At 36.7% G+C, this 244,224-nt stretch overlaps 6 protein-coding genes across 11 annotated transcripts; 5 read left to right on the top strand and 1 right to left on the bottom strand.

Annotated features, from left to right (window-relative positions):
* Positions 1-3,487: 3,487 nt before the first annotated feature.
* On the top strand, positions 3,488-23,422 carry LOC117326008 (nuclear pore complex protein Nup153-like). Of its 2 annotated transcripts, none has more exons than XM_033882563.1 (26): positions 3,488-3,657; positions 6,246-6,389; positions 6,661-6,928; positions 7,082-7,300; positions 7,896-8,005; positions 8,355-8,471; positions 8,951-9,073; positions 9,475-9,531; positions 9,662-9,727; positions 10,086-10,190; positions 10,423-10,457; positions 10,636-10,759; positions 12,623-12,814; positions 13,050-13,254; positions 13,625-13,909; positions 14,096-14,239; positions 14,882-15,031; positions 15,571-15,723; positions 16,958-17,569; positions 18,407-18,526; positions 18,906-19,070; positions 19,270-19,467; positions 19,826-20,176; positions 20,544-20,641; positions 21,232-21,359; positions 22,606-23,422. In XM_033882563.1, the coding sequence occupies exons 1-26, from the start codon at positions 3,583-3,585 to the stop codon at positions 22,667-22,669; spliced, it is 4,308 nt and encodes a 1,435-aa protein (XP_033738454.1). In that variant the 5' UTR covers positions 3,488-3,582; the 3' UTR covers positions 22,670-23,422. The 2 variants fall into 2 exon arrangements, with proteins under 2 accessions (XP_033738454.1, XP_033738453.1); XM_033882562.1 differs by having other exon boundaries at positions 19,823-20,176.
* Positions 23,423-39,118: 15,696 nt separating this feature from the next.
* LOC117326006 (dystrobrevin beta-like) lies at positions 39,119-180,608 on the top strand. 3 transcript variants are annotated; one of them, XM_033882561.1, is made up of 19 exons: positions 39,119-39,212; positions 98,507-98,611; positions 100,924-101,004; positions 104,769-104,982; positions 106,065-106,150; positions 113,344-113,495; positions 124,960-125,068; positions 125,534-125,700; positions 126,021-126,148; positions 127,427-127,462; positions 138,425-138,526; positions 140,027-140,123; positions 166,205-166,290; positions 171,988-172,195; positions 172,862-173,132; positions 177,964-178,017; positions 178,687-178,861; positions 179,332-179,479; positions 179,918-180,608. In XM_033882561.1, exons 1-19 carry the CDS (start codon positions 39,188-39,190, stop codon positions 180,065-180,067), a joined length of 2,394 nt encoding a protein of 797 aa, XP_033738452.1. In that variant the 5' UTR covers positions 39,119-39,187; the 3' UTR covers positions 180,068-180,608. The 3 variants fall into 3 exon arrangements, with proteins under 3 accessions (XP_033738452.1, XP_033738450.1, XP_033738451.1); XM_033882559.1 differs by lacking the exon at positions 39,119-39,212 and adding an exon at positions 74,014-74,861; XM_033882560.1 differs by lacking the exons at positions 39,119-39,212; positions 127,427-127,462 and adding an exon at positions 74,014-74,861.
* Positions 180,609-189,682: 9,074 nt separating this feature from the next.
* On the top strand, positions 189,683-194,788 carry LOC117326005. Of its 2 annotated transcripts, XM_033882558.1 has the most exons (4): positions 189,683-189,902; positions 192,151-192,250; positions 192,437-192,495; positions 193,802-194,788. In XM_033882558.1, exons 1-4 carry the CDS (start codon positions 189,715-189,717, stop codon positions 193,941-193,943), a joined length of 489 nt encoding a protein of 162 aa, XP_033738449.1. In that variant the 5' UTR covers positions 189,683-189,714; the 3' UTR covers positions 193,944-194,788. The 2 variants fall into 2 exon arrangements, with proteins under 2 accessions (XP_033738449.1, XP_033738448.1); XM_033882557.1 differs by having other exon boundaries at positions 189,694-189,902; positions 192,151-192,495.
* A 3,554-nt stretch (positions 194,789-198,342) lies between these two features.
* Positions 198,343-203,175, top strand: LOC117326004. The gene is made up of 3 exons (XM_033882555.1): positions 198,343-198,998; positions 200,521-200,865; positions 202,188-203,175. The coding sequence occupies exons 1-3, from the start codon at positions 198,733-198,735 to the stop codon at positions 202,252-202,254; spliced, it is 678 nt and encodes a 225-aa protein (XP_033738446.1). The 5' UTR covers positions 198,343-198,732; the 3' UTR covers positions 202,255-203,175.
* Positions 203,176-206,749: 3,574 nt separating this feature from the next.
* Positions 206,750-221,003, bottom strand: LOC117326002 (ATP-dependent RNA helicase DDX24-like). The gene is made up of 17 exons (XM_033882552.1): positions 220,806-221,003; positions 219,545-219,818; positions 219,165-219,275; positions 218,329-218,477; positions 217,411-217,782; positions 214,899-215,090; positions 214,247-214,357; positions 213,631-213,749; positions 213,207-213,328; positions 211,383-211,501; positions 210,742-210,919; positions 210,233-210,336; positions 209,771-209,888; positions 208,955-209,051; positions 207,858-207,935; positions 207,121-207,284; positions 206,750-206,909 (listed from the first exon to the last, which is right to left on the bottom strand). The coding sequence occupies exons 1-17, from the start codon at positions 220,971-220,973 to the stop codon at positions 206,764-206,766; spliced, it is 2,622 nt and encodes an 873-aa protein (XP_033738443.1). The 5' UTR covers positions 220,974-221,003; the 3' UTR covers positions 206,750-206,763.
* A 47-nt stretch (positions 221,004-221,050) lies between these two features.
* Positions 221,051-229,502, top strand: LOC117326003 (non-structural maintenance of chromosomes element 1 homolog). 2 transcript variants are annotated; one of them, XM_033882553.1, is made up of 8 exons: positions 221,051-221,149; positions 223,857-224,085; positions 224,261-224,400; positions 224,796-224,873; positions 225,955-226,110; positions 226,415-226,537; positions 228,918-229,050; positions 229,395-229,502. In XM_033882553.1, exons 2-8 carry the CDS (start codon positions 223,974-223,976, stop codon positions 229,484-229,486), a joined length of 834 nt encoding a protein of 277 aa, XP_033738444.1. In that variant the 5' UTR covers positions 221,051-221,149; positions 223,857-223,973; the 3' UTR covers positions 229,487-229,502. The 2 variants fall into 2 exon arrangements, with proteins under 2 accessions (XP_033738444.1, XP_033738445.1); XM_033882554.1 differs by having other exon boundaries at positions 221,137-221,156.
* The last annotated feature ends 14,722 nt before the right edge of the window (positions 229,503-244,224 follow it).

The raw sequence follows: 244,224 nt of genomic DNA, 5'->3' as shown, positions 1-244,224 counted from the left end.
CATTGAACATTATACGAGGTAGAACTCTTCTTCTGTGTATTCTGTTTTTCCCTACTGCCTCCACATTGCGTTTATCTTTGCATCCATTTGATATTACCATGTTCGCTAAATATTGGGGTACACTTCTCACAATGACGACTTGACATCTGGGAATGACGTCATGACGACGCCCCGCAATATTAATCTCGCACATTTTCCCGCGTTTTTTTGGACGGCATTACATTTTGCGTCTAAGCCAGCGACTACATTTCCACCATAGATATCTTTGGCATTTAACTAACGGAGGTGCTTCTGGCCGTGGATTATCACACCGGAGATCCGTGCTCGATTCCTGTCCAAGCGCTCGGCAATATTGGCGCCTCAGACCCCTCCCAAGGGTTCTAGTGTTGTATTGAAAGAAAACAGAGGGTGGAGGTTGAGTGGATCGGTTTTGCTTGACTCAGCCGACTTGATCCACGTGTATCACACAGGGACTTGAGAATTAGTTGCAGTCTACATGTATTTGGAACTCCCCTAGTGTGTATAGCACATTTTCAGACGTTTTTGGGGGTTAGATTAAAATTCGGTAAAAATGAAAAACGTCTGAAAATGTGCTATACACACTAGGAGAGTTCCAAATACATGTAGACTGTAACTAATTCTCAAGTCCCTGTGGTGTATCATGGTGACCAGTATCGCAGTGGTTTACGTGAGAAATGTACCGACTATCCACATTAAATGATTTGTAAGATGCGACTTCATCTTTTCTCTTTTTTAAATCTGTATCCATTGTTACAGCTTCAATTTTGTCATTTGAGCAGAGCGTTCGTAATCATCATAAGGCAGTGACTTATAAAATGGATATACAAGTAAAGGCCCGATCCGGTGTCATTGTAATGGTCAGATGTGATGCCAATGTCCCTGCGACATGGCATGTAAGTAAAATGGCATTGTAGTTGACCGCATGCCCTCATCATGGTGGTAGCCAACCAGCCAACTGGAAACTTTGAATATTTCAATTTTGGGAGTGGCTTAACGAGGCGAACATTGCCTTGGAACAGTCACTGACAACAGTTTAACTTTTTTTTAAAGTAAGTCAGTTCATACACTTTCAAATATTGCAATTAACATCAACATAACTTTCATTACCATAACGTTATTTTCACCACCGAGGAACCGCGGGGCGAGACTATGAATTATTTTCTCATTTTTCTGTCCTTTGTGTGTTTATGGCTTAAGCATGTGGCCAAAGGTTATGTATATTTTTGTGTATGATGCATAATGAGTGGCCTAATTCTAGACTAAATCTAGACGTTTTATTTATTTAAATCAACCCTCGTTTAAAGAAACTGGCGCTCTCTGTTCTGTCACGTGAAGGCTGGACGTTAAATAATGGTACCGGTTAAACGCAGGTTAAAACTGCACGTGTGTGAAATTGATGCATATAATACAGCTATGTGCGCATTTCACGACACTCTAGAGATGTTTAATCAATTTGACCTAAGGATAATGTATTGCCCTTCAGGTAAAAGCATTGCTCTTAAATGGCAATAAAGACGCTAAATACATAATGTCAAAATAATTTACCGTAAGGTCAAATATTGAACCCTTATCACGGATTTAGATAAATATAATTGAAGTTCATGTTTTTAAGTATGAAAATGACATCGTTCACATTATAGCACAAAGGAGGTTTTGTATAAATATTTAACAGTTCAAATATTAGATATATACGTTTTATGAATGGTCCAGCTAAAATATTTCACCCGATCTAAGGTAAATTAACTCTCTTTTTTCAGTTGTTTCTTTGCAATGGTGACCATATTGTCAAAGGAATGTTAACCTCCTTGGAATAAATATGTACATTTTTTCTTTATCTTAAGACAAGTAAGCGTTTATTGTTGTTATGTATATTAACTACATACCATCAGTATTGAAAAGTAATTAAAAAATGAACTAAAAGGTAAAATTTTGGCCATTATGTACATTTTGGCAAACTTTTTTTTTCTGAATGTAAATATTTTAAAAAAAATAATAAGAATGTCGTAAGGTGACACGATCGTATCTATTTACACATATTGTCAAGTTAAAAGAATACTGGTAATTTGACAATTTGACTTAAGGTAAAAGTATCACATGATAACAAAAAAAGTGTTTGCCTTCCGGTCAAACCTTTGTTTATGTAAGTATTATATTATGTAATATTTTACACTTCGGCGTGCAATATTGGCACGTGACGTTTTGGGCGGTGCTTATCTGTGAACGCCCCCATAGCTTGATACTCATACTATTCCATAGGATTTCATTACAAAAAGCAATTTATTTATTTGTTCATTCATTCATTTAGTTATTTAGGAATTTTTTGTTGATGATAAGATTTGGGCCTTTTCCAGGAAAGGTACAATGGAAAAAACTTGTTTATAAAAGTATATAGGATACAGAAGAAAATGTATGGTTAGAACACTCGTATATCATAAGATAATTATTTCTGTTTCAGATTTATTCGTCATTATCACGAAACACATTACTTGTGGGAAATAACTGTGAAATACACTACATTCATTGTATTATAAGAAAATGCGTAATGTCTCGCTTGTTGAGCAAAATGGAGCTATATGTCATTACTGTGGTACTGTGACATATATGATTAAATTCGTCACTGTGATAAATATGTAGAAGTTCGTGATGTATTATGATAGTATTGAATCAATAAGTTAGGTATCATGTTAATTCATGATGTTTCAACATGATTCACCAGACTTTGATCTAACTTTTATTTTGTTGGGAAATACATTTAACTCTGAATCGACAAACGAAGATATTAAATATTTCAGGCGTACAAATTTCCGATTTTTGTATAAAATGTTAAATTTTTTTGAACCACTTTATCATTAATGTAACTATACATATATATACTCATTGTCTATTTGTTAATTGCACTGTTTACGTAGTCTTCATTTTTTGGAGGAAATAACGAGAATGATAATAAAGATAATAATATCCAATCTGACCGAAAAGTGGATTCATTCATTCATTCATTCATTCATTTATTTTTATTTTTTTTTATCTATGTATTTATTTATTTATTTATTGTTTTCGTTTGTCGATACCATGGCCAATGGCTGTCTTTTTTGTCGATATAGTGTAGTTTAGCATATTTTATTACTATGGCGTATGCTTCACTATATATCAGACAATTTTTGAGAAGTTCATATTCTTATCAATTTAATCCAAGTTCGTGGATATAATAACTATTTTGTTCCACTGAAATTAACTAATCGGTATGTTGACATCGTTAACAGTATTCCTTTTGTACATAAAATAGCGTACGTTCCGTATGAATAATTCTTTAATATGATTATAATCGTCAACCATACAGAGTACATGACATTCGTGACTGTTACACGCAGAGTAGCCTCCCATGGAACGAAATCTTTACTCAGTGACCTTAACATTTAAAGATCACGTGCGATAATCAACCAATCACCTTTCTTGTTAATACCGCCATCTTTTTCCATTCTGGAAAGTCGCATGGTCTTGGATGAAACGGCAGAAGGATCTTAATAAGCGATTATATCACTCTATCTCAGACATCAAATCAACATGTCTGAGGAGGGTGGTGGCAAGATCAGAAACAAGAAAGTATCGAATCCACCAAAACCTTACGAACGGCGGAAAGTAAGTGTTTAGTTTGCGACGGAGGTGAAATTTCAGATACCCGTTTCCTTCATATCAGAAACGAAAATCCCTTTCATTCTAGTCCAGTATCTTTATAAAAAGCTTGTTTTGATGTTTGTCAGTTCGTAATTGTTTATGTTAAATGTGCTTCTTTATTGAATGATAAATCAACTTATCTGCATTGAATTCATTACATGTTTAGTAACGTCAGCAGTAGTCTCTGCAGGAAATCAAAAAAAAAATGTACATATTGTACCGAAATCGGTAGACCTACTGTGCTTTTTCAAGTTTTCAAACTGAAACTTGTATACACAGTTAAACTAATTTCTAAACTAACAATCAAATCAATGCAATATACAAGAATCTAAACACTGAAATAAACTGAAGTGATTGAAAGATACTGGTCAGAACTAAGCCTAACGTCGAATTTGCCTATATTATCATAGTTCAATATTACTCCAATAATATTAGAGGTTTACACGACAGGAAACTTTTGACAGGCTGTCATGTAACCTCTAATCACCACCGCACATAAAACCTGTTGCTGTGACCCACCTAATTAAAGTCGTTTAAAAGTTATCTTTACTCACATTTCATATGATCTTACCTACCTTATTCTATTTATCTATCATAAATACACAAAGTCACACAACGTGTGTCCATATCTATATCAAAGATCAGTGATTATTAGCCTCTTTTGTCGTTTAAGCGTGGGTCCCATTTGTATATACCGCCATACTTGTTTTGATTGTGACCTCTCGAGGTTATTTCCGGTTTATCCAAATATGGAGTTGAAATATACGAAACAAACGAAACGCTGTGAAAATGTTACGCTACGTTTTCCGTTTTATTTGGATTCCGTATTTTATAATAACCGGAACAGCAAAGTTGTTTTAGTGACCCAATATTTAACACAGTAGGTTGCAAGTGAATTATTGTGGATATAGTTATATTTAAGAGGTGTCCATCAACAGTTTGTGCATAAATGGATTGATACTTCATCAACAAGTAAGCGTACACATATTTGTTAACATGAATTATCGTTTTAGATGATTTATGACACTTATTCATCGCGCCCTAGAATCAGGGCGCTGGCAGCTACAAGAAAAACACGTTGAGGGGATATGAGGTCGCAATATCCACCAATGTAATCAGGTGGAATAAGACCTCATATACGTATAGGAGTAAGTTCAATATGAGTCGCGCACCACAGGCCCAGTGTCACTGTATGTATGCCTGTATTGGGGCTGGACTCACTGGATTTAATTGTTTTGATATATTTTCGCTGACACAGGTGTTCAATCTTGTGTTGGACAGATTGCTAGACTGCAGGCTACGTATACATTACAAATTACAGACATGATTTCCCATATTTTGTACAACCTCGGATTACACTGTTGTGTTTTACAGAATAACATGTAGGTTTTCAAATTCAGTAGAAAATCACTATTATTTTTATATTATAACCATTTTGAAAAAAATTGGCTCAGATTAAAGGGCCGTGGGGTTGTACTGAAGGGGGAAAGTCAAAGCATAGTGACCCCAGAGATAACCACTGTGGTGATATACCTTTGTATGTCCAATAGGGGAATCAAACACTGGTCGCCTTGGTGAAGACAATTGTATTACCACGGCAGTTGTATTACTACTCGACCACCATGTAGATTGTGCTAAATCAAACAGAAAAAGTCAAGCGAAAGTAAAGTTGTGATTAATATGTGCTTAACTACATGGTATCAACATGTAGGTAGCAATTAATTTAGTGATATAAAAAAAAAAAACCGATGTGATGCTTCTTGTCAGCAATAATATAGCTTTAATCAGATGGAACAGGTTATATTACAGTACACCTAAACTGCATTTGATAGTGTCTCAATGTAACACGTTACAGTTCTAATGATGTGTTTATATAGGTTACCAGTAGCAGGCCATCCACTGACCCGAGACCTCTGGTCAATGACACAGTCAATGACACAGCAAAATTAAATTTGACGCTTGATTTTGCATGATTCAATCTTACACTTCAAATTTTTACTCACACTACTGATGTATAAGTCATATGTGTTGTCCAATATACAGACTCGACAAAGGGTATATTAGCTTTGGTCATTGACACTAATTGACCCCTAGGGAAACATTCAATTGAACTAATATTTCTGAGCATGCATATATTTTATTTAATTAATTTAAAAACTGGTGTAATTATATCGGTATACATTTAAAAACGATTCATCGTTGTCGATCAAGCTTTTGTGCATTTTAGAGCTGAGAGTCACATACTTTTGAGATTTTAATCCTACTGTATGCCCTGCCAGTAGGTTTGTTGTAAGTGTATCATGTTCAGGAAGAGATCTGTTGAAAGTGTAGAGAAAGAAATCAGCACAAATTATTATCGAACAAGAGAACTTGCGAGTTAGTTGGCAGTAAACTTCACCATCATCTTTCTTTCATTTGCTCGGATTTTGCCAGAACTATTCAAGTATCTAGATTACACTGCAGACAGAATACTCATTAATGAAGTGTGAAGTGATGCTTTTTAAATGAAATAGATATGTTAATTTCTTATATACCTGATATTTTATTTTCAGTCATTCCTAGGAAAAGTTACAGACACTGTCAAAGAATTGATATCTCCATCTTGGCTATCTGACTTGGTGAATAGTGTGAAAAAGCCAAGTCCACAAAAAGAAGATGAACAGCCAATTCCTCCTGCCCAGGAGCCACAATATATGGTGAGATTTCTGTACTTGTTGTAAATCACATTGTTTTCATATAACATAATGTTATCTGATATCATAATGTTTGACAATTGTGATGTCATTAAATATTTACTATAGATTTGGGATTTCCTCGCCAGTTTAGAAAAAAAGAGAGAAATTGAATTTGAAATGTTCATCAATACCTATAAATACTTAGTAAAGATATCTAAGTTTTTGATTGGTTGATTTCTTGTTTACATCTTATATTTGCTGTAATTTAATAGATTTTAATTTTCCTCCCCAGAGCTCTCTGCAGTCTCACCAACAGCGCAATAGACTTCAGTCCAGAGACAGTTCTCCGGGCTCTCCCCCAAAGTTTGTACCATTGACAAGAAATGGTCTCGCCAACCTTTCCCCCAGGTCTTCTTTACCTTTGGTACCTTCTTTGCCACCCCAGCAGCCCCAGCAACACCAACAGCGATCACAACCACCTTTGACTTTCTGTGCCCAAAGGAGTGATATTGGGGATGTCTCGAGGAAAAGCCAAGTACAACCCAACACTTTCTTACAAGGTAGAGAAAATTTCTAGTCAAGACCAGAAAATTATCTGAACATGGAATTATTTTAAAGTTTTGAACAGGAATATTGAAGTTAAAAATATTAGTGAATATAAATATGTGATTGTCAATGCTGATAATTTCCAGTTTGATATTTGTGTTTACCAGATTCCAAATCATTTGATGGGAACAGAAACTTCCTAAGTAACTGCACAGCTGGTAGGGGTCGGTTGGACAGTGATGGATCAGCAGGGCCAAGTGATGCTACAGCTAGACCAGGACCAAGCAACCCAGAGGCTAACCCAGCAGACACTTCATCTGCTTGTAATCATAACGAGAGTATTGATAGTGATGAGCAGGAAGATGCCCTACCACCATCAGTAAATCGTAAGTTGTTTGTTATTTTCCTTCAAAGTATTTCCTTACCTATGTCATAGATCCAGATTTTGTTAAATCTGCCTGTTCAGCTGAATTCTGTTAGACTATGTACAAACTTTTACTCATTGATGGACTAGGACAGACATTGACAATCATTTGCACTTAAAAATTATACTGTATACAGAGTTATTGGGGCTTTTTTCAATGATTTGGGATATAGCTTTTTTGTCTGATTTGGGGATGAAAACTAGTGAATTTGAAAGGATATCTTCAGGAGTAAACTGCCAATTTGGGGATTTTGTCTTAAATATAAAATAATTTTGATTGAGAATGGGGACCATTATCAACCCCTAAAAAAATCCTCAGACAAAGCCTTAAAGATTAAATATCAAACCCCCATTATGAAGGTATTTTTGTCTAAAATAGCAAAAGCATTTCAAGTTTTAAATTGAAAATTTGAATATATCACAGATACACTAACAGTGATCAATTGTGTTGGATAGAGCATTTGTGTAGACTGATAAATGTAACCTTTAATCAGGTCTAGGAAAATATGATTCTATGAAGGAGGAGTAATGACCAGAAAACAAATTGTTTGTTTTAGGTTTGAATAAATCGACAACTTGGACTGAAGGTTTCACTGCCAGGAAACCAAGATCAGCAAGTCAGAACAAGCCTGGATTTGACATATCTTTATTTGGAGCACCTCTTCATGTATGTTTTCTCATTTCTGAACTTTCTGAATTAATATTTTTATCAGAAAAAATGTAAAAAGAATGTTAATATTTAGAGAAGCATTCTTGAATGAAACAATAATGATGCTATGAAATTCAGGTTAAATCTGCCTCATAATTTTTTTCTTATGATTTTTCGGAGTGTTGAACAAAAGTGATAATATTTCAAGTATAATTATAAATTTAGTTCATTTCGGCAATATTCAGCAAGATTTCTGGACAAATAAAAAATAATCTCCAAATCTCATCCCTGAATTATTTCCCGATAAATGCCATTCTACAGTCCATTGGTCCTGCATTTTGATACCAGTTGTTTCTTTTACATACAGAGTAATTCACTCTTGGGAGATAGTTCTCACGAGTCTTCATTTTACCCTGGTAAGACAACATATGGAGGAGCGTCAGCACAAAGAAAGACCAGGCTCAATGTTACAGGACCATATCAGGTAACATTAGTTTCTGGCTTACCTCGTCAGAAAACAAACCAGGGATTTTTCACTACTGTTTATGGGTAGTTTCCCCTCAGGATTTTGTTGCAGTTTTCCCCTCAGATTTCTATTAAGATTCAATTAAATATTGCATTTCCCTCATTTTTAGGCAATAATATCCCAAAATTCTCCAGATTTACTTTCCTAATTAACAATTTGCTGTTTTAACTTGAATGATGTGTTTATAAGGTAAAAATAAACCTATAACTTGGTGATTTTTCAAATTTCCTCTTTTCAAAACTGATTTTCCCCTTTAATCCGAAAAGTGTACTTTCCTCTAAATTCAAGATTGATCCCTGCTTGTTTCAGTCTTTCCATGACTTTTCCATACAAGTTGAAATTATTCAACATGGTAAAAAATTCTGTATTTGCACATTTGCTTGTATGTTGTATATTACATGTATTATCCAGTATTGTAAGCTGTTTCTTTATTCCAGATGTCTTTCCCAGTGCGTCAGAAAATGAAGGTGAAGCCACTTAATACATCTAGAAGTGCTGCAACCAGTTCTACTGCTCAGAAGATCCTGGAAACACTTGAAAAGATGTCTACTCCATTGTCTGTGAGTATTTTGATAGCTTACACATTTGTTATCGAAGATTAGTCCAAAAGACATGCTACATTTGTATACATGTCTGACAGCATGAAAAGTATAGTTGTATATTTTGTATTGCCTGAAAATGTGAAATATAACACTCGGTGTTGGTTGTCTTCTGGTACAACATATGAACAAAGTTTCCACCTAACAATTTCTGTTTCTATGCACTAATCATACATAAACTTCATAGATCTACAGTGCTTTCCTACTGATGGTGATAGTTTAGGATGACTCTTTAGGTTGAAAGTCAATACATATTACAGGCATCACATTGACTTGTTAGTATTGTTGGGTTATCTACCTTGTATTGGAAAAATATTTGCAGAGCAGGTAACTTTTATAATTGTGTTGGAATTCGGTTTCAGGAAGCCAAGAAAATACCTACTGATGACACAGTATTGCGTTTGAATTCTTCATTCAATGTAAGTATTCTCTTGAAGCAATAAAGTTTGAGGAATCAATTTTGTTGTTTTAATTTTAATTTTCGAAGCAAATTTAAGAATGACAAAGTGATAATTTGTTAAGAGATAATTTATTATTTCTTGGTTTCAGCCTACAAGTTACAAACCAGCACGCCATAGTATAGGCTCCTACCTTAACACACGACGTGAACTGCAGGTGAGGAATTTGACTACGTGGCAATCATTCAAATGCACCTTTTTCTGATCGATGCATTTTCAAATATTATCTAGGTTAAGAAATAATGATATATCTATGCATTATATGTTAGGCATGGCTCCTGTTAACCTATACTGACTTCTTGCAGGTCTATATATTGATATTTCAAACTTGAAGGACATTTAATTTTGAATGTCCGACATTAAACTCCTTCCTGTTCATAATATAGTCCTATAAAAGGATAGCTCAGGTGTAGTAATTATTTGTGATGGTTAGTCTGCTTCATTTATAGTATTCATTGTAAGAACTGTCATTACAATTTTATTTGTCAAGTTATAATTTTGAGACTTTGTTTCAGAAGTCTCAAAGTGGCCCGCCAACAGGTAAGGTGAGCACACCTGCACCAGTCTCCATCAGTCGTAACTATCAGCGAGTCACAGTTCCTCAGGCACAGCCAGGCAAGGTAAGATATGTATCAACTACACATACAGATATTTGATATTTTGTGTAATTCTTGAAAGGATATATAATTCTTGATAACTTTTACCTTGATAATTATATTTTCTTCATAAGGAATGTAAGAGAAACTTTTATCTTGATAATTATATTTTCTTTATAAGGAATTTAAGAGGAGAAAAAATAGATAAATGGATCGTTCATGTGTAGTTAATGTCACAAACTTTGTTTCTTTTCAGAGTTTTCTAAATGAAAAAGCTCCCCCATCAACAAGGTAAGTGATTTCTTTGTTATGACAGAATATTACCATAATTTACCAGTATCCAATGCAAAAATCTGAGAGGGTGGGGGGATACAGAAACTGACACGAAAGTTGCATCTATACATTTTCAGTCTTTTTCTGTTATGAAAACATAAACAGGGTGAATTAACGAACTTGTGAATTATTGCAGTCAAAAGACCCCACAGGAACCAGAGAAGACAACAAGCACAACATCAGGGGGAGGGAAACTAAAGAGTAAAAAGTTCCAACAGCACTTTCCAGGCCGTAAATTAGTTGCGGAAGATGACGAGGAGGTAAAGTCTCAAACATTCATTAGTACTGTTGGGTTCGATGCCGGCTTTCTTCAAGATATGTGATTACTTATAGTGTTCCGGTGTGTTACCAGTGATTTTTCAGCCTATATAAATAGGGTCGGGTACCGATCCCATTCCCAATGAGATTTCATTTAAAAAAATCCCAATTGTCCCGCCGAAATTCCCAAATAATTACCGATTTCAATTCCGGATATTTTGACCTGGTCACTGTTTTTGCCATTAGTATGCAAGTAATGTGCAAACGCTTGGGTGATCACGAATCGCCATAAAATGGCGGCCTCACATAATGGCAAGTACTACGCAAAGAAAATACGATTATCCGACAGCAAGGGCTCCAAAACCCTGACTGAACTATTTAAACCCAAAACACCAACACAGACGGCATTATCAGAACCCATAGTACATGCCAGTCCACTTCCGATTGTCGGGACAAAGCCTGCTACGTCGGTATCTCCGCCACCTTCAGTCGCAGAGCCGGACACCGACTGTCCAGTTAACATAGGTCTACTTAAAGGAAAACCAAAATCAGATCGACGCCTTTTGATTAGAATAAATTTTGAGGGACCAGAACACTTGTCTGCAGAGGACCTCGGGTCTCTGATCCTCTTGTTCAAAAACAAAAAAGACAGACAAATACCCTTGTGAACACTGTCACAACAAAATAGAAAAAATAAAACCAAAGTGATCTACATTTAATTGTTTGTTTATTGTTTTAATGTATATAATAATTTATTTGTAATTCAAATTTACAATTTTTCCCAAAAATATCATTTTCCGCGTTAGATTTTCCCAATTTCCAGGAAAGTTATTTTTTTTTCCAAAATAGGCTGAAAAATCACTGGTTACTGTGCTTGTGCCGTGTCTTGTAATATATTTTGGCCGTAAGGCTGTTGATAAAATTGGTTGCTTTTAACCTGAAAATAACCTACCGTAAATATTCGGGTATAGTGCGCACTCGTGTATAGTGCGCAGGTACGTTTTTGAGGTTCATTTTTTTTTTTTAAATTAAAAAATGGACAATATTTTTTTCAATATTCAACTGCGCGGTAGATGAATTCTAAAGCATAAGATAATAGAAATTTGTAACTTCTGAAAGCTTATTTACCACATTTAATTGGAATCACCAGTCAGATTTGACACATTGGATTGACAGGTTGTTTACATTATACCGCGACAGGCCTAGTCAGCTTGCAAATTGGAGCGGTCCCATCTACGCTGTTGTACATGCTCAAGTGAGATCTTATGTGTACGGAATGTGTGGCTTACGATCGACTTAGATAAATCCACGTAATTGCTGATAAATACACAATTTCAAGGAATTAAACATCAAAATAACTATTCATTTCTTTGATTATTTGTTAACTATTACTTTCTTAATGCTGTATATATGCTATATATATAAAAGTATTAAATCATAATCCTGCTGTGGAAGGAAACGATCACAAATCTCAAACAGCTTGTACTTGCGTATAGTGCGCAGTGGTCTTTTTCACTTGTCAATTTTTGAAAAAAAAGTGTGCACTATACGCGAATATTTACGGTAGTTATGGTATTAATCAGTTTATTAAAGATAAATCATATTACAAAGTTTAGCTTTACCATAAATTTCTAATTTACATTCATATAGCTCTGAGCTTATTTTCCCATCCCATATGAAACATTTACAAATGTTTCAAGTATTTAGAGTATTGAATAAAACATAAAGCTAATTAACACTTAATTATAAGATTAGAATTATTTTATTCTCCCTTGTTATTAGAGAGCAGAAATGTTATTTCCACATGTTAATGTACTACTTATATGTTCTTTATGAATAATTTGTGACAAAATTTATATTACCAGGTGGAAATACCAAATTTACGTACAGATTTCACACTGCCTGTGATTGGTACCCCTCAATTTGCTTTTGGGATATCACAACCTACCAAGCCTGTAGAGAAGACGGCAGAAAAGCCAAATGCAGAGTTTAAATTTTCAACACCCATACAGAAGACTCCTACAAAGCAATCGGACCAGGTCCCACCCACAAAAACAGTAAGATATTAGCCTTATTAGAATTATAACCCAGGAAAATTGTATTGCATAGATTTTGACATTTTGAAAAACAACAAATACAAACAGATCTTTTGACAAAATGTACCCATAGAGTAAAGTTATATTCTGGATGTGCACATACCATATACACAATGTACTTTGAAAACTAGCTGTGAAAATACCATAAAAAAACAACTTGGTGATTAAACAGGTCACTTGTGTGTTTCTTATGCAGGACTTCACCTTTAGTTCTCCCCTGAGTATGGAAAGTGAGAATGGTGTGAAACCTAAATCTGTCACATTTGACATTGAGTCTGTGAAGGACAAAGAGCCTCCAGCTGCCTTCTCCTCGCCTGCCTTCAAATTTGGAAGTCCTTCAGGCCTACAGGCCAAGTCTCCTTCAAACCTCGGAGCATCACCAGTCCTCCCCAGATCTTCAGGTACAATCCAATATAAAGTATTTATTGGTTTGGTATTGTTTAACATCCTATCAACAGCTTATGTCATTTTAGAGCCACATTAATCGTCACTAAAGATGGGATAGTGACACTTAGGATTTTATAATAATCATTCAATAGGTAAAAGTGCTAATTTTCTAATGAGTGTTTATGAATGAATAATATTTACAAGATTATTTTGCATTTAGAATATATAATTTTGTTTGGAGTAAATAATAGATCTTTACTAATCATTTCTTCTTCCATATTTGCAGAGAATTGTTTTGAACTTATGTGGTAAATGTAATGGGAGGGGGGATGTGAAAATCGGTATTCATTCTGATAGTTACTACAACTGAAGTTTTTCATACAGGAGGGCTGGCACCTGCCTCGGAACTGAAGACCGGTAGTGTGATGGATGTCCTCGGTAAGTCAGGTGAGAAGGGCTTCAGTTACAACACTGGATCTAGTTCCTCCTCCAAAAACATTAAGGAAACAACAAGCATGGGTGGCTTCAAACCTGCATCAGAGTTAAAACAAGGCAGTGTGATGGATGTCTTAGGTGGAGGGAGCTCCAAAACAAGTTCATCGTTTGGTAGCAGCTTTGAACCTGCGAAACAACTTAAAAAAGGCAGTGTTATGGATGTTCTTGGCAAGAGTAAGTGAGCACAGAAAAATACTATACACTCCACAGTAAACAATGTATCTTCGATTTCTGGTTTTACAGATTTTTTTCCCAAATCAAATAAAACTTTTGACATTTTCAGTGGAAATAGGATGATGTCAAATCACTTTTTGTCTGCAGTTAAGGAAAGTGAATTGATAATGGAGTGTTGTATTGTAGGTTCACAGGAAGAGAACAAGCCCAGCCTGTCGGAGATGTTCAAGGCCCCAGAGGGCAGCTGGGAGTGTGACATATGTTGTATCAACAATAAATCTGACGTGACAAAGTGTGCAGCTTGTGGAGCAAAGAAACCAGGCGGCTCAGGTGACTGGTCATACTAGTTATAAATATATGAGAAGTATGTCTAAACTGCTTAGGGAACAGAAAAGTTATTCAGTTGTATAAATGTTCTGACATGTGATTCTAATATGAGAATTATACATGCTGCGACATTGCATAAACGTAAAAGGTGACCAAATTTGGGATCTTGTCTTTTCTAGTTCTGAACAACTTTCTTCTTACTTATGTCTCCCTTAATGCTGCTGTAGTCACTCCTGTGAAGAAGGTTCTGAGTTCTCTCCCCTTGGCCACAACATACCAGAGTCTATAAAAATAGTTGTTGCTATTCCTGCTTAACGCTCAGAACTTTGGGACTGGCCAGTTATCGGTGTAATGTGACTTGGTGAGGTGTCTGCTGGATGTCTTCAGCAATATCACAAGGAGACAAACACGGCACATCTCAGCCTCCAAAACACATACACACGCATCTTTCACACAGGGGAAGCCATTCTTAAATGACTGTAGCTGTTGATTTTTGCCATGCATAGAATTTTTTTCATTTGAGTGACATTTTATTAAAATATTCTGGTCTTTCCCCCTTGCTGAGCAGGATCATGCCTTATTTCAGTAAAGTTTTCCTACAGAAACTACAGTATTCTAAGATTTAATGTGGTATTTTGTGTCTAGGTAATGCCCCGGCACCCTTGAGCCAGCCAAGTCTGTCCTCCATGTTTAAAGTGGCAGAAGGATCTTGGACTTGTGACACCTGTATGATACAGAATAAATCTGAGGACACAAAGTGTGCCGCTTGTCAAACAAAGAAACCCGGAGCTGCAGGTAAGATCTTAACTTTGATTTAATTTGATGTATCAATTCACAAGGAAATTTCTATATAAAGTAAATTTGAAGAGACTTAAAGATACTTATATCTACACATTGTAATATATACAAACATTACAACCAAAATTAAGTTGTTTAGTTGAGTGAATACCCTCCTGTGTGAGTTGTCTTTTCAGGCTTACCCCAGGCCTCCTTGGCAGTCCATACAACTTTGCTGGGGAAATAGAAGATTTTGAACTGATTTAGATAAAATTGCACTATAAGTATAGGTTTTAAACAAATTAACATTTTGCAGCATATATGCTTAGGGCTTTTCCAGTAAAACATCTACCCCACCCTTGGACTCCAGGTTTGGTTAAGGGATACCATTTATAGAATTTATTTGATAAATTACATAGAAGAAATATGACGGCAATCCAGCCATGGATAGAAGTGATTTATTGTGGAATCCTGGGGTCAGGTAGATATTTTGATGGAATAGCCCTTATATTCTCTAAAACTAAAGGGAGTACAATTAATAGTATCTTGTTTTTCAGGTGCTGCTAATTCTCAAGCAAAGGAAAGTTTAGCTGCCAAGTTTAAGAAACCCACAGGAGATTGGGATTGTGATACCTGTCTAGTTCCCAATGGTGCAGCGGCTACCAAATGTATAGCTTGTGAAACCCCTAGGCCTGGACTTCAACCTTCCAGTAAGTGTTGTATGACCCATAGGCATTAAGTTTAACCTTCCACTAAGTGTTGTATGACCCATAGGCATTAGGTTTAACCCTCCAGTAAGTGTTGTATGACTCATAGGCATTAGGTTTAACCTTCCAGTAAGTGTTGTATGACCCATAGGCGTTAAGTTTAACCTTCCACTAAGTGTTGTATGACCCATAGGCGTTAGGTTTAACCTTCCAGTAAGTGTTGTATGACCCATTAGGTTTAACCCTCCAGTAGTGTTGTATGACCCATAGGCGTTAAGTTTAACCTTCCACTAAGTGTTGTATGACCCATAGGCGTTAGGTTTAACCTTCCAGTAAGTGTTGTATGACCCATAGGCGTTAAGTTTAACCTTCCAGTAAGTGTTGTATGACCCATAGCCATTAGGTTTAACCTTCCAGTAAGTGTTGTATGACCCATAGCCATTAGGTTTAACCTTCCAGTAAGTGTTGTATGACCCATTAGGTTTAACCCTCCAGTAGTGTTGTATGACCCATAGGCATTAGGTTTAACCCTCCAGTAAGTGTTGTATGACTCATAGGCATTAGGTTTAACCTTCCAGTAAGTGTTGTATGACCCATAGGCGTTAAGTTTAACCTTCCATTAAGTGTTGTATGACCCATAGGCGTTAGGTTTAACCTTCCAGTAAGTGTTGTATGACCCATAGGCGTTAGGTTTAACCTTCCAGTAAGTGTTGTATGACCCATAGGCGTTAGGTTTAACCCTCCAGTAAGTGTTGTATGACCCATAGGCGTTAGGTTTAACCCTCCAGTAAGTTAAGACCACTAGACCTTCGGTTCAACCCCTCAAGTAGGTTGTGCAATACCCCTAGATCTTAGCTTCAACTCCCAGGTATTATAAGTCCCCTACTGGTGTTTCTTCTCTGTCCGTCTTGTATGTAATGGCCAAGTCTGTTGGTGCTCTAGCAGTTTCATTTCTTGAGAGAATTTTATCAAGCCTCACACAGTGATAAAGGACCATATCTCGGACAAGTTGAAGTTTCAGGGATTTTGGATCAAGGTCACCGTTCTATTTTTAGGTAGCAATACCCAGATGCTTTTTTTGTATGACCCCTATTCCTTAACTTCTACTTCAAGTTACTATTTGTGCAAGACCCCTGGGCTGTGCTTCGGCCTTTCATGAAGTGTACTTTTGACCCATTTTCGTATATTTGTTGAATAATTAGCATGATGATGGGGCTAATATCGCATTTTGTTTCAGGTTCGAGTGGATTAAAATTTGGTGGTGTACCTGTGAACAACCTAACAAGTAGTGTTAGTAAAGGTGGTTTTATATTTGGTACTGCAAGCAAAGACTCATCAACGGACAATAAATCTGTGAGCTCATCTGGAGCAGTGCAAATATCATTTGGAATACCAGTCATTTCTAGTAGTAATTCCACCTCGGAACCATCCAAAAGCTCAACCGATGTGACAGGGGGTTTTAAATTTGGAACTGGAGAAATTTCTGTAGGCAGTTCAAGTGGAGGGGGCTTTAAGTTTGGTACAGCATCTAGTGCACCAAGTGTTACTCCAACAACTGGCTTCAAAATTGGACCCTTAGCTACTCCTAAAAGTGATACAGTAACGGGTGGTTTTCAAATGCCCTCTGTGAAATCTTCACCTGTCGGTGACTTAAGTCAGAATAAAACGGAGAGTTCTAGTACATTTAAATCTCTATTTGGTGTGGACAAATCTGAAATAACATCGGGTCCAAAGACAGATTCTACCTCAGGAAAAGTGTCCAATGGAAGTTTATCGATGCCTGTCGCCAGTTCTACGGCTGGTGGTTTTCAGTTTGGAGCTCCTGCGAAGCCTGCTACCTTCAGTGCTGGTATGTCACATTTATATTAGAATCTAGTGTCCCAACTCAGTGAAATGAGAAAAACATAATTGATTGTCAATTACAGACAAATTTACAATGTAATTTCCTTCAAACATTTTGACTTGATGCTTATTATTACCAGATCTTACCTCTGGTGTGGAGGTTATCCTAGAATGTGGGACATAAATCATTATACTGCCTGTTAGTGTAATAATCAGGGATATCATAGGAGTGTCAGTGATAATATGGATTAAAACTTCATTATATCATGATTGAAATATTCGCTGTGTATAAACTTTTGTTTTCTTGGTTGCCATGGAACCATGAATATAAAATTATTGCATTGGCTAACTGTTAACCATGAAAGTTTGTACCCACAAATGATGAAAGCTCCAAATCAAGAAAGAAAGTAAACATGAACATTTCATACATTAGTTCAATCATATGTCGCCAGCCTTTTAGCCAAGGGATTTATCAGATTATTTAACAAGTTTGATAAACTCAATATTACAATGATATTGGTGTAGGATTCTGGTTATCACATAACTTGTATTCATGAGCATTAGAAATAAGTGAAAACTCTCTCCAATTAAAGATGTAATACAATTCGACATTATGTCATATTTTTTGGTCAATATTGATATTTGTTTACCTTTATGAAGTTTCAACTTAGCACCATATAGCAGATGGATAAGCTGCGACATCACACGACTTAAATACTACTGGCTAGAGTGTAAATTACCAAAATATGGGCTTTCTGGACAGAAATTTGTTGTAGATCATGGAAAATACTTCCATTATAAATTTTAAAAAAAACATTGCCACTATTTTCATTAATGTTTACAGGACCCGATTTCACAATGGCTAAATCATCTGAGGAGACGCCCAAACCTTCCCCCTTATTTAATGTACAATCATCTGCCAGCACTGCTCCAGCACAATCTTTAAAAAGGAGCCACAATGAAGGTAATAAACATTAAAGATTATACTTATATTAGTGGAACCTGTCTATATCAACCTATTAACATATTAGTTGCTTCGGAATGAAAATGGCACATGTCACTGACATTGTATATTGCATCGATAGTGCTAAATTTTATACTTATAGAAACATGGCCGGCATAATCATTTACTGTCGTTCAATGAATCTAGGGCTATTCCAGTAAAATATCACCCCAACAGGAACTAAATAATGATGTAACAAGATGTATTAACTCCATAAAATTTCTGGAGTCCTCTCGTATATATTCAACTAATCTAACCCACGGTTATGCTGTTTAAATTTCTTTTGAGGTGTTCAGATCATGATATATTGAATTATATTAAATTCTGACTACTGTTGTAGAGAATGGCCCAAGTGATGCCAAGAGGACACCATTTATGTTTAATTCTGGGACGACGTCGGAGCCAGCAAAGTCACTTGGAAACAACATTGTATTCGGCTCACCAGCCTCGACACCAGCTCTTACAACCAAACCTTCAATATTCCAGGCCCCCACTGCCCCTACCTGTAAGTATTGCTAAGAAATTCAGTTGACTATTTAGTATTATATCACCATTGCCAGTTAAATGTATTTATGTATCCGGCTTTTATTTCATGGAATTTTAAGATGAAATTATGTTTCATTTAAATTGCATGCTTGGGGTGACATTTATGATATTAAATTATAAATTTCAAGTATTTTCAGTTTGAGTTTCTATGATTTCAGCAAGCTTACCTACCGCAGTGTCCACAGCTCCAACAGGAGGATTCAGTTTTGGGATGGGAGGTAACTCTACACCTTCTGGAGGACTTGCCACTTCCAGTTTTGGAGCTACTGCTAAAAACCCATCAGGGTTTAACTTTGGCGTTAACGTTGAAACAAACAAATCAGCTGTGTTCAACTTTGGTGCCGGATCCGGTACAGGTAAGACTTTAGAATACTTCTAAAAGGAAGTGGGACAAAATAAGAAAATGATTGATTCTGGAAACCACACCTGTAAACCGGACAGCAACTTTTTATAAATAGGTACAAACATTCAATATTGATAAATGCTGAGACTACTGTGTGTTACTATATATTCTGCTTGTGAAATATGAGGTTCAACCAGATAATAGAACCAAAAAACATTGACTACCATAGAAATATTCGTTAGGGTTGATGACTACAGAAATTTTTAAAAATTAAGTATTTTTAAGTGTAAAGATGCAAACTGGATTACATTGAATTCATTGATAAAGTAATAAAGTCATCTATTAAATCCAAAACATTTCATTATTAGCAGCTGCAACCACAACTCCAGTATTTGGCTCAAGCACAAACACAGACGCTAAAACCACTGCTCCATCAATGCCATTTGCATTTACTGCTCAACCCTCGACTCAAGCCAGTCAGGGACTTCCAACTCCTTTTGGGTCTGCCCAAGAGACCACACCTGCATTTGCTGCCAACACGTCTGGATTTGGTTCTGGAGGTAATGTGTTTGGTAGTACCAACAGTACTCCGTCATTTGGAGCCAGTGGAGCTGTGCCTCCTTCTGGGTTCGGTGCAGCTGGTACTGGGTTCAACACTACATCAGCTGGAAACACTCCAGCCTTCGGAGCAGCCACCACCACTACCAACGCTGCGCCCACAGGTAAGGGAGCGGAAATATTATTAGGTAGAATTAATTTAGAAATGTTTTCCAAAGTCAGGATACTTAAAACATTCATAGTTAATATTGATGTATTTGATTTGCATGAGAAGAGCTTTGTATAAAAAATATCCAGATCTTTATCTGTCAACTCGGCTCGCCTCTACCAAGCGAACCCTCCATAAATTGATCAAATGTTCATGTTTCGTGCATGGGCCGTCCTTAAATGACCATAGCTGTTCCAAACCAGACAAATGGTTTTGAGAAGCTCACAAATATTCAATGTAAACTTGGATTATAAATTAAAAAAAAAAAAATTTGTTTGAAATATTTTCTCATACACTCACATTGATTATGTTCTTTTGAACAGGAAGCTTCAATTTTGGAAATCCACAACAATCATTCAACTTTGGTACACAATCAAGTGCACCTGTAAACAACGGCGTGTTCCAGTTTGGTGCAAAACCAGTAAGTCAGAAAACGTAGTAAAGTAGATAGAACATAGAGAACATAGCAAGATTAAGATGTTGGACAAACAGCACACTAACCGGATTCACTAGTCATAGACTGCATAGATACCATTATTGACAGGGTATTGTTAGCTTTGGTGAAAGTATTACACTTATTTAACTTTGTAAATAAGATATGGTGTTAAAGCTGTTTGATAGCTATGTAAAGCAAATTTATATTAAATGTCTATGAAACAAATTGTTGTGCATCATATATAGTACTTCAAAATTGTTTTTGTTTTACAAAACATCCCGAAATTCTGTGTATTTTTGGTTCAAAATCCAATATGTGAAGAAAATTCAAATTCGGCATTATTTCTGTACAACAGATTTCAAATCATTGAATCCAACAAAGAGTTTGACTGCAATTAGTGTAGCATCAATTTAAATTGTGGAATGTGTTGCTGATCATGAATCTCTGAATATATTCAGAACTTTTGATTATGCAGTTTTACTTCTGAAAAATGTAAAAACTATCAAGACTAAGTCATGCCAGTTTGAGTAGGAACTTGTAGCATAGATGTTTCATGATTTGTTTTTCTTCCACAGAGTGATGGAAATTCTGCCGCTGCTCCACAGGCCAATGCAGGATTTAACTTCAACGCTTCTTCTTCATTCAATTTTGGTCAGAATACCCAGCCAGCCATGCCAGGTGGTACTGCCTCATTTAACATCGGGTAGGTACAACCAATCGTCCTAAAACATCAAATAAGTATTACATTAGGTAGGGTAGGTACAACCAATCATCCTAAAACATCAAATAAGTATTATGGTGGGTAGGGTAGGTACAACCAATCATCCTAAAACATCAAATAAGTATTACGTTGGGTAGGATAGGTACAACCAATCATCCTAAAACATCAAATAAGTATTACGTTGGGTAGGGTAGGTACAACCAATGGTCCTAAAACATCAAATAAGTATTACGTTAGGTAGGGTAGGTACAACCAATCATCCTAAAACATCAAATAAGTATTACGTTGGGTAGGGTAGGTACCAATGGTCCTAAAACATCAAATAAGTATTACGTTAGGTAGGGTAGGTACAACCAATCATCCTAAAACATCAAATAAGTATTACGTTGGGTAGGGTAGGTACAACCAATGGTCCTAAAACATCAAATAAGTATTACGTTGGGTAGGGTAGGTACAAACAATCATCCTAAAACATCAAATAAGTATTACGTTGGGTAGGGTAGGTACAAACAATCATCCTAAAACATCAAATAAGTATTACGTTTGGGTAGGGTAGGTACAAACAATCATCCTAAAACATCAAATAAGTATTAGGTAAGGTAGGGAAGGTACAACCAATGGTCCTAAAACATCAAATAAGTATTACGTTGGGTAGGTTAGGTACAACCAATCATCCTAAAACATCAAATAAGTATTACGTTGGGTAGGTTAGGTACAACCAATGGTCCTAAAACATCAAATAAGTATTACGTTGGGTAGGGTAGGTACAAACAATCATCCTTAAACATCAAATAAGTATTAGGTAAGGTAGGGAAGGTACAACCAATGGTCCTAAAACATCAAATAAGTATTACGTTGGGTAGGTTAGGTACAACCAATCATCCTAAAACATCAAATAAGTATTACGTTGGGTAGGTTAGGTACAACCAATCATCCTAAAACATCAAATAAGTATTACGTTAGGTAGGGTAGGTACAACCAATCATCCTAAAACATCAAATAAGTATTACATTAGGTAGGGTAGTACATTGGGTTTCTTGACCGGTATGTGTTATGTACTACACACATAGAGACAACAGAGAGAAAAACTTGAATTTTGGAATAGATTTTTGCATCATTGCATAGACCAAGTGCATGAATATTGTTCAACTTAAACATTTATTAAAACCTTACTGTTTATGATGGCAGGTATGCTGTATGGTCACGCTTTCACTTGTTATATTTCCAGATCAAGTACTGATTCAGCATCAGGAAGAAAAATAAAGAAAGCTGTACGCAAGATACGACGATGATAAGGCAAACCTAGAGAATTTTAACAGATTATTGACTGGACATTACAGATTTTGTTGTATACAAGAACAGTTTCATGGACTGCTGTGCTTGTGCATATATATAGGTTAAAAAGGTGTGCTTTGAGTCGCTACTGAGGCTTGAGAAGATGAAATGTGTAAAGAATGAGAAGAAATTCTCAGAAACACACTGAACAGTGATGGTCAACTGAGATCAGCTATGTAACGATGCTGAGGTGGAGGACACGAAAACTCGTGAGTTGAGGCAATGAAATAGCTGCTGGGACGGTAACAGTAGATGTAACTTCACAATAATTGTCACGTTTGAGGTGATATTCGAGCGTTACACTGCAAGTACGACTGTCAGGACAGAAATCAATGACTTCAAAATCAGACTTTATAAAGATGCAATTCACTGTTTTCACACATTGGGCATTATAAAGTGCATAATTCTAGTGTAGTCTTTACTGAAGTAGAGCATGTAAATAAGGAAAAGTTGAATTTAGTAGAATATACCAAAGGATGATCAACTCATGAAAATGTTTAAAAATTCATTTTCATGTGTAGTTGAGTGGGGTAGCTGACAAAACTAACCCCTCCCCCTTTTACGGAAACTTCTCTCACCCACCCCCCTAGCTAGTACAGAAACTTTTCTCTCCCAATTAGACATTTCTCAAGCTCATCTTGTGTAGCAAAATTAAAGATTAAAAAAAAAAAAAAAATGGGTGTATGTGAAATGGGTAAAACCCTAAATACTGGACAGATATATCCTGACAAACAGAAATGAATTTATTTCCAGCCTATCCCAAGTTTGAGTGGGTATTGTAAAATCAGTCTTTGTGTTGTGGCATTATAGATAAGTAAAATTCAAAAAGTATATTTGCTCAAAGTACCTTTCTGTGAGCCCTAGTTGTTATCAAATCGTACGTATTGGTTGTCCAGTATGAAACAATTCTCTACATTCCATTTTATTGATAGGTTTTAATAAGGCTACAGAGAAATACTACATTTAAAATGCCTGGAGACAATACATTGCTTCAGATGTTTAAGAGTATCATATAAATTTAGAACACTCAAAAAGACAGCACCAAGCAAATTGACAAAATATTACAAAATACAGCTGATGTATTGATGTTTTCTTAAGTTAGAGGTTGTAAATCATAAAACGCAAACAATGCAAATTGATTGAGCTGCAGTTAGTCAATGCTGCTATATAAATCAAGCTTATATGGTACTTGGCTGCAGTAAGTCAATACTGCTATATAAATCAAGCTTATATGGTACTTGCTCTTGCCATAGACAGCCTGCAGTTTTTACCGGGTTTGGAAGTTACTGAATTTATTTAGGAATTTTTCCAAGGCTAAAGCATTGTGCAAGATAATTTTGATCGAAATGACGAGAGTAAATCTTGTACTTTACAGAGAGAATGACACTATTTATGTTTGCACTTATAATATGTAAATAATGGCTTATGAAATTAACTCTTTTATAATCCAGATTGTATGCTGTTTGGAAACTTTAGAAATGTTATTCATTTCTTTAGTGTCGTTACAGATATGTATTTAGTAAGACATCCATTGTAAAAAAATCTGTACATATTGACTATTGTTGACATTCTACATTTGTGTAGAAATGTATTTACACATGTACGTAGAGTGCTGGACAAATTTTGCAGGTCTTGCTATTTTTATTTGGTGCTAAAAAGGATAATTTCTGGTAATGTACCAGTCGAATTGGATCCAAAGTCTTATTTTGCCAAACCTGCAGATTTTGTTCTAGTGTTGTTGATCTCATATGGTATCACATAGGAGAAAGGTTGGAAAAAAAGATATTAATAGATATTATATAATTACGAAAAATAGAGATTTTGTTCTAGAAGACCTAACATGATTGGTCATTCATGTGGAAACACTATGTGGTACTAGAGGAAATTCATGCATGTACTAGCTTTGTATTGTATTAAAAGTATCGCTTGGATACGTGTGTTGTCACAGTCATACAGACTCTTTAAAACATTTTATACTGGACCCCAAAGTCTTTCGACAAATATGTCAATTATCCTTTTGCAAATAGGTATTTGTTATGTAACAATAACAGTGTAAAAATAATGTAAAAGTAATATTTCTAAGAGTTTAGCCTACCCTGCTGGTTTCATTGTTTTGAGTGCGTTGTAAATAAATCAGTTGAGAGTACAATGTGAAGTAGCGTGGCAGCACAATATTTATTTGTATCAAATCATGTCTGTTGTCATTATAATCACCTTTGTTTCTCTTTTTTGTTTCAATATCATTTCCTTTTTTAAAACTCATTGATATTATAGGATATGATCAGGAAGAAAAGATCAATGTCTGGCCCAGGAGTTAATCTAGGCATTTTTCACTATCGTTTATGGGTATTTTCCCCTCATGATTTTTGTTCCATTTCCTCCCATACACCCCCAAGTGCTTCCTCACAGTTTAATGTTTAAAATAGATTTGCTAAATTATGACTGACTAGCCATGTCCTTTGTCTGGTTTTGGCAGCATGCAGGACCTTCTCCTATTAGATAGGGTAATTTGGCTACATTTTGATATGAAAATGTCAAACTGGAAATGAAATCTACTAGAGTGAACTGCAAATTTCAGGTCGGTATTAACAAAGAGACCTAAAACTGGCCCCAAAAAACAGTGATAAGTAGACATAGGTTTGGAGAAATTACCAGTAAAGATCTGACATAAAGATGTGTTTTGGTCTTTGATGAATAAGTATTGATGTTGTGATGTATTATTCATACAATATGGGTAGGTGTATGGAGGCATGCTCGGCTATATGTAATGGATTTCCTACAGGGATATAAACATTCTCTACATGCTCGATACTCATCGTATGGCTTCAGGATTTTGTCTTTATAAATAATTCATGCCAGTTTGGTACAGTGAATGGTTTTGTTCAGGTGTAGGCATAAACATAATACATTCTTGTATTTACAACAACAAAAAATTCATAGAATGTTGATATATTAAGTGTTCAGAGTGCGTATATTAAATTTTCGATATGAATTTCTACATTGATGGTTTCATCAAACATAAATTGTATAAGCATGTCAATTTTGCTGACACAACACAAAAACAATTAAGATGAATTAAGATTGTTATCAGCAATCGGCATCCATTGTAGCGAGTTTATTATTGCCTTACCCTGAAGTATATAAAACTGGGGGGGGGGGGGGGGGGGGGGTTACCTTGACTTTGTTTTGTACATTTCTAATGATCAAAATTCCAGAGATCAGGGATACCTTAATAAATGGTTTTCAGTTTTCCTGCAAATCTATAGTATTAGATTTAAATAAGGGAAACGGATGAGAAAATAAAGGTAGCAGATAACCTTCCGCACAAGAAAAGTCGGGTTTGTGTACAAGTCAGATCTGATCGCAACTTATCAGTCATATTAGTTTGAAATGAAACACATTTCAACTTTTATAACTATTTTCAGGTCCTCTCCATATTGTTTTGTAAAATTTTATGAACCATTAATCCTACATGTTTTCAAATCTCGGTTAAGGCTACTGTTGGTATGTCCTATTACTTTAGTGTGCCACGTTAGTGTATCCCGTGTGTTGTAAGTGACAATGAGCTCAGCAGGTGTACAGTCATGTACACAAAGAGTCTTAAAACTGTGATGCATAAGTTGTTTTATTATTATTATGTGTATTATGATGAGGTGGTGTATCTTGTGTTGCATACAAATGCAGGATTTCACAGATGACAGACAGCAAAACGCTTTTTATGACCACTTTTCTTTCCACCAAAATTACTTAATGTATACATTTGTAGTAGTAAGACGGGAAATATTGTTGACAACATTTGAACTCTAGTGTTGTTTGATATGGGTACATCAGGTGGTAAAGAAAAATGGTTTTATTGTTTTGCTGAGAGAAGCAGTTTGGTGAATTTATTGATACATCGCATACATTGTATATAAACTTCTTTTTTTTTTTCAGTTCTGAAATCATGCTTTAAACTATTATTTTCACCATTTCTCTCTCTTCTTTCTACCATATTCCAAGATGTTGACATGTAAATTCACCATCCTGCTACTCAAACACAAAAATTTTGGGCAATGCCCTGTTGTTATCAAAATTTTGTTTTGAAGATTTATTTTTAGGTAAAAATTCTGGGTATGATAGTAAGTTTGTATGTGAAAGAGGAGTGCTGTATTTATTGATGGACGATCTGTGAAATTCTGTACCTGTGAGTTGACTGTTTGTGGTCTGGTATGGGTGTTGCGTGAATGGTCGCAAGTCTGGTGGTAAACTTAAGATTGTCAATAAAATATCTTTGACACATTTCAATATTTCCTGTTATTTTTACATTACCCGACACATTTCAATATTTCCTGTTATTTTTACATAACCCGACACATTTCAATATTTCCTGTTATTTTTACATTACTGGACACATTTCAATATTTCCTGTTATTTTTACATTACCCGACACATTTCAATATTTCCTGTTATTTTTACATTACCCGACACATTTCAATATTTCCTGTTATTTTTACATTACCCGACACATTTCAATATTTCCTGTTATTTTTACATTACCCGACACATTTCAATATTTCCTGTTATTTTTACATTACCCGACACATTTCAATATTTCCTGTTATTTTTACATTACCCGACACATTTCAATATTTCCTGTTATTTTTACATTACTCGACACATTTCAATATTTCCCGTTATTTTTACATTACCCGACACATTTCAATATTTCCTGTTATTTTTACATTACCCGACACATTTCAATGTTTCCTGTTATTTTTACATTACCCGACACATTTCAGTATTTCCTGTTATTTTTACATTACCCGACACATTTCAATATTTCCTGTTATTTTTAGCTCACCTGGTCCGAAGGACCAAGGTGAGCTTATGCCATACCGTTGCGTCCGTCGTCCGTCGTCCGTCCGTCCGTCCGTCTGTCGTCCGTCGTCCGTCGTCCGTCCGTCCGTCAACAATTGACTTCTTCTTCATAACCACACATCAGAATTTGACCAAATTTGGTCAGAAGCATCCCTATGGGTAGGGGACTCAGAATTGTACAAATGATGGGGCTGACCCCCTGGGGGCCTCTGGGGCGGGGCCAAAAGGGGTCATTTTTGCGCTATTGATATAAATGACTTCTTCTCTGAAACCAAGCAATGGCTATCACTCATATTTGCCTGGTAGCATCACTATTGGGTGGGGATTCAAAATTGTACAAATGATGGGGCTGACCCCCCAGGGGCCTGAGGGGCGGGGCCAAATGTGGTCAATCTGGCTATATTGATATAAACGACTTCTTCTCTGAAACCAAGCAATGGCTATCGCTCATATTTACCTGGTAGCATCATTATGGGGTGGGGATTCAAAATTGTACAAATGATGGGGCTGACCCCCCAGGGGCCTGAGGGGTGGGGCCGAATGTGGTCAATTTGGCTATTTTGATATAAACGACTTCTTCTCTGAAACCGAGCAATGCCTGTCACTCATATTTGCCTGGTAGCATCACTATGGGGTTGGGATTTAAAATTGTACAAATGATGGGACTGACCCCCCAGGGGCCTGAGGGGCGGGGCCAAATGTGGTCAATCGGGCTATATTCATATAATTGACTTCTTCTCTGGAACCAAACAATGGATATCTCTCATATTTTACTGGTAGCATCACCTTGGGGTAGGAATTTGAAATTGTACAAATGACGGGGCTGACCCCCTGGGGTCTGAGGGGCGGGGCCAAAATGGGTCAGTTTTACAGAATTAATATAAACGACTTCTGCTCTGAAAGTAAGCTATGGATATCACTCATATTTACCTGGTAGCATCCCTATGGAGTGGGGATTCAAAATTGTACAAATAGTGGGGCTGACCCCCAAGGGGTCTGAGCGGCGGGGCCAAAAGGGGTCAATTTGGCTCTCTTAATATAAACGACTTCTTCTCTGAAACCAAGCGATGGATATCACTCATATTTGCCTAGTAGCATCACTATGGGGTGGGGATTAAAAATTGTACAAATGATGGAGCTGACCCCCCGGGGGCCTGAAGGGTGGGGCCAAATGTGGTCAATTGGGCCATATTGATATTAGCGACTTCTTCTCTGAAACCAAGCAATGGATATTGCTCATATTTGCCTGGTAGCATCACTATTGGGTGGGCATTCAAAATTGTACAAATGGTGAGGCTGACCCCCCGGGGGCCTGAGGGGCGGGGCCAAGAGGGGTCAATTTGGCTGAATTGATATGAACAACTTCTTCTCTGAAACTGAGCAAGATATATCGCTCATATTTGCCTGGTAGCATCCTTTTGGGTAGGGATTCAAAATTTTATAAAGGAAGGAACTGACCCCCACTCCCCCCGGGGTGCAGAAGGCGGGGTCAAAAGGGGTCAATTGGTTTAAACAACTTCTTTTCTGAAACTAAGCAATGGATATCACTCACATTTGTGTGGTAGCATCCCTATGAGGTTGTGCCAAAAGTTAATTTTATTTCATGGATTAATGCATTTTTTGACATCAAATCCTCACGTACCCATATAAAATGCCTATGATATATTGACATAGCAATACCAGTGACAAATATACTTAATCATCATTCTTGTTTCATATCTCATGAAATCCAGGTGAGCGATACAGGCCCTCTGGGCCTCTTGTTACATTACCCGACACATTTCAATATTTCCCGTTATTTTTACATTACCCGACACATTTCAATATTTCCTGTTATTTTTACATTACCCGACACATTTCTATATTTCCTGTTATTTTTACATTACCCGACACATTTCAATGTTTCCTGTTATTTTTACATTACCCGACACATTTCAATATTTCCCGTTATTTTTACATTACCCGACACATTTCAATATTTCCCGTTATTTTTACATTACCCGACACATTTCAATATTTCCCGTTATTTTTACATTACCCGACACATTTCAATATTTCCTGTTATTTTTACATTACCCGACACATTTCAATATTTCCCGTTATTTTTACATTACCCGACACATTTCAATATTTCCTGTTATTTTTACATTACCCGACACATTTCAATATTTCCCGTTATTTTTACATAACCCGACACATTTCAATATTTCCTGTTATTTTTACATTACTCGACACATTTCAATATTTCCTGTTATTTTTACATTACCCGACACATTTCAATATTTCCCGTTATTTTTACATTACCCGACACATTTCGAGATTTCTCCTTATTTTCACCTTACCTGGCCCTGGTTTCATGACTTACATAGCGAAACATTATTGGATTTATGTTAAATTCCCTTTGTTAATTAAAGAACTTTGCTTAATTTTTGTAATAATTTGAAGGGAAAGTTAAGGAATTTGTGAAGCCAGGGTCATATCTTTAATGATCACAGACTAGCAAAAAAAATACAAGATACAAGATTTACAAGCAATTACAGTCTGACACATTGTGGTCCATTGGTTTACCAGGTCCGGACCACACAGACCTGGCACCCCAATCATGACGCTGAATTGCTTATCTTGTACCAGATTCATGTCTGTACCAGGAATTAAACATTGTCAAAGAAGGGACAGAACAAATTGACAAATGAGTGAACCATATGAGATTCCACATATCTCCATTGCTAGGTCATCTATCCAAAGCTAGACCACGCTCGCTTTAAAACCCCAACCCGATGAATGTCCTGACATTCGACAATCCCCTGCAAATTATATTCTCTATGTTAGTACCAAAACTTTAAAACAAGACAAATAAATGAATAAGCCCCACACTGAACATGAAATTATATGCCAAGAATGCATAGTTGATAAATTTGTAATAAACAAGCTTGTTCCACATGATACAGCCCCAACAATCTATTTCTTTGATATAGGTCAAAGGTCAAAATGTAGACCAGAGTGACCCAATTTTGACACGACACCACCTCACTCGAGTGAATCCATGTCGTTAACATGAAGTGTCGGTGTCAAAATAATGTGTGGAAGGATGGACAGACAACACAAAACTAAAAACTAGTGACCAAGAGGGACCTACAAGTGAAGTAACCAGAACTTCAACAAAGTGATAAACTTCAATTGTCAAAATCAAAGATGGCTTATTGTCAGCCATGTTTTCTGATTGGTCCCAAAATGCAATATACACAACTAGGAACTAAGGGGAACTTATTTTTATGACATTTGAGAAAGATCCCTTTGGAACTTTCCGAGAAATAGTGATAAACTTCAATTATCAAAATCCAAGATGGCCGCCTGTCAAACATGTTGTTTTCCGATCAGCCCCCTAATGAAATATGTTAAACTAATGACTAACGGGAACAGACATATTAGATTTCAGGAAATCTCTTCCATTATTTTTTTAGAACTTAGTAATAAACTATAATTGTCAAAATCAAATACGGTTGCCAGTCAGCCATGCTGTTTTCAGATTGGTCCTAAATGCAAAATGCACAACTAAGGATCAAAGGAAACCTACATATGAAATTTGAGAAAGATCCCTTCAGCACTTTCTGAGAAATAGCGATAACAAGAATTGTTTACAGAGGTACGGACAAATGGACCACGGACGCATGACGATTTGAATAGCCCACAAACTGATTGTCGTGGGCTAATAATAAACAAAATAATGAACAAGTGCAATCAATGACTGCAAAGCTCACTGGCGGCAGTAATCACAATATGCATTTCTTTTTTATGAATGTCATTTTGACATTGTACATCATGGCAATTTCTTAGTTATGTCCCCCAAACGAAGTGGGGGTACATATTGTTTTTGCTCCGTTTCTTATTATTAAAATTGTTTTAAGTCCAAAAGATTTTTAAAAAAAAAACAGACTTAAAAAGAAAAATCAAAAAACTTTAAGTTTAACTCCAGCAGGGGATAATTTAACTCTAGATGGACTCTATTGCAAATTATCAGCACACTAGTACAATTATAAAGTGATGTATAATCTTTCAACACTTGCACCAAAAACTTAACATTTGAAAAACCAACGCCGACGCCAGAGTGACAACATAGGGATCTTCTCTGAAGAGACGAGCTAAAAATTGCTATAACAAATGTCAACAACTGTCAAGATCGCCATGATGTATTGATCGGGTATAACTAGGAACCAAAGGAAACCTACACATTAAGTAACCACCAAGCAGAACAATATACAATGTATGCCCATTGGATGACATATACTGTTAATATGCATCACATTAAGAGTGGCTAGCTACAAAGTCATTAATGTTTCAAGTAATAAAAAGTCTCTAACTCATTAAACACATCTAGATATCACGATTATAAAACCTACCAAGTTTAACAGAAATCAGTCAAAAATTGTAGATGATCTCTGGACAAGAAATCAAATACTGTAGTAAAAGGGCAGTAGCTTTTGTAAAAAATGACCAATCTGAATTTGTTTCAAAGATTTCAAAGACATCAGTTGACAAATGTAGCCCTACCGAAAGGACACGACACACATGCTTCTGATGCAGCCAAATCATGGAACTCGCACACCGTACTGTTGAGGAAAATAAAAAATACATTAGCACAAAATAGCAAAGGAAGATTTTGGTTACTACTGGCCTACAGTTCTACAGAAAAGGGGAAATAACCCCTAAAACTAGATAATGTCTGCAGAAACAGGATACACAGTTGTCCACTTTCTCTTGATATAAATACGACTGGCTATTTATGGACTGCACTAGATTTTTTTTAGAATAGTAACAGAGTAACGTATCCCCTCCCTTAAATATACAACTGGGGTTGTTGCCAATATATTCCCATCTTTTAACAAGTATAGCACTGATGTACCTACAGCCCTATCAATATTGAATTTGATGGCTGTCAGAGACAAGATTCAAGTGATTTTATTGTGTGTTCAAAGTGCTTTATACATTGTAATTGGAATTTTTCTGTAATTTCTAGTTACACTAGCAGATAGCCACACACGCAATCTTATCGGCATAATGACTTGTAAACTTTCTTGGATTTTAATTATTAATGTTGTATGAAATTGAAACTGATGATTTTATTAGTTCACTTTAAAGTCCTGTATATTAATTTTGCTACTACAATTAATATTTTATTATAGCCTTACCTTGCCATATGGACTTGCCCTGCTCTACGGAGACATAGTCCTGCCCCTATGTCCCACCCGTAGGATCTTGGTGACCCGATCCTATTGACTGCCACACACCGAATCTGAAATAAAAAAACGTTATTGCGTTCATACTAATGATATCATAACAGTTCCACAATTGAACAATTCACAACTTGGTTCATTTTGACCATGACTTTCATTCCTGAATAATATAAATGAATCAATATGAAGATAAACAGCCATTTACCCCTTCACTCCTTTAAATATCATTACTGTAAATGTAAACAAACATTCATTATTTAACACTGAATTCAGAAATTTAGCGTAACAGGTCACTGTTTTTGCATAATTTAGTATAATATAGAAGCTTGTACACGGCATGAATGACTGTTCCACTAGCTCCTAAATCCTGTGTATTTTTTTTTTTTTGCAAAACAAATTTTGACAAAATTACAAAAATGTACTAAATGATAAAACAAGAGCTGTTGGAGAACAACATAGCTCGTCTCGCACATGTTTATCAATAAATATAATAATAAATTTATATATATATCAATTGGTCATTTTAATGTTAAAAGAGCATGAATGAGTATCTTGGATTGCCATTAATACACCTGTGAAACTGGAATTTTAGGTTGTTTGGGAGTATGTGGCTTTAAAGTCAAGTCTACACCTGTTAAGGATGTACGCCTCTGTTGTTTCAGTCACGTCCAAGTCTCGTTTTGATCTTATGTAAGCTGTTTTTATATATGGCCAATCTTATTAGCAAACACGAATCTGAAAAAATTGTCCCAAATGTAGACTTCCGTTCACAAGAGTTTCAATAAATTACCAATTCAGGGTCATCTTGATTACACAAATCTCATCATAGCATGTGGCCATTTTTAATTGTAGCAAGTTCACGTTTTTGCTGCACAACTTTTTATTGTTCAATATAATGAAAACAACATGCAATAATGCGGAAAATTATAACTTTTGATATTTTTTTTTCAATTTCTCGGTGTTACTTAAGCACGTTGAATTTCTGACCACGAAATGGTGAAAATTAACGCAAATAATAATTATAATGGGACAAAAAAGGGAAGAACACAGACCTCCTATTTTTATGGCTGTTTTAGAAAGATTAACTTGTTTTCTTTTGATCTGATAAATACTTTTAAAAAGTTTAATAGCAGAACTTTTATACAAAGCGTTAAGTCTACAAAGATTGTACAAACGACACACCAGATATGAGCACATTTAAAAAACAAATTCAGAATTGAATACATTAAAGTGCATTGTACTGCACATTTGTTTCGCAGCTGTTTCATCTTTTAGGACTCGTCAGTGATGCTAGGGTCATCATGCAGCTGTTTCGTCCTTCCAGAACTCGTCAGTGATGCTAGGGTCATCATGCAGCTGTTGCTATGGACATCATACAGCTGTTTAGTCCTTCTAGGACTCCACAGTGTTTAAATTGCTAAGATCAAAGCACTGTTCACCAACACAATTTTATAGTGGCGGACCAATGACAACGACAATTGTTTATTCTCGTAAACAGTACAGTGCATGCATGTTGTGTATATTAACAGTTAACACATTGTTGATAGTAGTCAGATGTGTCAAAAAAACCTGTTTAGTACTATCGGGTCTAGTATCATAATAATCAGCCTGTGTTTTACTGGAATGAACTGATATCATGTTTGTCAATATACATTACCTTGACCCTCACTCAAGGCCGTACAGTTCAAATGTGTTGACATGAGAAGAGGAGCCCACGTGTTTTATTATGTAGCGCAACAAATGACTTATATTAAAACCTTATTGCAATAAGGTAGGAATAACTACACTTCTATTTCCTTCTGATGTGATGTTTAATGATCGTTAAGTCTAGTGGTTTTGTTTTGTTTTTCCCTTTGGCTTCACGTTTTAAGAACGTAACATTTCTCGGAATACTAGATTTGCGTACAGGTGCGCTGGTTCTAATAATATGCAGAAACAGTATTGACAGTACACCCTAGTTGTATAGTAATACAATAGTGGGTGTGCTATACTGATTGTTTCTTTATATATTATTAGAACCCGGACACCTGTGGATTTGCGTGGCGGGTGTCGTCGATGAACCCGAAGACGCTTACCATTTCAGGACGCATGGTCTTGTCTTTTCTCATGTGTCCCTGTTAATCCCTTCGTTTAACCGATTCTTTATTAGAAGTACTGCTTTGTTCACACAGCATTATGATCCGGTAGATTTTGTCTAATCTGCTGTTTCCAGTATTTGACACTGTGTAACCAATGGGAAAAGTGCACGCATATATAGAGAAATCAATCCACGCCGGATTTTCATTTTTGACACTGATTATCAAAAGAATCATGTTCAAAAGATGCATGCACTTGTATAAGCTCGGCAATTATTTCCCCTGTGTGTTTAATTTCTACTCTGCAGGACTTCTTGACTTCATCAAAAAACAAGGCAACAATGAGAATTAGTCAAAATGAACTCACCCGGAAGTAAGTTTTATCAGACCTTGGATTAAATAATTGCCAGATATTTGGATTTTACTTTTACACAAGGAATCTAAACAAAAACATCGCGGTGCAATATGTGGCGAACAATGAATATTTATAATCATCAGTATTTTGTGCTACACGCATAAGAAACCAAACATAATAATGATATTTTCGTACACTCGCATTTTTATTGGTTTTTTTTAAGCAGGCAAAATGTGGAGTTAAGCAAGGTGCTCCATTTTTAGCTTCGAGATTTTATCGCTTTTTATGTCAATTATACCAAAACGACTGAAAATTCTGCTAGTCAGGCAATGAATAGGCATATGATTTCTATCTCTGAAGTAAAACATGCAATTTCGCTTATTGGAAAATGTGCGTTTGATTCACAATCAAGAGCGTTTTTAAACATTTTTGTTTTCAATATTTTACAAGGCAAACTTCTAAATTATGATGATTGCATTTAATGGGAAATGAATCGACCGAAAGCAGTCGTCATTGTCAGATATTATTTCAGTAAAAATTTAATAGATTGAACATAGAAGATTCAATATTTGGACGCCACATCTAATATCAGAAAACTTGTGGCTGGTTGCCAGTCTACTTTATCGAATACCATATCTGTCGTTGTCCTTGACTCCATGTCATTGCTCCTGTTCATCGTGACTTGAAGTCATTGTCCCTGTTAACATTGACTTGATGTCATTGTCCCTGTTCTCGTTGACTTTGTCATTGCTCCTGTTGACCCTGACTTGACTGCCCTGCAGGTAGGGCGTAAGAATTGTACCTGCTGCCCCCATTGCATGATCGTAAGAGGCGACTAAATTTGGGATCTTATCTTTTCTCTTCTTTCTTTACAACTTTTTTCTTCCTAACGTCTCCCTTGACACTGCCTCACTTTTGGCCTTTAATTGAGCGTTCGCCCCTGTGAGGAAGGCTTTGGGTTCTGTCCCCTGGTCGAGACATACCAGAGTCTTTAGAAATGGTAGTTGCTGCTCCTGCTTAGCGCTCAGCATACAAGGAGTGGGACGACTGGTTCGCCCGTTGTCAGTATAATGTGACCGGGTGGGGTGTCCTGCTGGGTGTCTTCGGCAGTATGCTTCAGTGAGGTAGCACTATAAATCGGCAAAAGTTCCGGCCTATCGCAAGGAGACTTAACACGAACATACCGCAGCCTCCCAAAACACACATACGCACTCAACACACGCATGCATGTCGCACGCACGGGAGGCCGTCCTTAAATGACCTTAGCTGTTAATAGGACGTTAAACAAAATAAACCAAACCAAACCCTGACTTGATGTCATCGCTCCTGTTGACCTTGACTTGATGTCATCGCTCCTGTTGACCTTGACTTGATGTCATTGCTCCTGTTGACCTTGACTTGCTGTCATTGCTCCTGTTGACCTTGACTTGATGTCATCGCTCCTGTTGACCTTGACTTGATGTCATCGTTCCTGTTGACCTTGACTTGATGTCATTGCTCCTGTTGACCTTGACCTGATGTCATTGCTCCTGTTGACCTTGACTTGATGTCATTGCTCCTGTTGACCTTGACTTGATGTCATTGCTCCTGTTGACCTTGACTTGATGTCATTGCTCCTGTTCAACTTTACATGATGTCATTGCTCCTGTTCATCTTGACTTTGTCATTGCTCCTGTTCATATCACTCTTATTGACCTTAATCACGTGTTAACATCTGTATTGACCTTGTCCTCGTAGTTTTACTTGTATTGGTCTTGACCTCATGTCATAACTTATAATGGCCTTGGTCCTGCGCTATTATTTGTATTGAGTCAAGGTCAATAAAGTAATAACACGTGGTCCTTGACCCGGCGTTATCACTTGTATTGGCCTTGACCCCGTGTTGTTACTTGTATTGACCTTGACCCCATGCTATAACAGTGTTCTTGTTTTGACCTTGACTCCATGTTTTTACTTGTACTTATCCTGACCTTGACCCTGACCCTGACCTTGACCTCGTGTTAATACTTGTACTGATCCTGACCCCGACCCTGACCCCATGCCATTAACTGTGTGGAACATTGGCCTCATGCCCCCAATCTATGACATTAGGCGCGTAGACTCCGACTCTATATATACATAGCTCTATATACAGCCCCCTTCTCGCTATATGAACTGACTTGACCTCTGAGGCACACAAACAGACAAATTATGTCCGCAATGGCTTTTTCTTCTCAAATTAATCATAAACAGATGAAACTTCACTCCTTTAGACAGTAATGCTTTTGTTCACACAAAAAATAAGAAAATTGAATTTTGTCTAGCGGTTTAGAACATAGTACTAGTGTTGAACTAAAACAATTCCATAACTTCTAATTATAGTTTTTCCCCTTATATTTGCAGACAAGAAGTATTTTTTTTTTGTATTTGAGATTAGAACAGAAAACAATCATTTTTTTCCACGTACAATATCTGAGTGGAACAAGATTCCACCAGATATCATATCCTCCTGTCCAACAGCTGAATCCTTTAAGACTACCCTCCTGTCAGTATATATATATCCCCGATAATTAAGTAATACCTATATACACATCTTTTTTGACTTTCTAGGAAACGACTGCATCTCTTCTCTCCCTCATGACACTATCTTCAACTTGTTGAAGTTTGTCATTACCATTTAGAAAAAAAACTTACATGACTTGAAACCTTGTACTCGTGTGTTAAAGTCGTGGTAAATGGTTACTTTCACTGGCTTTGGTGAAAATGGGACTCTACATGCAAGTACAAGTTAAAACATTACTTTGACTGCACATGAAGGCTACGTACACTGCCATCCACAAAGAAATTTAGATGTTACCTAACAACATCCTATTACCATTATCGTGCGAATGGTGAACACTACAGCATATAACTGTTTAACCGATTTATCCCATTCGTGACTGGTCGGGCGGACGAATGGTAGCAATACCTCAGACCATTACGTGACGTAAAAGTACATGGTTTAGTAGGAATCCTTATTGCGGTATATGATTCAATGGTTTATAAAGACAACATTCAATGTTTTTTTTTTTATCCGACATGATTCTTCCGGCTGCTCTTCGAACCCTAAACGTTAGTCTTGTAAAGACGGTGTGCATGCCCTGGCTAGTGGTCCAAAAAACTTGAAAAAAATACCGACCTTAATCTGAACACACACTTATCAATATCTTCGAACGTCTCACTTATGGAACGCCAAATTAACATATATTCCAATTAATTGAACCTATCTTCAAATAATTGAAGATAGGTTCAATTCAATTAAAGACAGGTTTAATTCAATTAGAGATAGACTCAATTCAATTAGAGATAGGTTCAATTCAATTAGAGATGGGTGATTCAATTGTACCTATCTTTAAATAATTAAAGATAGGTACAAATAATTGCACCTATATTCAATTGAATTGAACCTATCTTCAATTATTTGGAGATAGGTTCAATTAATTGAATATGTTAATTTGGCGTTCCATACTCATTGGGATATACAAACTTCGTGTTTCCACGTATCATGTCTGGGAAATGATGATATCCATGAAAGTTAATGATTAAAAGTCTAGTTTCTCTAAGAAATGTCATCGAGTAGTGTCCATGTTCAGAAGGTGAACTAGAAAATCTAGGATTTAATTTTATGTTAAAATGTCTTCGACATATCTGAGACTGCATGCTGACACGCAAAACATAAACTTACGTGCATGTGAACAAAGCAAAACTATAACAAATTTGAAAATAAGCTGTAGTCTAGATTATGTACTTAAGTGATAGCCTATCAAAAGTATTGTTTGTTCACGAAACGTGGTTGATAGTTTTCATATTTTCCCGCGAATTTCACAAAACAAAGCGTCTCACATTGAGAACTTCCGGAACGTTTTGACCTCTGACCTTTCTAATTCGGAAGTAGCACATTGGAAAGCAGCCCATGAAGTTTGATGTGTAGGAGAAGAGATGGCTAGTCCCCTGTTCAGGAGAGGTATGCATATTGTTTACAGGGTTTTAACATCGCATGGGTTAACGCCTGTTTAAGGTTGCAGAAAACTTTGAATTGCTACGAACAGCCGTCGTCTCTACCGGGTAGTATCGCCCCCATTCCTTCAGTATTTGTAAACAAAACAAACTTTGCAAACTTGTAAAAAGTTCTATAAGTTAGAGTTTTGGTCCGAGACAGTACTAGTCTAGGCAGTGTTAACAAACAACCAACATTATAGTACTTAATTAACAATAACATGTTATTCCTGTGAACAGTCCTGGGTCCGTTTTATTCCTGAAACTGACCACAATCTGACCAAACTTTACCTGGTGGCTTTGTCTGTCGATGCAGACGAGGCTTGTACCTCTGACTGTATAGTTGGTGAGACCAAACCTAGTAATGGGTGGAGTCATATAGACCTTAAACCATTATCTTACTAAAGTACCTGTAATCTGACCGATTTGTAGGCCATTTGATGAACTGTTCATGGTATATATGTCACCTAGTATGTCTCCGCCTAATTGCAGTATAGTTTGTACAAATAGATGACCGTCCTAAATTTGGAGTCTACATGGTATCGTAGACATTCATATTTATATTACCAATATCTAACATAGTCCGTAATGACATTAACATCAAAATGACTTCCAGTTATAAAATAAGGCTCAGTATCCATGACATTAGTTTACTTCCAGTTTTAGAATAAAGCCCTGTATCCATGATGTTTGCTAGTTAAACTACTGGCATATCTAAACAGGATGACTAGGATATACTTGTTGGATAAGAATTTAATATGAAGAAAAAATGTCTGTTATGGTTGATTGTTGTTGAGTTGATAGGAGGAGAATTGATTGATGAAGCCACTCAGAGCTTCACACCCCGTGTGGAGAGGAGGCGAAAGCTTAGTCCTGACTTGTGAAATCAATACATGTATGCAGTTCAACTTCAATTTATCTCAAGAACAATTGCAAGCTCATTTTTAGCTGCACATTGATTTCGATTTGTTTATATCCAAGAAGGAAATTTAATGATAGAATGTTATTTAGCCTTGAGCATATCCTCTAATTCAATAGGCAGATAAAGAAAACCTATACTTGAAAGGGATGTTGTTTACAATTGATTCAATTTAATTTAATAAAAAGAGAAAGTATTTCATTAGAAATGTAATGCTCATACACATATCATTTTTACGTCCTTGAACAGACACAAGTATGAGCATTGTATGTATGTGTTTAGAACTGCAATATGTCAATAAAAAAGACTGGGATATTAAAAAAATGAATCTTGAAATTGACGGATGCTCAACCAATCATGGCATCAGGTCTTAAGGATAAACTTGGTGCAGATCTGCACTTCGATATTCCTTCCTTTTTCTAAGTCTTTCATTGCAAAGAAAATGCCATTTACAGACTATACTGAGTAAACAACATGCTAGAAATGAAGTAACGCCTACTTCGCTATTAGCCTGTTTTGTAAGGAGGTTTATATGTTTTCGTGAGAGATTTTCTAACTTTTACTTGGATAGGGCTTCATAAACTATGACATTAAATGCATGCTATTGTGTATTACATTTCTATTTAATTTGCTTAATGATATAATTATAAAAAAAAGTTAAAAATCTACTCGGTGTTGGTGTCTGATATGAAAATCTCTAGATGAAACTACAGTGCATTCTACAGATGTTTTAATTGATTTCTGATGGTAGCCTCTGATTACAGTGTTTGCGTCAGTGCTATAAAGTTGATACGATTTCAAAGGGAAATTGTTTATTTAAAAATTAACATTTTTCATTATTTTATTCATATTGAATCTGAAATTGAAATTAAAAATTGACAGTTGATGTGTGTTTTATGATAAAGATGGTTATTATATGTACCATGTATTGGCAATCCCATTAGTTTTATGTCTAAATTTGTCATCTCGTGAGGGTCGTTACTTTGTTTATATTAGTACATGGCTAGATGCCATTGTGTTTGTACTGGAACTGTACAAGGACTCGAGGGAATACGTCCATGTTTGATAATACCCACAATAAAATTGCATGGACAGAAAAAAATTATTACTAGAAAATTGTAACGCAATTACAAGGCACTGATTGATAAAAACATTTTTGACTGGTCCTCTCTTGTCACGCCTAATCTATTATTGAAAGGAGACGACTAGCGTTTAATGTCACAAGCCAGCCTCAATGCTAGCTACATATAGCAGGTTCATAATTTTTCTGTATGCATAGCTTATTGGAAAACTGGCAATAGTTGTAATAATTACAGTGGATGTTTTCACACTTAATAAACTTTGTGATGGTATAGCTGTCGGTGGAGCTGTTAACAGGTTTTGGCGATTTGTAGCAAATGGATTATTATCTTGTTGCATAGTGTTGTAGCAATCCTGCCGAAATGATACTCTATAAAACTGGTGGGACCTAATTAATAATTGATCAATCATTGTGCTATAGTTATCCCTTTGTTTAACTTGTTAAGTGCCTTCCATTGCCATGGAAACTTATTATGTGGTACATAGGATTTTTTCCACGCTACTACTATACTACTACAACTACTACCTCCGTGTTAATATCGTCGATGGTTGTGAGCAATCTTCACATCAAACACGCTCTCTGTCGGGTACAGATGCATTAGCTGTCCGACGACACACACCAACAATTCACATGCAAGGCAAATGAATAGTTAACAGTGATGATGAAGTTGTAATTCCGCACCACAGGTTGCAAGGCCCAGAGGCAGGTTTTGGACATATATATACTTCCTATAGGTATTGCATATATGTATGCTCCCAGATAGATCATTGTTAGTGGAAAATGTAGTCAATACCTCCTGGAGCTAGTTCCCAGGAGAATCAGCGTTACACATGATTGAAATGTGATCAGTTCTGTACTGTTTGGACTAAGCGGATTCTTAGTAAAGGTAAAATGTTTTGGCATTTGTCTGTTCACATCGTGGATTGGCAGTATTCCTATGTGTACAGTGTATTTGTGGACAGTGGGTCTGTGTGTTGTGTGGCGTAGCAATGTGTCCTGATATTTCCACATTTTTGTGCTGTGATGGGGGATATAGCTGATCCTAATGAGTGTAAGGTATGGCTTCTGGACGACGCATCGGACCATTCCGACCACAAGGAGGATCACTTAGATGAACAGAAGGAGTGTGTAGAGAATTTGACCGCCAATGGTTTGGATGATGGTGGTCTTGGCCTATTGATCCCGGGACAGTTGCATTGTGATAAACCAGTTAAGAAACTTAAACAAAAGCAGTACAGGAAAGTTGGCACCAAGTCGAAGAAGCGGGTCAGGTGTGTGAGGAAGTGTTTGTGCTGCTGTGTGTGTGCACAGGAGGACAACAGGAGTAAGCAAGGTGAGTCGCTCACAAGTTTGGAGTCCCACAGGTCTCACGGCCATGCTACAAACCCAACAAATAATCTAATTTGTTGTATAGGCAGTTTGGAGAAGTTGATGTGACGAGAGTATATTGTGTATGTATGCTACTGTTTCAGGCAAGATCTAGATGTCTCGTTGAAATGGCCAAGGACACCTGTCACCTACCTAACTGTTGTATGGTACTGTAAAGTGAGTTCATCAGGTGATGTGGTAAAAATGAGTGGAATATACAGTCTATACATGTACAGCTGGTCACAATTAGCTTTTGTCTTCTCACGATGTACAACAATGCTTTCTATTTGTTAATGCTATAGTTGTCATATCTATATTACAGTTGTTACTGTCTCGAGATATCACAACTATATTACAGTGAGTGTCTGTCGAGTTGTCACGACTATATTACAGTGAGTGTCTGTCGAGTTGTCACGACTATATTGCAGTGAGTGTCTGTCGAGTTGTCACGACTATATTACAGTGAGTGTCTGTTGAGTTGTCACGACTATATTACAGTGAGTGTCTGTCGAGTTGTCACGACTATATTACAGTGAGTGTCTGTCGAGTTGTCACGACTATATTACAGTGAGTGTCTGTCGATTTGTCACGACTATATTACAGTGAGTGTCTGTCGAGTTGTCACGACTATATTACAGTGAGTGTCTGTCGAGTTGTCACGACTATATTACAGTGAGTGTCTGTCGAGTTGTCACAACTATATTACAGTGAGTGTCTGTCGAGTTGTCACGACTATATTATAGTGAGTGTCTGTCGAGTTGTCACGACTATATTACAGTGAGTGTCTGTCCAGTTGTCATAACTATATTACAGGGGTCTGACTGTCCGGTTGTCATAACTATATTACATTGGTCTGACTGTCCAGTTGTCATAACTATATTACATTTTTCTGACTGTCCAGTTGTCATAACTATATTACAGTGGTCTGACTGTCCAGTTGTCATAACTATATTACAGGGGTCTGACTGTCCAGTTGTCATAACTATATTACAGGGGTCTGACTGTCCGGTTGTCATAACTATATTACAGTGGTCTGACTGTCCGGTTGTCATAACTATATTACAGGGGTCTGACTGTCCAGTTGTCATAACTATATTACACTGTACTGACTGTCCAGTTGTCATAACTATATTACAGTGGTCTGACTGTCCAGTTGTCACAATTATAACATAACAGTGGTCTGACTATCCGGTTGTCATAACTATATTACACTGTTCTGACTGTCCAGTTGTCATAACTATATTACACTATTCTGACTGTCCAGTTGTCATAACTATATTACACTGAACTGACTGTCCAGTTGTCATAACTATATTACACTATACTGACTGTCCAGTTGTCGTTACTATATTACAATGTACTGACTGTCCAGTTGTCGTTACTATATTACAATGTACTGACTGTCCAGTTGTCATAACTATATTACACTGTACTGACTGTCCAGTTGTCATAACTATATTACAGGGGTCTGACTGTCCCGTTGTCATAACTATATTACAGTGGTCTGACTGTCCGGTTGTCATAACTATATTACAGTGGTCTGACTGTCCGGTTGTCATAACTATATTACACTGTACTGACTGTCCAGTTGTCATAATTATATTACACTGTTCTAACTGTTCAGTTGTCGTTACTATATTACACTGTTCTGACTGTCCAGTTGTCGTTACTATATTACACTGTTCTGACTGTCCAGTTGTCATAACTATATTACACTGTTCTGACTGTCCAGTTGTCATAACTATATTACACTGTACTGACTGTCCAGTTGTCATAACTATATTACACTGTACTGACTGTCCAGTTGTCATAACTATATTACACTCTTCTAACTGTCCAGTTGTCATAACTATATTACAATGTACTGACTGTCCAGTTGTCATAACTATATTACACTTTTCTGACTGTCCAGTTGTCATAACTATATTACACTGTACTGACTGTCCAGTTGTCATAACTATATTACAATGTACTGACTGTCCAGTTGTCATAACTATATTACAATGTACTGACTGTCCAGTTGTCATAACAATATTACACTGTACTGACTGTACAGTGTCATAACTTTATTACACTGTTCTGACTGTCCAGTTGTCATTACTATATTACATTGTACTGACTGTCCAGTTGTCATAATTATATTACACTGTTATGACTGTCCAGATGTCATAACTATATTACACTGTACTGACTGTCCAGTTGTCATAACTATATTACACTGTTATGACTGTCCAGTTGTCGTTACTATATTACACTGTTCTGACTGTCCAGTTGTCGTTACTATATTACACTGTTCTGACTGTCCAGTTGTCATAATTATATTACACTGTTCTGACTGTTCAGTTGTCGTTACTATATTACACTGTACTGACTGTCCAGTTGTCGTTACTATATTACACTGTTCTGACTGTCCAGTTGTCATAATTATATTACACTGTTCTGACTGTTCAGTTGTCGTTACTATATTACACTGTTCTGACTGTCCAGTTGTCGTTACTATATTACAATGTACTGACTGTCTAGTTGTCATAACTATATTACACTGTTCTGACTGTCCAGTTGTCATAACTATATTACACTGTACTGACTGTCCAGTTGTCATAATTATATTACACTGTTCTGACTGTTCAGTTGTCGTTACTATATTACACTGTTCTGACTGTCCAGTTGTCGTTACTATATTACACTGTTCTGACTGTCCAGTTGTCATAATTATATTACACTGTTCTGACTGTCCAGTTGTCATAACTATATTACAGTGTTCTGACTGTCCAGTTGTCATAATTATATTACACTGTTCTGACTGTTCAGTTGTCGTTACTATATTACACTGTTCTGACTGTCCAGTTGTCGTTACTATATTACAATGTACTGACTGTCTAGTTGTCATAATTATATTACACTGTTCTGACTGTCCAGTTGTCATAACTATATTACACTGTACTGACTGTCCAGTTGTCATAACTATATTACAATGTTCTGACTGTCCAGTTGTCATAACTATATTACACTGTTCTGACTGTCCAGTTGTCATAACTATATTACACTGTTCTGACTGTCCAGTTGTCATAACTATATTACACTGTTCTGACTGTCCAGTTGTCGTTTACTATATTACACTGTTCTAACTGTCCAGTTGTTGTTACTATATTACACTGTACTGACTGTCCAGTTGTTGTTACTATATTACACTGTACTGACTGTCCAGTTGTCATAACTATATTACACTTTTCTGACTGTCCAGTTGTCACAAATATATTACACTGTTCTGACTGTCAAGTTGTCACAACTATATTACAGTGGTCTGACTGTCCAGTTGTCATAACTATATTACAGTGGTCTGACTGTCCAGTTGTCATAACTATATTACACTGTACTGACTGTCCAGTTGTCATAACTATATTACACTGTACTGACTGTCCAGTTGTTGTTACTATATTACACTGTACTGACTGTCCAGTTATCATAACTATATTACACTGTACTGACTGTCCAGTTGGCGTTACTATATTACACTGTACTGACTGTCCAGTTGTCATAACTATATTACACTGTACTGACTGTCCAGTTATCATAACTATATTACACTGTTCTGACTGTCCAGTTGTCATAACTATATTACAATGTACTGACTGTCCAGTTGTCATAACTATATTACACTGTTCTGACTGTCCAGTTGTCATAACTATATTACACTGTACTGACTGTCCAGTTGTCGTTACTATATTACACTGTACTGACTGTCCAGTTGTCATAACTATATTACACTGTACTGACTGTCCAGTTGTCATAACTATATTACACTGTACTGACTGTCCAGTTGTCATGGCTATATTACACTGTACTGACTGTCCAGTTGTCGTTACTATATTACACTGTACTGACTGTCCAGTTGTCATTACTTTATTACACTATTCTGACTGTCCAGTTGTCATAACTATATTACACTGTACTGACTGTCCAGTTGTCATTACTATATAACACTGTACTGACTGTTCAGTTGTCGTTACTATATTACACTGTTCTGACTGTCCAGTTGTCATTACTATATTACAGTGGTCTGGCTGTCCAGTTGTCATAATTATATTACACTGTTATGACTGTCCAGTTGTCATTACTATATTACAGTGGTCTGGCTTTCCAGTTGCCACATGTATATGTATATAACAGTGTGTCAACTTTCCAGTTGTTGCAATTATGCTGTTTACTTGCTGTTTGTCAATGCTTATTTCAGTGTAATGTCAAGGTCAAATAAGAAGGTGTTTGGGTGACAAGTCAGATCAATGGTATTTGATATAAGGTCAAGGTCAGATGAATAAGATTTAGTATCATAACAATGTCAGATCAGGTAATCTTCAATTCAATTTCAAGGTTGGGTCATGTAATATAAGATACAAGGTTAATTTCAGATCAAGTGATATTAAATACAAGGTCAATGTCAGATCAAGTGATATTAAATACAAGGTTAATGTGATCAGATCAAGTGATATTAAATACAAGGTCAAGGTCAGATCAAGTGATATTAAATACAAGGTCAATGTCAGATCAAGTGATATTAAATACAAGGCCAAGGTCAGATCAAGTGATATAAAATAAAAGGTCAAAGTCAAGTAATGTTCAATATTAAAGGCCAAGAACAGATCAGATGGCCATCGGAGACCTCTGGGGTCGCTGTGAGACATGGTTGATTCTACTATCAAATGATATGTATTTGGTCTTGTATCCATTATCATATTACAGGGTGATGGCCTTATTTACAGATGAGATGAGAACAATTGTTACCCTGGGGATATAACTGTTGTCCAGAACCCAGTACAGGACACTCTGTCATGTGAACAGAACCCTCTCAGGGACTGCCTTGTCACGTGAACCTGGCGTGCTGTTGTTCAATCAGTTTTTATCTGCACAATTACCAAATGAAAAGTACACACATGATCAAGGCTCCAGCCCATCAATTTGCAATCTGTCGAGATACAGGTACAGAAGTGATGCTGAGGTGTGTAAGACTACTATCTATTGGCCGTGGTGTCCTCGGGTAAACAGTTTGGTACTTGACCCGTTAACATAGGTACGGCCATATCGATCAGCTTCATGGTTGGGCAGCCATGCGTCCTAAGTAATGATTTGTCAGGTTTATTCCCCCCTCAATGCACTGTCCTTCCTTTTGTTTAGTGTATACATGTATGATGATATTATCCAGTTGCTTTCAACACTGTTTCTAAAGAATGACATGGATGTAAATGATGATCAACGAGGAAATGTCAAGGTCACAGTACATTACCATATTTAACCACAAATAAGTCCCTGCTCATAAATAATCTCCAATCTTCATTTTTGCCAAGCTAAGTAGCAATGGTTCAAAAATTAGCTCCCCAAACTTTAAGACTAAACTTTTACACTGAAGGAGGGGGCTTATTTGAGATTAAATACAATACTAAACTTTAATACTAGGGGAGGGGGCTTATTTGAGGACAAATACAGTAATAAACTTTTACACTAGTGGAGGGGCTTATTTGAGGACAAATACAGTATATATGGACTAAGCCTTTACACTAGAGGGGGATGGCTTACTTGATGATAAATATAATATAATTATGTAATATACATAAAATGTTGATTATATATATCCTATATATATCAAATGTTTATCTGATATACATGAAAAATACGGCGATTTGTCATCACATTTTTGGTAATCTCCCACATCAATTGCGTTTGAAAATTGATATATGGTGGCAGATGTTTCTGATAAAAATCACATTAGGTAGAATACACACAATATAAGACTGGGATGCTGAATTGAGATGCTTTTGCAAAATATCTAGAATGATATTGTCTTTAAAAAATCTCACACTTTTCCACACTGACTGCAGACTAGATCCATTTTACCGTAGACCTAGTTTTAAACACTTCAGTGATTAATGCTCTCTGGAAATTGTCAGACGATCATCTTATGTGATATCCTATAAATGTATTTGTATTTGTGGTTTGTGAGTTATATAGGTATATCTGTTAAGTTAAACATGGTACATCATATCTCCTGATCTCCCATAGTAACACCAAGTGTATATCTGTGTCCATAGTAACAGGGTATGTATGTATTTAATACCGGTATGTCAATATAAGTACAGAGACTATATATTGTCATAACACCATCAGTAAAAGAGCATGTCACACCCTGTAGTTATGGCAGGGACTCGATTTTGATGTGGTTTGGTTTGGTTTATTTTGTTTAAAGTCCTATTAACAGTCAGGGACATTCAAGGACATGGAGATGGAGGAAAGCCGGAGTGCCCTAAGAAAAACCACGGGCCTATGGTCAGTACAAGGCAACTGCCCCTCATGGGTTTCAAACTCGAGACCAAGAGGTGCAGGGCTAGTGATTAAGTGTCTGGACACCTTAACCACTTGGCCACCGATGATTTGGTATTGTCATAGAAGTGGGTGTATTGGTGTTACATGGCCTGAGTATCGGAGATAGATGTCGTAAATCTGTGTCGTATCACTATAGCAACAGGAATTGTTTGGTACAACAATATATCAAACAATTGATGTATGACACATGATCATCATCATGATGTGACTTAACTTTCCAAAAGTAAAAAAAAGAATTGCAATGGTTTTACTGCTATATCAAAATAACAACAGACTGATGTAGACTGTATCAGTGTTATATCACCATAACAACAGACTGATGTAGACTGTATCAGTGTTATGTCACCATAACAACAGACTGATGTAGACTGTATCAGTGTTATATCACCATAACAACAGACTGATGTAGACTGTATCAGTGTTATATCACCATAACAACAGACTGATGTAGACTGTATCAGTGTTATATCACCATAACAACAGACTGATGTAGACTGTATCAGTGTTGTGTCACCATGTCACCATAACAACAGACTGATGTAGACTGTATCAGTGTTGTGTCACCATGTCACCATAACAACAGACTGATGTAGACTGTATCAATGTTATGTCACCATAACAACAGACTGATGTAGACTATCAGTGTTATATTACCATAACAACAGACTGATGTAGACTGTATCGGTGTTATATCACCATAACAACAGACTGATGTAGACTGTATCAGTGTTATGTCACCATAACAACAGACTGATGTAGACTGTATCAGTGTTATATCACCATAACAACAGACTGATGTAGACTGTATCAGTGTTATATCACCATAACAACAGACTGATGTCGACTGTATCAGTGTTATATCACCATAACAACAGACTGATGTAGACTGTATCAGTGTTATATCACCATAACAACAGACTGATGTAGACTGTATCATTGTTATATCACCATAACAACAGACTGATGTAGACTGTATCAGTGTTATGTCACCATAACAACAGACTGATGTAGACTGTATCAGTGTTATATCACCATAACAACAGACTGATGTAGACTGTATCAGTGTTATGTCACCATAACAACAGACTGATGTAGACTGTTACAGTGTTATATCACCATAACAACAGACTGATGTAGACTGTATCAGTGTTGTGTCACCATAACAACAGACTGATGTAGACTGTATCAGTGTTATATCACCATAACAACAGACTGATGTAGACTATCAGTGTTGTCACCATAACAACAGACTGATGTAGACTATCAGTGTTATGTCACCATAACAACAGACTGATGTAGACTGTATCAGTGTTATATCACCATAACAACAGACTGATGTAGACTGTATCAGTGTTATATCACCATAACAACATACTGATGTAGACTGTATCAGTGTTATATCACCATAACAACAGACTGATGTAGACTGTATCAGTGTTATATCACCATAACAACAAACTGATGTAGACTGTATCAGTGTTATATCACCATAACAACAGACTGATGTAGACTGTATCAGTGTTATGTCACCATAACAACAGACTGATGTAGACTGTTACAGTGTTATATCACCATAACAACAGACTGATGTAGACTGTATCAGTGTTATATCACCATAACAACAGACTGATGTAGACTGTATCGGTGTTATATCACCATAACAACAGACTGATGTAGACTGTATCAGTGTTATGTCACCATAACAACAGACTGATGTAGACTGTATCAGTGTTATATCACCATAACAACAGACTGATGTAGACTGTATCAGTGTTATATCACCATAACAACAGACTGATGTAGACTGTATCGGTGTTATATCACCATAACAACAGACTGATGTAGACTGTATCAGTGTTATGTCACCATAACAACAGACTGATGTAGACTGTATCAGTGTTATGTCACCATAACAACAGACTGATGTACAATGTATTACTGTTACATTAACATACCATATATAACACCAGACTGATGTAGGATTTAGTATTTGTTTCTTTTGTTGGTGTTATAATCTATAGTATCCAGACTCTACAGTAGATAGAAAGTGATGTAGAATATATTGGCTCTATGAATTCATTTATGCAGATGTGCTCAGGAGTAAACCACCTGCAAGTACAATAAAATGTTTATAATTGATCTTCATTTTCCATATCACGTATTGGTTTTTGATGTCCTTTTATACAATACAATAGTGGCATGGTGTGCTGCACTGCTAGAGTATTGATGATTTATTGACAATATCAGAATATCTACATGTACATATATTACAATCATTAAAGCACCTTTTTGACAGTTTCTACATGACAATGGTTCCAGAAATTTGCTGCTTGGCTGCATATAATGTATTTATATATGCATTATCGCAATGATGAATAACTGCACTTCCCTGGAGTTTTAACAGCACTAAATGTATGGGGTGGTCCTGGGGGGATCAAATGGCTCTCATGTACGGATTAACCTCTTGTTAACACTCTACCTGCTTCGTCTTTACTGTCAATGAATACCATGTGGATTAACGACCCAGCTCAATCTTGGTCCAGTACATCAAGTCTTGGATCGAGGTTCAGTCATATCAGCCTGAAATTATCCATTTTAACATCAGATGGTTGTTCTTAAATTCATTTATAACCAGTATTTCCTTCTTTTCATTGGAATGCTTTTTATGTGAATTATTCTTTGGAATATTATTGGTCCCCAGATTATAAGTTTAGTAATAAAAAGCATTGCAGGAGTAGGAGAAGAATTAATTGATTGGCTGTAATATGAGTGCGGGCGACTGTAATGATTTTTGTAAAAGTTCTTCCATAACAAAATTTACCAGAACTGTAGGAATTCTGAAGTTTCCCTAAGCCATTTGTAGTCATTTAGGATCTATGCTTGTTTCATGGTGAAGACCTTGTGTAAAATTTTGTTTTTATGATGGTGGGCTATTCAAATCGCCCTGCGTCCGTGGTCTGTGGTCCGTCCGTCCGTCCCTCCGTCCGTAAACAATTCTTGTTATCGCTATTTCTGAGAAAGTACTGAAGGGATCTTTCTCAAATTTCATATGTAGGTTCCCCTTGGTGCCTAGTTATGCAAATTGCGTTTTGAGACCAATCGGAAAACAACATGGCCGACAGGCAGCCATCTTGGATTTTGACAATTGAAGTTTGTTATCACTATTTCTGAAAATGTACTGAAGGGATCTTTCTCAAATTTCATATGTAGGTTCCCCTTGGTGCCTAGTTATGCATATTGCGTTTTGAGACTAATCGGAAAACAACATGGCCGACAGGCAGCCATCTTGGATTTTGACAATTGAAGTTTGTTATCGCTATTTCTGAGAAAGTACTGAAGGGATCATTATCAAATTTCATATGTAGGTTCCCCTTAGGTGCCTAGTTATGCATATTGCGTTTTTAGACCAATCAGAAAACAACATGGCCGACAGGCAGCCATCTTGGATTTTGACAATTGAAGTTTGTTATCGCTATTTCTGAGAAAGTCCTGAAGGGATCATTCTCAAATTTCATATGTAGGTTCCCCTTGGTGCCTAGTTATGCATATTGCGATTTGAGACCAATCGGAAAACAACATGGCCGACAGACCGCCATCTTGGATTTTGACAATTGAAGTTTGTTATCTCTATTTCTCAAAGTACTGAATGGATCTTTCTCAAATTTCATAAGTAGGTTCCCCTTGGTTCCTTGTATTGCATTTTTGGACCAGTCTGTCCTGAAAACAACCTGGCAAACAAACAGCCATTATCGTTAAATTTCAACTTTCTTATATAGCTAGGATTCCCTTGTTTGAAAAGTACTGGAGGGATGTCTCGATTTGCACAGATTAGTAAAATGAAGGGAAAAGTAGAGAAAAGATCAATCTGACATGGAACCTATGAAGATCATTCAATGGTGGGCGCCAAGATCCCTCTGGGATCTCTTGTTATTTATTTTTTATAATTCTTTATTTTTAAAGACATTTTTCATGCATGAATACATAAGAGCCACACACACAAACACACATCAATTCCAACAGGTAGCTTTCACTGCAATATATAGTTAAATATCAAACAAAGATGTATTTCTTTGAACAGTAAATACAGCAAATCTGAGCTGCAAAAATGTCACATTCTGTTTGAATTTGAGACAGTTATGGGAATGAAAATGAAACAGATACACTTGAAATTGCACCAAGCAACTGAAATTGGACCAAGAAACCCCCCCCCCCCCCCCCCCCCCTCTAAAAAAAAAAAAGGATAAAGGCAATTTATTCTAACCTCAATGTCACAAAACATAACAAGTTATTTCAGAAGAAAGGAATTTTCCATTTTTTCGAAAAAGAAAAATGTTGCTTGGATCGTTTCGATTGGCTCCATCAACAATTGCTTTTAATAGACATAAAGATGCTTAATGTGTCTAAATATACATTCTGTTATATAAGTTTGGTGTGTTTGGAATACACATACAAGGTGACGAAGCTGAGGATAATGTATTATGCGAGAGAAAAAAAACGCTTCCTTTATTCACTGAGATAGCAATTAAAGAAAATGATGGGCGCCGATTGAGGGGTAGACATGACATAATACTGATTCACAGCTTCCACCAAGTCAAAAGATTGGATCATTGAAATGAACACTGTTGTTTTCTTGTCCAAAATCTTTTGTTTATTGGACGAACAATTACATTCAATTACAATGAGTGTAATGGTGTGTCAAGTTAACTTAAACAAAAATATTTACTGGAGAAGCTGGAATTTATATACCTAATCTATACTACACACGATTGTAGGTGGATAAAGGTTATTTCGCCAAGAAATAGAAATCAGGTCATTAGGTGTCTTCATAACGACTGATTAACATATTACAGACTTACTGGTGTTACTTTTACGACTGGTTGTAAACACCCTATTGTCTCCGTGAGGCTTACTGACCATTGTTGGTCATCAAGTAAAGGCCGTTACAATGTGTAATGTAAACTATCTGGGATACAGTTGTACAAGCTTGGTTTGTGGAAGGATCCGATAGGAGGTAGTCAGTACAAATTAAGAGCTTGCGAGGTAATTGCAAACAGTTATGACTATATCATAAAAATTTTATGATAATTGCAAAATGGCTTCTCGGAATCTCTTGTAATGTAGGTTTTAGCTGAATGATCATTCTTATGGTTTACCCTGTGTAAAGGCTAATAGGAGAAATGCCAGTTAAAACATTTACACTGCGGGAACAGACGGCTGGTTAAAAGGCGATAGAGTTGACCTCAGAATAGAATAAAATTCTGTCCTCTCTCCATCTCGTCCACAGAGGGTGGACGAAAGCTCTGCCTGCCCTCCTGACCTACCTTTTCCTTCTAGACTTGAGCTTGTTTTAGAAATGTAACAGGTGGCTGATAATTAACAATGGTACATGTGTTTAACAGGACAACATGGACAATTTTGACTTTAAGAATACTTAATGTTCAGTCATTAAGATGTGAAATACTAACTAGATCTATATTTAAAAAAAAATATATGATTAGGTTCGGAAAAAATTCTTTCCTAAAAATTTAGATATATTACATATTGAATGGCATTTCCTACTGCATTACACTTGATCACTGATTCTATTCTGTGTGGTTTTAATGAGTATCTAAACCTCCATCTAACCTGCAACCTTTTCTAGTGCAAAATAATTAGGTCATAAAATAAAGCACCTGACTGTAAAATAATTACCCATGGTAGTACTTTCAAATTTAAGGATTGCAGTTTCTTTAAATTGAGAATGGAAAAAGATCCTAAGTGGGACCAAAAAACAGCAATAGGTGATGAAAATGCTATATAGTATTGTTTTTATCTCGAGTGCAGTATGGCTATGAAGACAAAATGGTGTGTATATGATGAAGAACATCATGTCCTGTAAAGTCACTATTGGCACATATACCTGGCTATATACTGGAACACTTTCACATTCACAGTTGTCATGGCGATGGGGAATCGGAAAGCCATTACACAACATGTAATTATGGCACAATTCTTTTTAAACTTGGCAGGCTGCCAAAGTTTGAGACTGATGTCAGCTATGATAAGTGTAGGTTTAATTATATATCATATGTGCTTGTAATGGTAAAAAAATGTGAAAATCCTAAATTAACTTTTTTATTCTTTTATCAGTTCTCGGATCAAATTCTGTAATAGTGTTTGATAGGAGGAGATGCATGTTAACTGGCTTCACTAGCTTTAAGGAGGATATACATCTTCAACATGTAAACTGCGTAACGGTTTTTCAGTTCCCTGCATATTGTACTGGTAAACAATATGTAGATTGAAAATATGACATTTTTGTAGTTAAAACCTTATTCTTTATCATGGAACTGAGTGTGAAAATTAATTAAAACATTTCATAGAGTAAATTGTCTAAATAAGAAAATAAAAATATTCTAAAAGCAAGTGTATAGAAGTTGGTTGTATTTGTAGTAATGAAAGTGGTTGATACACTTGTATAGACCTTTGGCGACTGCCAGAAGACCTGGTATGATGTTGGGAGTACTTCTTCTTGTGGAGTTAATCCTAAGATATCTAGACTCTTGTCACATATATGGTCAGGTAGCTATAGAGCACTGCTGTCCCTAACACCAATCTTGGACTCTTGGCTTGGCAAGTTATGGGTGAAAACACATCAAAATGGCCAGATCCAATTCATTTTTCATAAGGTAGGCCATCAGTCCTTGGGCTGGTGAGACAGTAACGACTCGGCTCTAAGTGGAAACGTTTTCCTGCTGCGTAGCTCTGTATGTATAGGTTTTATTGAGTGCTACATCGTTGGTGAGCATCAGTAAAAATCAAATGTAGTGAAAAATTAATGGAGCCAGGACACGGGATGTCCCGAGTCTACCTCATCCATTATGTACACAAGGGAAGGTTACTCGCGGTGCAGACAGAACATGCATTGGTTTGCATTCTCTAATCACTTCCTAACAGGCATTACACTAAATAATGTACATGTTCATCAGTGCCATATGCACCTGTTTCCCAGCCAAAGATTTGTTGGTCCTAGACCTGATTTGTTGGTCCCAGCCCAAGGTTTATTGGTCCAAGCCCTGAGCTTTGTTGGTCCCTGATCTGAGATTTGTTGGTCTGTGATATGAGATTTGTTGGTCCCAGCCCTGAGATTTGTTGGTCCCTGATATGAGATTTGTTGGTCCCAGTCCCAAGATTTGTTGGTCCCAGCCCCGAGCTTTGTTGGTCCCAGCCCTGAGGTTTGTTGGTCCCAGCCCCGAGCTTTGTTGGTCCCAGCCCTGAGATTTGTTGGTCCCTGATATGAGATTTGTTGGTCCCAGTCCCAAGATTTGTTGGTCCCAGCCCCGAGCTTTGTTGGTCCCAGCCCGAAGGTTTGTTGGTCCCAGCCCCGAGGTTTGTTGGTCCCAGCCCTGAGATTTGTTGGTCCCAGTCCCGAGGTTTGTTGGTCCCAGCCCCGAGGTTTGTTGGTCCCAGCCCCAAGGTTTGTTAGTCACAGCCCTGAGGTTTGATGGTCCCAGCCCCAAGGTTTGTTAGTCACAGCCCTGAGGTTTGATGGTCCCAGCCCTGAGGTTTGTTGGTCCCTGATATGAGATTTGTTGGTCCCAGCCCCGAGGTTTGTTGGTCCCAGCCCCAAGGTTGGTTAGTCACCACCCTGAGGTTTGATGATCCCAAATCTGAGATTTGTTGGTCCCAGCCCCGAGGTTTGATGATCCCAGCCCTGAGGTTTGTTGGTTCCAGCTCCAAGGTTTGATGGTCCCAGCCCCGAGGTTTTATGGTCCCAGCCCCGAGGTTTGATGATCCCAGCCCTGAGGTTTGTTTGTCCCAGCCCCAAGGTTTGTTAGTCCCAACCCTAAGGTTTGTTAGTCCCAACCCTAAGGTTTGTTGGTCTGAGCCCTGAGAATTAATGGTGCCAGCTCTGAGATTTGTTGGCTCCAGTTCCTTTGGTTTGAAATTTCAACCTTGTGTCATGTTGAGATATTGAAAGATAATGTTGTAACAGATATATTAAAGAATCCATATGCAGAGGTTAAATTTTAACTCAATGAATAAATATGGCTTTGTCCAGGAATCAGTGTTTAATGCGTACTGCTGTCAGGTGATTCAGAGAGGTCTATCTGTCTTATAAGACCGTTCAGCAAAGTGTAACATTCTGTCAAGTCATGGAAAAGCACCATTTATTTTGGGAATCGGTACTTGGTTAAAGTACATTACTGGGAGATGGATTGGATTCTTAAAGTGTACAGCAATCTAGATACGTTAGAAGCTTGTTAATCTGGGTATAGTAGAAGCTTGTTAATCTTGGTATAGTAGAAGCTTTTTAATCTGAGTATAGTCAAAGCTTGTTAATCTGGGTACAGAAGAAGCTTGTAAATCTGGGTATAGTCAAAGCTTGTTGATCTGAATAGAGTAGAAGCTCGTTAATCTAATTGATCTGAGTAAAGAAGAAACTATAGTTAATTAGCTGCAGATGAAGCTGCTTAAACCCAGTACAGTAGAAGCAGATTGATATGATTGGAAACCTGCATGATGCTGTAATTTCAACAAAGTTATTCCCATTGATGTTAAAAAAAATTACCTAGACATTCAGTTTAAGTTGGAGTGACTGAAGATTGTCACATCCCCGCTGTCCATCCGTTTATTGTCTGTCTATCTGTGCATCACTTTACTGAGAACTTTTGATGAGACTAAGCTAGTATATTTGCATTTGTAGTTTGAAAATCTATCTGATTGGTCAAAGGTCATGTCACTCTTATCAAAAATGCATGTGGAATTTTACCATCTGATGATCTCATTCTGTCATTGTTATTGCAGCATTAGTATTAGTAGCTGACATTTTGATGAAAACTCTCCGGTGCTTCTGCGCTTGACATGAAGATAGATTTGAATACATTGAATTGGCATATAACCATAACTAAAATGTCTACCGGCGCCCTGTCACTTTTTCATGACAATAATGGTCTTATTTGCTGAAAGATTTTATTAAACTTTAGAAGTATGTTTCCATTGGACATACTGGTCCCTTGTTAAAATTTGAATATTGGTGTGATTGGTCAAGGTCAAGGTCAGCTACTACCAGAAATAAAGTTCAACCCTAGGCCCTTTACATGTTTATGCCACTTACCATACATAAGCCCATCATCATCATCATGCACAAGATGGTAGGTAGGCTGTTCAAATTACCTTGAATCAGGTGTCCTTCGTCCCTGCATCTGTCGCCCATCCATCTGTAAATAATCCTTCTTAATGCTATTTTTCTTGGAATTTTAAAGTTCTTCATGGTTCCTAGTGGTTCATCTTCCATTTTGAATTTTTCTTGGATATTTTCTGAATTTTATTTAGATTCGTCTTGTATTAGTTAAAGTTTGTTTACCCTATTTCTCGGAGAGTTCTTGATGGCTCTCTCTTGATTTCAAATGATTAAGAGGAAGAAAATGAATGCAGAGAAAGATTAGTGTTACAGAGATACAGTAGAATCATTTGATGGTGATCTATCAAATGTCAGGTCAGTATGACCTTGGTGATGTAAACTTTATTTATTTTACAATAATCATTGCGAAACAAGCTATATCAACTTGTATTACTCACGCTTGTTGGCCGGGACGGCAGCGTGCGAGGGGTCTTACTGTGGGAGGAAACTGGAGTACCCAGGGAAAACCCATGTGGTTGGGCAGGTGACCCCATACCTTTTCATGTGGTGAAAGGCATGTGTGTTACCACTGTTCCAGTGCTGACCATCCTAATGATGGTGATTTCTCTAGTAATCAAGGTCAGATTTAAAATAGGGGGAACAACGAATGTAAGTGATGAATACTAGATATCGAAACCAAGGTAAGAAGTGTCAAATATGCATAATAAGGATCTTTAAAACATATTGAAATTTAATATAACTATGGTCATGTCTGATAATATCCCATAAATCTATAGGCATTTCAGATGAGCATGCAATGTATCTGGTCCATGTTTTGGATCCAATGTTTGCTTGCTTCTTCCCTGGATAACCTTTAAGATCTAGACTGAGTATCCCTTTTGACCATGTGACCTATGATGGTATTTTAAATCTATTGCCTTTGTACTGGTCAGGAGGACATGGGACTCCCACGTGTCCCAGGTGAGACAGCTAGGCCACTAAGTACCACTTGTATTTGCCAATAACGGCGTACCGAGACAGACAGACATAAAGGTTAGCAGTGGTGTGCTGTAACCTATACTAATCGATGTACATTTGACTGAAATATTATCACCAATAATTTCTAACTTTAACTTCTGGGTTGGACAATTAATTTGGAGCCAGTTAGTCTGGAGTTACAATAGAAAGACAGGTGATAGTCGTGAATTTCTTTTTCATTAATATCGGTCACAACCGATCTCTGAGTTACGTATATATATATATATATATATAAGTTAAAAAGTTTAAGGTGAACCTTACAGACGAAAAATATGCAAAAGAATAAAAAACACGACACAGCAGCTAGCGCTTTCGTCACGTCTAGGTGACTCTTCAGAATCTGATGTGAAGAGTCACCTAGACGTGACGAAAGCGCTAGCTGCTGTGTCGTGTTTTTTTATTCTTTTTAAATATATATATATATACTGTTTATGTGATTATTGATGATACCTCCTTTTGATCATCAGATAGTGGACTGTCCAAATTGCATTTTCGTCTGTCCAAATTAAATTTCCGTAAATAGTCTGTCCTTATACATTTCTTGTTATCACAAATTCATGTTGTGCATGTTCAATTTTGAGAATGAAAGAACAGATTTCAAGTCACCTTCTTGAAGTTTGCATGTTTTAGAACCTTTATTGATATTTCATGGGAGTTGCATTGTATTAAGTAAAGATTTTTTTTCTCAAGGTTCCATTTAAGGTCACTCACTAAAAGGAAATCAAACACAGCCATGTAACATTTTCATCTTGTTTTGATGTAAACTGTTGACATGGGATCAATATAGATCTAAATAAGAGAGAAAATGAAAGTGTTCTAAAACTAATAACGAAATTGTGGAGGCCAATTAAGGTCCTTCTGTGGTCTGAGGATCTTGCTATTGTCGGAGCCAGGATTCTTCTGTGGTCTAATTAGGACCTTACAATGGTGGGAGCAAAGATCCTTCTTTGGTCTAAGGATCTTACAATTGTGGTAGCCAGAATCATCCTGTGGTCTGTCAGGGTCTTACAATTTTGGGATACTGAGCCAGGATCTTTCTGTGGTCTGAAGATCTTACAATTGTGGGAGTGAAGATCATTCTGTGGTCTAAGGATCTTACAATTTTGGGATCCTGAGCCAGGATCCTTCTGTGGTCTGAAGATTTTACAATTGTGGGAGTGAAGATCATTCTGTGGTCTAAGGATCTTACAATTTTGGAAGCCATGACCTTTCCGTGGTCTGAGGATCTAACAATTGTGGGAGCCAAGATCCTTCTGTGGTCTGAAGATCTTACAATCGTCGGAGCCAAGATCCTTCTGTGGTCTGAAGATTTTACAATTGTGGGAGCCAAGATCCTTCTGTGGTCTGAGGATCTTGCTATTGTGGGAGTCAAGATCCTTCTGTGGTCTGAGGATCTTCCAATGGTGGGAGTTAGAAAAGATCTGCCTGTGATCTGTTATTTAATGCACTACTGACTACAGCAATGTTTTTCTGATTGGTTAGTCAGTCGTCCAGCAGTTGTCTGTCGTTCAGGAATCACAGACAGCCCGCTGACTGAGTAAGCTCGTGTCAGTTAATTGATCAATTCGGGCTTCAATTTGGGCTAATAATGGGACTCCTTTCCAAAGTGAAGATATTTCATATCACAGCCAAATTCTGGAAAAAAATTCAATTTACCCTTTAAAATTGACTTCCAAATTCACCAATACAACAAGGTCCAATCCCAAAGAACTGACAAAATCAGGCTGTGGTCAGGTTATAAACTAAGAATATGGCTGATGTGAAAACTATTTCAGAACTTGCTTTACTACCTATATAGTTACATACCTACATTCAGCAACAGCAGCAGGAAACTTGTAGTATGAAGGATGTGACAATATATTTTCAATTGAATAAATAAATAAAAAATATGACCTTGTGACCTTGAAAGGGAAGGTTGACTAGGGGGGGGGGGGGGGGGGGGGGGGGGGAGAGATCAATACAGCAATACAGACCACACACAAGCTTTCTATCTTTCTATCTTCTATCAAGCAAAGTTCTATGTTCTATGCTTGACAACATCTTTTAATTAACTATGCATATCTGATTTCCAAAAATCAATTTTTTTCTCATTTTTTTTTGCAATAATTACCTTTAACAATCTTTTTTAGGTTCACCGACTTCTTGTAGTTGATGAATTTTAAAGCAAGGCCTCCATGTGTGTCAAACATATTCGTTTTAATTAATTGGTCAATAATTACCAAGACTAATGTCATAAAACCATGTGGCAGGACCATCATTATTGTCATCATGACAATTCTTGTTACATGTTTTTTTATTTTTAATCTTCAGATAACAAGAAATTAAATTCTTTGAGAGGTTTTTACTTCACCGTGCTGTTGAAGTATAGAAGTTGATACACTAATTACTTAGATTTTCTATCTTCGTAAACTGCAATATACGCCGATAAATATAAGTAATTACTGTCGTAGACTTCAGTTTATTGTAAAAATGAGTTTGGTTTAACGCCCTTGGGTAAGCTTTTTGATGTTCTCAGAGGAAATGATAGGACTTCAATGCTAAGCAAGTGAAGGCTATTTTGCTTTTTATGACATGCTCTATCGTCGAAAAATTGATTAGAAATTGTGGAAGTAATTAAACTTTTAGCATAGTCTAATTGGGGCAGCATTGATGGACGGAACGAATGTAAATTACTACAGTTGTGTTAAATAGTGGTGTAGGCCTGGCGATCAATAATGTATATTTACAGGCGTTACTCTGATTATGCTGAGCAGGCACACCAGTTTAATGTAATAGTCTGCTAACAATTAACCTTGTGTAAGTCTGGTATTTGCATTCTCTGTCTGGCATCTTGTTTTTGTCTGTCTGTCTTTATTGTCTGTTGTATTTTTATGGCCCAGTCATAAAGTGATTGGAGGTAAATAACCATAAACCTTTAACTGTCCATCCTTCTCTCTCTCTGTCCACAAAGATTAAGAGGTCAATAGCTGTACACCTTCAACTGTCCATCTGTCCATCTCTCTGTCCACAAAGGTACAGGTCAATAGCTGTCCACCTTCAACTGTCCATCTGTCCATCTCTCTGTCCACAAAGGTACAGATCAATATCTGTACACCTTCAACTGTCCATCTGTCCATCTCTCTGTCCACAAATTAAAGGTACAGGTCAATAGCTGTCCACCTTCAACTGTCCATCTCCCTGTCCACAAAGGTACAGGTCAATCACTGTAAACCTTCAACTGTCCATCCTTCTGTCTCTTTGTCCTTCTGTCTCTAGAGCTCTGTCCACAAAGGGGAAGTTATATAGCTGTAACCCTTCATCTGTCCGTAAATCCGTCCCTATCCACAAAAGTTAAGAGATAAATATCTGTAACCCTTCATCTGTCCATCCATCCATCTCTGTCCACAAAAGTTAAGAGGTAAATATCTGTAACCCTTCATCTGTCCATCCATCGGTCTCTGTCCACAAAAGTTCCTTCCAGGTTTCCATCCACAAAGGTTAAGAAATTTTGTAGAATCCCCAATTTACTTATTAATGTTTCTAGGAAGCTGATATTTGATGTGGAAGTTCATTTATGGTCAAACATAATTTCTATGCTGTCATGTTGGAAAACTAAATTATATATTTTTATAACTTTTTCAAATGTTTTGAACTTGGCTTAATTTGCATTGATGTGTATTGATTTAGGTACATGTACATTGTTTTGTGGAAGTGTGAGTGGCCCCATATGTGTTTAAAACACTCCTTAGATTTAAGAAATGCTTCAGTATTACCCAGTAAAAACTTAAAGAATTGTTAAATATCCATAATCTACATTGTAATTTAGTATTCGAGCTCAAGTTTGCTTCTTGTATCTCTTTCTTTTGTATTCTTAAATATTTCAGAAACACATGATTGGTACGATACTACTTGTCATTACCCACCTTTGGGCTTCACATTTTACCGAAATCAATAATACCAAGTTGTCCATTACCGAATACCTATATTATTATTAAGATATTTCTGGCTTTCATCAGTAGATAATTCATCCAATCATAATTATCAGTTTTAACACATCACTTGTGACATGAAAGGTCTCATCTATATTTGATTTTAGGGTGACAAATATTTATCATTTATGTGATGGACTTGTTTTAGTTGAATTCAATAATAGATCGGAGATGCTGGGTGAGGAAGAGATAAATTTATGATAACATATTGATTGTTTTTTCAAGAGTAAAAGAGAGAGATGTAAGAAGCTAAGTCAGGACAAAATTCGGATTCCTCAGGGACAACCAACCAAATGTGCTGGTACTAACCTCAGGTTGAAGCTGAAATGTTGTATACCATATAAAAAGCATAATTTAAGAGTTAAAGTTGGAAGATATAGGTTAGTATACTATTGGGACTCAAGAATTGCTTGTAGTTTACCGTATCTATCTGGGAATAAACCCATGCCTTGTAATTTTTACCAGATAATGGGTCCCACACTTGGTAATTAGCCTATACCTGGTAATAAGCTCATACCTATTAATAAGTTAATACCTGGCAGTAATCTCATACTGTCATAATATAAGCCAATATACCTGGTTATAAGCCCAAACCTATTAATAAGCTCATACCTGGTAATTAACCTACACCTTGTAATAAGCTCATTCCTATTAATAAGCCCATACCTGGTTATAAGCTCATACTTATTAATAAGCCCTTACCTGGCAGTAATCTTACACCTAGTAATAAGCTCATTCCTGGCACTAAGCCCATACCTGGTAATACTAAGCTAATACCTGGTAATAATCTCATATCTGGTAATAAGCCCCATGTCTGGCAATAGGCCCATACCTGGTAATAAGCTTATACCTGTTAATAATCTCACACCTGGTAATAAGTTTGTATCTGGTAATAAGCCCCATACCTGGCAATAATCTCATATCCGGTAATAAGCCCCATGCCAGCTGGCAATAATCTCATATCTGGCAATAAGTTCCATGCATGGTAATATAAGCTCAAACCTGGCAATAAGCTCATATCTGGTAATATAAGCACCATACCTGACAATAAGCTCATACATAATGTACCTGGTAATAAGCCCATATCCATATGTACATATATAGCAGTGAAGTAAAAATGGTTACAAATGCTATATCGTAATTGTCCTGTAATAACCTACCCCCAACTTTGTTGATTATCTGGTGGTTTCTGGGCATATTACAGGAGAAATAGTTTGTATTTCCTAATTAACTTGTGAAAACCTGTCATCACACATTGAATGTAAATTGTGAGCTCTAGTATATTAGGCTGTAGAGTATATATGTTATCTGTAGGTGGATCTTGACATGTACTTTTAGATTCTGTCTTCTCATTAGTTAAAATCAATAAGTGTAGGTGTAAGTTTACATAGATAAACAAGTAGCCGATTACCAGTCACCAGTAGGAGGTGTTTATGCCTGGGAATGCGACTAAAAGCATGTCTATGAAACTGTTTACCATATTTATCTACATATTAGCTCCTGCTTACAGATGAGCCTCCTTCAATTTTGCAGAGTCATCAATTTTGAAATGGGAAGCTATTAAATTAGTTCACAAATAAACTCTCTTCATCATTTATGCTAGGGGAGGGGCTTTTTTGAGGATAATTACAGTACTAACCTATTACACTAAGGGATATGGCTTTTTTAGGATAAAAATGTAGATAGTACTTAACTTTTTACACTAGGAGAGGTTTATTTTAGGATAAATACAGTATATTTCACCAATTGGATGTTTCACAGTTTGGCATACATTAAATTACCATACGTTTTGTTAATTAGATTTTGATATCAAATTTAAGTAAAATAAAAAAAATCAATTTTCTTTTAATGCTGTTAATGATCTAAGAATTCATTATGTTCCATTATCAGGAAGCATCAGGCAAACATCATCCTAATTATATCTAGAAAGGTTTGTAGTTCAATTGTAAGTACATAAACTGTGTACAGTTTGAATATTTAAAAAAAATTTAAACAGCTGATTTTGTAGTGATCCAGAAAGTCATTCTATAACACGAAAAGTTTGAAGCATGTATGTTTACTAATTAATGCTTTGGTCAGACTTGCTCTATGACCTGGATACGGCTGCTGTAAATCCCTGAAATCGAGATATACCCTCGGAGGCTGCGGGGTCAATGAATGGCGTATCTCTTTATTTTACGGGTCATAGGGGTTGCTGTAGAATTAAAGCATGGAATCATTAATCTCCATGTTTGTTGTAGCATTAGACATGCTCAAGTCATGATCATGCACCATAGAGCAGCTTCACTGCGATTATACGATTATACAGAGGCCTTGCATTTGTCATGTGTGTAGATGTGTAGGGATATTTTGGTTTGGTTTATTTTGTTAAACATCCTATTAACAGCCAGGGTCATTTAAGGACGTGCCAGGTTTTTGGAGGTGGAGGAAAACTGGAGTACCCGGAGAAAAACCACCAGCCTACGGTCAGTACCTGGCAACTGCCCCACGTAGGTTTCGAACTCGCAACCCAGAGGTGGAGGGCTAGTGATAAAGTGTCTGGACACCTTCACCACTCAGCCACCATAGCCCATGTGTAGGGATAGCGGCAGTCTGGCTGTACAATCTCTATATAGTGCCCCTATGGCTGCCTTTCAGGTGGTGTGCACCTTCCTTACGGCTGACTGTGTATTTCTAAAAAAAACCTGCGGCTGCCACAGGGACGCCCTACAGTGTTGGTGCATCATTGCTATAGCGGCTGTACGGCAGCCACAGTTTTTCTGTCTTCAAAAATTCAAAGTATGCTGTGCAGTGACCATTCCATATGTGAACACTGAAGTATGTGGACATAGGAATGTTGCTGTGGAGGACTGCAGAGAGTTAACACACCCATAATTATGTTATTGATGACTCTAATGGTTTCCATGTTAATTTTTCTTTCCATGTTTTACTCTCATTTTGTCCATTTTAATCTAGAATTATGATTTTGTTTACAACATCAAAATTTCTTGTTTTAAACAAGCTAGTATTTCAGGATGTCAAAGTGTGCGTTTAGATTTAAAAAAAAATTATTATCACGTCTAAGGAAAAGATTTAGATACCTGATGTCTAATCCTATTGTCTTTTCTCTTATGTCAATAAATTTTTTTGAAATTGAAATTGAAATTATCCTATGATGATCATGAAGTTGCTATTGTGAGATATTGCAAGTTTTGGTTAAATATATTGCATATTATTTAACCTTCTCATGCATGTGAGAAGGATGTTTTTGCTCGCTGGGTAAAAGACAGCTTGGTTAAAGTTTTTATAAAACAGTGTTGTTTCAATACTAATGAGGATGCAGCTTAAGTATTCTACATATGTGTTCCTTGTGAAAAGACCTTCCATTGGTACTTCATTAGACCTGGTGACCTTGACCTTAACCTTTGACTTACTTTTAAAAACTAAAACCTTGGCCAAATTATGTTATTCCAAATGAAATATAGGGCTTTCATATTTGACACGTGTGCTCCTCATGATCAATTGTGACAAGACATTTTCAAGGGTACTATATTTGCAGGCCTGCTGACCTTGACCTTAACTTTTGACTTCTTTAACCTTGGTCACAGTATGTTAACCATATGAGATCGGCCTTTCATATGTATATATGACGTGTGCGTTCCTTATGACAAGACCTTTTCATGGTTTCTACTTCAGACTTGCTGACCTTGGCCGTGACCTTTGACCTACTTTTAGAATACTAATTCTGAATTTCAGCCCACTGGGCGAGCTATGTTTCTGACAATTCTTGTTATGGTTTTTGATGCTGTTTTTACAGTATCTGATGGATGTGTAGTTATATCTGGGTATGATGACCACACTCAGTTATTGTGTTTCATAAACTTTTGCGGAACTCTACCCTATCCACACTATAGGACTCCCGTTCCAAGGCCAAATGTAATAAGAGTTAGTGCAGTCTGTTTTATTGAAAGTCAATGTTTTATTCCCAGGGTGGCTTTTATCACCAAAATTCTATCATTTATTTACAGCAAATGCTATTCCACTTTAAACAAGATGGATTATATCATGTCGAGAAAGTGGAAGGATAATTTTTTTTCTGATTTTTTCATAACACATAACTCGGTTATACACTTCATGAGACTATCAATAAACATTTGTACTTAGTATTTTTATGTTGTTGTGGTATTTTAAAGACTAGGGTGACTTACAAGGATGTTTCTAGTGAGCCTCGTACAAGAGCATCATCAAAGGGAGTATAACATTATTTTATTTCTTCTCCTTAGTGACTATGATCATATATTTTATCTGAAATATATCTCAAGGGATGCTAGAAAATCTTTCTTGATGTTCGTAACGAGTAGTCTTGTCTTCTGCAATCTTTATTCACATATCAGAAGATGTTGGGTGTTTGGTCTGTGGTTCCTCTGTTTGTTTGTCCGTCTCTGGCCATCTGTAATTCTTACCGTTATTTCTATGAAAATACACTATGGATCCTTCTCAAATTTGACATGTAAATCCCTTTTGGTACCTAGTTGTGCTTGTTAACTTTTGAGGCAGATTTGGAAAAATAAATGGTGGCCATTTTGAATTTTGATGGTTGAAGTTTGTTATGTCTTCACTATATTTATCAGAATATACTTAATGAATCTTTCTCTAAATTCTTATGTAGGTACCCCTTGGTCCTTTTAAAAAAGTTTTGCGTGTTAGATTTTGAGACTGATCGGAAAACAAAATGGCTGACAGATGGTCATCTACTGGGGTGTTATTTTGACAGATTTAGATTATGACCACCATTTCTGAATTGTCTTTGTCCTAACCATTCATGGTCAATACTGGGACTGAAAAGTATGGTAAATTATTGTTAATATGTTAAATATGTCAGGAAGTAAATACGAGGAAAACAGGTTAGAAGAAAAAAGATCAATCTAACATAGAACCAATAAAGAATTTCATTAGTTGGTGCCAAGATCCCCCTGGGATATCTTATATATACATGTATGTGTGACAATGCAAGCATTCTGAAATTGGTCAAGGTCAAACTATCAGGGTGAGGTCGCATTGACTTTAAGTATGCAATACTTATATAGTTAAACATTTACATTCTTAGACTCCTCATTTTTTGTCATCGCTTGCACAGAGGTTTCCTTGCGATCAACCTCAAACTTCATGCAGATCTTCCTTACCAAGAGTGCTTGCTTGGGATAGCTTTCCAGCTCCGAAGGTCAAGGGTCAAGGTCACTGTTACTGAAAATAGAAGAAAAAAATTCCATGTGATAACTCAAGTTCTTACTTAGATTGGTATAGGATATCTTACATATACTTACCATAATAAAATTGATTATGGAATATAATACACAGTAGTTCTAATGACCAAAATAAAGTATTGCCAACACCTTGTTTGTTGCACCTTAAATTACTGCTAACTGAGCTACCCGGATCCTTATGGCCCAATTTAATCAACATTCGTTAATGTCCCTTAACTGCGCAACCAACTTTTCATAGGAAAACATTACTGAATTTAAGGAAATAATTTAGTTAAAGGACCCTGCCTATCAGTAATTCCTATTGGCAATTTTAAGTTAATGATTTTCCTTAAGTCAATGATTCATATTGAAACTCCAGTGGCCTGAGATAGCTCAGATTTTGTCTGCTGTACCTTGACTGAGCTATCTCAAGGCAGTACTGTGGGGAGGTGATGACAGACTGATACTGGCCATGGTGATAGACTGAGAGGGGCCAGGTGGAAACCAAACACTGGATGTAAATTGCTGTCCAGGGCCATGTGGAAACTAAAAATTTGATGTAAATTGCCGTTTGGACCTAATGGTTTGTTTTTATGTCTTGAAATTGACAATAAAAATTGATTGAAGTCAATCGATTGAAAATTTATCCTCCATGCTTAAAAACAATATGTGTGGTGTTTAACCTGAGTGGAAATAAGGTTATCTGAAGTGAAAGTTGACCAAAACAAAACAAAAAACAAAAAACCAACACAATTGAAAGTCATTGTTTGTTTTATGTAAAGAATGTAGTCTATACAAATTTGGTGTTTGGTAAAAAAAATTAAGTTTGATATAATATTGATTATCCATGAACTTTTCTTTTGATACTGAAAGACGTACATGCTCGAAAATTCATATACCGTAAGTCAATTTTTTTTTCTGAAATTATTTTTTTTTTTAAATACTTTCAATTTTAGAAGGTTTTAAATTGGTTGAATAGATCACAATTTGTGGTATGAACGGTAGATTCTGTGGGCACAGTACTTAGAGAGGCTATATACATAGGGTTCAGAATGATAGGCTCAGAGGTCACATGTACTCTTAGTGTATGACCAGTGTGGATTTCATTAGTACTTTAAAGTTTTACCAGTATGATTTAGTGTTGTTATTAGTGTGTGGAGTACTATAGGAGATAAATATTGTACCTTATCCGCGGGGCCAGACAGTACCTTAAGGATGTGTAAACCAAATGATTTGTCTGATTACTGTACAACAGTAACAGTCGGCCATGGGGCATCAGTGATGATTTACTTTCTACGATATCTAGCAGGTCAAAACAAATTAGATTTCTATCCAAGAAGTAATTATTTTCACTACATGGAAAGACTTTCATTTGGACCCTCAACTAAAATTATCTATTGTTTAAAAAAATGTGTTTTATGACTGGATTAAGCTATTTAGATATTTGTGGAAAAAAAGTAATAACAAAAATTCAAACATATGTTTTTTAGAGATATTGTTGGTTATGGTATTGCTGCAAATTGAAGTCACAGTAAACTAAGGGAGAGCGAGAGGGGAGGTGTTATTTCATTATTTTGAGGGATATCGATGCATTAGAACCTGAAGCAATCATCTCACTGTAGACAAGGCATTTGAAGGGAGATAACTCCTACAGGCTTTGTTACACAGTATGACATTTGCATGTAATACAAAATATCTGCTACGTGACTCCTCAGGAAATATCATGTTGTTCAATATAAAATTTTATATCAAAATGTTAGATATAACAATTTTTATATGAAAATGTTAGATATAAGAATTTTTATATAAAAATGTTATAAGAAATCCTCCATCAGAAATGGTTAATTATGAAATATCTGTCTATAGAAATACCCGGGTAGTTCAATTAAAGATATTCTCCTAGTTATACTTTCATATAAGTACTTTGCTGTAGATACAAATTATCTTACTTAAGTGTCAATGTACAATGCAATCTGGAATTTATTTAAACATCCAATAATTAGATACATGTATGTCACAAGCCTTTTTGACTTAAAAGTGAGTGATTTAATAAATTATTTGACGATATAGATGAATTCCTATTGCTTTAACATGAGTGTAAGATTCTGTTTATCACTTAACTCATATATATTAGTAAAGAGTGAAAACTATTTTCCTGAGTGATTTTGAATTGAATGTTAAGTTTTTCACTTAAAAACCAATCGTGACGTCATCATGACACCATTTATTTACGACGTCACAACAGTGTTGTTACACGTATCTTAGGATGTTAATGACATGGATGTATGACCTGACAAAACGGCTGAGCAATCTGACATCTTCCAGTGTTGTAATAGGTATGTTATCTCTGGAAACAATGATGTTGTAACAGACTACATTGTTGTACCCGTAGGTAGGAGACAAAGTGATGTGGTGTAATGCTGGTTTATCCCATGCTATTAAACTCATTTTCTGTGACTTTATTGCATGGCTAGCTTTGTGATGAAGCCTCAAGATTTGATTAAAGTGTCACGATGAAGAACAATGATGTGACATTATGGCCATCTTTGAAGCCCAGCTGGTTTTCATGAAAGGAACAATTACACTATTATACTACACTATTGCAATACATTGTTGTACTGCACTTATACCACACTATTGTACTATGCTGTTGTACTGCACTATTGTATAACACTATTGTACTACACTATTGTATTACACTGTTGTACTACACTATTGTACTACACTGTTGTATAACACTGTTGTATAACACTGTTGTATAACACTATTGTACTACACTGTTGTACTACAATGTTGTACTATTTGTACTATACTATTGTACTACACTGTTGGATAACACTGTTGTATTACACTATTGTACTACAATGTTGTACTATTTGTACTACACTTTTGTACTACACTGTTGTATTACACTGTTGTATTACACTGTTGTACTACACTATTGTACTACACTATTGTACTACACTGTTGTATAACAATGTTGTATTACACTATTGTACTACACTGTTGTATAACACTGTTGTATTACACTGTTGTACTACACTGTTGTACTACACTGTTGTATAACACTGTTGTATTACACTGTTGTACTACACTATTGTACTACACTATTGTACTACATTCTTGTACTACTGTTGTACTACACTGTTGTTTTACACTATTGTACTTTACTATTGTATTACACTGTTATACTAAACTATTGTACCACACTGTTGTAATAAAGTATTGTACTACACTGTTGTACTTCACTGTAGTACTACACTTTTGTACTATTTGTTATACACTATTGTACTACATTGTTGTACTACACTATTGTACTACATTCTTGTACTACACTATTATACTACATTTTTGTATTACACTGTTATTTTACGGAGTTGTACTACAATGTTGTACTACACTGTTGAACTACACTGTTGTACTACATTCTTGTACTATACTGTTGTACTACACTGTTGTACTACATTCTTGTACTATACTGTTGTACTACACTGTTGTACTACACTGTTGTACTACACTGTTGTACTACACTGTTGTATTACACTGTTGTACTACACTGTTGTACTACACTGTTGTATTACACTGTTGTACTACACTGTTGTACTACACTATTGTACTACACTGTTGTACTACACTGTTTTATTACACTGTTGTACTACACTGTTGTACTACACTATTGTATTACACTATTGTATTACACTGTTGTACTACACTATTGTATTACACTATTGTATTACACTGTTGTACACTATTTACACTATTTGTATTACACTATTGTATTACACTGTTGTACTACACTGTTGTACTACACTATTGTATTACACTATTGTATTACACTGTTGTACTACACTGTTGTACTACACTATTGTATTACACTGTTGTATTACACTGTTTGTACTACACTGTTGTACTACACTGTTGTACTACACTGTTGTATAACACTGTTGTATTACACTGTTGTACTACACTGTTGTACTACACTGTTGTATTACACTGTTGTACTACACTGTTGTATTACACTGTTGTACTACACTGTTGTATTAACTATTGTACTACACTGTTGTACTACACTGTTGTACTACACTGTTGTATTACACTGTTGTACTATACTGTTGTACTACACTGTTGTATTACACTGTTGTACTACACTGTTGTACTACACTGTTGTACTACACTGTTGTATTAACTATTGTACTACACAATTGTATTACACTGTTGTATTACACTATTGTACTATACTGTTGTACTACACTGTTGTACTATACTGTTGTATTCCACTGTTGTACTACACTGTTGTATAACATTGTTGTACTACACTGTTGCACTACACTGTTGTACTACACTGTTGTACTATACTGTTGTACTACACTGTTGTATTACACTGTTGTATTACACTGTTGTATTACACTGTTGTATTACACTGTTGTACTACACTGTTGTACTACACTATTGTACTACACTGTTGTACTACACTGTTGTACTACACTATTGTACTACACTGTTGTACTACACTGTTGTACTATTTGTATTACACTGTTGTACTACACTGTTGTACTACACTGTTGTACTATTTGTATTACACTGTTGTACTACACTGTTGTACTACACTATTTTATTACACTGTTGTACTACACTGTTGTACTACACTGTTGTACTACACTGTTGTATTACACTGTTGTATTACACTGTTGTACTACACTGTTGTACTACACTGATGTATTACACTGTTGTACTACACTGATGTATTACACTGTTGTACTACACTACTGTTATCATTTATCAGAAATGATGACCTTTGAATAAGTTAGTCAAGAATTGAAATAAATTGAGAAATTCAGACCAGAATAAACAGGGTTTTTAATGAAAATGTAAATATTAAAAATGGAAAAACACTGTTTTCAGATTGGAAATTGTCGGGATTAAACAGGATTTAACTGCTATAATTTAAGAAGAAATATGGAGGGACTAGAAATCAAAGGTGATATAGACAGGAATGTACCAGTACATTACCCATTACAACAGATGGGAAATCCGGTATCAGTGATGCAAAGTATTTTTCATGGCTCAATGCCAATTGTGCTTTTGCTATGTGTTTTTTTCTAGCTATTAAAGAAGAATAAAGAGTTTCACAAAGTGACATTCACTGTCCATGAACCAATCAATATTATAAAGAGGAGGTATTGGTTGTACTGTATCAGTAATCCCATTGTACTGTTGTGTTGTGTTTCATGAATTAATGGGTTCTTTTTCATTTTACACCTCAACATACCACATCAAAAAAGCCGAGAAAATAATGGCATATTTATAAGTAAACATTTGCTTTAATGAGGCAAAATTTCCAGAAAACTATCTTCCAAGATTGATCGGTTCTTTATCCTGTTTGTATCGATCTATTGTACAATATTGTACGTAGAATTATTAGGATTCTATTGATCTATGAATATATGCATAAAATGTTTATAAGCCATTATGTGTAATTTACTTAGAGAATAATTGTAACGAAGCTATTGTAACAATGGAGGTGATTTCTATAGTAGGCCTATTCATAAGCAGTTCGCTGCCAATCAATCACCTTTCACGACCAATTTGGTACAGTGCCGATCACCAGTGTGTTGTTGTCGGAATCATCAGGGGCTCGCACCTGACCAGAATAGCGATATTTCCAGTCTCTTCCAAATAGATCAATAGCATACGTATGCAACCCCCACCGTTCTTATTAGTTACCAAAATACAGTGGAAATATAATCCAAAGCTGTAGGTCTCGGATGCTCCGATTGCTCTGTCCCTAGGTGGATGTTCAAATCTTCATCCTGGCTCAGAGAGGGCTGACTTTGGCAGATCTGTTCAATGGAATAATACGTGTAGTTGTGTCTGTAACGTGGTAGCTATGATGGATGAAAGATTTGGGTGTCCTCTGTTGGCTTGCTTCAGTTCGCTGGCACACATTGTATTGACTTGACAGTGTTTACACGCTTGGTCCTACAATAACATTGGTCTGCAGCCATGACGGGTTCCACTGTGGCTCGGGGTATAACCAGCTGATCTGTTTGTTCTTTACACACGACCAGCCCTGGTACATACGTCTGATTGATACAGTCCGGATCAATGTATTGACGGACATGGACAGTCTCTGGTAGGTGTTAGGTACGGAGCCGACTTGTGTCATCTATGTCACATACAAACTTGGATGTTGTACCTGGGTGTCGCTGTGTCGCGGGGGACTGAGGGCTGTCAGTGAGCGGGACACACACAGTGACATGTGCTACACATATCTGGATGTGATTCCCAACACAACACCTGGCTTTCTGTGAGTGTCCTACTGTTGGGATTTCCCTGCATGACGTTGCTGCCCCAGGGATCTCCCCATCATATGCTGGGTTCTGCTATATATACACCACCAGTATAGGCTGTAATAACACAGGGATGTTTTAGCGTGGGTTTTACTACACACAAACGAAGCCACAGAAATGGAGTGTCTCGCTTACAACCAACAGAAATTTGCTTCTGTCATTCATAACATCAACAAGGAGCTCAATGAAAAGGGTAAGTTCATTAGGTCATATGGGAACGAGGATCCAGTATAGTATACACATGTGTTTCTACATTATATACCTAATGTACTGATTTCATATACTAATACTCCTGTCATTTACATCTGGGACAGAAAACTTCCAGAAATGTGTGTTTTACAATCAAATCAGCTTGTACATATTTCTTTTCTTGAGCAAGCATTTGATTTGGATGTTAAACAGCAGTTTAGCAGTAAGATGCCGTTATGATTTCTGATTCCGGCTGTGATAGAGAGTACTGTATGTTGGGTGTCGGTGCTATTTGTAGGTTAACACAGGGGTTCAGTATTGATTTACCTTGACTTGAGGGAATCATTATGTATCATCCTTAAACTGACTTCTCCCCACTACAATCTATACATACAATTATGTGGGCGTTCTAACCTAAATGTTGGAGAATATAAAACATTTACACTCCCTGTCTCCATCCAAAATCTCTCTTTTTTTTTTTTTTAGAAAGATACAATATTTCCCCTAAATCAAAACGGTGATATGTACTGAAATAGCAATAACACCAGTGTCTCCCTCTATAATCTCTACATTATTTTTATTAGACTACAATATCAGATTTTCCCTGTATTGTAATGGAAGAGTAACATGTGCAAAAATGACAACAGCACCAGTGTCTCCATCTACAATCTTGACTTTTATATATAAAACTACTACATTTATAATATTTTCCCTGCATCCTAACACCAGTGTCTCTATCTGCAAGGGGCAGCGGTGGCCGAGTGGTTAAGGTGTCCCGATACTTTAACACTAGCCCTCCACCTCTGGTTTGCGAGTTTGAAACCTACGTGGGGCAGTTGCCAGGTACTGACCATGTATAGGCTAGTGGTTTTTCTCCGGGTACTCCGGCTTTCCTCCACCTCCAAAACATGGCATGTCCTTAAATGACCTTGGCTGTTAATAGGACGATTAACAAACCAAACCAAACTCCATCTGCAATTTTGACTTTTATATAAAACTTCAATAATATTTTCCCTTGAGTTACCCTGGTAGCCTTAACCTTGTCATGTGTACAGATTACAGCAGTATCTACCCTAGTAACCTTGCCATGTGTACAGATTACAACAGTATCTACCCTAGTAACCTTGCCATATGTACAGATTACAGTCGTATCTACCCTAGTAACCTTGTCATGTGTACAGATTACAGCAGTGTCTACCCTAGTAACCTTGTCATGTGTACAGATTACAGCAGTATCTACCGTAGTAACCTTATCATGTGTACAGATTACAGCAGTATCTACCGTAGTAACCTTGTCATGTGTACAGATTACAGCAGTATCTACCCTGGTAACCTTGTCATGTGTACAGATTACAGCAGTATCTATACCCTAGTAACCTTGTCATGTGTACAGATTACAGCAGTATCTACCCCAGTAACCTTGTCATGTGTACAGATTACAGCAGATCTACCCTAGTAACCTTGTCATGTGTACAGATTACAGCAGATCTACCCTCGTAACCTTGTCATGTGTACAGATTACAGCAGTATCTACCCTGGTAACCTTGTCATGTGTACAGATTACAGCAGTATCTATACCCTAGTAACCTTGTCATGTGTACAGATTACAGCAGTATCTACCCTAGTAACCTTGTCATGTGTACAGATTACAGCAGTATATCTACCCTAGTAACCTTGTCATGTGTACAGATTACAGCAGTATCTACCCTAGTAACCTTGTCATGTGTACAGATTACAGCAGTATATCTACCCCAGTAACCTTGTCATGTGTACAGATTACAGCAGTATCTACCCTAGTAACCTTGTCATGTGTACAGATTACAGCAGTATATCTACCCTAGTAACCTTGTCATGTGTACATATTACAGCAGTATCTACCCTAGTAACCTTGTCATGTGTACAGATTACAGCAGTATCTACCCTAGTAACCTTGTCATGTGTACAGATTACAGCAGTATCTACCCTAGTAACCTTGTCACGTGTACAGATTACAGCAGTATCTACTCTAGTAACCTTGTCATGTGTACAGATTACAGCAGTATCTACCCTAGTAACCTTGTCATGTGTACATATTACAGCAGTATCTACCCTAGTAACCTTGTCATGTGTACAGATTACAGCAGTATCTACCCTAGTAACCTTGTCATGTGTACAGATTACAGCAGTATCTACCCTAGTATCCTTGTCATGTGTACAGATTACAGCAGTCTCTACCCTAGTAACCTTGTCATGTGTACAGATTACAGCAGTATCTACCCTAGTAACCTTGTCATGTGTACAGATTACAGCAGTATCTACGTATATCCTAGTAACCTTGTCATGTATACAGCTTACAGCAGATCTACCCTATATACTACTACCGTATTGTGGACATATTGATTACAGCAGATCTACCCTATATACTACTACTGTATTGAGGACATATTGACACCAATAACAGAAATGTGACAGAACATGTCACCACAATGTTGAATAGTTTATACATCAATTTGATGTCGTTCTCTGACAAATGGACAGGAATTTTAAGGTACCTTTTGATGGCTTGCTTTATTTGACATTTGATACATCATGGTTGATAATTGTTTGCTAGTCTACATTCGTATATAATATTAATGTACTTGTATAGTTCATGTACAGTAATACTGACTGATGAAATGTCAGCTATTGTATTCCCATAAACAAATACTTTTGTAGCCATTGTGATGATAGAGGTATTAACTTAAGCTGCTCAGCAAAGTATTTCTGACAGAGACAAATGACCCAAGCCATCACCTGTGTACAGGTGTTTATAGAGGCTTGATGTCATCACCTGTGTACAGGTGTATATAGAGGCTTGATGTCATCACCTGAGTACAGGTATATATAGAGACTTGATGTCATCACCTGAGTACAGGTGTATATAGAGGCTTGATGTCATCACCTGAGTACAGGTGTATATAGAGACTTGATGTCATCACCTGAGTACAGGTGTATATAGAGACTTGATGTCATCACCTGAGTACAGATGTTTATAGAGGCTTGATATCATCACCTGAGTACAGGTGTATAAAGAGGCTTGATATCATCACCTGAGTACAGGTGTATATAGAGGCTTGATATCATCACCTGAGTACAGGTGTATAAAGAGGCCTGATGTCATCACCTGAGTACAGGTGTATATAGAGACTTGATGTCATCACCTGAGTACAGGTGTATATAGAGACTTGATGTCATCACCTGAGTACAGGTGTTTATAGAGACTTGATGTCACCACCTGAGTACAGGTGTATATAGAGGCTTGATGTCATCACCTGAGTACAGGTGTATAAAGAGGCTTGATGTCATCACCTGAGTACAGGTGTATATAGAGACTTGATGTCATCACCTGAGTACAGGTGTATATAGAGACTTGATGTCATCACCTGAGTACAGGTGTTTATAGAGACTTGATGTCATCACCTGAGTACAGGTGTATATAGAGACTTGATGTCATCACCTGAGTACAGGTGTTTATAGAGACTTGATGTCATCACCTGAGTACAGGTGTATATAGAGACTTGATGTCATCACCTGAGTACAGGTGTATATAGAGGCTTGATGTCATCACCTGAGTACAGGTGTATATAGAGCATTGATGTCATCACCTGAGTACAGGTGTATAAAGAGGCTTGATGTCATCACCCGAGTACAGGTGTATATAGAGACTTGATGTCATCACCTGAGTACAGGTATATATATATAGAGGCTTGATGTCATCACCTGAGTACAGGTATATATATATAGAGGCTTGATGTCATCACCTGAGTACAGGTGTATATAGAGACTTGATGTCATCACCTGAGTACAGGTGTATATAGAGGCTTGATGTCATCACCTGAGTACAGGTGTTTATAGAGACTTGATGTCATCACCTGAGTACAGGTGTTTATAGAGACTTGATGTCATCACCTGAGTACAGGTGTTTATAGAGGCTTGATGTCATCACCTGAGTACAGGTGTATATAGAGGCTTGATGTCATCACCTGAGTACAGGTGTTTATAGAGACTTGATGTCATCACCTGAGTACAGGTGTATGTAGAGACTTGATGTCATCACCTTAGTACAGGTGTATGTAGAGACTTGATGTCATCACCTGAGTACAGGTGTATATAGAGAGTTGATGTCATCACCTGAGTACAGGTGTATATAGAGAGTTGATGTCATCACCTGAGTACAGGTGTATATAGAGACTTGATGTCATCACCTGAGTACAGGTGTATATAGAGAGTTGATGTCATCACCTGAGTACAGGTGTATATAGAGACTTGATGTCATCACCTGAGTACAGGTATATATAGAGACTTGATGTCATCACCTGAGTACAGGTGTTTATAGAGACTTGATGTCATCACCTGAGTACAGGTGTATATAGAGACTTGATGTCATCACCTGAGTACAGGTGTATATAGAGGCTTGATGTCATCACCTGAGTACAGGTGTTTATAGAGACTTGATGTCATCACTTGAGTACAGGTGTATGTAGAGACTTGATGTCATCACCTGAGTACAGGTGTATGTAGAGACTTGATGTCATCACCTGAGTACAGGTGTATATAGAGGCTTGATGTCATCACCTGAGTACAGGTGTATATAGAGAGTTGATGTCATCACCTGAGTACAGGTGTATATAGAGAGTTGATGTCATCACCTGAGTACAGGTGTATATAGAGGCTTGATGTCATCACCTGAGTACAGGTGTTTATAGAGCATTGATGTCATCACCTGAGTACAGGTGTATATAGAGACTTGATGTTATCACCTGAGTACAGGTATATATATATAGAGGCTTGATGTCATCACCTGAGTACAGGTATATATATATAGAGACTTGATGTCATCACCTGAGTACAGGTGTATATAGAGGCTTGATGTCATCACCTGAGTACAGGTGTATATAGAGGCTTGATGTCATCACCTGAGTACAGGTGTTTATAGAGACTTGATGTCATCACTTGAGTACAGGTGTATATAGAGACTTGATGTCATCACCTGAGTACAGGTATATATATATAGAGACTTGATGTCATCACCTGAGTACAGGTGTTTATAGAGACCTGATGTCATCACCTGAGTACAGGTGTATATAGAGGCTTGATGTCATCACCTGAGTACAGGTGTATATAGAGGCTTGATGTCATCACCTGAGTACAGGTGTTTATAGAGACTTGATGTCATCACTTGAGTACAGGTGTATGTAGAGACTTGATGTCATCACTTGAGTACAGGTGTATATAGAGGCTTGATGTCATCACCTGAGTACAGGTGTATATAGAGCATTGATGTCATCACCTGAGTACAGGTGTATAAAGAGGCTTGATGTCATCACCTGAGTACAGGTGTATATAGAGACTTGATGTCATCACCTGAGTACAGGTATATATATATAGAGGCTTGATGTCATCACCTGAGTACAGGTATATATATATAGAGGCTTGATGTCATCACCTGAGTACAGGTGTATATATATAGAGGCTTGATGTCATCACCTGAGTACAGGTGTATATAGAGACTTGATGTCATCACCTGAGTACAGGTGTATATAGAGACTTGATGTCATCACCTGAGTACAGGTATATATATATAGAGGCTTGATGTCATCACCTGAGTACAGGTATATATATATAGAGGCTTGATGTCATCACCTGAGTACAGGTATATATATATAGAGGCTTGATGTCATCACCTGAGTACAGGTGTATATAGAGACTTGATGTCATCACCTGAGTACAGGTGTTTATAGAGGTTTGATGTCATCACCTGAGTACAGGTGTATATAGAGGCTTGATGTCATCACCTGAGTACAGGTGTTTATAGAGACTTGATGTCATCACCTGAGTACAGGTGTTTATAGAGACTTGATGTCATCACCTGAGTACAGGTGTATGTAGAGACTTGATGTCATCACCTGAGTACAGGTGTATATAGAGACTTGATGTCATCACCTGAGTACAGGTGTATATAGAGAGTTGATGTCATCACCTGAGTACAGGTGTATATAGAGGCTTGATGTCATCACCTGAGTACAGGTGTATATAGAGAGTTGATGTCATCACCTGAGTACAGGTGTATGTAGAGACTTGATGTCATCACCTGAGTACAGGTGTATATAGAGAGTTGATGTCATCACCTGAGTACAGGTGTATATAGAGAGTTGATGTCATCACCTGAGTACAGGTGTATATAGAGGCTTGATGTCATCACTTGAGTACAGGTGTATGTAGAGACTTGATGTCATCACCTGAGTACAGGTGTATGTAGAGACTTGATGTCATCACCTGAGTACAGGTGTATATAGAGAGTTGATGTCATCACCTGAGTACAGGTGTATATAGAGAGTTGATGTCATCACCTGAGTACAGGTGTATATAGAGGCTTGATGTCATCACCTAAGTACAGGTGTATATAGAGCATTGATGTCATCACCTGAGTACAGGTGTATAAAGAGGCTTGATGTCATCACCTGAGTACAGGTGTATATAGAGACTTGATGTTATCACCTGAGTACAGGTATATATATATAGAGGCTTGATGTCATCACCTGAGTACAGGTATATATATATAGAGACTTGATGTCATCACCTGAGTACAGGTGTTTATAGAGACTTGATGTCATCACCTGAGTACAGGTGTATATAGAGACTTGATGTCATCACCTGAGTACAGGTGTTTATAGAGACTTGATGTCATCACCTGAGTACAGGTGTATAAAGAGGCTTTATGTCATCACCTGAGTACAGGTGTATATATATATAGAGACTTGATGTCATCACCTGAGTACAGGTGTTTATAGAGACTTGATGTCATCACCTGAGTACAGGTGTATATAGAGGCTTGATGTCATCACCTGAGTACAGGTGTATATATATATAGAGACTTGATGTCATCACCTGAGTACAGGTGTATATAGAGACTTGATGTCATCACCTGAGTACAGGTGTATGTAGAGACTTGATGTCATCACCTGAGTACAGGTGTATATAGAGAGTTGATGTCATCACCTGAGTACAGGTGTATATAGAGGCTTGATGTCATCACCTGAGTACAGGTGTATATAGAGGCTTGATGTCATCACCTGAGTACAGGTGTATATATATATAGAGACTTGATGTCATCACCTGAGTACAGGTGTATATAGAGACTTGATGTCATCACCTGAGTACAGGTGTATGTAGAGACTTGATGTCATCACCTGAGTACAGGTGTATATAGAGAGTTGATGTCATCACCTGAGTACAGGTGTATATAGAGACTTGATGTCATCACCTGAGTACAGGTGTATGTAGAGACTTGATGTCATCACCTGAGTACAGGTGTTTATAGAGACCTGATGTCATCACCTGAGTACAGGTATATATATATAGAGGCTTGATGTCATCACCTGAGTACAGGTGTATATAGAGGCTTGATGTCATCACCTGAGTACAGGTGTTTATAGAGGCTTGATGTCATCACCTGAGTACAGGTGTTTATAGAGACTTGATGTCATCACTTGAGTACAGGTGTATGTAGAGACTTGATGTCATCACCTGAGTACAGGTGTATATAGAGGCTTGATGTCATCACCTGAGTACAGGTGTTTATAGAGACTTGATGTCATCACCTGAGTACAGGTGTATATAGAGACTTGATGTCATCACCTGAGTACAGGTGTATATAGAGACTTGATGTCATCACCTGAGTACAGGTGTATGTAGAGACTTGATGTCATCACCTGAGTACAGGTGTATATAGAGACTTGATGTCATCACCTGAGTACAGGTGTATATAGAGGCTTGATGTCATCACCTGAGTACAGGTGTATATAGAGCATTGATGTCATCACCTGAGTACAGGTGTATATAGAGACTTGATGTCATCACCTGAGTACAGGTGTATAAAGAGGCTTGATGTCATCACCTGAGTACAGGTGTATATAGAGGCTTGATGTCATCACCTGAGTACAGGTGTATATAGAGCATTGATGTCATCACCTGAGTACAGGTGTATAAAGAGGCTTGATGTCATCACCTGAGTACAGGTGTATATAGAGACTTGATGTCATCACCTGAGTACAGGTATATATATATAGAGGCTTGATGTCATCACCTGAGTACAGGTGTATATAGAGACTTGATGTCATCACCTGAGTACAGGTGTATGTAGAGACTTGATGTCATCACCTGAGTACAGGTGTATGTAGAGATTTGATGTCATCACCTGAGTACAGGTGTATATAGAGGCTTGATGTCATCACCTGAGTACAGGTGTTTATAGAGACTTGATGTCATCACCTGAGTACAGGTGTATGTAGAGACTTGATGTCATCACCTGAGTACAGGTGTATGTAGAGACTTGATGTCATCACCTGAGTACAGGTGTATATAGAGAGTTGATGTCATCACCTGAGTACAGGTGTATATAGAGAGTTGATGTCATCACCTGAGTACAGGTGTATATAGAGGCTTGATGTCATCACCTGAGTACAGATGTATATAGAGCATTGATGTCATCACCTGAGTAAAGGTGTATAAAGAGGCTTGATGTCATCACCTGAGTACAGGTGTATATAGAGGCTTGATGTCATCACCTGAGTACATATGTATATAGAGCATTGATGTCATCACCTGAGTAAAGGTGTATATAGAGGCTTGATGTCATCACCTTAGTACAGGTGTATATAGAGGCTTGATGTCATCACCTGAGTACAGGTGTATATAGAGGCTTGATGTCATCACCTTAGTACAGGTGTATATAGAGACTTGATGTCATCACCTGAGTACAGGTGTATAAAGAGGCTTTATGTCATCACCTGAGTACAGGTGTATATAGAGACTTGATGTCATCACTTGAGTACAGGTATATATATATATAGAGAGACTTGATGTCATCACCTGAGTACAGGTGTATATAGAGACTTGATGTCATCACCTGAGTACAGGTGTTTATAGAGACTTGATGTCATCACCTGAGTACAGGTGTATAAAGAGGCTTTATGTCATCACCTGAGTACAGGTGTATATAGAGACTTGATGTCATCACCTGAGTACAGGTATATATATATAGAGGCTTGATGTCATCACCTGAGTACAGGTGTATAAAGAGGCTTTATGTCATCACCTGAGTACAGGTGTTTATAGAGACTTGATGTCATCACCTGAGTACAGGTGTATATAGAGACTTGATGTCATCACCTGAGTACAGGTGTATGTAGAGATTTGATGTCATCACTTGAGTACAGGTGTATATAGAGACTTGATGTCATCACCTGAGTACAGGTGTATATAGAGACTTGATGTCATCACCTGAGTACAGGTGTATGTAGAGATTTGATGTCATCACTTGAGTACAGGTGTTTATAGAGACTTGATGTCATCACCTGAGTACAGGTGTATATAGAGGCTTGATGTCATCACCTGAGTACAGGTGTATATAGAGACTTGATGTCATCACCTGAGTACAGGTGTATATAGAGGCTTGATGTCATCACCTGAGTACAGGTGTATATAGAGACTTGATGTCATCACCTGAGTACAGGTGTATATAGAGGCTTGATGTCATCACCTGAGTACAGGTGTTTATAGAGACTTGATGTCATCACCTGAGTACAGGTGTATATAGAGACTTGATGTCATCACCTTAGTACAGGTGTATATAGAGACTTGATGTCATCACCTGAGTACAGGTATATATAGAGGCTTGATGTCATCACCTGAGTACAGGTGTTTATAGAGACCTGATGTCATCACCTGAGTACAGGTGTTTATAGAGACCTGATGTCATCACCTTAGTACAGGTGTATATAGAGGCTTGATGTCATCACCTGAGTACAGGTGTATATAGAGGCTTGATGTCATCACCTGAGTACAGGTGTATAAAGAGAGTTGATGTCATCACCTGAGTACAGGTGTTTATAGAGACTTGATGTCATCACCTTAGTACAGGTGTTTATAGAGACTTGATGTCATCACCTGAGTACAGGTGTTTATAGAGACCTGATGTTATCACCTGAGTACAGGTGTATATAGAGGCTTGATGTCATCACCTGAGTACAGGTATATATAGAGACTTGATGTCATCACCTGAGTACAGGTGTATATAGAGACTTGATGTCATCACCTGAGTACAGGTGTATATAGAGGCTTGATGTCATCACCTGTGTACAGGTGTATATAGAGGCTTGATGTCATCACCTGTGTACAGGTGTATATAGAGACTTGATGTCATCACCTGTGTACAGGTATATATAGAGGCTTGATGTCATCACCTGAGTACAGGTGTATATAGAGACTTGATGTCATCACCTTAGTACAGGTGTTTATAGAGACCTGATGTCATCACCTGAGTACAGGTGTATATAGAGACTTGATGTCATCACCTGAGTACAGGTGTTTATAGAGACTTGATGTCATCACCTGTGTACAGGTATATATAGAGACTTGATGTCATCACCTGAGTACAGGTGTATATAGAGACTTGATGTCATCACCTAAGTACAGGTGTATATAGAGACTTGATGTCATCACCTGAGTACAGGTGTTTATAGAGACCTGATGTCATCACCTGAGTACAGGTGTATATAGAGACTTGATGTCATCACCTGAGTACAGGTGTATATAGAGGCTTGATGTCATCACCTGAGTACAGGTGTTTATAGAGACTTGATGTCATCACTTGAGTACAGGTGTATATAGAGGTTTGATGTCATCACCTGAGTACAGGTGTATATAGAGACTTGATGTCATCACCTGAGTACAGGTGTATATAGAGACTTGATGTCATCACCTGAGTACAGGTGTATATAGAGGCTTGATGTCATCACCTGAGTACAGGTGTATATAGAGGCTTGATGTCATTACCTGAGTACAGGTATATATATATAGAGACTTGATGTCATCACCTGAGACAGGTGTATATAGAGACTTGATGTCATCACCTGAGTACAGGTGTATATAGAGACTTGATGTCATCACCTGAGTACAGGTGTATATAGAGGCTTGATGTCATTACCTGAGTACAGGTGTATATATAGAGGCTTGATGTCATCACCTGAGTACAGGTGTATATATATAGAGGATGTAATTAAGTTGCCACCTGAGTACAACTTTGTTTTGGTTGTTGAAGAAAGAAGCTGGAATTTTCTAATGGATGTTGGAGGGGTTTAGCTAAGGATGAAGGACCTGTTATGCCTTGGTGAGCTGACAGGCATTCTTGCAATAGTTCACACTTCAACAGAATTATAATTCCTCCTTGAACTGTTATCTTATGAGCAGGGAAAATTACCAGGAACACATATTAAAATCTTCAAGACAAAATTTTGTGTATGTGAGGGAATGGTTGTGTTAAGTTATGACTAATTTCTGGGCCAACTCCAAGATGGTGATTAAAACTAGGGTAGGTGGTAATGTAATGTCACAGGGTGGGTTTATATGGGCTGGTGGTGGTTTTTCAAGAATTTTGAAAAATAATTATATAATCTTTGCTGGGTTTCAGTAAAAGTGTCAGCTTGAATTTATCAACAAAATCATAATGTTTGACAGTGGTAGTATTAAAATGTGAATTGTTACTAGTATTTAGATTTAAATTGATACTGCTTATTTCTATTTTATGTACTTAAACATTTATTTGTTAAATCTGTTCTACCATAAAAATCTGTGTGATTTATTCACCAATATTTGGCTGAAGCAGAACCAGTTTTGTATAAATGGTGGTCGTGGCGTTCTAGTAGCTGGGCCAAACAGGGGAAATATTTACCAAATTGGCTAAAATCCTTCTTCTGTATGAATGAAAGGATTCTGTCCACATTTGATCTGAAGCATCCTTGGGTGAAGGGGAACTAATTCTATATAAATGGTGGTCTTGGTCCCTAGGGGCCTGAGGATGGGGCCAAACAGAGGAAATATGCACCAAATTGGCTAAAATCCTTCTTTTCCTGTTTGAATGGAATGATTTGGGCCATCCTTAGTCTGAAAGGGAACCAATTTTGTATAAACAGTGGGTCCTGGCCCTCCAGGCCTGAGGGGTGTGGCCAAATATGGGAAATAAAGCAAATTCTTCAAAATCCTTCTTCAGAAATGTAGTGTTTTCCCCATATTTACTACCATATCCAGGTGAAGGATATACTTGTAGAATATTAGAAATGAATATTTAATCCAATAAAGGTGTAAATTGGCAATTTTTTTGCTAATTTTCCATTTCATTTTGTCAGTATGATCACACAAAAGAAATTGATACAAATGAATAAAACACATAAGTAAAACACATAAGTAGGCCAAATGTAACACACTGGGATCATCATTGATTTTCTGAAATGTTTGAGAGTCTTTATATCTTTGTCACTCTTTGTTTACACACGGGTCTTTGCAACCTTCAATGTTGTGTAAAAGGAACGAGTCGGTGTAGCTTGTCTCAGTCATTCTTCTTTGGCTCAGGAGATAGACGCTTTAGACCTGGGTTCAATTCATGTGGGAGCAATCAGAAGGAAAGTGTATTTTCCTGTTCTTTCATAAAACAGTAAAAATATACCTACACTGAAACAACATCTCAGGTTCCTGTGCTAGTACAGCTCCCATTACAAGATGTAGTGCAGGTTTCCCTGCAACTTAGTCACATGATAGTGTCAACAGACGCTTAATTGTAATTTCATGAGATTTCGCTTTGCTGCACTAAAACTAATTTGTATCAATTTGATATGTTTTCCTGGGAACTCGAGTAGGATCCCCTGGTGTATAATCATGTTTTTCATCTCATTTCAACATTGCTATTAATGAGGAATTTTTTCTGAGAATGTTACTGGATTATTGAAATAAACTTTACATAAAAGTTATTTGTATATCCTTTGTGTTTGAGTTTAGAGGGGGCTGCGGTGGCTGAGTGGTTAAGGTGTCCCGACACTTTATCACTAGCCCTCCACCTCTGGGTTGCGAGTTCGAAACCTACGTGGGGCAGTTGGCAGGTACTGACCGTAGACCAGTTGTTTTCCTCCAGTTACTCAGGCTTTCCTCCACCTCCAAAACCTGGCACAGCCTAAAATGACCCTGGCTGTTAATACGACGTTAAACAAAATAAACCAAACCATTAGTTAAGAATCCTTTATGAACCTTAAGACAAGGTTGATTTACGTTTACTTGCATCAAAGTCTAAACCACTTATACGGTTAACAGAATATCTAACTGTAAAATCAATACATTTATATATCTTACCGAAAAAAAAAATCAATTTTGTCTGTAGAAGAAAATTAAAGATTGATGACTGTATCACATAGTGTGTATAAGGTGACTTTGATATGAAAATATTGCCAGATCTTCCGCAGGCTGTATAGTGCCTATTGTTCTCGGCTGTTGTTCCAAACTAGGGGTGTATATCCAGCAATCTGTCTTTTCTTGGAAGCTATACAATTCATAGGTCTTAATCATGCCTAAGTCTAGCTCATACTGTTGTATAGAGGGAATAAAATCAATCCTATACAAAAACTTAGTCACATGGCGATACACATGGAAAATTGGTTATGATCCATGGTTTCATATTTAATGGACTTGTCATGATCATTAAGTAATTATGTGACTAGATAGATTTTAAGGATTGATGTTAAAAGGTTAACAATTTTTCAGAGTGATTGTTCAGCATTATTGTATTAAAATCTTGAGCTGCTAATGAAAAGACATTAACAGGTTGGGGAAAACCACCAACTTGCGTATATATGGTAATTGTAATATGCAACCTTGCATATTATATGCCAATTGAGGTATGGTTTTGTTACTAAAAATAGCCAAAATCACTCTAATGTTAACTTGTTGAAAATCTTCGTCCAAGTCACATTTATTAAGTCAAGAAACATCATACAAGTGCAAAAATAAAAATTATTTGCATGTTGGAAAGTACCAAAATTGATACAATTAATACTTCCAGTAGTGCAATATCAAGTTTCTAGGTAGACAATCTTTTCAGTAAACATATTTTAGTAAAACATTGTTCAACTTGTCTTAAATCAAATCGCGATTAAATAGAATATTTCCAAAATTTACTGTTTAATCCATTTTGTCTATTTTTAGTAAGAAATCCATACTGGACCTGGCGTATACCTGGTAATATGCAAATTTGCATATTATAGTTGGCAGTTTTCCCCAACCTGATCTAAAAAAAACAAAAACAAAAACAACATAAATAAAAAAGAAATATAATATATAGCATCACAGACAAACAGAAAGACCTGTGATCTTTGAGTAATCATAATGTAATTAGTTTATCTATGTTTGAGATTAAGTTAACATTGTATATCGCACAAAAAACAAAAAAAAAACCCAATTCATTCACAGAGTGGATTTAAGATATTGATCTACAGACTACGCTGTTTTATCTCTCAATGCGCGTAAAGTTTGAAATGGAAAAAAAAATAAAAAAATCTGTGAGTTTTCATTATACACCTAAATGTCATTTAGATTGGCTTCAGGGTACTACACTATTAGTTTTGTGGTAATTGAAATTAACTTTCCCAAGTAAATCTATGTTTGTGATATACTGGCTGACGGAGGAGCTGTTGTGAACAGATCATATAATCACTGGCTGTTATGTAACACCAATTCACATAAAACATACACCAACATCTTTTAATTCTCCAATCTTCATGTATATGATTTAAATGTAGCCTATTAGGGGATCCAATCTCACCGATTTGCCAGCGGGAGTTTCCTACTTACGCTGGTAGACATCCATCGCACTGATACACAAAATCCTGTGTGTCACTATAATTATTATTGCCTGGAACATGCAACGCGCCAATTATCCAGAGCTTTGCTTATTTTGTTATTGATCAAAATACCCCTACATTTTATCAGAGAAAATCTGAGTGAAATTCTGCAGGTCTAAGTAAAAGCATGTATGACCTAGTTACAATTCAATTCCATTCCATTTATAGTTTGTTTTAAGGGAAGCAGTTCAGGAATATAGGGATGAAATTTCTCTTAAATTGTGAGTCATCCTGTTGAAGATTTTCTCAGTGAAAGCATTGAAGGCATACTATGGAAACATTTCCCCACATGAACAGCCTGGGAAAGCAAAACCAGGAGCAAGATAGAAAAATGGTAGGGTCTTCTTCTGAGTCATAAGGCTCCGGAGGCATGGGGAGGGATTATTGGGTCCTCTATGTAAAATAGTAGGTCTGATGGCTGAGATACTTATCATAACACTGATAGAACACAGTAACAACATATGTCAGCTTCTGTATGAACAGCTGTGTGATTCATAATGATCTCAATGATTCACCTGTACTGGTGTTCCGGGGTCTGATGAGGAGACATGGGCATCGTTCTGACTTCACAACTTTACAACGGTTTTAACTGTACGTATACAACATACATCTGTCACACAGGAATATAACACACACCTGTCTGATGTCACACAGGTATACAACACACACCTGTCTGATGTCACACAGGTATACAACACACACCTGTCTGATGTCACACAGGTATATAACACACACCTGTCTGATGTCACACAGGAATATAACACACACCTGTCTGATGTCATACAGGTATATAACACACGTCTGATGTCACAAATTTTAAAGGTATATAACACACACCTGTCTGATGTCATACAGGTATATAACACACACCTGTCTGATGTCACACAGGTATACAACACACACCTGTCTGATGTCACACAGGTATACAACATACATCTGTCACACAGGTATACAACACACACCTGTCTGATGTCACACAGGTATACAACACACACCTGTCTGATGTCACACAGGTATACAACACACACCTGTCTGATGTCACACAGGTATACAACACACACCTGTCTGATGTCACACAGGTATACAACACACACCTGTCTGATGTCACACAGGTATACAACACACACCTGTCTCATGTCACACAGGTATACAACACACACCTGTCTGATTTCACACAGGTATACAACACACACCTGTCTGATGTCACACAGGTATACAACACACATCTGTCTGATGTCACACATGTATACAACACACACCTGTCTGATTTCACACAGGTATACAACACACATCCGATGTCACAAAGGTATATAACACACACCTGTGTGATGTCACACAGGTATAACACACACCTGTCTGATGTCACACATGTATACAACACACACCTGTCTGATGTCACAGAGGTACATAACACACACCTGTCTGATGTCACACATGTATACAACACACGTCTGATGTCACAGAGGTACATAACACACACCTGTCTGATGTCACACAGGTATATAACACACACCTGTCTGATGTCACACAGGTATACAACACACACCTGTATGATGTCACACAGGTACATAACACACACCTGTCTGATGTCACACAGGTATATAACACACATGTCTGATGTTACACAGGTATATAACACACACCTGTCTGATGTCAAACAGGTATACCACACACCTGTCTGATGTCACACAGGTATACAACACACCTGTCTGATGTCACACAGGTATACAACATACATCTGTCACACAGGTATACAACACACACCTGTCTGATGTCACACAGATATACAACACACACATGTCTGATGTCACACAGGTACACAACATACACCTGTGTGATGTTACACAGGTATACAACACACGTCTGATGTCACAGAGGTACATAACACACACCTGTCTGATGTCACACAGGTATATAACAAACACCTGTCTTATGTCACACAGGTATATAACACACACCTGTCTGATGTCACACAGGTTTACAACATACACCTGTCTGATGTCACACAGGTATGCAACACACACCTGTGCGATGTCACACAGATATATAACACACACCTGTCTGATGTCACACAGGTACATAACACACACCTGTCTGATGTCACACAGGTATACAACACACACCTGTCTGATGTCACACAGGTATACAACACACACCTGTCTGATGTCACACAGGTATACAACACACACCTGTCTCATGTCACACAGGTATACAACACACACCTGTCTGATTTCACACAGGTATACAACACACATCTGTCTGATGTCACACATGTATACAACACACACCTGTCTGATTTCACACAGGTATACAACACACATCTGATGTCACAAAGGTATACAACACACACCTGTGTGATGTCACACATGTATACAACACACACCTGTCTGATGTCACAGAGGTACATAACACACACCTGTCTGATGTCACACATGTATACAACACACGTCTGATGTCACAGAGGTACATAACACACACCTGTCTGATGTCACACAGGTATATAACACACACCTGTCTGATGTCACACAGGTATACAACACACACCTGTATGATGTCACACAGGTACATAACACACACCTGTCTGATGTCACACAGGTATATAACACACATGTCTGATGTTACACAGGTATATAACACACACTTGTCTGATGTCAAACAGGTATACCACACACCTGTCTGATGTCACACAGGTATACAACACACCTGTCTGATGTCACACAGGTATACAACACACACCTGTCTGATGTCACACAGATATATAACACACACATGTCTGATGTCACACAGGTACACAACATACACCTGTGTGATGTTACACAGGTATACAACACACCCCTGTCTGATGTCACACAGGTATACAACACACCTGTCTGATGTCACACAGGTATATAACACACACCTGTCTGATGTCACATAGGTATATAACACACACCTGTCTGATGTCACACAGGTATATAACAAACACCTGTCTAATGTCACACAGGTATATAACACACACCTGTCTGATGTCACACAGGTATACAACACACACCTGTCTGATGTCACACAGGTATACAACACACACCTGTGCGATGTCACACAGGTATACAACACACACCTGTCTGATGTCACACAGGTATACAACATACACCTGTCTGATGTCACACAGGTTTACAACATACACCTGTCTGATGTCACACAGGTATGCAACATACACCTGTCTGATGTCACACAGGTATGCAACACACACCTGTGCGATGTCACACAGGTATGCAACACACACCTGTCTGATGTCACACAGGTATGCAACACACACCTGTCTGATGTCACACAGGTATATAACACACACCTGTCTGATGTCACACAGGTATATAACAAACACCTGTCTAATGTCACACAGGTATATAACACACACATGTCTGATGTCACACAGGTATACAACATACACCTGTCTGATGTCACACAGGTATACAACATACACCTGTCTGATGTCACACAGGTATATAACAAACACCTGTCTAATGTCACACAAGTATATAACACACACCTGTCAGGTGTCAGACAGGTATACAACATACACCTATAGGTATTGGTATATTGGGGAGAGATCTGTTACAACATACACATAAGCATTCAAAGTGAGGCAGAGCTGGACTGAAGTTTTTTGAGACATGCTATTGGTCATATGATCATGAGGTGTTGGTGTCATTGATGTTTCTAAAAATAACTACTCAGGGCTTTATAATTGTGATGAGAATGTTTGATATACTGCCACAAAAGATCCTTAATCTGTGTTACAAATGAAAATAAAAACCTATTGGTTTTGTATAGATTTCTGGAAATGACACATGACTGTTGATGTTTTAACATTGATGCTGATGTCAGCTCCTATACTGGCCCATGCTCAACAGAAGGAAGGTAGTGATGAAATGTTTCCGAAGTGTGATGGTGATATATACATGCCTCTTGTGCCTGTTGTGTACTTTTGTGTATTTTGGAAAGCAGATAGAAAGCAGACATTGATTTGTGAGGAGAGGGGATGTGACACAATGGAACTCTCTTTACTTCATTGGAATGCTTTGTGGACTGGCATTGTTGAACATGCTGGTTAAAATGTAGCTACAGCCCAAATTATAGTATGTATTTTAAAACTAAATCTAATCTAACTCATTGTTTGTGTGATGAGTATCTCTGGTGCTGGGCCTTGTTTGAGTTTCTGTGTGTGATATATATTCTGAGAAACTGTATTTAGTTCTGGGCATCCATGAAGATATGGGTGAGTTTCAGTACAATTACACAAATTTTAAATGGTGCTTGATATCTGATTTTGTGTATGACTGTACAAATTGTACATGGTGCTGGGCCGGGAATGTTGAAGTAATATGTGACAATATGCATGGTGCAGGGCCTGAAGTGTTGTGATAGTGTAAATTATGTGTTGCCTTGTGTCATGTGTGACTGTATACATGGTACTGGGCCTGATGTCATGTTTGACTGTATATTCATGGTACTTGGCCATAGATGTCATGTGTGACTGCATACAGGGTACTGAACCTGATGTCATCTGTGACTGTATACATGGTACTGGGCCTGATGTCATCTGTGACTGTATACATGGTACTGGGCCTGATGTCATCTGTGACTGTATATTCATGGTGCTTGGCCTGAGATGTCATCTGTGACTGCATACAGGGTACTGAACCTGATGTCATCTGTGACTGTATACATGGTACTGGGCCTGATGTCATCTGTGACTGTATATTCATGGTGCTTGGCCTGAGATGTCATCTGTGACTGTATACAGGGTACTGGGCCTGCAGATACCATGTTTGCAAGACTATATACATGGTACTGGGCCAGATGCCATGTTTTACTATCTACATGTACATGTTTCTGGGCCTAATGTCATGTTTGACTATATACATGGTACTGGGCCTAATGTCATGTGTGACTGTATACATGGTACTGGGCCTAATGTCATGTGTGACTATATACATGGTACTGGGCTGAATGTCATGTGTGACTATATACATGGTACTGGGCCTAATGTGATGTTTGACTATATACATGGTTCTAGCTGGGCGAGATGCCAATTGTTTGATGGTATATACATGATGCAGGATGTTTGACTGTACATGGTCGCGGGTCAATTAGTGCTGAAACTATTTTGTTATGATGAGTGTAACAGTACATTGCTATGTTAAAATTATCTCGGATATTAAAATAACTCTGTTAAATTTGTTAAAGTATTCTATTTGATTATTTCTACAAGGTTTATTGTGATGTCTGTATGTATACAAACACACGTCTTTGTCATAGTAATAAAGTGGTACATGTTCTGTATGAATAAATGATTATCAGCTGCCACCATATAGCTATAGTAACAAGATAACATTAGTTTTACACATTTCAAGAGGCGTTCTTTCATCAGGACAGTCATATCAATAATGAAGAAAATGGGAGATGGTCGAGTATGATAAAATCATTTACCTGCTCTCAGCTGTCGAACAAGGACATGTTTGAAATTGAGTTGGTAGCTTCCCACTGGGGTATATTTGTACTTATGACCTCTATATTTACATGATTCATATTGCCTCAAGATCAATTTCATGACTATTATGTTTTATGGTAATTAAAAAAAATCAATTGACAAGGAGTACATTATGTAATGGAGAAAGCTGTGAAGACATACAGTGTTTTTAACTGCCATGAAAATCTAACAAGTTAAGTATCGTGGGACCTGATCACGATCTGGAACAGGTCTTACAGTACGCTGGAGTGAGGAAAAATCAATTAGTCCCAGGTATTGTTCCTGACACTTCATAGATTTTACAATTGATGACTTCAGCAAGAATTGCCATATATATAAATATTTCATACCTACAGCATATGTAACAGGTTCTGTACAAAGTCTGTAACTTGTAATACTAGTCATGTATGTTCTGTACAATAAGGTAATATTTTGTATACGTTTTGTACAATATTTTGGGATGAGAGGTTCAGTGGAGTCTCACGAGGAAGGTTTAGGGTGAGAAGTTTAGCTGTCTCATGAGGGAGGTTTGGGGAAAGACTTAGGTTCAGTAGTGTCTTATGAGGGAGGTTTTGGGGGAGAGGTTCAGCAGTGTCTCATGAGGAAGGTTTTGGGGAGAGGTTAAGCATTGTCTCATGAGGAAGGTTTTGGGAAGAGAGGTTCAGCAATGTCTCATACATGTAAGGAAGGTTTTGGGGTAGAGGTTCAGCAATGTCTCATAAGGAAGGTTTTGGGGTAGAGGTTCAGTGATGTCTCATGAGGATGGTTTTGGTTAGAGAGGTTCATTGATGTCTCATGAAGAAGGTTTTGGGGTAGAGGTTCAGTGGAGTCTCACGAGGAAGGTTTAGGGTGAGAAGTTTAGCTGTCTCATGAGGGAGGTTTGGGGAAAGACTTAGGTTCAGCAGTGTCTTATGAGGGAGGTTTTGGGGGAGAGGTTCAGTATTGTCTCATGAGGAAGGTTTTGGGGAGAGGTTCAGCATTGTCTCATGAGGAAGGTTTTGGGAAGAGAGGTTCAGTGATGTCTCATCAGGAAGGTTTTGGGAAGAGAGGTTCAGTGATGTCTCATGAAGAAGGTTTTGGGAAGAGAGGTTCAGCAATGTCTCATCAGGAAGGTTTTGGGAAGAGAGGTTCTGAGGTGTCTCCTGAAGAAGTTTTAATGGTTTCCCATTGTTGTTAGAAGATTTTTACGGGAAAAGTTCAATAGTGTCTTTCAAGCAAGGCTTAGATGACTGTTAAGTCAGTAATATGCTGCACCATTGGTATGGCCAAATCACAATGGCTCTTTGAATACCAGCATGATAATTCTGCCTAATGGCAGCAGACCTGTACTGAAGTGAGTTGTTACCCCCTCAGATCGCCGTCACATGAACCCACAGCCAAGTTGATAGATATTGCATATGTCAGGCTTTAAAAAAAATTGGTTAGTTTATTGGAAATATTGAATGTACAGCCTTTGACATCAAGGAGAATGTGGAAATTACAATTCCTCAGACACATTAATACCATTTACACAGGAAGTGAGGCATTATGGGAGCTGCTATATCGGGTATAGACTGAAATCTAGAGGATGACATCTGAGAAGATGACAAGATTTCTCTTCTGACAGCATTACTAGTATACAGATGTCTTTGAGTAGTCCCCTTTGGTCCATTCTGCTGTAACTAGGAGCCGCTACCGGGGTCACAAGGCTGGGATCACACAACTTGGGAGTCGTCCGATTGTCTTGTTTATGTGTCTGTACGAATCATGTAGTCCACTGGGGAATGAAGCCGAACACAACTTTCACAACCATTTCTTAAGTTACAACTTTTATGAGACATATTATGTATATAAATATGGAGGAGGTATAAAAGTTGATATTACATCCGACATTAAGATGAAAACTTGTGACCTAGTTCATATTTATCTACACCCTTTGACTTCTCGAATTTTTGTGTCTGTGAGTATATTGTGGTCATAACTGAGGTGTATATTGTAAAACGATGCAGTGGATGTGCAGGTATCCAATATTTGCAGGAATGATCATAAAAATGATTTCTTCTGGTTATATGTATAAAAATATATACAAAATGGTGTGCCCAACATAAATGATAAATTTGTATTAAATTAAGATAGTGTCTCACTTTTCTACTAAATTAAACAGGCCTTGGTAAGTTATTTCCCGTTAAGGTAAAGTGTCACATCGCTAGTCTACTATATAAACAGGCCTTGGTAAGTTATTTCTCGTTAAGGTAAAGTGTCACATCGCTAGTCTACTATATAAACAGGCCTTGGTAAGTTATTTCCTGTTAAGGTAAAGTGTCACATGGCTAGTCTACTATATACAGGCCTTGGTAAGTTATTTCCCGTTAAGGTAAAGTGTCACATCGCTAGTCTACTATATAAACAGGCCTTGGTAAGTTATTTCCCGTTAAGGTAAAGTGTCACATGGCTAGTCTACTATATACAGGCCTTGGTAAGTTATTTCCCGTTAAGGTAAAGTGTCACATCGCTAGTCTACTATATAAACAGGCCTTGGTAAGTTATTTCCCGTTAAGGTAAAGTGTCACATGGCTAGTATACTATATACAGGCCTTGGTAAGTTATTTCCTGTTAAGGTAAAGTGTCACATGGCTAGTCTACTATATACAGGCCTTGGTAAGTTATTTTCCTGTTTAAAAGAAAATTACTGATACGAGTCCGTCACAATTTCATGTCATAGTTTAGACTCCCCGTAATGAAGCAAAGTTGTTTCTGTAAAAAGGAAATCTATAGGGAATATATTAGGAAATAACTAAAAGTTTTAAGAATTAGACCTTTCCTTCATCGGAGATAGACCTTTGGACAATACCTTTAAGTGCTATATTTGTGTTCAATGAACTATGTGTTATCTTTGGACATGGACATAATTAGCTTTGTACTTTGAAAACAAAGTGGATTCATTCAAATTTGTGTCCTTTGAGAGGGGCTTTTGGCATGCATTTATGTCGTAAACTGAAATTGATTTGGTTTCACGACACGTTTGTGTGGTGCAATTGCATGTGCGGTCATTGACTTTGCGACAGGCCCCCTGGGTCGTTAGATTAGGATGGTGCCCGAGCTGAAGGTTACAAGAGGCTCAAATTAGAAGTCATATTGTCTTATTGGGAAACTGTGGATACATATCGTAAAATCTTGAATACCAGACCTGCTGGCCAACTTAAGATTTTGTATTTGTTGTACATGATAATAAATGCTTTTAATGATGAATGGTATTTGTAAATGTTGATCAGATAACTGTAAGAGTTGGTGAGTGACTTAAATATTTTTCATTGTTTTTGTTCGCTGTTCATTTTGCTGGATTACTGGAACTTTGCCAAAACTTATTGCTGTAATGACAACATGGTAAGACTGATTTGAGACTGATTTGTATACTTTCAGGCTATATCCAGGGTACTAATGCTGAAGATGAGAACAAGATTTTAGAGGACCTCAGTCCAGCATCCGACACATTCAGAGATAACCGTCAGCTCGTCACCGAGATGCGTAGGTTTTTTTCTGGAATGCTGTTTTGTGAGAGGCAATTCCCACTGGGCGATCAATATGTCATTGATATTGTGTTAATAGGAGGGATTGTGACAAATCACGAGTTATCTTTATGTGCCTTGCCATAATTAGGACACAATCGGGGGCCACTCATAGTTAATCAAGGGCTCTTCACATCCCATTGCATGGCCACACACTTACCCACCTGTGTCCTCAATTAGCCCAGTCTTCAAGGCAAACCCGTTCTGTTAATGCAACTAATTTTCATTATGGCAAATTCTTCCTTCATTACAAGTAATTATAATCTTCTTAGAAATCCTACATTGGTTTTAGCTGGAGGACCCAGTTCTAATTTGTTTTATGTTTGAACTTTATAAAGCCAATTCTTATCATCCTTCAAATTTTCTGTTGAAGCTTCACAACCAAGCATGGATTGATTTTCATTCTCTGTATTTTTGTCTTTTTTTATTTGTTTTGAAAGTTGACAATGATGTGAATTACGATACGCTGCTGTCATTGACATGTCTGCGAACAGCCATTGTTGTGGATTTGTAAGGCTTCCGCAGCCCTCCGGCACTCTCCTTATACAGTTGGAGAAATGGCGGTAGTCCTATACAGCTGGTTAACAAGACGTTTAGCCCCAGATATGTATAATGAATGACTTCATTTTCAATAGAAAGGATTGTCTAACAGTATTGCTAGTCTACAGTGAATTACCATTAAGAGGCTGAAGTGAAGAGTGGGGACACCCGTATGTCTGGTTAATTAATGGTAGTGAGTGTTAGTGAACTGAACACAGTACCCCTATATAAAACGTAATAGTTTACCACTACGTGACCTTTGAGAGAATAATGCATTTTCCATGTGTCTTCCTAATTTTATTTTTTTTTAAATGAACAAAAATTTTTTGAATTTTTTCCCCTCCAGCATCAAATGATCGATAGACAACGTGTCTCTCCATCCTGATTTGTTACTGTACATGTGTACATGTTTTTGATTGTCCCTATATATGCATGTTACCGGAGAACTTGGTCAGTGTCATTTGAGCTCTTCTTCCACATAAACTCACTTCTATTGTTAAAAGCTTCCAGGTGACTTTGCAGTGGAGATACCCCAATAACAAAAAATATAAATTTAGATAATGGATTATGATAATTTTGTATCCTTAGATGTAAATATATAGATATGTATGTTGATTTGAATGCAGGGTGTTTATAAATACATTATTCATTTGTGGTACTATAAATTCCTAGCTGCATGGAATTGATAGTATGTATAGTCAACCTGAAAAATTCTATATATATAGTCCTTATAGAAAAACCCTGTGCTAAATGCTTACACAGGCTCATTTGCTCAAAGTTCTTACCTGGGATTGCTTCTCATGGCAAAAGGCCAGGTGTCAAAAATCAGTTACTAGAAATACAAAATTAGCTTCTTTGCAATATTTTCTTTTCTTTAATTTTTTCCCCCAAAATGTAGCTTAATTCATCCAGGGTTCTCTTGCTAAAATAGCATGTTTTGGATTATTTTTTCTTTAAAATGGTCAGGGGTAAAAAAACACTGAGTTGCTATGGATAAAGGTTTGTAACTAAGTGATGGCTTGATCCAGAGTTAGATATAAATAGAAAATAAATTTTCAAGTTCACCTAGATAATTTAAAATTACGTTGGTTCAATCTACTAATCAATATACATCAGAACTTGATATCCTTATTCATAAAATGGCATACCTTTGCCATTTACCCTGTAGTGGCCGAGTGGTTAAGGTGTCCCGATACTTTATCACAGCCCTCCAACTCTGGGTCACGTGTTCGAAACCTATGTGGGCCATTTGCCTGGTACTGACCATATAGGCCTGTGGTTTTTCTCCGGGGAATCCGGCTTTTCTCCACCTCCAAAACCAGGCACATCCTTAAATGACCCTGGCTGTTAATAGGACCTTAAACAAAACAAACCATAAATAAGCATACCTTTGATTGTGTTACAAGTCTTGATATTGTTGTGTGTCTTCACATACCATAAGGTATTGTTTCAGCTGTGACCAATTGTAATTATATTTAGTTGTTTATGTAGTATAAATAACTGGTGTTACAGTTTGCGTCAGTGAGGAAGCACTATTATTTGACAATCATTTTCGCACTATCTCAAGGAGTCAAACAAAAACATACTGCAGTCTCCCGATACACACACATGCACTACACACATGCATCAGGCACACAGGGGAGGTCATCCTTAATGACCACTACTGTTGATTGGATGTTAAACAGTTTTTGATAGATGTTTGCGTGAATTTTTGTTTTGTTTGTTTTTCAGGAGGCCACAACTTTGATGTCATCCGATTCGCAACATACAGGACTGCATGCAAACTTCGATTTGTCCAGAAGAAAACTAATCGTAGGTTTTGCTTTGTCCTAACTACAGCATTGGTCACATGTTAGTGGGTGGAATAAGAGTCCCAGTCAATGAGGACATTTGGTCACATAGAACTTGTTCGCCTTTATTTTAGTCCAGGTGATCTTTCTTATGATTGAGGTAAATTTGATATAATCCCGATAATCTTTACTTATTATCTTAACCAAACATTTTTTCTTTAATATTTTTCAAAAATAGGGAAAATTAAAACTTAAAACCAAGTTTTATCAACCAAGTTAAAGAATATTTTTCAAGATTTGAGATTTTTGTGAAAAATTACTGTATAAAAATTCCTGTTTTAGACAGTATATCAACCTGATCAGGTTTTTTCAAACTCAGTCCAAAATTACATTATATAACGTAATTGAACGTGTTTCTGTACAATATGGTCCACATTTGTCTACTTCATTATAAAAGTGTCCGAGTACGCGTTTCTCCGGTGTAAATTACATGGGGGAGGTTCATAAAAGTTAAAGGAGTTCACAAGAAAATTAGAAAAGGACAAAACACAATGTTAATGTGAAAAAAAAAATCTGTGAATTTTAAAATTAAATGATAATAAATTGTGTGTAGTGATTTTATGATGTGTCTGGGACACTGCGTTTACATGTCCTTTAGGAGAGGAATGTTGGCATAAGTTTAAGTGCTCCCCAAAGGGTGGTTTAGAAATGTTGGAGATCGTTACATGGGAACTTTAGTTTGGTTTTCTCCGAGTCATATCATCATCACCTTATACCAACCTAGTGTTAGTTTAAAAATGTAAGAGGATATTTCATGGGAACTTAAGTTTGGTTTTCTCCGAGTCGTATCATTATCAATTTGTACCAATATAGTGTTAGATTTAAAATGTTGGCAGATGTTTCATAGGAACTTAGATGATTTGGTATTTTCCTGAGTCGTATCATTGTCAATCTCCGCTGACATTGTCTTAGCTGAGAAATGTTTCAAGGGATAGTATGGCCCTGCAGCATACAAAATCTACCTGTGTCAAAATGGTGGTGAAATAGGTAGACTGTGAACATTTAAATGGTCTTAATGTACAGGATTTCCTGGTATTAACAGTGATTGTTAAAAAGTGACATATTCACGTCCTTGTAATAGATGATGAAAAATTATCCATAAAACATTGAGAATTTTCTCATCCACAACGTCCTGGTTAACCTGGATTTAGTAAGTAACATTATGAACCGAAATAAGTTTAACTTTGAATTATTTGTTTAACTAATTTTCATTCAAGTTTGATTTCAAGATAGCAACTATATTCCATTTTTAAATTTGATTGAAAGTCAAAAGGTTTGAGCAATTAAATTTGATTGTTAGGCTCTTAGTTTGGAGACAAAAGATGGTTGATACCTAAATTTCATGGTGCAGTTTGGTTTAAAGACAAAATTTTAGGCACCGAAAGATTGATTTGTAACTATTAATGGATTATGCTATCAAAATACAAATTGTGTCCGGTGTTTATGAATACACTTAGCATTACCTTAGTAAGAATGCCAGGACAATTAATTCACAGATCAATACTTAGGTTTTAAAACAATGAAAGCAGAGCATCGCTACAGATCTCTGAGGAAATCGTCTGTCACTCACGATCCTCGTCAAACACCTAACTCCTCCTTACATCAGCTGTAGTATTGGAATCGCCACTGGGTGCCAGAAACTGTCAATTAAAACCGTCATGTGGTCAAATAAATGGACTTTGATGGTTGAAAATACGGTAGCACTAATATGGGTGTGTCATCCATTATTGAAAATGTTTTCAGATAATTGGGTAAAACGTGTCATAAAAAGGTATAGAACGGATATGGTGATTGATACATTAGCTCAGATTAGAGCTATGTGGTTACGCGATGAGTGAGATATTCCGATAACACCAGTCGGGAAAGTGTGTGACGGGGTGTCACATTTCAGTTATCATCGGTATGGCTGTGTCTATCCGGACCATCAGTCTGGTTCTGTCTCGGGGAAGGATGGTCGGATCACAATTATCAGACCTGCTGAGCCTGGAGGGTTGGATACATCATGGTTGTAAATTTTGTCCCTTAAGGGCCAAACTTATTGTCAAAATGGCATTGCGAATCTGCATATCAACTGTCAAATAATGAAATGAAAATCTGTGTGAGATGGGGGATTCTCAACCTTTTGGTCATGTCTTCTTCCATATTGTTGTCCCTTGTGTAGTAGAATTTCTTTGCAAGATTTCACCAGCATCTCTCGTTGTCATAGAATTTCAAAATCGAACTGAGATTGCTTACATGTGCCAAGGAGCCATGTGTCTGTGCCATGTAATTCTGTAAAACAGGAGAGGTGTTCTTCATTTCTTCAGTCCCCCCCCCCCCCCCCCCCCCCCCCCCCCCCCCCCCCGACTTTTCCCACGTGTTAATTGTCCTTTCTATGTGGTGTGTTGATTGGGAGAAGAATGACGGTGGGCGATGGCTTTTCCCATCAGTGGATGTTAATCACAATCAATAACCTTTCTACTTCATATGAGGTTTTATTGGGCTATGACCTGCTGCAATGGAGTTGTTAAGATCTGGTTCTCCTGATATCGGTGCTTTAAGTACCGGAACAGGGTGACGATGGGAGCTATTGACACGCGACAGTTGGAGGGGGAGGGGAGAAACGATAAAAAAAACCAAAAAACTTCCAATTTCACTCTCAAGGGATTAAGATTTCCTGCACCCTTTAAGCTCTGTTACCATGATATTTAACTTGTCTGTCAATAAAACGTTTAACACAGACCGTTAACATTGCCAGGCGATCATCACTAATGCCTGCCGCACATGTATGATACCTGCCATTGTGTATTGACACACTTGACCTGGGTTAGCTTGTCGTAATCTTACCATCTGTGCGTCAATCATCCCACGATTAGATGAAACACTGCACTGTAATCTTGGTGTCTTAAGGAACTTTTTACACAAGGAAAATTTATATTATATCATACTATTGAAATGAGCTGAAAAATATTATTACAGTGAAACCTGTCTTTACCGACACAGTGTGGGACTGAGTGTGTCGGATATGACAGTGTGTCAGTTTAGTCATGGTCGGAAATGGCAGTGGAGCATTCCTATAGATGTATGTTCAGATGATACAGGTTGTTTTTATTTTCACTATGGCGTTTTCCAGCAATATGCCCATGCCTGGTAAAAGGCCCACCCGTGTCTATTGCCGTTCAGTATTATTGGTAACGAACAGTATTTCATGGCCTGGTAATAAGGCCTCCCTCTACTTTGAGTCGAAGTTAATGCTGATCCCCTGGGCTCATTACAGAATAAAAGTGGTACATTCACAGGACCGGAATCCTAAATCCTGTATATTGGTTAATGTTCGCTAGGGCTATTGACTGTCGGCAGCGTTACATAAAATTTTAATTGATTTGTAAAATTTGTTAAAGAAACAAAACTGTGAAGTGTTCTCCTAAAACAGCTACACAGTAAATACTTCATGTGAGAAATCTCTTTCCCTGATGTGAAACATCAAGAAAAAAAAATTATAGCTTTAAAGATGCCTCTCTATAAAAATAAATCAAGCTTTTATTTTCTGGCAAATGGACATAAAACAGCTTCTTTTATTTCTGTAATAACGGTTACTTTATGTAGAAATGTGGTAATGTAAAATCAGGTAGTCCTTATGTCAGCAGTTTGATGTCTTTTTCAGATATACAAAAATTAATGTGTATGTGAATGTCTCTTTATTCTGAAAGTTGACACAAATAAAGTCTGTATTTGTTGGGTTGGCAGTTTACCTAGTGGACATATGGAATATAATCGAGGCCTTCCGTGAGAATGGCCTCAACACTCTGGAGCCGGAGTCCGAGCTCAACGGGTCACGGGTGGAGTCAGTATTGTCAAGTATATTCTGTCATCTGAACAAGCGCCTTCCCTCCCCACAACAAGTCGACAATGATCAGTGTATACAGATGCTTCTTAGCTGGCTCATCAACGCTTACGACAGGTAAAGACAGGTGTCTTAGGTAGCTCATCAACACTTACGACAGGTAAAGACAGGTAAAGACAGGTGTCTTAGGTAGCTCATCAACTCTTACAACAGGTAAACACAGGTGTCTTAGGTAGCTCATCAACACTTACGACAGGTAAAGACAGGTGTCTTAGGTAGCTCATCAACACTTACGACAGGTAAAGACAGGTGTCTTAGCTGGCTCATCAACACCTGGAACAGGTAAACTTAGGTGTCTCAGCTATACACAGGTGTCTAAGCTAGCTCATCAACACTTACGACAGGTAAAGACAGGTGTCTTAGCTAGCTCATCAACTCTTACAACAGGTAAAGACAGGTGTCTTAGCTAGCTCATCAGCTCTTACAACAGGTAAAGACAGGTGTCTTAGCTAGCTCATCAACTCTTAATACAGGTAAAGACAGGTGTCTTAGCTAGCTCATCAACTCATACAACAGGTAAAGACAGGTGTCTTAGCTAGCTCATCAGCTCTTACAACAGGTAAAGACCAGTGTCTTAGCTAGCTCATCAACTCTTAATACAGGTAAAGATAGGTGTTTTAGCTATAAGTGGCTCATCAACACCAAAGACAGGAAAACTCAGGTGTCTTGTCATACCTTGTCTACCTACACTATCTAGTAAGGGCAGCCAAGTAATTAAAATATCTTATTATCCCCAAACAACAAAGTTAAGGAGGGAACATAGCTTTCCATTCGTACCACCACTTGTACATCAAATCCCTTTTTATAATCACTTTTAAATTAGTGTTCTCATTATAAAATCATATTGGTTAAGTTTGAAAATACCATGAACAAGTTTGTACTTCAATTAACATATACTTCAAGATTAAAAACAGCTCATATTATCGTTAGGATACCTGAAGACATTAATTACAAATGCTTTGATATTTTCGAGAACATATGCAACTCATTATAATTACCTCTAACAAGGTGATGGAGTTCTGGAAGCTACCCAACTATACATGTACATGTATCCTACCTGTAAAATAATTTAGAATCTGTTTGGCTTTCAAAATAATTATAAGTAACATGTCTTTTAACTTGGTTTTATTCTTTGACAGTGCTGGTCGAGGGCGTATTCGAGTGTTTTGCCTCAAGGTAGCATTGTCCCATATGTGTGCTGGAAAATTGATGGACAAGCTACGCTGTGAGTTATTCCATGCCTGGTATTTACTGCCTTCCCTTCATACTGCCTACCTTATATTTACTGTGTATACCTCATATCTCCTGTATATACCCCATATCTCCTGTGTATTCCCCATATCTCCTGTATATACCACATATCTCCTGTGTATACCCATATCTCCTGTGTATTCCCCATATCTCCTGTGTATTCCCCATATCTCCTGTGTATACCTCATATCTCCTGTGTATTCCCCATATCTCCTGTGTATTCCCCATATCTCCTGTGTATACCCCATATCTCCTGTGTATTCCCCATATCTCCTGTGTATTCCCCATATCTCCTGTGTATACCCCATATCTCCTGTGTATTCCCCATATCTCCTGTGTATACCCCATATCTCCTGTGTATATCCCATATCTCCTGTGAATTCCCCATATCTCCTGTGTATACCCCATATCTCCTGTGTATTCCCCATATCTCCTGTGTATACCCCATATCTCCTGTGTATACCTCATATCTCCTGTGTATTCCCCATATCTCCTGTGTATACCCCATATCTCCTGTGTATACCCCATATCTCCTGTGTATACCCCATATCTCCTGTATATACCCCATATCTCCTGTGTATACCCCATATCTCCTGTGTATTCCCCATATCTCCTGTGTATTCCCCATATCTCCTGTGTATACCCATATATCCTGTGTATACCCATATATCCTGTGTATACCCCATATCTCCTGTGTATACCCATATATCCTGTGTATACCCATATCTCCTGTGTATACCCCATATATCCTGTGTATACCCATATATCCTGTGTATACCCATATATCCTGTGTATACCCCATATCTCCTGTGTATACCCCATATATCCTGTGTATACCCATATATCCTGTGTATACCCATATTTCCTGTGTATACCCCATATCTCCTGTGTATTCCCCATATCTCCTGTGTATACCACATATCTCCTGTGTATACCCTATATCTCCTGTGTATTCCCCATATCTCCTGTGTATACCCCATATCTCTTGTGTATACCCCATATCTCTTGTGTATACCCCATATCTCTTGTGTATACCCCATATCTCCTGTGTATTCCCCATATCTCCTGTGTATACCACATATATCCTGTGTATACCCATATCTCCTGTGTATACCACATATCTCTTGTGTATACCCCATATCTCTTGTGTATACCCCATATCTCTTGTGTATACCCCATATCTCCTGTGTATTCCCCATATCTCCTGTGTATTCCCCATATCTCCTGTGTATACCACATATCTCCTGTGTATACCCATATCTCCTGTGTATTCCCCATATCTCCTGTGTATACCACATATCTCTTGTGTATACCCCATATCTCCTGTGTATTCCCCATATCTCCTGTGTATACCCATATCTCCTGTATATACCCCATATCTCTTGTGTATACCCCATATCTCCTGTGTATTCCCCATATCTCCTGTATATACCCCATATCTCTTGTGTATACCCCATATCTCCTGTGTATTCCCCATATATCCTGTGTATACCCCATATCTCCTGTATATACCCCATATCTCCTGTGTATTCCCCATATCTCCTGTGTATTCCCCATATCTCCTGTGTATACCACATATCTCCTGTGTATACCCATATCTCCTGTGTATTCCCCATATCTCCTGTGTATACCACATATCTCTTGTGTATACCCATATCTCCTGTGTATTCCCCATATATCCTGTGTATACCCCATATATCCTGTATATACCCCATATCTCCTGTGTATACCCCATATCTCCTGTGTATTCCCCATATCTCCTGTGTATACCCCATATCTCCTGTGTATTCCCCATATCTCCTGTGTATTTCCCATATCTCCTGTGTATACCCCATATCTCCTGTGTATACCCATATCTCCTGTGTATACTTCATATCTCCTGTGTATACCCCATATCTCCTGTGTATACCCTATATCTCCTGTATATACCCCATATCTCCTGTGTATACCCCATATCTCCTGTGTATACCTCATATCTCCTGTGTATACCCCATATCTCCTGTGTATACCATATATCTCCTGTGTATACCCCATATCTCCTGTGTATACCCATATCTCCTGTGTATACCCCATATCTCCTGTGTATACCCCATATCTCCTGTGTATATCTCCTGTTTATATACCATATCTCCTGTGTATACCCATATCTCCTGTGTATACCTCATATCTCCTGTGTATTCCCCATATCTCCTGTGTATTCCCCATATCTCCTGTGTATATACCCCATATCTCCTGTATATACCCCATATCTCCTGTGTATACCCCATATCTCCTGTGTATACCCCATATATCCTGTGTATACCCATATATCTCCTGTGTATACCCCATATCTCCTGTGTATACCCCATATCTCCTGTGTATACCCCATATCTCCTGTGTATACCCCATATCTCCTGTGTATACCCCATATCTCCTGTGTATTCCCCATATCTCCTGTGTATATACCCCATATCTCTGTGTATACTCCATATCTCCTGTGTATCCTCCCATATCTTACCCCATATCTCCTGTGTATACCCATATATCCTGTGTATACCCATATCTCCTGTGTATACCCCATATCTCCTGTGTATACCCCATATCTCCTGTGTATACCCCATATCTCCTGTGTATACCCCATATCTCCTGTGTATACCCATATCTCCTGTGTATTCCCCATATCTCCTGTGTATACCCCATATCTCCTGTGTATACCCCATATCTCCTGTGTATACCCCATATCTCCTGTGTATACCCCATATCTCCTGTGTATACCCATATCTCCTGTGTATACCCATATCTCCTGTGTATACCCCATATCTCCTGTGTATACCCCATATCTCCTGTGTATACCCCATATCTCCTGTGTATACCCCATATCTCCTGTGTATACCCCATATCTCCTGTGTATACCCCATATCTCCTGTGTATTCCCCATATCTCCTGTGTATACCCCATATCTCCTGTGTATACCCCATATCTCCTGTGTATACCCCATATCTCCTGTGTATACCCCATATCTCCTGTGTATACCCCATATCTCCTGTGTATACCCCATATCTCCTGTGTATATCCCCATATCTCCTGTGTATACCCCATATCTCCTGTGTATACCCCATATCTCCTGTGTATACCCCATATCTCCTGTGTATACCCCATATCTCCTGTGTATACCCCATATCTCCTGTGTATACCCCATATCTCCTGTGTATACCCCATATCTCCTGTGTATACCCCATATCTCCTGTGTATTCCCCATATCTCCTGTGTATTCCCCATATCTCCTGTGTATACCCCATATCTCCTGTGTATACCCCATATCTCCTGTGTATACCCCATATCTCCTGTGTATACCCCATATCTCCTGTGTATACCCCATATCTCCTGTGTATACCCCATATCTCCTGTGTATACCCCATATCTCCTGTGTATACCCCATATCTCCTGTGTATACCCCATATCTCCTGTGTATACCCCATATCTCCTGTGTATACCCCATATCTCCTGTGTATACCCCATATCTCCTGTGTATACCCATATCTCCTGTGTATTCCCCATATCTCCTGTGTATACCCCATATCTCCTGTGTATACCCCATATCTCCTGTGTATACCCCATATCTCCTGTGTATACCCCATATCTCCTGTGTATACCCCATATCTCCTGTGTATCCCCATATCTCCTGTGTATACCCCATATCTCCTGTGTATTACCCCATATCTCCTGTGTATTCCCCATATCTCCTGTTATACCCCATATCTCCTGTGTATACCCCATATCTCCTGTGTATTCCCCATATCTCCTGTGTATACCCCATATCTCCTGTGTATACCCCCATATCTCCTGTGTATACCCCATATCTCCTGTGTATACCCCATATCTCCTGTGTATACCCATATCTCCTGTGTATACCCCATATCTCCTGTGTATTCCCCATATCTCCTGTGTATACCCATATCTCCTGTGTATACCCCATATCTCCTGTGTATACCCCATATCTCCTGTGTATACCCCATATCTCCTGTGTATTCCCCATATCTCCTGTGTATTCCCCATATCTCCTGTGTATACCCCATATCTCCTGTGTATTCCCCATATCTCCTGTGTATACCCCATATCTCCTGTGTATACCCCATATCTCCTGTGTATACCCCATATCTCCTGTGTATTCCCATATCTCCTGTGTATACCCCATATCTCCTGTGTATACCCCATATCTCCTGTGTATTCCCCATATCTCCTGTGTATACCCCATATCTCCTGTGTATTCCCCATATCTCCTGTGTATACCCCATATCTCCTGTGTATTCCCCATATCTCCTGTAGTATACCCCATATCTCCTGTGTATACCCCATATCTCCTGTGTATACCCCATATCTCCTGTGTATACCCCATATCTCCTGTGTATACCCCATATCTCCTGTGTATACCCCATATATCCTGTGTATACCCCATATCTCCTGTGTATACCCCATATCTCCTGTGTATTTCCCATATCTCCTGTATATACCCCATATCTCCTTGTATATACCCCATATCTCCTGTAGTATACCCCATATCTCCTGTATATACCCCATATCTCCTGTGTATTACCCCATATCTCCTGTGTATTACCCCATATCTCCTGTGTATACCCCATATCTCCTGTGTATTCCCCATATCTCCTGGGTATACCCCATATCTCCTGTGTATACCCCATATCTCCTGTGTATACCCCATATCTCCTGTGTATACCCATATATCTCCTGTGTATACCCCATATCTCCTGTGTATACCCCATATCTCCTGTGTATACCCCATATATCCTGTGTATACCATATATATCCTGTGTATACCCATATCTCCTGTGTATACCCATATATCCTGTGTATACCCATATCTCCTGTGTATACCCCATATCTCCTGTGTATACCCCATATCTCCTGTGTATATCCCCATATCTCCTGTGTATACCCCATATCTCCTGTGTATACCCCATATCTCCTGTGTATACCCCATATATCCTGTGTATACCCATATATCTCCTGTGTATACCCCATATCTCCTGTGTATACCCCATATCTCCTGTGTATACCCATATCTCCTGTGTATACCCCATATATCCTGTGTATACCATATATCTCCTGTGTACATGTATCTATGTACTCTTCCTAATGCATATCTCCCTTTTTCATGCTTTCCCTTTTTCATGCTTACACATATGATTTGATGACTTTCTGTTAAATATCTGAAACTAAGAAAAAAAATTAACAGTAATGAAAAAAATATTCTCAAACATTTAAGAGCATGTAATTAAGTACAATTTTTCCCTTAGACATAATGAACAATTAGGAAATAGCACCAATATATGTTTACTAGGTTTAAACTTGTTTTTCTCTGTTTAGGTTAGAATAAATAATTGCTACAGTGCAAAGAAAATTTACATAGCATTTTTAAAATCCTCTTTAATTACTGTTCAGCTTGACTATAGCAAAATGTTGACTCGCATTGCAATCACTTCTATCATTAAAAAACACATTAAGCTTTTGTTCCTGTAATTGTTTCTGAATTTAATTTGCGGTTATTGTACATGGAGGGGATTAGGCCTTACCTGATAGAAGTGTGAGTCACACCCACAAGTTGTCATGGAAACTAGGCCCCATTGGGGTGGATTTAATTAAACAACACATGAGAACTGGACCCGAGAACCTCCATAAATGGGTTTCAATATGACAAATATTTCTCACAATTGCCTTTTGTTTAGGATTACTAATACAAACATGCACTTTTGTTTTTCCTCATTTTAAGGATAATGTGCACTTACTTAGCCCTGTTCCCTTGGCAGTTCACAGCTTCAAACACTGATATGGATTTTCCAATTTCAAGTTTTAAAATATTTCACTCATAAATATCTGTTAATATAGCTCATATATGCATTTTTTAATTGCTTACATTTGTTTTAACAGGCATTGACAGTCCTTAATGTTGTAATTGTATGTTAGACTGTCTCCTACTAAAAGCACCAAACATTTTGAGGGGCTGTATATGTCATATATACTGTAGAGCCTGGCTTGAATTTGATACGGTGATGGTGACAACTCTCAGCCTGTCAAGAATCTCAAATCCATCTGCTGTAACTATAGTGTCATAAAATCATACATTATTGGAAGTCTTCTGTGTGTGGCAGAGTTATACTGCTATAAGGTGGCTTATAGGATTGAGCTTAGGTAATTCACACTGACAAAGTTGACATAAACAAAAGCTGCAAACCAATTCAAGACCTGGAAGAATGATTCATAAAGTAACGACTAGAACTTGAACATGTCACAACAAATTTCTTTAATTCACAAAGTAAACAAATTATGATGTTCTATTTCCTCTAGTGATATATGTTATACAGTATCACACTTTAAAGTAGACACAGTTGTCTAGTATTTGGTGCTACAATTACACCATGTCTCTTGACACGTGACTAAAACAAGGATGTATTGTGAAAATTATTATTCATCCATTATCAGAATATATTTCACATCCCAACTTTTATTTCTTGTTTGATTAACAGGTGCTCTAATATTTTATGTAATGTTGTTGAGTTGTATTTTCACACAGTAATGTTACTGTTCTATGACATATCTCGAAAATGTCAGTGTTATGCTAAATATTTTGCTGGTGTTAAGAATTTGCCTATTTTAGCAGAAAACCGAATATAGTGAAAATTAAACTCTTGCGAAATCTAACTGCTATATAGCATAGTTAAATGTTCAGAACCAGAGGAAATATTTTCACATTCTTCACAGGCTTATCCCGCGGTTGCTAGGGAAACAATAAATGGATCTCACACAGAGGGGTAAAGACAGCTGGCATGTGTTATATGACGCTGCTCACAATAACATACGTAATTTTTTTCTGCAAAAAAGGATATCTCAATTTAACCCTCAAGTAAGAGTTTGGCTAGCCAGCACTCAGCAACTCGTGCTGACTGGCCAAACTCTTACACGAGGCTTGAGATATCCCTGTCCACGAAACAGACCCGTGTTAGATTCTATTAGTCCATCATATACTTGATTTATTAAAGGATTTCAAAATAAATAAGGGTGAGCCAAATTCGAGGATTTTAACTGACTTTCTTATCAGCAGGTATTTGCGTCATCTTAGGAAAGTTTTACTTTATATTTTTTTGTAATACATGTGTTTATAAACTCTTTCAGATATTTTTACCCAGTTGTCTGACTCTAGCGGATATTTGAATAGACAACGTTTTGAGGATTACTTAAGGGACCTGTTAACCCTCCCCACAGCTGTTTTTGAGGGGCCGTCTTTTGGCTACAATGAGATGGCGTCCCGGGCCTGTTTCGATGGCGTGAGTATGCTAACCTCGATATAAGATATTGCACTACTTAAATAATTTTAGGTCTCAGTAAACAGCAAAGATTTTACCTATTTTTGTGGTATTTGTGAACCTCGGTTAAGCTTTAGACATACAGGATGAACATCTTCGTTCCAGATTTTGTTTTTCGCTGTTTTATCATTGTTATGTAAACAATCAATTTTGTTGACTTGGATGTAAGTGAGGAAGGGGTCTTATATGGAAGGTAACTAGAGTATTTGGAGAAAACCCACTTATTGGGCACCTGACCCTTTAACATTTAATTGATTCATTATCACTGTAGCAACTTTATACAGGTATGTGATGAATACCTGTATCTCTATAGTTAGGTCATACAGGTATGTAATAAATACCTGGATCTCTATAGTAAGGCCATACAGGTATGTAATAAATACCTGTATCTCTATAGTTAGGTCATAAAGGTATGTAATAAATACCTGTATCTCTATAGTCAGATCATACAGGTATGTAATAAATACCTGTATCTCTATAGTAAGGTCATACAGGTATGTAATAAATACCTGTATCTCTATAGTCAGATCATACAGGTATGTAATAAATACCTGTATCTCTATAGTTAGGTCATAAAGGTATGTAATAAATACCTGTATCTCTATAGTCAGATCATACAGGTATGTAATAGATACCTGTATCTCTATAGTTAGGTCAAACAGGTATGTAATGAATACCTGTATCTCTATAGTAATGTCATACAGGTATGTAATAAATACCTGTATCTCTATAGTTAGGTTATACAGGTATGTAATAAATACCTGTATCTCTATAGTAAGATCATACAAGTATGTAATAAATACCTGTATCTCTATAGTAAGGCCATACAGGTATGTAATAAATACCTGTATCTCTATAGTCAGATCATACAGGTATGTAATAGATACCTGTATCTCTATAGTTAGGTCAAACAGGTATGTAATGAATACCTGTATCTCTATAGTAATGTCATACAGGTATGTAATAAATACCTGTATCTCTATAGTTAGGTTATACAGGTATGTAATAAATACCTATATCTCTATAGTAAGATCATACAAGTATGTAATAAATACCTGTATCTCTATAGTAAGGCCATACAGGTATGTAATAAATACCTGTATCTCTATAGTTAGGTCATACAGGTATGTAATAAATACCTGTATCTCTCTAGTTCAGATCATACAGGTATGTAATAGATACCTGTATCTCTATAGTTAGGTCATACAGGTATGTAATAAATACCTGTATCTCTATAGTTAGGTCATAAAGGTATATAATAAATACCTGTATCTCTATAGTTAGGTCATAAAGGTATGTAATAAATACCTGTATCATCACATCAACAAATACACATTGGAACTCTTTGCTGCTTTAGCTGGAATGTAATTCAATCAAACTAAATACCACAAAAAACCAATGTTCGATAAACATGAATGGCTGATGTGTGCGCTACCCATTGACTACAGGTGAGACTTACACTACCTCTTGTTTATGGCCAGCTGTATGTTACGTTATTCATGAGATGACCTGATTTGCCCATCATTGAGTGTGATGTAATTATCCAGCACACCTAACTCTTACCTGTGTATGTGTCTCTGCCTGGTTAATGAGAGCTCTATGTACCTGTAACAGTGTTATACATACCCATGTAGCCTACATCTCAAACACTGTATTGATTGAGTTATCCAGTAGGTGGCTATGTTGAATCAGCTCTCTATGAATGTTTGATGTTTGTCTGTCCGAGGTATAACATCTTCCTTAACATTATCTGTAATTGTCTCAAGCTGTCAAGGCTGATGCTTATGTGACACTAAGAGCAGATAACTCTTCATCTTTAACTGTGTGATTCTCAACTGTGAGTATGACAGAAAATATCTTTGAGATCCTCAGTTGTGAGTATGACAGAAAATATTTTTGAGATCCTTAACTGTGAGTATGACAGAAAATATTTTTGAGATTCTCAACTGTGAGTATGACAGAAAATATCTTTGAGATCCTCAACTGTGAGTATGTCAGAAAATATCTTAGAGATCTTCAACTGTGAGTATGGCAGGAAATATCTTTGAGATCCTCAGTTGTGAGTATGACAGAAGATGATTTTGAGATCTTCAGCTGTGAGTATGACAGGAAATATCTTTGAGATCTTCAACTGTGAGTTTGACAGAAAATATCTGTGAGATCCTCAGCTGTGAGTATGACAGAAAATATCTTTGAGATCTTCAGCTGTGAGTATGACAGGAAATATCTTTGAGATCTTCAACTGTGAGTTTGACAGAAAATATCTGTGAGATCCTCAGCTGTGAGTATGACAGAAAATATCTTTGAGATCTTCAACTGTGAGTTTGACAGAAAATATCTTTGAGATCTTCAACTGTGAGTTTGACAGCAAATATCTGCTCACAGCTGAGGACCTCAAAGATATTTCCTGCGATATGACAGAAAAAATCCTGTTCCTGAAGTGTGAAAGCAGATATCCGATCCAAAACTGAAATTTATGACACTTTGATCTGGAGTTGAATGGCATATAAATGCTGAAAATAATTCTGTACCGTAATTTTGAGGTGAGGGCAGATATCAATTATATTCTGAGCTGAAAGGCTAAAAGGATGACATCCCTGTGATCCTGCATTGTGACAATCCTATGAGAAGTTAAGTCTGACATTCCTTTGAGAAGTCTGACCTTCCTGTGAGAAGTCTGTCATTCCTGTGAGAAGTCTGACATTCATGTGAGAAGTCTGACATTCATGTGAGAAGTCTGACATTCCTGTGATCCTCCATTGTGACATTCCTTTGAGAAGTCTGACAATCCTGTGAGAAGTCTGACATTCCTTTGAGAAGTCTGTCATTCCTGTGAGAAGTCTGACATTCCTTTGAGAAGTCTGATATTCCTGTGAGAAGTCTGACATTCCTTTGAGAAGTCTGATATTCCTGTGAGAAGTCTGATATTCCTGTGAGAAGTCTGTCATTCCTGTGAGAAGTCTGATATTCCTGTGAGAAGTCTGTCATTCCTGTGAGAAGTCTGACATTCCTTGGAGAAGTCTGATATTCCTGTGAGAAGTCTGATATTCCTGTGAGAAGTCTGACATTCCTGTGAGAAGTCTGACATTCCTGTGAGAAGTCTGTCATTCCTGTGAGAAGTCTGTCATTCCTATCCTATGAGAAGTCTGACATTCTTGTGAGAAGTCTGTCATTCATGTGAGAAGTGTCATTCCTGTGAGAAGTCTGACATTCCTGTGAGAAGTCTGACATTCCTGTGAGAAGTCTGTCATTCCTATGAGAAGTCTGTCATTCCTGTGAGAAGTCTGTCATTCCTGTGAGAAGTCTGTCATTCCTGTGAGAAGTCATTCCTGTGAGAAGTCTGACATCCCTGTGAGAAGTCTGTCATTCCTGTGAGAAGTCTGTCATTCCTGTGAGAAGTCTGTCTTTTCTGTGAGAAGTCTGATATTCCTGTGAGAAGTCTGTCATTCCTGTGAGAAGTCTGATATTCCTGTGAGAAGTCTGTCATTCCTGTAAGAAGTCTGACATTCCTGTGAGAAGTCTGTCTTTTCTGTGAGAAGTCTGATATTCCTGTGAGAAGTCTGTCATTCCTGTGAGAAGTCTGTCATTCCTGTGAGAAGTCTGTCATTCCTGTGAGAAGTCTGACATCCCTGTGAGAAGTCTGTCATTCCTGTGAGAAGTCTGTCATTCCTGTGAGAAGTCTGTCTTTTCTGTGAGAAGTCTGATATTCCTGTGAGAAGTCTGTCATTCCTGTGAGAAGTCTGATATTCCTGTGAGAAGTCTGTCATTCCTGTAAGAAGTCTGTCATTCCTGTGAGAAGTCTGTCATTCCTGTGAGAATTCTGTCATTCCTGTGAGAAGTCTGACATCCCTGTGAGAAGTCTGTCATTCCTGTGAGAAGTCTGTCATTCCTGTGAGAAGTCTGTCTTTTCTGTGAGAAGTCTGATATTCCTGTGAGAAGTCTGTCATTCCTGTGAGAAGTCTGATATTCCTGTGAAAAGTCTGACATTCCTGTGAGAAGTCTGTCATTCCTGTGAGAAGTCTGTCATTCCTGTGAGAAGTCTGACATTCCTGTGAGAAGTCTGTCAGTTCTGTGAGAAGTCTGTCATTCCTGTGAGAGGTATGACATTCCTGTGAGAAGTCTGTCATTCCTGTGAGAAGTCTGATATTCCTGTGAGAAGTATGTCATTCCTATGAGAAGTCTGTCAGTTATGTGAGAAGTCTGTCATTCCTGTGAGAAGTCTGTCATTCCTGTGAGCAGTCTGTCATTCCTGTGAGAAGTCTGTCATTCCTGTGAGAAGTCTGTCATTCCTGTGAAAAGTCTGTCTTTTCTGTGAGAAGTCTGATATTCCTGTGAGAAGTCTGTCATTCCTGTGAGAAGTCTGACATTCCTGTGAGAAGTCTGTCATTCCTGTGAGAAGTCTGTCATTCCTGTGAGAAGTCTGTCATCCCTGTGAGTAGTCTGTCATTCCTGTGAGAAGTCTGTCATTCCTGTGAGAAGTCTGACATCCCTGTGAGAAGTCTGTCATTCCTGTGAGAAGTCTGTCTTTTCTGTGAGAAGTCTGATATTCCTGTGAGAAGTCTGTCATTCCTGTGAGAAGTCTGATATTCCTGTGAGAAGTCTGTCATTCCTATAAGAAGTCTGACATTCCTGTGAGAAGTCTGTCATTCCTGTTATCTGGTGCTGTAATTTGTGAGAAGTACAATTTTCCTGAGTTCCTAGTGAAAAGACTGACAACCCTATGATCCTGAGCTATTATTTTCCTTTGAGAAGATTTGCATCACTTTGATCTGGTGCTGTAAATTGTGAGAAGTCTGACATTCCTTTGATCCCTGTGAGAAGACTGACATTCTTGTGAGAAATCTGACATTCCTGTAATTTGTGAGAAGTCTGACATTGATTTTATTATGAGATTTAGCTAGATTGTACGAATTTCTTAGCAAAACCTGCGAGCTGTTTGATGATATATTATTCTAATCCTGAGTTTAGAGAAAACACTATCATGAGAAATGATTCTAATCTGTCATGTCCAAAGCAATTCAAATTTGATGATAAGTGGGTATTTTAATCGCATGAAAAGGTTTTCAATTCTATTTGTGTAGTGGAATGTGATTGATATATGTACTGTTCTTGAATTTCTCATCAATTGTGAAGCCTAAACCTGTTAGAAAGTGGATCTAGTGGGCTGGAGATTACAAGGTTCTGGTAGTGCTATGACTAGAGTCTGTGTCTTATGTTCCTGAGAAGTCCATCAATCCACAGATGCTAATGTGTATTGAAGCTTGTGATTACTGCCACAGTGCTCCAGTGTCATTTGTAGTGGGGGTGAATGTTCCTAAGAATCTTTACATAGAGGAGAAGGTCAACTCAGCAAAATTTTGTGTCTGGACTGGGGTGAAGTCCACTTGTGTGACAATATAGTCAGTCATGAGAATTAACAGTTGTTGTCAGCCATGTGAATTCACAGTTTTTGTCAGCCATGATAATTAACAGTTTTTGTCAGCCATGCGAACTAACAGTTGTTGTCAGCCATGATAATTTACAGTTGTTCTCAGCCATGATAATAAACAGTTGTTGTCAGCCATGATAATTTACAGTTGTTCTCAGCCATGAGAATTAACAGTTGTTGTCAGCCATGATAATTTACAGTTGTTGTTAGTCATTAGAATTAACAGTTATAGTCAGTCATGAGAATTAACTGTTGTTTTCAGCCATGAGAATCAACAGTTGTTGTTAGTCATTAGAATTAACAGTTGTTGTCAGCCATGAGAATTAAATGTTATAGTCAGTCATGATAATAAAAAGTTGTTGTCAGCCATGAGAATTAACAGTTGTAGTCAGTCATGAGAATTAGCAGTTGTTGTCAGCCATGTGAATAAACAGTTGTTCTTAGTCATGAGAATTAACAGTTGTTGTCAGCCATGAGAATTAACTGTTGTTGTCAGCCATGATAATTTACAGTTGTTCTCAGCCATGAGAATTAACAGTTATAGTCAGTCATGAGAATTAACAGTTGTTATCAGTCATGAGAATTAACAGTTGTTATCAGTCATGAGAATTAACAGTTGTTGATAGTCATGAGAATTAACAGTTGTTGTCAGCCATGAGAATTAACAGTTATAGTCAGTCATGAGAATTAACAGTTGTTATCAGTCATGAGAATTAACAGTTGTTATCAGTCATGAGAATTAACAGTTGTTGATAGTCATGAGAATTAACAGTTGTTGATAGTCATGAGAATTAACAGTTGTTGATAGTCATGAGAATTAACAGTTGTTGTCAGCCATGAGAATTAACAGTTGTTGATAGTCATGAGAATTAACAGTTGTTGATAGTCATGAGAATTAACAGTTGTTGATAGTCATGAGAATTAACAGTTGTTGATAGTCATGAGAATTAACAGTTGTTGTCAGCCATGATAATTAACAGTTGTTGATAGTCATGAGAATTAACAGTTGTTGTCAGCCATGAGAATTAACAGTTGTTGTCAGCCATGATAATTAACAGTTGTTGATAGTCATGAGAATTAACAGTTGTTGTTAGTCATGAGAATTAACTGTTGTTGTCAGTCATGAGAATTAACAGTTGTTGTCAGCCATGAGAATTAACAGTTGTTGATAGTCATGAGAATTAACTGTTGTTGATAGTCATGAGAATTAACTGTTATAGTCAGTCATGAGAATTAACAGTTGTTGTCAGCCATGAGAATTAACAGTTGTTGTCAGCCATGAGAATTAACAGTTGTTGTCAGCCATGAGAATTAACAGTTGTTGATAGTCATGAGAATTAACAGTTGTTGTCAGTCATGAGAATTAACAGTTGTTGATAGTCATGAGAATTAACAGTTGTTGATAGTCATGAGAATTAACAGTTGTTGATAGTCATGAGAATTAACAGTTGTTGTCAGTCATGAGAATTAACAGTTGTTGATAGTCATGAGAATTAACAGTTGTTGTCAGTCATGAGAATTAACAGTTGTTGATAGTCATGAGAATTAACAGTTGTTGATAGTCATGAGAATTAACAGTTGTTGATAGTCATGAGAATTAACAGTTGTTGTCAGTCATGAGAATTAACAGTTGTTGTCAGTCATGAGAATTAACTGTTATAGTCAGTCATGAGAATTAACAGTTGTTGTCAGCCATGAGAATTAACAGTTGTTGATAGTCATGAGAATTAACAGTTGTTGATAGTCATGAGAATTAACAGTTATTGTCAGTCATGAGAATTAACAGTTGTTGTCAGCCATGAGAATTAACAGTTGTTGATAGTCATGAGAATTAACAGTTGTTGATAGTCATGAGAATTAACAGTTGTTGTCAGCCATGAGAATTAACAGTTGTTGATAGTCATGAGAATTAACAGTTGTTGTCAGCCATGAGAATAAACAGTTGTTGATAGTCATGAGAATTAACAGTTGTTGATAGTCATGAGAATTAACAGTTGTTGTCAGTCATGAGAATTAACAGTTGTTGATAGTCATGAGAATTAACAGTTGTTGTCAGTCATGAGAATTAACAGTTGTTGATAGTCATGAGAATTAACAGTTGTTGATAGTCATGAGAATTAACAGTTGTTGATAGTCATGAGAATTAACAGTTGTTGTCAGTCATGAGAATTAACAGTTGTTGATAGTCATGAGAATTAACAGTTGTTGTCAGTCATGAGAATTAACAGTTGTTGATAGTCATGAGAATTAACAGTTGTTGATAGTCATGAGAATTAACAGTTGTTGATAGTCATGAGAATTAACAGTTGTTGATAGTCATGAGAATTAACAGTTGATAGTCATGAGAATTAACAGTTGTTGATAGTCATGAGAATTAACAGTTGTTGTCAGTCATGAGAATTAACAGTTGTTGTCAGTCATGAGAATTAACTGTTATAGTCAGTCATGAGAATTAACAGTTGTTGTCAGCCATGAGAATTAACAGTTGTTGATAGTCATGAGAATTAACTGTTATAGTCAGTCATGAGAATTAACAGTTGTTGTCAGCCATGAGAATTAACAGTTGATAGTCATGAGAATTAACAGTTGTTGATAGTCATGAGAATTAACAGTTGTTGTCAGTCATGAGAATTAACTGTTATAGTCAGTCATGAGAATTAACAGTTGTTGTCAGCCATGAGAATTAACAGTTGTTGATAGTCATGAGAATTAACAGTTGTTGATAGTCATGAGAATTAACAGTTATTGTCAGTCATGAGAATTAACAGTTGTTGTCAGCCATGAGAATTAACAGTTGTTGATAGTCATGAGAATTAACAGTTGTTGTCAGTCATGAGAATTAACAGTTGTTGATAGTCATGAGAATTAACAGTTGTTGTCAGCCATGAGAATTAACAGTTGTTGTCATCCATGAGAATTAACAGTTGTTGATAGTCATGAGAATTAACTGTTATAGTCAGTCATGAGAATTAACGGTTGTTGTCAGTCATGAGAATTAACAGTTGTTGATAGTCATGAGAATTAACAGTTGTTGATAGTCATGAGAATTAACAGTTGTTGTCAGCCATGAGAATTAACAGTTGTTGATAGTCATGAGAATTAACAGTTGTTGATAGTCATGAGAATTAACAGTTGTTGATAGTCATGAGAATTAACAGTTGTTGATAGTCATGAGAATTAACAGTTGTTGATAGTCATGAGAATTAACAGTTGTTGATAGTCATGAGAATTAACAGTTGTTGTCAGTCATGAGAATTAACAGTTGTTGTCAGCCATGAGAATTAACAGTTGTTGATAGTCATGAGAATTAACAGTTGTTGTCAGTCATGAGAATTAACAGTTGTTGATAGTCATGAGAATTAACAGTTGTTGATAGTCATGAGAATTAACAGTTGTTGTTAGTCATGAGAATTAACTGTTGTTGTCAGTCATGAGAATTAACAGTTGTTGTCAGCCATGAGAATTAACAGTTGTTGATAGTCATGAGAATTAACAGTTGTTGTCAGTCATGAGAATTAACAGTTGTTGATAGTCATGAGAATTAACAGTTGTTGATAGTCATGAGAATTAACAGTTGTTGTTAGTCATGAGAATTAACTGTTGTTGTCAGTCATGAGAATTAACAGTTGTTGTCAGCCATGAGAATTAACAGTTGTTGATAGTCATGAGAATTAACTGTTGTTGATAGTCATGAGAATTAACTGTTATAGTCAGTCATGAGAATTAACAGTTGTTGTCAGCCATGAGAATTAACAGTTGTTGTCAGCCATGAGAATTAACAGTTGTTGTCAGCCATGAGAATTAACAGTTGTTGTCAGCCATGAGAATTAACAGTTGTTGATAGTCATGAGAATTAACTGTTATAGTCAGTCATGAGAATTAACAGTTGTTGTCAGCCATGAGAATTAACTGTTGTTGTCAGCCATGAGAATTAACTGTTGTTGTCAGCCATGAGAATTAACTGTTGTTGTCAGCCATGAGAATTAACAGTTGTTGTCAGTCATGAGAATTAACAGTTGTTGTCAGCCATGAGAATTAACAGTTGTTGATAGTCATGAGAATTAACTGTTATAGTCAGTCATGAGAATTAACAGTTGTTGTCAGCCATGAGAATTAACAGTTGTTGTCAGTCATGAGAATTAACAGTTGTAGTCAGTCATGAGAATTTACTGTTGTTGTCAGTCATGAGAATTAACGGTTGTTGTCAGCCATGAGAATTAACAGTTGTTGTCAGTCATGAGAATTAACAGTTTTTGTCAGCCATGGGAATTAGCAGTTGTTGTCAGCCATGAGAATTAACAGTTGTTGTCAGCCATGAGAATTAACAGTTGTTGTCAGCCATGAGAATTAACAGTTGTTGTCAGCCATGAGAATTAACAGTTGTTGATAGTCATGAGAATTAACTGTTATAGTCAGTCATGAGAATTAACGGTTGTTGTCAGTCATGAGAATTAACGGTTGTTGTTAGTCATGATAATTTACAGTTGTTGTCAGTCATGAGAATTAAAAGTTGTAGCTAGCCATGAGAATTAATAGTTATAGCCAGCCATCAGAATTAACAGTTTTACCCAGCCATGAGAATTAACAGTTGTAGTCAGCCATGGGAATTTGCAGTTATACAAGTGAATTGACAGTTATATTCAGCAGTTAATGTAGAACATTAAAGCTACAAGTCCCAATATTACAGTTTTTAGGTTTAGCCTAGGTCCAGCAGGAAACGATGTTGTCTGGACAATATTGAACATTTCCTTCACAGGATGATTATAACACAATCACACGCTTTGGTGCCTAGCACCTAGCACCAATTACTTTCTCTTTAATTGATTTCTTTTATAGAGTTATGGCCCCTTTTGTGGCAAACTATTCTTTGAATAATACCAATTCTATAGAGACACCTAGAGTAGAACTCTCATCAGTTTTATGTGGTTTCTTTGAAACTGCAGTTTAAATCTCCATCATGTTGTGCACTCACAACACTATTGATTTTTCAGGAGTTGCTTCCCTTTTTGTTCTCTATTTCATGTGAATGCTTAGATAATTTATCATTAAACTGTTGACTTGATTGCTTTGAGCATTTTAATGTTTGAACAGTTTTGTCAGATTGTCTTTTGATGATAATGTTACAAGGTGCAGAGAGCATACACATTGCTTGTCACAGTAAGGCATAAAATCACACCCATGGTATAGATATATATTTAATAACACCAATTAATAATACACAGGTACAGAAATATATCTAATTAACACCAATAAATGATAAAAATATTAAAAGCATCCTAAAGATGGACTCTTGATTGAACAGAAATTACATACAAAATATAGAGTCAGAATACAATAGTTTCTTTAGGAAGCAATTAATTGTCTATTCAGTTTAAATTTGAAAGATAAAAAACAGAAGCTCAGATCTTTTGAAGGTTAGTATTACGTATGTAACTTTTGGTGTTGTGTATAAAAAATATAGAGCAGCCTATTCTTGTTTTTAATCAATAATAATTACTCTCTGTCAGAGATGAAGCATCACTAAAACAGTTCGTGGACAGTAAATCTCCATTATCAGTACTTTTTAAAAGGAAATAGGTGTGAATAGTACTGGTTTGGACTTCAGAAGTAGGGTAATTGTTTCATTGTGTGTGTGTATGTGGGGGAGGGGAGGGGGGGGGGGGGGGGGGGGGTTAATGACATCTTTCGGTACAGGATATCTATCCCATCCAATCAAAGACTTAATACATTAATACATAATTATGTACAGGAAATTTGTCTTAAGATGTTGACACATAATTATGTACAGGAAATTTGTCTTAAGATGTTGACACATAATTATGTACAGAAACTTTTCTTCAAGATATTGACACATCATCATATACAGGAAATTTTCCTCAAGATGCTGACACATAATGATGTACAGGAATTTGTTCTCCACGAGATGGCGCCACATCATTATGTTTCAAATGATCCACCAGAGGTCGCCATTACATATGCACTATTTTTCCCCAACAGAGGTCACCGGTGAATGTGAATGACTTTCTGAATGTGATGATGTCGGACCCAGGACCTCAGTGCCTCATGTGGTTACCTATACTCAACAGGATGGCTCAGGTGGAAAATGGTAGGGAACAATGTTTAATGTCCTTCATAAGGTCATCTAGGTCTGGACTCAATTCTCTCAATATTTTTCATTTTGATGAAATTTTACTCAAATAGATATACAAGTAAAATAAAATAGGGAATATTCCTATTCACCACCAGGCTGCAGGGTCACACATGCTATGACTTGTAATACTCATCAATATTCCCTAACTTAACTTTCTTAGCTTAAAATTTTCCGCTGTAATTTTAGTATTATAGAATTTTAAAAAGGTTCTTTATTCCAATAATACTTTTCTAAGGAAAATTTTCAGTTAAAGAATTTCCTTAACTTAAGAAACTTTGATGAGGCCAGTTCCAGAATTTAGATCAAGTTTGATCACATAGAAAATTATGTGTAATATATTTGGATTGAATGGCACATGCTACATTGGAGTAAACAGTACAGCTATGCCAGGGGAGATAACTCTCACTGTCATTGTTCCAGTGTTCCATCCAGTGCAGTGTGAGGGCTGTCACCGAGAGTCCTTTATGGGGTTCCGTTACAAGTGTCAGCGTTGCTATAACTACCAGTTGTGCCAAGACTGCTTCTGGAGGGGCCGGACCTCTGGGAACCACAGCAACGACCATGATATGAAAGAGTACACGTCCTATGTATGTTAACATGTACATTTATCTATTAACGAGAGACAGAGAGAGAGAGCAAACAGAACGAACAATCTTTATAAACAGGCTTCTTATAACGTAATGTATAAAGGGGAATTACAGAACTGTATATCTTTGTATCTATATATCGGCACTTGTGCTGTATTTTACATTTCATACATATCTTAGAATTATTTTCAATATAATTATTAGTTTTCTTTTCTTCAGTCAATGTTTCATTTCTTTTGTTAAGTGATATTTTCACTTTGTAATTTCATAAATAAACTATTTATTCTCACAGACATGTTTGTATGTTTTTGTCATTCTAGAAATCCGCAGCAAAGCAGATAGGCCACAATCTGAAGAAGTCTATAAAATGTGTGCCCACAAAGGCAAATCAGAAGATCCCTCATTTCCCCGACACTCCGGAGAAAACGATGGATCTCTCCTACATTGTGTAAGTCTCTCACACTCTGCTTTTTATACCACGGCCATTTGAAGGAGGTAATATATAGCGTTACCACACGCCCTGTCCCTTCCAGTTCCGTCCCGTCCCGAATCATTCAAAATATCTTCGGAACTCTTAAACAGATCTGGTTCATATCTACACCATTATAGTATCATAATACCAAATTCTATACTGATCACATGTTGGTGGTCATTGGTCAAGGTTAAAAGGTCAATTGTCACCTTTGATTCCTTCTGCACAGGATAATTTTTTTTCATGGGACTGTGCGGCTACTTTTATATCTTAGAGACATATTTTATTTTTGTGTCATCAGAGTGATACTGAACCAGTTTGTATTTCATTTCTAAACCACCGTGTTAATCTGATATGTTCATCTGATAAATTGAATACTGAAAATATGTGACATTATCAGACTTATAGCTCAAGCTTGATGTATTATTTCTAGCTTCATGTACTGCATTTAAAATCTCCCCAAACTTATTCTTTAAACAGCTATAGACTATTCGATTTTTGTTTGATATATACACAATATCTTTTTGCTTCTCGAAAAATCATTACTTTTTGTGACTTATGATAATTTCATATAAATGTGTTTATGAAGCTATTTTTGCACCTCGATGCATATGATATAGAATAATTTATATATTTTGTTTTTAGCCTATTTTACTACACTATCTCATTTATATACTGCACATCCAACATATACCATGTCAATGTGTGACCTGATATGCTGGCTATGTTAGTGTAATGTTTGTTAATAAAATCACATATTGTTTTTTGTGGAAATATTATCGTTTTATATAGATATATCTATGAAACCTTATATACCTGTTATTTGTTTGAAATGTATTTCTTTGCAATTAAGTTTTAAGTTTTTATTTTCCTGGTTTAATAATTGAATTAATATCTCAAAAGAACCATTTATGGAAACAACAGAATACCATTAAAAATTCTGATAACCTTGCTAGTTACAACAGAGTTTAGAACACTAAATGATATGATTTGTATATTTTGCTTATAGCTAATTTTCACTATCTCAATTATATACTGCACATCCAACATACCAGGTCATTGTGTGACCCACATGTATTCTATATAGCTATCTATATATTTTGTGCTACGTACTTAAACTCACATCAAATCACATATAAATTATGCCTGCCAAATAGTATCACACACACCAAATATATCATGTTTCTGTATTTTTATTATCAATGATTTTTGTGTATGTTTTTCTTTATTTTGAGTTTTTCCCTATTTTTACAGAAAGCTTCCTTTTGAGGATGTAATGCGCCTCCTGAAGTATGTTAGGTTCTGCTTGCTCTGCTGCTTGTAAATGTTGTTTGTGTACTTGTATGTTGTAGCCTAGGTCTAGGGACGCGTCGTCATAGCCGTCAATAGTAACATTAACGTATGGCCAGGGGTGTGCTGTATAGCTCGTATACTGTAATATACTCTATCTTATAATTCTACTATATCATTTAATGTTGTCACTCCCAGGAACTAGATGACCATTGTTTATCTATCTTTTTTAAAAGACCAGTGTTTATCTGTGGTATGTAGGAGACCAGTGTTTATCTGTGGTATGTAGGAGGCCAGTGTTTATCTGTGGTATGTAGGAGACCTGTGTTTATCTGTGGTATGTAGAGACCAGTGTTTATCTGTGGTATGTAGGAGACCAGTGTTTATCTGTGGTATGTAGGAGACCAGTGTTTATCTGTGGTATGTAGAGACCAGTGTTTATCTGTGGTATGTAGAGACCAGTGTTTATCTGTGGTATGTAGGAGACCAGTGTTTATCTGTGGTATGTAAAGACCAGTGTTTATCTGTGGTATGTAGGAGACCAGTGTTTATCTGTGGTATGTAGGAGACCAGTGTTTGTCTGTGGTATGTAGGAGACCAGTGTTTATCTGTGGTATGTAGGAGACCAGTGTTTATCTGTGGTATGTAGGAGACCAGTGTTTATCTGTGGTATGTAGAGACCAGTGTTTATCTGTGGTATGTAGGAGACCAGTGTTTATCTGTGGTATGTAGGAGACCAGTGTTTATCTGTGGTATGTAGGAGACCAGTGTTTATCTGTGGTATGTAGAGACCAGTGTTTATCTGTGGTATGTAGAGACCAGTGTTTATCTGTGGTATGTAGGAGACCAGTGTTTATCTGTGGTATGTAGAGACCAGTGTTTATCTGTGGTATGTAGAGACCAGTGTTTATCTGTGGTATGTAGAGACCAGTGTTTATCTGTGGTATGTAGGAGACCAGTGTTTATCTGTGGTATGTAGGAGACCAGTGTTTATCTGTGGTATGTAGGAGACCAGTGTTTATCTGTGGTATGTAGAGACCAGTGTTTATCTGTGGTATGTAGAGACCAGTGTTTATCTGTGGTATGTAGAGACCAGTGTTTATCTGTGGTATGTAGGAGACCAGTGTTTATCTGTGGTATGTAGGAGACCAGTGTTTATCTGTGGTATGTAGAGACCAGTGTTTATCTGTGGTATGTAGGAGACCAGTGTTTATCTGTGGTATGTAGGAGACCAGTGTTTATCTGTGGTATGTAGGAGACCAGTGTTTATCTGTGGTATGTAGGAGACCAGTGTTTATCTGTGGTATGTAGGAGACCAGTGTTTATCTGTGGTATGTAGAGACCAGTGTTTATCTGTGGTATGTAGGAGACCAGTGTTTATCTGTGGTATGTAGGAGACCAGTGTTTATCTGTGGTATGTAGGAGACCAGTGTTTATCTGTGGTATGTAGGAGACCAGTGTTTATCTGTGGTATGTAGGAGACCAGTGTTTATCTGTGGTATGTAGGAGACCAGTGTTTATCTGTGGTATGTAGGAGACCAGTGTTTATCTGTGGTATGTAGGAGACCAGTGTTTATCTGTGGTATGTAGGAGACCAGTGTTTATCTGTGGGATGTAGGAGACCAGTGTTTATCTGTGGTATGTAGGAGACCAGTGTTTATCTGTGGTATGTAGGAGACCAGTGTTTATCTGTGGTATGTAGGAGACCAGTGTTTATCTGTGGTATGTAGGAGACCAGTGTTTATCTGTGGTATGTAGAGACCAGTGTTTATCTGTGGTATGTAGGAGACCAGTGTTTATCTATGGTAGGTAGGAGACCAGTGTTTATCTGTGGTATGTAGAGACCAGTGTTTATCTGTGGTATGTAGAGACCAGTGTTTATCTGTGGTATGTAGAGACCAGTGTTTATCTGTGGTAGGTAGAGACCAGTATTATCTGTGGTATGTAGGAGACCAGTATTTATCTGTGGTATGTAGAGACCAGTATTTATCTATGGTATGTAGGAGACCAGTGTTTATCTGTGGTATGTAGAGACCAGTGTTTATCTGTGGTATGTAGGAGACCAGTATTTATCTGTGGTATGTAGGAGACCAGTGTTTATCTGTGGTAGGTAGAGACCAGTATTTATCTGTGGTATGTAGGAGACCAGTGTTTATTTGTGGTATGTAGGAGACCAGTGTTTATTTGTGGTAGGTAGAGACCAGTATTTATCTGTGGTATGTAGGAGACCAGTGTTTATCTGTGGTATGTAGAGACCAGTATTTATCTGTGGTATGTTGGAGACCAGTGTTTATCTGTGGTATATAGGAGACCAGTGTTTATCTGTGGTATGTAGAGACCAGTGTTTATCTGTGGTATGTAGGAGACCAGTGTTTATCTGTGGTATATAGGAGACCAGTGTTTATCTGTGGTATGTAGGGAACCAGTGTTTATCTGTGGTATGTAGAGACCAGTGTTTATCTGTGGTATGTAGAGACCAGTGTTTATCTGTGGTATGTAGAGACCAGTGTTTATCTGTGGTATGTAGGAGACGAGTGTTTATCTGTGGAGGAGACGAGTGTTTATCTGTCCTTTGTAGGAGACTATTGTTTTTCTGTCATGTGTAGACAACGCTGTTTATCTGTGGTATGTAGAGACCAGTGTTTATCTGTGGTATGTAGAGACCAGTGTTTATCTGTGGAGGAGACGAGTGTTTATCTGTCCTTTGTAGGAGACTATTGTTTTTCTGTCATGTGTAGACAACGCTGTTTATCTGTGGTATGTAGAGACCAGTGTTTATCTGTGGTAGGTAGGAGACCAGTGTTTATCTGTGGTATGTAGGAGACCAGTGTTTATCTGTGGTATGTAGAGACCAGTGTTTATCTGTGGTATGTAGGAGACCAGTGTTTATCTGTGGTATGTAGAGACCAGTGTTTATCTGTGGTATGTAGAGACCAGTGTTTATCTGTGGTATGTAGGAGACCAGTGTTTATCTGTGGTATGTAGAGACCAGTGTTTATCTGTGGTATGTAGAGACCAGTGTTTATCTGTGGTATTTAGAGACCAGTGTTTATCTGTGGTATGTAGGAGACCAGTGTTTATCTGTGGTATGTAGAGACCAGTGTTTATCTGTGGTATGTAGGAGACCAGTGTTTATCAGTGGTATGTAGAGACCAGTGTTTATCTGTGGTATGTAGAGACCAGCGTTTATCTGTGGTATGTAGAGACGAGTGTTTATCTGTGGTATGTAGAGACGAGTGTTTATCTGTGGTATGTAGAGACGAGTGTTTATCTGTGGTATGTAGGAGACCAGTGTTTATCTGTGGTATATGTAGGAGACCAGTGTTTATCTGTGGTATGTAGAGACCAGTGTTTATCTGTGGTATGTAGAGACCAGTGTTTATCTGTGGTATGTAGGAGACCATTGTTTGTCTGTGGTATGTAGAGACCAGTGTTTATCTGTGGTATGTAGAGACCAGTGTTTATCTGTGGTATGTAGGAGACCAGTGGTTATCTGTGGTATGTAGAGACCAGCGTTTATCTGTGGTATGTAGAGACCAGTGTTTATCTGTGGTATGTAGGAGACCAGTGTTTATCTGTGGTATGTAGAGACCAGTGTTTATCTGTGGTATGTAGAGACCAGTGTTATCTGTGTATGTCAGTGTTTATCTGTGGTATGTAGAGACCAGTGTTTATCTGTGGTATGTAGGAGACCAGTGTTTATCTGTCCTGTGTTAGAGACCAGTGTTTATCTGTGGTATGTAGGAGACCATTGTTTGTCTGTGGTATGTAGAGACCAGTGTTTATCTGTGGTATGTAGAGACCAGTGTTTATCTGTGGTATGTAGGAGATCAATGTTTATCTGTGGTATGTAGAGACCAGTGTTTATCTGTGGTATGTAGAGACCAGTGTTTATCTGTGGTATGTAGGAGATCAGTGTTTATCTGTGGTATGTAGAGACCAGTGTTTATCTGTGGTATGTAGAGACCAGTATTTATCTGTGGTATGTAGAGACCAGTGTTTATCTGTGGTATGTAGAGACCAGTGTTTATCTGTGGTATGTAGGAGACCAGTGTTTATCTGTGGTATGTAGGAGACCAGTGTTTATCTGTGGTATGTAGGAGACCAGTGTTTATCTGTGGTATGTAGAGACCAGTGTTTATCTGTGGTATGTAGAGACCAGTGTTTATCTGTGATATGTAGGAGACTATTGTTTTTCTGTCGTATGTAGAAAACACTGTTTATCTGTGGTAGGTAGCTAGGAGACCATTGTTTGTCTGTCCTGTGTTTGAGACCTGACATTTTATATTACCTGAAGTAGAACTGGTAGTGATGCCTATAATGGCTCTGATAGATTGTGTGATGTATGTTTAAATTAGAAATGTTTAATCATTTTCCTGAATTGTTAAAATGTTCATAACAGATGTTATTTAATATCTATGCTTTAAAGTATATTAATACACAAAATTATTTATCATAACAAATTACATGCATATTGAAATTGTCTCTTTTACACCATTGTTGACCTAAAAACCTTGTTTATACCTCTGATGCTATGTATATATCCTTAACAATGTACCTGATCATAATCATGATGTAACACATATAGTTTCATTTCAATATTGAAATAACAGAGAGGATTTGATTCCCTGGATAATATTGTACATGTTGTGGATTGTATTTATTTTATTTTGGAGATAAGTGTTGGAAACCTCACTATTGATAGCTGTGATAGCACATCATCAGTGATAGCTGCTCTTCCCAATGATATCTAGCCTTGAGGGTTGGGGACTATATGTACCTGACTCTCAGCCTCCCTAACACAGACAAGTCCATAGATTAATTATACAGGACCTGTCCGCGTCTATTTTCGGTTGAGGTTTGACCATGAACTGGTAGTTATGGAATTGAATAGGTATCTATCTATATATATAGACTATAGGTAAAGATCAGGAAGTCCCTTGGGCAGGAGAAAATGATTTGTTCTGTGGTGCGTTTCCTCAGTGATCAATAACATTAAGTTACTGAAATCTCATGGCTTCATTTTGGGAATTCGTTATTACAAGTTTTGGTGAGGAATTGAATTTCTGGTATCAATTGTGATCTTGTACATATTCTATTGTGAAAGAGTTTTTTTCCCTCCTTTAATTCCTTTTCCGCACCAAATCATTTCAATATTCATATCCCTGGGTTACTGCTCGGAGGCTGGATATCTCATTTGCATACAGATTGAATATTAAGGTGCACTTAAATTTACAGAACAAGTTGTGTAAAACAAAATTCATCGGTTAATTAAAATGTGGAACAAATCATTAATCATTAAGAATGATAAAATCAGATATTGAGTATGCATGTGTATCATGATAAAAATAAGAAAATAGTTTTATATTTACATAAATGACATATACCATAGGGAACCAGAGCATGGCCTGTTATGTTGTTACATCAATGTACTAACACTACATGTATGAAATTAATCCTTCTTGATCCAAATTTGAAATCTAATGTTTTAACTTATTAATGAACATTCAAACACCTTGTTTGTCATGGCAAATGACATTTTCAGAAAAGGATAATGTAAATGTTTTCTTCTGTGGTGGTCTCCTGTTACATGTATTTGAGGAATTTAAGTGTCATACTAAATGAAATTGATCCCGTTGAGTTCATAGTCACATGAATGCCATTTCTTAGAAATAGTCCCCAGTCCCCTACCAGTTTTCCGTACTTTTCTCAGCATGCTTCAAGGTATGTTGGTGAAATTTGGTATGCAACTTCAGTACATATATAAGTAAGTACAGATGAAGTTCGAGTTTCCGGGTTTTTGGGTCAAGGTCAAGGTCACTTACTATTTTTAGTGGGGACTGGTAGGTGACATGTATTGCTTTAGCAATACCCAGCTTGCTCGTTTCTATTGTTTGTGTAAATACGTGTATACATATTTGAAGCTTATAATGTTAAAAATGTCCAAAATATTGATAGATTGAATGATTTATAATTAAAATGAGGCTTCTGAATGTTCTGATAAAACACCTGTAATGTTATGTACCCCGGTAATGAACAAATTTAGGATGGTATATGACAAGGTAAACCGACATTATTTATTATAAAAAACCTGTAAGGTGACCCTAAGTAGATTATACTATTGGCTTTCTATGATAAAAATCAATGACATGTAAGTGTTTGTTAGGATAAGTATCTACAGTTAGTGTTAAAGTGTATATATATATATTGGTCATGTAGTAATAACGACAGTACAGACAAGTAAATTGTCGAATTTCCAAGGCAATCTGCCCTTTTATCAAGACACAAGTAAATTACAAACAGTCACATATAGACATAGAACATGGAACAGTTACACAGGTTTAGAAGATATATATATATAGCGATTCATTGTTATGTGACACACAGGCCACATAATAATAGCTGGCAGGTCTCCATGGTAACTAGAGTTTCCGATATTGTACCAGACAAAACATCTTAATCCTGGCGTATTTGGTTTTGAAATTGTTATTTCCGTATCATGCATGAAGTCTAAATTCCTTAGCATGTGCAAGGGTTGATATCTTGTCGGTGAATATTGAGCAGGGAGTATGTAGTGCCTGGAGGATGTGAGAGTTACTCTCGGACACATCATTATATACTGGTAGACACAGGAGGTTACATGGCTTACTGTGATTATTTCTCTTCATAATGGAGATACATATGATCACCATCTCCAAATACAGATGTCAAAATGCACAAATAGTCAGAAAGAATTTGTTCTTGTGTTCATATCAGATTCCTGTGCCCACATACGATGATGATAACCGTCTCTATATACAGATGTCAAAATGCAAAAATTGTCTGATAGAATTTATTCTTGTGTTCATATCAGGTATAATTTCCTGTGCCCATATACGATGCTGATAGTATGCAGGAGAGCTTATTTATTACAGGAAACTTTCAAGCTGCAGATCTGTCCATCATTTTAATGAGTTATATAATTCCTTAATGGTTTCCTTTGTCTCTGCTAACCTAACTTTCTCGTGTTCACTTTAATGTGTTATATAGGAGACTTGTACTGTTTTTTATCTTTCACAGAGATACATTAAGGATACCTGTACCATTCTTTATCTTTCACCGAGATACATTAAGGATACTTGTACCATTCTTTATCTTTCACAGAGATACATTAAGGATACTTGTACCATTCTTTACCTTTCACAGAGATACATTAAGGATACTTGTACCATTCTTTATCTTTCACAGAGATACATTAAGGATAATTGTACCATTCGTAACCTTTCACAGAGATACATTAAGGATACTTGTACCATTCTTTATCTTTCACAGAGAAACATTAAGGATACTTGTACCATTCTTTATCTTTCACAGAGATACATTAAGGACACTTGTACCATTCTTTATCTTTCACAGAGAAACATTAAGGATACTTGTACCATTCTTTATCTTTCACCAAGATACATTAAGGATACTTGTACCATTCTTTATCTTTCACAGAGATACATTAAGGACACTTGTACCATTCTTTATCTTTCACCAAGATACATTAAGGATACTTGTACCATTCTTTATCTTTCACAGAAATACATTAAGGATACCTGTACCATTCTTTACCTTTCACAGAGATACATTAAGGATACTTGTACCATTCTTTACCTTTAACAGAGATACATTAAGGATACCTGTACCATTCTTTATCTTTCACAGAGATACATTAAGGATACCTGTACCATTCTTCACCTCTCATAGATAGATACATTAAGGGAATTTTTACCATTCTTTCTTCATATATAGATATAATATTAAGGAAACTTGCACTATTCTCTGCCTTGCACAGAGATATATCAAGAAGGCTTGTACCATTCCTTACCCTTCAAAGGGATATATTAAGGAGACTTATACCATTCTTTGCCTCTCATTGATACATTAAGGAAACTGTTCTTTACCTGTATCGAGCTTTCACAGATATACATGAAGGAAACTTGCACCGTTCTCTGCCTTTCACAGAGATATATCAAGAAGGCTTGTACCATTTATTACCTTTCACAGAGATATATTAAGGAGACTTGTACTATATTTTGCCTCTCATCAAAACATTAAGGAAACTTTTACTGTTCTTTGCCTCTTATCGAAACATTAAGGAAACTTATACTATATATTTTGCCTCTCATCAAAACATTAAGGAAACTTGTACTGTTCTTTGCTTCTTATCAAAACATTAAGGAAACTTGTACTGTTCTTTGCCTCTCATCAAAACATTAAAGAAACTTGTACTGTTCTTTGCCTCTCATCAAAACATTAAGGAAATTGTTGTGCTGTTCTTTGCCTCTCTTCGAAACATTAAGGAAACTTGTACTGTTCTTTGCCTCTCATAGAAACATTAAGGAAACTTGTGCTGTCCTTTGCCTCTCATAGAAACATTAAGGAAACTTGTACTGTTCTTTGCCTCTCATTGAAACATTTAGGAAACTTTTACTGTTCTTTGCCTCTCATAGAAACATTAAGGAAACTTGTGCTGTCCTTTGCCTCTCATAGAAACATTAAGGAAACTTTTACTGTCCTTTGCGTCTCATGGAAACATTAAGGATACTTGTGCTGCTCTTTGCCTCTCATCGAAACATTAAGGAAACTTGTGCTGCTCTTTGCCTCTCATCGAAACATTAAGGAAACTTGTACTGTCCTTTGCCTCTCATCGAAACATTAAGGAAATTTGTACTGTTCTTTGCCTCTCATCAAAACATTAAGGAAACTTAAACTGTTTTTTGCCTGTCATACTTTTCCACTGCATAATTGTATGTTGCCATGTAACACTGGTTGAAATGGCCAATTGATTTTTGGTGTGGCATGGTATTTGTTGTCATCTTTTTCTATTGAAGACTATTTGTTTAGAATTATTGAAAGAATTTCCATTTAGATTTGGTATGTATTTATATATGTCCCTGGAGCTAAAGGATTTTGTTAACTTGATGGTATGGCCCCTTATAAGGAAAAGGTGGAGCAAAACATTGGGATACGATACATGGCATTGTTATTCAAGAAGATTTGAAGGGATGATAAGAATTCCTGTCCATCTTGTTAATGTGACAGAACTTGTTTGGGCTGTATGTGTCACTCCATAAATCTTGTGACCGAACTTATATATGCTGTGTGCACATACCATATATCTTATTTTGACAGATCTAGTGTTGGGCTGTGTTACATACCATACATCTTGTTGTGACAGAACTTGTGGGGTATTCATCTTTCTGTGACAGAACTTGTGAGGTAGTCGTCTTTCTGTGACAGAACTTGTGGGGTAGCCGTCTTTCTGTGACAGAACTTGTGGGGTAGTCATCTTTCTGCAACAGAACTTGTGGGGTAGTCATCTTTCTGCAACAGAACTTGTGGGGTAGTCATCTTTCTGTGACAGAACACGTGGGGTAGGGTCATGCTCTGCGCATCTTGTTATGACAGAACTTGTGTGGTTGTAGATTATGATAGCTGTGTTACACTCAACTCTCTTGTGATGTAGAATGGTATATATAAGATGTATGAGGTTCATTTCCCTATCCTCCTAAGTAATCAATAGTGTTCCTTTATCTATTTAGAATTACTAGGCTACAAAACATCACTCATGGATTATGCTATAGCTGGATAAGTTTTGTTAGAATTAATTCTTCAGCACAGAATGCTAATTTACCCGAGAGAGACTGGGGAAACTTTAGAAAATAATTGATCTAGCCCCTCCTGAGTAGTGATTATCACCTCTGTCTGTGGGTTATTTATTGTTGTATGGGTTCATTGTTTCCTCCCTGTACACATTATCATCACCGGCTCCCTTATCTAAATTAGTATGTAGTATATGGTAGAACCCCAAGTATTTTGTGTGCTATATATCTCTTATCTTTAAAAGAGTGTTTGAAAGGGTTAAAACAACTCCGGGTCAATAGAGTGTTTGAAAGGGTTAAAACAAGTGTGGGTCAATAAAGTGTTTGAAAGGGTTAAAACAACTCTGGGCCAATAGAGTGTTTGAAAGGGTTAAAACAACTGTGGGTCAATAGAGTGTTTGAAAGGGTTAAAACAACTGTGGGTCAATAGAGTGTTTGAAAGGGTTAAAACAACTCCGGGTCAATAGAGTGTTTGAAAGGGTTAAAACAACTCCGGGTCAATAGAGTGTTTGAAAGGGTTAAAACAACTGTGGGTCAATAGAGTGTTTGAAAGGGTTAAAACAACTCCGGGTCAATAGAGTGTTTGAAAGGGTTAAAACAACTCCGGGTCAATAGAGTGTTTGAAAGGGTTAAAACAACTGTGGGTCAATAGAGTGTTTGAAAGGGTTAAAACAACTCTGGGCCAATAGAGTGTTTGAAAGGGTTAAAACAACTCTGGGTCAATAGAGTGTTTGAAAGGGTTGAGTAATGGCATATGAATGAAATTTGCAATCAGTAAATGATGTTCTATAAAGAAAACTTTATCATAAGTTGTGGTATGTCTGCAATCAGTAAATGAAGTTTATAAAGAAAGCTTTATTATAAGTTATGGTTTGTGTGACTTGACCTTACCATGGCGACACACAGCATGATCTCTTCCATTGATCACGTCTTCGTGGCTGTTCCCCATACGAGGCCATTGATCGCTCACCTCAGTGTATAGAAACAAGATTTAGGCTGAAGCAGGTGCATCTGTGTGCCCTCAAACCCTTTTTGCAACACTTTTAATCAATTGATTTATTTAGCTTTTGCAAGATTGATATTAAATCAGATTGCTTGGTTTACCTATGTAGCCTCCTGTGGTTTCCTCAGATAATCATCTCCACTTGCTCTGTAGCAACCAATGGGACACAGCATTCAACCTGGAAACATTTAGGGCCTGAAATCTGGCAATATTGTGAGAGATTGATTAAGTTGAATATTTTGTATGCTTTAACATGTGGAGTATAAGAGACAAGTGTTACACATGTATTGAAATGCCTCCCGCTCACACGAGGTGATATATTTGTTACAGACCTCCTACGCCACAGCCTCCTAGGAATGGGTTCCACCAGGAGCTTCCACTGACCCAGTCATCAGAGGTGTCGTCTGTCGATAGTGGTATTAGTCCTCGCAGGTAAGGATGATTCACTTACATGTCGTACAGTTCTCCCTAAATTACTGTCGCTCTGGGCTTCTAGCTATGATTCCTGTTGTCATGGCAGTGTCGAGAGATACAAGTGTATGACTTAGACACTTTAGTGGATATATGACCAGTTTGGTTTGGTGTGAAGACGATGATATCTAATTACTGAGAAATCCCCTACCAGAACCAGGGAACTATTATTAAATATTTCATCCTCTCCACTGTTTCTTTCCAAGCTCTATCTCCTGGACTGCTTGTGACCAGAACTTCATTCATTTAATTGGCACACCACTATCTTGCTGAGGCAATGACATATACATTTACCAAAGTAGGTCACTTTGACCTACATTTTGACATTTGACCTACATCAAAGAAAAAGTTTGTCCAGACTCCATATACTACTTGACAACCAAGGTAAGACAGTGTGTCAAGTATCTAACCTACATTTTCAAATTTGTACATTCCCTCAATATAACTTCACATTGGGTGAGGGAATGTAATGCCAAAAATGTTTGGTTTTCATTGAAGTGAACATACGTTCATTAATAGGATGACTGGCCTGTTAACTATACCAAATGTCCAGGTAAAAACTGTAGATATGAAGTAACAAGTTAATAACCTATACAGATGTGTAAGATTTTACGATAGAGGACACATTCATGTATGCGGAAAAACACTTTCTGTTGAAAGAATGAGCTTTGCAATTAAAAATGAATCAATGCTAATAATTCTATATGTCATGACTCATGTCTGGAACTGGTGTTCTTGTACTGACTTGTATCTGTTTGATAACATTGTACTGGTGTGGCAGATTGTGTTATAAGGTTGTACAATAGCCTTTATAGTGTTTGATAGTGTGATCATTTCTAAGTACCTTAGGAGAAATTGTGACAAATCATGTACTGACATTCTGAAAGTTGTATCATTTGAGAAATTGTTGACCGGACCTGGTGATCAATCATAACATCACATGACCACAGTACTGCTGTTCATCAACTGATGATTCCAGGATCTCAAAGCTTTAGCTTTCATGGGTTTAAGTTGGCTTTCATAGCTTCATGATCTCTGATAGTCTGGTGTTCATAGCTACATGACCCCAAGGTCTGGTGTTCATAGCTTCATGACCCCAAGGTCTGGTGTTCATAGCTACATGACCCCAAGGTCTGGTGTTCATAGCTTCATGACCCTAAGGTCTGGTGTTCATAGCTTCATGACCCCTAAGGTCTGGTGTTCATAGTTTCATGACCCTAAGGTCTGGTGTTCATAGTTTCATGACCCTAAGGTCTGGTGTTCATAGCTTCATGACCCCAAAGGTCTGATGTTCATAACCCCATGACCTCAAGCCTGGTTTTCATAGCTTTGACTCGACAAAGCCTGAGTTGATATGAAGAGGTATCTCAAAGACACAGCTATGATTATATAACCGATAAGTAAGATTTTACCAAACAGGTGTGTTGATACAGGTGTTCACTTGAGTATCTTGTGTTGTAGCCCCAGCAAAGCCAACGTGGACACGACGAGAATAGATGACGAGCATCGTCTCATCGCCAGGTATGCTGCGCGCCTGGCCGCTGATGTCACTAATGCAGTAAGTATAGCCTAGTGAGCAACTTTAATTTTTTACCTTTCGGCCAAATGGCTGATTGGGTATTGTCTTTATGTTTTGTCCGTCCTTCTGTCCATGATTCTTTGTCAATGCAACATTACATTACATACTTGAATTTCATATTGGCCGAGAAGTATTTCTTCTATTGCATGACTTTTTTGGGGTTGATGTTCTTGTTAGTCGAAATTTTCGTTTAATTTTTTAGTGTATAGTTCCTCCTGAGTAAAGAGTCATCTAATAACAAATAAATAGCTTTTAGTGTTCTAGGGCTGACTGGAGTGGTAGGCTTCCCTCTACCCTATTTATCCTACAATAAGCCCAAGGGCCCTAACATTTAACCTCTGTCTTCATGTCAAAGTCAGATATAGTGGGCTTATTACAGGAAAAGGAAATTACAATTGTTGGTAATTCTACAGAACAGCAATGGATGTCGGTGGGCTTATTATTATTACCTTGTGACAAAGTCGAGGAGGGATAAAAGCATTCTGTTTGTTCATGTGTTTGTTTATATGTTCATTTACTGTCATCACTCAACCTACTTCATTTTAAAATGGATTTTGGTCATTAAATTTCATATATTTGTCGAGTTTGTGAATACCTTGAACAAGTTTGTGTTTCAGGGTGCCAAGGTCAAAGTCAAGGTCACAGTTACTATTTACAGAAAATCTTTGTAATCACTCTTGTGGCTGCAATGTTAAAATGGATTTTGATAAATTTTGTTTATTAGTTAGATAATTGTGAATACCTCAAAAGTTTTTACTTCAGGGTGTCAAGGTCAAGGTCAAAGTCAGTTACTATTTATAAAAAATCTTAAATAGGTTTTGATCTTCAAACTTCAAACACCTCAAATGAGTTCACGTTGGCATGTGAGGAGATTTGTGTTGTTTGTGATGCCTTGTTAGGTAAGACTTGATTGCCAGATAGATATGTTACGTGTCATACATATTATGACTGACTAGGGTGTATCTCCATGACAGCCATCTAATAGCTTGTAAAATGATAGTGGTAGAATGTCTGGGTAGGATTCCAGACTTCCTAGTGATATATACAATATTTCTGATCAGGCTGGATTCTCTTTTTCCATATAAACATGAATTTTTGGTATAGACAATTTGAGATGGTTGTCATGGATGAAGGACAGCTGTTGCCATGGTAATGACTCTGGAGACTGACGTGTGGTATAGGGTGTGACAACTGTTACAGGGCGTGAGGCCAGAAAAGCTGTCATGATGACAGCAGCAATTGACATTATATTACATCAGTCCTCCAGATGTTGTGTCAATCGAGGAGAGCAGAAATTGAGATTAGATTGCCTCCCCCCTCGTTTTGTGTATCCACATAGCACCGGGCATTAGCATACGACTGATTAATTCTTAGTTTATTACTTCAGTTTGAGAGCAAGAAAATCCAATAATGCCTATCTAGAGGTGTCAATATCTTGTACCTACAGAGATCGGGCTGTCATCTACCCCATCACATTTTATCCTGTGTGTCAGACCACTGGCAGGGTCAATAATACCATACTTATTTTTAGTATCAAAAATATTTTATTAGATTTACAAGAGTCCAATTCCCATAATCATTGCTTAGTTTAGATAGAAAAGGACACTGATTAACAGGTTATTATATTCAGCAAGTCATAATGTTAACATCACATGTAATGTCGGGTAAGAGAGTCACATGTAATGTCAGGTGAGAGAGTGTCATCTATTATTGTTTTGTGTGTTAGTTACAGGTGAGAGAGTGTCATCTATTGTTTTGTGTGTTAGTTACAGGTGAGAGAGTGTCATCTATTGTTTTGTGTGTTAGTTACAGGTGAGAGAGTGTCATCTATTGTTTTGTGTGTTAGTTACAGGTGAGAGAGTGTCGTCTATTGTTTTGTGTGTTAGTTACAGGTGAGAGAGTGTCATCTTTTGTTTTGTGTGTTAGTTACAGGTGAGAGAGTGTCGTCTATTGTTTTGTGTGTTAGTTACAGGTGAGAGAGTGTCGTCTATTGTTTTGTGTGTTAGTTACAGGTGAGAGAGTGTCATCTTTTGTTTTGTGTGTTAGTTACAGGTGAGAGAGTATCATCTATTGTTTTGTGTGTTAGTTACAGGTGAGAGAGTGTCATCTATTGTTTTGTGTGTTACTAACAGGTAAGAGAGTGTCATCTATTGTTTTGTGTGTTAGTTACAGGTGAGAGAGTGTCATCTATTGTTTTGTGTGTTAGTTACAGGTGAGAGAGTGTCATCTATTGTTTTGTGTGTTAGTAACAGGTGATGACACAGGTGAGAGAGTGTCATCTATTGTTTTGTGTGTTAGTTACAGGTGAGAGAGTGTCATCTATTGTTCTGTGTATTTGTTACAGGTGAGAGTACCAACCATTGTTCTGTGTGTAAGTTACAGGTAGGCGAGTACTTGCCATTTTTGTGTGTATAAGTTACAGGTAGGCGAGAACTAGCCATTGTTCTGTGTGTAAGTTACAGGTAGGCGAGTACTAGCCATTGTTCTGTGTGTTAGTTACAGGTGAGAGTGCCAGCCATTGTTCTGTGTGTAAGTTACAGGTGAGAGTGCCAGCCATTGTTCTGTGTGTTAGCTACAGGTGAGAGTGCCAGCCATTGTTCTGTGTGTTAGTTACAGGTGAGAGTGCCAGCTATTGTTCTGTGTGTTAGTTACAGGTGAGAGTGCCAGCTATTGTTCTGTGTGTTAGTTACAGGTGAGAGTGCCAGCTATTGTTCTGTGTGTTAGTTACAGGTGAGAGTGCCAGCTATTGTTCTGTGTGTTAGTTACAGGTGAGAGTGCCAGCCATTGTTTTACATCAGTGACTGACAGCCAGATCTGTGCTGTTCGGATCAATAAGCTTTTGCCAGACCTGTTACTGTGGAGAAAAAACCTCAGTTGATGAATCATGGCGGTTTGTTCACAGTACTTCTGACATGTGGTTTGTCTAACAGGTTTTAAATCTTTATATTGTTCCCATGGGACAGGCTATGGCCTGGCAGAATCCTACTCTTTTTGTATCTCTGGCTCTTATCAGCTGTAAGTAACACATCGTATTCAGGAAAAGATACCAAATCAACATCAAAATTTACACGATTTTAAGTGTGTGGCCAGATTTTAAATTTACTGTTGAAATGAAATGAGATTTTACATAAAAATCCCTGTTGAAGATAAATCTCGGATCAAATACAAATGGAATATGTTTTTATTGCTTTAGTGATCCTTGCTGTCTTGTTCGTTGGGAAGGGCTGCTGCAGTTGTTGGTTATGGTTGTCTTGCTTGTAAGCCTGACAGAAATTGTTGCTATAATTATACAATTACTGTGCATCAACCTGCCGATGGCTAGCCATTCTCTCTGTGACAGCTGTATCACATTACATTAAGTCCTGGTGACTCATGACATGCCACAAACAGCACTATCAGAACACCATCATTGTTAGGTATTGAAATACACAATGTTCTTTGATGCTAATACCTTCATCAACTCACCATTTTTACATGTTCATCAAATTTCCACCGGAATTCGCTTCCTGTCACGAGGATAAAACTGAAAAATTTATGAGATCAGAAGCAGTTTAATTGACATGTATTAGAATAAATAAAATCTTTGATGTCAGGAAAAAAGTCGAGTAATGAAATCAGAATGCCATGATTCCGACATTCTCTAATACTAACCTGTCAGCAACAAGTTTGACTGAAACAGTGAATATCGGTCTTTTGTAAATTGATTCAGAAGTTGTGTGCTTGTTAGCATGTTTACCAGCATCAAACAATTTAAACATGTTTTCTTATCACTCAGTCATTGTGTCTGTCTCCGGCATAACATTTTCAATTTTTGGAACTGTTTCAGCCAAAATGGACACACAAAAACAACTAATGAAACACTGTCTGCAAACACAAAGATGTATAACTTATCAAAGTTGTTGGGAGATTTGTAGGGCTTTTTGCAGAAATTTGTAGTTTTTTGTCAGGATTTGTAGGGAATTGTCGATTTTTGTCAAGATTTGTAAGGATTTGTAGATTTTTGTCGACATTTCTAAAATTTTGTAGAGACTTGTCAAGATTTGTAGGGATTTGTAGAGAATTGTAGATTTTTTGTAAAGATTTTTAGAGAATTGTGTATTTGTTGTCAAGATTTGTAGATGTTTGTTGACATTTCTAAAGTTTTGCAGAGACATGTCACGATTTGTAGGGATTGGAATATATATGTCAAGAAAAGTTTGGGAGGCAGCTTAAGTCCAAACCTTTTTTTTTAAATGTCCATTTTTCCTTCTGACCACTTGCTTTCAATGCCAAACTAATCTTGAGCAGTATATATAGTTGTCATGGTAACCATTGTGTAAAAGACGTTTTGACATTTGTCAGCTGTGCTGGGTGTTTTTCCCCCGGTTAATAGTTCGTGAGACGTTTTTACGCCCTCCACTCCATCATCATCACCTCACCCAAATATAGCAAGATGTCTGCTGCTCTTTCTCATTAAAAGATTAATCAATAATTCTGTGGTATGATTACCTGTCATTTCTCAAAGTAATTTGTTATAAAATGAAAACAAAAGCAGCGGAAATTACTCGGCCATCCATTCACATGCTGTTAGCTTTGAAGGCATTTACGAAGAGGAGACAAGCAGAGACAAGATAGATGTATTTCTCTCGCTGCTGAAACGAATTTGATAGTTTTTAACCATATGCATTGTGTCGCTTGTGGTCTGGGGATGGATGACAATTGTGGCTGGACTGATGGATATTTGTGACTCAATTAATAATTAAAAGAAGGGTATTGTTACTATGATTATAGATCAATACAAAATACCTCGTTACATACCCATGTCGACCTTACCGGCCTCACTAATATGTATTCATGTAAAACATGGGACAAGCCACGACTGTCCTTGTTTCTACAGCCAGTTTCCATGAATATATGGGAACCCTATATATGTATAACTCAATAAGTAGATAATTATGCATGTTTGGGGTGAAAATCAGAGTGTTTGGCTACACGCAGGCAGACGACAATTGTCACAAGAGATTACAGAAGGGGATGAGTCAGTTGTGTCTCTTGTCCAATCAAATGATTTAATGAGGAGATCTGTCCAATCAAATGATTTAATGAGGAGATCTGTCCAATCAAATGATGTATTGGGTCGGTTGGGGTGATATGTCCCCCATCAACCATTCATCTTACCTATGTCGGTCACTACTGTGACAAATATTTCATGAGACAGTGTTTTAGGTTAGAAATAACTCCATTGTACCCTGGTAATATCAGTTTCAAATCCTGTGGTTGCTATATATTGCTGCTAATCTAAATAGCCTCCAAATTGCAATATTTATAGTGTTTATTTCCAACCTCCTTTTCATTTTGTTAATCTTGAATCCTTCTTAAATAAGGTTTTGTGGATAAGGCTTAAACTGGCTACCGTTCTACAATTACATTCTTGTGGATGAGGTTAACTTACCCTCCTCCTGTTACTACAGTCTTGTGGATGAAGTTAACTTACCCTCCTCCTGTTACTACAGTCTTGTGGATGAGGTTAACTTACCATCCTCCTGTTACTACAGTCTTGTGGATGAGGTTAACTTACCATCCTCCTGTTACTACAGTCTTGTGGATGAAGTTAACTTACCCTCCTCCTGTTACTACAGTCTTGTGGATGAGGTTAACTTACCATCCTCCTGTTACTACAGTCTTGTGGATGAGGTTAACTTACCATCCTCCTGTTACTACAGTCTTGTGGATGAGGTTAACTTACCATCCTCCTGTTACTACAGTCTTGTGGATGAGGTTAACTTACCATCCTCCTGTTACTACAGTCTTGTGGATGAAGTTAACTTACCATCCTCCTGTTACTACAGTCTTGTGGATGAGGTTAACTTACCCTCCTCCTGTTACTACAGTCTTGTGGATGAGGTTAACTTACCATCCTCCTGTTACTACAGTCTTGTTGATGAGGTTAACTTACCATCCTCCTGTTACTACAGTCTTGTGGATGAGGTTAACTTACCCTCCTCCTGTTACTACAGTCTTGTGGATGAGGTTAACTTACCATCCTCCTGTTACTACAGTCTTGTGGATGAGGTTAACTTACCCTCCTCCTGTTACTACAGTCTTGTGGATGAGGTTAACTTACCATCCTCCTGTTACTACAGTCTTGTGGATGAGGTTAACTTACCATCCTCCTGTTACTACAGTCTTGTGGATGAAGTTAACTTACCATCCTCCTGTTACTACAGTCTTGTGGATGAGGTTAACTTACCATCCTCCTGTTACTACAGTCTTGTGGATGAGGTTAACTTACCATACTTCTGTTACTACAGTCTTGTGGATGAGGTTAACTTACCATCCTTCTATTACTACAGTCTTGTGGATGAGGTTAACTTACCATCCTCCTGTTACTACAGTCTTGTGGATGAGGTTAACTTACCATCCTGCTGTTACTACAGTCTTGTGGATGAGGTTAACTTACCATACTTCTGTTACTTCAGTCTTGTGGATGACAGGAGCTTACATGAACTCCTTCTCTTCTACCAGCCCTGTGAAGGAGGTTATTTCTAGTCCTCTAACTGCAGCCATCTAAATATAAATCTTCATGTTACAACATGTGCAACATAGCACATAAAAGTAATCTGGAATATTTCATTGCTACAGCTTGTAAAGGATGTAGATCTCCAGCCTGTATCATTTTCTCCGAACCAAAGTCTTAAATATGATCATCGCATTAGTCTCCGATCAAGATTTATAATAATTTGTAGGTAGTCATTGCTGTACCTGCAGGCATTCTCAGATAATGATATCACCTCCCTATGTAATTCACCAGCTTTCTCTGAAAATTACCAGTATACAATTTTACTTGCAATATTGAATGATTATTGGCAGGCTTTACCCCTACATGTAGATCTCTGTTAAGTACATTTCCTGTAAAAATAATGGTTCTGTACTGTATATAGGAGTTTAATGTTATTGGCACTGTGACAATAACATTTATATCATTTCATGTCTGAAGTACCAATTTGTCACTGAGGTAATGTCTGTAGTTACAACAGACTTATAAGCCATTTAAGTTAAATTGTTTACAAAAATTTAAAGTAACGACTAGGGGTTTGAGATTAAAGTTGTTCACAAAATATATATTTACAAGCATCTATATTTAAAAGTTGTATATACAAATGTACATTTATAACAAAGTGTTAGAAATTAAAGTTGTTAACAAAAATGTTAAGTAACGACTAGGGGTTAAAGATTAAAGTTGTTTGCAAAAATGTAAAGTAAGGACTAGGGGTTAGAGATCAAAGTTGTTCACAAAAATGTAAAGTAACGACTAGGGGTTAGAGATTAAATTTGTTCACAAAATATATATTTACAAGCATCTATATTTAAAAGTTGTATATACAAATGTACATTTACAACAAAGTGTTAGAAATTAAAGTTGTTAACAAAAATGTTAAGTAATGACTAGGGGTTAAAGATTAAAGTTGTTTGCAAAAATGTTAAGTAACGACTAGGGGTTAGAGATCAAAGTTGTTTGCAAAAATGTAAAGTAACGACTAGGGGTTAGAGATCAAAGTTGTTCACAAAAATGTAAAGTAACGACTAGGGGTTAGAGATTAAATTTGTTCACAAAATATATATTTACAAGCATCTATATTTAAAAGTTGTATATACAAATGTACATTTACAACAAAGTGTTAGAAATTAAAGTTGTTAACAAAAATGTTAAGTAATGACTAGGGGTTAAAGATTAAAGTTGTTTGCAAAAATGTAAAGTAACGACTAGGGGTTAGAGATCAAAGTTGTTCGCAAAAATGTAAAGTAACGACTAGGGGTTAGAGATTAAAGTTGTTCACAAAAATGTAAAGTAACAACCAGGGCTTAGAGATTAAAGTTGTTTACAAAAATATAAAATAACAATGACGGGTTAGAGATTAAAGTTGTTTACAAAAATGTAAAATAACAATTAGGAGTTAGAGACTAAAAGTAACTATGAGGGGTTAGAGATCAAATTTATTCACAAAAATGTACAGTAATAAGTGTTCAGAGATTAAAGTTATTCCCAAAAATATGCGGTAATAGCAGTTAGGAGATTAAAGTTGTTCACAAAAATGTAAAATAACAACTAGGGCTTAGAGATTAAAGTTGTTTACAAAAATGTAAAATAACAATGAGGGGTTAGAGATTAAAGTTGTTCACAAAAATGTAAAATAACAAAGAGGGGTTGGAGATTTAGCAGTAATAAGTGTTCAGAGATTAAAGTTGTAATCCCAAAAGTATGCAGTAATAACAGTTTAAGAGATGAAAGTTGTTTACCAATGCTATCGAAACAATATTTAATAACTTAATGTTGTTCACATTTCTCCATTAACAGCTTGATCGGAATAGACCTGTCCAATTGCTCGTCTACATCCCTTCTATCTTACTAGTTATTGATTACAGAACTGTTCATAGTAAAGATACAGGTGTTATAGGCCTTTTCTTCCTCTCAGTGTAATCAACAGATGATTTACAAACCACACACATAAAACATGCAATTGGTTTATGTCAACATTGGGAGAGCACAAAAGACGGAGTTTGAGATGAATGAAGTGGTTTTCCCACCGGCTTTACACCGTTCCATTCATTTGCCTTATATTGGATTAATTTGCGGCAATATGATACATGATGTTGAGTATTTATGTCAATAGATCACTTTAAAAAGAGCTGACAAGAATATTACATGTTGATGCTACGTAAATGTGGTGGGAGAGTCTGGAATTGATAGGAGAGCTGTAATAGGTGCTCTCGACATTGTAGATTAGAGAAGGATGAGTATTGTGTCATAGTTAGATCGCTTGTAGTCCTATCAGATCTATCGGTGCCTATGGGTATTTTAGGAAGCAGAAGTGTTTGAGAACTCATTAGGATATAACTGATTTTCCAGATTTATCCCGTTTGATTCCTCAATCTAAACTCAGATCTTAACAGGTTAGAAAAAAATGATTACAGCCTTCCCCTGACACCCCCGAGGTGTCGATGTAGTGGAATCATGGGAAGGCCTAGTCAGTTTGTGATTGGCGGTGTGAGCGAGCCACTACCTAGGGCTGTGATTGGTAGTACTGCCCTCTACCTACCAAGCTTCTACCCGATGTCAGCCCAGCTGTATGACTCAGGTGATCAATAGACTTTGTCAACACAGAAGAACCAGGAATGCTATGTGATTTGTTACTGGTGGAAAGTACCAAAGAGAGCAGCAAATCTGGTGTACTGTATACGGCAGGATGCCATCGTAGAGACACATCTGTACTGTATACTGCCAGGATGACACTGTAGAGAGATATCTGTACTGTATATGGCAGGATGACATCGTAGAGACACATCTGTACTGTATACGGCAGGATGACATCGTAGAGACACATCTGTACTGTATACGGCAGGATGACATCGTAGAGACACATCTGTACTGTTTACCGGCAGGGTGACACTATAGAGAAACATATGTACTGTATACTGCCAGGATGACATCATAGAGAGACATCTGTACTGTATACTGGCAGGGTGACACTATAGAGAGATATCTGTACTGTATACCGGCAGGGTGACACTGTAGAGAGATATCTGTACTTAATACGGCAGGATGACATCGTAGAGAGATATCTGTACTGTATACCCCCGGGGTGACACCGTAGAGACACATCTGTACTGTATACTGGAAGGGCTCGTGTACCAGGAGTGTGGCACTATAGAGAACATATATATCCTCTACTGTATACCAGCAGGTCAACTTTATACAAGGTGCCTCTATAGACTGTAAACTGTTGATACAGGGAAAACATCCAGTGATACAGCTAGAATTGCTGTAATCTGACATGCAGGTTTTACACTGCACTGCTGAAATTGAACATGCTGACTCTCTACTACACTGCGGTCATGGAACATGCTGATTCTATACTACACTGCGGTCATGGAACATGCTGATTCTATACTGCACTGCTGTCATGGAACATGCTGATTCTATACTACACTGCAGTCATGGAACATGCTGATTTTATTCTGCACTGCTGTCGTGGAACATGCTGATTTCATACTGCATTGCTGCCATGGCACATGCTGATTCTATACTGCATTGCTGTCATTGAACATGCTGAGTGTTTACTGCACTGCTGTCATTGAAAGTGCTGAGTCTATACTGCACTGCTGTCATTGAACATGCTGATTTTATTTGGCAATGCTGTCATGGAACATGCTGATTCTATACCACACTGCTGTCATGGAACATGCTGATTTTATACTGCACTGCTGTCATAGAACATGCTGAGTCTATACTGCACTGCTGTCATGGAAAGTGCTGATTCTATACTGCTCTGCTGTCTTAAAACATGCTGATTTTATACTGCACTGCTGTAATGTGACATGCAGATTATATATTGGTGACACTTCTATCATGGAACATACTGCTTTTATACTGCAATGCTGTAATGGGACATGCTGATTTTGTACTGCACTTCTGTAAATGGACATTCTGATTCTTTGCTGGTGACACTGCTGTCATAGTTCATACAGCTTTTATGTGATAAGCAGGGATATCAATATACAGAATACAGATCTGTATTGTTCAAATAAGGATTAATCTGTTATATGAAAAGAATATGGATGTTCGTAGAGGAGGACACACAGTGAGCTTATGTGTGACCAGTAAGTAGACCATTGTAGATAGATGAGGCTGTTTGACATACAAAGTCAGCAATGTATTGGGATTGACAAAATAGTGTAATGATACAAGTATGGATACTATACTGTTAAACAAGCTACACCGAAAATACTGTAATAATTCAATGACTTAATAAGGTACTCAGGGAAATAAAGATAGTAAAACATACACAGACAAAGCTCTAGCAATTTGGGACTTTCAGGTAGAAATGTAATGATATCAAATTCTACAAGGGCAAAGCTTCAACAAAGCATTCAGGGAAACAGTTATTGAAAAGCATACATGGACAATGATTTAGCAAAATATTTCAGGAAACTGTGATAGGCAAACCTTCAAGGGCAAAGCTTTAGCCAGGCATTCAGGGAAACTGTGATATCAAGCTAGAAAGACAAAGCTTTAGCCATACATTCAGGGAAATGGTAACATCAAGCTAGAAGGACAAAGATTTAGCAAGGCATTCAAGGAAACTGTAATAAACAAATCTACAAGGGCAAAGCTTTAGCCAGGCATTCAGGGAAACGGTAACATCAAGCCAGAAGGACAAAGATTTAGCAGGGCATTCAGGAAAACATTTATATGGTGAAAGTTTAGTAAGGCATTTAAGAAAATAGTGGTAGCAAATTCTACAAGGTCAAAGCTTTAGGAAGACACAGCAGAGAAGAATATAAAGGAATTTACCAGCAATTCAAATAAAAAGTAACAAACCTTTCCTGGAGGACTTTTGAACAGAAACTTTTAAGCAGGACATACAATTATATTATCAGCAAGTGTTACATACAGACAAATTCTAAACATGTGTTATGTATACAGGGACAGACATTGAGCAAGGTCTGCTGGTACAAAGATTTAGCAAAACTTACAGGAAGACAGTTTTAGAAATGCCTGCAGGGGTAAAGCTTTGACAAGGCTTATAGAGATAGAATTTCAACAGGGGGCCTGCAGGAACAAACAAAAAAATTCCAAGTTTTAGTTAAGCATAAAGGAAAAAAGACGCATCGTTTTGTTTTAAATTCCAACTGGAACATCCTGGTGATCAAAACGGGCAAGATATTTATTGACACTGGCAAGAATTTTCACAGACAGTGTTGGAATGAAACGCTATGTGATACCGTTTTATTTGTGGAACATTTATTGCTGTTGTTGATTTGGTTTTTGAGTACGACTTGCCTAGCTTGACAGCGTTAAAGCGAACACTTTCCTATCATGGATGGATGCTATGTCAACTATCTCTACCAGACCTTGGTAAGCATATCACTCCTAAAACATTTTACTTCTTGATCCCCGAGATAAATCTATTCTTTAGGTGATATCTATTGTTTCTGTCTGTGCTGGTTATTGTCTTGTGTTATTCTACAAAGAAATCGTAATAACAGCATGTACATTGTCCGTGACTGGACCTATTAACCAAACAGATAATCACTGTTGTAATGTATAATTAATAGGTCTGTTAAAGGGGAATATTATGTTTGATGTGTTCTAACGTTAAGTTACGGTATGAATACTGGACAGCCGTGATTTACAGAAGCACCACTTTTGGAGGTAATACAAACTTACTATGGGAGATTTTCGGTAATGGTTGGCAGCAGATATAGTCGTAATTGTTACGCTGATAACAAGGACTTAAAACCAGGATATGAATGTCTGATAACTGTTATCAGCTCTAGCCAATCGGGGTCTTGCCTCAACTAAACACTTACGCGTAACAGATGCATATATGCATGGAATATAAATGTCAGTTATTGTTACATTAGCAACGGCCATTAGACTGTTACCGGGTTTGTGAAATTCAACACAGTCGTAAAAACGAAATCGCTGGAGTCTCTTAAGGTTTTGAATGCAGGAAAAAATACTGTTAAGCTTATTCAAATAAATAATGTTCGACTCATTTAAAGTAAGCATCCACTCACTAAAAGTAATCATGTCATTGAGTAATAAAATATTATATTGATATTTTCAAATTATTTACAATTCTAGATATTTGATATGTTCTTTGCACAGTATGTGTGTCTAGTATATATATATATTCGGTTTGTGGCTTAATATTCCTTCTTTTCTAATGCAGAGTTATCTGATCTTGAGAATAGGTAATGATTGTTACGTCATTCTTTTGTGAAAGCAACGTCATGTAAGGAAACAACATAATTGTTGATATAGTAATCTTGATTCACTTAAAAGAAATGCATTGAAAATCTTTGAAAAACATGTTCAAAAGGTTCCAGGTTACACAGTTGAAAAAGTCACCTTGTAATGTAAATGGTACATTTGTAAGGTCACCTTAAGTGAAGATTTGTTTGACTAATTGCCTTTGACTAAGTGCCTTTGACTAATTGCCCTTGACTAATTGCCTTTGACTATCCAGTGTAAATTTTTAAACTTTCTCAATTTCTTTTCAATAACTGCATAATTTTGGGGTCAAATAAAAAAAAAAATTTGATCTACATAATAACATGGAAAAGGGATCCTAAAGGGGGGAGAAAAGGTCAAATCGGCAAAAGGCAAGAAGAAATTTCTATAACCAAATGTGTATATGCGACAATATGGTTTATTCGGGGGCTAGTTTTCATTTCAGTGATATTGGCTACTAATTCTGTCAGCAAATAATCCCCTCTTGAATTTTTGTAGAATCATCAGTTTTAAACAGTAAGCTTAAAGTGGTTCACAATTAAGCCCTGCCCTTTGATAACTAACTTTGATAACTAATTTTTTACAATAGGGGAGGTGGATTATTTAAGTACAAATATAGCATGTTCCTCTAGGGAGAGGTTAAGTTTGTTACAATTGTATAGAAAAATTAAAATTTCAACTGCAACTTTAACAATTAAGTATGATTAATTATATTTATGTGAATTCCTTGGTAAATGTTGGAGAATCCAGCACTCAGTCAGATTAGATAAGAATGGATTTAGAAATGATTTAACCCTACAAGCTTCTTAGGGCAAACATGGAGGATGGTTATACCGTTCTATGTAGTTCTTCTACATGTAGGGTGGTTAATCAAGATTATAAATACCGTACGTTCTATGCAGTTCTTCTGTAAAGGTTAATTGATGATGACCATTAAGTACCATGGGCCTGTTGTTTATGTTTATTTTCAAGTCATTGTCAAAAGGAAAACAAAAGGTTTTGCTTTTAAGTTTTTGGAAAAAGAAATTGGACATTTCCTACAAAAGAGAAAAAAAAATGTCTCTTCAGTTCCATCTTACCACCACAAGTCCTTTGTATTCTAATTCACGTTCAGTTAGACTGGTTATCGGATAGAGAAAGGTTAACAAGATTATGTTCCATTAAATGGGATAACCTAATTTCAACTCTGTATTGATTTCTCACAAAAGATGGTACCAGATTTAGAAAAACCCAGATTCAGAGACTTTATAAAAGATTTATGTCATGTCCCCTTACGACTGTGTAGAGTACAAGCTGTTAGAACATCATAGAATCTTTTTCTGGATTTACACACTCTTGGTCTTTAGCATCTTCAGGGCTGCAATAGCTCAGTCAGTTAGAGCGCCTATGTAATCCCAGGTGAAGGTCCGAGGTATATGGTTCAACGCTCCCTACCCTTGTCGGTTTGTGTTTCTCCGGAAGCTAGGAAACAGGACAGTCTGTGCTGTCATAGTTGTGTCCTTGGGCAAAACACTTTACCCTTATTGTTCTGGAAGGCAAGCGACGGGCCTCTCATATGTTGTTCAGTGAGGTAGTCACTAACTACTACAAGGAGACCCTGCTTGAAAACAATCCTACTGTTCACTGGGCGATAAACCCAGCAAACAAACAAACAAACTCTGGCATCACTGACGATTCCTAGAAGGATACAACAGCTTAATTCATTGTAACAAATTATGGCAATTTTTTTCGTAAAAATATACACAAGTAACTACTTATGGAAATTGTATTTCTCAGTTTACCATGCAAACAAACATATGATATCTAATATGTGAAAACTCTTTATAGATCTATAGCTAGATCAATTTAAAAATGTCCATGTGTCCCTATTGCATGATTACGATGTATTAGCCGAGCTGCATGAAATATTGGCTAACTTATAAAATTGGCAGGAAATAAGCCTAATGAGGCAATGAAATAATGATCCCAGCAGAAATTATAAGTGAAAACCATACACACTTGTGTATTAACTTGCCCAGTATTATGCATGAAATCTCTGATCCAGTGAGCTTTCAGATCCAATTTCCCCAATATGCTAAATTTAGACAGTTTAATTTTATTATTGGATGGTGGTATTCCGCTTTTTTTGTATTGCTTGTCCAAATTGACCACAGGGAAGATATTTTGATGCTGAGAATAGTTTTAAATGTTATCAAAAAGAGTTCTAAAGTACAGATCAATAACAAATTTTCCAAATGTGCGGAATATCCCTCTGAGGCCCATTAATGATTTTCAGGACATCCTATTCGTATTTACAGACTTTTGGTCCCTAATATCTTTGACAAGTCCTAGAAGGATGAAAAGAGATGCATGGTTTAGATGTATAATCATTATGAGATCTAAACTTTTTTTTTTACCAGGTCCATATACAAATGTACACTCCTGTGTCTACAGTAGTAATAGTTGATGCATATTATTCAGGTTTTAATGGAAGCTGCACGAGGAAATTATATAATCATTTACATTGATCAGAGGTGGCAGCAGTTCTCTGATTGTCAGAGGGAATGTTGACTTGACAGTTGTAGATTTGTCCCTGGAGAGGGAATGTTGACTTGACAGTTGTAGATTTGTCCCTGGAGAGGGAATGTTGACTTGACAGTTGTAGATTTGTCCCTGGAGAGGGAATGTTGACTTGACAGTTGTAGATTTGTCCCAGGAGAGGGAATGTTGATTTGATGGTTTTGTCCCTGGAGAAGGGATCGTTGACTTGATGGTTGTAGTTTTGTCCCTGGAGAGGGAATGTTGACTTGATGGTTTTGTCCCTGGAGTGGGAATGTTGACTTAATGGTTGTAGTTTTGTCCCATGAGAGGGAATGTTGAGTTAATGGTTGTAGTTTTGTCCCATGAGAGGGAATGTTAATTGACTTAATGGTTGTAGTTTTGTCCCTGGAGAGGGAATGTTGACTTGATGGTTGTAGTTTTGTCCCAGGAGAGGGAATGTTGACTTGACAGTTGTAGATTTGTCCCTGGAGAGGGAATGTTGACTTGACAGTTGTAGATTTGTCCCAGGAGAGGGAATGTTGATTTGATGGTTTTGTCCCTGGAGAGGGAATGTTGACTTGATGGTTGTAGTTTTGTCCCTGGAGAGGGAATGTTGACTTGATGGTTTTGTCCCTGGAGTGGGAATGTTGACTTAATGGTTGTAGTTTTGTCCCATGAGAGGGAATGTTGAGTTAATGGTTGTAGTTTTGTCCCATGAGAGGGAATGTTAATTGACTTAATGGTTGTAGTTTTGTCTCTGGAGAGGGAATGTTGACTTGATGGTTGTAGTTTTGTCCCAGGAGAGGGAATGTTGACTTGATGGTTGTAGTTTTGTCCCTGGAGAGGGAATGTTGACTTAATGGTTGTAGTTTTGTCAGTTGAGAGGGAATGTTGACTTAATGGTTGTAGTTTTGTCCCTGGAGAGGGAATGTTGACTGGATGGTTTTGTCCTTGGAGAGGGAATGTTGATTTGATGGTTTTGTCCCTGGAGAGGGAATGTTGACTGGATGGTTTTGTCCCAGGAGAGGGAATGTTGACTGGATGGTTTTGTCCCTGGAGAGGGAATGTTGATTTGATGGTTATAGTTTTGTCCCAGGAGAGGGAATGTTGACTTAATGGTTGTAGTTTTGTCCCAGGAGAGGGAATGTTGACTTAATGGTTGTAGTTTTGTCTCTAGAGAGGGAATGTTGACTTAATGGTTGTAGTTTTGTCCCATGAGAGGGAATGTTAATTTGATGGTTATAGTTTTGTCCCTGGAGTGGGAATGTTGACTTAATGGTTGTAGTTTTGTCCCATGAGAGGGAATGTTAATTTGATGGTTATAGTTTTGTCCCAGGAGAGGGAATGTTGACTTAATGGTATTGTCCCTGGAGAGGGAATGTTGACTGGATGGTTTTGTCCCTGGAGAGGGAATGTTGATTTGATGGTTTTGTCCCTGGAGAGGGAATGTTGACTGGATGGTTTTGTCCCAGGAGAGGGAATGTTGACTTGATGGTTATAGTTTTGTCCCAGGAGAGAGAATGTTGACTTAATGGTTGTAGTTTTGTCTCTAGAGAGGGAATGTTGACTTGATGGTTATAGTTTTGTTCCTGGAGAGGGAATGTTGACTGGATGGTTTTGTCCTAGGAAAGGTAAAACTATCTGGATGGTTGATTTAGATGTTTTGATATTGACATCTATACCTAAGTGCACATACATTTTATTAGACTAGCCAGAGGACAAATAACACAGACGGTTGTTATCAAGTAACACACAATATTAATTGTCTGTATCATTCCAGGTTTCTGATGCTCTCAGCGGGTGTAAACATGTCTGTTATTTGTTGCTGTGGGTGTAAGATTGCTTGTTTTATACTATTGGTGGTGTGACCATGCTTCCTACGATGATGCTCGCTCTCGCAACAATGGCAGTGATCTACCAGTCTCACACCCTTAAAGGACAACTTACCTCATAAAACCTTCTACAAATGTTTTCACATCTTTTCTTATATTGTGTACTCTGTTAGGGTTTTTATCAGTCCATATATTTCTTTCCTTTATATACTCTGTACATATTAACTGTATAAGGTACATGACGGTAATATTTGTGAAATTAAATGTGCAAATTCTTTTTTTTTACTGCTGCAAGGATTTCTGTCTGCCTGTTGATTGTATGGACTATGGACATAAGGGTAGTCACTAAACTGTTAATTCAGTATCTTTAATCCAGGTACACCAATAGTCAATATGCTTGTGGTGATGATGGTGGGATCTGTAAGTTTTGTATTTCATTTTCCCCAAATCATTGCCATAGTAACAAACAGAAACAGAGGTGTGTGATTGGTCATAAAATTCTTAATTTTTGAATTAAGCTATATCAAATTAGATAAACTAGACATTCAACAGTTTTTTTTTTCACTTTAGATCTTCTTTATAACAACTATTTGTGCAGACCTTACTGGAATTCATTTGAGAAGGAAAAAAAAACTGCAGACCAATCTGAGCTTAGGATTTGCAATTTTACAGAAATGTGTGAATTATATTGAAATTGTGGCAGCTAACAATCATAATTTCACAGAATATTACTATTGTGGGTAGAGGAATATTGCTAATCTGGGCAGAGGAATATTGCTAATCTGGGTAGAGGAATATTGCTAATCTGGGTAGAGGAATATTGCTAATATGGGCAGAGGAATATTGCTAATCTGGGTAGAAGAATATTGCGTATATGGGTAGAGGAATATTGCTAATATGGGTAGAGGAGTATTGCTAATCTGGGTAGAGGAGTATTGCTAATCTGGGTAGAGGAGTATTGCTAATTTGGGTAGAGGAATATTGCTAATCTGGGTAGAGGAATATTTGAAAACCTGTTGTACGGAGACAGAATGGTGACAGGTAGATGTTTGTGTTTAGTTTATATCTGATGACGGTCAGGAGGCATCAAACATATATATATCTCTACTTTCTTCATTTCTTCACAGATTTTAATATTACTGACTTATAGTCTGTGATGTGCATTATTGATTAGGGACCGAGTGTTTTGTCTGGGATTTCTGATGTTTTCTGTACACTACATCACCTTCCTCTCACTGTATCACTAATCAGGCATGCACTGTCTTCTGCTCAACTGAAGGTTCAGAAATGAATTTCTCTGTATTAAGATCTTGGTGCTTTCACTCAATAATTGGCATATGTTATTGAAGGCATATGTCATTATGATAGCCAGGAAGGCTTCAGGACAACTGCAACGAGTTTTGTCTTTTTGGATCTGAACGTGACATGATGACTTTCCATAACAAACCGAAGCCAATTATTGAATGCTAATTCCAATTCAGATTAATAATGATTTAATATTTTGACAAGAATATGAAAAACAATATTCATAGCCTGTTTGAGGGGAGTGTTCCTGATTAATAGGATTCTCTACACTGCTATTTATGTCATATTCTGTTTTGTCTTGCTTGAAGGCAATACATTTTTATAAACTCTGCAGTAAATTTAGGGATTGGGGTCGTATAGCCTGGGTTTAATGTAATGATGGGGTGATCCCTCTGTCCATCTGTGGATTATCCAGATAAAGGCTGCTTATTCTCTTAGCCGATGTTTATGTATGTCTGATTATTGGTACTCATATTTGTAAATTTGTGCTTTGTTTAGCTCACCAAGATGACGTCTAGGGGAGCTATTGCTATTTACGCTGCGTTGAAGTCAGCTATGTCCGTAGACAGCTAGGTTTAAGTGTTTTATATAAAACAGTGTTGTGTTAATACTAATTAGGATGCAGCTTAGGTATTTCACATGTGTGTTCCTTTTGACAAGACTTTTCAATTGGTACTGCATTTGCGGGCCTCCTAACCTTGACCATGACCTTTGACCTACTTTTTAAAATCTTTTACTTTGGCCACGGGTATGATAACAATATGAGATAGGGCTTTCATATTTGACATGTGTGTTCCTTGTCACAAGACCTTTGCATTGGATTGGTACTGCATTTGTGGACCCCTGACCTTAACCATGATCTTTGAACTACTTTGAAACTAACTATGTATTTCAACCCACTCGGTGAGCTTCAACTGGTGTCTTCTGACAACACTTGTTTTGCTTTTTCACACCTGCAGTTATATCATGATATAAAGATTAAATAACAATAAATTCTTATGAAAATTGGTACTTTGAGGGTCAGTACCTTAGTAGCTACCAATTAATGTCTCTAATTATATTTTCTTGTTGATCATTTTCTTGAGAGATACAGGGTATGTCCTTTTCATTATATCCACAATTGTTCCATTTAAATTAGGGATGTTCTGTTAGCCTATGGTTTACAGCTCTGATTTTTAATGTTGATACACATGCTAGAACAAAGTGATGATAGGATGTGGTTTTGACTTATTGGTCTTCTACCAATGAAACAGGGGGTTAAGATAGGGGTCTTCTCCGTCCCTCTTGTATATTTTTACGTACGTAACGCCAATGTTTGTCAGCAATCTAGTGGCTTCGCTCCTTGAGGCATTTTGATTTAATAATAAAGGACCATGATATCTTGGACAATTAAAGTTTAAGGATTTTTATGTCAAGGTCAAGGTACAATTAAAGTTTAAGGATTTTTATGTCAGGGTCAAGGTCATTTATATTTTTAGGGGACAATCTTGTATTGCCTAAGCAATACCCAATATGCTTGTTTAGTTAAGTTCTTAAGCAAGGCAAGGTTTCAGTTAAACAATCGTCACAGTTGATAAATAAATCACAAATCACCCTCGCTCCACAGGAACTCCTCATCCTGCAGCTTTTACATCCGTTCTGGTGTATTTTTGAAGTTGAGTGGCTTCAGATGTTGTGAGAAAAGTGATTTTGCAGGTGAATTTGCCAGTTCGAGTTCGCTATCACAGGGATAAGTTAATTATAGGCTATATACATGGAAGCTAATTTCCTATCGTGCTGCCATCCTTGTCGTTTCAACTTCATTTTCAGTCCCTCTTACATAATTTCACATCATTTCTTTGCCACTTGATGAGATTTACCAAATAATTTTGCAGAAGAAATAACACCGCCTCTCCAACTTTTTACTGGAATTCATGGCTACAGGGAAGTCATTAGCGGGCAATTTGATTAGCCATTCAATAGCAGTATAAGGTCAGATGTTAAAGGTTAAAGGCCTTTTGAGGGGGGATAACTTTTACACCCACACAATGACAACAAAATCAGGTCACTATGACCTTCTGAGCAAATTTAATCTAAATTACTGGACTCGAGTCTTACTAATGGATGATATTACCAAGGTTACTGTGGCAGAAAATTTCTGTCTATAGATATGTCATTACTGTCAAATTATCCAAAAGACATTAGCTTTGTTGAAGATCTATTAGGGATATTATGACTATATTTCAAAGCATCTGTTTGGCAGAGTATACTGTAGAATAGAAAGACTGTCATTGATTTACATTTCATTTTTATGTTCCAAGTAAAAATTGTCTAATAGGAGAATGGCAATTAGCAAGAGAGAAATTTCGTCATGTAAAATATGTTTTGTTTTCAACTTAATATAGGAAAATATATAACAAGAATTATCACAAAGAACCTTTATTTGTCAATCAAAAATATTGGTCATCAGGCCCCATCAACAGTATCATCAGGCCTATCGTCAGTATTGGTCAGTAGGCCCCATCATCAGTATTGGTCAGTAGGCCTCATCATCAGTATTGGTCACCAGGTCCCATCATCAGTATTGGTCAGTAGGCCTCATCATTAGTATTGGTCACTAGGCCTCATCATCAGTATTGGTCACCATGCAGGCCTCATCATCAGTATTGGTCACCAGGCCTATCATCAGTATTGGTCACCAGGCCTATCATCAGTATTGGTCACCAGGCCTATCATCAGTATTGGTCACCAGGCCTATCATCAGTATTGGTCAGTAGGCCCCATCATCAGTATTGGTCAGTAGGCCTCATCATCAGTATTGGTCACCAGGCCTATCATCAGTATTGGTCACCAGGCCCCATCATCAGTATTGGTCACCAGGCCTCGTCATCAGTATTGGTCACCAGGCCTCATCATCAGTATTGGTCATCAGGCCTCATCATCAGTATTGGTCACCAGGCCTCGTCATCAGTATTGGTCACCAGGCCCCATCATCAGTATTGGTCAGCAGGCCTCATCATCAGTATTGGTCACCAGGCCTATCATCAGTATTGGTCAGTAGGCCTCATCATCAGTATTGGTCACCAGGCCTATCATCAGTATTGGTCACCAGGCCTCATCATAAACTTTGGTTGACATTGTTACCACAGACATGAAAAGCTCTCTAAGCTTGTTCTATTATCAGGGATGATGAGATTGGTGTAATTTGGTCCAGTGTTTTACATAATGACTTACAAATTACTGATGTCTGGACTTACAAGCTTCCGTCTAACCATGCTAACTAGTTTGAATATATAAGCTTCTGTCTGACCATGCCTATCATGACATACAAGCTCTTTGCTGATCATGAAGATATACAAGCATCTGTCTGACCTTGCTGGTCTCAATGATCTGCCCCATCTCATCCTGTCATCGCTGGCTAGCTTCATTAAATATTGATGGTCAAACAGGCTCATGCAAATTCTCTACAAGCTGATGGACTCTGGCGTTAAAGCAATACTCAGTTTATGCTAAACACAAATCGTTATACAATATTGGCATTTTACATTTCATTAAGCTGATGAAAAATATCATGTTTCTGAATATGGCTTTATTGAGTGACTCATTGATTATGTCAGGGATATGTCTAGAATATGTACTCATGTTGATTTGAAATTGCTGGACCATTTTGTAGATTATATTGATATGAGCTGGTTCCGGGTTCTCACCCATATATAGATCTATGTGTGACACGTTATATCGCATAACTAGCTTTTATTTTACTTTTTAATTCTATGTTTTAATATCACTGGTATTGCTGTACAAAGTTTTAAAGATCAATGGAAATGGTAAACCTGTGGAAATGAGAGGTGGTCAGTGAAAATGGTAAATATGTGGAAATAGAGATGGTCAATGAAAATGGTAAACCTGTAGAAATGAGAGACGGTCAATAGAAATGGTAAACCTGTGGAAATGAGAGACGGTCAATAGAAATGGTAAACCTGTGGAAATGAGAGTCGGTCAGTGAAAATGGTAAACCTGTAGAAATGAGAGTCGGGTCAGTGAAAATGGTAAACCTGTAGAAATGAAAGACTACATGTCAATAGAAATAGTAAATCTGTGGAAATAGAGAGTGTCAATGAAAATGGTAAACTTTTGGAAATCAAAGATGGTTAGTGAAAATGGTAAATCTGTGGAAATGAGAGACATGCAGTCAGTGAAAATGGTAAACCTGTAGAAATGAGAGACGGTCAATGAAATTGATCAACCTGAAGAAATGCAGTGCAGTGTCTATAACTTCAACAATGACTGTTTAACATGTCTACACAAGTCACTGAAGGAATACCTGTCTCTCACATAATTACTTCCCAACATCTTGGTACAATGTACCTAATTGTTTAACTAGGTAGACTTAAAAAAACCTGCAAAATGGTAACTGTTCTAACAAGACATGTGGTCCAAACCTACTATTGTACACTCACTAGCATTTCAAGGTGTGGCAATCTTGCTTTGCTGCCGTCACAAGAGATGATAGGACATTAATCTTTGATAGATTTACCAGCCATACCCCCTGTTTAATCGGGGGTGTTAAGTCTATCTATTCTGTATCAGATCTTTGATAGATTTACCAGCCATACCCCCTGTTTAATCGGGGGTGTTAAGTCGATCTATTCTGTATCAGGTCATGTATGCTGCTTAGGCGACATTGTGAGAATCGGTCGACGTTTTAATCAGAGCGATAGGCCACCAATCAATATTATCCCCCCATATTATAGTCATTAGAACTACCAATAACGGGAAACGCTTCTCACAAATAACCTCAAGATCACTCAAAACCAACCCATCTTTTACAAGCTGAACATTCATAGCTGTTCATTCCTGTAATTGTTCTTTTTACAAACACATATAACATTAGAATTTTTCGATTTAGAAAAAAATTACAACTTGAGAAGGTTGTTAATCACTTTGTAGTTTAGCTCAGCACTGGTGTGTATATTGAGTGGATCAGGGCGTCGAGGATATAAAAGCTTCGCTGGTAATCTATAACAGAATTTGATATATCACAACTAGTAAACGCCAGACTGTAATACGATACTCAATATCTAATGAAAGGGTACTCCACCATTTATTGTTTTCTGTGTCATAAAGTTAATTTTGGTATTTAACTTAAATAGTGTGTAAGGTCTAGGTAGAGTGATCAATAACTGTTGTAGTTAATATAGACACCGGTCCATCACTAGACACTTGTCTATCACTAGACACCGGTCCATCACTAGACACCGGTCCATCACTAGACACCGGTCCATCACTAGACACCGGTCCATCACTAGACACCGGTCCATCACTAGACACCGGTCCATCACTAGACACCGGTCCATCACTAGACACCGGTCCACCGGTCCATCACTAGACACCGGTCCATCACTAGACACCGGTCCACCGGTCCATCACTAGACACCGGTCCATCACTAGACACCGGTCCATCACTAGACACCGGTCCATCACTAGACACCGGTCTATCACTAGACATCGGTCCATCACTAGACACTGGTCCATCACTAGACACCGGTCAATCACTAGACACCGGTCCATCACTAGACACCAGTCTATCACTAGACACCGGTCCATCACTAGACACTGGTCCATCACTAGACACCAGTCTATCACTAGACACCGGTCCATCACTAGATACCAGTCTATCACTAGACACCGGTCTATCATTAGACACCGGTCTATCACTAGACATCGGTCCATCACAAGACATCAGTCCATCACTAGACACCGGTCTATCACAAGACACCGGTCCATCACAAGACTGGTCTGCTAATTTCAATAAAACCACTACAAATGGCTCAGAAGTCTTAGTAGGATGAAAATCCAAATTATTCAAATAGTTTACCAGGTAATAGTTAAAAGATATTCAATGTGTAAAATAAACTGATAATTGAAAGCAGGTTAAATGATACCCTTGTTTGAAGTTGGATTAAATTAGCTCAACACACATAGATAGATTTAGTTGAGTCAATGTGTAAGGTGAATTGAGTTAATTCATTGTGTAATTGAGGTGGATTTAGTTGACTCTTTGTGATGGTTGATTTAGTTGACACTGTGTGTGATTTTAGATTGAATTGATTCAATGTGTGATTTTAGATTTAAGTGATTCTGTGTGTGATTTTAGATTTAATTGATTCTGTGTGGTGGTGGATTTTGTTGACTCTGTGTGTGATCATAGATTTAGTTGATTCTGTGTGGTGGTGGATTTTGTTGACTCTGTGTGTGATCATAGATTTAGTTGATTTTGTGCGATTGTAGATATAATTGATTCAATCTGTGATGATTGGTTAACATTCCTGTGTATTTGACTCATTATATTGTCCCTGATTAATTCAGTATCATAATGACATGATTCAATATATTTTTGTGTAAATGATTACCCCTGTTGGGTGTAGTGATGTTTTATAGAGGTAGAAGGCATTAGACATTGTGACCACATCGGTTACAGACCTGACTGAACAGGACACCAGAGTTGGCTAAACCGGACATTGGACTCTATTGGGATACACAGTTGTATCTTTAATGAAGACATATTGTCTCCACTTATGGCTGTAGGAAAACTCTCTTACATCAGAACTTTGATGGCTGAACAGTTTCTACACAAGTGTGGCACGTGTCAGCTATTTTTAATGCCAAAGGTGTGATCAGATCCCTGTCTGACTCTGATGATAGAGGAGATAGATTCCACCTCTGTTGATGGACTTGCTGTCTCCTTTCATAAACTTGTCAGTATGTTACAATGTCTTATTCATATGTAGAGGGGGTGTGGTTCTCTTACCAACATTGCTGCACCTACCAAAATAAAAATACTGCATTCTGGGGCCCAGTAGTTCAAAAAGTGATTAGGCTCATCACATTTTAACAACATTTTTCAAATCCTGATATAGTAATTTCTGGTAGAACTAACTTGACAAAACTTTATAAAACTCTGTAATTCTTAATTCTCTTCCAACTGACATAATTTAAAGATGATATACTCATAAGTTTGGCAGTAAATGAGAAATGAAATGTTCACTAATCAAGTGATTAAGCTAATCACCTTTTGAACAACTTGGCCCTGATTTTTGTTCTGTTCATCATCATGTTATTAGGGCTACATATCGAAGATACATGCTGTTGCCCTGTAGTTCAGTCAATATGTTTGTCCATCTCTTCTGTTGTCATATGTCTCCTTGTCAATTCTTTTTTTATCCAATTTTTTTCTCGGAAACCCAACGCATCTCTACATAGTGATGGACTGTCATGTGTAGATACTCGGGATCACTTGGTGTCCAATCCAACACTATCAAGGTTATTGAGTCTTGAGTCAAAGACCAAAGGTCTTCATTTACATAAACTTCCAAAACATTAGTGTAACCAAGCTCCCTATTAGGGTCATACACACTGGACCTTGGTACCACATTCAACAATGTCACTGTTTCCATGGTTTTTTAAGGGCTTCATAGTCAGGCATAGAGCAAGACCCTTGATGGCCTGTCAGCATCGTAATAAGTTTTATTTTTTTTTGTAGGGGAATGGCTGGTTACCTGAATATTGTCCAATCTGAAGTAAGATATTTTTTATTTCTTTTTTTTTTTATGTATAAAATAATGTTTATGTATTGTATTTTGTAGGCAAGAAGTCCGACAGAGCTCAGCTTCAGTTTGGATGGCAGCAAGGCCCAAAGGGAGCTCATCTCTCAACTGGAGGCCAAAAACAGGTAGGCAATTCATATCTTTTGTTAGTTACAGTTTTTTTAAGGTTTGGTAATACAGGTCTTCTTAGTTTGGTAATACAGATCTTCTGTGGTTTAGTTATACAGATCTTCTGTAGTTTGGTAATACAGATCTTCTGTGGTTTGGTAATACAGATCTTCTATAGTTTGGTAATACAGATCTTCTGTGGTTTGGTAATACAGATCTGTGGTTGGGTAATACAGATCTTCTATAGTTTGGTAATACAGATCCTCTGTGGTTTGGTAATACAGATCTTCTATAGTTTGGTAATACAGATCCTCTGTGGTTTGGTAATACAGATCTTCTGTAGTTTGGTAATACAGATCTTCTTTAGTTTGGTAATACAGATCTTCTGTGGTTTGGTAATACAGATCTTCTGTGGTTGGGTAATGAAGATCTTCTTTAGTTTGGTAATACAGATCTTCTTAGTTTGGTAATACAGATCTTCTGTGGTTTAGTTATACAGATCTTCTGTAGTTTGGTAATACAGATCTTCTGTGGTTTGGTAATACAGATCTTCTATAGTTTGGTAATACAGATCTTCTGTGGTTTGGTAATACAGATCTTCTGTGGTTTGGTAATACAGATCTTCTGTGGTTTGGTAATACAGATCTTCTATAGTTTGGTAATACAGATCTTCTGTGGTTTGGTAATACAGATCTGTGGTTGGGTAATACAGATCTTCTATAGTTTGGTAATACAGATCCTCTGTGGTTTGGTAATACAGATCTTCTATAGTTTGGTAATACAGATCTTCTGTAGTTTGGTAATACAGATCTTCTTTAGTTTGGTAATACAGATCTTCTGTGGTTTGGTAATACAGATCTTCTGTGGTTGGGTAATGAAGATCTTCTTTAGTTTGGTAATACAGATCTTCTGTGGTTGGGTAATAAAGATCTTCTATAGTTTGGTAATACAGATCTTCTGTGGTTGGGTAATGAAGATCTTCTGTAGTTTGGTAATACAGATCTTCTGTATTTTGGTAATACCGATCTTCTGTGGTTGGGTAATGAAGATCTTCTATAGTTTGGTAATACAGATCCTCTGCGGTTTGGTAATACAGAACCTCTATGGTTTGGTAATACAGATCTTCTGTGGTTTGGTAATACAGATCTTCTGTAGTTTGGTAATACAGATCCTCTGTGGTTTGGTAATACAGATCTTCTGTGGTTTGGTAATACAGATCTTCTATGGTTTGGTAATACAGATCTTCTATGGTTTGGTAATACAGATCTTCTATGGTTTGGTAATACAGATCTTCTATGGTTTGGTAATACAGATCTCCTGTGGTTTGGTAATACAGATCCTCTGTGGTTTGGTAATACAGATCTTCTATGGTTTGGTAATACAGATCTTCTATGGTTTGGTAATACAGATCTTCTGTGGTTTGGTAATACAGATCTTCTATGGTTTGGTAATACAGATCTTCTATGGTTTGGTAATACAGATCTTCTGTGGTTTGGTAATACAGATTTTCTGTGGTTTGGTAATAAAGATCTTCTGTGGTTTGGTAATACAGATCTTCCGTGGTTTGGTTTTACAGATTTTCTATGGTTATTACAGATATGTGGTTTAGTAAACATTTATAGTAAGGATTTTAAAGAAATTCCTTAGATAAAAGTCAAGGTCACTGTTAGTTCTATAAATTGATCAGGAATATATTGTTAAAGATACTTTACTGAGGTTTCTCATGATTATAAACTATAGTAAGATAATGTGGGGATTTATTAGATTCTGGCAGACATGGTTCAAAGTTAAATTAAGGGTACAAAGATCACACTTGGTAATACTTGACAAATTTTAAAATACAAAGTTTGTGATCTTATGAACCCATCATTGGTATAGTTTACCATAGTATCATAATATAAGCAAGAGTTGTCAGATTAGACCAGCTTTCAGAGTAGGTTGAAATTCAGAATCAGTATTTCAAAAGTAGGTCAAAGGTAATGGTTAAGGTCAGAAGGTCTGCAAATGTACCAATGGAAAGATCTTGTCACAAGGAACACATTATACATATTCGTAGCATTTAAGTTGGTCAGGTAACACAGTTGTAACACACTCACCTTTCACTTAGAACGCCGGGGCTCCATTCCCCTATCAGAAAAGGTGTGGCAGTCATCTTCCTGACTAAGCAGGCTTAATTTCTCTGTGTATCCCTGGAACCTGTGATTAATATGAATGGATATAACATGTTTTGTGATTGCCGTGTTATGAATAAAAACTTGACATAAAAGACATAATTTGATATCGATATATATCACACTGGTTAAGCTCATGTTTAGAGACTGATCAATTGCTGGTTCTTTACTGACTTGTCAGTACTATATACGTCTGTAGTTTGGTAATACAAATCCACAATGGTTACCAACACATCCATCAGAGGTTTTTTTTTTGTTTTTTGTTTTGTTAATTTACTGTCTTAATCCAAGAAAATGGGCTCTGTGACTTCTCATCTACCTTAAAAGATCCTTCAGGAAACAGCAAAGAAGACAATTATACTGACACGGTAATTACTCCTCTCCCATGGAAATTTAACTTTTAGGGTTTCACTTGGTGCTGTATGCTGGCCATCAATTTACGCTATTGATTGTTCCTGAACTTTAGTATCCTCCGCCAAACATGGTCTCCAATCACTCTTCTAATGATTTAGGGGAAAGTTGGATTTTATGTAACATCTTAACAACTGGTTTAGAGGACTATTTTGTTTTATATAACATGTTAACTACTGGTTTAGGGGACTGTTTGGTTTTATATAACATGTTAACTACTGGTTTAGGGGACTGTTTGGTTTTATATAACATGTTAACTACTAGTTTAGAGGACTATTTTGGTTTATATAACATGTTAACTACTGGTTTAGAGGACTGTTTTGTTTTATATAACATGTTAACTACTGGTTTAGAGGACTGTTTGGTTTTATATTACATGTTAACTACTGGTTTAGAGGACTATTTTGGTTTTATATAACATCTTAACAACTGGTTTAGAGAACTGTTTGGTTTTATATAACATGTTAACTACTGGTTTAGAGGACTGTTTGGTTTTATATTACATGTTAACTACTGGTTTAGAGCACTGTTTGGTTTTATATAACATGTTAACTACTGGTTTAGAGGACTGTTTGGTTTTATATAACATGTTATAACTACTGGTTTAGAGGACTATTTTGTTTTATATAACATGTTAACTACTGGTTTAGAGGACTGTTTGGTTTTATATAACATGTTAACTACTGGTTTAGGGGACTGTTTTGTTTTATATAACATGTTAACTACTGGTTTAGAGGACTGTTTTGTTTTATATAACATGTTAACTACTGGTTTAGAGGACTGTTTTGTTTTATATAACATGTTAACTACTGGTTTAGGGGACTATTTTGTTTTATATAACATGTTAACTACTGGTTTAGGGGACTATTTTGTTTTATATAACATGTTAACTACTGGTTTAGAGGACTATTTTGTTTTATATAACATGTTAACTACTGGTTTAGGGGACTATTTGGTTTATATAACATGTTAACTACTGCTTTAGGGGACTATTTTGTTTTATATAACATGTTAACTACTGGTTTAGGGGACTATTTGGTTTTATATAACATGTTAACTACTGGTTTAGGGGACTATTTTGGTTTTATATAACATGTTAACTACTGGTTTAGGGGACTATTTTGTTTTATATAACATGTTAACTACTGGTTTAGGGGACTATTTTGGTTTTATATAACATGTTAACTACTGGTTTAGGGGACTATTTTGTTTTATATTACATGTTAACTACTGGTTTAGAGGACTGTTTTGGTTTATATAACATGTTAACTACTGGTTAAGAGGACTGTTTGGTTTTATATAACATGTTAACTACTGGTTTAGAGGACTGTTTGGTTTTATATAACATGTTAACTACTGGTTTAGAGGACTGTTTGGTTTTATATAACATGTTAACTACTGGTTTAGAGGACTGTTTGGTTTTATATAACATGTTAACTACTGGTTTAGAGGACTGTTTGGTTTTATATAACATGTTAACTACTGGTTTAGAGGACTGTTTGGTTTTATATAACATGTTAACTACTGGTTTAGAGGACTGTTTGGTTTTATATAACATGTTAACTTCTTGTTTAGAGGACTGTTTGGTTTTATATAACATGTTAACTACTGGTTTAGAGGACTGTTTGGTTTTATATAACATTTAAACTACTGGTTTAGAGGACTATTTTGGTTTATATAACATGTTAACTACTGGTTTAGAGGACTGTTTTGGTTTATATAACATGTTAACTACTGGTTTAGAGGACTGTTTTGGTTTATATAACATGTTAACTACTGGTTTAGAGGACTGTTTTGGTTTATATAACATGTTAACTACTGGTTTAGAGGACTGTTTGGTTTTATATAACATGTTAACTTCTTGTTTAGAGGACTGTTTGGTTTTATATAACATGTTAACTACTGGTTTAGGGGACTGTTTGGTTTTATATAACATGTTAACTACTGGTTTAGAGGACTGTTTTGGTTTATATAGCATGTTTACTTCTGGTTTAGAGGACTGTTTGGTTTTATATAACATGTTAACTACTGGTTTAGAGGACTGTTTTGGTTTATATAACATGTTAATACAGGTTTAGGGGACTGTTTGGTTTTATATAACATGTTAACTACTGGTTTAGGGGACTATTTTGTTTTATATAACATGTTAACTACTGGTTTAGAGGACTATTTTGGTTTATATAACATGTTAAAGTTCTACTGGTTTAGGGGACGGTTTGGTTTTATATAACATGTTAACTACTGGTTTAGGGGACTATTTTGTTTTATATAACATGTTAACTACTGGTTTAGGGGACTATTTTGTTTTATATAACATGTTAACTACTAGTTTAGAGGACTATTTTGGTTTATATAACATGTTAACTACTGGTTTAGAGGACTATTTTGGTTTATATAACATGTTAACTACTGGTTTAGAGGACTATTTTGGTTTATATAACATGTTAACTACTGGTTTAGAGGACTGTTTTGTTTTATATAACATGTTATAACTACTGGTTTAGGGGACTATTTTGGTTTATATAACATGTTAACTACTGGTTTAGAGGTCTGTTTTGGTTTATATAACATGTTAACTACTGGTTTAGGGGACTGTTTGGTAGGGAACAAACACTTTTGTTGTTAAATTCAGGTTTTTATTGGTCAGATGAACTTTTTTCAATTGAGAGTGCAAGAGATATTTTTCACAAAAGAAGCTAGTATTTGCATTGTGGCAACTTTGTCTACTTTTGCCTTGGATAACTCTGTCTGTAACTTTGCATAATGTTAAATGCAATGTTTAAATATAAAGTATTAAGTTATTACTCAATGATACTAGAACATAAACACTAACCAATGATTTTTGGTATCGAAAAATGCCAAAATTACCAAAATTGCACATGGTAGTGTGGGGGTGAACCTATTAAAATAACTACGTTCGGCAGGGTACCTGGAAAGAATTGGAAAAAAGAGTTCACTGGGTTTGGCGACTATTTGGTGTGCTGTTTAACTCTTGGTTTATACACCATTTTACAGACAAGTTGTTGGGAAAGATTTGAATGTTTTGAAAAAATTGTATGCGTACATTCTTTAATAGAAGCATGCTTTTGCTTAGCATTTGAATCATCAGTCGATATTTGTTTTCTATTAAAGGGAGATCATGCGAGAGATACAGAGATTGCGACTAGAACAGGAAGCTCATGCCAAAAGTACTGCCGATGCTCAATATAACCCAACTCTACTGGCTGAGCTACGGTTACTACGGCAACGGAAAGATGAGCTGGAGAATCGCATGCAGGCCCTCCAGGAAAGTCGGAAGGAGCTGATGCTACAGCTTGAGGGTCTCATGAAGTTACTCAAGGTAGGAACTCGGAAAGTTTGACAAAGTGAGACAGTGATTTTCTATTGGTATTTTAATTTTCTTCGTCATTTAATTATTATGTAGATAAGTATGAAAAATACACTTAATTCATTATTCAGTAGTCAGCCTGTCCATGCTTACATTTCCCTGAAATTTTCTCAGAAATATATTTCTAATATTTTACATGTTGAGGGAATGTTGCATATGGATGTAAAGTAGGGTATTTTTGTATCAATTCAAAGCTCTCAAGGTTGCTGGATCAAAAGTCAAGGTCAAATGCTCCATTTCTGTTGTAACACCCAGATCAGACTTACTATTGGGGTAGACCCACAACATGGTCATTTCTGGCCAGTCAGTATACCATAGTACACGTGTAGTTATATGTTTAGGTTTTGAATTCAGATAAAAATGAAAATAGCTATAATGCAATAATGAAAGTAATTGAAACCAGTAGACCATGTAAAATATTTTTTATTTCCAGGGTGTTATTCCCAATTCATAAGGTATTGAGTGAAGTAAATCAGACGTGTCTGAAAGGATACTCTGTTGTTTCTCATTCTTATTTCAAAGTTGACTGTACTCTTGTTTTAATATTAAAGTGAAATAGTGATGAATAGGAAGATTAAAGATGTTAATAGAACTACCCTTGACTTTCATATGTTTTAGAACCACCCTACCTCACCAAGATCCACTCCCAATGAGAGTCCTCGCTCTCAGACAGCCAGCCTCCCCCCTACGACATACCCTGGGCGGACCAGTGCCCCCACCACGCCTGCCATGGAGTCCTCCATGTTGTCTGGGGTAGGTGGGGACGTAAGACAAGCCTTCAGTCAGCCCAGCACTGTCACAAGTGTACGACATCTCAGGAATGACCTCCTTGTCGCTGCAGACTCCGTCACCAGTGCCATGTCCTCCCTCGTCAAGGAACTCAACTCAGGTAGGTCACTTCCAAGTCACCTGATATACAACAATGTAATACTGCCCCTATAACACTGTAGATAAGTCTATAAGAACATTATTAATACAGACCAATTGGATACATGTCATAATTATAGAGGATCAAGTTTCTGAAACAATTTTATTAAGGGTATATATATAGACATTTAACAATCTTGTAGTGTAGTAAAATGGAAATTGCCTAAAACTCTGTTGATGGTTAAGTATTTTACATATTCAGTTCAGAGTAAGTAGAGTTCACAAGTATGCTACAGGTTCAGATTCCTTGTATTGTAACAAGAGGCTCTGATACATTCTATGTAGTATAATACTACATAGCATTGAGATTACATATATCATGTACTGTATGATCAGTGATATTTCCTAACTCCTTGTATGGTAATGATATTGACTCAAACTCACTGTATCGTAATGATATTGACTCAAACTCACTGTATGTTAATGATATTGACTCAAACTCACTGTATGTTAATGATATTGACTCAAACTCACTGTATGTTAATGATATTGACTCAAACTCACTGTATGATCAGTGATATTTCCTAACTCCTTGTATGGTAATGATATTGACTCAAACTCACTGTATGGTAATGATATTGACTCAAACTCACTGTATGGTAATGATATTGACTCAAACTCACTGTATCGTAATGATATTGACTCAAACTCACTGTATGTTAATGATATTGACTCAAACTCACTGTATGTTAATGATATTGACTCAAACTCACTGTATGATCAGTGATATTTCCTAACTCCTTGTATGGTAATGATATTGACTCAAACTCACTGTATGGTAATGATATTGACTCAAACTCACTGTATGGTAATGATATTGACTCAAACTCACTGTATGTTAATGATATTGACTCAAACTCACTGTATGTTAATGATATTGACTCAAACTCACTGTATGTTAATGATATTTCCTAACTCCTTGTATGGTAATGATATTAACTCAAACTCACTGTATGGTAATTATATTAACTCAAACTCACTGTATGTTAATGATATTGACTCAAACTCACTGTATGTTAATGATATTGACTCAAACTCACTGTATGGTAATGATATTGACTCGAACTCACTGTATGGTAATGATATTGACTCGAACTTACTGTAAGGTTATGATATTGACTCAAACTCACTGTATGTTAATGATATTGACTCAATCTCACTGTATGGTAATGATATTGACTCAAACTCACTGTATGGTAATGATATTGACTCAAACTTACTGTATGGTAATGATATTGACTCAAACTTACTGTAAGGTTATGATATTGACTCAAACTCACTGTATGTTAATGATATTGACTCAAACTCACTGTATGGTAATGATATTGACTCAAACTTACTGTATGGTAATGATATTGACTCAAAACTCACTGTGTGGTAATGATATTGACTCAAAACTCACTGTATGTTAATGATATTGACTCAGACTCACTGTACGTTAATGATATTGACTCAAAACTCACTGTATGTTAATGATATTGACTCAGACTCACTGTATGTTAATGCTAACAATTTGTATTGACTCAAACTCACTGTATCGTAATGATATTAACTCAAACTCACTGTATGGTAATGATATTAACTCAAACTCACTGTACGTTAATGATATTGACTCAAAACTCACTGTATGTTAATGATATTGACTCAGACTCACTGTATGTTAATGATATTGACTCAGACTCACTGTATGATAATGATATTGACTCAAAACTCACTGTGTGGTAATGATATTGACTCAAACTCACTGTATGGTAATGATAATGACTAAAACTCACTGTATGGTAATGATATTGACTCAAACTCACTGTATGGTAATTATATAAGCTCACGCTCACTGTATGATATTGGTATACATGGCTCAAACACATGTACAATGATAATAGTGGATGCAGACTCCCTGTGCGGTAATGAAAGTAGATTAAAACTTTACTTCTCAGCAGTAAGAATTTATCGGTGAGGGTGAGATATCTTTGTGACCTTGCTTATTCCCGATTCACACCCAAGGTAACATCCATGTCTGTCTAGGGCAAGTTGATCTGATCAGACAGACAATATAAAAGGTTACCATTAATTTCAGAGTCGGATAACACTTCCCTGGAGGAGAATTGGTCGTCAGGTAACATAAACAAGAAAAAAGTGTTTGTTCCTCCAACGCATGGTGTGATTGGCAAAGTTTATGACTTGTCAGCAGTTAAACAAAGCAATCAGTGGTTTTGATTGAGTCACAACGTACATGTCGGCATGGAGGTAGACGGGGCTGCTGTTGGCTTGGTGTATACCATTAATTTTGTCTGGGCAGACAATTGGAAATGGAAACAGATAATGGGGGAGGGGTTATAGTATAGGAAGATACATAGACAAACTAAATTAAAGATACACTGTGTACATTGTAATTACAATCACATGAAGAAAACAGCCTCCAAATCTGTAGTCTATAGGTGTATTGATGTATTTGTCGTCAACATATTCCGTACATATATTACCTATTTCTTTATAAATACCTGGGATAGATTATTGAAACTACCTTCCGTCCATGGTTCCTCGTCTGTCCGTAAACAATCTTTCTTATTGCAATTACCTGAAATGTCCTGGATTGATAGTTCTCAAACTGCTCACATTCAATTTTAAGTCTAGTCTTGAAAACAGAATGGCCAACAGGCCGCCATTTTGGATTTTGACAGTGGTAGTTTGTTATCGCTGAGAAGGAATGTACTTGAAGGGTATTTCAAACTTCATGTGAATGTTCCTTTTGTTATCAAATTATTAAGGGGAAAAAGGAAAAGTAGAGTAAAGTTCAGTCTTACATAGGACCAATAAAGATCATTCAATGGTCGGCACCAATATCCCTCTGAAATCTCTTTTATTATTTCTGAAAACCAAATGCACTGATTTACAATTATAGCTTGTACAATTAGTTTGGAAGCTGAATTTGTATTGCAGTATAATTGTAGAATCTCTCAAATCGTAACATGTTACATCATCTGAATTTGATGTACTTCTCACCATAGTGACTTTCCAATGCTGCTGGCAAAGAAAGCAGGCAGGCTATTATTTTTTGCATAATTCATCTTGTGGTCGATGGAATTACTAATCTTGTTGACAGATGTCAGTCTGAGCTAACAGTTTATTGTCATAACACATCATACTCCTATCCATTGTATAAAGACTGTATATGTAGTGGAAAGGTTATTATTTTTCATGTCTGTGTATTATGCCTCAAAAAGGAAAAGGAAACTTAGTCTGTGTATTATACTTATAAAGTGAAAGTTATGCTTGGGACTGGACACAGTTGAACCTGAAACTTATGTCTGTGTATTACATTTCTTCAGGACTTTGTAATTTATACCTCTAAAATGAAAGTCTATCTAGGGCTTTGTATAATAGCTCTAAAATGAAAGTGAATCTTTAAGGGCTTTGTATAATACCTCTAAAATGAAAGTGAATCTAGGGCTTTGTATAATACCTCTAAAATGAAAGTGAATCTTTAAGGGCTTTGTATAATACCTCTAAAATGAAAGTGTATCTCGGGCTATGTATAATATCTCTTAAATGAAAGTGTATTTAGGGCTTTGTATAATACCTCTAAAATGAAGGTGTATCTAAGGCTTTGTATAATACCTCTTAAAGAAAAGTGATCTAGTGGTTTGTTTACCATCCTACATAGCTTTGAAAGTATTATTTACATAGCTTTAAAAAGAAAGTGATACAGTGTACTCTAGAGATCTGCTTATACATCAACACATTAATACGTTGTGATACTTATTACTGTGTAATTAAGTAAAACCTACCTGGCAACTGTCTTTATACATAGTGAACATCTGTCTACAAGCTGCTTTAAATCTGACACAAGCACATTTATCGTAAAACTATATACAAGTTCAAAGCTTCCAGTAACCCATCAAGCCTGAAGTGCCTTTTATAAACAGGACTTCCTGTATATAAATAATCACTTATTTTCTCACATGCCTCTAAATGAAGAGTGATTTAAAAAAAAATCATAACTCAGCACAGAAATGAAGCATGTGTTCAAGAAAGTGTGTAGGTTATTAGAATCACTGTTTTTCCCAGTAGAGTTGGTATAGATTTAGAATGGCGTACTGTATAGTTCGATCCCTTGATACATGATGCCTGAGAATGGCTGAATATGTTGCCTAACAATGGCCGTTATATATTGGTGGTACTGTAAAAAGATTTATTTTAAGGAGACTTAAATGTCTATGGAGAACAGTCCTATTTTTCCTTCTCTATCCTAAGCTTTGGCCTCCAGGGTCAGTCCTGTACTAACACAAAATGTTTTACGCTCTGCAAGGTTGTCTCCCTTGTTTTGTATAGAATTGTCTCCCTTGTTGTACCTGACAGTTTGCATAACCTTTCCTATAGCTTGGGTTACATTGTTTAATACAGCTGCTACAAATATATCTATTGGAGGGTTGAGGAGAAAATAAACTTAAATTTAGTAAAATAAAATTGGTTAGATTTATAAATGACAAAACTTTTATGGTATTTTGCTCTTGGCTTGAATAAAAAAAACTTAGCAATTGGTAACTGAACCTGAATAGTTGTTTTTGAGTCAGAATTTTTTATGAATGAATGGGTTTTTAGTGGCCATTTGTGTCTATAAGTTTACTCATAACAAATCATTTGTGAGGCCAACACTGGGAAGATTACATGTATATTAGAATTAGTGGTTAGTTACTTATTCCAGGATAAATAAGGTATACATACTGTATATATATATATATCAGAATTGTGGTGTGCTGTGGATATCTCACTGTAATCATTCTCCCTTACAGATACAAGTGCAAGTGATGAAGAAGAAGATGATGGACAGATCAGTGAAGCTGAAGGTTAGACATATAATGGGTGGACTTTATGTGTTTTTCACTTCCTGAGTTCATACATTACTATTAATAGAAGTCTCCCTTTTTTAAGGGGAAGGGGAAAATTTCTATTACTGAAAACAACTCGCCTGGGTCTCCTGCTTATATAGACCTACAACTGATGTATAAATGTGATTGATCATATAGATTTTAATCTCTTAAACATAACTTATTACGAAAGCAGAATGGTAGGAAAAGAATCCCTTATAAGATCAGTTCAATGGTACATAAAACATGTTTAAACTTTGAAAATCAATTTCAAAAATTAAATATAAGTGTTGATGTCAATTATATTTTAGTTTCATAGGGGTATGAAAACAAATTGTTTGCAATCTTTTGTAAGAATCTGCTACGCGGACAGTTTACAAACAATTTTTTTTCATGCCCCAATGAAACTAAAAAAAAAATGACATCAATGCTTGAATAAAAAAAGATTCCAATACACTGTTGTAACGGTAGATATGTGTTTGTAATTTAAGACAGGATTCATACAGTTAACAAACAATTTTTTTTATACTCCAATGAAACTAAAAAAAAATGACATCAATGCTTGAATAAAAAAAAATTCCAATACACTGTTGTATTGGTAGATATGTGTTTGTAATTTAAGACAGAGTTATCTCTCTTTGTTTGCAGCCAACCTGGTGGTGGCAGACAGCTATGTGATGCGGACTCAGGAGGAGCTTGATAACTGGCAACAGGAAGTACTGCGGAGGCTGGACCAGGAGCAGGACTTCATCTCACAGCTCCGGGCTCGTAGAGCCAAGAGTGCCAGCAGTAGTCGCAACCAAAGTGATACAGAAAATGACAAGTGAGTCAATAATATCATCAATAATTTGACCCTCTTGGAAAGTGTTTGAATAGGTGTCTCAGTTGGTGATTGTTTGCTAGTATTAAATTTCATACAATACCACTTGTCAAAATGGAATAGAAATAGAATGAATTTCAGGAATAGTTTCTGTAGTATGTGATTTAAACAGTTGTAAAAGTTCCATTTAGATCAAAGATACACAGAATTTGCATTACATGATACTGATAACAAAATGTTATTTCTACTTGAATTTTTCACTTCGTTGAACGTGAACTTCTATATACAAGCTTACTTTTACAGATGGCTGAAGTATGCTGATTTATATACTGGCTGAGGTAGTTTTACTGTTAGATAGCTCTCATTGAATGTTAATAATAAATTTGCATATGAAGATATTTGTATGTCAGTGTAATTACAAACAAATGAGTGGCTATGGTATCTATATAAATAAAGAATTTGTGTTGGTTCAGTTACATTCCAGAAAACTCGTTCCTCAACAGAACAGACGATGGAAGTGCCTTAGGTACTGATGATGCAGATTCCTACATCCGCACGGACGATGAGAGCTGTATCCGAACGGATGACGAGGATGCAGAGTTATACGACAACCATCCAAAGGTAGAACCTCATGTGTAATCTCAGTCCTGTATAGAGGACCAATTACATATATCTCATTAGTCCTTAAAAGCAATATTTTACGCAAGTTAGGTTTTCATATGATGCTTTTTATAAAAAATACACAAAAGCATCTACTATATAGATTTACAAGCATTGAAATCATACACATCACTTTACCATATTAACCCCCCCCCTTTTGACCCCAGAGCCTTCAGTTCCAATTCCCCAATGCACTATAACTAGACAGTGTTATTTTATATAGGCTGGAGGTATTCCCACAAAATATTGCATATCAAAACTGACTACAGGTGAGATATGTTGATACTGACAAAAGTTTAGGTACAGAACAGCCAGCAATTTTTAAGCTTGTCTAAAATGATAGCTTTTAATTTTTTCATTGTTCAGCAGAAGATTCCAGAATTACACTTTTTCTTACAGGAGTTACCGGGCCGTATGACATCCAGTGCGTACACAACAGACGAGGAGAGTTACCTTCAGTCCGACGCTGACTCCTACATCCGCACGGACGATGAGGACGGAGGAAACACTGACTGGGAAGAGTCTATGAAACGCTGGGTCAATCGCTGAACTTATCCTGGTCACCTAGCCAAGGGAATGGAGCAATATAAACAGAATAGCTTACTCCTTATCATAGGGAGAGAAGCAACCATACAGAACAGCTTACTTCTTATCATAGGGAAAGAAGCAATCATACAGAACAGCTTACTTATATTATATGGAGTGAAGCAACCATACAAAACAGCTTACATAATATTATAGGGAGTGAAGCAACTATTTAGAACAGCTTCCACTATATCATATTTGGAGTGAAATAAGTAATAGCTTTCTACTTCATGTGATGGGCAAATACATAGTTGAAATTCTCATGCTGGATTTTTCACAGTGGATGATATACATTGGTAGAGATTCATCTAGTGGACAGACTTATAGAGCAATATATCTCAACACAATTGTTATGACCTCATTATAGGGCTACAAATAGAACAACAACAACTGAAGGACATGTGCGACAGATACAGGTTATCTCCCTTGTCAGTAGATGTAATACATGGTTATCTCCCTTGTCAGTAGATGTGTGGCAGATACAGGTTATCTCCCTTGTCAGTAGATGTGTGGCAGATACAGGTTATCTCCCTTGTCAGTAGATTTGATACAAGGTTATCTCCTTTGTTAATAGATATGTGACAGATACAAGCTTATCTCCCCTGTCAGGAGATGTGTGACAGATACAAGGTTATCTCCCTTGTCAGTAGATGTGTGGCAGATACAAGGTTATCTCCCTTGTCAGTAGATGTGTGACAGATACAAGGTTATCTCCCTTGTCAGTAGATGTGTGACAGATACAAGGTTATCTCCCCTGTCAGTAGATGTGTGGCAGATACAGGTTATCTCCCCTGTCAGTAGATGTTTGACGGATACAAGGTTATCTCCCTGTCAGTAGATGTGTGACAGATACAAGGGTATCTCCCCTGTCAGTAGATATGTGACAGATACAAGGTTATCTCCCCTGTCAGTAGATGTGTGACAGATACAGGTTATCTCCCCCTCCTTGTGATGGTCAGGTTATGTGACCAGACCAGATATGGACTAGCCAGTGTGGTGACTAGTCCTTGTTTTCTCCCTTTGTTGACCTGTATTTTGACCAGGAGAGAATGTGATGGTCATCAATGAACTGGCTAGCAGCTGTTTTTCTTGTTTTAATAGTGGGAATGAATGGATATCTGGGTAACCCAAGTCAGATAAGGCATATAAATACCTCTAATGTGTGTAAAGGGAGATATCTTATGTGTGTATGAACATCTTAACTAAGGCAGATAGCTGTTCGCAGGAAAACATAATTTCCATTCTAAAGTCTGCCTACTGTCAGAGTTACCTCCTTGCTATTAGAGCCGGTCATTACACAGTTACCTCCCCTGTCATTCATGTAGTTTGATGTAGTAAATGGTCATGTGAGAGAAACCCTGCCAGTTACTGTCTAGTGACACAAAACCTATCCAATTCTCTCATTAATATTTTATCAAGACCTTCATGTGTTCATCTCAAATCATGTCACACCCATCTTATTTCAAGCAATATTGACGCTACATCTCGGTGTAACATCTGTTTCCAGTGGGTAATTCGGTTAAATCTAATTCTTAGTTTTCATTGATTTATCCCAGATTGATTCCATTCACGAATGTTAATTACCTGAGGAAAATATCATCACAAAGAAATAACTGAACCCCTTATTGTGATAAACACGTAGAATGTAGTTAATTCGCTATCGGTAACAAGGCCTGTGATGGTCTCATATCATGGAAGTATCTAGACAACCTCATACGAGTACATGTACCAGACAATCTGTCATCGAGTAGTGAGGCAACCAGTTTTAAACAAGTTCATACCGAGGCATTCTGTGATCTCATGAGTATAAGCACAACCATTTAGAGTTTGGACATATTTTTCTCAGACTGAGAATTCATTAAACAGTATTAGATGTCCAGTTTTTCTCCCATCTTACTTTGGGATAAGTATGAATAATACTGCTCAATAAGGTTAACTAGATGATGTGATATGTTGTGTATATAGTATTCTACCTTTGGGAACCCTCATCCAACAATTGATATACTAAGACATCTATTTTATTTTGAACGGGTACTCCTTTGCTTAAGCCCATCTATTTTGAGGAGTATTCCTTTATGGCAACTATGTATTTTATTTTGAGTGATACTCCTTTGCAGAAGCACATCTTTTTATTTTGATAAATACTTCTTTGAGGAAGCCCATCTATGTTGTTTTGAGAGATACTCCTTTATGAAAGCCCATCTATTTTATCTTGAGAGATATTCCTGTGTGAAAGCCCATCTATTTTATCTTGAGAGATATTCCTGTGTGAAAGCCCATCTATTTTATCTTGAGAGATATTCCTGTGTGAAAGCCCATCTATTTTATTTTGAGAGATATTCCCCTGTGAAAGCCCATCTATTATATTTTGAGAGATATTCCTTTGGGATAGCCCATCTATTTTATCTTGAGAGATATTCCTGTGTGAAAGCCCATCTATTATGTCTTGAGAGATATTCCTGTGTGAAAGCCCATCTATTTTATCTTGAGAGATATTCCTGTGTGAAAGCCCATCTATTTCATCTTGAGAGATATTCCTGTGTGAAAGCCCATCACTTTTATTAGGTCACCTGAGACGAAGTCTCAAGTGACCTATTCTAATCGCCTTTTGTCCGTCGTCGTGCGTCGTCCGTCGTGCGTCCGTAAACTTTTTACATTTTCGACTTCTTCTCCAAAACCACTTAACAAAATTCAATGAAATTTGGCAGAAAGTTTCTATGGCTGAAGGTCAACCAAAATTGTGAATTATATGCTCCCCACCCCCCAGGGGCCTGAGGGGTGGGGCCAAAAAGGGTCAAATTGACTAAAACTTCAAAAATCTTCTTCTCTACTCTCAGATATGATGGAGTCAAACACTCTTTATAGATGAAAGGGTCTTGTGGTGCTTTACCAAAATTGTGAATTGCATGACCCTGGGGTCTCACGTTTGCCCCTGGGGAGGGGGTAAACTTTACTATAGTTTATATAGGGAAATCACATTTTTGACTATTATTTGTTGGATTTGTATTGGAATTCATTCTAACTTGTATCAAATTATCAGCATGGGATGACATTTTGATGGTATGTACATGTTGGCCCTAATTGACCCCCAGGGGCTGGTGGGCGGGGCCAAAAAGGGTCAAATTGACTAAAATTTCAAAAATCTTCTTCTCTACTCTCAGATATGGTAGAATCAAATACTCTTCATAGATGGAAGGGTCTTAAGGTGCTTTACCAAAATTGTGAATTTCATGACCCTGGGGTCTCAGGTTTGCCCCTGGGGAGGGGGTAAACTTTACTATAGTTTATATAGGGAAATCACATTTTTGACTATTATTTGTTGGTTTTCTATTGGAATTCATTCTAACTTGGTTCAAATTATCAGCATGGGATGACAGTTTGATGTTATGTACATGTTGGCCCTGGTTGACCCCCAGGGGCTGGTGGGCGGGGCCAAAAAGGGTCAAATTGACTAAAATTTCAAAAATCTTCTTCTCTACTGTCAGATATGATAGAATCAAATACTCTTCATAGATGGAAGGCTCTTCAGGTGCTTTACCAAAATTGTGAATTTCAAGACCCTGGGGTCTCACGTTTGCCCCTGGGGAGGGAGTAAACTTTACTATAGTTTATATTGGGAAATCACATTTTTGACTATTATTTGTTGGATTTGTATTGGAATTCATTCTAACTTGGTTCAAATTATCAGCATTGGATTACAGTTTGATGTTATGTACATATTGGCCCTGGTTGACCCCCAGGGGCTGGTGGGCGGGGCCAAAAAGGGTCAAATTGACTGAAATTTCAAAAATCTTCTTCTCTACTCTCAGATATGTTAGAATCAAATACTCTTCATAGATGGAAGGCTCTTTAGGTGCTTTACAAAAATTGTGAATTTCATGACCCTGGGGTCTCACGTTTGCCCCTGGGGAGGGGGTAAACTTTACTATAGTTTATATAGGGAAATCACATTTTTGACTATTATTTGTTGGATTTGTATTGGAATTCATTCTAACTTGGTTCAAATTATCAGCATGCAGTTTGATGTTATGTACATGTTGGCCCTGGTTGACCCCCAGGGGCTGGTGGGCGGGGCCAAAAAGGGTCAAATTGACTGAAATTTCAAAAATCTTCTTATCTACTATATGTTAGAATCAAATACTCTTCATAGACTGACCCCATTAGGACTGATGGGTGGGGCCAAAAAGGGTCAATTTAGTTGGCCGAAATATTTCAAATCTCAGGTGACCGTTAAGGCCCTTTGGGCCTCTTGTCTTGAGAGATATTCCTGTGTGAAAGCCCATCAATTTTATGTTGAGAGATATTCCTGTGTGAAAGCCCATCTATTATATATTGAGAGATATTCCTTTTGGATAGCCCATCTATTTTATTTTGAAAGATATTCCCTTGGGATAGCCCATCTTGCCAAGTTTCTATATCACTAAGCTGTTTGTAAATGCTAAGATAGCTGTATGGTCAGATAATATAGATATTCATTTATAACAAGTTTTTTCCCTCTGAACGAAACCTTTGAAATACCTGTACAATCCTATCTCAGAAAAAAAGCTAATTATCAATTTATTGTGAAGAAATTTCTTCAGCTTTTGTTTAATTCTTGCTTTTGTCAAAGGTACTTGTTTTTTTCCTCGACTATATTTGTATTTGTTTGTGATAATGAGAAGGAGGGTATGATACCATTTACCTTGATCAGTTCCCTATTTCTTTGCTTGTTACAACTATTATTTCTTTTAATTTAACCAGAATCGGTGAATTTTTACTTTTTATTTGAAATAGTGATCTGTTTTAATATGAAACAAATGTTGAAAATAATTTTTTATTTCTTATTTCTTATGACAAACCAGTGTTAACTGAATTTCAGATGGGCACCATCAGCAGAAACATTTCAACTTCTTGTCTAGTTCAAATTACAAAATGGTGAGAAATACAGGCCTGTTGGGCCACTTATTATCACTAACATTGCATCACAAATTCTTGTATTTGTTAAAATTTTATTCAAATGTCACAATTAATATTTTTCACATCTATTAGTTATTTGATAATCTACCTAGTACAATACAGGTATATGCGAAAAGGTTGTACTGTATTTATTCTGTGATAAGCCTCAGGGGCAAACATAATCCTTGACTAAAAGTTGGTGGTAGGCTTATTGAAGGACAATGAAATAGTATTTGTAAGTATATTGCATGGAACTACAAAAGACATGTAAGGGTTTATTACCATACATGGGCTTATTGTCAAACATGGGTTTGTTGCCAGACATGGATTTATTGCCAGACATGAGCTTATTGTTGGGCATGGGTTATTGTCAGACATGAACTTATTGTCAGACATGGGTTTATTATATGACATTGACAAAGCATTTGTAAGCAATTTAACTACTGCAATATAAATAAAAAGGCTCATTGCCAGGCATGGCCTTATTGTCAGTCATGTGTATATTGCCATACATGGGCTTGTTGCCAGATATGAGCTTATTGCAATACATGGGCTTTTTGCCAGATATGAGCTTATTGCCAGCTATGGGCTTATTGCAAGACATTGACAATACATTTGTCAGCAATTTTACTGAAATGTAATAGATATGAGGGTTTACTACCAGACATAGGCTTATTGCCAAGCATGGGCTTATTGTCAGATAAATATGGTATACACTAAAATAGTTAAATGCTTTGTGTATCATGGGTAATTGGGACCATCATGTGTTCAGGGTGTACTGAGAATGTGTATGGAATTAGGTATGTGATCTCATTGTAAAGAATGAAATATTTCTATCCGAGAGAATTGTTACAATCATATCGTCTTTTAAAGAATTGTTTTCCCATTTTTAATTACAGACTATATAGAAATTGTTTTTCCTTTTTAATTTCACTTGTTAAATAGAATCCAAGTTTACAATCTTGTTTTAATAACTGTATTGTTATTTGTATTTCTCTGTCCTTTTTATTACAAAGCTGGTATCTTTATCCCACCATGATTTTGTATATTGTTTTATACACATTTTTATTGTAGCGTTTATGAATTAAGTGTTTACACCTTGTTTGTACATTAACCACTGTATATGGTTTGTGGATGTTTTTGAATCATTTAGACTCTGTGGTTATCTCCCTTTGAGACTGTGGTTATCTCCCTTTGGTAGACATCTCTAAACTATTCAGTTTTGTTTCCCCCATCATATACTCAACAAGTCCCTTGTAACATGGATACAGAATTATCTTAATCAAGATCAGTTGTGATACTTTTGTATCCTCTATATATTACAGCTGGACCTGATTTACTTTGTATCAAAAAAAGGGGGAAGACATTTCAAGAGTATTTAAAGTGAAAAATCCTCATTCATGCTGGTCATACAGAAATATAAAATGTCTGAATGGAGATGACACCACTTATAGTATTGATGTTTCATATATCAAGTGATACTTTGCCACATAAATGTCTAGAGATCATTTTTCACAACTGGTAAGTGACTATTACACCTTACTAGTACATGTATGTTGTAAATACGATTTCTGTTTCCGAGGGCAATCAACAGTCACGCTGGAGGACATATATAAGCCTTTATATTGGTTGTGCTTTAAATTAGTTTTTTATCATTGGAGATTTGTGACATGATTCTGACATTAAAGGTTGTGATGTTACTGTTTTCTTTCTTTTTTATGATACGTGTGATTTTGTGTTAATACTAATAGTTCTCAATGGATAGGTAAGATTATTACATTTACCTGGACAACACTCTAAACACACTGTATACATATATGTAGGATCTTAATGAGTTTTCATTCTGTATGAAATCTTATTTAAAAAGTATTGGAATTTCTTACTTGATAAGTTTCATGAAATATCAACCTAATATACTTTATCACACAATACAGAAAACTGACGTTCTGCAAGGCTACAAAGTATATATATGTAGAAGGCAAAATCAAATGTTGGCAAGCATTTTGTTGCACCTCATGACATAATATCATTGTTCATGTCCATATTATGACATCACACTTGATTTCTTACTGACATAACCAATGAGAAACAAATATTTACATGAGAGATTTCACTGAAGAACAGGACGATTGTGTAATGAATGTTGAAGATATCCCCGTTATGATAACAGGATGATTATATAATAAATGATGAAGATATCTCCGTTATGATAACAGGATGATTATGTAATAAATGATGAATTATACCTGTTATGATAACAGGATGATTATGTATTAAATGATAAAGATATCCCCGTTATGATAACAGGATGATTATATAATAAATGATGAAGATATCTCCGTTATGATAAAAGGATGATTATGTAATAAATGATGAAGATATCCCCGTTATGGTAACTATGGCCACTGAATGAGCATCACTGACGAGTCCAAGAAAGATGAAACACCAGTGTGGTGCAGTTAAAAAAAAATTTGGCTCTACCACATCAAATCTGAATTTGTTTGAAAGGTTTTGATAATTTTGTGTTTTTTTATACAATCCTTCAACTAAAGGTACACTGAGATAATTTTGTGTCTTTTATGCAATCCTTCAACTAAAGGTACAATGAGATAATGTTGTCTTTTATACAATCCTTCAACTAAAGGTACACGGAGATAATTTTGTGTCTCTTATACAATCCTTCAACTAAAGGTACAATGAGATAATTTTGTCTTTTATACAATCCTTCAACTAAAGGTACACGGAGATAATTTTGTCTTTTATACAATCCTTCAACTAAAGGTACACGGAGATAATTTTGTCTTTTATACAATCCTTCAACTAAAGGTACAATGAGATAATTTTGTCTTTTATACAATCCTTCAACTAAAGGTACACGGAGATAATTTTGTCTTTTATACAATCCTTCAACTAAAGGTACAATGAGATAATTTTGTCTTTTATACAATCCTTCAACTAAAGGTACAATGAGATAATTTTGTCTTTTATACAATCCTTCAACTAAAGGTACAATGAGAAACTTTTGTGTCTTTTATACAATCCTTCAACTAAAGGTACACTGAGAATAAGACCAAATGTTCCGGAATAGTAAACGTCTTCATCGACGATACATGAATAGGTCATGTTGTATTTTCCCTTACGATAACCCTTTCACCGAGCCTAATGGCGTTCCTCGAGTTTGAATGGGTTCTGTTGTAGTTTTCCCTTACGATAACATCCAAGTTCTATCGTGGACCCAGTAACTACTCGAAGAAATATTGACAACAATAATATAAAGATCAATGTACCTAAAATCATGTTATAAAATATAATCTCTTTTATGCCTGGTAAATGCCACAATGATGCATAACTCTGTTGCAGTACAACCAAAAAACAACAGAGAATATCGACATAATAAGGAAGACCAAAATTCCAAATTCAAATCGGTAGAACCAAGCAAGAGGTCCAGAGACCTAGTATTCGGCCTACAGAATGTCGAGCGAAGGGCTATGAAAATTTGTTCTGATGAAAGACTTTGGTTTTCATTCAAGGTCACATGGGTCAAATATGCTAGAGATCTGTTATTTGGCCTGGTGCATGCTGGGGTGAAGTGCTATCAAGACTGTCCAAATGAATGACCTTGACCTTCATTCAAGGTCACAGGGGTTAAATATGCTAAATCATTAAACAACTTCTCGCTAAGCAAGAGGCCCAGATACCTCATATTGGGCCTTTTGCATGCTGGTGTGAACGACATTGACCTCAAATTCAAGGTCACGGGAGTCAAATCTGCAAAAGTATATCAAACTCAGGGAACTGTTATGGCCAATGGGCCTCCTGTCATCTCTTGAAACTCCCCAGTTAATTGCTCGGCCGATATTTTAGTTTAATGCGATCGGGTGGGGCCTCCCAAAACACACACGCATGCATCTCGCACACAGGGGTCAAGAGGTCGTCCTTAAATTACCTTAGATGTTGATAGGACTTTAAACAATACTAAACCCAACCAAATGCACCGATTCCTTCTATGTAGAAACCACATTCCTTGCCTCTTGTTTATCAACATTTCCGAGAATCGCTACTTTCTCTTTCACATTTTCTTCGAAACTAATTTATAGAGTTTTGTTACGTGGATAATGTACAAATGGTTACAGTACAGCATTTATTTTCTCTTGAAGCAGCAAATGACAATTGAATCTTGATAGGACGAAAGTGCAAAGTCAGGAGACGAGACGCATTTTCGTTCTAATAGCACTCGCATGTACCTGTGATGGCACTATAACGCCACAGGCGCTCTGATGTACGGGTGACATTTATCCATTTCGCTCCTTAGGCCTAATCAGGGACATATATTATTATACGTCCCTGGCCTAATACATTGCCCGTCGCTAAAACAATAGTTCTGCGTCGATACGTCTTGTCAACAATACCAAATGGCCCACAGACGCTCCCAAGCCTAATTAAGACCTCGATGACAAGTAACAAGTAATACGCCAACCTGTACAGAGATTTTCTGAAAAGAAATCCCTTTCCGTTGCATACTGTTTATCGACTTTTCTGAGAATATATAACTACTTTCTCTTTCATATTGTCATCGAAATGTACCGATAACGTATATCTACGTCGAAGATATGCTTTATCGGCTGCATTATATTTATAAAATATATCTTGAAAATCCCCAGTTTGTTAAAATAGACATGACGGATATCTCTACACGTGTAGATTCTATTTCCGTCGCGGAAATCCACCGGACAGATGTTATATGTACCCGGATCGTTATACTAAAGTTTATACAGGAACCAGACGTAGACATGGAGACTGGACAGGTGTTGATGTTGATCATCGGTACTATTATGACCCTCAACTTTTCACACTCGAAATCTGTGTAAGTATATCAAAGTTAATTATCAGTGGAACTTCATGTACTATCCTCCACACCAAGTTCATTACTTCAATTCAGCTTCATTTGCACCTTTATAATTTAAAAAAAATCAATTTAATACTTATAAGCTAAGTAAAGAAATTTACTGTTTGATATATATAACCAATTCTTTTTTTTTGGTAATGCTTAATTCATGCAAAACCACAAGATCACGGATTTCCACCAAAGTCTATCAAGTTATTAGTTTCTGGTGAAAGCTTGAGAAATCAGTATCAATGCTAATGTCATGAATATCGGTATATACGCAAACTGTATTATGTCAGACTAAATACATAACAAGAAATATCTTTAGAAAAGATAAACGGCATAGTTTTAATGCTGGTGGTTATAATGTAAAACTACTGGTGAAGTAAATTAACGAACTACGATGCAATTAATAAATGCGCAGTTTCAGCACGGATAACAAAATTATATCAGTTTGAATCATTTTTGGTGATAATAAGACTACAAATGTGTCATTTGAATAGATGCATCCACTTATTCAGCTTGCATTCAATTTAAAAGGGACATCACGGTAAAAACGTTGCAATTTTCACTGAATGTACGCGTTTTGTTCCTTTCCAGTTATGTTTCTGTGCTGTTCCAATGTTCACAGTCAATCCCTATTTCCAGCTTGACCACTCGATTTAGTTGGGAATCCCCCTCTAAATTTAGCGCGGAAATTATTTTTTGATCATTACGTGACTGTTTTGAAATCGTGGCAACACAAACACACGATAGTTTACAAGGCGATATCTATATTCCATCTGGGTTAGTTGGATAACGATATTATACACAGTGGTTTAAATGTTAAATAACACGTTTTGTAAATATTACGGCACACATATTTATGTGTAAATAAGTGTAAACACTGTTCATGTAGTATAGTGACAGTAGCGATGTACTGGTACAGACTGTATTGGTGTAAATATTACCGAGATTATCATGACCTACTATCAAACAAGCAAGCAGAATACGAGCGGCGTCCGTATTACTGCTGTTTTCATGTTTGAACTGTTACAATCTATTGTACTGCTTCCCAAGTTTAATTCTAGGATTGTGTTTGACCCATTTTCCTATTATTATCTTCATTGCGGAAGCTGTTATAGTTTTCAACCGCAGTCGATTCACATTGGAAGCCATTTTTGTTTCCGTATATGTCACAACATTTGCATCTTCAGCATTTTGCATTGACCGCTACATTGACCAATCACATACTTCTTCTTGACCAGAACGCCACCTGTCGCGTCATATCCGGGGCCATAACCAAATTAAACGGCTATGCCAAAAAATTGATATTGGGAAAGTTGCAACAAAGCCGTGCGTGTTTGGAAACTCACGGAAAGCCTGTGTATGAGCACAATGCCACATATAGTCATTTTGATATGTTATATACTTGTTGATATGCTTGATTGTACCATGTTACCCCCTATTTCTCACTTCGAGTATGTAATTTACCCTGGATTTGACCTAGGCGTTGTATGGCGGGTGTCCTCGATTTGACCTAGGCGTTGTAGGGCGGGTGTCCTCGATTTGACCTAGGCTTTGTATGGTGGGTGTCCTCGATTTGACCTAGGCTTTGTATGGTGGGTGTCCTCGATTTGACCTAGGCTTTGTATGGTGGGTGTCCTCGATTTGACCTAGGCTTTGTATGGCGGGTTGTCTACGACAAAACAGAAGACGCTAACCATCCCGGAACACCTGGTCGTATTCTCGTTGTAGTTTTTAAAGGGAATCTTCATGTAAATATATATTGTCCTCGTTTAATTAATTTTGAGTTCTAATTATGGTTTCGTTTTTCGGTGTTCTCTGTTGAATCATTATTTTAATGAAGTTTAAAAAGTTTTTCTTTTCTTTCAAACACGACAAGTTCTGATAAAACCTCATGTACAGGAATGTACACCACACGTGGCAACTGTATGTATGTTGTCATAATCGGCACCCTTTTTATAACTAGACTCACTGGACAGATATAACGATCCATGTAATATACTAACCATCCAAAGGAATTCCCAAACAATATGGCCGAGCAGATATGTTCATACAGCGGTGTCTGCCCTCTAGAATAATTTAGCTATTCAAAACGAGTTGCGTCCTCAATTTGACTTATAGAAAATTTGGTAATGATATGGACTCAATCGCTTTCTGCATATCGTCGTTGACAAACCACTTTGACGTTTGGCTAATAGTTGTTTTTGCTTTATTTTTACAGAGGAATACCTACAGAGGCCATGGAAAGGGCATCACTGGAAGAAGTGATTACAATGCTACATGAAGTGATGGAACAAGATGTGGGGGACAATGCGCCCTTAACAGTAACAGACGAAAAGTACATATTCTACTACAGCTTTGTACAGAAAGAGGAAACAACGACCGGCGATGATTACGTACCAGTAGTTAATAACAGACGAACAGATGGTGCCAAGGAAGGAATGACACTGTGGCATCTACTGAAAATAAGGAAATCTAAGAGAATCCAGGAAAAGGCTTACCCTACTACAGACAATCCAAATAGGATCAAAGAAACGACGGCAACAACAAGTTCTATGAATTCAATGTAGGTATACATGTGCTTTATGTTTAGGTTTGATGTATGTTTTGGGACTAGGTTACCAAATGAGAGTTCTGCGCCATCCCGTCTCTGATCCTTTATTTGTAGTAAATCCCTCCCTAACGGGATAGAGTAGTGTGGGACCAATGCACTAGGGATGAGGGACTGACCCCTCTCGTTATGATTTCTTTTGTATTTGAAATAGATGAACATATTCCCAACCGGATCGCCTTGCGTCAGGTCTATTTTTAGAGCAACTGGCTCGGTCCGCTTCTACACCAGTCTCATTAATGCGGTGTCGTAGTGAGGGACGAGGTGGGCTATTTCAGCAAGGCGTAGGTTTTTCCAGTTTGTGTATTATATTAACTAAACTCTGGTCATGTGGGCGTATACACAATCGCTACTGAGAATACAAAATAGTGAAAACCAGTCGAGCATCTCATCCCTTTACCGGTTGCAAATAAGAGCTATACATAATCCCATCACTCCTTCTATATTTAGGGTCAATCCCTCTCTGGCGTGAGGTATGATGATGAAACAATAGGGGCCATGTATTGTAGGTCACAGTTTAATACGATCATCAAATATAAACTTTTACAAAAAATGTATGATCATTAAAAGGGATATACATGTTAAATAAGAAATTGCTCGTAACATATTACACTAAGTGTATGCGATGATATCTATACCTGTGAAGTACCGTTTGTTACACAGGGAAAGACAACTCTAGTTTACAGTGATACGGTATAGTCTATATAGTCAAATTTCGTATGATTTTCATTTAATTTTGATGTCTGAAGTGGATTTATTCGGAGTAACATGCCAAGTAAGCTTGGTGCTTCAGTTTTATTTTAATGTTTTAACAATCTCTACGAACCGGTTGTGCTAAAAATAGACTTGACGCCAGGCTATCCGTCAGGGATGGATTTACAATAACTAAAGACGCCGGGCGGCATGACGTAGAACTATTCATTATATAAGACCCTTTCTGCGGTTTCTTGTTACTTTATTTCGATATCATTATATAAATTATCATATTTTTCTGGACCACAAAACGAGTAAGAAAGCAAAAGGCGAGAAACATCTTCAACAAACGCCATACATCCAAAAATAGATTTACTAATTGTCACTAGTTGAACTACTGCTCTTCAAAAACAATATCTGCAATAAGCTCTGTTCATGTAGTCGACCAATGTTCGAAACACCGAATTTGCAAATATTAACTGGAAAATAAATAACCCAAACGCCAAGTTGGTTGTATTTTCTTATGTCTTTAATAACTATGAATTAATAATGATATATATTTTTCCAGGAGGAACGACCAGCACAGGATCGTAAAGAGGGACCCTCGATCCACAGTGGATGACAGAGTGGTATGGTTAGGCACAAAACACCACACATCAGATTCAACATTCATCATATGGGGTCAGGTATCCCGGAATCCTGCCGGCTGAAATCTGGAGATTACGGCTGTGAGTTAAAGGAAATAGAAATATAGTTTCGTCTTGGAGCCCCCAAAGTTCACTATCATTTCTGTTGTCCGGTTGTCTCTACACTGGGTATAAGAGGTAACAGCTACACGTGTGTGATACTACTCCGAATTTTCGCCCTGTGGACTCGGCCGTGTGTTGGTAGAGTTACACGACGATTGCAGTGGGAATTCGTGAAGGGAAACATCCATAGATGTCATACTAGAGACTTGATGCAGTCATACCGGGTTAGGGGTGACGTAACAGTGTACAGCCTTAGCTTAGGGTCATTGTTTTGTGGATCGGTCACTTGAAACATACAAACATGTTCATTTACATTATTTTAGGAAGTTGCTAAAGACAGATTAATGAGTATTCCAGAAGTACAAAGACATTACAAACCTGACAATTCATTGGAGGATGTATAACATTTCGTTTTTAATTGTTTTTACTTTTTAATTGTTCACTTAATTCACCAATCTGCTGGGGAAAAAAATTAACTATACATTAGTGGTAATGAAAGTCTTCCAATAAATTTTCATCTGAAAATAAAGATGATACTCCATATCTGTGCATCTGTCAGTCATCGAAAGTGAAGAAGATGAGTCAGCAGTTTGACTTTGTATGATGAACGTGTACATTCCATCATGATAACATGTCTTTAGTTGGCATACTTAGTTGTTTTTGTTGAGAGTTTATTGTCATCAAATTACTAGTGTAATTATAAAGTTATTTTGCCTTGATAAGATTAAACATCGGTATGGTCGTTATAAAAAAAATAATTTCACATTAATTGATACGTTCAAAATAAAATATATAAAAAAACATAATTTAATCTTTTGTTTTTATTATGTGTACAGTAACAAAATACCAGTGTGATTATGACGAGTTAGATATGGCTGACTGGTTTTATACAATATCGGTACAGTATAAAGTTATTTACATGTACACCCTATGACTAGACTAGCCTCCAGTCTCTAGCATATTGAATTATCAATAAAATCGACCTTTATGATTATTTTTCTCTGTGATATGTCTGATAAGTTTCAAACTAGGTGGCTATCGGCTAGTAATGGAACTTAGATGAGCAATCCTTAACAAACAACTTTGGGCCTGGTGGCGAGTCTACCCTTTGACCTTTGAAATGAAATTAAAATCATGTTCAATTTGATGAAGTCAGATGACAACGACTAGTTTCAGTTTCAGTTTCTTCGAACCGGATAAAAACATACTTCGTATACCTGACTGGCTGGTTTGTGATCACAGTGATTTTTAAAATCCACAGTGAATGACTGATGTCATTATATAGAATATCGCAAGATCGTGACGTAATGTTATATCTTACAAACGTGTTCGGGAGTATGACCTGAATAAGAATTTAGAACTCAATGTGGTTGTCACAACAAGCAGGATACTTGCATTTTAACTTAATAACGATAAGATAAGTCTTGATCAAGATGCATATCGTAAAAGGCGTCACCCATCCCACTCACACACCGTTGATCGTTATATATGCTAATAGGCGACGAGAGAGGTGGACAGTTTTTGTCCCGTCTGTGACCACAGGTATTTGTAATTTGATACTGATTGTAATGATAATAAAAAAAACCTAGGGTAGCTCATAATTAAATATAGATAAAGAACTGTACTAGGTTTATTTTTATTTCAATTGTCTGTGTTCGAGACTAATGTGTTACTTTTACCACGACGTCGTCAACATTTTACTTTGAAAGTTTTATGGTTATATCCATTTCTCAAAAACTATTAGTCCAACATTAACCAAACTTGGTATATAGGTAGATAACATTGTGGACATCTCAGCGGCACAAGCTTCATTTACAGAATATCATCAAGAATTAATGGTCCAGTTACTCTGGAAATTACGAATGATTATGATCTGAACTTCCAGTTTTGTGTTTAGCTCAATTTCTCAAAAAGTATCGATGTTATTTCAACCAAACCTGGAATATAGTTACATTGTAGTATGAATATATACAGCCTACAGATTACATGGATTTTATCTATTTTTCTGCATTTTGAAAAATAGATTTTAAATCCATATTTCCTCTCCAGTGAATTTAAAAAAATAAGTTTTTGTTTTGCAATGCAGATGGTCATCTGGGATCTTGATAACTGAAGTTTGTTATTGCTTTTTCTTGAAAAGTACTGGAGGGATTTTCCTCAAACTCCATTTGTATGTTTCCCTTGGTCCTTAATTGTGCTCATTCAATTATGAGTCTGAACAGAAACAAAATGACCGACAAACAGCCATCTTGTATTTTGACAGCTTACAATGTAAGTTTTTATCCCTATTTCTTGAAATTTACAGGAAGTATATTTCTCAAAACTCCACATATAGGTTTCCGTTGGGCCTAAGTATCGACTAGGACGGACGACACTGCGGTAGGGCATCATCTCACCGTGGAATTCGGGGCATGTGAGCTAGATATCAGCTATATTCGTCAGACTATATATCGGTATTGATGTGTTATTATATAATAATCAGACTATATATCGGTACTGATGTGTTATATAACTATAATAATCAGACTATATATCGGTACTGATGTGTTATATAACTATAATAATCAGACTATATATCGGTACTGATGTGTTATATAACTATAATAATCAGACTATATATCGGTACTGATGTGTTATATAACTATAATAATCAGACTATATATCGGTACTGATGTGTTATATAACTATAATAATCAGACTATATATCGGTACCGATGTGTTATATAACTATAATAATCAGACTATATATCGGTACCGATGTGTTATATAACTATAATGATCAGACTATATATCGGTACTGATTTGTTATATAACTATAATAATCAGACTATATATCGGTACTGATGTGTTATATAAGATGTGTTATATAACTATAATAATCAGACTATATATCGGTACTGATGTGTTATATAACTATAATAATCAGACTATATATCGGTACTGATGTGTTATATAACTATAATAATCAGACTATATATCGGTACTGATGTGTTATATAACTATAATAATCAGACTATATATCTTTACTTATGTGTTATATAACTATAATAATCAGACTATATATCGATACGGCTCTGTTGTAGTTTCCTTACGATAACATCCAAGTTCTATCGTTGACCCAGTGACTTCTAAAAGAAATATTGACAACAATAATATAAAGATCAATGTTTCTAAAATAATCTTATAAAATACTATAATCTCTTTTATGCCTGGTAAATGTCGCAATGATGCATAAATCTATTGCAGTACAACCAAAAAAACAACAGAGAATACTGGCATAAAAACGAAGACAAAAATTCCAAATTTAAATCGGTAGAACGAAGCAAGAGGATATGGTAAAATCTTTTAAACAACATTTCACTAAGAAAAAGGTCCAGAGACCCGATATTCGGTTTATAGCCTGCATGGGTGAAGTGCTATCAAGATTGTCCAAATGAATGACCTTGACCTTCATTCAAGGTCACAGGTGTTAAATATGCTAAATTCATTAAACAACTTCTCGCTAAGCAAGAGGCCCAGATACCTCATATTAGGCCTTTTGCATGCTGGAGTGAACGACATTGACCTCAAATTCAAGGCCACGGGAGTCAAATCTGCAAAAATATGGGCCTCTTGTCATCTCTTGAAACTCCCCAGTTAATTGCTCGGCCGATTTTATAGTTTAATGCGACCGGGTGGCGTGTCCTGCTTGATGTCTTCTTCAGCAGCAGTGTGCTCCAGTGAGGTAGCTCTATTAAGTCGACATCAGTTTCGAGCTCTTACATGAAGACAAGTTTACACGAACATACCGCAGCCTCAACAAAACACACGCATTCATCACACGCATGCTTTTTTTGTTTTTTTTGTTTTTGCTTAACGTCCTATTAACAGCCAGGGTCATTTAAGAACGTGCCAGGTTTTGTAGGTGGAGGAAAGCCGGAGTACCCGGAGAAAAACCACCGGCCTACGGTTAGTACCTGGCAACTGTCCCACGTAGGTTTCGAACTCGCAACCCAGAGGGGGAGGGCTAGTGTTAAAGTGTCCGGACACCTTAACCACTCGGCCACCGCGGCCCCATTCGCACGCATGCATCTCGCACACAGGGGTCAAGAGGTCGTCCTTAAATTACCTTAGATGTTGATAGGACTTCAAACAATACTAAACCAAACCAAACCACCGATTCCTTCTATGTAGAAACCATATTCCTTGCCTCTTGTTGATCAACATTTCCGAGAATTGCTACTTTCTCTTTCACATTTTCTTCGAAACTAATTTAAAGAGTGTTGTTACGTGGACGATGTACAAATGGTTACAGTACAGCATTTATTTTCTCTTGAAACAACAAATGACAATTGTGTCTTAATAGGACGAAAGTGCAAAGTCAGGAGACGAGACGCATTTTCGTTCTAATGACACTCACAGGTACCTGTGATGGCACTATAACGCCGCAGGCGCTCTGAGGTACGGGTGACATTTATCCATTTCGTTCCTTAAGCCTAATACATTGCCCATCGCTGAAACACTAGTTCTGCGTCAACAGTACGTCGACCCGTACAGTGATACGTCTTGTCAACAATACCAAATGGCCCAAAGACGCTCCCAAGCCTAATTAAGACCTCGATGACAAGTAACAAGTAATACGCCACCCTGTACAGAGATTTTCTGAAAAGAAATCCCTTTCCGTTGCATACTGTTTATTGGCTTTTCTGAGAATAACTACTTTCTCTTTCATATTGTCATCGAAACGTACCGATAACGTATATGTACGTCGATGATATGCTTTATTGGTTGTATAATAGTTTTACATTATATCTTGAAAATCCCCAGTGAGCTGTTTGTTAAAATAGACATGACGGATATCTCTACACGTGTAAATTCTATTTCCGTCGCGGAAATCCACCGTACAGATGTTATATGTACCCGGATCGTTGTACTAAAGTTTATACAGGAACCAGACGTAGACATGGAGACTGGACAGGTGTTGATGTTGATCATCGGTACTATTATGACCCTCAACTTTTCACACTCGAAATCTGTGTAAGTATATCAAAGTTATTTATCAGTGGAACTTCATGTACTATCCTCCATACCAAGCTCATTACTTCAATACAGCTTCATTTGCACCTTTATAATTTAAAATAAATGAATTTAATACTTATAAGCTAAGTAAAGAAATTTACTGTTTGATATATATAACCAATGATTTGCTTTGGTAATGCTTCATGCAAAATCACAAGATCACGAATTTCCACCAAAGTCTATCAAGTTATTAGTTTCTGGTGAAAACTTGAGAAATCAGTATCTATGCTAATGTCATGAATATCGGTATATACGCAAACTGTATAATGTCAGACTAAATACATCGAATTGATATTTGGTAAGTTGCAACAAAGCCGTGCGTGTTTGGAAACTCATTGAAAGCCTGTGAATGAGTACAAGGACACATATAGTCACTTTGATATGTTATATACTTGTTGATATGCTTGATTGTACCATGTTACTACCCTATTTCTCACTTCGAGTATGTAATTTACCCTGGATTTGACCTAGGCGTTGTATGGCGGGTCTCCACGATTTGACCTAGACTTTGTATGATGGGCGTCCTCGATTTGACCTAGGCGTTGTATGGCGGGTGTCCTCGATTTGACCTAGGCGTTGTAGGGCGGGTGTCCTCGATTTGACCTAGGCTTTGTATGGCGGGTGTCCTCGATTTGAGCTAGGCTTTGTATGGTTGGTGTCCTCGATTTGACCTAGGCTTTGTATGGCGGGTGTCCTCGATTTGACCTAGGCTTTGTATGGTGGGTGTCCTCGATTTGACGTAGGCTTTGTATGTTGGGTGTCCTCGATTTGACCTAGGCTTTGTATGGTGGGTGTCCTCGATTTGAGCTAGGCTTTGTATGGTGGGTGCCCTCGATTTGACCTAGGCTTTGTATGGCATGTGTCCTCGATTTGACCTAGGCTTTGCATGGTGGGTGTCCTCGATTTGACCTCGGCTTTGTATGGCGGTTGTCGACGACAAAACAGAAGACGCTAACCTTCCCGGAACACCTGGTCGTATTCTCCTTGTAGTTTTTAAAGAGAATCTTCATGTAAATCGTTATTGTCCTCGTTTAATTAATTTTGAGTTCTAATTATGGTTTCGTTTTTCGGTGTTCTCTGTTGAGTCATTATTTTTATGCAGTTTTAAAAGTTTTTCTTTTCTTTCAAACACGACAAGTTCTGATAAAACCGCATGAACAGGAATGTACACCACACGTGGCAACTGTATGTATGTTGTCATAATCGGCACCCTTTTTATAACTAGACTCACTGGACAGATATAACGATCCATGCAATATACTATCCATCCGAAAGAACTCCCAAACAGTATGGTCGAGCAGATATGCTCACACAGCGGTGTCTGCTCTCTAGAATAATTTAGCTATTCAAAACGAGTTGCGTCCTCAATTTGACTTATAGAAAATTTGGTAATGATATGGACTCGATCGCTTTCTGCATATCGTCGTTGACAAACCACTTTGACGTTTGGCTAATAGTTGTTTTTGCTTTATTTTTACAGAGGAATACCTAAAGAGGCCATGGAAAGGGCATCACTGGAAGAAGTGATTACAATGCTACATGAAGTAATGGAACAAGATGTGGGGGACAATGCGCCCTTAACAGTGACAGACGAAAAGTACATATTCTACGACAGCTTTGTACAGAAAGAGGAAACAGCGACCGGCGATGATTACGTACCAGTAGTTAATAACAGACGAACAGATGGTGCCAAGGAAGGAATGACACTGTGTCATCTACTGAAAATAAGGAAATCTAAGAGAATCCAGGAAAAGGCTTACCCTACTACAGACAATCCAAATAGGATCAAAGAAACGACGGCAACAACAAGTTCTATGAATTCAATGTAGGTATACATTTGCTTTATGTTTAGGTTTGATGTACATGCATGTATTGGGACTAGGTTACCAAATGAGAGTTCTGCGCCATCCCGTCTCTGATCCTTTATTTATAGTAAATCCCTCCCTGACGGGATAGATCAGTGTGGGACCAGTGCCCTAGGGATGAGGGACTGACCCCTCTCGTTATGATTTCTTTTGTATTTGAAATAGATGAACATATTCCCAACCGGATCGCCTTGCGTCAGGTCTATTTTTAGAGCAACTGGCTCGGTCCGCTTCTACACCAGTCTCATTAATGCGGTGTCGTAGTGAGGGACGAGGTGGGCTATTTCAGCAAGGCGTAGGTTTTTCCAGTTTGTGTATTATATTAACTAAACTCTGGTCATGTGGGCGTATACATACTCGCTACTGAGAATACAAAATAGTGAAAACCAGTCGAGCATCTCATCCCTTTGCGAGTTGGATATAGGAGTTCTACATAATCCCATCCCTCCTTCTTTATTTAGGGTCAATCCCTCTCTGGCGTGAGGTATGATGGTGAAACAATAGGGGCCATGTATTGTAGGTCACAGTTTAATATGATCATCAAATATAAACTTTTACAAAAATGTATGATCATTAAAAGGGATATACATGTTAAATAAGAAATTGCTCGTAACATATTACACTAAGTGTATGCGATGATATCTATACCTGTGAAGTACCGTTTGTTACACAGGGAAAGACAACTCTAGTTTACAGTGATACGGTATAGTCTATATAGTCAAATTTCGTATGATTTTCATTTAATTTTGATGTCTGAAGTGGATTTATTCGGAGTAACATGCCAAGTAAGCTTGGTGCTTCAGTTTTATTTTAATATTTTAACAATCTCTACGAACCGGTTGTGCTAAAAATAGACTTGACGCCAGGCTATCCATCAGGGAAGGATTTACAATAACTAAAGACGCCGGGCGGCATGACGTAGAACTATTCATTATATAAGACCCTTTCTGCGGTTTCTTGTTACTTTATTTCGATATCATTATATAAATTATCATATTTTTCTGGACCACAAAACGAGTAAGAAAGCAAAAGGCGAGAAACATCTTCAACAAACGCCATACATCCAAAAATAGATTTACTAATTGTCACTAGTTGAACTACTGCTCTTCAAAAACAATATCTGCAATAAGCTGTTGATAAGCTCTGTTCATGTAGTCGACCAATGTTCGAAACACCGAATTTGCAAATATTAACTGGAAAATAAATAACCCAAACGCCAAGTTGGTCGTATTTTCTTATGTCTTTAATAACTATGAATTAATAATGATATATATTTTTCCAGGAGGAACGACCAGCACAGGATCGTAAAGAGGGACCCTCCCCAGTGGATGACAGAGTGGTATGGTTAGGCACAAAACACCACACATCAGATTCAACATTCATCATAGGGGGTCAGGTATCCCGGAATCCTGCCGGCTGAAATCTGGAGATTACGGCTGTGAGTTAAAGGAAATAGAAATATAGTTTCGTCGTGGAGCCCCCAAAGTTCACTATCATTTCTGTTGTCGGGCTCTCTACACTGGTTATAAGAGGTAACAGCTACACGTGTGTAAACTACTCCGAATTTTCGCCCTGTGGACTCGGCCGTGTGTTGGTAGAGTTACACGACGATTGCAGTGGGAATTCATGAGTCTTTCGTGAAGGGAAACATCCATAGATGTCATACTAGAGACTTGATGCAGTCATACCGGGTTAGGGGTGACGTAACAGTACAGCCTTAGCTTAGGGTCATTGTTTTGTAGGATCGGTCACTTGAAACATACAAACATGTTCATTAACATTATTTTAGGAAGTTGCTAAAGACAGATTAATGAGTATTCCAGAAGTACAAAGACATTGCAAAACCTGACAATTCATTGGAGGATGTATAACATTTCGTTTTTAATTGTTTTTACTTTTTAATTGTTCACTTAATTCACCAATCTGCTGGAAAAAAATTTAACTCTACATTAGTGGTAATGAAAGTCTTCCAATAAATGTTCATCTGAAGATAAAGATGATACTCCATATCTGTGCATCTGTCAGTCATCGAAAGTGAAGAAGATGAGTCAGCAGTTTGACTTTGTATGATGTACGTGTACATTCCATCATGATAACATGTCTTTAGTTGGTATACTTAGTTGTGTTTGTCGAGAGTTTATTGTCATCAAATTATTAGTGTAATTATAAAGTTGTTTTACCTTAATAAGATTGAACATCGGTATGGTCGTTATAAAAAAATCATTTCACATTAATTGATACGTTCAAAATAAAATATATAAAAAACGTAATTTAATCTTTTGTTTTTATTATGTGTACAGTAACAAAATACCAGTGTGATTATGACGAGTTAGATATGGCTGACTGGTTTTATACAATATCGGTACAGTATAAAGTTATTTACATGTACACCCTATGACTAGACTGGCCTCCAGTCTCTAGAATATTGAATTAAAAATAAAATCGACCTTTATGATTATTGGTCTCTATGATATGTCTGATAAGTTTCAAACTAGGTGGGGATCAGCTAGTGATGGAATGTGGACGAGCAATCCTTAACAAACTTTGGGCCTGGTGGAAGTCTACCCTTTGACCTTTGAAATGAAATTAAAATCATGTTCAATTTGATGAAGTCAGCTGACAACGACTAGTTTCAGTATCAGTTTCTTCGAACCGGATAAAAACATACTTCGTATACCTGACTGGCTGGTTTGTGATCACAGTGATTTTTTAAAATCCACAGTGAATGACTGATGTCATTATATAGAATATCGCAAGATCGGGACGTAATATTATCTCTTACAAACGTGTTCGGGAGTATGACCTGAATAAGAATTTAGAACTCAATGTGGTTGTCACAACAAGCAGGATAATTGCATTTTAACTTAATAACGATAATTTAAGTCTTGATCAATCTGCATATCGTAAAAGGCGTCACCAACCCTCTCACACACCGTCGATCGTTAAAAACTCGCCGTCAATAAGCCTATACATTTTTACATGTAATGTATATGCAAAGCGACGCAAGAGGTTGACAGTTTTTGTCCCGTCTGTGACCACAGGTATTTGTAATTTAATACTGAATGTAATGACAATAAAAAAACCTAGGATAGCTCATAATAAAATATTTATAAAGAACTATACTAGGTTTATTTTATTTCAATTGTCTGTGTTCGAGACTAATGTGTTACTTTACCACGACGTCGTCAACATTTTACTTTGCAAGTTTTATGGTTATATCCATTTCTCAAAAACTATTAGTCCAACATTAACCAAACTTTTTATATAGGTAGATAAAACTGTGGGTATCTCAACACAATCTTCATTTACAAAATATTATCCAGAATTAATGGTCCAGTTACTCTGGACATTACGAATGATTATGATCTGAACTTCCAGTTTTGTGTTTAGCTCAATTTCTCAAAAAGTATCGATGTTATTTCAACCAAACCTGGAATATAGTTACATTGTAGTATGGATATATACACCCTACAGGTTACATGAATTTTATCTATTTTTCTGGATTTTGAAAAATAGATTTTAAATCCATATTGCTTCTCCAGTTAATTAAAAAATAAGTTTTTACAATGCAGATGGTCATCTGGGATCTTGATAATTGAAGTTTGTTTTTCTTGAAAAGTACTAGATGGATTTCCCTCAAACTTCATTTGTAGGTTCCCCGTGATACAAAATTATGCTCATTCAATTATGGTTCTGAACGGGAAAAATGACTGACAAACAGCCATCTTTTGACATCTATTTTATCTGTTTTGACAGCTGAAGTTTTTATCACTATTTCTTGAAAAGTACTGGAAATATATTTCTCAAAACTCCACATATAGGTTTCCTTTGAGCCTTAGTATCGGCTAGGACGGACGACGGACACTGCGGTATGGCATCATCACACTGTGCAACGGGGCATGTGTGCTATATATCAGCTATATTCATCAGACTATATATCGGTACCGATGTGTTTTTTAACTATAATAATCAGACTATATATCGGTACTGATGTGCTTTATAACTATAATAATCAGACTATATATCGGTACTGATGTGTTATATAACTATAATAATCAGACTATATATAGCTACTGATGTGTTATATAACTATAATAATCAGACTTTTTATCGGTACTGATGTGTTATATAACTATAATGATCAGACTATATATCGGTACTGATGTGTTATATAATAATCAGACTATATATCGGAACTGATGTGTTATATATCTATAATAATCAGACTATATATCGGTACTGTGTGTTATATAACTATAATAATCAGACTATATATCAGTACTGATGTTTTATATAACTATAATAATCAGACTATATATAGCTACTGATGTGTTATATAACTATAATAATCAGACTTTATATCGGTACTGATGTGTTATATAACTATAATAATCAGACTATATATCGGAACTGATGTGTTATATAACTATAATAATCAGACTATATATCGGTACTGCTGTATTATATAACTATAATAATCAGACTATATATCGGTACTGTGTGTTATATAACTATAATAATCAGACTATATATCGGTACTAATGAGTTATATAACTATAATAATCAGACTATATATCGGTACTGATGTATTATATAACTATAATAATCAGACTATATATCGGTACTGCTGTATTATATAACTATAATAATCAGACTATATATCGGTACTGCTGTATTATATAACTATAATAATCAGACTATATATCGGTACTGCTGTATTATATAACTATAATAATCAGACTATATATCGGTACTGTGTGTTATATAACTATAATAATCAGACTATATATCGGTACTAATGAGTTATATAACTATAATAATCAGACTATATATCGGTACTGTGCGTTATATAACTATAATAATCAGACTATATATCAGTACTAATGAGTTATATAACTATAATAATCAGACTATATATCGGTACTGATGTGTTATATAACTATAATAATCAGACTATATATCGGTACTGATGTGTTATATAACTATAATAATCAGACTATATATCGGTACTGATGTGTTATATAACTATAATAATCAGACTATATATCGGTACTGATGTGTTATATAACTATAATAATCAGACTATATATCGGTACTGATGTGTTATATAACTATAATAATCAGACTATATATCGGTGCTGATGTGTTATATAATAATCAGACTATATATCGGTACTGATGTGTTATATAATAATGAGACTATATATAGGTACTGATGTGTAATATAACTATAATAATCAGACTATATATCGGTACTGATGTGTTATATAATAATGAGACTATATATCGGTACCGATGTGTTATATAACTATAATAATCAGACTATATATCGGTACTGATGTGTTATGTAACTTTATCCTGCAACTGCCACCGCATTGTCGGAATACACCCACCATATATATTTTTGCTGTATACGGCAGTGACGGAAAACAGCTGTATTTTGGAATCTTAGCACGTGCGTCAGTTTGACTGACCTACTTCAAAGTGAGACTACGTTTAAAAGGCGAACATATTTCTGTCATTTTTGACACCGTTTCACTTCAAAATTATTATTTTTGATGATTATTTTCATGACTGTTGCAGGATAAATAGAATACATGGTCAGTGTCTTAAAATATAAGCTGTATTTTTGGCTTGGGACAGAAAGACAAAAGTGGCTCGCCAAGGCTCGCCACTTTTGTCTGTCTTTACCCTCGCCAAATACAGCTTATATTTTAAGACACTGACTATGTATTCTCTATATAATAATCAGACTATATATCGGTACCGATGTGTTATATAACTATAAAAATCAGACTACAAATTTGTACTGATGTGTTATATAAATAACTTTAATAAAATGCGTAAATTTAACAAATTTATTTTCCTCCTTTCTTCTTCCATTTTTTCTTCTTTTTCTCAAGCTTCGGTTGACGTTTTAGTGAAGCTATTCGTATTTTGTCCATCATTTTCTGTTGACTTTTTCTGTCGTTTTTCACATTTTCTATTGCATCTTTCATCATATCTGAAAAACAAAACATCAAAGTGACTGTTATTTAATTTGATGTATGAGGCCACAAAAATAATAAGTGAGTCGTAAATGCTTAAATATGCACCAGCGTGAAGGACAGATTAATTATTTGTGTGAAAACAGGAAATAAGTCCACCGACGTCCCGTGTACTGTATATACCTGTCGTAGTGTGGTGTGGGACATTACTAGAACGTATGTACAAACCTGCGGTGTGAGGTATCACTAGTTGTCCAGTCCGTGTGGGGTATTTCCCAGAAAAGTTTTTCGGAATGACAGATGACTTAACCATAGCTTTCAGTTCTGCCTTGAGCTGCTGAAGCTCATGCTTATGTTGGGACTGCTCCCTCGAGTCCCCAAGGTAGTTCAGTCTGGTGATAAGGTCAAGGTTTTTTAATGCTGAACATGTTTCAGTGGAAAGCATACATCACTGCACTAGTTGAGAATGTGGAGTACTCCATATATATAGAGTAGGTAAAGTCTATAATCACATACCAAAAATGTTGTTCAATTTTACACTATTTCTGACATAATAAAATTGCTAATAAAGCTAACTTCTTTATAAAATTCTTAAATTTCATAAATCCTTATAATCCTTACTCATAAATCTTTATAATCCTTACAAATACTTATATAACATAAAAATAATAAAAACATACATCATGTATCTAGAAAACTTGAATATTGACAAATCAGAAAGTGCCCCACGAAGCGTCCGTTTCTAAACTTGAGTGTTAACATTGAAATAGAAAGAACAAGATTTTCAATATGGTGACCTTGGTGGCCATCTTGAATGAGACACAGGCCAAAGTTTCAGTCGAAACAACCTATGGGCCATGTATGACTCATTAGTCCTGTCTCAATATAACTATCCATTTAGGAGATGATGCAAGAACAAGATTTTAATTATGGTGGCCATCTTGACAACAGTGACACAAGGATACAAGTTTTCATCCAGATCTATGTCCACCTCCTTGGAGGCTTTCTCAAACCAGTCGTTCTGTCTTTTCTGTTTGGACACACTAAAATAAATGAGAACACATTGGGTACAGTATTGCATAGTCAATTTTGCATTGTTTTTAGCGAAATCAAAATCTTTTGTGTCAGATTATGTTTACAAATTCTTCATTTTATTTATCGATTTATTCCTATTCTTTAATTGTTGTGCAATGTACATTGTATATAAATTATTTATCGATTTATTCCTATTTTTCAATTACAACAATTACAACACTATTTCATTATATCAATTGTACATTATGACATTATAAAATAAAATCACTCTGGCAGTTTAAAGTGTGCCATCCGAGTCAAAAACCTCTTTATTTCTTGTACATGTATATTTTTTTCTTAAATTGTTGCTTATTTTCTTACGAATATCACATATGTGATAAATAGAATCTTACACTCATTTAAAGAGTTTAATAATTTGATGTCATCAGCAATTCAGTTTAATAAACTCAATGTTACATTAACCCTTTCACCCCTACTGACCATATTAGACTTCAAATGGTGAATGAATGGCAGAGTCCACTAAAGTTTCTTAGGGTTGAATGGGTTAACACTCCTGTGCAGTCCTCTATATCATTACCACATGTACTAATGCAGACCAATATCTTCAGTTTACATCTTGTTTTTATTTATATTAATATCGAAACAAATCTCACTTATATAATGTACAGAATTTTTGTCCTGATGAATTTGTCTAAATACAGAATTCTGGTGAATTACGAAAGAAATTTGCACATTTCATTCATGTTCATAAGTAGTAAAACTATTTAAGTTGGGTTATAATATTTCCAAATTGTAAATATAATCACATTACTGAATTTATCTGCGAAAAATGCACCTTCTTCACTTCTGCAGAATCATGAATTTTTGAAATATCAAGATAACAGTTGTTCACAAATAAGCCCTCCTCAAAGTTTAATACTAAACTTTACAATGGGGAGGGGGGGGGGGGGGGGGGGGGGGGGGGCTTATTTGAGGATAAATATGGTAAGATTCCCGTGGTCCACTAGGATTGACCACCCTTGTTTACCTGTGTTCAAGCTTGTCCACCTCTTTGGCCAAATCGACCCGCTGTTTCATGACTGTCAGAATCTGGTGGTTGATTGGGAAGACAGGCAGCTCCTCACCTGGAACATAATTCACTCTGTAATATGTGCTTATCTGTTCCGATTCATCTTACCTGACCTAGAAACTTTACTTTATCTTACCTGGCATAGAAACTTTACTCTATCTTACCTGACCTAAAAACTTTACTAAGTGTAATATTCACAGATAACTAGAAAGACACTAACAAAAAGTATTTAACCATTTGACCTTGAAATTTTAATTTTACACATCACTAGGATCACATGACGCCTTGCTTAATTCAACTGAACTTTGAGACAAAGCTAAATAGAAAGTTTTTCTTGACCTCTGACCTTAGTCATGCACTTACTAGTTAAATTCGAATTACTGTGGTTCATTGTGTCATAACATAATTTATTTGACCTTTGACCTTGGGATGAAGGCCATGGCATCAAAAAGATGTTATAGCAGCACAATGCATACCACTTGAAAGTAATGTAGGTATATTAAACGTTTCACTAAATTATCTTTAACACTCCAAAAGAAACTGTCTGAACAAGCCTATTTGTTAAATTTTGCACCAATGATAGAAAAGTTTTGACCTCAACAGGGTTTTTTATTAGATGAGGAAGGAGAAGAACCAGAAATAATACTGAGGGAATATACAACATTTCTCCCTTCATTCAAAGTGGAGACATATAATTCCCGAGATGTTGAGTTAAAGCTAGCTCCAGAACATTTACTGGTACATTACATATCTATAGATGTAACCTTGACCTACTTCTGTTGAGAGAGCCGATGACCTTGCGGTAGTTCTTGACGTCCCCCTGTCCTACTAACATGATACTGAGGCCCTCCTTGGTGGCACGGGCCGTCCTCCCACTGCGATGAATGTAGTTCTACACGAACAACACAGAAATACATTGGATTAGTTCTATGAACAACACAGAAATACATACGATTAGTTCCAGATACAAGTGTACAAACAGAACACATCCTGAATTTTTTTTAAAAGCTGCACATTAAAATGTACATACGGTTACCGTTTCAAGGTACATCTTTTTTTTTTCCTTTTTTATGTAACTGGCTATTTTCAAGATTGTCTTATTTCAAGGTGTTGAAAGGGTGCAGGCATTGCTTGGCAAATCTTTGAAAAATGTAGGAGTAAATTAAGAGTAAAATCATTCCATTCCTTTCGGCCAACACCTGATTAATGTTGTGAGTAGAGGTTATTGATTCTGACCTCCACAGTGTATGGGACCTGGTAGTGGACAACATGCTGGACGTTAGGGATGTCCAGTCCGCGTGCTGCTACATCAGACGCCAATAAAACACCCCTGGGGTTGGCTGAAAATTAAATACAACTCTAAATACAAGCCAGAATTTTCTCATGTGACCTTTGACATCAGTCACATGTCATGGTCTCTTTTAATAGATGCTTTCACCTTCTAAAAATAGAAATGAAATGCTTTTTAATTAACACTTATATCTTCAGTTTCAATGCAGTATTAATGCAGAAAAAGTACTGTATCGATCTTCAAATAAGCCCACTCCTCTAGTGTAAAGGTTTACAGGTTTAGGGAGGGTTTATTTGTAAAGCACTTTTAACTTATTATTTCAAAATTCATGATTCTACAAAAACTTTGGTAAATAGTAAAGCATTAAATCTGTACACATGCTTACAATAAATATCTGTAACCAAATCTATAAAAACAAACCTGCCGAAAATCTGTCATTTTGGCCGACACTTACCTGTGAATCTCTCGAGGTTTTTGAGCCTCTGTTTCTGGTGCATGTCCGCGTGAAGTGGAAGTGGGTTGACGTTGAGGAGGGTAAACACGGACACAAGGCGACGGATACAGTCCTTACTGTTGGCGAAGACCAAGGTACGACCAGGGTACTGCTTCAGGAAGTAGTACAGGTGAAGGTCCTAACACAGGTAAACACAACGACATTGAAATTCACACATATATCATACCTCAATGATGTAGCATGCATTATGGCAAATGTACATTGTGCTTAGTTGAAAAAATAAAATAAAGAGATACATGTACATGTATATAAAAATCTTTTTTTTTGCTTTAAGCAAAAATTGGCCCTAAAAAAGTCACAAATATGTCAAAAATACGGAAACATAAAAATCATTTTCACAAACTGAATCCTAACTGTCCATGTTAAACCCCACAAGAACATCCATGTCAAAAAATTGGACAATAACACATTACATCTGATTTAACTGTAGACCAATAAAAAACTCTAACCAACTGTTAATAGACAGACAGACTGACAATGATATGTCCATTGGATTGACTGGTGTATCAAAAGTTAACCTGATAAGAACACAAAACCAGCTGTGTATTGCCTCTGTATTCCGTTGTGATTAAACTACTAACCTTCTCGTCCATCGTACAGTTGATACGAGCCTCTGTCAGGGTTTCTACAGTGCCAACCTTCCTGGTCAGGTCAATCACCTTGGGACGATCCTTTAGACCAATTTTCTTCATCAATTTTTCTGTAAATTAGACAAAAAGTACTTTATGAACAAAGAACTCAAACACAGACTGAAGTTATACGACTATTTATTATACTAATACATTGGGCTAAAGGGCTATAACAGCTGTGGTGCTTAACTCTCTCTTGTAGATGACCTGGCCAATATAATTATAATAGATACATTTACACTAAAACTGAATTTAAGCTAGCGTAGACTGTATATGTAGCTATATATATATAGAAAAGCTGTTCCTGTTGGCCAGGCCATGTAACTGAGTCGAGTGAACTTATTAGTAGATATAAACGAATTCTTGGGGGACTTACGAATTACAAATGATGTAAAATGCCCTGGGGGTATTTCAGCTGTGGTCCATCTTCAATTTGGGCATTTTACATCATTTGTAATTCGTAAGTCCCCCAAGAATTCGTTTATATCTACTAATAAGTTCACTCGACTCAGTTACATGGCCTGGCCAACAGGAACAGCTTTTCTATATATATAGCTACATATACAGTCTACGCTAGCTTCAATTCAGTTTTAGTGTAAATGTATCTATTATAATTATATTGGCCAGGTCATCTACAAGAGAGAGTTAAGCACCACAGCTGTTATAGCCCTTTAGCCCTTTTTTTTTTTTTTTTTTTTTGAAGTTATACGACTATTTATTATACTAATACATTGGGCTAAAGGGCTATAACAGCTGTGGTGCTTAACTCTCTCTTGTAGATGACCTGGCCAATATAATTATAATAGATACATTTACACTAAAACTGAATTTAAGCTAGCGTAGACTGTATATGTAGCTATATATATAGAAAAGCTGTTCCTGTTGGCCAGGCCATGTAACTGAGTCGAGTGAACTTATTAGTAGATATAAACGAATTCTTGGGGGACTTACGAATTACAAATGATGTAAAATGCCCCACTCGGTAATCATTAATTGCTGCAGAGCGGGGTGCCATAAACCCTAACTCCCTTAATAAGGAAGGGGGAAAAACGGTACGATTTGTCCATGCTCGGAAACAGCTGGCAAGTGTTTACTCACTTAGACTGCCTTATGAATTTCGAATAGAAAAACAGCTGCTATAACCCCAGGCATCACCTGAAATGGTCGTGTGGTGGGGAGGTGGCGGTAATAATTTTTTGCAAAACTTCTATCTTCACCGAAAAAAACTGCTGAAGAGAATGACCAATCACGTGACTGGACTGACCAATCACGTACTTGCTATCAAGCTGACCAATCACTATGTATCCTCTGCTATTACTACTAACTATCTTACTACTATACATACATGATACAAGGATCGTAGATATTAGCAACAGATCGTCTTAGTTCATAAACAGCATTTATGTATAACACATAAATTTATACCAAATAAAAATAAGAGGATGACGAATATTAGACTGAGAGATCCTTCAGCAGTAATCGTTAAGAGTTATCATCATCATACAATAATGATGCATAATAATTATCTTATAGTCTTGCTCTAGTAAAGTTTCATTAAGAAAAGAGAAAAATTGTCTGTGATTGTGATACTTCTGCATTTAAATTTACAAGCTATTTAGGTTAATCCAGCTATTTTTAACCATCTAAATATCATGAATGGGATGAAACCAAAAATTAAGAACTGAGTTGAGTTATTTGACCTTTGCACTTGAGTTCAAGGTCACTGTGACCTATTTATAGACATATGTTTACAAAAGTTAGATAAGAATATCATACCCAGCTTCAGTTCCTCTGTGACCTTGACCTTCTTGGTGACATGTCTGTGTGGTCCTGAGTGAAGGGTTGTGAGTGTGGCCGAGAATACAAATGTCTGTCTTTTTTGTTTCTTCTCTGCATCCCTAGAAATTACCCCACCAAAATATACATAATAGATGTAAAACAGACCTATTTATGTGTAAACATATGTCAAGGGAATGAAAAATTGGTAACTTTACCAATCTGTTTTCGCGATAAGTGGGAAACTGTTGAAAGTGAGTATTATAAAGTTATTGGTTGCAAAAAAGATTTATGCACATGGAAAGTTTCAGGAATGTTTTTTTTAGATTTACTCCAGAAACAGTAACAAATCTATGGAGAGAAACAATTTGTATAATTTGATAACTTCGTTTGGCATGGGAAAGTAGATGATAACAACAAATACCTGTTGATATAGTTAAGGATGTGAGTAAGCTCCTCAAAATGCCCTTTTTCTATCATTCTGTCAGCCTCGTCGACTACCAGACATCTGATCTCGGACACCAATGATAGGTATGTGCTATCCTAAAATAACAACAATAGTTATATAAACAAATCAGTATGTTAGTCACACAATATTTTTATTATGAATCTAAAATATATATAGATATATTTTTATGATCATTGCCTGTCTGATACAAAGTTACCTGTGATATCTATTTCAGGTTTCATAGCTGCTTGCTAAGTTTTTATACAAAAGAGTGTAAATTCATCAAGTTGTACATGTATTTCAAAAATCTGATTTATTGTAAAATTTTCTAACCTGTACAAAAGACCTCATGCCCACATAACTTTAAATTTGAATTGAATTGAACACATGATAAATGACAGTGCTCAAGCCTTACCTACTGTACAAATTCCAGTGCTGTAAATATCCTTACCTGTTGTACACATTCCAGAGCTATAAATAGCCTTACCTGTTGTACAAATTCCAGTGCTATAAATAACCTACCTGTTGTATAAATTCCAGTTCTATAAATACCCTACCTACTGTACAAATTCCAGTGCTATAAATACTTTACCTGTTGCACCAGCTCCCACAGACGACCAGGTGTAGCCACCACAACCTCCGGACACTTCTTTAGGACTCTCAGTTGTTTCTCCATGGACAGTCCACCCACAACTGTGACTATCTGCAACCAATCACACTCTTGTTTTAGACATTTTACGTTAGAGCTTTGGTAATCATTTCAACCAGAATGACATATAGGGATCTTGTTTATTTTATCTTGGTCAATTCGAATTACACAAAATCTTGTAAATTTAGTTAAAGCTACAGTGTACAGCAGAAAAATCTTGTATGTCTGATAGTGTCTGTTATATCTAAGGGGATATGACACGGTCAGGAAATAATGAACCGACTGTTATAAAAATTGACATGAGTTATCATCAAGTTGTGTCTGGTGTTACAGATGAACATGGCTTCTGACTTCATTAGCATGTGTATCACCGCTCAAAGGGGGGATAATTCTTATGAACTGTACTCAAATGTAGGTCTGACATTTGCTTGGAAGTCTTTTTCTTGGGAGGTAACATTTTATGATGTTTCATATTACATTAATACAAGACGCACACTGACCTCCAAACCAGTGTACAAGCTCCTATATATAATGCTGTGGAATTACTGTTGAAAAATGCTGTTATCTTTATGTTTAAAACAAGATTCATACTGACCCTGATATCCGTGTGTTTGACAATTCGGAGAAGGTGGTTCTTCACTTGAACTGCCAGTTCACGTGTCGGTTCCAACACAAGGGCTAATGGTGGTTTCTGTGGAAACTTGGGGGCCTTCACTGGCTCAAACTGGCCTAGGAGATCTGAGAAGTCAGCATTGTCTATGACCTTCACACATCCAAATCCATCACCCTGGGAGAACACAAGATACAGTTACACAACAGTATAGTGTAATACAGATATCATTAACATGCCTCAGTCTTATATATATATTAAAGTAGTTTACAAGTTGGAATAAAACAGTGTGGTATCAAAAATATTTTAACATTGCAACCATTTAAACATTGGGTTGTACTTTTAATAGTCTAGACAGAATAGATTTAAATCATTATTATTTTCAAAGTTCGTAATCCTATTATTCAAAGTTTTTTAGCACATTCCTTAAATACAGATGTAGTAAGATCTCCCTTAGAAACATCTTAAATCCTTCCAACTCAGTAAATATTTAATTAAACCTGAAGTGACACTTTTCGTCCTTACGGTAATATCACTGACAAGTCTTATAATGACAAAACAGTTGTATGATGTCCCTAACATCACTGACGAGTCCTATAATGAAGAAACAGTTGTATGATGTCCCTAACATCACTGACGAGTCCTAGAAGGACGAAACAGTCATATGATGTCCTAACATCACTGACGAGTCCTATAATGACGAAACAGCTGTATGATGTCTGTAACATCACCGACAATTCATAGGTCAAAACAGCTGTATGATGTCCCTAACATCACTGACGAGTCATATAATGATAAAACAGTTGTATGATGTCCCTAACATCACTGACGAGTCCTATAATGATGAAACAGTTGTATGATGTCCCTAACATCACTGACGAGTCCTAGAAGGACGAAACAGTCATATGATGTCCTAACATCACTGACAAGTCCTATAATGATGAAACAGTTGTATGATGTCCCTAACATCACTGACGAGTCCTATAATGATGAAACAGCTGTATGATGTCCCTAACATCACTGACAAGTCATATAATGATGAAACAGTTGTATGATGTCCTAACATCACTGACAAGTCATATAATGATGAAACAGTTGTATGATGTCCCTAACATCACTGACGAGTCCTATAATGACGAAACAGCTGTATGATGTCCCTAACATCACTGACGAGTCCTATAATGATGAAACAGCTGTATGATGTCCCTAACATCACTGACGAGTCCTATAATGACGAAACAGCTGTATGATGTCCCTAACATCACTGACGAGTCATATAATGACGGAACAGCTGTATGATGTCCCTAACATCACTGACAAGTCCTTTAATGATGAAACAGCTGTATGATGTCCCTAACATCACTGACGAGTCCTATAATGACGAAACAGTTGTATGATGTCCCTAACATCACTGACGAGTCCTATAATGACGGAACAGTTGTATGATGCCCCTAACATCACTGACAAGTCCTATAATGATGAAACAGTCATATGATGTCCTAACATCACTGACGAGTCCTAAAAGGACGTAACAGTCATATGATGTCCTAACATCACTGACGAGTCCTAGAACGACGTAACAGTCATATGATGTCCTAACATCACTGACGAGTCCTAGAAGGACGTAACAGTCATATCATGTCCTAACATCACTGACAAGTCCTATAATGATGAAACAGTCATATGATGTCCCTAACATCACTGACGAGTCCTATAATGATGAAACAGCTGTATGATGTCCCTAACATCACTGACAAGTCATATAATGATGAAACAGTCATATGATGTCCTAACATCACTGACAAGTCATATAATGATGAAACAGTTGTATGATGTCCCTAACATCACTGACAAGTCCTATAATGATGAAACAGCTGTATGATGTCCCTAACATCACTGACGAGTCCTATAATGACGAAACAGCTGTATGATGTCCCTAACATCACTGACGAGTCCTATAATGACGAAACAGCTGTATGATGTCCCTAACATCACTGACGAGTCCTTTAATGATGAAACAGCTGTATGATGTCCCTAACATCACTGACGAGTCCTATAATGACGAAACAGTTGTATGATGTCCCTAACATCACTGACGAGTCCTATAATGATGAAACAGTCATATGATGTCCTAACATCACTGACAAGTCCTATAATGATGAAACAGTCATATGATGTCCTAACATCACTGACGAGTCCTAGAAGGACGTAACAGTCATATGATGTCCTAACATCACTGACGAGTCCTAGAACGACGTAACAGTCATATGATGTCCTAACATCACTGACGAGTCCTAGAAGGACGTAACAGTCATATGATGTCCTAACATCACTGACAAGTCCTATAATGATGAAACAGTCATATGATGCTGTTTTATATTTATTTTTTGGCATGTTCTGTATCAATTACAAAATGTATATTTAAAACATTCAATCTGCCTTTACTACAATCCTTAGCCATGTCTGAAGTATAACATGTTTGCCTAGCAGAACTTACCTCAACCAATTCTTCCTCCCCACTCCCCAACTCTTCCTCATCATTTTCATCTTCACTTTCATCACCCTCCTCTGCTTCATCTTGTTCCTCTTCATCCTCACTTTCCTCTTCATCATCAATATTAGATGTATCAAACAATAATTCCTCTTCATCTTCATCACCAGAATCTATCGTTTCATCTCCCAGTTTGTTGTCATTATCATTGTCTATTTCATCACTCATTTCATCATTGATGTTATCCTCCAGTCCTCCGTCTGAACCACTATCATCTTCCTCCTTGACACGTTTTTTCTTTCTGTTTTCCTCTCCCTGTTTAACTTTTAATATCTTATCTATCATTGGAATACCAAACGCCAGAGTCTTGCCACTTCCCTAGAACAAAAATAAAATACATCTTATTGTTTACCAAGTCTTATTCTAATTAAAGTTCCATATAAAATATTACTTTTTCTTTCAGAAATAATAAGTCAATTAAGTCAGAAAAATGTATATTTTACAAAATTCTTTCATCCTTGTTGATATACAACATGGTTTCTCACACAAAATTCCTGAACACTGGACTGAACAACAAATCCAAGGTGACTTGAGATTGCTGTTAAAACATAGTTGAAACAAGTTTTTGCAAAGAGCTCTTAATAATCATGTTAATTCATATTCCAACCCATGGCAGTTACCCGACTTCAAAATAATAGTTTCTAGTAGATGTAGGTTTATTAAAGCTGAATATAAAACTTGTACGTATAATTAATCAGATAATTATGCAGAGTTAAATTATATTCATCAAATGTATTTAAAACTGCAGCCCTGAAATTATAAATAGGACCACAGACACATTAGCATTATATTATGATTAAACGGAATATCATAGCTGGAGAACATTTACGAGTATTGACAGTATTGTAATGTGTACCGACTTACTGTCTCTGCTGCACCCACTATGTCCAGTCGGTCCCTGATAGCATGAGGCAGGGCTAGGGTCTGTATTGGGGTCGGAACTGCAAATCCATCTTCTTGTAGGGCAAGCAGTACTGGGGCTGGTACATACATATCTTTCCATGCCACCATATCTGATACAAGATACAAATAATCTTAATATCTCTCCTTTATCTTATATATAACATACACATCATCTTAATATCTCTCCAATATCTAATATAACACACACATACGGTACACATCATCTTAAAATATTGGTATCCATTATATCATACACAAATGATTAATCATCTTTTTGGTCCATTTCCAATACATGTATATCATATACATGAATAGCATACATACTTGTGTATTTATCCCAATACTTCACATAAGATTTATGATGATGTGACCTTTCAGTTCTATATTCACCAATGTACTATACTTTGGCAGTCAAATTTTATATTGACCTGGTGATTACCATCAAATTTGCTCGTCCAAACCGACCTCATGATAGATATTTTGATGCAGGCAATGGTTTTAAATTCATTAGAGACAGTACAGAAAAGCCAGAAATTAATTATAACTAGTGTAGAATATCCACTGAACATCCCTTTTTGCTATAATAAGTTTTTTTTAAAATTTAAATCAGATTAAAGATATCTGCTATTGATAGCAGTTGCATTTTAGAAGCTAATTATCTAATACCTGATTTTGATGAATAAAAAGTACCAAGGGACTAAGATCTGTTGTTTTGACATCCTGTCATATTGGAAATGTTTTAATGTCAAACAATATCTGGGTAAACACAATGATATTTTGCAAAGGTTGTCTCTAACCTGTTGTAGAAATTTTCTCTTGAGGCATTTTTTCATTTTCATCTTTTTCCTCCAGATCTGGTATCACAGGCTTATTAGACTTCTTTTTCTTCTTTGGACTTGGACCTTCCCCTGAAAAGAAGCATAAAGTGTAATTTCCACTCATGGATTAAACACTTTTTATTGACATGAACATAAGCACATGTTATTTTTCAGTTGATTTTAGAGAACAAAGCATGTTTTACTTTTACATTAACACTTCCAAACATTGAACATATCTGTGGTAATTTACACATCAAATTAAACTTTAAATAAAATGCATTTGCAATAATTCATAAATCATAACTTACACATTTTGAATTACTTTACAATAATTATAGTGATAATAATGCACAGAATACCTTTGACCGTGTTTTCTTGTTTCTTTCTTTTTCTAGCTTTCTTTTTGTTTTTTGAATGTGTCGACTCTTCCTTCAATAAATCCTCGGCCAAATCTGATACTTGAGAAAGTTTTATAAGATCACCCTTTTTCTTCTTCTTTTTCTTTTTCTCTACTACATGGTCATCAGCTGATTCTGCTGTATTTTCTTTTTTCTTTTTCTTCTTTTTCTCTTTTTTCTTTTTGCTTAAAATATCCTTTTTAGATTTCTCAGTTCCTTTTAGTTCCTTTTCATCCTACAGAAAAAAAACAACATTATTGTCATTATGTCAGGAAGAAATCTTAGCTTTTTTGACACATATATAAATACACATGAAAATAAAAACCCTATCTTGGCTATTCCATTACAGATTTACATTAAGACTTTTTTCAATAAGAGTACAAAAAAGCCGTTGGCTTTCAGAAAGACTTGTAAAAGTTGTATAAGTATATATTACAAATTAAAGTTCAATACTTAATACAGTAAATGTTATGTAGCGAAAATTGTTGAACTGTCGAATCAGAGTCCTGTAGCCCTATGTAGGTGTCTTTGAGGTAGCTTCAGACACCAGCCACAATACCCAAGTTTCAAGAAAAAGCAGAGGGGGCCCTCGAGAAAACACAATTCAACACAGAAGTACAGTTCCAGGCTATCTAGTATTCAGCAACATCAGCATACATGTACAAAGGACATCGTTACAGTTCACAGGGTAACTCGCAACACCGCTCTCGCAAAAGGAATACCAGTGAAATTCAGCAAAGCAACACCTAGGCATGTAAAACTTAACCCCCCCCCCCCCCCCCCCCGGTCTCACCCCTTTTATATAGAAACCTGCAGGAGCAAGAGCAGAAGGAGCACCCAGCTCCTGTGAAGGAGCAGTCCACTCCATTTGCTTAATGTGACAATAATAATACACATATAAAAACACTTAGAAAAACAATTAGCGACAAGTTAATGTTGGTCTTGTGAAATATAGATATGGACATGCCAGCAGCCCCAGATTGGTGTATACCCATCTGCAGTAGATAATGGGATTGAAAGGTGATAAATGTCTCTCTAACAGGGGGCAATAAAACAGATTGTGCCACGGGCGTGAAGAATTAATTACTTCACGGATTAACGGCCTGGCGTGTCCCCCATTTAATCTAACAACAATTGTATAGAATGATAGAAAAACCCTACAAGAATATAGAAAATACTATCAGACTATGGCTACAGTTATTCTAATGTTGGTGAATGTTACCTTTTTTCTCTGCTTTGATTGATGTAAGGATTCCTTTGATATCAATTCGTAATCCGTCAATTCTTCCATACATATCAGACCTGAGAAATCGTGGCCTGTGCCTAATCCTTTGTTGATTTTGATTTTTCTCCATTTCGCCTTAGGTTTCACGTGTATGGGTGTCGCCATGCTTGTTTTTCTGATCAAATTGAGGGTTAGTAAAACGCTTAACATGAATGTTTTCGGTAGTTAATAGATCACAAAGCGTCTCTATGACCATGTTTAGTCAAAATGCAACTAAAATGTCATGACTGCTGGCGCGAAACTAGAATGCACCAAGAAACCGGGTTTGTCTGCTTGAATTGGTAATTGGTAATCCTGAGATCATATTTGATTGAGTTTTAAATTTTAAGGCAACATTTCCATTGATACATAACTTCCTTACTTCTACCGATTGTTGACCTCCTTCAACATTATGAAGATGCTGTCAATGATCTGCGCTATGCTTAAAGGGAAAAATAAGAAGTAGCACTAAATTATCAGGTTAAAACTATGTACATTGAGGACGAAATTAATATTTGTAGGAAGAGAGCTGGGATTTGATGGCAGTAATAGTGTTTGCAGAGATGAAATCAGGAGGGAGTTTGTTCCATTCGGATATGGTGTTTGGAAAGAAAGATTCTTTACGACAGGTGGTGCGGCAGTGCGGGACTTGATAGGAAAAGGAGTGTGATAGTCGAGTTTGACGGTTTTGAGTGGTGAGATGATTGTCTTTGTTGATGGCAACAAGGCTGTGTGTGATTTTATACAGCATAGTGAGTCTGGCATCCCTACGCCTGTCTGAAAGACTACGCCAGCCTAGTCTTTGGAGCATATCGCCAACACTGGATGTGTTGTGATACCTGTGTGTCACAAAGCGGGCGGCTCGTCGTTGGACCATTTCTAGTTTGTCAATGTCGTTTTTTAGATGTGGGTCCCAAATTGTACAAGCATATTCTACTGAAGGCTGAACTAATGATTTATATGCTTGCTGTTTCACAGAAATGGAATTGATGTTTAAGTTTCGTTTTAGAAAACCTAGTGTTTTGTTGGCTTTATTGCAGATGTTTTGTATGTGGGGGCCCCAATTAAGATTTTGTTGGATGGTAGCTCCCAAGTACTTAGCTTTATCCACATGTTCTAGACAATGGCCATGGAGATAGTACTCATGTTGCACTGGGTTTCTACGTTGGGTAACGGAGAGGACATTACATTTTTTAGGATGGAATGCCATTTTCCACTTAGATTCCCAGGCTGCCAGTTTGTCTAGGTCAGACTGCAATGTTTGTGCATCCCTGTCTGAGGAGACAGTGATATAAACAATAGTGTCGTCAGCGAAAAGTCTGATAGAGGAGGATAAACCTTGGGGCATGTCGTTTATATAAAATAGAAACAGACTTGGTCCAAGGACCGACCCCTGGGGTACCCCTGACTCTACTGGTACAAGTGAAGAATGTTCGCCTTCGAGGACTACTGACTGGCGTCTGTTTTCTAGAAAATTTCCAATCCAGCGGTGTGTATTACCCACAATACCATACTGTTTCAATTTGTGAGATAGGAGCTTGTGGCTGACTTTGTCGAATGCTTTCGAGAAATCAAGGATGAGGGCGTCGGTACATTTATTTTTGTCAATATTTTTTGTAATGTCTTCCACAAACTCTAGGAGTTGGGTTTCACAAGATCGAAATTGCCGAAAACCATGTTGGAAAGGGTATAAGATATTATGTTGGTCTGCGTGAGACATTATGCTGCTGACAATAATGTGCTCAAGGAGTTTGCTGCAAATACATGTTAGAGAAATAGGTCTATAATTTTCTGCATCATACTTTGAACCTTTTTTATATATAGGAGAAACATGTGCTGTACGCCAGTCAAGAGGGACTACGCCAGTATTTAGAGACTGTTGGAAAATGTGTGCCAGTATTGTGGCGATTTACACTTATAGTCTTGTATCAAGTCATACCGGCAGTCACTGACAGTCGCTGTCTGTACGTATAGAAATAAGATAGGCTACGTCATTATAACCGAGTCCCCTCCTAAAGCATGTGCAGTATATTTTTGTACTATTTGAAGTTTTTTTTTGCATTGTGCTAATAAGTTTAGTCCAACTGCTTGATGGTCTAGTCTACATCTGCAGGCCCTCCTGTTTTCTTGTAAAATCAAGTTATACCTACATATATCTAGTCGGTTTGGGGAAAACCACCAACTTGCAAATAATACGCAATCTTGCCTATTATACGCCAATTGAGGTATTAGATTTGTAACATACAGGTTTAGGAAAATCTGCCAACTTGCCTATAGGCCCTAATACGCCAGTTGGAGTGATATAGGAATGTGAAGTGTACATTTTTGTGCAACCCATATTACTCTGGGGTTTCCGCCTCTCCAGTCAACCAGAAATAAATAAAAACATATGTATTGGCATGCTAACATTTATATAAAAAAAACAGGAGTTTCCATCACAACACATGACAAATATGCAGACATTCACATACATCTTTGTACACTCTAATAATTGTCCATTCACTGAATCATTGGATACATACATGTACTGAATGTTACATTCTTAGGTACATGTATAAGACTGATGTAGTTACTATGCACCTGCAGTCTTGCCATCTGAATCACAAACCTGAAATATACTGTAAGGTTGTAATTGTATGTTTCATGACTAATGAAATAGATGAAATTGAAAATTTATTTTAGCTATTTTTAATGAAAAAGCTAGCGCTATATACCTCAATTGGCATATAATATAATAGGCAAGTTTACCTATTATATGCATGTTGGTGTTTTTCCCTGAACTGATATAGGCTTTTGCCATTGCAACTGCAAGCATTTGCCAAAGTTATGAAGGACTAAATTAAGCTATTTAACACTCGGATACATGCATGTACACTGTATACATGTACATGTAGTTTGATCCTGTTAAAGTGATATATATAGATGTTTCGTATATCAGTTACTGGTTTACTGCCTACATGACTTTCATATGTGAGTGTTAAATATATATATATATTTTTTTTTTTGCAGAATTAGTCATCCATAAGAAAGACACCAAGGATTTCTAGTACCAGTCTCCATTTTTCAGAGGATTTCTTAGCAAAGACAATAATTGCATCCAGCCTAGCACTTCTAAAGAGCATAAAGATGGCGATGCGTGATAGTCATCGTTTATTTCTACAGTCCTTCATGTCACGTGGACTCCTGGATGCCAAAGAAGTCAGGCTTCTCTTCAAAACTGTGTGCCTAAAATTCAACGGTACTGAATTAATTATATCTATGATGTAAATTAGTGTTTTAGTTAACAGCTTTTAAATTAAACATGTCAGAGATATAGAAAAATCCTTCAGGTATACTATATATTAACTTATGTAGTTTGAAAGAAGGTATATTTGTTTCATTGTCACTCATTGGCATGCTGATAATTGTTGTAGAGCCTACTGCTGACAAAGAAGATGACAGAAAATTACAACTGCTTGAGTTTGTCCGAACAATTAACATGAAAATTCGCCCATTTCACATGGAAATTAAGAAGGGAGTCAGTGAAGATGAAGGGGCCAGTTATTACTGCCTGGTCAGTATCTAAGGGAGACCAGTATGATATCTTTTACCATTCAAATACTGGCCTATCAGATAATATTTGAATATTCATAGACATCTGTAGTATAATTTACTACAGTAATTAGTAATAAATTTGTTTATGAGAACTTTTTTAAGTCAATTTCAGTAGAAACTTTTGTATATAGGCTCCTATTCTAACTCTCAATCACCCTACAATTTCTACCCCATATACTTCTTGGACAAACTTATATGTCCTTATGCAAATAGTATTGTAGTTTGGAATGAGGTGAATTTGTCCTGTAATGTGATACCTGGTTCATTCTTGGGTTTACATGGATATTATAAACATAAACACTTATGTCTCATCTTAATACAAGATCTTAGAAATATTCAAATCTTGTTTTGTAGGTTTGTACCAATGAGAGTGCCATCACAAGGTTAGCCTCTGATTACACTCAGAGCGAACTGGAATTCTTCAAAAAGCTGGTGAGTTGAATATTGCATACTAAAAACCATTGATCATAAACAGGTAAGTGCATCTAGTGGAATTATCAAAGGAACTAACGTTTATGTAAATGAATGAAGCATATGTAATATCAGCCACCATGATATATATGGCAGTAACGGTTACGGTCGCTTACTGACTTATAAGTGTAGTGCTACCTATGTTTGAGTTTTAGAGTTACTCCCCTTGGGGTGCACTCTTTGGTTGTATTCACATTGTGTATTTGAATCTACCATGTGCTTGTTGAAAAAGTGTTGAATGAAGATTATTTAGCATGTTTCATCTTTAACACTGGTGATCAGAGATATGATAATTGTTTAGAGATAAAGGCAAGACATCATCAGAGTTTCATCGTTGTTTTCTTGATGACGCCTCTTCACACAGTATTAATTTATCAAATTAATATCTTGGGTAGACAATACAAGTCTAGCTATACAGTTTTAGTAATTTGGTAAGCATCAAATCGTTCCCTTATCCAATGAATTCACCCCAGTAATATGTTTGTATATGTCTATTGTAATATACCCTGGAGCGTTTGTCATTTGCTGTGCCAGTCAGAAATAAATCGTAATATTGACAATGAGGTGATGTAATGAATCATGAATGGCGCAAAAAATAGCTGTCTTCACTTAATTATATCCTCCCCATTTTGACCTTAAAATCTGTCAAAATTTAAGTTTTCTGAGTGATAAAAGCTATCTTAAATCTATTTTCATTTTATATGAGATTTAAAAAAATTTATCTCAAAGTTTAAATTTTAGCTTGCCAAGGATTACAAAAATAAAAATTTCTAAGACTTGTCCCGTAAAATCTCATAAATGAAAATTCTAAGATCCTATACAGTGAGTATTTATCAGTCTGGTAAGCATCGTATATTAATATAAAAAAATATTATATATTAATAATTCACTGTTTTATATGTACTAAATACATGTAGCAACATGTATAGAACTAAATCACCTGTCCTGATATGGTATATATAATAACAAGGTGGAATAATTGGGCGACGACAGAACCAGGAGTTATATCCCTTGCTATATAATACTGTATTTGTTACTGTAGGTTGACCACGTTGTGGAAAATGAGGGAGAGATTGGATCTACTGCTGCCATCAACATTGTGGACAAATTGGATAAAAATATGAAAAAAATGACAAAACAAGATGCACAGGCCCTTTTACAGAAACTAGAATCAGCCAAATGGATTCTAATACACCAGGTATATAGACATATCTAGGTATATTTTGCTGTCGTTTATGGCACATTCCCCTAGACAATAATGGACAAAAATTCACCTATTTTTGACTCAACATTTCTTAGAATAATACCTTATAAACGTAAGAAACACCCTCATTTCATTTATAAGTTTATGTGTCATAAAATTCCCATTTCCTACTTTTCATGCCATAAAATTCCTAATGAAAAAAATAGTGTGGACACTTTTGGTCAAAAAGTGAAAAAACATCACTTATTAATAAATGTATATAATTTTTAAAATGATCCATATTTTGTGTTGACCTCAGGGAACAGGAAAGGTATCACTGTCGACAAGATGTCTATTGGAACTAGAACAGTATATCCTCGATGTGTATGGAGCCGAGGATGGAAATCTGAAATGTAACATGTGTAACAAACTCTGTATTAAGGTATGTGTGCACAATAGGTACAGTTATAATGCAATAACCAACAATCAATCACTGTAACTGTTATAAAACAAATATTGTTGAAACAGTAACAAGCACACTGTAGCTACAATCTAGTCTGGTATCATCATAACATACCTGCTACTTCCAACAGTTGTTTGTCTTTTGTGTATTTTAAAGGTTTGCAATTTAGTACAAATAATAATTAACACCTGTGATAAAGTATTTTAACTTTCTACTGTTAATTGTAATGTTAACATCACCAAGATTTGTTCCAGTAACGGTTTTGGAACTTTTTTGAATGCAATTTATTTATTTTAGACAAGCTCTTACTGTATTTATCCGCAAATAATTCCCTTCTTCGTCTTTTCATCATTGATTTCAAACTATTAAGCTACTGGTTGTTCACAAATAAGCCCTTTCCAAGCTTCAGTATTAATTTTTACACTGGAAAGGGGGCTTATTTGAGCATGAATACAGTTATGATGTTACTGGCTTTTTAAAGAAAAATTTCATTTATTTTGTTTATTAATTCAAGGAAAAGTAAAAGTAGTATCCTAGGAAATTAATGTGGGTCAATAATTCAAAGTCCAAAAAACATAAGATGAGAAAAGCAAGGATCAATCTTTCTTAAGAGTAATTTAACTAGACTTATCTCCCCTTATTTAAAATTAGAGTAATCTAACCAGACTTGTTTCACCTTGTTCAAGTTAAGAGTATTCTCACTATATTTGTCTCCTTGTTCTAGTTTAGAGTAATCTCACTTGACTTGTCTCCCCTTGTTTCAGTGTAGAGTAATTTAACTAGGCTTATCTCGCCTTATTTAAAATTAGAGTAATCTCACTAGATTGCCACCCCTTGTTCCAGTTAAGAGTAATATCACTAGACTTGTCTCCCCTTGTTCTAGTTAAGAGTAATCTCAATAGACTTGTCTCCCCTTATTCTAGTTAAGAGTAATATCACTAGACTTGTCTCCCCTTGTTCTAGTTAAGAGTAATCTCAATAGACTTGTCTAAAAGAGTAGAGTAAGCTGAGTTGTTTCCTTTTGTTTTATACAATAGAGAAGAGTAACCTGATTTGTCTCCCCTTGTTTTAGACATTGTGTAGAGTAACCAGACTTGTCTCCCCTTGTTTTGATTAACATGAATTGTCTCCCCTTGTTTTAGACAATGTGTAGAGTAACCAGACTTGTCTCCCCTTGTTTTGATTAACATGAATTGTCTCCCCTTGTTAGCTCACCTGGTCCGAAGGTCAATTTGGCTATATTGATATAAACGACTTCTTCTCTGAAACCGAGCAATGCCTGTCACTCATATTTGCCTGGTAGCATCACTATGGGGTTGGGATTTAAAATTGTACAAATGATGGGACTGACCCCCCAGGGGCCTGAGGGGCGGGGCCAAATGTGGTCAATTTGGCTATATTCATATAATTGACTTCTTCTCTGGAACCAAACAATGGATATATCTCATATTTTACTGGTAGCATCACCTTGGGGTAGGAATTTGAAATTGTACAAATGACGGGGCTGACCCCCTGGGGTCTGAGGGGCGGGGCCAAAAGGGGTCAATTTGGCTGAATTGATATGAACAACTTCTTCTCTGAAACTAAGCAAGAGATATCGCTCATATTTGCCTGGTAGCATCCTTTTGGGTAGGGATTCAAAATTTTATAAAGGAAGGAACTGACCCCCACTCCCCCCGGGGTGCAGAAGGCGGGGTCAAAAGGGGTCAATTGGTTTAAACAATTTCTTTTCTGAAACTAAGCAATGGATATCACTCACATTTGTGTGGTAGCATCCCTATGGGGTTGTGCCAAAAGTCTATTTTATTTCATGGATTAATGCATTTTTTGAATCAAATCCTCACGTACCCATATAAAATGCCTATGATATATTGACATAGCAATACCACTGACAAATATACTTAATCATCATTCTTGTTTCATATCTCATGAAATCCAGGTGAGCGATACAGGCCCTCTGGGCCTCTTGTATTAGACAGTAAAGGAGAGTAACCAGAATGGCCTCTTCTTGTTTTCGACAGTAGAGGAGAGTAACCAGAATGGTCTCCTCTAGTTCCAATTTAGATTGATCAAACCAGACTTGTCTCCCCTTGTTTTAGACAATAGAGTAGAGTAACTGGACTTTGTCTCCCCTTGTTTTAGACAATAGATTAGAGTAACCTGAGTTGTGTCCCCTTGTTTTGGCAAAAGTTCCGGCCTATCACAAGGAGACTTTACACGAACATACCGCAGCCTCCCAAAACACACATACGCACTCACCACACACGTGCATGTCGCACGCACGGGAGGCCGTCCTTAAATGACCTTAGATGTTAATAGGACGTTAAACTAAATAAACCAAACCAAACCCTTGTTTCAGGGACAGAGCTGTGATAACTGTCAGACCAAACTCCACCTACACTGTGCCAGCAGATTCTTCCAGAATAAAGACAACCCCAAGTGTCCCAATAAAAACTGTGGGTCATCCTGGCCTCACCCAGTCCCAAAGAAAGGTAAGGCCTTGAGTCTCGCAGAAATACGAGAATCTTACATATATAATTTTTAAAAAAAACTGGATTACCCTGGCTGAGACCTTGTGGCCCAGTGTCTCCCAGAAACACAAGAATCCTCTTTCATGATAAAAACCTGAATCACCCTAATCTCGACCTTGTTTCCCAGATTCTCACAAAAACATAAGAATTGTAAGAATTGCCACAAACTGTTGGCTAGGTAAAGTTAAGGTAGCTATGCATCTATCTGCTCTGAAGATGTGGGTGTGATGATATAAACATTTAATGGTCAAACAGCTAAACATTAAAATGACCTGTTCTAAAAATAGCAATGTTCATTGATACAGGTCCATCCGCTGATACACAGAGCAGCCAGGTACCCTCTACATCCTCCTCAACAGATGCTATTTCTAGCCGCAAAAGAAAAGGACGACCTTGACCTAAATTGTTGGGTGTAAAAAACAGACTCTGTGCAGAGTTGAATGCTTCAGTTTGTGTCCGAAGGCAGAGATATTCACTGATTAACACTTGTCTGAGATAAGAACATTAGTTGTCTTTAATCAATGGAAGTCATTATTCTGTGATAAAACCTCATATGCCGACACGTAAAAATCCCTATTTGGCCTTCAGACTTGAATTGTCCTAAATGTTGACAGTCAGTTATGGAGTACTTCAACTCTCAGCCATACTGTGTACAACACTGCAGATAAAGTGCGCTTCTAGCTCAAGTTGATTAAGTCATTAAAATATTGTGTATCTTAGGGACAGTGAACAGCCGTTTACCTGTGGCTGTGTATCGGTTAACATGGTAAACAATGTTACAACTTTTCCTCCATACAGTGTAGATGTTTTCATTTCAACTTTCAATTTCTATTGCAGGAAACTATTTGATCATATGAGTTAACATAATTTCTTGTCATCTTGGTATCTTGATCGTGTTACTATTACACATAGATAGATAATGGTACTGTAATATAACATTGTTTGCACTATGTACATGTCCTTTTAAGATTTAATTTGAGGTTAAATGGGGTCCCACTTTATAGTTTGAATGAACGTCCATGAAAATAAGTGGGGTCGACACCCTATTTCATTTCTTGTGCTTCAAAACACAGGGACTTGACCTGTTCCTATGACTGAAATTGATGAAATAAAATAGTCCCAGGGTCCCACCCCTAGATCACTTAGTGTCATAACCCAAGGGGTCCAACCCTAAATCTCTTATTATTGACTATAAGTGATCTAAGGATCTGACTTCGTTGGAAGCTAATTTTTTTGGTCCATAAAAAATGTGTCAAGCCCCTGTGCTTCAAAAGGCTATAAAGACTGCTTCGAAGCAAAGTTTATATCTTGAAATAAAAAACAGAAATATTTTACAAAAACTATTGTCTTTGATCGTCATGCATTTCATGATTGAAGACTGTTGTATGCAAAACTCCAACTGTAGATTTATACTTGAATTTAGTCATGAATAATTACAGACACCGGTGTAAGATCAAAAGGCTTGTATCACTTATGGTGAATTCCTTATGATGATCAATTCCATATTAATGCTTTTTTTTGCGTTTGTTTTAAATAAGAAAAATTATTGATTGATACAGTACATTTGTATTACATATTCAACAAACCAAAGAATGTTTACTGGAGAAAAAAGTGTTCAAGCATATAGGGAAAGCGCTTGGAGAATATATGGGTCTATTTGACAGAAGGACATTATATATGTTTACTACGATGACACTTACGTATATCACTCAGTTTATTGTATGTTTGATGGAAGGAAATTAAACTGTAATATGTCTAACGATAAGCATTGAACTTATGGAATCTACAGCCAATATAAAGGACACATCTGTAAAGACAGACATGATTAGCCATCTAAAGACAGACACGATTAGCCATTTGAAGACAGACATGATTAGCCATTTAAAGACAGACACGATTGGCCATTTAAAGGCAGACATGATTAGCCATGATTGACAGACAGACACGATTAGCCATTTAAAGGCAGACACGATTAACCATGTAAAGACAGACATGATTAACCATGTAAAGACAGACACGATTGGCCATTTAAAGACAGACACGATTGGCCATTTAAAGACATACACGAATAGTCATGTAAAGACGTACACGATTGGCCATTTAAAGACATACACGAATAGTCATGTAAAGACGGACACGATTGGCCATTTAAAGACAGACATGATTGGCCATTTAAAGACATACACGTTTAACCATGTAAAGACAGACATGATTAGCCATTTAAAGACAGACATGATTAGCCATTTAAAGACACACGATTGGCCATTTAAAGACATACATGATTAGCCATTTAAAGACAGACACGATTAGCCATTTAAAGACAGACATGATTAGCCATTTAAAGACAGACACGATTAGCCATTTAAAGGCAGGCATGATTAACCATGTAAAGACCAACACGATTAGCCATTTAAAGGCAGACACGAATAGCCATGTAAAAAAATTCATCATGATAAAGTTTCAATCACAGGTACAGTAGGCTGTAAATCTTGAAATTAAATTGCCACGAAAAGGTTGTTGGACATGACAACACGAAATTAAGGCAACGCTAAAATAAGTTGGTATACAGTATATTATGCTTCTCTGATTATTTTGTCAATTAAAAAAATGTATCTATCTCTTTATTATGTGAGAGCAGAAAATGAAGAAAATTGTCAATTTTCAGAGTTTCCCTGCGTTGTTTTACGGATATGAATTTATTGTGTAGTTAACACCAACAAAACTTGGAGAGAGTTGTCTAAATTGTAATATTATCAGCATCCTCCACACTCAAACTCCAGGAGTTAGTTCACTTTTGCTCTCTGGAATATATCACAGCAAACTCAAAGACACAAGACCAGCTATTTCATAAGCTGGAGCATTTCTTTTGTAGATCACAGAGAAGGGACAACCAAGTTCAAGGCCAGTCAATTAAACAGTATATGGGGGATATCGAGATTCATTTGATGCCATCAAAGGATCAAACTGTTCTTATTGAACCTTTGATTTTGCCATGATATATTTCAGGGTTGTAGTGAGCGAAAATGAATTAACTTCTGAAGTATCAAACCAATGCTGGTTTAAGGAGTACCCAGTGTACATCAGGATCTGGATTAATTACAGGAATTCTGTCAGTCAGGTTATACCATATATATTTAAGTGAGAAGAATGCTTGTAACTTAACTTGACAGGTAAAATCATATTGATTAAACTTTTAATTATATTAAAATTTAATGCATACTAAATATATGTTCCAGTGACTATAATTGGGTTTAACTTCAGGTGATAATTGACCTGAATTATTCATGTGCAATGTATGATGTGTACTGCACAAACAGTGCATCAATCATTGAAGCTGATACTTAGAATTCTAATTGAAAAATTATGAAGATGAACATTCAGTCTGAATTAGTAAATTTGCTGCCAGTGGTTTTACACAACCCCTTTAAATTATATTGTAGGTGCAGCAGGTTTGATAAGGTGTAGTCATGTGATAAGTCGGGTGATATTTTGTGTACCATCAGCTTTGATAGCTTGATGTAGTATGTCAATTTTATTACCAGAATGATCAGTTAAGACAGCGGTTCACATCAATACCAGATGAAAGTGTAAAAACAAAGTAGCAACCCTTGTCTGTGCCTGGGATCACTTTAGGTCCATAGGAAAAATTGCCCATTTCTGTAACTAAAAGATGGTGTTCTTCCAGAAAATGTATTTGAGTTTTGGATGTCTCGTGAGCGTCTGACGGTTTTCCAGATGGGCGTCACTGCTTGCAAAAAGTGTCTCCCAAGGATCGTCGCCGATACACAGCAAAAGTAGCAGTACTTGTATTTGTAGGCTTGAGGAGGACTTATTGTCACTAAACCTGTTTCCCCTGATACGCTTACCTTGCAATCTCCTAAGGCAGAAAGCCCCCTATTTACCAAAGTACCAGCTCTTGTAATATACATGTAGGATGGTAACAATTCCACAGAAAGCATATAAACAGTAGATTTCATGATGTCATGGACCGCTATTAAAGTTCATTTAAAGACAGACACGATTAGCCATTTAAAGGCAGACATGATTAGCCATTTAAAGACATACACGTTTGGCCATTTAAAGACAGACATGATTAGCCATGATTGACAGACATACACAATTGGCCATTTAAAGACATACACGATTAGCCATGTAAAGACACACTATTAGTCATTTAAAGGCATACACGATTAGCCATTTAAAGACAGACACAAATAACCATTATTAACCATGTAAAGACAGACATGATTAGCCATTTAAAGACAGACATGATTAGCCATTTAAAGACAGACATGATTAGCCATTTAAAGACAGACACGATTGGCCATCTAAAGACAGACACGATTAGCCATTTAAAGACCGACAAATAACCATTATTAACCATGTAAAGACAGACACGATTAGCTATTTAAAGACGGACACGATTAGCCATTTAAAGACACACGATTGGCCATTTAAAGACACACGATTAGCCATTTAAAGGCTGACATGATTCGCCAAGCCAATGTATGATACTGCACAAGCTTGGCCATTTAAAGACAGACATGATTAGCCATGATTGACAGACATACACGATTGGCCGTTTAAAGACACACGATTCGCCAAGCCAATGTATGATACTGCACAAGCTTGGCCATTTGAACATCACTATACTGTAAACCAGCTTAGCGTGCAATTGATTTTTGTGTTTTTTGCAGGCGGTCAAAATTCATCATGATAAAGTTTCAATCACGGGTACAGTAGGCTGTAAATCTTGAAATTAAATTGCCACGAAAAGGTTGATGGACATGACAACACGAAATTAAGGCAACGCTAAAATAAGTTGGTATACAGTATATTATGCTTCTCTGATTATTTTTGTCAATTAAAAAAATTATCTATCTCTTTATTATGTGAGAGCAGAAAATGAAGAAAATTGTCAATTTTCAGAGTTTCCCTGCGTTGTTTTACGGATATGAATTGATTGTGTAGTTAACACCAACAAAACTTGGGGAGAGTTTTCTAGATCGAGTATTATCAGCATCCTCCACACTCGAACTCCAGGAGTTAGTTCACTTTTGCTCTCTGGAATATATCACAGCAAACTCAAAGACACAAGACTTGCTATTTCATAAGCTGGAGCATTTCTTTTGTAGATCACAGAGAAGGGACAACCAAGTTCAAGGCAAGTCAATTAAACAGTATATGGGGGATATCGAGATTCATTTGATGCCATCAAAGGATCAAACTGTTCTTATTGAACCTTTGATTTTGCCATGATATATTTCAGGGTTGTAGTGAGCGAAAATGAATTAACTTCTGAAGTATCAAACCAATGCTGGTTTAAGGAGTACCCAGTGTACATCAGGATCTGGATTAATTACAGAAATTCTGTCAGTCAGGTTATACCATATATTTAAGTGAGAAGAATGATTGTAACTAAATTTGACAGGTAAATGTTGTTAAAAGTCTTCATATTAATTAAACTTTTAATTATATTAAAATTAAATGCATTCTAAAAACATGTTCAAGTGACTATAATTAGGTTTAACTTCAGGTGATAATTGACCTGAATTATTCATGTGCACTGTATGATATGTACTGCACAAACAGTGCATCAATCATTGAAGCTGATACTTAAAATTCTAATTGAAAAATTATGAAGATGAACATTCAGTCTGAATAAGTAAATTTGCTGCCAGTGGTTTTACACAACCCCTTTAAATTATATTGTAGATGCAGCAGGTTCGATAAGAATAGTCATGTGATGAGTCGGGTGGTATGTCAATTTTATTACCAGAATGATCAGTTAACACAGCGGTTCACATCAATACCAGATGAAAGTGTAAAAACAAAGTAGCAACCCTTGTCTGTGCCTGGGATCACTTTAGGTCCATAGGAAAAATTGCCCATTTCTGTAACTAAAAGATGGTGTTCTTCCAGAAAATGTATTTGAGTTTTGGATGTCTCGTGAGCGTCTGACGGTTTTCCAGATGGGCGTCACTGCCTGCAAAAAGTGTCTCCCAAGGATCGTCGCCGATACACAGCAAAAGTAACGGTACTTGTATTTGTAGGCTTGAGGAGGACTTATTGTCACTAAACCTGTTTCCACCACAGGCGCTTGCATAGAAAATGAGAATTAAAATATATATATATGACAGTGGTATGTGTACTGTGTACACATACCAGTCATATAAAAAAAAATGAAAATCACATTTTCTATGCAAGCGCCTGTGGTTTCCACTGATACGCTTACCTTGCAATCTCCCAAGGCATTTTCAAGGGGAAATTTCTGCTAGACAAGAAAGGCCCCTAACTTACCAAAGTACCGGCTCTTGTAATATAGGATTGTAACAATTCCACAGAAAGCATATAAACAAGATTTCATGATGTCATGGACCGCTATTAAAGTTCTGATGATGGTCTTGTTTCTGTAACATCACTAGTCTACGCTGATGGAACGTTTCGAACTTATAGATGTAATAATCTGTGTGGTGCTTGGTACCTCATCCCGTGAAGAGTGTATGCTGGAATCATGTTTGAAAGCAAAGCAGTGATATGAAAATATTTGGTCACCTTATCAAATCTACGATGTGTTGACCACTAAAGTAATGGTCAAAACATTGGCCATTTTATAGACTGTAAAAGTAAAATGCCACACGGAGTCGTTCGTGATCAGGAGATCTTCCTGATCTTTTTGCAAAAAGCAGGCGACACATAAGTAGATTTCCATGTGATAACCCAAGTTCCCTTGGGCCGATCAAACTCGAAACTCATGCAGATCTTTCTTATCACAAGTGCTTGCTTGGGATTGCTTTTCACGTCCAAAAGTCAAGGTCACTTACTGAAAATAGAAAATTTGTATTCCTATAAATAGAAAATCTGTTTCCATGCAATAACTCTTATAGTTACCCAACTTTCTGCGCAGGCGACGCATCCACTTCTATGGAATTCTTGTTCTGTTTCTAGCCATGTATAAAATGCCCTATTGAATTCATTTCATGAGTTGCTTTCCTGGATGTCCGTATTAGACATTTCTCTTTTTCTTGATTTTGCACGAAAATTTTCGAAAACTAATGGTTATTGAGAAGTTCGTCTCGGATAAAGAAACAACTCTTCCAAGAAATCGCGTTCACAGCCTGTCTATAGACACCATAGTATTCCCGAGAATCAGTTTGTCATGACCAGCTTCTGCTGTTGTAAGAAGTACTAGCCTGAGCAAGGATTTTGGTCCGTCTTTCTCATAACGGTCGTTCTTATTCTTTTCTATTTAGCATGATTTTACTTTGTGTATTGATAATAACAACGACTGCAATGTGGCTTTGACCTGGGCACCAGAAGGGAAACGGAAGAGAGGACGAACTGTGGTAAAAAAAAAAGAGAAGACGCGCGTTGGAAATCATGGTAAGAAGTGCTCACCACTGTTGGTTGACAGGTTTTTCGTCTCCTGTAGAAGAGGTAGAAGAGCTCTGGCGAAGGCCATACCGGAATGGGCTACAAGGCACGAGGTGAATAGGTAACAGCTTATAGCTCTGTTTTTTTACCTAAGTTTGTCCTAATGATATATATATATAGCTCCACAGAACTAGTGCTCCATGTTGTATGTCATATGCGACGATAAAGTTTCTTGAATCTGAATACTTCAAAAGTTTAATCTGGCCCAATGATGGCGGTTTAGAGCAGATTTTCTTCTAGTTTACAAGTTTAACATGACAGATTTAGGGGGTTTAGAGCGGGATTTCTTGTTTAGATTTACAAGTTTAATCTGACCCAGTGGTAGAGGTATAGTTCAGAATTTCTTGTTAGGATATTAAAATTCTAATCTGACCAAGTGGTGGCAGTTCAGAGCAGAAGTTCTTGTTTAGATTTACAAGTTCAATTTCGCTAGTGGTGGAGGTTAGGAGCAGGATTTCTTGTTAAAATTTGACTCGTTGATAGAGGAGGGGGCAGGCTTATGTGTCCTTGTCAAGCTTTTAACGTCCTCGAATGATGCATATTAATTACTATCATTTGTTATCTGAAAGCTAAGGTCATATCCCTCGTAGATGGATGTGTTTATATAAAGGTCAAGTTTAAACATAGATATCCATACTTTATTTTTTTTATCGAATACACATAGGTATCTTTTATCTATCACCATCTGTATCATAAACCCATATAATTTGTAATATACTAATTGATATTCCTGGTTAGAATCAATTTATCATTAATAAAAGTGTCGATTAAATTAATAATGTCATTTTAATAAATAGGCGATTCTATGTATACGACTCTGATGAGACATTCCATTCGGTATGCGAGGACAATACTTTTTTACCTACTAACCATTGTAACATTTGTCTTGGTAATGTTCTGTAGTTGAGCTGACCTATCGAAGTTTTTAGATCACGTTTTCACTTTAATAAATATGTCTATCCTTAATATATTATAATCATTATCTCATTTAAAATATTCTATTTCTTAATGCGATATGAAGTCAGAAGCGTTTGATGTATATTGATATACCCAGTAGTTCCATTGTTACCACACTAACTCTCACTGAACCCGGATTTGACCTAGATCTTTATGGCGATGAAGACGAAAACGCTTACTCTTCCGGAGCGCCTGGGTTTTCATTTTTGCTGATATTTTACCCTCACTTAGTCGATTTTGACTTATGGCGTCGTTTTTATGTCGGTATTCTTTGTTGGGTGGGTGGGGCAGAGAGCTACGTTACACCAGTCGCTCGGTTTTCAATAGACAGAGCTTACAATAACGTCGTTTCCTCAAAGTGGTAACCCTCATCTCTCTCGGTTACTCATAGGCCCTGTGTCTCTGGCTCTCGCTTCATCAACGTTCCATAGGAAAGCTTAGATAAGAAACCTGCCTTGAATCCTAATGCTTTATGTAAGGTTTTCCGTTACATAATCAATGAATAATCTGTAATGATTTCCCGTAAGACAAGGGATATTCTTGACGTTGATGAACGTTGATGAACATGACCCATAGTAATACGTGGATTTTCTCCCATTAGTATCAATATCGCACAATAGTTGCCTCAATAGTCCCCACCCCTCCCCCCTCCCGTATCTTCGATATAATGTAGGGATGGGGTCAGTTTCGGGAAGTTAAAACGACCTTATTAAAACGTGGGCAAAACCCGATATCTGATGTTCGTATTTTATTACGTTTTCTTTTTTTGCTAGTACATAAAAGGCTTTTCGTTTCATAAAGAATCTATGTGTATTTTCATTTCCAAATTTATGTTTATTATTTGACGGCATTACATATTACCTGTAGATTATTCTGTCATGAACAGTCGCTCAGTTTCAATTTCAATTTCAATTTTTTTAATCCAGGGGCCTTACAGCCCAAAGGTTTACATAGTTAATTGACATTAATGAACATGTTGTAATAAACATAATTTCACATTTGGAGAGTGATCGATTGCGACGTAAACACAATTTTAAATATATGCTCTTATTATATATATGTTCTTATTAATTATATAAGTATACTTTGAGTCAAAGTATTACACAAATATTGTGAAAGACACCGATATGTATACTTTGCATATAGATAGATATTTATGTGTACAGTCTGCAGTACTTGTTGTTCCGACTGGAATAAACAATACATTAATACATCTCAATAGAAATGAAATATAATATTTGAAACGAACACAACAAGTATTTACTTATAATGCTTCTGACCTTCGTTTATATGCAAAATGAATAAATTTTCCAAGATTACTTAACTCTTTGACATTTTTCACACTCATGAGTTGAATAAGTTTAAAAATGCTAGGTCTACGATAATAGTATGGTTTCAAATATTTAGTACGTAAGTCTATGTAAAAAGAACATTTTAAAATAAAATGGAACTCATCCTCAATATCAATATTATTGCATAGTGTACATCTCCTATTTTCTCTTGTTACATTCCTGTATCTTCCACTCTCTATATTTAGCAGATGCGACGATAATTTAATTTTTGATATGCACTTCTTGTATCGGTGATCGATAGGATTCCTTAAATAAAATTGCAAGCCAAAATTGTCTATCAAATGTTGATATAAATAACCTTTTGGAGAATTTCGAATATTACATAGCAGTTCTTGAATATGAATTTCTTGGAATTTGCTTTCGATTAATTTGTAAGTAATTTTACTTTCAAGAGTGCTGTTCCATAAATACCCTAATCCTAGTTTTTCTAGTTCTAGATTAATATTCACTATCCACTCATCATTATTTAGTAACCTGTGTTCATAGCATGCTCTCAACACACAGTTATTAGTATCTTTAATTTTAGTCCAGTATTTCAAAATTTTCAATTTTCTAACTATATACATAGGTAATCTGCCTAATTCAAAATAAACTAAATCGTGACTAGTACTTTTCGAAACACCTAGACTTTTTTTTACAAAACAGTGAGTGTACTTTTTCAACCTCGGTAGCTTTGTGAAAGCCCCACACTTCACTAGCATAACTTAAAACACTGGTAACGTAGGTATCAAAAACTGAACATATCGTTTCTATATTAAAATAATGGTTTTTCATTTTATTCATAAGTCTGAATACGCTTTTCTCCCCTTTTCTGCGGCATGTTGCTGTGTTTTATTAAATTTGCCATTATAGTTAAAAAGCATACCAAGGTAATTAAATTCGTTCACAACTTCAATTTCTACCTTATTATAAAACCATTTCTCATCTTCTTTTAAGCGTCCACCATTCCGAAATATTACAATTTTTGTTTTCTGAACATTAAGTTTGAGTTTCCATTTATCATCATATGTAAACATTGCATCGAGCATTGATTGCAAAGCGCTCGGTGATTCTGCAATTAGAACAGAGTCATCGGCGTACATTAATAAAAATATAGATATCATACCCAATTCAATAGATGGACAGTTTTCATTGATGAAGTTGGTTTCACAATCATTTACGAAAAGACTATACAAAATTGGCGATAAAATTTCCCCTTGAAAGAGACCGATTCTGTTAGGGAAATACTCTGAAATGCGGCCATTATATTTTACACGAGATTTAACATTATCATACAATGATTTTATTATCTTTAGTAACTTCCCTTGAATTCCTTGTCTAATTAACTTACTCCATAAGCTGCTTCTATCTATGAGGTCAAAGGCTTTTTTATAATCAACAAAACAACAATATAATCTTCGCTTATTTTTTAAAGTTCTACTAATTAATGACTGGAGTGCAAATATTGCATCTATAGTTGAACAACCCTCTTTGAAGCCGAATTGAGCGTCAGAAATAACATTATTGTCTTTATCCCATTTCATAAGTCTTCTATTAAGAACAGATGTAAATAATTTACCTATACAACTGACCAAAGTTATGCCTCTATAATTACCTGTGTCATTAACATCACCTTTTTTATAGATTGGAATTATACAACCACGTGACCACATTTCTGGGGAAAAGTCCGGAATCAAACAATTTTCCAAAAAGTTTTGTAATGCAAGGAAGTAAAACTTCTTCAAAATCTAAAAATAATTCATTAAACATAAAATCTTCGCTACAACTTTTATCAGTTTCGGTGACCTGACGGACGACAATGTAGGTTCCCTTGTCCTATTGAGAAATGTTAATATTATAAAATCCGTTATGAATTGAATACATGGCATACCAGTATAGATCAGATATCTAGTTCGTGACCTGATGAAAGAAAGTATATAATAGTTCAGTCGGTCCGTTTCTCGCTGTTTGTCCTAAAACATAAAAATATATAATCACCGATTGGAGATATTTTTCAAAATCGTATACCGGTATACATTAAAACGAAACACAGCTACTTGACGGATGGGCGGTGGTTATGTACTTAATAATACATCTTCATCGCCATTGATCAAATGATGAGAAGCCTTTGTCCCGCCTGTCCCCTTCCTATAACAGTTCAGCCTATTAATGTATCCTAACCGCATAACATGATTGTGGTTTATATACTGGTGGGAGTGTGTCCATTTTCATAAGGAAATACTTCACAGATAATTGCTCAAAGTTTCAGTTCGTAACCTATGTTGGTACACATGTTTTATTCAGCCGGAATCTTTCAATATACTAGATATTTGCGTAGTTTTCCACAAGAATGTTTAAACATGGAATCATATCTAGATATTTGCTTAATATTCCGAAAGAATATTTTAACCTTGAATTATATCTATATATTTGCTTAATATTCCGAAAGAATCTTTAAACATGGAAATCATATCTAGAATTTGTTGAAAATTCCACAAGAATCCTTAAACAGGGAAATCATATCTAGATATTTATTGAATATTCCACAAACTTTAAACAGGGAACTCATATCTAGATATTTGTTGAATATTCCACAAACTTTAAACATGGAAACATGGAAATCATATCTAAATATTTGTTGAAAATTCCACAAGAATCTTTAAACAGGGAAATCATATTTAGATATTTGCTTAATATTCAACAAGACTCTTTATGCTAAATATTCAACAAGAATTTTTAAACAGGAAAATCATATCTAGATATTTTCTCTTATTTTCATTTTCTATTATGTGTACGTACATAATATTCTAATGATTCAGTCAGGACTTTAAACAAGGACATCATAACAAGATGATTGTTCTGAATTGAACCTGTTGGTTGGTATCATTGTGCCGATTCCTTAGACAAAGAAATATGAGGAAGATTTTTTCTTGCTTGCGGACGTATTTGAATGATTATATTATATAATGTCTCTACTCAGATGAACAGATTCGCTAGCGACACGTGCGTGATTTCTAACCTGTATAGCAGTATAAAACATCTAATGCTTCAGGCAATCACAAGGTTTTATATACTTTCAACGTAAAGGTCGGCCCATGGAAGCTCGCAAAACGTTAACTAGATAGTGATGAATCAGTTTTAGTGAAGCTTAACTGCAGGGTGAAACACTGTAATTAACCATGTCTACCGCATAGGTTGATTGTGACATAGGCTGTGAAAAAATCATTCTTGTCACGAACTTTGTCATTTTGGGAGTGAATATCTGCCGCTTTTAACTTGGCTTTTAACAAGACCCCCAAGCCAACAAGACGCTTCATTGCGGAAAATTGTACGTCTAATATTTGGGAGATTTTAGAACTAGTAAGGTCAAGTTCAGGCATACATCTTCACAGTTCATTGTCACGAATATTCAGCTATGATATTCTCTCTGTCATCTTAGGTTCAAAAGTTAAAATTTCTCTGATAGGTGGACAATTACGTCTTACCTTATGTGTGTATGTAAAGGAGGCGTCGCATAGTAAGATTAATATAACCTTACTCTGATCCTATGTTATGATTGATAAAAAGATCTCTAGAAATGTTACGTTTGTCTCAAATACATATGTGTCTGTGAACTACATAAATTGTGGCCCAATGTCTGTGATACCGAGTTATAATCATTAAATCACGGATGTATTATTTTAATTGCTGATATGTTCATGGCCACAAACAAGAATTGTGGAAATTATTTGGTTCAAAATAAGCCATCCTTCAGCTATCGAAAAATAGTCATATACGGTCGATTGATATTAAACAGTTTATATACTTTGTTTTTAATGGAGGCAAAGTGCCTGTATTGAGTAACAAGAAGAAATTAATCCAGAGAAAACTAGTATGTACTGAGGGAGACGTGATTTGTTATAAGCTTCATGACTTCCCAGCATCCTAGTTCTGATGTCGTCGATGAAGAAGAAGACGTTTACTCTTCCGGAGTGCCTGGTCGTATTCTCCTAGTACTTATAAATTGTCTCCATGCAAATCTATATATTTTTTCGTATTTTTCTCTCGCGTTATCAATTCCAAGTTAAGAGTTACGGTTTCGTTATTATGTCGATATTCTCTTTTGTTGTTCCTAGAACAATTTGTCACACTTCTTGACGTCGACACAAGAACGTGACCATAACATAATATTACCAGCTCGATCAAAATTGGCTGAACATTGTTTTACGTTTATAAATCTAGGCATATACAATATCCACAAATCACGTAAGGATTGAATGCAAATCATCTCTTGACATTATACCTGGCGTGTTAAACAGCTGTATGTATGTTAATGGTTTATTGGAGGAAATGCCAGCCATAATCGTGACTACATGAATATCCCTCCGCGAGAACTACATCGCTAGGTGTGTATTCAGACGCCCGTGTATGAAACAGAACCATCGATACAGCTAGATCAACTACTGTACATGTGATATCATACCGGTTTTATTTAGGAAATCAGTTCCACGAAACTAAAATATCTCTGAAAATTGCTAGTGATCTCGTTGTTCGACGATATATTGAAATTTTGGTTAATCTTGGTGATGTTGTGCGACTTGTATTTAGGAAACAAACTCCGCAAAACTAAAATATCTCCGAAAACTGAGATTTGTATTGTTGTATCCTGATATGCTGAAACTTGGTTATTATTTAAAAAAAATTGATATATACAAAATATAATGTTTTTTATTGTTTATTTCTTAAGTAATCTTTAAAATGTTGCTGTGACGTTCTCTAACATAAAACGATATTCCACCTCTTATTGGAACTTCTTAACATATGCGATGTAGGTTCGTCATTTCAAATATGATATTTAATAACTACGAACCCTACAGTGTACTGGACAATACAGCACTGCGTGGATTGGTTAGTGGTTTTGGGATATTTAATGCCTACGTCCATACTTTTAGTCTGTATCTGTTGACAATGCCGTTAAGTAGACTGATTTCAGCCACTGGAGCCCAGCAGCATGTTTGAAACGAATGGTACGAATTTTGAAGAGAAGCAAATCACACTGTTTTCTGAAAATCGAAAAATCAATGTTTTATAGATATTCCTCGAGGAAACAGGAATATCTAGTGAAATGGGAAAATTTTAATAGCATAATAAACAATATGTAATTCTTCTCTTCGTTACAACTTGTGCTCACCATTATTAATGTTGTCATTTACCTATAAAGTATGTTCTCTAACTTAAGATGTACCATGCATACAAAGTGACTTTATCTCATTCTCAAAAATAACATAGAAAGTCCCTACACCCGTCACTTCATCTCTTTGGATTTTTTTCCTCCATCAAAAGTCTTATATGAAAGTATCAATCGAGAGTTGATATAGGCATGTACTTTAAACTTATTGTGCTGTAAACTTGTCCAATAAAAATGAGATCTGAA

Source organism: Pecten maximus, chromosome 4, assembly GCF_902652985.1.
Source record: "Pecten maximus chromosome 4, xPecMax1.1, whole genome shotgun sequence".
NCBI lineage: Eukaryota > Metazoa > Mollusca > Bivalvia > Pectinida > Pectinidae > Pecten > Pecten maximus.
Note: the sequence above shows the minus strand (reverse complement) of the source record. Positions and strands in the feature narration are given on the sequence as shown.

Excerpts from the sequence above, each read along its gene's own strand:
- LOC117326008 (XM_033882562.1), top strand. The coding sequence starts at position 3,583 with ATGTCTGAGGAGGGTGGTGGCAAGATCAGAAACAAGAAAGTATCGAAT. Across the intron at positions 9,728-10,085 it reads ACACACGACGTGAACTGCAG|AAGTCTCAAAGTGGCCCGCC; the intron begins GTGAGGAATTTG and ends ACTTTGTTTCAG. Across the intron at positions 13,910-14,095 it reads TATGGATGTTCTTGGCAAGA|GTTCACAGGAAGAGAACAAG; the intron begins GTAAGTGAGCAC and ends GTTGTATTGTAG.
- LOC117326006 (XM_033882559.1), top strand. The coding sequence starts at position 74,786 with ATGGAGTGTCTCGCTTACAACCAACAGAAATTTGCTTCTGTCATTCAT. Across the intron at positions 173,133-177,963 it reads CGTCAAGGAACTCAACTCAG|ATACAAGTGCAAGTGATGAA; the intron begins GTAGGTCACTTC and ends TCTCCCTTACAG. Across the intron at positions 178,018-178,686 it reads ACAGATCAGTGAAGCTGAAG|CCAACCTGGTGGTGGCAGAC; the intron begins GTTAGACATATA and ends CTTTGTTTGCAG.
- LOC117326005 (XM_033882557.1), top strand. The coding sequence starts at position 189,715 with ATGACGGATATCTCTACACGTGTAGATTCTATTTCCGTCGCGGAAATC. Across the intron at positions 189,903-192,150 it reads TTTTCACACTCGAAATCTGT|AGGAATACCTACAGAGGCCA; the intron begins GTAAGTATATCA and ends TTATTTTTACAG. Across the intron at positions 192,496-193,801 it reads ACAAGTTCTATGAATTCAAT|GAGGAACGACCAGCACAGGA; the intron begins GTAGGTATACAT and ends ATATTTTTCCAG.
- LOC117326004 (XM_033882555.1), top strand. The coding sequence starts at position 198,733 with ATGATATGCTTTATTGGTTGTATAATAGTTTTACATTATATCTTGAAA. Across the intron at positions 198,999-200,520 it reads TTTTCACACTCGAAATCTGT|AGGAATACCTAAAGAGGCCA; the intron begins GTAAGTATATCA and ends TTATTTTTACAG. Across the intron at positions 200,866-202,187 it reads ACAAGTTCTATGAATTCAAT|GAGGAACGACCAGCACAGGA; the intron begins GTAGGTATACAT and ends ATATTTTTCCAG.
- LOC117326002 (XM_033882552.1), bottom strand. The coding sequence starts at position 220,973 with ATGGCGACACCCATACACGTGAAACCTAAGGCGAAATGGAGAAAAATC. Across the intron at positions 218,478-219,164 it reads AGAGAAAATTTCTACAACAG|ATATGGTGGCATGGAAAGAT; the intron begins GTTAGAGACAAC and ends ATCTTGTATCAG. Across the intron at positions 209,052-209,770 it reads CATCGGCTCTCTCAACAGAA|GTGAGGAGCTGCCTGTCTTC; the intron begins GTAGGTCAAGGT and ends ATTATGTTCCAG.
- LOC117326003 (XM_033882553.1), top strand. The coding sequence starts at position 223,974 with ATGGCGATGCGTGATAGTCATCGTTTATTTCTACAGTCCTTCATGTCA. Across the intron at positions 224,086-224,260 it reads TGTGTGCCTAAAATTCAACG|AGCCTACTGCTGACAAAGAA; the intron begins GTACTGAATTAA and ends TAATTGTTGTAG. Across the intron at positions 226,538-228,917 it reads GTAACAAACTCTGTATTAAG|GGACAGAGCTGTGATAACTG; the intron begins GTATGTGTGCAC and ends CCCTTGTTTCAG.